Raw genomic sequence first — 256,081 nt, forward strand, 5'->3', positions numbered from 1 at the left:
GAAGACATGGAGAGAAATATAAAGGTTAATGATGAAAACAAAAGAGGAATAAAGGGCAATATAGAAAGGGAAATCAGCCAAAACCTACTCCTTTTAACATTAGCAATAACAAATCTGTTGGATTGGGCAATGTAGGAAAAGACTAGCCAAGGAATCAGGTGGGTGATAATATCGGAGTGTTGATATTTCATTAACAATGTAATGAAAGAGGTGTGAGCTCATGGTCAAAATATTTGGATTTGCTGTTATTACGCAAGAAATGTTTTCCTTTGGTGGGGATGGAGGGAGAATTACCTGTAGGGAAATACCCGCAAACAGACATATACATTTTATGTTGTACATTCAAATTTTTCTCACAGTTAGCCTGCTTACCTTGCCATATAAGTCATAAATACTTTTGTGATGCACATTATGTAGCAAATGACTTTTAAGAATTTCAGTGGCAGAATTTTACCTAAAGATAGGGGATATTTTTCAGTTCTGTCACCTTACATTTACTTACTGGAAAACCACGCGATCCTGGCACACCAGGCTCTCCCTAAAAATAAAAATAGTTTCATTACACTTAGCTTTAGTAGCATGAATATGTAAATAAGTAACTGCATACATATTGAAATCCCTAAAACACTCTATCTTAATGTTTTTAATTTAATTCAGCTAAACATTTTAGTTGAAGAAGCATATTTCAGCTGCTTCACAATTTAACCTATTAGTAGATTTGCAAAACACTATTCTATAATAAAATTATACTTCAGCTTTTAATTAATACCAGCAACTAATAGCATGTGACTAACTTACCTTTTGTCCTCTTGGCCCAATAGAACCAGGGGACCCATCAGGTCCAGTTAATCCCTATCAAAGCAAGATAATGATGATAGAATTATTATAGCAACTTTAGGCAAATCTTTAAATGGATAATTCCATTTAGCATCCTTAGACAAACCACTAGGCGATTAATTCCATTTTTTTATTAATTATCTGCAGGATAGTTACTTATATATGATGCAAATATTTATAAAGAAATACCTTTCTACATGAATATATTAGTTTCTATTGATAAATTTTATCTTATTCCTAACTTCCTGCTAACTCCTTTATTTACCACAGGATTCAATAATTTAGTGCTTTAGGCCTGTACTTTGAAAACATGTAATATGGCAAATACAGTGTTACAGTGTTCAAATAGCCAAATCTGATGGGACAACAGTTCTTGGCTCTGCCATTAACCCATGTTCATATATTGCTACTTGCTTTACTTCATTTGTAAAATAAAAATACTATATGTCTCTGTAATACTGATGTCTTGACAATTATAAAACATTTCTTCAATAAGAAATAAAAGTAATCTCATGACTGTGTTAGAGACAACTAAAGACCTCTAGCCAGCTTCTAGCAATGACAATTGCTTATTGAAGAACATTAACTTTTAATGTTAAGTATTTGAGAGCACATAAGTTTCTACATTATCCTCCTTGGTAAAAATACCTATATATATTAACAATATATTTACAATATGCAGTATGCAACTCCACTATTATGAGACACATTATAACTATCATGTTTAATACTAAGACATTTATTAAAGTTTTAACATTCTAATTTTTCCTACCAGCACATACTTTACCATCATATTTTTTATAAAATAAATCTCAAAGCATTATAATACTGCATGTACATCTGATTTTCCATATTTAGTGAAGATGAATTAAAAATTTTTTCTTTACCCTTTAACACTTTTCAGTATAGTCATTTATAATGCAATCTTACAATTCCATGCTAAAGATAAATATATGCACGGTTGTCCCCCTTACCTATCAAAGATACTTTCCAACCAGTGATATTTGATACTATAAGTAATACTGAACCCTACATGTACTATGTTTTTTCTTATATAAAAATACCTATGATAAGGTTTAATTTATATATCAGATGTAATAGAAGATTAACAATGATAACTAATAACTAAATGGAACAATTATATCAATATATTATAATAAAAGCTATGTAAATGTGGTATCTCAAAATAATTTACTGTACATAGTATTTTGAACCAGTTTCCACTGTGGAAATGGGAGGCATGAAGTCATCGATAATAGATGTATATGTGTGTTGATAGACAGATAGATAATAGACAGAAAGATATATATTATGTAACTATAAATAATGCATGCAAACTTGTAAATATCCTATCTATATTTTGATAATCTAAAAAAGGTTTTACATCTAAGACCCTTTTTTTTTTTTTTTTGGTTAGAGAAAGAAAAAGTTTATTAAGGAGAAAAGGAACAGAAATAAATTGGGACTCCCAGGCCAGAGGAACCAGGCCAGGGAGGGGCAAGGAAACCAGACTAAGGCCTACCTATTATCAAGATTTTGGAAAAGACTCAAATGATAATAATTGAGGCATGAGTATCTTGAAATTATCACTAAAAGCCATATTTAATCTGTCATAGTTGCATAAATATCAGTGAAATATTTTCATGTAATTTATAGAGAAAACTAGTTGGCCACCATTTTAATATTTCTCTACATGAATTAATTTTTCTAATAACTTCAAAGTGTAAATCAAAGGAAATAGAAAAATGAGTTGAAAATATTAATTACTGGAATTTTACTAAATAAGAAAATTATTAAACATACACAAAAGAATTTTTGACAGACTGTCTGATTTTCAATGGCCCTGGTCTCATTACAACATTGTAATTTGGGAATAAAACCCTACATATTAGTTGCTGAGCACATAAGGTAATGGAACACTGGATTGGTATTTCACCAAACAAACCATACATATGTGGTTCCATATATGTCCCGGATCACATAGAGCATAGAGATTTTATTAACTTCAGCTCTAACTCCCAATTTCATACACATACCATCCAAGAATTATCTCGTCCATTACCCACACACACAGGCAACTAGCCATCTTCTATCTGTGACTGGAATAACTGACCAGATGGAGGATAGTAACTGCTTTATTTGGTAAAATCTCAGCTGAATTATAATAAAGCAGAACCAAGTAAATGACTGTGTAATCTGAAGACTGCTTCCAGGTCACTTTTATTTAAAGTATTTTTCATAAGATATGAAAAACTATGTCTATTACTGGAAATTCTTTGAATTAAACAACAGATAGATTCTAGTGTCATAGCTCCTTGTCATAAGGACAAGGTTGGTGTCCATTACAATCCCAGCACACTGACCCTGGCATCTAACACACATTCCATATATAACTAATGAACAAAATTATTCTGCTAGATGGAGGAATACATTCACTTGTCACTGCACCTCATCTTAATTTTTGGTTCAATCTCACATCTGCCACTTAGCTGTTCAGGTTGCTTAACTATATAGTGCCTCAGTTTGCTAATCTATAAAAGTAAGTGTAACATTAATATCTATCCAAAGAAAATAATCCAGTCAAAAAATGGGCAGAAGAACTAAAAAGAAACTTCTCTGAAGAGGAAATGCAAATGGCCAACAGGCATATGAAAAAATGTTCAACACCACTTGTAATCAGGGAAATGCAAATCAAAACTACAATGAAATACCATCTTACACCAGTGAGAATGGCACGTATTAAAAAAACTAGCAACAACAAATGTTGGCGAGGTTGTGGAGAAAAAGGAACTCTCCTGCACTGCTGGTGGGAGTGCTAACTGGTCCAACCACTGTGGAGAGCTGTGGTGGAGATTTCTTGACCTACTAAACATAGAGCTTCCATATGATCCAGCAATTCCACTCCTAGGTATAGGTATTTACCCAAATGACACAGAAACAGTAATTCCAAAGGACACCTGCACGCCTATATTTATAGCAGCACTATTTACAATAGCTAAGCTATGGAAACAACCCAAATGCCCAAAAATAGATGACTGGATCAAGAAGGTGTAGTACATATACACAATGGAATGTTACTTGGCAATCAAAAAAGATAAACACATGCAGTTTGCAGCAACATGGATGGAGCTAGAAGGGATCATGCTCAGCAAAATAAGCCAGAAAGAAAAAGAAAAATACTGGATGGTCTCACTCATAGCAGGAATCTAGAAAACCTAAATAAGAGACCAGGAAAAAGACTAACCAATGCAAAGTAAAAATCAAAATCAATAAGCAACTATAAACCAGAGACACACTGAGGGGGGTGGGGAAGGAAGGAGTGGGGAGAGGAAGAACTAGAGTCAAAATAAGGGGGGTTGCAATTGTATGGGGAATATAACCAAAATGAAAATGCATACATTGTGCAAAGATGAAAAATGATGTATGAATTATATAAAATAAAATATTAAAAAATAATAAAAAAATCTATCCCCAAATGGTGATTTTGAAGACTAAATGGGTTATTAGAAGCAAAGTGCTTATTACAGTGCCTGTCAGGGTGGATTGTAAATGAATTTACTATTATTATTAATATCATCATCATTATCATTCTGGTGAGTACTGTTGATGATGCTGTGAAGAGTTCACAAGAAAAACATGTAAGACATGTTTACTGTGCTGGAAATTTAACATTCCAAAGAGAAAGCATTCTTCATATAAATAAGCAAAAAAGTACATCTTAACCACGGTCACGTATTTCATAGCCAACTCACATTTCTTTGATGCCTGACAATTTCCACTTACACTGACCTTTCTGAAGAATTTCTTAATAACTCACTATTTTAATCATCTGACATCTTCCAAGGATAATAGTTGTATATATTCAAAGACTATAAAACACCTAACCCATTTCCTATAAAAGAGGCATGGTTTAATGGTAATTCTTATAATTAATTCTAATTCCTCTCTGCCTATCTCAGATGGATGCTCTAAGAATGAATAAAATACCATTTTATAGAGAGCTCTTAGCATGTCACACAAATAGCACCTGTAAGAGTATTGCTAGCATGGATGATAATGGCATCCTGTGGATGCAAAATTCTAACCAAGCTCTGATTTCTTTAATTTTATATGTCTGTAAGGAAAAAGAATCAATTTAAACTAATGAGCAAGAAAGGAGAGATTTTATAGATATTAATATCATAATAATTTTAAATAATAAAATATAATTGAAATGATACACCTTGTTATAACATATGATTAGATATAATATTATGATGTTGCATTTGTAATATAAATTTCCACTTATATTAATAATAGAAATATAAAGTATATTGAAAGGACTATTACATTACTTGTGTAATTTATAGTCATAAACATAAATTATATCTATTTTATATTATAAAATATAAACATAGTAATGTATTTATATTACAGATATAATCTCCCACATTCACATATCACACAAATCCAGTTTGCAATAATTATTATTTGTCAAAGAAAAGACAGGAAAATATTACCAGTGGCAGAAATAATTACTTTCATAGGAATGTTTATGAAGATAAAGGTCTATTCAGGATGATATTGAAGCTGACTGTGTTCTGAACTTTCTTGTGCTGCTTGGCAGAGAATATCAGCCCTCAAGAGCAATTTCCTTCCAGCATTCCAACAACTCAGCCTGTGACAGGCAAGGCTTAATTCTACAAGCATAGCTGCCAGGGCTCTTTTACCTCTTCTGTCAAAAATCTAACTAGCATAATTACCATTAAGCTTTGTTCCTTCAGATTCTGCCAAACATCATCTGATTAATCATTTAGCATTACCAAAAGATATAGCATTACAATAAACCAAAAAACAGAAGAAAAGAAGTTGGAGTTTTAAGGTGCCATCAAGAAAAGGCTGTTGAGTCTTCCTACTTACTGAGTCCTCCTGTGTTCCAGGACAAACAAACAGCACACTCTGATCTAATAGCTACAATTTCATTATTTTTAATGTCTGTTGCTGAATTTAAAATAGTAGTTTTAGTCCTCTTATTGCCAGGTATCAAAAGCTTTGTTTAAAATTTCAAATGAGCCAAAGAGTAAAGTAATATAATTCTAGTGAGTTCAAAACCTTTAAGTCCCTATGGATCGAATTCAAAATTTGGTGAACTTGAACCATACTAATATTTACAAATAGTTATAGAAATTAATTCTAAATTATTTTTATTATCCATTCAATTATCTGTATCATTTTTCTTGGTTGTTAATTTGGATATTGAAAATTCACTATCACTTATTTTCTCTAATTCACTCCAAGAATTCAAGAACCTCATTGGTATGTACATGAGGCAAAACTATCTGGGAAGTGAGTCTAAATCAAGAGATGTGGCTTCTTTTGCTACTTTAGATACTAAATAACTCTGAGAAAATTACTTGCTCTCATAATTATTCAGTTTCTAAACATTTTTAAAAGTCAAACATTCTATGAAGTTGCAGTAAGTTTAAAGGAAATAATGTTTTTATGACTGTACTTTTTTTTTTAAAGATTTATTCATTTATGCATACAAGAGCTGGGGCACAGGCCAGAGATGGGGGGGACGAGCGGATTCACCAAAGACAGAGTGGGGAACAGAACAGGCAGACTGAGCGTAATACACTGCCGAGGGGAGCAGCAGGCAAGATAGGCGAGGTCTGCCTCCCATGTGGGTTGCTCCCTGGCCAGGTGGGGATCGAACTCGTGTTGCAGAGGCTGCAGATAGCTTCATAGTGCGGTGCTTAACCCCTTGAGCCACCAGGGAGGCCCTCTGACTGTACTTGACAAAAAAGTTCTACTTAATTGTAAACTAGTATAGTACATTGTTTTACTTAGTTCTAGAAAATACCTAAGATACTGGCATATGGATGCATTTTTTTACATTTCTCTCCTTTTTTTTTTTTTTTCTCTTGGTTTCCTTCATAATCCTAGGAGAATGATTCAATACACTCATCAGTATTTCCCTTAGTAACCTTTTAGGGTCAAATTTCTAGCATGTAGTTTTACTCTCTTACATGTTTTAACTCTGGAAATCTGATTTGTTCTGCAGATTGTGGTACTGCAACTACAGAACAAAAAATCATGTGTGATTGTAATTTGCATTGTGCTTTTAATAATTTTGAAGCACTTTAATTTGTTTATCCAATACTTGTGTTTAAGTGGAGAAATTATAAAGCAAAACCAGTCCTTGTCTTTATAACTTAATGGTAAAAGGTATTTGTTGAGCATGCTACAAAAGCATCTTTAAACTGAGGCACAGATAATCTAGGTCTGTTTGAAATTATTGCATCTCAATAGTGATTTAAGACTTCGGGTTAATTGGTTTATGCTTGAACCATCAAATAAAGAATGATGACAATAATAAAAATAACAATTTATATTAACTTTTCACCCAAAACAAAAAGCTAGTCCGAACTTCAAAGGAATATAGACATAAATCCAACCTATACTGGGCTACTCATTTATTTAGTGACCTTCATTTATCAAACCTTTTATTATGACAGTTTCAAGTAGTTGATAGTGTTTCAAAGAAGAGCTTATTAACCAACAAGTTATATAATTTCAGTTTGTATTATACACATATTAGTTTGATATTCAGTTTGTATTGTCCAAATATTAGTCCTTAGTTCTCACATATTGACACTTTACAAACAGAAAGTTCAAAGTAGGGGCTCTGAAAAGGATAACAAATGCACTTCCTAAGGCACTAAATAGTAGTAACTGCTAAAATCCAGCCACTTTTATTTCTCCTAAAATGAAGAATCTGCCTTAAAACATAATTCAGAATTCTTGGACATTACAATCATTGGCTTCTACAGTTTTTGGAAACCACATAAAGTGGTAACTTCAAGGACAACATGAGGACCCAGATGCCATCTTCAATTCCAGTGACTAAGTCCTGGACTGACCTGGAGCAGGATTTTTATAAGTATTAGTCAAATTCATGAGAAAGAGAAGCTGAGAGTCCTGAAGTCATTTTCCTCTGAAGAAATATTATTTAGAATTAGATTTACCATCTAACAGCTTCCCTCAGAAGGGGCTTGGGAGTGTGGAGGTGGGTGAACTGGGGAAAGGTAGCCAGCTAATTTCTGTTCAGTGATGGCAGCCAAGAAAATACAGTGGCAAGAGGGGACACCAGTATTGATTTCCTTTTGGATGTGTGCTGACCACTTCCCTGCCCCTCTGCACACATTCCCATTCACCTCAGGCTCTCCCCTCAATCATGCTCCTCTGCAGATTCTTTCTCTAAAATAATCTAGAGCATTCCAGTGAAAGAGCCTGAACTAAAAGTACGTGCTGTGAAACCCCAGCAGAGGCCTCAGGGATTCATCCTCCCCTGACCCCCTGTGCCTGCGGTGGAGCTGAAAGTTGACCTGGTGTGCTGGGGATGGATTATTAGAGGCAAGAACCAAGTACCCACTGCTGTTTTCTGGGAAGAATGAATGCTTGTGTGTGCTCTCTGCAGGGGGCTGGAGGTGTTCTGCCCTTCCCAGAGCTGCCCACACCCTACAGTCAGTCTCTCTCTGTCTCTGTCTGTCTGTCTGTCTCTCTCTCTCTCTTCTTCCCCCCTCACACACCCCCTTATCTCAACCTTCCACAGCACTGCCTCTACTCACATCGGATCCTGGTGTGCCGGGCTTGCCTGGAGCTCCTGGTTTTCCTGATTCCCCTGGAGGACCCTGAGCAGGTAGAGGGTGAGGCAGGGAAAGAAAAGGTGCAAAGTTGAAACTCAGGGCCACACAATTGCCCTAAATGAAGGAAGTGAAGAGTGAGCAAACTGATTAACTTACCAGGGGGCCTGGGGGACCCTTTGGACCTCGGTCACCCTGGAGGGGTAGGAGAAAAAGTAAAAGCAGTCCATGAGCCTGAGGCACTTGGGACCCCACTGAGAGAATCCCACTCATGGTCATGTTCATCGCACAGGTGGGGTTAGGGTAATTGCTGAAGAAGGGTGGAGGTTCATAATCAACGGAAACAACAGGACAAGTTTACTTCCCTCTTCCCCAGGCTTCAAAGATATAACACCCAACTCTCACCGATGTCCAATCCCACCTTTGGGTGGCAGACATGTGGGGCCCTCTCAAAAAAAAAAAAAAAAAAACCATAAACACCAGAGCTGCTAGAGTAGGAAGAGACAGGACTGAAGAAACAGTGACCTGGATATAGAAACTTACATCGATGCCATCAATGCCTGGAACTCCTGGAGGACCTGGGGGCCCAGGAGGACCCTGCTCCCCAGGAGGGCCTCTCTGACAAAAATAAAGTACATGAGAGTTAGTGGAGCGAGGTGGGGAACAGAGAGAAACTAGGCCCAATTCCAGAGCCCTCCGCCACCTCTCAGACCCAAAAAGTTTTCTCCCTGTGGATGTCAAATTTTCGAAAAGCAAACTTCCAAAGAGAACTCAGGTTCCTTGGTCTAGGCCATATTCTAAATGAGGCTGAACACTGGGACTGAGCAGGTTCTAGGCCCCAAAGGTGGGGAGAGAAGTCAGGGTGTTTCACCTCTGCAGAATGCATTAAACCAGAGGAGAATTGTGAAGAAGGAAGGGCCTCTTTTAAAGGAATTCAATAATGAAAATAGAGGTCATTCGATGCCAAGATCTAATCAGTAATTGCAGGTCAGTGTTGAGGTCAAACTGGAACAGCTAAGAATGGAAATGCTGCACAGCAGATCAATTACCCTATCGTTTTGGTCAATCTTTCTATGTCCAGTAGAAATAGGGCATCCTCTTGATGGAAAGATTGAGGGGTGAAGGGGGGGGCAGTAGAATCTCAAAACCCAGCCAGCACCTGGCCTCATTTCGTATTTACCTGCAGTGACTCTCCCTTGTATGAGGTCTTTACACCTGGCTTCAAAACTACACCAAATTTCAGAGTGACCCTAGAGTGTGACCCCTCTGATCGCTTTCGAACAGTTAAGCTTTGATGGAGCTAGCAGGAATGCTGGCGTCTGGGAAAGTATAAAATGCTGCTTAGGGAATTGTGAGGGGTTCTTGTCTCCCTTCTGAATTAAAAAACAAAGAAAGCTTCTTTCATAAAGCAAAACTTTGTTTTTTCTACACTCCAGGGACCAGACAGGTTACAATGGGATCTTTGTAAGTGAAACCTCAAACCTCGGGGCTCACCCGCTTTCCCCCCAACCCCCTCCCAGGCGCGGGAGGGAGAAGACGCCAGAGCCGTCGGGAAGTTGCTGAAATTTTGACACGAGCCAGAGCCGCGCGGTGCCAAACCCCCAGGCGCCCCGCAAGGCTGGCAGGACTCAGGGGTCAGTGCAGCCACCGCAGGCTGGAGGAGCAGAAAGCGCGTGTTAGTGCCGCTCACCGGAATTCCCGCCTGCTCCCGAAAGGCCCGCTTTAGACTCAGACCAATGAGTCTTTGGGGAGGTAAGAAAGAACCAGACTGAAAAATTAAACCCGAGCCACAGACAGCCTGCAGCGCCTGAGCCTGCAGCGTTAGGGCTCAGGTGGGAGACCCAGGAGTCACCGGGGCCCCTGACTTGGGCCGCACCCGCTGCAGGTGCCCAAGGATGGAGCAGTACTGCACACTGGGCCCCTTCCCCACCGCTTCCCCAACGGCTGGGCGCCCTGCGTGCTCTTGAAAGATGCAAACACTTTCTTTCCTCCCAGCTTACCTCGTCGGTAGTCTGGCTGGGCTGGAGAAGAAAAGATGGGAAGAAAGTTAGAAGGCGCCCGTACCTCCCCCTCAAATTCGCGCACAACTTACTTGAGCAGCGCACAAGCAAAGCCCTGACAGTAGCAGTTGCAACCCTAGGGCTCTGGGGTCCCGCACGGTCCAGGCCATACCAGCCGCCCTCAGCTAATTCCCCGGCGGGACCCAGTCTCTTGCTGCCCCAGCAGGCTTCCTGAACCGTCACCCGCAAAAAAAGCAAAAAGCGCCCCCGGGAGTGGTAATTGTAATAGCACCAGGGCTAGGGAGGCGTTAAGTTTCTCCTATTTATGGATGGCCCTGGAGAGGGTCCTGGGGATTGGAGGAGAGCTTGCGGGGCCGGGAGCCCGGATAGAATGACAACAGTCCCTCTTAACCCTTTCCCTGCAGCTGCATAAGCTAGGCCTGAAAGTGCGGCTTTGCCTCCATCATTCCAGTCCCAGGGTGACTCAGGCTGTGCCTTGGGCCGCCTCTGGCAACCAGGATGCTACAGAGAGCAGCTGGGGATTAGACCCCACCCTGTGTCCTGGAGGAATGTTTGTCAGGAGAGGAGGGAGTGTCTTGAAGATTGAATCAGACCCCTGAGATCATGCAGCTATTCCTTCCTTGTCCTTCAGAGCCTGGACTCTATAGAGAGTGGGGAGGTAGAAGTTGGTGGATGGAGAAGGATAGAGCTAAGCTGGGTGGTACTGGCCTTTGCAAGTGATCAAGGGACTTACCGTTATCCTGGCTGGCAGTTCATGGCAAGTTTCTCTCCTGGGTCGCAGAGGGTCACAATGGATCAGCATCCACTGAAGCTCAAACTTGAGAAAGACAAGGGAATGTTCAGGTTAGTTTGAAAGACAAGAAGTAGGTCATTTAAGAGAGAGAGGAGTCTCTAAGTGTGGCTTAATTGCTAAGTGACTGGTGACCAACTTGAACTGGTTGATCTCAGTGGAGTCTAACTCTTGTTACTTGAAAACACATTTTCTACTGGCAATTGACTGGCATCCTTCCCAATTTCTCTTGATCTTTGAATGTGGGTGTCTGTAGCTCTGCATTTCTCTAGCACAGTCATTGGCACTAAACAAACCACTAGCGCTGACTTTTATTTCTGTCCTCAACACAACCTCCAGAGGTAGATTCTATTAAAATGAAACGTAGAGAGAACAAAGAACCCTATAAATCACAACCTAATAAGTGTCAAAGTCTGAAGTGGAATCCAGGCGTATTGGATAAGCCTGTTCTCCACAAAGAACATACGCACTGAGTTTACATGGAAGAAAACAGAGGCAAATGCAGTCAAAAAGGTGGCATGCAGGCGGAGAGTAGATGAAAGAAAATCTGGTCCTGGAAGAAATTTGAACACTAGCGAGGACATACTCTTTGTAGTGACATAGCTTAAAATGGATAGGACAGATTAGAAGTGGAGAGAATGAAAGGGAAATCTAGGACTTAGGAGACAAGAAAAAAATAATAAAAGATATTTAAATTTGAATAATCTTACTCATAGGCTGAAGAAATATACATTTTCTAGACATTTGAAATTCAAATGCATTCTCTCAACTTCTTATATTTTAGCAGGTGCTAGGAGAAAAAGAAGAGGGAAACTGGAAGGAAATTAACCAAGGAAAGAGTTGCCAAATCTGAATCTGAAATCCTCAGGCAATAGGTTAAAAAAAAAAATTGTATACCCCCCAAGATACCTGCCACCCTGCACCATGACAAGTCTCTTTAATTGAGGAAGTTCCTTGCTAGGCATTTCAAATAAATCCATATTTCTTGGTCAAGTGACCCTCCTGGCATTATGCAAATATCTATCTAAGTATTCAGATTCCCAATATTACCTCTTTTCTCTCAGCCAATAGTGATTTTCACTGAATCCCACCAGCCAAATGGACTCTAGATGTGATGGATCTCAAGTTAAGTTAGATAGATTTTTCTAATGGTAGAGAAACAGTCAGAGCTGAGGGATCAATATAAGAGATCAAAATTGGAGCGCCTGAAGTCCCTCTCTTCTACCCATAAAGAAAGGGAAAGTTAGACAAAAGGAAGCTATCCACATTATAAAACAGCGAAAATAAGATATTAAATGTCTACATCCCTGCATTGACACCATTTCTCATATGATGCTAACTGTCCTGGTGTTCTCCTTCTCCATCGTCCTTATTTCTCTCAATCCATCTATTCCTTTTCTCCAGAAAACATAGGCATCTGGGAAAATGAGTTCAGTGGGATGAAAAGAATGTGAACAGCTACATCAAGACATTTTAAAAAGGGAAGTTATCTATAAATTGTGTGAAAATTGTGCTGATCTGTAGACTCTGGTGTCAATTATTCAATGGTAAACTGACATCCTATAAAAGAACTGCTTACCAAACCATACTTTGTTTTGCAGTTAAGGAAATAACTTTAATCAAACTGTTTGATTGTAGAGTTCTTGTTGGTTTAAGAAGGATTTTAATTTATTTTGTTCTAAATTGCAGTAGAAATTTTAAAAGGGAGATAGAAAAGGAATGAAACAGTTTTTCCTTAATGATACCAAATACATGACCATGTCTCAAACAACTCTTTGAAGTTCATACATGGGTAAGTGGAGCAGAGATGTTAAGCCATTTGTCATAGGTCACACAGTAAAGGGCAGAGCTAGCATTCCAGATGTGCCTAACTCTAAAATAAGGTCTTTTTACCACCCTAGGCAGGCTCCTCCCAAAACACACCCTGTTTGACACTTGAATGGGAGTATCTATACTTCCAAAATATAAATATTGATGTAAACCAACATTACCTCAAAAAAAAAAAAATACATCCTATTTGCAGATCATGAATGTCTATGCTTTTTCAGCATCTGCTAGAAAACATCAGAACTAGACTAGGAAACTTTTGTAAGAATTTAAACCGTTCCCTATTTTCATGCTTGTTACAGAAATATATCCAGAAGCAAAATTACTAATATTCCTCCAAAATCTGATAGCTATTTCAATATGCAGTTTTATATTTATGTGCATAGTAAAATATCAGATGGAAAGAGAATTATAATTCTTTTTTCTCAATAAACAGATAAAAATTTTATCAGAATAGGAAAAGATGTCTCTGTCCTCTGAAACAATGAAAATAAAAGGGAACACTCATATAATTTTGTTCACTGAGTCCTTTGTGAGTTGATAACTCAAAGTGGACATGCATTGTATGTGTCTGATATTTTTTTTTAAAGATTTATTTATTGGGCCTCCCCTGGTGGCACTGGCAGTTGAGCGCAGCGCTATGAAGCTGTCTGTAGCCTCTGCAGTGCCGGTTCAATCCCAGCCAGCAGGCGAGTGTCCCACATGGCGTGGCAGACCTCTCTTGTCTCACCTGCTGCTCCCCTTAGCAGTGTGTTTCTTCAGTCTGCCTGTTCTGTTCCCTGCTCTGTCTCTGGTGAATCCTCTCACCCTCCTGCGCATCTGGCCTGTAACCTTGTTCTTGTATAAATAAATAAATAAATCTTTTAAAAAAAAAGATTGATTTATTTATGCATACAAGAGCTGGGTTACAGGCCAGAGGTGTGGGGGTTGAGAGGATTCACCAGAGACAGAATGGGGAGCAGACCAGGCAGATTGTCTGAAATACGCTGCTGAGGGGAGCACCGAGCAAGGCAGGAGAGGTCTGCTGCACCATGTGGGTAGCTCCAGGGCTGGGGATTGAACTCGTGTTGCAGCGGCTGTAGACAGCTTCATAGGTTGTGTCTTAACCCCTTGTGCCACCAGGGAGGCTGTGTCTGATATTTTGATTCTCAAAAATAATTCAAACCTAATCACCATGAGAAATTTTATAGGGCTAGCCAGGAAACCTATATCATTTGTGTAGATAGTTCATTAAAGTTACTTATTGCAAATGCAAAGTAATTCATTAAGCTCTTTTTTTTTTTCAAAAATGTAATTCTTTCTGGATAACTTGGTACACCCGTTTATATATGCAGGATGCATTTGTGGCACAGGATAATGGGGGAGTGAAATGTGATTCATCTGTGAATATAGGCTGGGTTGTTCAGACGTTCACATAGATCAGAGGTTTCTGAACACATCTGTGCATCCACATAAACACCACCTACACACTAATAATCATCTATACAACCATTTGGCAAGAAATATGAATTCCAATTTGCATGTTAATTATTTTGAAGCAAGATTGGCAGACTTCCTTAGTAAAAGTCACTTTCATTATACATCTAAAATGCTGATTTTCACACGTTCCTCATTTTCATACCTGGAATTATCCTCCTCTTTGAATACCCAGTGATAAAATGTATGTGGCAAATATTTCCCTCTAGTCCTTCAGTGAGTAAGTATTTTTAAAGCCTCAATGTGAGCCAAGTACTAAAGGAACATTCTAAGGAAACCAGATATGAGTTTATGTTTTGTAAGACTTGAGAAAAATACAGGAGCCAAGTAAAAAAATTTTTAAATGTTAATCTATTAAACTGAATATGAAATGCCCTAGCACAATCTATTCTTCTCAATATAAAATAGACCTTCATTGTCTCAAGGAAAACTTGTTTTGCGTGAGTACAGTACATCTGCCAAAATTTGGCATTATCCAATTCTTTTTTCTAGAGCACTGAGCTAGAGTAGTATTTAGCTCACAATATATTAAAACAAGGAATTTAGCCCCAACTCTAGACTTAATAGGGCTAATGATATTTACTTATTTTGCTAAGGTGTTGAGAAAAAAATAACATATTTAAGTCCCTCATAAGAATAGAACAAAAACTAGTAGCAAACAACTATTTTTCCCTACTAAGAGAGAATTCTAATGAAAAACTGTAGAACCTGGCTCAGTATGAATGAGAATGGCACGGGCTTCATTTTCACAAACTAAATTATGATTTTATTTTACAAGTAAAAAAATGTCTAAAAGCTAGTTCATCAGAGATAAACGTTTCAGCAGGAGAGATGGCAATAAAGATTTAAAGAAATACTTGAATTCACAGATCTTATGCTTCTTTACTTTATGATGAAATGTTGGTTCCTACCATCATAAGGGACCTCCTATAGATGAATTTTCCTGATTGCTGAGTATCCTCAAAGTCAGAAATTTCTCTAATTCTATACAAACTAGGCAATGTATTTCTAGGCATAGTGCTTGGAATGGAGCTCATTCAGCCTGAGTAGGTGACACACATCAAATCATACCAAAAACAGAGGTAAAATTTTTAAAAGGGAAGAGCAGGAGACTTGGAATCTGAAGACCTTTCATATAGTCATTTGCTCATTTTTTTAAATTCAGCATTTTTTTAAAAGACTTATTTATTTATTTATACAAGCACTAGGTACAGTCAGAAGCGCGGGAGGGTGAGAGAATTCACCAGAGCCAGAGCGGGGAGCAGAGCAGGCAGAAGGACCGAAGTACACTGCTGAGGGGCGCAGCGGGCGGCAGGAGAGGTCTGCGCGCCATGTGGGACACTCCTCCCGTGGCCGGGGAGCAGCCAGGGATCAAACCGGTGCTGCAGAGTCTGCAGGCAGCTTCGCAACCCAGCGCTCAACCGCTGCGCCACCGGGGAGGCCCATAATTCAGCATATCTTTATATAACATTCATGTGCCTTAAGGTAGGTACCATGGAAGACACAAAAATGTCTAGTATAAGAAAGAGTACCTGAGCTAAAAAAAAAAAAATGTTTCTGACAATAAATACTATAGCAGTTGCAATGAGAAAGACATATTCTTGGCTAAGGTCATTAACTCGGGGATCATATACCATGTAACATGTGAATGGGGTCTTGAAGAACAACTGAGATTTTCATAAGTAAAAAAAAGATGGTAATGTTTTGAGTTCTGACAAGAGGAAATAACAAGTCACCAGTGTGGGAAATGATGTATGGAGAAGAGATCAGGTTTGCTGTGGCAAGGAATGGACATCAGATGTACCCCTGTTTCTTGAATTTTAAGCTAAGGAATTGGAATATTATGGATTAGATAATTACTGAATTGTCATCAAAAATTTTTCTTCATCAGGGACAGGGATGAGGACCCCAATACAAAAGGACGTCTCAGGGAGGTGGCACAAGGCTTCATTTTTACAAATGAATGTAGTACTAAATGCCTGCTCCTTTTTATATAGTACTAAATGCCTGCTCCTTTGAGGCATAAGGAGATACTATAATAAAAGATCAAGAAGTGTTAGACTTGTAATTATAGTTAAATCATCCTAAATTATCTGCTAAAAAAAAATATCCTCCTCCATACCCCTCTTTACTGTCATCCTGTTTTCTGTTATGCACACCAAACTCAAAAAAGCTGTCTATTTTCCTCTCCCTTCCATTCTCTATTGAACCCTTCCCAACTGGGCTTTCATTCCCAAGCTTCTAAGGGTCTTCTCTCAAGATCACCCATATTGGTTTCATAATCCAGTGGTTAGTTCTTGGTTTTCTTATTTGACCTAGTGACAACATTGGAGTGAGTTGGCCATCTTGTCTTCCTTCAAATACAGTTTCCCTTGACTGTCAGGCTGCCAGTCTCCTGGTTCTCACCTAGATTACAGTTGCTCTTCTTAGTCCCTTTGGCTCTGTCTTACCTCGGAAACCTCTAAGTGTTGGTTGTTTCAAGGCTCAGTTCTAAGACTACTCTATTATACTCACTTCTCAGTGACCTCATTTTGTATCATGGTTTTAAATATCATATATATGTTGACAATGCTGAAAGTTCTATCCCCAAATGGACCAAGAATTTAACTCCATAACATATCTAATTCTCTGTTCAGTATCTTCACTTTGACCATGATTAGTGATCAAATCTCTGACAAAATTCAGGTGTTCTTAACCAACTCCTGATACTCTTGCTGATACCTGCTCTTCCCACGGTCCTTCCCATCTCTATAAATGACATCTCTATTTCCAACTACTCCCACCATATATTTAGGTGTCAAATTTGATTCTCCTCTCTCTATTATACTTCAAAGCCTATTTGCTTTATCCTCAAAATATATCAGGATCTGAACGCTTTGCACCACTGCCACCCTGTTTCAAACCAAAGCCATCCCTGAAGGAAGTATTGCAGTAGCTTCCTAAGATGCCTTCTTAAGATGCCCCTAAGTGCCCTGCCCTTTTCTCCCCCTACAGTGTATTGTCACAATAGCAGCCAAAGGGAAGCTTTTAAAAATGAGATATACAAATAAATCTTAAAAAAAAAAAATGAGAACACATTACCATTTGACAGATTCCCACCTGGTAACATGATAACACAGTGCCCCACCCTCACTACTTCATGTTGCATCTCTTGTCTCCTTGCCTACTTCTCTGCCTCACTGCAGCCACTTGGGTCTCCATGCTCTCCTCAAATAGAACAGATGACAGCACCACCAGCCAACACAGTTCTCTGAACTCAATATTCTCTCTTCTCAAAATCCTACTTTCCTAGATATCCAGATGCCAGTTCCCTCCAGTTTTCTGCTAGCTGATTTTATTCTCAAGGAGGCCCTCTCCCCAGGCACTCTTGCTTCATTTTTCTTCATTCATTTCTTGCTTCATTTTTCTTCACTATCTTTATGACCACTTGGAATACTATACATGTGCTCATTTATTTACTTGTGTTTGTCTCCTGTTTCCAGAATGAATATAAGCTGCACTGGAGCTTTAACTGGATCAATGACTTAGCAGATGTTTAAAATATAATTGTTGGATATTAGTGAATTATTATGTGGACATAAAAAAGAAATATAGTGAAGCAAGAATGAATAGCATTTGCTTTCTTCTTTGATAATGACTTTTTTGATTAAAGCCCTTGTCTGGGATTTCATTTCTTCTCAGGTAAACTGAAAGGTTTGAACTATATACACTCAGTTTCCTCCAGCTTTGAAAGCCCATGGTTATACTGACACTAAGCCAAAGAAACTAAACATACAGAGATTAACATGAAGAGATTAATCTCTTGCTTTGTAGCCATCCAGTGTGCATAACAAAAATTTCTTTATTAGCTTAGCCCATATACATTTTCATAGATATAGAAAAACTAATAGCACTGGTTTTTCTTTGTTGCAAGAGTTTGGGCATAGCTGAGGCCAATAAAAATGTAGTTCTTCAATTTTTTATTAAAATCAAGTTTTACCATCATTTAGTTTTTGTTCTAGTTATCCATAGTCCCTTCCCCATAGTAAAACCATAGTCATGGTTTTACCTATGTTACGTGCTCTTCTGCGTGTTTGCTTTTTATTGCCACCTAGTGCAAAAACCCATGATAATAAAGTCTGTAATGTGGCAGGTTGGGTTTTATCACCAAAAATTTTTTCTGGCTGTTCAAAAACATTCCAATCAAATCACACCAAGGTATAGCAAACAGTATTTCCTACACAGATATATAGATAACATTACTATTTCCTTTTTGTTTACTTAATACCCCCAAGTGAAAGAGTATTTATAAAAATACTTGTCAAAATAATTTAATAAGCAAACAATACTTTAAATATTATGCAATGTAGATATCATATATTTCTTAAATCACTAAAATTATAACTTTCCCACAATATTTCTCAAGTACCAAAAATAGGATTAATCACAACCTCATAATTGATTTTTCCCATGTTATCACTCACTAAACTCTCATTGTTTTTACATTTGAAGGTTTAGTATGACTTAATTCTATAGAAAAGAGAAATGGACAGATAACATCATCAACAATTTTGCTGTTCTGTTCTATTTGCTCTCACATTTTCTCTGAATTTAGCAAAAATAGCAGAGCACCATATTTGAAATATACTTTTAAGAACATTGTGTCTGGGGCCTACCCTGGTGGCACAGGCGGTTGAGCACAGCGCTGTGAAGTTGCCCGCAGCCTCTGCAACACCGGTTGGATCCCGGCCAGCCGGAGAGGGTCCTACATGGTGCGGCAGACCTCTCCTGTCTCACCTGCTGCTCCCCTCAGCAGTGTATTTCGTCAGTCTGCCTGTTCTGTTCCCTGCTCTGTCTCTAGTGAATCCTCTCACCCTCCTGCAAATCTGGCCTGTACCCCAGTTCTTGTATAAATAAATAAATAAATAAATCTTTAAAAAAAAAAAGAACATTGTATCTGTCTGATTAATCATCTTACACATTCCTTTATTTGGGATATGCATATATAAAAAGAAAAAGCATTTGATTCACATATTTGTAAAGCTATATAAAGTTTTATCTTTCCGCAAACAAGACTAAGCCCCTGGTGTGCATCCCTGAAAAGGAAAAAGGCTAACTCAGTTTTCTAATAGAGCTGTACCAAATAACTCTCCCAGGCAATCATGCTGACAACAAACAATAAAGAACCTGTCATAAAATAACATGTTTTTATGGTATGCTGCCAGGAAACAAAGCTTTGCAGTGGGATAAATAGCACTGTCCTAAAATATGAGCACAAAAGAGAATAGGAAATATGGGATTTATTGCTTTAAAATCAAACTAACAATGTATTATAGCAGCATATTGGGAAAAAATATAAAATACTCTGAGCCCACTAAATAACCATGAATGATGAGAAGGTGTTTGAGTTGAAGATCATGCGAGCAGCTCTATAGCAAGCCTTATGAAAACCTCTTGAAATTGGTTTCTTTTTCCAATTTAAAAAAGGGAAAGAGACGAAAGATTGCATAGATAGGTGAGTCACAAACAAGTACAATGTAAGTGAATCTTTTAGCATCACTGTTCCATCAAGTGTTATTTTCTACTGCATTTTTTTTATTATGCAATTCCTAGGGCTACCTTTTGACATTGTTAATGTCTTTAGAAGGGATCTTTGCTTTTGATTTATTCACCAAAGAAGAGCAAATGATGATTATAGGGAAAAAGTATTCAATTTGTGTAAAATGTCACACATTAGAATGAATCAAATTTCAATAAGAAAAACATACTGTTTTCAGGCTATTGGAACATTTCATTTTAATTTAAAATTTCTCACAGTAATATTAAACATCTGCTGCCTCAAACTGAGAGAAGTGTGCCCTTTCAGGGTCTTCTTTCTCCCAGAATATGTGGTGGCCACCATCATCTCCCTCCGAGACTTCTAGGAATGGGTTGTCATTGCTGGTCTGCAATAATCACCAGCAACTTCAGGTTTTAGTCAACTTGACAAGATGATAGGCCATAAAATAGAAACTTGGGTTTGTCTGGGGGGGTTGTCTATGAGTATTTGATTATTCTTTAGTCTATAAAAGTGAGGGGCAATGTGAGAAGACAAATAAATCTTGAAAAGGGGAGAATTGATAAATGCGGGAATTCTCAGATGAGAGCCTCTATGCCTAAAGCCCTGGACCTTAACTTTTCCTGCATAATGATTCACCCCAGGATTCCTCTCAGACTTCATTTCCTTTGGAAATTAGCCTTGAACTCTACTCTTGTGCCTCCCTCCCCTAACCTACAGAGCTTTTTCCCTGTGATTCCATTCATCTTCTTGGTCCTTACCTGTGACATTGTCATTCTTATTTATCTCAACCCCTCACTCTCAAGAGACTAAAGAAGACAAGATCTGTGGTTTATTTAACTCTGTATACTCAGTATACAAGTACACAATGAAAGTTTAGTAAATAAATAGATAGGTAGAATCAATGCCCTCAGACATGCTTTGTACTGTATAGTTTCCTTCTTTAAAAAATAAAATTTGTTTGTCCTGCAAAGAAAATTCTAAAAAATCCATACAAACCACAAAAGTCTTTAAAAATAGAATGAAGGGGCCTCTTTGGTGGCACAGGGGTTAAAGACACAGCGCTATCAAGCTGTTGCCAGCCACTTCAATATGAGTGAGATCCCCAGTCAGGGAGCTGACCCACATGGTGCAGCAGACCTCTGTCTCACCCCTGCTCCCCTCAGCAGTATATTCAGTAGATCCGTCTGTTCTGCAACCCACTCTGTCTCTGGTGAATCCTCTCACCCCCCACACCTCTGGCCTACAACCCAGTTCTTTTATGCATAAATAAATAAATCTTTAAAAAAAACTAGAATAAGATGCTTTATAAGGAACAACATGTGGTTGTATGTGCTGCATTTTTCTCAAAGGAAAACTAGTTAACACAGCAGAAACTAAGGTACAAAAGATTAGAGATTTTATTCCTAACACTGTTTCCTACAAACCAAAAAGTTCACTTCAACTGAGAAATGAAGATAATCCTATCTGAGCTTGCTATCTTAAAAACTATTTCAAGGATCAAATAAGTTAATGGGAATGAAAGCTTTTCGGAAACTTTAAATTGTCATATAAATGGTATCAAGAATCTACAAAAGCATAAATGAACTTTTCTGCTTTTTCCTCATAAACAGGGTGGAAATTGAGGAATACATTTCAGTAACAAGTTTGACAGTATCATTGTCAGTTCATGGATATAAGTAGGACTTCCTTGGCCTGTGACCTTGATCTACTTTACTTGTCTCTGTCACCACAATATCATCAAACATGGAATTTTAATGAAGCTTCAGGTTCAAGGTTTTTTTTTTTAATATTTCCTTGTTGGGGGAGTCAGAATTCAGTATGAAGGAAAAAGAAAAGTGTTCATGACTGTTTCAAATACTTTTAAGTTAGCTACAGTGTACTAACTTTGAAATGCTCCTTCACAGAGGGAAGCAAAATGTACCTCGGATTACAGTTGTACACACAGCAGAAGATAACAATCCTAGCTGTCTCCTCTGTGATGTGCTACTACACTAGGTGGAAACCTATAACATTCACAATCACCTATATTGACCAGATTATAATAGAATGCAGTAAAGTTGAGACAAGTCTACGAATTTGGCAATCAGACCATTTAGGAGCATCCCATCCAGAACTCAGAATTATAATGAAATAGTTTCAAGTCTAATGACTCTATAAATCAGTTTTATAAGGACTTGATTATATTCATCAGAGTGGGGAGGTGCCCTAAAGACTCCCCCCTCTTACCCAGGCTCCAGAAATGACACCAATATTGGAGAAGTTCAGGGCTGTCTGAATACCACTCCAATGCCATCACAAAGATCTTGCTGCACAAAATTTCAAGATGGCACAACAGCAGTCCCATTGGCTTTCCAACCCAGGCACTTGAGGTGTGATAACTCATTAGTTGAAGAAATACTTTCTCAAGTGTCTACAAGCCAGAGCAGCAATGTGGCAATTACAAATTGCTTCCCGTCCATCACAGAATATAGAAATTTCACACTACCCTTCACACTAATCACAATTCTTCCCTTGAAAATAAGTTATTTGAACAATTCCATTACTGAGATGCCTGACAACCTTTTTCTTGCCTTTGGAGAAGTGCACAGAAACAATTCAAAATCATTGTATCCCCCTGCTACACTTCGTGATATGAGTTTTGTGACTAGAATTTAACAACTGTATGTGAGAGAGGGAGCTATGTTGGCATCAATAGTTTATTTATTGAGCCCTGAGTTTTTAAGTTCCCTCAAAGGAACACTTGTCCTCCAAGATACACTTTTTAAATTCCTGTCATAATGTTATAAAATATATTTTTAAAAGATTGTACAATAAAGTTTAACAATTCAAATGAGATAACTCTTCGGTATTAGTTGGAACAATTATTGTGTAATTATATAATTCCTTGTTTCTTGTATTTCTACTGAAATCTCATGAATAGAATTCAAAAATCCTTTACTTTTGTATGTCACGCAAGCCCTACTTCTAAAAAATTAAATGTGTCATCTGTATAATGTTCATTCTTGTTTATTAAATACCATGTAGCTTCCTAACCTTATCTCTTAGTACTCTGCAATTAATATCCCTCGCCACCCTCACACACACACACACACACACACACAAACACACACACTCACACACAATTTTCACATATACATTTCATCCAAACCAATAGGTTTCCAGACCATTGAATGTAGCCTGTTTATTCTCTGTTTCTTTTTTCCTTAATGTTGTTTCTTTCAGTTAGAATATACTTTCTCTCTTCTTTCACCAATTCAAATCCTTTCATTTCATTGCTGACATATGTTGTTTCCAAGAAGCATGGAATTCTTAACTAATTGAACTCTCCACTCATCTTAACCTTGCTTTGTTCTTTTTAGTTATTTATACACAATATATATCATACCAGTATGGGTTTCTTTTAAGTTGCCTCAGAAGAATTCTGGGTGCCCATGTGGGCACATAGCATTTTCCAAGTAGACTTTAAGTTCTTCAAGACCAGATACCATCTATTCAATTTCCTCAGATTCTCCATTCCATTTGGTATGCACAAAATAGACATTGAACAATTTTTAAATAATTATTTGAATGATTTTTTAAAATGAATAATTGTTCGTTGTTTAGGGCATTCATATTATTGAGGGTATGATTATTGAAGATAATATAAGGTAATTTTTAGCAATCTGGTTTTGCCTTAATCTACCACAGTATATTGTTTCATACTTACCGGAACAGAAACTTGAGGATTTTCCACAAGTTTTCCCAGCACAGCAAAGCCATTGACATTGATTTGGCCTCTTGGTTTTATAGGCAATGATTCGATCCTGATGCAATCAACAAAAAGAGTAGCACTACTCCTTTCTACGCCAATCATAATCTTATGCCACTGGGAATCAAACAAGGAGGGTAAATTCGAAAAGGCTGCGGTTTGGAGACTTCCATCCTGTCCCTTGTATGAAAATGCAACAGATTTTGTTTGACCATTTATCTTCACGCCAACTTGCTCCTTCCCTGAGGAATCCTGAATCTGCCAAATGCTCCAGTTCTTTTCAAGTGTGCTTCCAGTCATCCGAAAAGTAGTTAAAAAGGAGTATTCTTCAGGTAGTCCACTGGGATATAAATGCCTGAGTAAAATTTTTAAATAGTAAATATAAATTTGTTTTCTGTACCCATGTATATTACCATGTCCCTTTATTAAGCTGTTTTAGATTCTAGGCCTACAGAAAGGCTACAGTGTGAAAAACTATGTACTGTTTGTTCTTTCATGACTGTTCATAAAGACCTGCACAAACTCTTGATTATTCACATACATTAGTGCTCCATCTTAAATACACATTAATCTAAAAACCCGCCCTCATAGCTTAGGAAGGTCCCCAATGCCAGATATTCCAACAATATCACTATTTATGCTACCTAAAGAGCTACTGTTCGGTAATTTCACCTCAGCCAAAAAACACATTCTTGCAAAGTTCTTGGCAACATAAATGAAAGAAGAGATGATTTGGAATACAAATCAGCTCTGCCAGTTTATGAAACCATTTAATTAAGACAGCTATTAAATTTTTAATTTTAATGTAACATGTTAGGATTATTATTTCCATAATTGCTTGGGTATTCCCCTCCACAATTATATCCTAGACCCACAGAAGCATTTTGAGAATCAGTAACTGCAGACTTGGGAAGCTCTTTCATACTGAGGATTTTTGTCTTTTCTAAGGAGTTCAAAGTGTGATGATAAATTACAGCTGGTAGCTTGCCTAGGATGTGTGACAAGGGAAAGGTGACCTGTTTTTACTTCTCTTCTCCAACTCAGTTTTTCCAATTAGCCAACTAAGCCTGGATCATCGCTGCTTCCTTTAATACTTTAACTGGCAGCATATGATGTGGCCTTCCCAGAGGCATCTTCAGTCTTGGTGGAAACTGTGCTCTGGGCCTGTGCCAACTGCATGAATCTACTTCTGTTGAAGCCCACTAAAAGCTGAAGACCAAACTTGTTAAAAAGCTGAAGTTATTAAATATAAATATCATCTTTTTAAGGACTTGAAGATTATTTCCTTGTATCTTTCTCTTCCTAAACACAGAAAAATTCCTATGTAAGAAATGCTGGAAAAAAATAATGCCAATTAATTGTGTTTGCTAAATAATAAGATCTGACATTTCTGAGAACAGTTATGGACAGACCCCCAGGCCCTAAACAAACTTCTTGCAGGTCAAACTCTTCTTATATAGTCTCCTTCTTGTGAAGAGTCAAGACAGAAAGACAGAGCCTCTGTGGTGGCTCAGGGGTTAATGTCAGCACTATCAAGCTATAGGCAGCCACTGCAGCATGAGTTGATCCCCAACTAGGGAGGTGACCCACATGGCACAGCAGATGTCTCCTGTCTGGCCTGCTGCTCCCCTCGGCAGTGTATTTCAGTCAGTATGCCTGTTCTGCTCCCCACTCTGGTGAATCCTCTCACCCCCATACCTCTGACCTATACTCCAGTTTTTGTATGCATAAATAAAAATAAATCTTTTTATAAAAAAAGAAAATAAATGAAGAAATAAGTTGATGCAAATTAATTTGTTACAAACCAAAATGAATACTATGCGAATTTACTGTAATGGCATATGTGTTGTTGACAATAACAGGAAAATATATTGTTGGGATTAAGAATTTCAATACCAAAAAATGGCTCAGTTCCAAGAGTATTTAATAATAAGCAAAACCACTCAACTTAGTAAGATTTTCTACCTTTATTTTGGTGTCAACTATAAAGCATTTTCAACCCTTTTAATAGCATAAAAACAAATATATAACTCCCGACTGCAGGTATTTTTGCAAATCTTCAATAAAATGAATCGACTATGTCAACAAATTTCATTGCTTTGTTAGTTTTATAAAAATAGCAAAAATATAACACTTTTCATATGAGTGCACTTTTGTCATCGAAGTACTTCTCGAGCCATTACTTTCCTTTATGACTAAGGTTTTTATTTATAAAACTAGGTGAGTTGGGCCTCCCTGTTGGCGCAAACAATTAAGACGCAACCTATGAAGCTAACCTCAGCCTCTGCAGCACGAGTTTGATCCCCAGCCAGGGAGCAACCCATATGGTGCAGCAGACCTCTCCTGACTCTCCCACTGCTCCCCTCAGCAGTGTACCTCGGTCAATCTGCCTGTTCTGTTCCCCACTCTGTCTCTGGTGAATACTCTCACCCCCCAACACCTCTGGCCTGTACCCCAGCTCTTGTATGCATAAATAAATCTTAAGAAAAACTAAGTGACTCTCCTGTCAGTACATGCTTCTAAATGATTACTAGAATGTGCATTATTCTTACTGAAAAGCTTTCAGTTTTCTAAACATCATTTATTCTACTAAGTGTATAGGAGATTTTAACATGTACACTTAAAAAGATTCAGTTTAGAGGAAAAAATGTATACAAGAACTATTTTCCCTGACTGGAAAGGTCTGCCACATCTGTTTCAATATTTGGTTTAAATATAGATTCCATTTGTCGTATTTCCTTTGACTTTAGATTTTTCATTGTGTACCTATTTCAGAATAATCTCTAGGGAAGAAACTAAGGTTCACTAGTGACAGTATATTAACACTACATAACTACAAAGTTTTAGGGACGTTTGCACATCTCATGTAACTGACCTTAATTAATTTGGAGCTGGGGGATAAGTTTTTAAAGTTTTATTCACTTATCAAGGAAACGCATATCAAAACCACAATCAGATACAACCTCTAACTCATGAGAATGCCCATATGTGTACACAAAAAAGCACATGCCCAAAAAAGCATACACAAGTGTTGGCAAGGATATGGAGAAAAAGGATCCCTTTTATACTGTTGATGGGAATGTGGACTAGTTGAGCCACTCTGGAAAACAGTAGAGGTTTCTTAAAATATTAAAACTAGATCTCCTATATGATCCAGCAATTCTACTGCTAGATGTCTATCTGAAGAATGCAAACACACTAATTTGAAGGTATACGTAACTTGACAATAGCCAAGATATGGAAATAGCCTAAGTGTCCAACAACAGATGAATAGATTTGGAAGATGTGGTATGTGTGTGTGTGTGTGTGTGTATATATATATATATATATATATATATATATATATATATATATATACCACATATATATATACCATATATATATATATATATATATATATCCCTAAGATGTAAGAGCGAGAGAGAGAGAGAGAAACCTTGCCATTTGTGAACACATGGATAGAAAAGGAGTGGCTTGTGCTAAACAAAATAAGTCAGAAGGAGAAATACAAATATCAATGATTTCACTTATGTAGAATATAAACAAAACAAAGAAACAGACAAAATTAAAACAAACCCTAGAAATCTGATGATAGAATTGAATCAAGCAGAGGGGTAAATAGGAGTGGGAAGCAGGGTAGAGAGGGGGCCTAAAAGACTATGGTGGAGGATTATGGGTGCTCTGGTGGTGGGTGTGCTGTGGTACCATATATCTGAAGAGGTGTAAACCTATACTTCTGACTCATACAGTGTCATAAGCAATGTTACCTCTGTGAGAATAATACAATTTTTTTAAGGGTGAATCAGAGACATGGAAAATGGCTTTAAAGGACTCTTGCATGAGAAAGGCAAGATGCAGAAAAATAAATATGATGATTTCCTCATATAAAATATGTACAAACTCATGTCAAAAAAGCTTTATTCAATGGGAAATTGATAAGTATCTATTTAAACTAAAAATAAGTTCTTTTGAGAGTTCTTTTAAATTATGGATCCAGATTTGCCCAGATGCTTAAAAACTATTTCTCTTTTTTTGTCTAAATGTTGTGGGAGTATGAGGTTTTCATAGAAGGAAGAGAAATCCTAATGCTTTGTCTCCTTAATGTATTATTTTTCTACACTTAAGAAGAACAGATCTATGCATTTGCCTCTAATTGTCCTGAGCAGAGCTATAGCTATAGAATGTCATCAGTCCCTAGAAAAAAATAAATTCATTTTGTTTTCATTTGTGTCTCTAATCTTTCCTGCCAAGTGAATAGAGAGATTATGTTGAAGCTAAGATAGGACATAATGTCCCATTTACCTCTGACTTGGTTATGTAATGCCAAAAACTGTTTTAAAATGGGTTTATGGGCATGTTGGTAACCAAGGGTATTTATCTGTCTCTTTCTCCATATATATGAAGATTATATGTGTGTATTCAAATGTAATAAAGATAATCATGTTATTAATCTTTCAAACTGGCTGATATGTATGTCATACAGTAAAAGGAGAAAATCTTCTTTCAGTGCTAAAATTAATAAAATAGATATGTATCTGAATATTCCTAAGACCATTTAAAAGTCTTCACAAGTCCAATTTATAGAACAGCCAGTCCGTTTGTCTTTTTTGAACACCTGAATTCCATTCTTGCAAATATGCTATGTGCAGCAATAAGTAAACTTGACAGCATACATAATTTAAAGGAAGCTGTATCTATAAATGATTTATTTCATTATATTACAATCTGCACAGAATACCTGAAAAAGGAGACCCATAAGGATTTGAATAAAAGATAAGAAGTCTTTGGACCTTGAAACATTTGTTTATGACCTTAACCCACAGAAAAATTAAGGATTATATGAAAGTAAACACAGCATGTTTGTAAGTACGAGTCGGGAATATCAAACTAGTGTATGTAAAATAGTTCTTACTCTTAAGAAGCAGCAAAAAATAGTCCCATAATCTTCAAAAAATAAATATAGAAGGATAAATTTTGACTCTATCATATTAGCTCCATATGCCATAATCGCCTTTTCTTTCCATGAAGAACCTATTAATAGTTTCTTTTCTCTCCCTTGGCGCTTATATTCTCTAGCACATAAATCCCTTTAAAATAAAGACAGTCTGCTCCCTGTATGATCTGAAAGAAATACCAACCCCAGCCTTTCTTGCCACCTGGCTTTTGAATGAATAGGATTTGGAAGGTAGCTTGGAAAAAAAAAAAAATCCACTAAGAAGAAAAGACTGCAGTCTGCATACAGCCTCTCATTCTAGAGTTCTCCACTACTTACCCTAAGCAATGCACTGTGCACCAGGCTCTATTCAAGCCCTCTCCATTTAGTCCTCATGATAACACTATAAGATAGTTGCAATTATTCCTAATTTGACCTGAGAGCACTGAAGAAAAGACAGCTTGAGTATCTTTCCCAAGAATAAACTCTATTACCTATTTTGGAGTCTGTCAATCCCTGTTCTTCACCTCTCTTCTTTTTTTTTTCTTTTTTAAAGATTTATTTATTTGTTTATACAAGAACCGGTACAGGCAGAATTGCGGGAGGGTGAAAGGATTCACCAGAGACAGAATAGGGAACAGAACAGGCAGACTGACGAAATACACTGCTGAGGGGAGCAGCGGACGGCAGGAGAGGTCTGCTGCTCCTTGTGGGACCCTCACTGGCTGCTGGAATCGCATCAGTGCTACAGAGGCTGCGGACAGCTTCATAGCACTGCGCTCAACTGCCTGCACCACCAGGGGAGGCCCTCCACCTCTCTTCTATTTCTTTTTCTACTGCCTTCTACTTCTTTCTTCCTTATTTTCTCATCTACTAGTAAACAAGAGTTTTTAGTTTTTGTGGAAACTGAATCACAAAGATAGAGAATATGGGACAGATTGTAGCCTATGAAAAGTATTTAGTGGCAGCTCTCATCACTTGGAAGAAAACAAAAATGAGAAGGATGTGGAGGGGTTAATTGGCCTCAAGTTCATTAAGCTCTCAATTTAAGAGCTAATAACGATCCAGATTGTACCTTAAAATATAGAAGAGAAAATTAGGTTGGCATGGGAGGGAGAGGGGTTTTTATATCATGTTTAATTGTTTTATCAAAGAAATAAAATAAAATCAACAACTTTATCCATAAAATAAAGCCAACAACTGTTTTTGGGCTTTTAATCTTTTCAAACGTGATTGGTTTTCCAGTGTCACTTGGGAATGGGGGTTAGAAGCACAACCTCTGCAGCCATTCTGGCAAGGTTTCAGTCCTCCCAGTGCCTCACAAATCTGTGACCTTATGCAAATAATTTTAAATTTCTGTTCTCACTTTCCCCCTCCATAAAATATGAAGAATAATGTCCGCACCCCAGCATTGTGATGAGGATGAGATGTTATGTTAATTAGCAAATTTATGAAGAGCTTATATAGCATACTCCATTTTGGAGTATTGTCTATAAAATATAGTATGTCTGTATTGTATGCTCAAAATAAGAACTTATATCCACATTATGGTATTATATAAGAATATTCCAACTAACCAGAATTTTCATAATTTTGTAACATTTAGTTTCCATAAAATTATTTTACTATTCTAATTAATCACTTCTACACCTTAATATTTATCAGAGATCTCATTTTCTTGTTCATGTACTAACAGAATCTTTATTTTTCAAAGTGCATTAAAATATATAATAATCACATGTAATATATTTTAAGTGATGTAAAAACAAAACCCTAACACTCACTCAAACCATAGTATGATACAACATTTACATATGCACTAAGGCCTCTTTATGTATAAAAAATTAAAAGATAAAAGACTTAGCTTTCAGAAATGAGATAACTAAATTTGAGGGGTTTTTTTTTAAATATACATCATGACTACGGTTTCTGTTATCATTATTCTAATTTTACTTTTGTTCAGTTCCTGGCAGGAGCCAAGCACTAGGTGTGTGCTTCTATTTCAGCACCAGGATGCCTGAACAGCACCATTGTGAGTCCACTAACCACAGGTGGTGGTTCCTAGTTAAATTTATGCTTAACCTCTGGCACTTTTCACAGAGGGTCCTTTCAGTCAAAACCAGACAAATTATAGAAAAACAGAAAGCAAAGTAGAGCATATCCTGAATCAATGTATAATAGTCTCAGTGCTTCCACTCCCCACACAGAATGGAAAATAAATTGCATACTGAAAAAATGAAAAGCATTCATATATTCAGGCATTGAACTTAGTAAGTAAATAACTTCCTTATCTTTAAATAAATCATGATCCAAGAAACACTAAGAATAAGAAGATACTCTAATATTGCATAGCTTTACATTTGTTAAAATGCATTTGAAGCAGATAATTAGACAAAAATTTTTTACTACCTGGTTGGAATCCTGAAATCTACATTGTTTCCCAATTTGTAAGCCACTTGCAATGGAGTTGATCCTACTACTCTCTGGATTGCTCTTCTGGAAGCTGCCTTATCTATCTGGAACTGAGATATCAAGTCAAACCCTACAGAGAGGAAACACAAAATAAAAAAGTCCAATATGAGATTTATTTTATTATTTTCCCCAACCTTTCTAAAATAAAAGACTATATCAGATAGATTCACAGCAAACCTGAATTTTCAATATGAGACACTGCTACTTGCCTGGTAAATCATCTTGGCCAATCCTGACCTTTGGACAGAGTTCATTTCCATCATTAGAATTTGAATAGACAGGAAATCCTGAAAAAGAGATAGCATATTATCCAATCTCATTCCATATTGGATCATGGGGATATATATGCCAATAATAACAAGATATGAGTAACTATTTAAACTGCAGTATACATAACATGCTTATAAGTAGTGTATTTGCTTTAACTCTATGATTCCATGATCATAAGTGATTCATCTTCAATTCACCCTGGATAGGACAATGGACAAAACTGTGTCAATGACTTATGCTGGAAAAAATGTTTCTTTGGGGGAAGTTAGGAATTTTTCCTTTTGGAACCAGAGCTGCATGATGTTCTGAATGGCACAGCGTCAGAAGCCTGTTTGGAAAACTTCTGGTGGTTTGGGCTAGAAAATATTCCTTAAACACCACAAATTTTAGAATTCCTAAGAGAATCCAGAGCCAGGCTTGAGCCAGTTCAACAGGACTTTTGGAGACTGGAGTTCTTAGATAGATGACAGCAGGAAGGCGGCAGGGAAAGGTTGGAGGAATCTTTGGAATCACTAATCCTAAATAAAATATAGAGAATAAATTTAATTTCACATATTCATAACAAGTGTCCCAACTAGACAATTGTTCTTGTTTTAGAATGAGGAAGAATAATAATAGGAAGGAAAGAATAATGAGAAAGATTAACCCCTCAATTTGATAAGAATCCTAGAATGAAACTAGGTACTTCTTATACAAATGAGAGGTTGTAGGAAGGGAGTTTTTTCACTATCACGGAAGGTTTCTTGCAATTTTCCAACCCCAGTGCCAGCTGGGGCTCATCTGATGAGAATTCCTAGACTGAAAAACAAATATTTTCTAGTTACAAAGCCCTGGCTCAGCCACCCCAGTACATCAAACACACTCTAGTCCTATCCTAGCCCCAGATTACTGGTTTCCATCCATCCATCCATCCATCTTCCATCCACCCACCCATCCACCCATGGAACATTACAATCACCAGCTGAACTCGATAGGCACTGTGCTAGGCACTGAAGCACACAGATTGGCTTTCCTGGCAGCTATGATCACAGCCAGTACTTCTTTTTCATGCCCAGCATAGACATGGAACATCAGTTCTTAGAATAAACCCTTGCAGGGATCAGGATGGAAGAGTGAGGGTGTGAAGGACCATGTGTGCTTCACTCAGCCACAGCTAATGGTCTAGGGACAGTGATATTTCAAAATCCAGAAACTGTGGCCCTTACTCGGGAGACGCTTGACAGTCGCGGATGCCCAGGGTCCTAGGAAACTGCATACGAAGAAGAGTATTGGAATTTTCCTGAAGAAGAGATAAGACAAAAATTATTCTAACAGAAGTCCCTCTCCATGGAGACCACCTTAATATTTTAAAGCCTGGTAAACCTAATTAATGTACTTAATCTAATCTCATTTCCCATTTTGACTTTAAATCTTATTAAGAGATTCAGTGAATTCTCACGTTTTCAATTCCTAGTCTAAAAAAATCTTGTGATTGTTGTTTTTTCTAACTCATTTGTTGCCTATTTCATTTTTTCTTTATTTCCTTGTCTCTATTTCCTTTTATCTTAGCTGTTCTGCCGCTACATTTCAATGGCTGCCTCATTATTCCTTTTCTGTCTATCTCTTCTTTCACTCCTGTTTGCTCTTTTCTGGCTCACACTCTTGTCTCTCTCTTCTATTTTTCCCCACCCCCCTCACTTCCTCTCATCCTACCATCACTACAAAACACAGACCCTCGGTTCTGAGGGCCCCTGGTCCAGTCTCCCCACACACACACACACTATTTCCAGTGTCAAGATCTTACCAGTTCCTCATTTTCCCAATCGGTTTTCTTTTGTTGCCAACAGCCCTTGTGAAGAAGCGGTTGTAGGGGAGTCAATGCTCCCCTAACACCTCCTCACTATCCCCCCAGGACTGATGAGTTCAGGACCAGCCTTGGCTCCTCCTGCCCCTGTGAGGGCTAAAAGCAGAGGGAATGAACCAGAGGCATCCAGTAACATTTTAAACCAAAGGGAGGGAAGGGGAGGGCAGAGGCGGCCCTAGAAGCCCAGGCCTACCCAGGGTGTGTCCCCAAAGCTAACAAGCTTACACTGAAAGAGGGATTAGCAAGGGAAAGTTTGCTGAAAAGAAAAAAATAATCAGGCTGTGGAGAAATTCACCAGAAAAACCCAGGCAAGCTGCTATAGGAATACAGTAGAAGCATTTAGAACCACTATAGGAATACAGTGGAGACTTTTAGAACTGCTATAGGAATATAGTGGAAACTTTTAAGATGACTGAGGTTCCTGAAAACAGGGGTGGACTGGAAAGCACAGATGTGGGAACCCACTGGAGGTTTGGGGCCCTGCCAACTACATTTGAATTCCTGATTGTTCTGAAACTCACTAGCTTTATGTCCTTGGGCAAATTAGTTAATCTACCGGTAACTCAATTGCTTAATTACAAGACAGGTTGCAAATAATTACTTAAAACAATTATTTTAAGAATTAACAAGATAGTCAAGCAGAGAGCCTAATTCCTGGCTCAGAACAGTCATTATTCTCTACCATCATCTTTATTATAGCTAACACTTCACTATATGTCCCCCTCTGTTTAAAAAATGTATGAAACAGGGGCCTCCTTGGTGGCATAGGGGTTAAGTCTTGGCACTGTCAACACTGTGGCCAAGTTCCATCCCAGCCAGGGAGCTAACCCACATATGGTGAAACAGACCTCTCCTGTCTCACCCCACTGCTCCCCTCAGCAGTGTATTTCAGTAGATCTGCCTGTTCTTCACCCCACTCTGTCCCTGGTGAATCCTCTCCCTTCCCCACCCCCACACCTCAGCCTACACCCAAGTTCTTCTGTGCATAAATATAGATAGATAGATAGATAGATAGATAGATAGATAGATAGATAGATAGATAGATAGATAGATAGATAGATAAAATGTGTGAGGTTGTAAGAGGGAGAAGGCGGGACTGGGGCCAAAGGCTGATGCAGGTGATGCCTCCTAGAGGGTAGCACAGGTGAGGATGAATAACCCCAGGTGAAATACGAACAAAGTATTGGTGTGGGTGGAGACACTGACAGGAAATATAAAAGACTGCAGAAGCAGCCCCCAGGATTCAGCATCTTCAGGGATGATTCAGCGTTTTCAGATGATTGCTCTGAAACTCACTACTTTATGTCTTTGGGCAAATTAGTTAATCTATTTGTAACTCAGTTGCTTAATTACAGATAGATTGCAAGTAGATAGTTACAATTTTACTTTAGCAATTTTGAGGGTTGGCCATTTCTGTCCCCATCATGGGGATTTTCCAGAAGGCTGTTACAGGTCTCTGCAACCAATCTCAAAGAAAAGTTCAGAGACTTTGCAGGTAGCCTAGCGCCCGGAAACTGTTCCCAACTTTGCTGCTGTTAAAGCCCTGAGGGTAAGGCGTAGACCTGGAGCTGGGCACCCACCCTAGCTGTGAGCTTGGGCCTTTTGTCCCATTGTTCAGCTGCTGCAGCTGCTGTTTCCAGTGTTGTTTGTCTGATACTGTGCTGGCTCATCATGACAGTTCTGGTGAGCATCTCTTTTGTGTCTTCTGCTGTAGTTCTGGGTTGAATCATGGCCTATCGTGTGGCTGCCACTTGCTCCAGGCCCTCAGTGATGGGAAGAAGCCATCATAGACGCTTTTTGCTTAGCACTGAAAACACTGGAGACTGCTTCAGGTGAGGATAAAAGGCCGCTGGAGGCCTCAATGACTCTTTGTTTTGCCTTGTTTGTTAGACAAATCCTATTATTGTTGTTCCCTAAACCTGAGTAGTCTTGCAGGTTGCAATTGTGTGCGCAGGTGATGAACTCAGTGACCACTAAACTATTTGGGCAGAATATGTGGCCAGTTTTAGTGTCCCTTATTCTCTGGTATCAAAACCTCATGACATTTAATTCTTGCAACAATATATAATATTAAAATTACTCCTATGCTACAGATGAGAAAACTGAGGCACAGAAAATGAAGTAACTTGCAGGTTCTCCAACTTGTAAATTGTTTAATATATGTTGGCTTCTCTGCCTCCCACCTGGAAAGCCTGATAAATGTAACTCCAAACCCCCTAGTTCATATTTCTTCTAAAACCCAGTGATTACCAGAGTTGAGCAGAATATCCTTGGAAATAAACAGCATAGTATCTTCCAGAAACAAGTTGAGAGCAAGTTACACATTTTATCAGCACAGTGTCATGCATACAAATCCTCTGCAGAACCTGAGCAGAGAGAGAGAGAGAATAAAAGAGAGAGAGAGAGAGATCTCACAGTCCCCACTCCACCCACTGGGGATGGCCTGCTTCTTGCCCATCTGGGAAACATGAGTGTGCAGTCCAAAAGCAAGGACTTTCAGGGTCAGAAGATCTAATGATCTCAGTAAGGTAAGATGGCTAGCCTGGAAGTATTTTTGTTTCCTTGGAATTTCTTTAGTGCATAAATTAATTTAATTTTTTATTTAATTACAAGATAAATGGCACTGCTTTTTATTTTTTTGTTTCGTTTGTTTCTTTTCCTGAAAAAATCCTTTCCTTTTCTGTCTCCCTCAGTTTGCTGGAATTTACCCTGATGAGCTGTGAACCAGGTAAACTCTTACATCATTCTTTTTGTTCCTTTTCACTTTTTAGTTTTTTCCTGAAATTTCATTAATTTTCCAGCCATTTACATAATTATATATAATTTGGAAGGTTCATCTTCAAACCTTTGTAAGTGCACATGTTTTATTTACCCTCCACCAAAACTCCCATGTCAATGTCCTATAGCACTCCTGCCCCTAACCCCACACCATTCCCTCCGGTAACTAGTGTATTTTTCATGAAGCCTAAGGATTATTTTTACTATGCTTTGCCAATTTATTTATATTCCACAAATAAGTGAAACCATCCAACATCTGCCTTTTACCTTCTGACTTATTTCATCAGCATAATCACCTCAAGACTTATCAATTTAATCCCCAAAGGTACTATTTCATATTTTTTAATAGTTGAATGGTATCCCATTGAGTATCCAGTCATCTGTCAATGGGCATTTAGGTTGGCTCCCATGTTGGCTATCGTGAATAAATGCTGCTATGAACAAAGGAGTGCATAAATCTTTTTGTATCCTAGTTTTCATATTCTTTGGGTGAATATCTAGCAGCAGTATTGCTGGATCATATGGCATTTCCTTTTTTATTTTAAGAAATTTTCATAAGGTTTTCCACCGAGTCTGTGCCAACTTGCATTCCCACAACAGTGGAAGAGTATTCTTTTTTCTCCACATCCTCACCAACGTTTGTTCCTTAGTCTTTTTAATATAGGTCATTCTCACAGGAGTCAGGGTGATGTCTCGTTTTTATTTGCACTTCCCTTTAATAAGCGATATTGAATCTTTTTTCATGTGCCTATAGGCCATGAAATTCTTATTTGGAGAAGTGACGCTGTAGATTTGTTGTCCATTTTTTGATTGGGTTGTCTAGAGGTCTTTTTGTTCATATGAGTTCTTTCTATTTTTTGGAAATTAACCCCTTGTCAGACATGCGATGTGCCAATATCTTGGTCCAGTCCTTAGGTAGTCCAGTCTTTTTTCTTTTTGAGGTAGTTTCTTTTGAAGTACAAAAACTTTTTAATTTGATTAGTCTCATTTTTCTACTTATGACCTACCTCTTGGTTCTGTCTCCCCTGGCATAGGGACATCCATTTCCTCACTTCATTTGAAGATTTCCTCAAGGTCCCATCACTCTCCTTCCATCTATCAAGATGACGATTCTCTGGGGCAGTCATTTTGGCTCAGTCACAGAATAACAAATGGCTATCACCTCACTTATTCTTGTAAGTCAACCAAGACTTATTTAAATGGAGCAGTTTATTAACACAAAGAACTGAATTTCTATTGGTAGAAACTTCAGAGGAGAAATTGTGTACCTGGTGACCTCCTTGACATCCTCAAATGACATGAGGTAAGCCAGCCCTAGACTCAAAGGAAAAAGGGTATTTTACACAGATTCTTTCCACCTAAGTTTTTTACTTGCAGTACAGATCCTCTGTATTATTTACTCTGGGAAACAAAAGAGAGGCAGATTTTCCTCTGCAATTAAGTGTTTCAGAAATACTTCATTTAGTGCTTAAGAGACCTCGCCTCTGTTTTCGCTCAGCTCCCCAACTTTAAATATACCTCTACGGCTAGAATTTAAAGGCAAGTAAAGGGATATTTTTAATAAAATACAAAAGAATAGAGGACAAAATAGGTTTGCTTTAACGTCTTTCCAGTTTGGCAGTTTAACTTAATAAAGAACAAGCAATATCTTTATTAAGAATGGATGTAAATTCAGAGAGAACAAGATATTTTTATCTCACACACACAGGGTTTATGGGCACTTTTTACTCCTTCCATCCCCATTTTCTATTAATCATATTTCCAAATAAGACATTACATCTCACAGAGAGCAGGACAAATCCCACACTGTTCTGGTTTGCTCAGGTTTCACTTTAAAATCATAGGCACATAGGGCCTCCCTTGTGGTGTAAGGGGTTAAGCAACACAATATGAAGCAATCTGAAGCCTCTACAGCACTCGTTAGATCCCTGGCCTGCCAGGGAGCAACCCACATGGTGCAGCAGACTTCTGTCTCGCCCGCTGCTCTCCTTAGCAGTGTATCTTCAGTCTGCCTGTTCTGTTCCCCACACTGTCTCTGGTGAATACTCTCACCTCCTACAAGTCTGGCCTGTACCCCAGCTCTTATGTGCATAAATAAATAAATCTCTAAAAAAAAAAATCATAGGCACACAAGCTTTTTCACCATTGGCACTATTTCCCCATTTTACTTAATAGTTTTGTTCCTGGACAATAAAACATGTGGAAATGTAATGTCATCAGTTTCATCAGATTGTAAATGCACAAGATAGGCTGATATTTAACATGATGCATTTCACAAATATTTTATGTAGAACAATTATGTTTTTACCAGTCCTTACTCTCTCCCCTGCCAAAACACATCAACATACACATCAACATATGCTCTCATCAACATACACAAATCTTTCCCTTTTTATAAATCCAGGATTTTATTTACATACAGTTTAAATTAGAAAAGATCATCACAAATAATCATCTTTCTTGGTCATCTGTTTTCTTTCTTTCATTGTTTATCAATCATTCTACAAACACATTGAATAACAATATATAGCAAGTATGTGGAGGAGTTCAGTAGGCAAAATGCTTGAATAAACATAGTCTTGCCCTAAGGAAACTCCTGGAACATGAAAATAACTGTACCACAGTAAGTGAAAGAGGCCACAGCACCATGAGAACAAATACGAACTCAGTTCAGGGTCATTGGGCAAAGTTTCATGAAAGATGAACTCTTAAAGGGTAAATAGAAGCCTACCAATAAAACAAGTAAGTAGAGTTCATTTTGGAAATGCATTCAAAGAAAACTGCAGGTACCATGACAAGGTAGAATAGAATATTTTATGAACCACAAGTTTAGGTTAGGAATTTGTTCATTTTGGTAATTATTTATTGGTGATTTTTTTTCCATGAGCCCTAAATTGATCTTAACGCAGAGATATAACTTAGAAAGACCAGGTTCCTGGCTCCATGGAGTTTATACACATGGAGATAGATATTAAATACATGTATAAGAATTAAAAAAGTAACTTCAATTGAAATCATTATATATAATTTATTGTATTTTTTTATATAAAAAGCGCAATGTGTGCTACAGAACCAGGGTAAGTTTAGAGGCTGATGTAGATCAAGGGGTAATTTTTGAGAATGAAGAAGGTAAGACTGATAGGTTAGATTGGATAAGTGGTAGGAGGCAAGGACTACCTGGCATGGAGTTTGAACAACCAAGTAGATTGTGATGTCATTTTCTGAAATTACAAGTAGGAGGACCATGGGGCAGGAGATTGTAAAGGGGATCTTGAATAACTGAGTTTTGACATTTTTTTAACTGTTATGGAAACTGGATAAACAGTTTGAAGCCTGGAATGACTTCTTTAGATGTATGTTCAGAAAAAAAATGGTTCTGGGTAGCTTGAAGGATGGATTGAATGTTTTTTTTTTTTTTTTTCCCTTAATATTTATTTATTTATTTATACAAGCACTGGGTACAGTCAGAAGCACGGGAGGGTGAGAGAATTCACCAGAGTCAGAGCAGAGAGCAGAGCAGGCAGACTGACGAAACAAACTGCTGAGGGGAGCAGCAGGCCACAAGAGAGGTCTGCGCGCCATGTGGGACCCTCGCCCGGTGGCCAGGATTCGAACCGGCGCTGCAGAGGCTGCAGGCAGCTTCAAAACCCAGCACTCAACCTCTACGCCACCAGGGAGGCCCTGGATTGAATGGTTTTGATCAATATGCATACGTGCACAAAAATTGAAACAAAAGTTTTAGAAGACACTAATAACCTATGTAAATGTGGTGGGTTCTATTTTCTGTTTTATTCTATTCATTTTTTGGGTGATGATAAACCAATTCAATGAATTGATTTCACTGCCAACTAATGGATTGCAAAGCAGGGTTTTTAGAAACATTGGAATACAACAGGCACTAGAAATTCCAAGAGCTAGTTTTGCTTATCTCTTGGTATGGGGCATAACAGCTAAGACTTCTGAAAGGTAGATGCAGGAGGCCAGAATGCAAAAACCCACCAGGAAGCCCACCTGGGGGCAGGAATGCAGAAGCCTGCCTAGTAAATTCAGACAATGAACCCCTCCCCGCCCTAGAATCTTTTCCACTGTGCAAACCCAGTCTCCCACCTGTTACAAAGACAGCTCACCTCACTAGCACAGGACATTGTCCAAAACCAGTGGGCTCTGGACTTAACAGCTGATAAGGGGGGTACTGCCTGTTCCTCAGGGAAGAATGTTGTTACTAGGAAAACAGGAGGCTCCAACTCTCCGCTGACCTGGTTTCAAAATCCTGTAGTGTCATGGCTCCTCCCACTCTTAGGGCCAATATGAATGATAACCTTATTTTTTTCTTTTTGTTCCTTGCCTCCTAAAATTCATACAGGCTCGCATTCAGGAAATGTCTCTACCACCTTTAACCAACTCCTTCTCCACCCATATTCTCGCATCCCTGCATCAACTTTTCAACTTCCACAAAAAACCTCATGGATAAGTAGGATAAGTTCTTTAGTTTTAACATATTATATATATTTGAAAGTATTTTTTTTCTATAGAAAAAATAATTGGTTTATTACACTAGATGTGATTTAGGGGAATAGTTCACACCTCCTCAGATGTATGTTACCCACCTCCAAGGCACCCAAGGCCCTTTACACTAGACCACCGGGCCTTCTCTCTCCATTATTCCCTCCTCATCCTTCCTCTCCCTCCAGTGACTTCAATCCTACAGTCATATTTCTACAGATTTTTTTGGCTTATTCTGTCAGTTCCTTCCTTTGTTTTGTTTCCCCAAATGTTACATCTGAGGGAAATCATCAGTATTTGTCTTTTACATTCTGATTTATTTCACTTAGTATAATCCCCTCCCCCCAGTTCCATCCATGTTGTGGCAAATGGCAAGAGTTCATCTTCTTTATAGCCGAGTAGTAGTCCATCATGCCTCATGTATATGTACCATATCTTCTTAATCCACTGCTCTCGATGGGTATTTAGGTTGTTTCCATTACTCGACCATTGTAAAGAGTGCTGCATGAAAATAAGATTGCATAAATCCCTTTGAATTAGTGTTTTTGCATTCTTTGGGCAAATACCTAGGAAAGGAATTATTTAATAATATGTCATATCTTTTTTTAATAATTTGAAGAACCTCCATACTGTTTTCCATAGGGCTTGGGCGGGCAAGGCTACATTTCTACCAACAGGGCATGAGGGCTCCTTTGTCTCCATACCCTCACCAATATTTCTTGTCTCTGGGGGTTTTTTTATATGGCCATTCTCATAGGAGTGAGGCACTATCTTCTTATGGTTTTGATTTGTATCTCCATGATCATAATACATCACTGAAGCCTATGTCATGGAGTGTTTTGCCTCTTTTCTTCTATGTATTTTATGGTTTCAGGTCTTCCATCCAAGTCTTTAATCCGTTCTGAGTTAACTTTTATGTTTGGTGAGAGAATTGTCTAGTTTCATTTTTCTGCATGTGGCTATACATTTTCTCCAGCACAATATGCTGAAGAGACTTTCCTTTCTCTGTTGTATACTCCTGGCTTCTTTGTTATAGATTATCTGTCTGTATAAATGTGAGTGTATGAAAGTATTCTTTTGAAACGAAGTTGTCATAACCTTACAACATTAAAGATGCCATAACTCAGAATTTAATTCCATTATAGATTAAAACAAAGAAGCACTTTAAAAACTGGCTGCCTAATAGTACTTAGTTTCAAGCTTTCTTCTATCTTGTCTTAAAAATGAAAGACCCATACTGCCTTCTGGCACATATTAGTATGAGGATGCTGCAAATTAGCCACAGCTAGAGTCTGAAATTTATTATAGAAATCTCTGACTGAGAGACTGATTAACAATCAGAGTTGCTAAAACTAGGACTCCTGCAGCTTTTGCATTGGGTTCAGTTTTACTGTAAAGAAATTTCACCACAATCAAAGCTCTATTTATAATCTGCTTATTTTGGTTCTATATTTGTAATTGTAGCCTAATCATATATAGCAAGCAAATAGAGTCCCATGATAATAACCATTTCTCCCTGAAATCACCCATAAATAGATGTGTTCTCACCAAGGACTGTTAATACAAATATGTGTCATTTAACATTAACCCCACCCCATTCCCAAGCTTTTCAATATATTACTTTTGCTTCCTCTAAAATATAACAATTTATTTCCATTTCCCAAAGAGAGAAATCAATTCCCCTCCATGGCACCCATGCTTCCAACAGCTGTTGCTACATTTGCTGCCTTATGGATTTCAGTTTATAGCAACTGATTCATGTTCTAAGCCTGTTTTGCATCTTCCAGTAAACATCACACACAGGGCAGTCAGCATATTTCTCTGCATACTGTAAAGTCTTCCTGTCTAATGGTGGTTACCAAAGCTGCCTCAGAATCACCATAATGGCTTGTTAAAAACACAATACTGTTTTTTATTCAAAACATTGAAGGTAGGTCTAAAAATTTATATTTCTAACTCTCTAAAGTGCTACTGGTGCTGGTGGTCCAGTGAGAATGCAGATCATAAATGCCATTAATATTCATCCTTTTTTGGACCTCCTTGGTGGCACAGGGGTTCAGGCTATCACCAACCACTCAATCCTGGCTAGGCAGCTAACCCACATGGTGCAGCAGACCTCTCCTGTCTGGCTAACTGCTCCCCTCATCAGTATATTTCAGTAGATCTGCCTGTTCTGCTCCCCACTCTGTCTCTGGTGAATCCTCTCACCCCTGGATTCACCTCTCACCCCTGGCCTACATCCCAGTTCTTACATGCATAAATAAGTATAAATAAACCTTTAAAATAATTCATCCTTTTTTATAGTTGATACTGACTTGCAAACTGTGTTAAGTATCTGTTGAATAAAATTATGAAATACTTTTTTAAATTTTGAGTACTTACTGGGAGCTTGTATGCTGGTGAAAAAAATTATGCTAATGTCCTTACTGAACATGCATTAAGAAATTTATTTGGCAGAATCAAATATGGAAACCCAAACCTTCCCTTACACTATTATCATTTATCAACCAAAAGTATAAAGTGTGTCCTGAATCGATGTTATCTTTTATCAATAAAATATAGAGAAATTCATGATTTTGAAATTCGTTCTCTTTCATGAAGGAACATTTAAATACTGTTTTATGTTTAATTTTATCAAATCTAAAATGCATTTGCTAACCTTCACATTCTGGGAAAATGTTTTCTCTACACTAGGTGGCAGTGTAATCCTGAATTTTGAAACTTAAACTAAAGAATCAGACTATAATTTGACTTTCAGTCTTTATGCAAATATTCCAAATATTCATGGTTATTTTTTATATGTACGTGTTGAGGTATTATAATTTATTCCATTTTAAGGTTTTCTCAGAATAAATGTGCAAATGCAATATACTCGAATAAGGTACTTCCTCTAACATGTTCTTTCTGCAAAAGGAAAAATTGAATAATTAAAGTTAATTCTGTGCTAATTGGTCAACCATCCACTCTGTCTTTCCTTACTATCAACACATGAACCTTATAACTAACAAAGTTACCCAAAACATAAACATGTGGGCTCAGGAGCTAGACTGCTTAGATTCAAATCCCAGCACCTACAAATACTAGCTGGAATACCCCAGTGAGGTAATTGACTCTTCTGTGGCTTAGTTTCTCATTTGTAAATATGAATATTTAAAGCATTCTCATTATAAGTATATTATAGTAATTAAACTAGAGCCTAAAATGGTGCCTGGCACTCAATAATTATTCACTACAAACATTTTCGTTATTATAACTTGCTTTCTGCTATTTAATTCTCCCACTCATCAACACTCTGTTCAGTAAATGGTGATTCATTAAGATCTCCTTAGAAAAGAAGGGTGTAGTTGTAAGAAAGGCTAAAAAAATTTACACAATATACAACTCACATCATCATTATTAATATTAATATTATTATTATTATTACTTTTAAAGTACCGTTGGCTTATATCCTTGTTAGTGTTTTGGAAGTACAGGATTTCACCCCTCAGGTGTAGTCACCATAGAGCACACACCTCTGAAGCACACATTGTCCTCCATCGTAGTCCATTGTGCCCTCTCCCCACCCTGCTCTCACTTCCACCCCTCCCCCTCTGCATTCCTCAGTACTATGGTCAGTTTTCAAAGGTTGGTATTAAAGTATGTCTTTTTCTGACCCATTGCTGGTTTCTCTGTATTCCATATAAAAGTGACACCACTGGTACTTATCTTTCTCCTTCTGGCTTATGTTGTTTAGCCCAATCCCCTCTAGCTCCACTCATGTTGCCACAAATGGCACAGTATTCCACTGTGTTTATATGCCACATCTTATTGAATCAATCGTCCATGGGGGGAGGGGCATTTAGGTTGTTTCCATAGCTTGGCTGTTGTAAATGGTGCTGTAATGAACAGGGGAGTTCAGGTTTCCTTTTGAATTAGTATTTGATAACTAGACATGGGTATATACCTAGAAGTGATTTTACTGGATTCACTTTCAGTCTTTTGAGAAACCTTCATATTGCTTTCCACAGGGGCTGGACTAGTCTACATTCCCATGTACAATGTAAGAGGGTTCCTTTTTCTCCACACCCATGCTAGCGCTTGTTTCTGGTCTTTTTGATATGGGTCATTCTCACTGGTGTGAAGTGGCCTCTCAGTGTGGTTTTGATTTGCATTTCCCTCATAAGTGATGATGAGCATTTTTTCATGTGCCTGTTGACCACCTGCATGTGATCTTTGGAGAAGTACAGACGTTCTTCAGCCCATTTTTATTTTTATATTTTTAAAGATTTATTTATATATGCATACAAGAACTGGGGTACAAGCCAGAGGTGTGGGAGGTGAGAGGATTCATCAGAGACAGTGGGGAACAGAACAGGTAGATCTACTGAAATACACTGCTGAGGGGAGCAGCGGATGAGTCAGAAGAGGGTCTGCTGCGCCATGTGGGTTAGCTCCCTGGCTGGCCAGGGATCAAACTCATGCTACAGAGGCTACAGATAGCTTCACAGTCTGTGCATAACCTCTCACGCCACCAAGGAGGCCCCTCTGTCCATTTTTTATTGGGTTAATTTTTTTCCTTTTTGTTGAGTTGTATAAGCTCTTTGTAGATCTCTGATATCAGTCCCTTGTCAGATGTGTGGTCTGAAAACATTTTCTGCCATTCAGTAGTGTGTCTCTTTTCTTTCATTACAGTTTCATTTACTGTGCAGAAGTTTAGTGTGATGTAGTCCCAACTGTTTAAAATATTTTGTTTTCCTTGCTGGTGGGATGAATCTGCAAAGATATCACTGAAACTTATGTCATGGAGTATTTTGTCTAAGTTTTCTTCTATTTTATGGTTTCAGGTTTTACATTCAAATCTTTAATCCATTTGAGTTGTTTTGGGTATGGTGTGATATAGTCATCTAGTCTCATTCTTTTGCATTCAGTTGTCCAGTTTTCCCAACAGCAGTTATTGAAGAGACTTTTCCTGTTTCACTGTATATTCTTAGCTCCTTTGCATAAATTAACTGTCCATATAGGTGTGGGTTTATTTATGGGCTCTCAATTCTATTCCATTGGTATGTTTTTGTTCCAGTACCATGTTGCTTATTATTATAACTTTATATTATGATTTGAGATCTGGAAAAGTGATACCACCATTATTCCTTTTTTGTCAGGATAGCATTGGATATTTGAGTTCCTTCATGGTTACATATGAATTTCAGTAATGTTTATTCTATTTCTTTGAAGAATGCTATTGAAATTTTTATTGGGACTGCATTGCATCTGTATATTGTTTTGTGTAGGATGGTCAATTTGACAATGTAGATTATTCAGTCCATGAGCAAGGACTATCTTTCCATTTCTTTTTATCTTCTTTTTTCTTTTAACATGGCTTTTAGTTTTCTTTATAAAGGTCCTTCATGTCCTTTGCTAGGTTTACTCATAGGTATTTAATTGTTTCTGCTGAAATTACATCTTTGGTTGTTTACTAGTTTTATGATTTCTCCTACTACAAAACTGTCTTTAATAAACCCTTTAAGCTCACCTTTTCATCAATACTATTTGCTATTTCATATCATTCTATGATTTTTCCAGAATATTTATCATCAGAATCTCATTTGTACCTCACAACAGTCCAACAAGATAGATGTGACCACCTGTTTTCCTGGTTAAGAAATGTAAAGGAAGAGGGCCTCCCTGGTGGTGCAGCCATTGAGCTCTGGGCTGCGAAGATGCCGGCAGCCTCTGCAGTGCCAGTTCCATGCCCTGCTGTCAGGCGAGTGTCCCACATGGCGCGCAGACCTCTCCTGCAGCCCGCTGCTCCCCTCAGCAGTATACTTCGTCACTCTGCCTGTTCTGCTCCCTGCTCTGTCTCTGGTGAATCCTCTCACCCTCCCGCACTTCTGACTGTACCCAGTGCTTGTATAAATAAATAAATAAATCTTTAAAAAAAAAAAAAAAAGAAAGAAAGAAATGTAAAGGAAGAGGAAAGAAATCCACTGAAGTTCATGGTTACTGAATAGACAAAAGTGATATCCCAGTCTATCAACTTAGTCTTGAATAGATATAGAGATAAGTCAACTTCACCAATCACTGTAGAATGCAGTGAAACTTGCTTCCACAAAACTTTGCACGTATAATGCCTATATCCTCCCAATGATTCCTTTGCTAAGTAACCTTTGCATATACCTGTTTATTTATTTTAGATGTGATATGTAAATATTATAGAAAGATAAACAATACAAACAAAACATGAAAAATGTCACTCATCCTTTCTCTTTTTTTTAAGATTTATTATTTATTTATTTATACAAGAACCAGGGTACAGGCCAGATGTGTGGGAGGGTGAGAGGATTTACCAGAGACAGAGTGGGGAACAGAACAGGCAGGTGGACGAAATACACTGCTGAGGGGAGCAGCGGGAGAGACAGGAGAGGTCTGCCTGGTCATGAGGCCGGGATCGAACCCACGCTGCAGAGGCTGCAGACAGCTTCACAGCGCAGCACTCAACCACCTGTGCCACCAGGGGAGGCCCAAGTCACTCATCCTTTCAACACCTAAAGACAACTTACTATTCGCATTTGATATTTTTCCAGTCCCTTTTCCATGCACAAGTTATGGTTATTATTCTACATAGTTTTACAACTTCCTTAAATGTACATCACTTAAAACACATATGCATTTCCTTTTACAAAATTTAAATGCAATCACATAGCACATACATAATAGAAAGCAAAAATAGAGAGGTCTTACCAGGTATAAGAACTTTGCCTTGAAGTCAAGATTACAGCTTTTAAGTCTAATTGCTATAACCTCGAAAAGGAAAACAATTATAGAGAAACTTTTGAGTAACTGAAGGACATTCTTCCAGCAGCTTGTGGTTTTTGAAAGATGTTCTTTTTCTCACCCAGAGTCCTATAGGGTTGTAACTCACAACCAGTGGATAACCACAAGCCGCAGCTCCCTGTGTAGATATTCCAGAAGCACCCAGGGGCAACCACAGGGGAGTCCTCCCTCCTGCTGTACCTGCATTTCAAATATCCCTGAAACCAAGATTATTGCCAGGAATAGCTAGCAACTGACCTGTTTGCAGGTGATAAAGAGCTTTTGTTCTTGAGTATTGAACTTAGGACCACAGCAAGCAAGTGCTTTTGTGTTAGATCACTCAGTGATTCCAGGGAGTGGTTGGTCCAGGCCAGCCAACATGGATGGCAAAGTGAGTAGGCAGTACAAAGATGGTGCCAGGCCCGGGGTCAGGACTGCTGGTATTGGGCCAGTCTGTCTTGACCAACACCTTTGCAGATTTTTTTTTCTAGATGTATAATTATAAGGAAGGAATGGGAGAAGAGATACCTCCACTATACCAGGAACTATGCTTCATATTTACAAGAGAAATTATATCCTTTAATCTACGTAACTTATCATTGTTGTCATTTTACATGTAAGTGAGGTTAAAGATGTTAGATAACTTGCTAAGGGAAACTCCAGAGAGCAGACCAAAAGTGAGCTTGGGTTGATCTGACATAAAAGCCAATATTCTTCTATAATTTGCCATTTCTGAGTACACACTCACACACACTACACAACATGTTTAAGTACATTTGTCATTTCTCTGTGCATCTAATCTTTCACTACAATTTATTTTTCTTCATAAACTTTGAAGATGAAGAACACTTTCAAGAGTTGATAAGCTTTGTCCAGTGTGCTGGTCACAACTTGGGGCCCTAGTTGAGTGAGTTATAACTAAAGTTTCAATTTACTGCTGCTTTGCTAAAAGCTACAAAATGTAGTGGGAAAAGTCTTTTTTTTTTATATTTTCCTGTGATTCTATCCACATCAAAATTTGTGTTAGAGTCTAAGTTCTCACAGGTTAGGGACCTCAATTATTCATACTTTCTTTATTGCCTGGTTACTAAGGAAATTTCCAGAGTCAAATAATGCTTATTTGTTCTCCATGAAGAAGGACAGCACACACACACACACAAACGATGACACATACTTCAGCCTAAAAGGAACACCAAAAGAAAAAAACCATAAAGAAAGAGCTTATAGATAGAAAGGTAAAAGTTAGTGATACTATCCAGAAGGATTCAAAAGCATTTCACAGAGGAAATGACAAATTAACTTGACTTTTATTGGAAACAATCTTATTTTATAGGTCAAAAAGGGCAAAAACAATTATTAAAACAATGGGATAATAAGAGCAAAACCTCAGTGGCATGATAATGTGTGTAATATATTTATGCCTAAGGTATGATTTTGCATTTTGAAAGTATTATTTGTATACCATTCTTAACCCAAGGTTGAGAAAATTATCAATAAACTGCATTAGGTAAATAAATAGTAGACCTAACAATGTTTATGGCTATCTTATATTAAATTGCCTTTCACATTAATATTTTGATACTAAAAAACCAACAATCCATTTGCTACTACAGAAAACATAGAAATAAGAGTTTCAATTGCAGAGTAGCATAGTTCTAGAAGAACTTTTCATTAACTGCAAAGGATCCTCAAGTTGGAGAGTCCATCAAGACATAATGAACACTAATGCCCTGATGCCAGCAGCCGGCATGAAAGAGGCCAGCTGTCTTCACAGGACATAACAAGTGATCTGCTTGTACTTAAATTACAATTCATTCTTTTCCCATTAATATTAGCAATTGGCCACGAAACTTGCCTAGTATCAGGTGCTAGGAAGGATGGAAGGTATAAGAGGCTAACAATGCTTTCATTTCCTTGTGGTAGAGCTGATCAGTAAATAAAGATATACTTTACTTAAAACAATAAAGGTTCAAGAGAATCCTGGGTGCACACTAAGTGATGACTTCAGGCTGCAAGAAAGAAGGCACAGAGCCAAGAGTGGGAGATGTGTTATGTGCAGGGAAAAGATTTGAAATTGAAGTTGCTGTGAACGGTGAAATGAGCTCTCAAGTGGAGCTCAAAAGGGAGACAGGGAAAAATGCAGAGTGTAGCTGAAGCAACTCAAATGGAAATCAGCATGCCCATGGTGTATTTCCTAAACCTATTCAGTCAAGTAGAACAAAATATAAAGAAGCAATAAAAGAATAAATGATCTAGAATTACTGGCCTCACCGAGCATAACTTGCTACATAGGGTTGGTTTCAGAAGCAGATGTAGAGAAATTGCAGCCTCACAAGGCTTTCATCACTGTAGATGTTCTTTCAAGCTTTGTTATCTGACAGGACACTGTTGAAAGCCAGAAGAATGTGTAAAATGTTATTACAAGAGTCACAGTAGTAACCAGTAGAATTCTGCCTCTTGGTACAATACTGGGAAATGTCATTTGGCTACAGATTTGTACCATAATAAAGTTGTCCATAAAGACACACTATAAACACAGAAGGCAAGGAATAAATAACTTCAATGTTATATCCAAAAGCTGGTTGATAGACCCTTGGTGTGTTATTGTGAGCGGTTATTTAAAAAGGAAAAAAAATAACCTCCAAGTTAGTTGACCCTTGTTGGATTATAAATAACCATAAAAAGACATTTTTAAGAAATGGAAAGCTTATTAAAAACCTCAGGGTTTTGCTCTGTTGCCTACAGAACCCACCATATTCATTCCTATTGCTCTGTGTCCAGAGTTACACTGGCAACAAATTCAACTGCTGTTGATATTCTTGTAATTCTGTGTTTTCTTTAAAAATAAATGTTTTATGGCAAGTCTAAGTACTGCTGTTTTCTCAAATGAGAAATAATGAGGCTAATTGCAATACAAGACTTTTCTTACCCTATCTTTCAAAACATAAGTCCTCTTCTCTCCCTTAATCATACTGATGATCAATTAAGGGCATGCTTCCAAAACCTTCTCAAGCAAGCCCCACCTCTTCTACAAAGTTGGCCTGCACCTCCAGGCAAATGTTCTGTATTCTAGTCACTCTTAAAAACAAAAACTATTTACATTAAATGGTGTTACATTCAGTTTCACAGACAGAAAAATGTAGTAGAGAAAGTGGAACATCTAAACTGAGAAGAGTTCAACCTTGGCCCTTTCTTGTTCCTCCAACATGTGTCCTGTCATCAGTCTTGTAATACCACCCAAATTGTTTCTTTTTCTCCCAAATGGAGATTTCATTGTGATATTGTTTGTGATAGTGATTGAACCAAGTGCTGTAGGAGAGTTTTTGATATGTTAAAATGCTCTACAAAGGTAATTTCAGACATCTTAATGAGCATCAGTCAGATACAGACAGTTTTGAATACATCATAGCAGTCAGAATTGAAGAAGGCAATTACCAACTCTCAGAGACCTTATAATATGATAGAAAAGTGAAGACATATGTCTTAATAATTAAAATACAGGTGAGTATATAGTGCCTTAAGCAATAACAGCTCTCACCTTCACAGGACTTCAATTGACAAACATCCCATGAAATATAGTCACTTGTGATTCAAAGGTCAATGCTGTGAATCACTGTCACCCATCAGCAGGAAGGACAGACAAAGAATGTCAATACAATGTGGAAAATGATAAACACTATGGAAAGTGAATTCTGGAAATGAATTATGTCTGGGCAGGTAGAAGGAGAAGCTTAGGCTTAAATCAAGGGTAAGTTAGACAGGAGGTGTTAATATTTAGGTTCTTTCTTAATGATTGGATCTTTATTGCCAGAAAAATTGAAAAGGGCAATATCTGGGCCTCCCTTGGTGGCGCAGGTGGTTGGGCGCCACGCTGTGAAGCAGTCTGCAGCCTCTGCAGCACCAGTTCAATCCCGGCCGGCTGGCGAGGGTCCCACGTGGTGTGACAGACCTCCCTTGTCGTGCCCGCTGCTCCCCTCAGCAGTATATTTCGTCAGTCTGTTCTGTTCTCTGCTCTGTCTCTGGTGAATCCTCTCACCCTCCCAAGCATCTGGCCTATACCTCAGTTCTTGTATAAATAAACAAATCTTAAAAAAAAAAAGAAAAGGGCAATATCTGACATTGGATTGTGATTGTGTCCATTGGTAGTGTAAGACAGAAGGATGCAGCTATGAAGTGGAGGGGACCATAGAGGAGATTCAGCTGATCCAGGAAAGACCCTAGTAAAAGATTTATGGTAAGGTAAGCAGGGCTTGCAAGATCATAGCAGAAACCTAATCACAATGGAGACTGTAGTTTTAACAGAGATCAAGGGATGGGAAAAGCGAAAAGAGCTAAGTGACTAGAAGAGGACAGAATCTGGCACAAAAAAAAAAAAAGTTACTTGTTTTTAAATGACTTCCTACAAGAGTGTGGTGTTGACTCTATGTTGGGTACTGCTCTAAACATTGTATCTATACTAATTCATTGAATTGCTTCTATGCAACTAAAATGGTAGATACAATTTCTCCATTTTAGTGGCAAGGAAACTGAAATGGGGAGAGAAGACCACAAAAAGTCAGCCATTGTAGAGATAAAGAGACTGAAAATAAGAAGGAAGATGCTATTGGAACTCAAAAAATGAAGTCAGGAAATCTGTGCGATCACTACTTTCCTTTTCACTTTCACTCCTAACTTTCTACAATAGGCATTATCATCTTCATAAACAAAAAACTAAACAGCATAAAAATAGGCAATCAGTTGATTGGCTTATTGATATATTGCCTTTCAAATATTCTTTATTATTTCTAATGTGTGAAAATAAGCTTTCCAATAAGAAAATTAACTCCTGGAAAGTAGAAATTGTGCCTTATTATTTCTTCCCCCATTATCTAGCATCTGAGGGTGTGTGTGTGTGTGTGTGTGTGTGTGTGTGTGTACTCTTTGGAATACATTCTAGATTCAGTTTCTTTTTAACTAAGATAAAGATTGAGGTTAAAATTGATTCAGTCATTCACCAAATGATCTCTTCCCTTCCTACAAACATGCAGACAAGGACCAAACTAAAACAGCACTCCCAAGACTTCCTCTAGGGACTAACCAGCAATCTGACCTAGTTAAATGTGTACAAGTGACATCGATGCATATTAACAAGATAGCAAAGTCGTTTGGGAGGGAAAAATCATCTTTACATACTAACAAGACTAAGCCAAGAAAGTAAAAGAAACTTATTTTGTCCAAAAGTAATTAAGATGAGATATAGTATTTTTTTTAAAATCATCTATTCAGAGTTTGTATAACTCTGGCCTTGAACACCAGTGTCTATGGGGACTCACTCCAATCCTTAATTTCCAAGTATATAGTAGATCAATGTATAGGTTCAACTACAATATAAAAACTGAAAACTGAAAAAAAAAAAAACCCCAATTTAGAAGACATAAACGAAGATAAATCACACTTCAAAATTACAAGCTAATAGCAGTAGTGGTCGCTACTCATTGATTAGCCTTTTTTGCTACTATATTTCCTTTCTTGTTAGTTTTGTTTTTGGATAAGCAACAGTTTAAGACCATTCTCACAGGATGCAAGGACTTTCCCCCTTAGTATACAAAGGACAATGAAGCATAGTTCTATGACATTCAATTTGAGTGGCTCTTTGTCTTATGAAACTTTTAAGATTGATTCACGTCACACACACAAATTGTCTATGCAAAGAAATCACATTTCATCCTCAAAATTCATGAAAAAATATCTAGGGTGATCAACTTGTCCCAGTTTTCCCAGGACCTTCCTAGTTTTAGCACTGAACGACTTATGCCCTGGGAACACCCTCCCACAAAAGTCCCAAGCAAATCAGGGTGATTGCTTACACTGAAAATAGAATCAGAATTCATTTTGAAATAGACTTTGAAATATTGGACCATCCTCCAGGCCAGATGTTCTTTTCTGGTGTTAGTAATCTATACTAGCTGAAGAGGGCGGATTGATTCCAACAGGCACCATGTAAAATCTCCCACCATCCTTTATATGTGTTATTCTGAGTCCTCCCAACTATGGTGGAAGGACAATTGCCATCGTCCTTTTACAATAATATAAAGAAATTGAGGCTCAGTTATGTAGTCTTTTTTTTTTTTTAAAGATTTCTTTATTTATTTATACAAGCACTGGGTACAGTCAGAAGTGCAGGAGGGTGAGAGAATTCACCAGAGCCAGAGAAGGGAACAGAACAGGCAGACTGACAAAATACACTGCTCAGGGGAGCAGCGGGTGAGACAGGAGAGGTCTGTCGCGCCATGTGGGACCCTTGCCGGTGGCCAAGGATGGAACAGGCACTGCAGAGGCTGTGGGCAGCTTCGCAGCCCAGCGCTCAACTGCTGCGCCACCAGGGAGGCCCTCTGTAGTCTTTTTTTTTTAAAGATTTATTTATTTTTATACAAGAGCTGGGGTACAGGCCAGAGGAATGGGAGGGTGACAGGATTCACCTAAGAGACAGAGCAGGGAGCAGAACAGGCAGACGACCGAAATACACTGCTGAGGGGAGCAGCGGGTGAGACAGAAGGGGTCTGCCACACTTTGTGGGAACCTCCCTGGCCAGCAGAGAATCGAACCCATGCTGCAAAGGCTGCAAACAGCTTCACAGTGCTGCACTCAACCCACGGCGCCACTGAGGAGGCCCTCAGATATGTAGTCTTGACCTGCCCAAGACACAATGCTAGTAATTGGTATAACTGAGATTCAGGCCTATTTCTGTCTCACTTCAAAGCTTGTGCTCCATCTATTTCACTCTCTGCCTCCTTCACTTTAAATTCATGAACCAAAATAAATTTTAAGGAGCAGTGCATAGATGACATTTTGTAAGCACTAAAGTGAAACCAAGTAATAAAATATAGAAGATGAAAATAACAAAGAAAATTTCAGATTCTATATGAAATCAATAAAATATGGAGTATCAATAAAACAATCAGCAGCTAATTGATGGATTACAAATTACCCAAAGTCAAATGCATTAGATTCCATACAACATCTTTCCAAGTAGTCAAATAAAATACTTACAGATTTAGGCTAAAAATATTTTTGTTCACATGTATGAATATTTTGCTCCTAATCATTTCTCCTCAAAATAAATAATAATATTTAGTGTAAATATGATCTGTTGCCTAAATTTTTGCATTTTGATTTATCCTTTATGCTTACAAACAAAGCGGGATCATAAAGCTGTTATTTAAGAACTGTCTAAAAGACACAAGAAACTGATGATTTACGATTTACAATCTTTTTTTTTTTTTGAGTTGTTAACAATTTTCCTTTCCCCTTTATTTTTTTTTTAAATAATAAATTTTATTTTTATATTCCCCCATACAATTGCAAACGCCCCATTCTGACCCCAATCCTTCCCCTCCCGCCCCCCACACCCCAAAAAGTATCTCTGGTTCATAGTTTTTTGTTGATTTTGATTTTCACTTTCTTATATTCATTTTCCTGGTCCCTTATTTAAGTTTTCTAGATTCCTGCTATGAGTGAGACCATCCGGTATTTTTCTTTTTCTTTTTGGCTTATTTCACTGAGCATGATCCCTTCCAGCGCCATCCATGTTGCTGCAAATTGCATGTGTTTATCTTTTTTGAATGCTGAGTAATATTCCATGGTATATATGTACCACATCTTCTTGATCCAGTCATCTATTTTTGGGCATTTGGGTTGTTTCCAAAGCTTAGCTATTGTAAACAGTGCTGCTATAAACATAGGGGTGCAGGTGCTCTTTGGAATTGATGTTTCTGTGTCCTTTGGGTAAATACCTAGGAGTGGAATTGCTGGATCATATGGAAGCTCTATGTTTAGTAGGTCCAGAAATCTCCACACAGCTCTCCATAGTGGTTGGACCAGTTTGCACTCCCACCAACAGTGCAGAAGAGTTCCTTTTTCTCCACACCCTCGCCAACATTTGTTGTTGCTAGTTTTTTCAATATGTGCCATTCTCACTGGTGTGAGATGGTATCTCATGGTAGTTTTGATTTGCATTTCCCTGATTACAAGTGATGTTGAACATTTTTTCATATGTCTGTTGGCCATTTGCATTTCCTCTTCAGAGAAGTTTCTTTTTAGCTCTTCTGCCCATTTTTTGACTGGATTATTTTCTTTGTTGTTGCTGAGTCTCATCAGCTCTTTGCAGATTTTTGTGATCAGTCCTTTATCATTAGTGTCGGGTGCAAAAATGTTCTCCCAGTTGGTGGGGTTTCTCTTTGTTTTTGTTATTGTCTCTTTTGCTGTGCAGAAGCTCTTTAATTTGATGTAGTCCCAGCTGTTTATCTTTGTCTTCACTATCACTGCTTTGGGTGATGTGTCTGTAAAGATGTCTTTGATGTGCAAATCCCGTAGTGTTTCGCCTATATTTCCTTCTATGTATTTTATGGTTTCAGGTCTTATGTCTAGTTCTTTAATCCATTTTGAGTTGATTTTTGTGTATGGTGTGAGGTAGTGGTCAAGCTTCATTCTTTTGCATGTAGCGACCCAGTTTTCCCAGCACCATTTATTGAACAAACTTTCTTTGCTCCAATGCATAGTCTTTGCTCCTTTGTCAAAGATTAGTTGACCATAAATCTGTGGGTTTATTTCTGGATTTTCTATTCGATTCCATTGGTCTGTATGTCTGTTCTTGTTCCAATACCATGCAGTTTTGATGATTATGGCTTTGTAGTATAGTTTGAAGTCTGGGAGTTTGATGCCTCCATTTCCTTCTTTTTTTTCAGTAGAGCTTTGGCTATTCGGGGTTTTTGGTGATTCCATATGAATTTCATCAATAATTGTTCTATTTCTTTGAAGAATGCCATTGAGATTTTGATTGGAATAGCATTGAATCTGTATATTGCTTTTGGTAGGATGGCCATTTTAATAATGTTTATTCTTCCAATCCATGAGCAGGGGATGTCTTTCCATTTCTTTGTGTCTTCTTCTATTTCTTTTAACAGTGTTTTATAGTTTTCTTTGTATAGGTCCTTTACCTCTTTTGTTAGATTTATTCCCAAATATTTGATTTTTTTTGTTTCAATAATAAAAGGGGTGGTTTTTTTGATTTCTTCTTCTTCAGATTTATTGTTTGTGTATAGGAAGGCTACTGACTTTTGCGTGTTGATTTTGTATCCTGCCACTTTACTGAACTGACTGATGAGTTGAATTAGTTTTTCTGTGGAGATTTTGGGGTTCTCTATGTATATTATCATATCATCTGCAAATAGTGATAGTTTGACTTCTTCTTTTCCTATTTGGATTCCTTGGATGTCTTTCTCTTGTCTTATTGCCCTGGCTAGGACTTCCAGTATTATATTGAAAAGCAGTGGTGAGAGTGGACATCCTTGTCTTGTTCCAGATCTTAATGGAATTGCTTTCAGCTTTTCACCATTGAGAATGATACTGGCTGTTGGCTTGTCATAGATGGCCTTTATGATGTTGAGGTATGTTCCTTGTATCCCAAGAATTTCAAGGGCTTTTATCATGAATGGGTGTTGCACTTTGTCGAAAGCTTTCTCAGCATCTATTGATATTATCATATGGTTTTTATATTTCTTTTTGTTGATGTGTTGGATAACGTTGATTGATTTTCGGATGTTAAACCATCCTTGTGCCCCTGGAATGAATCCAACTTGGTCGTGGTGAATTATCTTATGGATACATTGTTGGATTCTGATAGCTAAAATTTTATTGAGGATTTTTGCATCAGTGTTCATTAGGGAGATTGGCCTATAGTTTTCCTTTTTTGTGTTGTCCTTATTCGGTTTTGGTATTAGTATAATATTGGCTTCATAGAACGTGTTTGGTATTGTCCCTTCCTTCTCAATTTTTTGGAAGAGTTTGTGAAGGATAGGCACTAATTCGTCTCTGAATGTTTGGTAGAATTCATTTGTAAATCCATCAGGTCCTGGGCTTTTGTTTTTGGGGAGGTTTTTTATTACCATTTCAATTTCGCTGCTTGTAATTGGTCTGTTTAGGTGTTCTATTTCTTCTTTATCTAGCTTTGGGTGATTGTAGAGTTGTAGGAATTTGTCCATCTCCTCTAGATTGTTGAACTTGTTTCCATATAACTGTTCATAGTAGTTACTGATTATTCTTTTGATTTCTGCTGTGTCCGTTGTGATTTCTCCTCTTTCATTTATGATCCTGTGTATTTGTGCTTTCTCCTTTTTTCCTTTGTGAGCCTGGCTAGGGGTTTGTCTATTTTATTTATTTTTTCAAAGAACCAGCTCTTGGTTTCATTGATCTTTTGGATTGTTTTTTTAGTTTCAATTTCATTTATTTCTGCTTTGGTTTTTATTATTTCTTTTCTTCTACTGGTTTTGGGGTTTTTTTGTTGTTCTTTTTCTAGATCTTTGAGCTTCGAGATTAGGTTGTTTCTTTGAGTTCTTTCTTGTTTTTTGATGTGAGCTTCTATTGCTATATATTTTCCTCTTATTACTGCTTTTGCTGCATCCCATACATTTAGGATATTGGTTTCCTCCTTGTCATTCAATTCAAAGAATTTTTTAATTTCTTCTTTGATCTCCTCGTTAGTCCAGTGGTCTTCCAGTAGTGTGGTTTTTAATCTCCATGAGGTAGGATAGTTCCTTGCCTTCTTTTTATGATTTATTTCTAGTTTGATGCCTTCGTGGTCAGAAAAGATGGTTGGTATGATTTCAATCTTGGTGTATCTGTTGATGTTTGTCTTGTGCCCCAGTATGTGATCAATCCTGGAGAATGATCCGTGTGCGCTTGAGAAAAATGTGTACTCCGTTTTTTTTGGGTTTAGTGTTCTATAGATGTCTGTTAAGCCCAAATGCTCTAGGTCCTTATTTAGAGCTTTAGTTTCTTTACTTATTTTTTGTCTTGTTGATCTATCCATTGTTGATAGTGGTGTGTTGAAGTCTCCCACTACGTATGTGTTTTCTCTGATGTCTGTTTTCAGAGAGGACAACAGTTGTCTGATATATTTTGGTGCTCTTTCGTTTGGTGAGTATATGTTAATGAGTGTTATTTCTTCTTGAAGTATTGTCCCCTTAATCATAATGTAGTGACCATTGGGGTCTCTTTTTATTTTTTTGAGTTTGAAGTCTGTTTTATCTGATATAAGTATAGCTGTTCCTGCTTTCTTTTTTGGCCCATTTGCTTGTAGGATTGTTTTCCATCCTTTGACTTTGAGCCTATTTTTATCTTTTGTAGCTAAATGTGTTTCCTGGAGACAGCAAAAGGTTGGGTTTTGTTTCTTAATCCAGGCTGCAACTCTGTGTCTTTTTATTGAAGAGTTTAGTCCATTTACATTTAGAGTTAATATTGATATTTTAGCATCTGTATTTGCCATTATGTTTGTCTTTCCTTTGATTTTATTTATTTATTCTTTTAATAACTTTTTTTTTTTTCTGGTCTTCTTTCGTTGTTATTCGTCCCTCTGAGGTTCTGGCTTTAGGATTCCTTGTAGTATTTTTTGGAGTGGGGGTTTAGTCGTAATGAAATTCCGGAGTTTCTCTTTGTCTGGGAAGGTCCATATTCTTTCTTCATGGAGGAAAGAGAGCTTTGCGGGATAGAGTATTCTTGGTTGGCATCTGTTTTCTTGAAGTTTGTTGACTATGTCCCTCCACTCTCTCCTTGCCCGTAGTGTTTCTTCAGAGAAGTCTGATGTCAGCCTGATTGGTTTTCCTTTGAATGTTATCTGTTTCTTCCCTCTTGTCAGCTTCATTATTTTTTCCTTGTCCTGGATTCTTGGGAGCTTTACTATTATGTGTCTTGCTGTGTTTTTCCTTTCGTCGTGGAAGTTTGGTGTTCTTCTTGCTTCTTGTATATCAATTTTCAGCTCCTTCTTCGCATTTGGGAAGTTCTCTTCAATTATCTCCTGGAATATTTTCTCTGTTCCTACATCTCTCTCCTCTCCTTCTGGAATTCCTATAACTCTTATATTTCCTTTCCTCATGGAGTCAGATAGTTCCCGAAGTCTTTCTTCATTCTTTTTCCTTCGTACTTCTCTTTCCTTTTCTGTTTTGGTTCTTTTTATTTCTGTGTCTTCAAGAGTACTTATTCGTTCTTCCATTTCATCTATTCTGCTTTCATTGCTTTTCCCAGAGTTCTTTAGTTCCTCCATTAATTCTTTGATCTCCTGCATTTCTTTTATTTCCCTCTTTAGGGACTCTATTTCCTTCTTCTGATCTATCACTTTTTTAATCATGGCAATTTTAAATTCTCTTTCTGGAAGGCTCAGAAGTTCTTCCAAGTTGCTGTTGTTGCAATCTGGGGAGTGGTTTTCTTTTTGTGGTGTGCTTCTTTCCTGAGGAGTTGTTAGGTTGCGTGTGGTTCTTCTACTCCCTACTGTCTGTTTTCTAATTTGTCGTATGCGTTGGGACACTGTGTTGCTTGGACTGACTGGCATCTTGGGTGAACTTCTCCGCTCCCCTCTGGCTCTTCCAGGAGCCATCTCTGTCTTCTGGGGGAGCTTTCTGCTGGTTTTAGGCAGTTTTTACTGAAGAAATGTCCCTGTTCTAAAATGGCGAAGCGGGATGCAGTCCCTGCACCTCCGGTTTCAGGCACACTCTTCTGCGCCCCCGGTCTGCCCCGGACGTGGGTGCCTGCTCCCTCTGTGGGCTCAGACTGCTGGTCGGAAGGGGCCTGGCGTGGGGTGGGCTAACTTCCCGGCTGGCCACTGGGTCCTCCAGAAGCCTCTGCCCTTTTAAGCAGTCTTAAGAAATTTCCTGTTCTATGGGGTGTTAGTGACTTTTTTTTTTCCTGGTCGCTAGGTGGCGCCAGAGATCTCTCCTATTGTCCTTGGGGGGCTGTTTTTCGCCCCCCCACCCCGTGGGACAAGGAACAGAGCGGGAATGGTAGGGTAAACCTCAACAGCTTTGGGGTGCTGTGTCTGCCTTGTGCCCCACCGTCGTGGGGAACCCATGCCCCTAGTTTCGTGCCCCGGGTCTCAGTTCAAAGCCCTCAGGTCCAGGACGCGGGCTGTAGCCCAGTTCAGTGGCGCGGGAATGGCGCCTTTTGCACTGCTCCCGTGCCTGGGCGCCTGGTTCCTGCTTACTCAGGGAGGGGCTTTCACCCCAGTGAGGGTCTCCGCGCGTCTCCCCGCAAGCCTAGGTTGCAGGCGCGGGGACCTGGGCCGCTGCGATCCCGGTCCGTGTTTTCTTTTCAAGCCTGCCAAGCGCGCCGCTTTCCCGCGCAAGCTTACCGGCAGCCCGGGCTGTGTGCGCGTCTCCTGGGGTCTTTGTTCTTCTCTAATCCGATTTACAATCTTACGTGGATTTATTCTCAGCATATATTTAAATCTGAGTTAAATTAGGACATATTGTTGACCAACATAAGTGCAAGGATATCCCTAAATAAATTTGTGTTTGCTGATTTTGACATTCTTGTTCTCCTTAATTTGTCCCTTTGTCTCAGTCTTACTACTAGCTGCCTCCTTTTATTGGATCTTTGAAAAAAGTGCATATAAAAGGAGATTTCCCTCTAGTCACTCTGTATGCATATATACACATACCATGGAGAAAAGGAGTTGATGCCCATCAGTGCTGAGAGTGAGTCTTGGCAATGCTGGATAGCTGACAGCAAGTTCCCACAAGAATCTCTCAGCAGAACAGCAGACAGACTTTTGGTGCTGACTTTTAACTGAATTTTTTAAATGTGTTCAGCAACTTAAAAGAAATTTTGAATAATCTCAAATATAGCCAGACAACCAGATTTGCAAGTGGTAGAATCAACAATCTTCCCTAAAATAGTCAGTGTTTCAATTATATCCAGTCTCTAATATTGTGATTTACCAATCATGGCTGAAAACTTCTGGAAAAGTTTAATGTCTTTAGGATATCATTTATTATTCATCTTTAGATTATCTTTTTCTCAGGGAATATCTAAACATACATAGCACATTCCAGGGTTGCTGCTGCTGCTTTTTTTAAAAATCCAGGTAGTATTGATTGACATCACTATATGTCATTCAAAGGCATAGGATCACACCTCCTCAGATGCAAAGATCTTTTGGGGAGGAAAATGTGTAGAGCCTTTATGTTCACATAGAAATGAAAGATGACAAAAGCTTTACACTCTATGTGAAGGAGATCTGACTGTGATATCTGTTACCCCATTGATCTCTAGGGTGGATTGTGTTTATCTGACTGGCTAAGAGGGTATCCTCTTCCTCCCTCCCAAAGCTCTATTGAAGAGGATGACCTTACTCTGAATAGAGACAGACTATTCTTTGGGGAGGTATATAAATAGCTGCATTCCCCTGCTAGAAACACCAAACTAGCTCTCAAAAATGAACTTAAATATTCCTTAACGGCTTTTCCCAACTGGCTATGATAAAGGATATAGATGTAATTTAGTCTCTCTGGATTAGTTAGTCTCTACGAGATGTGCAGTAGCCCCTGGTAGCAAGAATGTATACATTAAATTAGTTCTGTTACGTACTGAATATTTGTGCCCCCACAAAAAATAAATTCATATGTAAAAATCATAATTCACGATGTGATAGTATTAGAAGATTGGGCTGTGGAGAGGTGATGATGTCACAAGAGTGGAGTTCTCATCAATGGCACTGGTGCCCTTAGAAAGAGGGCCCAGGCAATGCTCTTGCGCCTTCTACCATGTGAGAACATGGTAGCAAGAAGATGATGGTTGATGAACCAAGTATCAGGTCTTGACCAGATACTACATCAACCAGCATCTTCATCTTGGACTTGCCGATTCCAGGAGAGTGAAAAACAAATTTTTGTTGTTTATAAGCCACTCCATTGTTGGGAACCTGCTGACCTAGAGGGAGCTGGAATTTTCGGAGACAGACTTGAATAATCTGTTTACTTTGCAGACAGATTTCCAGGAACCTCATGAGAGTCTATTGCTAAGGGAATTTCCTGCTTTGGAGCTAGTCCTCCATTTTCAGTCCTAGCATCACCATCACAGTGCCTTAAGGAATGGAGCTCCCAGGATGCCCACTTGAGTTGGTTTACCACAGCTTCAAGCTCAGAATTTGGCAATCCCTGAGCTTCTTCATGAGACACTATCTCCTCTACTAGTACTTCCCATTTTTGTTGACGGAGAGATACCGGCTGTCCAGGGTCTTCCAGTGCACTCTCTAAATCCTCCAGCACTGTCACTGCCTCTTCTCCATTCTCTGGATGATGCTCTCAAATCCAAGTCTGTAGCTCCTTGGCTAGGATGGCAACAAACTGCTCCAGCACTATCAGCTCCAAGATTTGTTCTTTTGGATGTGTCTCTGGCCTTAGCCACAGCTGGCAGAGTTCTCGAAGCTGGCTCATGGCTTCATGGGGCCCAGGTGAATCTTGGTATCCAAATTGCCTAAATCGCTGGGGGAAAACCTCTGGGTCAGGGAGATGGCTCCAGGGGATACCTGATCCCACTTCACCATCAGGATCCTCTTCCAACTTCACTCTCAGAATTTTTCCCTCTTCATCTGGAGATGGGATGATAAGTATTGAATCTTCTTCCACTGACTCTGCAGACATCCTGATGTGGAATACTTCAAGAAAAGAAAATCAAAGCAGGATACAGACATCAGGGAAATACTCTGTTTTCTTCACAAGCACTCCTCCGCCTCAGGAACCACAGCCTGCTTCGCAGTGGGGGAGGCTGGGGAGAGAGCCATCGAGAGTGCCTTTCTCTCTCCCAGCCCAAGCTTTTATTGAAGATATGAACAAAGGAACAAGAAAATAGCACACAATTGTGTTTGTGCTTATGTAGATTAATAAGTTACTGCTGAAAACAAGCTTTCTTGTTAGTAGGGAACATGCGTGTCGTCAGAGAACAGGAGTCAGTTCTGGGAAGAAGTTCTGTTTGCAGAACTTCTAATGTCCTGGAACTCCGTCTACAGAGTAAACAGGTATTCTCCAAAAACTGCAGCTCCCTTTAGGTGAGCAGGCTCCCAACACGCCATTTCTGATAATTCATTAAAGCAGCCTGAACTAAAATATAGCATCTTAAATTCATATTCATGAACATGTGAATGAAGGGTGAGAATTCTTCAAGTACCTGATAAGGAACATAAAATAATCATGAATGAGAGAAAGAGGTTTAATTCCTTCTGCTTTAAATTAAGTACTATATGAATTTCATATAAGCTAATATAATAATGTTGCCAGATTTTAAAAAAATTCTTAAACTGTCTAAACTGCATTAGCAGGGGAAAAGTTGAAAAAAAAATACCTTGAAATAAAAACAAATCAAATTTCGTAAGTGTAACACCCATAAGCTCCTGAAAATCTTAGTGGTTGTTTTCTATTTTTGTGTTTAGCTAATAAATATGCAAATGTCTTCCTTCTTTGGTTATATTCTGCTTCATTATCAATGTGGTAAAAATAATATGCAAGCTCCATTTTATTCTTAGGATTCATGAAGACTAGAATAGCATTCTGAATAGTGACACAAACTGAGTCACAAAACCAGAAAAAAACTCTAAATAATTAAATAATACTTTTGTACAAAAACTCAATTCAGCAGGTTAAAAGCTAGGCATTACTTCTAAATACAAATTTAGTACAAGCCAATACACATGTGTAATTATAAATTATAGGTTATAAGTTATAAATTATAAGTTAAACTATTTACCTGTGCTCTTTTCTTTTCTACACCAATCATTATGCATTAACAAGACAAGATTGGACACAAATGGACATGTTAATTGCCAATGCCATTAGAATTCCCATATTTCTGTAGTGTGAATGAAATTGCAAATTAAAACTACTAATTTGCCTATTTTTAAAAAGGTCACATTGTTAATCAGAAATTTGAATGTGGAGAGAACAGAAACAACTCTCAGGCTAGTTGTTAAGTGGGGGAGTTGGCTTTTACAGTTTCAATTTTATAAAAACTTTTATATACTTTCTTCCCCCAGATACTTAGACATTGTGTGAAACTGTAATGGCATGAGGTGGGGAGGAGATGAACTAGAAAAATCCTGCCTCAAGTGTTTTGGAATTCTCACCCATGACAAACCAAATCAAAACCAAGTTGAAAGAGTCTCAAAAGCATTTTATATCTGCTGGCAGCAAACTGTGAGTCACATCTATTTTTTTTTTATCCTTTGCAAAAGAACAAAATAGAAAATAACTTTTGAATAAATGTTTCTTTCTTGTTAGAGAGTTTAGACTTTATAATTAAAACTCTGATCTTTCTCAGTTGTCACATAAATATCTTCTCCATATCCTGAAAGTTAGTTGTGTCATAACAATCTCTTAGGAAGGACTCATCAAACACAGTGTCATACCCAGCTCTAGTATAAGTATTGAATGGCAGTTCACAGCAGCCAAATCTAAGGAAGAGTGGAAAAATTCCATCCCAATTCAAAGTAAGTGTCAGTATCCACAGTTTAATAGAGGCCACCTATGATAAAAATTAAGAATTCTAAACAAAAATGACAAAAATGATTATACAGTACATCTGCTTAAATGAACAAACATGGCAAAATAAGATTAAAATGAGGCACTATTCCTAAATGCAAAATCCAGTGCAAGTCAACGCATATGTGTGACTAACTTTCCACTCTTTACACTAAAGACATTACAGAACAGGGTAGCATAAGATGGAAGAAACCTAGTCAAAGGATCCAGGGTTCTATGCCACCTAATGTCTCAGCTACTTAAGGAGAGCACACAAGGGAACTAAAAACCCAGTGTTTTTCAGTGCCCTAGGTGATAATAGTATCTTGTAAAGTATTTCAGGGCTCAAATTGAAGATTATCATTTCCAAACCATAGTGACTATTTAGTATTGTTTTTTTTTTTTTAAATTAATTAGTTTGTTTGTTTATTTATTTATACAAGCACCGGGTACAGTCAGAAGCGCGCGAAGGTGAGAGAACTCACCAGAGCCAGAGCAGGCAGAAGGACCGAAGCACACTGCTGAGGGGAGCAGCGGGCGGCAGGAGAGGCGGGAGCAGCGGGCGGCAGGAGAGGCGGGAGCAGCGGGCGGCCGCCATGTGGGACCCGGCCGCCATGTGGGACCCTCCTCCGGTGGCCGGGGAGCAGCCGGGGACCGAACCAGTGCCGCAGAGGCCGCGGGCAGCTTCACAACCCAGCGCTCAACCGCTGCGCCACCGGGGAGGCCCTGACTATTGAGTATTGTAAAGGGTCCAAAAACGTATCCTATTTGCAAGGTAACAAGATAAACTACCGTAGAGTCATGGGTGCTCGCAGAGGCACAGAACTCCTGGGTCAGAGACAAAGGACAGTTTCCTCTTCATAGTTATAGCCTGAGTATCAGCATCATCAGCATTTTTTGCTGCCTCCCTTAGCCAACCCCTGCATTGTGAAGTGAAGGCCAGGTGATACCTGCACATATAATGGGACATGTTGCAAAAAAGCTTGGGAAACCAAAAATGGTATACAGTGCATTAAGACTACCAGACCTTACCCTGGGGGAGACAAACTTGTCCAAATAAACTGCAGAGCAAACATGTTTGTCATGTTGCTCCAAATAGAGACACTATCTTTTTCTCTCTGTTCACTATACCAACTTCCTTGAAAAGAATCTGGCAAAAAAGCAGTCAGTGCCTCAGCTCATAAGACATACAAAATCTTAAAAGTTCCATGGAAAATTAACTTAACTCTGACCAGGAAGAAAAACTCAACACTGACATATAGCTCAAGCTCTTTCTTTAAAGATTTCCAATTGCAAGATAGTACAGTACGTTCCCTCTCAAAAGTTTTATGCTCACCATCCAGTCCTCATTTTTTTACCCTATCCTCCCCATTGGTTTCTGTATAATGACTATAGTCCTTCTGCTGGGTCACAATCTCAAGTATAAGCAGAGACCAGACCCCCCACATATGTGGGATAAGGAGAGATTACGGAAGAAAAAGGTGGACCCCTCCATATGGGTATGTGGCCAGTTAAAATAGCCAAGGAAACTCACTTAGGAGACTTTGTCTTGTGTGGCCACAAGATAAGAAAGTTTTCTGCATTTGCTTGCCAAATCTTAAAAGCTTATCAAGAAGCTTATATTGGGTAATCATGTACACCCCACAAATAGTCTAAACAATACCTTTCGTTTTATCTCAGGGATATGACATTGAACAGCATCTGGGAGGAGAATAGGGAGGCAAGCAGAGTAAACATCCAAAAACTGGGGAAGGTCTAAGAATCTTCAATAGCTTGGGTCCGTCCAACTCTTGCGTCTAAAGGCAGTGAAATTCTCTTGATTGCCTTTTCCAACACCTTCTCTTCAGCCTTGTTTTTGTTCCAGTGCCTGAACTATACACTCTCAGCTCCAGATCTTAGGATTCATTTGGCTCTTGGCCCTGGCAAGATGCTCCTACAAGTAATCTACCAGCAACAACTTCCTTACTATCTTGTACTGGGGCTCTAGTACTGCCCAATAAACACTTCCCCTTGGGGAGTTTACCTAATGGCTATGAAATTAATTATTTCTAAGGATGGATAGTCACCTATAGGTGACTGGATAATCATTACAGGAAACAGGATTAGGTTCAGCCTGCTCCAGCTTTTTCTTTGCTTTTAATGTGTTTTCTAGGAAAGGAGACTCATCTTGTCCATATGTAATTTTAGTTAATGGTGTTTATAATAGGCTTTTGGTTTGTAAACCCAATATGTTGCCATAGAAACAGGTCTCTATCTGAAATGCATCCAATCAATTCTGAAATTATCATTCAGAACACCTTCATATACTGGAATGAATCCAACAGAATGTCAGTATTTAAGCAGAAAGCTGCATTTTCTTCTTTTATTTATTTTATAGTCAAGAAATGAAAAGAGAACCTAACTTAAGTATATATAAAAATGCAAAGATACTCAAAGTAAGAACATTTCTTCTTGGTTGCATATTCTTGAAACAGCATGACAATAGAGCAAGACATACCATTCGGAAAATACAAGGTGTATTTCAAATGATTAAACAGAATGAAATATGGGAAAAACTGTTCATTTAAACATTATTCTTTGCAGCAAAGAAAGCTGTAGTTTTATTTACTGGAAGAATTCCAATTTTTAGAGTGGATTTTTACAACTCATGCACCTCTTGTCTCCTTGAAAACATGTTAGCCATTTAGTATTTAAAAGTTATAAAAAGAGAGTCACAGCTCCAAAATAAGAGTCCAAAATTTCTAGAGTTAGGGACAACTTTTGAAATTTTCTCCCATGGAATTTATGATAAAAAAATACAAATAGGGCCTCCCTGGTGGCGCAGCGGGTTGAGCACAGCTCTGTAAACCTGTCTGCAGCCTCTGCAGCACCGGTTCGATTCCCGGCCGGCCAGGGAGATGCCCACATGGCGTGGAAGACCTCTCCTGTCTCGCCTGCTGCTCCCCTCAGCAGTGTTTTCTGTCCGCCTGCCTGTCCTTCTCCCCTTCTCTGTCTCTGGTGAATTCTCTTACCCTCCCGCACCTCTGGCCTGTACCCCAGCTCTTGTATAAATAAAAATGAATCTTAAAAAAATACAAATAAAATTTATTAGATGCGCCATCAGTAAAAATTAGTCCTCCCCAAATGTGTTGGCAAAATAAATGAAATGTTTCCCTAGTCTCTTTCTGGAGTTCACATTATTTCACTAAAATTTTGTTTAAAAAAATCAATAAAACCTATAGAGTAACACAACTTTCTATAACCTGTGTCTTCTAATAGGATAGTCACTAGCTACAGAGTGCTTACATATAACTAATGAGACTGAAGAACTGAACTTTTTAAAATGTTAATTTGAATTTCAATTGCAACACATATTCAACAGCACACTTTTTTTTAAAAAGATTTATTTATTTATACATACAAGAACTGGGGTACAGGCCATAGGTGAGGGGGTGAGATGAATCACCAGAGACAGAGTAGGGAGCAGAACTGGTAGATTAATTGAAATACACTGCTGAGGGGAGCAGTAAGCGAGCCAGAAGAGGTCTGCTGCGCCATGTGGGTTGCTCCCCGGAAGGCCGGGGATTGAACTCATGCTGCAGTGGCTGTGGACAGTTTCATAGGTTGTGTCTTAACCCCTTCGGGCCACCAGGGAGGCCCGAACAGCACATTTTTATCACTGAATACTTAGTAGTTAATACTCAGAGTTGGATTCAAACTGATAAAGTTCAAACTCTGGCTTCACTACTTATTCTCTGCAATGCCTCTCTCCCATTTTAGGTTAATGTAAACATTTGCATGCTTCATTATTTGACATATAAATTTAGCAATTATTATTTATATGTCAGTTCCACAATTTGTGAACCTTATGGTCAAGTTACCTAACATCACAGAGCCTACAAAATTTCATGTGCAAAATAAGTTAATTCTATGGCATGGAATTGTTCTGAAGAATAAATGAAATGATACATTAAAGTACTTAGCACATGCCCCTCCTAAGGAAATACTTGAGATATGTTAATGTTATTATTAAGTTATTACTAAAGTAATATCTTTAGCAAGAGAAATTTTTGTAACTTGTAGGAAGTACTAAGGAAAACTGGGTAAGATTATAAATATTTATAATGCATGAACCAATAATATTGGGTCAATTCATCTGTTTTCACCAACAAAAATTAAGGTTTTAAACCGTGAGTCCACCGAGATTTTAAAAACACATGAGATTTATCTTAACTCAGTCTGCCAACTTTTTTAAATTTGCAGTCTCATTAACAACAGCAAAAAATTTTGAATATGTGTTCACCTTGACTTTCTTAGCATAGTGTGACTCTTTCCTTATTTTTAATACCTGGTAGCACAGGAAAGTTATGTTGAACAAATATATCATTGTAGGAAATCCTATTCCAAATTATTCAAGTTATTTCAAGATGTACAGACCCCATCAATGACATACCCAGCTCTAAAAACAACATATTTATAGCCACAACTTTACACATCTCAAAAGATTTCTTAATGTGCTATTCAAACAAACCAGTAACTCACATACATATTATCTCCCTCTCTATTTATATCTTAAATAAAATACCAAGTGATAAAACATATAAAATTTAAAAGTTTAAAGAAAAGTTTAGCATGTTAGAAAAATGTCTTTTCAAATGTCACAGGAACAAAATAAAGACTGGGGAAGCCGAATTGGAATGCTGCTGGTTGTGGCTTAAAGCAATTTTATTTTATAAATGAACCTAGTGTGCTCTTCTCATCATTTTTCTGGCATCTCAACAGCAGACAAGGAAATTTCTTGTTTGTCCAGTAATGTCTCTTTGGTAGAGTCTAAGTAGGTCAGGGAAAGAAGGATAAAGCTTTTCTTTCACTGAGAAATTAAAAATTCAGAACCCCCTTTATATTTAAAACTACTTTCACTGTACAGTTACCTAAAAGCAAACAAGTAGCAGACCCCTTACTCCCAGCTGCATTCTCACAGATCATGGAGAGACAACAAACCTTCAGTGTTGGTTTATAGATTTCCTGGAATGCTTTGGACTAAGTTGGTCACAGTTTGCAAAATTGCCAATGCAGTATCAAAGACATGATGAACTATAATTACACACCAGCATGGCTACCCAACTAGCAGTCTCCCCTAAATAACCAGGCAGTTGTAATTCATAGTCCACCTCTGGCAGACAAGATAATTTGGCTTTGTGCAATTTTCACACAAATTGGAATAACTGTAATTTTCACACCGGTTGGAATAAGAATAAGAAGGAAAGAAACAGCAGGAAGTTTGGAATTAGCTTTTGAGAGAGCACAAAGATGACCCAAATCATATTTTTCCAAATCTTCCCAAATTAGATTATTGTATATCGAACTGTCTGTGAAGGCTAAGATCACATTTTTCCTATGTTCTTTTCTAAGGAGTCATGCTTCTATCGATCTGAACTTTCAGCTAACAACAATATCTGATGATAAAGGCTTTGATAGTGATACTTAAGCACTTTGTTGTGTTAACATCCATAATGCAGATGGCAACTGGGGTGTCCCAGAACTCCCTGAGTTCTAGATGAAATCCCTTTATGTAGAACCAAAACCTCTCCTAGGACTTTGCTGATTTTTAAGTGTTTCTGTTCTCAAAGCTATTTCTGCTCTGGGATTCCCACATTCACAAATACATCTGTACTTCACTAAGTATCATTTTGGACAGAAAATGTAAAACTTTCATCAAGTTCCTCCATTCAAACTTCCACTTATCAAAAGCAGCATGTGATGTTTTTGGTGGCATAGGTGAGCAGAAGGTTAGGTATATATAAGAAAAGATCACCTCTCACATCATTTAACAAATAAATTTAAGATTCTATTATTACCGCCTTGTTCTCTGAAATCCTCTTTGGTTACTGCCATCAGGTGACATAAGCTGTGAGCCTGAGGTGACTGGGGGATACCAACTGAAGATGTCCCTGCCACAGGCTGAGATGAGATGGCAATTCAACAAAAAAGAAAACTATTAACTCAATTAAAAATGTGCAGAAGTGCTAAATAGACACTTCTCCAAAGAAGACATATGGATGACCAACGGAACATGAAAAAATGTTCACCAGCACTTATCAGGGAAACACAACTTAAAACCACAATAAGATACCACCTCATACCCTTGAGAATGTCTCATATCAAAAACATCAGAAAAAACAAATGTTGGCAAGGATGTGGAGAAAAAGGATCCCTCTTATATTGTGAGCATACAGATTAGTCCATCCTCTATGGAAAACAGTATGGGGGTTTCTCAAAATATTAAAAATAGACCTACATATGATTCAGCAATTTGACTCCTGCATGTATATCTGAAGAATGCAAAAACACTAATTTGAAGAAGGGATATATATGTACGCCTATGTTCACTGCAGCATTATTTACAATAGTCAAGCTATGGAAGCCAGTTAAGTCCCCAACAACACATGAGTGGACAAAGAAAGTCAGGTATAATTACAAAATGGAATAGTACTAAGCTATAAAAAAAGACATGTAATTTTGTCACTTGTCTCAATGTAGTGGCAACTGAAGCAGATTATGCTAAATGAAATAAGTCAGGAGAAAGTCAAATACCAGTAGTCCATAAGTGAAGTGCATATATTCATATAGTCTCTATAAATACATCTCATATGTTTAATATAAACAGCAAAGCAAAGGAACAGACAGGAAAAAAAAAAAAATGAAATCTAACTGCAGAATTGAGGCAACCAGAGAGACAGTTGTGGGGGTGATAGAAGCAAAAAGGAACTAAGGTAGAAGATTATTGAGGCTTTGATGGTGGGGGTGGGCATGGTGTGAAACACATATTTATAGAGATATGAACATTTACTCCCAAATCATGTACTGTGTTTTAAATCAACATAACCTCAACAAACTTTTTTTTTAAGACACCAACTCTCTCCCACTTCCCACCCCTGTCCACATGGTCCCAGGTGATCCTGGCAAAATGAAGAACAGTCACTTCCACATAAGACTAAATGGGTTGAAGTTCAAATTACAGTATCCAAAAGGTAGTAGCATATGCAAGAATTAAATACTACATCTTTAAGAAGGACATAGACTAGAAAATGGCCAAGAAACACACACACAACTTTACTACCAGAGTATGGTCTTTATTTCATAACCAAAAACAAATATGAAAACAAAAGAAACATTAATGTGGCCTAAGTCCCTCTTGATAATTGGAATGAAATTTTAATTTAAGATTTGGCTTCCTGATTAAGCATGTTGTGTGAACTACAGGATACTGGGTTGTTTCAAGTTCTAAATTGCTTTATTTCCGCCTTTGAAGGGAATTGGAAAGAATCCCATTTAGAAAGCAAGCCATCAGGGCAGAAAAAGAGTATGAACATAGTAAAGTCACTATATATATACTAAAGAGAGCCTTGTCACCTTGATTTAAGTGCTAAGTCCATCATAAATCTGTAGGAGCCAAAAACCAAAGAAAAGCAAGCTTAAATGAATGAGGTTCTTTGATTAATTTTTCTAGTACAAGACAATTTAAACATCACACTGGTGAGATAATTTAAATTACAGCACATGGAAATGACAGAGTCCTTAAATAGACTCCTGTATACTCTTCTAGTATTCAGAAGTCTCCTAGTTAGGTACAATAGCCTGTCTTAATAGGGTTGCTGTGGATATCTGCTATTCCTATAGAACTGCCCAGTTAGAGGGAGTGAGACTCAGGTGATCCAGGAAAAAATAAATGTCAATTGCCATATTGTTACTCTGATAAGTCTGTGTTCTAACCAGGTAAATGTCTGACAGCCTAATAACAGTTCTCCAAGTAAATAGTTTCAGGGAATTTTATGTTACTGGTTTACTACCCATCCCTAGTCTCACATTCCGGAGAATACCTGCCATATGAGACAACAATGCTAAGAACTCTTACCACCATGTATCTCTTTCTTCACCTTGTCAAACTCCTGATCAGACTTGTTTATGATGTCTATAGATACAGGCAATATTTTTAAACTTGGGTTCCCTTCCTGCCTAAGTTAACCTTCATTCTTAACAGAAAGGTTTTTTCTGGGTTTGTCAGGCTACTGAGCAGTTGCTCAGTATTCCCAGGTGCCAGTCTATGTAGTTATTCTAAATCTTGAGGTTCATAAAACACTGAATGGTTTTCAATTTCCTTTGGCTCCCAGGAGTCAGTTATTTTCTCTTCAATTCTTACCCCCAACCCCAGCTCATTCTTACCCATGACTTGATAGATTTGTGGGGTTCTATCATAGGACAGGCAAAATAATAATGCCCCAAAGATTTCCACATTCTAACCCAGAACCTGTGATGTGTTGTGTTATATGGCAAAAGAGACCACAAAAATGTTATTCAAGTTATGAAGCCAAACATAGGGTACATATCCTGGATTATGAAGGATCAATGAGCCTGATTACTTTACACTTAAAAGTGGAGAAATTTCTCTGCTGGAGTCAGTCAAAGAGATGGCAGAAGACAAAAGGAGAGATGTAGCAAAAGATGAGGTCAGAGAGATTCAAACCCAGCATGATTTTCTCTACAACCATTGCTGACCTTGAAAACTATCAAGAAGACATGAGAGGAAAAGCCCTGCTGTGTCTGTCAAACCTTTTGTTAATACCTTAGCAACTAAAAGGCCAAAATATTTAGTTGCATAAAGGGATACTTGAGAGACTACAGGTGTGGCTCAATATCTCCATAAAATCAGAGCGATGAGACTGTCTTGGACAAATCTTTGTATGAGGTGAATTCCCATGACATACATGGGAAACTCTCAAGATTCTTTTGACAGCAGAAATATTGCCAACAAGGGCTGAAAGAGGCAGAGAGTGTATGAAATGAAAACAGGCTGTCAGGCCCTCCCACAGGTCTACCAGCAGAACACAGGCTGATTAATCTACACAGTGGAGACACATATCAGCTTTCATGAAAAAAGAAGTAAGACTCAGAACGGAACCAGGAGCCTAGCAGGTATAGCCATGAATCAACAGGATTTTTTTCCGGGGCTTTGAAATGTAATGGAGTTTGTGTGGCTGGATTTCAAAATTACCTGGGGCCAATGACTCCTCTTGTCCTTTTCCTTTCTCCTTTTTTGAACTTAGCTATTACTCAATGCCTGTCACATCATCATATGTTTGGTGCCAAATAACTTGTTTCTTTAGTTTCATCTGTTCAAAGATGGAGAGAAATGGTGCTCCAAGGAAGGATTGTACCCTGAGTCTCACCCATACCTGATTTAGATAAATAAAGTGACTAGATTTGAGTCTTAAACACCGATGAGATTTTGAACATAACTGATCCTAGAAAAGGATGAGATCCTTGGAATCTTGGATGAGATAAAGGTCCAGTCATATGAGACAGACATGAATCTTTGATAGGCAGAATGTCATGGCCTCTGACATGCAGAATAACACACTGCTAAATATCTCCATGCCTTAAGTCTCAGAACAATGTTACTTTCTGTGGCAAAATGGAAGATACTTGTCAATGTTATCATGGTCATGGACATTAAATAAGGATGGTATCCTGAACTATGAAAGTGGGCTCAATATAATCACCTCAGTGCTGGAAAGTAGAAGAGTTAATCAGATATATGCAGCAGAGAAGAAGGCTGGAAAGATGAAGAAAAAGGAAAAGTCAGACAGACAATCATGAGAAGGCTTGGACCTGTTGTTTCTGGCTTTAAAGACTGAAATGTAATGAATGTAAGCAACCTTTAGAAACCAAGAGCAACCTCCAGTCAACAGCCCACAAGGAAATGTGAACCTCAGTGCTGTAACCATGTGAAACTGAACTCTGTCAACAACCTGATTACACTGGAAGTAGAGTCTCACTCGGCCTCCAGGTAAAATCCCAAGTTGGCTGGTACTTCTATTTCAGCCTGTAGCACCCAAACCAGAGAAACCTGCTGAGCCCATGGGACTTCTGACCTACATAACTGTGAAATAATGTATTTGGGTTGTTTTAAGTTGCTGAGTATGTGATAATTTACTATGGCAATAGACAATACATATTCATTTACATGGTTAGATTAAAATTACTATAGGAATTTGACAAAGAGAATCATCTCTTTGTTTTTCTAATGGCATAATAATGTCTCTATACCTTCATTTAAATTATATCAAAAGATCATTTTTAAAAACCTTATCTTTCACAGAAGAAATTTCAAAAATTTATTAGCTGCCTTGCACTGAAAACTAGAAAGGTCTCTTTTATTTTGCTGTTATTTTAAAGAAATGGTTCATAGACTCAAGATCTAAAATGCACTTCCCCAAAATAAGCCAAATCACAAGACTGTAGTACATTTATGAGCTTCTCTTTGAGTGATAAGTGGTGAGTTTGAGTTCGAAAAAATCACAGTGGTGTGCTGAAAGAAAGCTCGTGGTTAAATCAAGAAGCCTGGATTCTAGTTCTGTCTCTGATCACAAATAGATAGGTGGCCTCTTGAAAGTCGATTAACCTCTCTGAATCTCATTTTCTGCTGCTTTAGAATAAAAAGGGTGGGAAATCCAGCAGGGTTCCAAAATTAAGTGCTGTTTGGTTGAAGTTTGAAGGACTGGTGGGCATTAATGAGGCGAGTGGGGTAATGTCATTGCCGGGAGAGGGCTGTTAGAAGGTACCATGTGCCCTGTTCTATAGGCTACATGCTACAACATTAATCTCTATATGAGCTCAATGACCAAAATGACAGTGATCTGTAAAGAGCTTAGGAGAATTCACACCACTTGTTGTCAGTTACCTTTAAAGTTACATGGGAAAAGTGAGACTTTAAGAAGTTTTATGGAGTAGTGCTTAAGGGCATGAACTCTGTGGTTAAACCTCCGAATTCAAGTACTAAAGTGTAAGAGAGAACTGAAGATATCACTACAAATGGATTATAGACCTAGAGCAGTTATAGAACTATAATAAAATTCTTTATTAATAATTTTGTTCATCTCAGCTGTCATAAAGGCACAGCATAGAGTTATGAGTTGTGATTTGTCTCTAGAGCCCTCAGTTTCCCATACATGTACAATATTGCTTAGGTCAGATCTTAGTATTAATACACATTATCAGCAAACACTTCATTACACAAATATTCATCAATAGTATTAGCGTGGAGTGAATTTTGGCACTTCAATATTCATGTATTGAAAGTCTAACCCCTAATGTGATCAAATTTGGAAATGGGGCCTTTGGGCAGTAATCATGTTTAGGAGAGTTCATGATGGTAGTGCCCTCATGATGGGATTAGTGCCCTTATAAGAAGAGACACAGGAGAGCTTGCTTTCTCTGTCCATCATGTGAGCACTTAGCAAGGAGGCTACCAGCTGCAAGCCAGGGAGAGAGCACTCTTCAGAACCAGCTGTATTGGCACCATATTATATTATATTGTGTGTTTATTTTATTTTTTTTAAGATTTATTTATTTATGCATACAAGAGCTGGGGTACAGGCCAGAGATGCAGGGGATGAGAGGATTCACCAGAGTCAGAGCGGGGAACTGAACAGGCAGATTTACTAAAATATACTGCTCAGGGGAGCAGCGGGTGAGATAGGAGAGGTCTGCCTTGCCATGTGGGTTGCTCCCTGGACGGCCAGGGATCGAACTCATGCTGCAGAGGCTGTGGATTGCTTCATAGTGTGGTGCTTAACCCCTTGCACCACCAGGGAGGCCTTATATTGTGTGTTTAAATCACCCAGTCTATGCTATGCCGTTATGACAACCTGAGCAGATGAACACAATTAAGAAAGAACTTTATTTCTAATTCTGTAACTGCTGTAGGTCTGTAATACATTTGTAGTGATATCTTCAGTTCTCTCTCAAACTCCAGAATTAGACCAACTATAGGTTGAACGAGTCATCAATGAAAGACATCAATAGACAATTTCATCAGTGTTCATATTCAATTTGTAAGATGTCTCATCGATCCACTTGTCTACTTTAAAGTGGTACAATTAGCTAGTATTGCAGTTAAAAGAACCTTTAGAGCAATATAAAAAATTCAAAAGAGTACTACATGTCCATCTTCTGCTGACATTTAAAAGTACATTAAAAATTACTTTAGATGATGGCTTTATGAAAAAGGATTCATAAAATTCACAGAATTCAGAATTTGAACTCATCAGTAAAACTACTAATTTAGTCTTAGAGTAGGTATGTAAAGAGAAATTATAAATTGACAAATTAAATATCTGTTTTAGAAAGGAAAACGAGGGCCTCCCTGGTGGCGCAGCAGGTTGAGCACAGCACTGTGAGCTGTCTGCAGCCTCCGCAGCACGGATTCGACTCCCGGCTGGCCAGGGATATTCTCACATGGCGTGGCAGACCTCTCCTATCTTACCTGCTGCTCCCTCAGCAGTGCTTTCGGTCTGTCTGCCTGTTCTGCTCCCCACTCTATCTCTGGTGAATCCTCTCACCCTCCCACACTTCTGGCCTATACCCCAGCTATTGTATAAAAATAAATAAATCTTAAAAAAAAAAGTAAATCTTAAAAAAAAGAAAGGAAAACAATATGGTTTTTATCAAAATATAATTTAAAGGTAATAACTACTGTCTTTAGTGGACCAGACACTAAAGTTAAATAAAGACAGTTAAATAACCAAACAAATTAATATATAGTTACAAACAATAATTTAATTTTTATTTTGTCTACAACCTCTAACCAATTTGTCCATACTATATTTTAATTATTGCTATTAGTCTTGCTTCCTTAGGCCCTAAATCAGTCCTTTTTTTTTTTTTCATATTTAAAGAACAGGTTTATTAAGGAAAGGGAAAGGGACAGGTTTTGCTAAGAGAGGTCTGTATGGTTGCAGCAGGCATCCTCTGCTGAGGGAGGTCAGTGAAGAGAAGTCCTGCATGGTACAGGTCATGGGCAGGCAGGAGGTTGCTGCCTTCCTGATGAAGGAAAAAAGCTTTCCTTATCAACATCTGTTTTAGTTTCCCTGACAGTTTTTCTTTTAGTCATTGAAGAAATTATCCCATCTTCTTCCAAGGTCATTCCTCTGATCAGAGAGTACCTCTTGTTCATTATGATTTTCGTTACCCTGTCAATCATTGTGACCGTCTTTGTCATTAATGTTCACCACAGATCTTCTTCAACTTACCATCCCATGGCCCCCTGGTTCAAGAGGCTATTTCTGCAAAAAATTCCTAAATTACTTTGCATGAAGGGCCACGTGGATCGCTACTCTTTCTCAGAAAAAGATGAGAGCAAACCAGTTGCGAAAGATCAAGTCCCACATCTGTGTCACCCAGTCCACGATCAAAAGACAAGCGCAATTTCTTCACTTGTCTCTTGACTCCATGTGCCTCCTCCAGGCCTCCTTTTGGCTCCATCCTGCTTCCTTCCTTCCTCAGTCTCCTCTCCCTAAATCAGTCTTTAGATTCACTTTATGTACATGAAGAGATATACACAATGGAGAAATTATTTTATAAAGCACAAAAGATTGGCCTGAAAATCAGTTAAGTCCCAACTCTGCCATTAATCAAGTAAATTTGCATTTTTTTAGACTCTATAAAGTTGAGTCATGCTATAAATGTCCCCAAAGGGCCCTTCAAAATTTAAAGATATATGCTAAATATCTCTCCAATCCTAACATTATTTTAGATCCCAACAGTCTGGTATTTTATAACAAATAAAGGTTATGTCTTCCAGAGGGAAAAAGGACTTAAAATTATTCATAATAAAGAATTCATACAATGAGTAATAAGAAAAAACTCAAGAACATAATAGGTTTGGCTTTAAGAAATAAATAATAATGTTCAGTATAATCAATCATATACAGGCTCAGTTGTGACCAGAACTACAGTTAAACTGCAATGTTGAAATCTTTCTCTCTAGAGTTCTTTAAAACAAAGCAGTTTCCACAAAAAAAAAAAAAGGGATGAGATGACATATCAGGCACGTTCCAGACCTCTGAACCTTATCTGAGACTTTTTTTTAATACCTAAAGTATTTTTAACATAAAGGAAGAGTTCTTTTTAATTATCCATGGGTATACATTATTAATCAAACTCTATCTTTGAATCATAATTCACACTAAAGTCCCTAGAAGTTAAAAACGTGTATGGGAATTTATGAGAATTTGAAAACTCTGCTCCAGAGGTCATTGCCACGACAATTAAAGGGCATTTACTTTGTTTAGCTATGATGTGTTTTATTATTAGGGCTGATTCACACTCACTGCAATACTCCAGGGGAAGTAAACGCATTAATCTAATTATGAGTTTCACAGTGCTCTTAGCAGAAAGACATTTACTAAACTTCAATTATTTTTAGAAGATCTATCTTCGAATTTAATTTAAAATGTGATTAAGTTCCCTTGCTGTTAACTAAACTGAATTAGAGGCATTGTTTAAGCCTATTCAAAGACAAAAGCATAACTATTCATTTTTGGTTTCTTCACATAGCTTATATTAATTATGAAGAGTTGCATAGTTTTATTGCTATCTAATTATATTATCCTATAAGCTGAACACAGGTTTTATGTTGGACGGTCTTGAACCCAATAAGGTGCAAACATAAAATGGTTCTATTTCTTCCCAGATACTTCTTTCAGATGTCAAATCTCCCTTCTCTGTCTTTTTACATTTCATGCAGATTCCATAGCTTTCTGGCCACTTTGAATATTAAAAAATTCAGTTCAGTCTGAAACAGTTTGAATTTTCAAGTCTTATATTCAGTTAATATCCATATTCTCACTTTCCAGAGCACTGCCCAGATGCAGCCTAAAGAATATGCAGTGCACTCAGCGCCTGTTCTGCTCCATCACTCCCCCAAAAAGGTGAAACAGAAATGTGAAGCTGAAGCAATGTGGACAGGGCCTAGACTATTAGTCGCATAAAATATCCATGTGCTCCTCTACTTTTCCCAGTTCTCATGCAACAAGGTGAGGTGATAGGACTAGTTGTCACCAATAGAATATAAAGGGGAATGAGGTGTTCCTTCTAGTATGGGCAAAGAAAACCAAAGATATCTTCTATATTGTGTGCTCTGTGGCTGAAAACCGAGGACTCAACTGTGTATGGCAGTGTTAAGCCAGATGTAGCCTGGATTAAGCTAGATGTGGGCTGAGAGAGAAGCAGCCCACGAGCCTACATCAGACTGTGATGTGAAGGGATGTGCATCTCTATTTCACTAAGCCATGAGAGATCACCATTTATTTGTGATTACATCATAATCTATCATGTACCCTATTTAGTGCAAAGGTAGACTAGGAGTTGAGGCAAAAAGAGCAGAGCTACACAGGAGCTGACCAAAGATAGGAAGCAGAGAGACTGATTGCATGAAATGGTAATGAAACAATTTGAGCATGTTTGCACACAGGTAGGGAGTCAATAAAGAAACTGGCAATGAAAAGGAGAAAGGAGATAAAAGATGCATTCATTTTCATGAAGAGAAAATGAAAGATTAAGGACACAGAGCTAAGTCTTAGCAGGAGTGTTAGCTCAGAGACAAGAACAAATGAATGTAAAATAGGAGAAGAAATAAAGAAATCAGAGGGGGGAAAGATTAAAAGTTGCAGAAAAACTAACAATAGCAAAATGAACTGATTTTTTCCCTTTTCTGATAGAAGTATAATCCAAGGAATATCCAAATGACTGATCTTTTTTTAATCCTCTCTTGCACACTTTAATTTATTCAGCTTTATCCCCACAGACCATACATAATACCTATTCTTAATTTATGCTAAGCCTGATATCTTTCAAATCATACATGCTTTTAATGCATTTCTAGGCAATTACTCATGGTCCTGCACCCTAGCAATATCATAAATTAAGACTTGGAATTGGTGATCTATGATAGCATTTGCCAGTTAAAGGAAAAGGGAATACTTCATTTAAAAAATAATAACTGGGGAAACAGTTTACTGAAAAGTGTTCTATACATTGTAATAAAGAGACAGGAAGGAAGGAAAAAGGAAAGGACTAGAAAGAGGGAGGGAGAGGTGTCAGGTATAAAGTTTGGTTTGTTGTAATATACTCCTCCCTCCTATTTCTTCTCTTTTCCACTCGATTCCTAAACCAGTAATAGTCAGGTCAGTGGATAACTAGGTGTGTACCCAATTACTGTACCCTGCAAATGAGACAAAATGTTTGGAAATATTAATTCCTTTTATTTGCAACAGTATCACTCTTTAAAAACAGATGATTTGTGTGCATTGTCTCCTTGTTACGGAGCAGCCCCAATATAAAACGGGTTGCCTGGATGTGGGTCCTCACCCGCGCCCTTAATTAATACTCCACTACAGGCACACACAAAAGGTTAATAAAAGGTTTATTTACAAGGGAAAGGGAATTGAGGAAATGTACAACTCAGGGAGAAAATAGGGAAATAAAGTCTTTAATGCGTCCTACCCCATCCGCCAACCTGGAAACCCAAAGGCACTCTCAGAGCTGGCTGTGTGCTGCGAGTTGGCTGAGAGCCAAAAAGGGGATTCCCCAAAGCCCACGTGTCTGGTTTTATACCAAACCTGGCTGCTTAACCTCACCCTCAGGTTCCAGCAACCTTCTCTTTGGTGGTGATGGCATTTGTCTCTCCCAATGTCTTTTGGCTTTGGTCTGGAGTGGGGGTGGAGTCCACAAAGCCTGTATGGAATTAGCTTTAGGACATCCTTTCCCCCTAACATCCTTAGTAGATCAGACTTTAACTTCTTCAAAGATCTTATCTCAAGAGCACAGAAAAATAATTGATTGGTTTCTCCATACAATTAGTAATCAAGCCCTTCTATTTTCCCCTTCCAATGGCTCTCATAGCTTTCTATCTTTCTTTCTTTCTTTCTTTCTTTCTTTCTTTCTTTCTTTCTTTCTTTCTTTCTTTCTTTCTTTCTTTCTTTCTTTCTTTCTTTCTTTCTTTCTTTCTTTCATCATAGTCTATTTCAGTCCCTCTTCACCTTATCCAGATATTGATCTTCAGAGTCCCAGCCTTCTGGTCTAGCCCGAAGACCTCCTTAAAGCATCATTTTTACCAGGTCACTCCCAAATGTAAAAACTTCCAATGCTTCCCAATAGTATATAACAGGGGTTATTTAATGGTTATTTAATGGCATCCATGGATGGGCTTTAAGAAAGTTTCTGTAGGCATTGAAATTCTATGCAAACTTTCATGTGCTATGTATTATTTTGCTGTAAAAATATTCAGGTTTTTCATAGTCCCTTTGCCCCCTTTTAAGCTATAAAAAGGTTGAAATAAACTAATCTATAGGGCAAAATCCAAACTTAATGACCAGCATTCAAAAGCTGGGATCAAACCTGCATTTCATCAGTGGCCTTAAAGTCAGATCTTCTGCTGGGTTAGTTCTCTCTTCACTCTGTCCATTCCTATATTCATTCACTCAACAAACACTGAGCCCTTCTATATTCCAGACAGGATTATAGGTACTGAAGACACCTAGGTGAAAGGATGGTTTCTTCCATAAAGCCCCTGTCAGAACTCCCCTGTCAGCCAAGTGGGGAATTAGGTTTGTAGTATTTCAGGAATTTTGAAGCAAGGCATGGGAATGAAGTAGGAGAAATGGCCTGTATGGGTGGGTGAGAAACAAAAAGGAAATGAAAGTCACATTCAAAGGGCCCCCCTAGCACATCAACGCCAAAGGACAGTTAGGCAGAAAAGTAAAAATCAAGAAGGAGCAGAATCCAAAGCCCAGTCAAACTAAATGAAGCCAATGCATTCAAAGGATTAATAGGAGATAATGGCACCAATAGAGAGACTCTGGAGCACACATGCATGCTACCAGATTCCCCACCACAGCAACCCCGGCCATGCCAGAAAGACAAGACTGCCGGACTCAGAAAAACTGTGTTAAACAGGGCGCTAAAACATGCTATAAGACTTTGAAGCCTTTACAGCAATGATCACACAAAACTGACCCCTCCAGGAAGAGCAGGATCTTGTCATATGGATAGAGGGAAAGGCAGGACATTCTAAAAAGGGGAACATATATAAAGTGCAAAGATTGACACAACATGTTATAAAGAGTGAAAAGTAGTTTAGTAAGAATTCCCCTCGGGGGGAATTCTTTAGATATGATGACTGATGACTATCTCTAAATGCACAGATATATTGGACATTTGGAAAAAAAAATAGATTTGTAATTCAGAATGTAAGTTTAGAAATAACTATAGTTCGCTTTTATTCTCTAGATCCAAGACCTTTTATTTAATAGATCCATGAATCTCAGACTTAGGGAGAATATTTGTTTGGTCTGAGTTAACTAATGAGAAAATGAGTACTTCCTTTCTTGTCTGCTGATCCAAGTTTTGTTTGATGTTACTCTTATGCTATACAACTATTGTAGTTCCATGACCTGATCTAAACCACTTGGCCTCATACTCAAACATTGTCAGGGGTGGGGGGGTACATGTCAGAGGTAGGGGGGTACATTTTATGACTATAAAGTCAGAGGATATGTGGGAAAATGGTAATCTTTTGCTTTAGTAGGTTATAATACTGAGCAGTTTTGGAGAATCTACTAAGAAAAAAGCAGAACATGAAAAGGGTGAGGTAATCCTCCCATCTCTGCCAACACCAGAATTAGGGCCTAGATTGTGCCTGGCACCTAGTCAATGGTGTGCTGGTAAATGTTTAATAACCAGTATTCAAGCTGGGAAGCAGGGAGACTCATTTGTAGGGCTTTCCAGTTTCTTTGGTATAAATATTCCCTTCATGGCTAATGTCAGGCTACCCATGTGATATAATTGCTATGCTAACAATCATTTCTTCCAAGTCAGTAGGAGCTGGTTCAAATATACCATTATTAACAGGCCTCAGAAGCACCCAAGGAATCCCTTAACAATGAACCACCACCTACAGAGCCCTCAGCCTCCTTCAGCTCTAGTCAGTGGTTGACTTGGGACTTTCCATTTATGGTAGACAAAATCAAAGAGTCCATCTAGCCCCTTCAGAGAAAAATCTAAAGTGCTACACTTCATCAAAGGACAAAGATATTAAACCCTGCTTTCCTAGCACAATAGCACTAACATATTCCTTGCTCTTATCCTAGCTCACTGGGTGGAATTTGACTTTGGTCCCAATGGTGATGTTGCTTATAACACTTCCAAGAACAAGTGTGACAAAACGTTGACCAGAACCAGTGGCGAGATTCCTTTTGTAGTACTTAAATCATCCAGCCTTGCTTCTGAAATCATGTTGAGAGCAGGCAATGAGAAGTTCAGCAACAGTCACACAGAAATCCATGTCAGGTGTCACAGCCAGAGACAATTCCGAGCGGAGAGGAGCCAATGTGGAAGACAGATACATTCACAAGCAATGACAGAGAGGCAGAGGCTCATTTGGTGTTGTGCCCTTAATATGGCTAAATGTGAATAATAGGCTCTGGGTAAAGTATTACAGAGTCTGGTGTCTCTCTTAGGACCTGATCTTTCTTTGCCCAGCCATGCTGCAGTTCCTTTTAGGAAAGCATTCTGGGGCTAAAGATTCATGCATCTAACTTTCTCTGCAGGCTTAACCAGCTAATCGGCCTAGCTGGTACTTCTATAATGGGAGGCTTTCAGCTCTCCTTCAGGTCCTGCCTTGCAGTCTCATCTAAATCAACTTTGATTCAAGGAACCCACCCTGGAAGCTCTCTGCTGCCCCCTTCTGTCACTGGTTGGTAATGACTGCAGACCCTCCCCTTTGGACAAGTATCCTAGGTCGCAGGGAGTGTTTGCTCAGTCAAAACCAGTTATTCTCTGTTCTTTCCCTTATGATTTCTGCATGTTTCTTTGAACTGTTGACAACTCCTCCGACCCTTTTTTCTGTTTTGGATTCCTTCTTAACATATCTGTTGACACTTATGAGTCCTTTCCTAAAATTCCCCTTCTTTCTTATAAATAATGGAACTTTTCAAAGAGACAATTCAGTTATATCTGTTTCTTTTCCCCTTTATTTACTTTTATGAGGGAAAATTATCCACTTTTAAACAAAAGCCTCAATGGAAGACTTAACATTTCATTTTCTTCACACTCTTATATTGCTCATTCTTCTTCTTTTCACAACCCTTACTTAGAAATAAAGAATAAGAATCATAAAAGACAAATTGTGTAGGTCATTCTGAGAAAATGAAAACATTACCTTCTGTGTGGATGTCCAGCAAAGTTTGCTGGTAGTTCATCAAAAGTGAAAAAAAATGATTGTTCGGCACATCCAAAAGGTAGACAAATAATATACACAAACCAAGACAACAGACAGGAAGTCTATTGTGGTGTGGGCACTGGAAGAGGATTTGCTATGGCAGCCCGCATCCTAGTTTACATAGCCAAAAGTTCAAGTTTGCCAACAAAAATTATGGTATTTACCTCACAGAATTATCCTGGGCCAGAAATACTGGGGACGAACTTGGAGATGCCTTTAAGTTTCCATCCAGTCCTAAAAATTGAGCTGTGTATAATTTTAGGATTGTGGAAAATATCAGTAATAGTAGAACATGCAGCACATAATCAATAGCCTTTAGGCAAAAAGAAGATGCACAGCCTGGTTGTTTTCACTCACCTCTGCACCACTCCTCTATGCAACCCTATTAAGAATGGATAGCTTTCTAATTTGCAAACACATACACATGTTAATTATTCTATTTTCTAAAGTGATGGGAAGATTCACAGTCACCAGTGTCAGTTCCAAACCAGATGATCTATTGAAGCTTAAGATTTAAGCTTATCCTCTATAAATTCACCCATAATAACAAGATTTTGGTTAATTTGAATATAAATGCTGCAGCTGAGTATCTGAAAGCAGGATTTATTAAAATCCCTATCCAAGTTATTACCAAATAGGTTGCCTAACGTATCTGACATTGTTTTTCTAAAAGAAAATTAACATTTACTCAGAACTGAGCTAAAAAAGATCCAAAGTATAAACAAATCACTTCATTTCTATTATAAATGTACTTTAGTTTACATTGTAAACTAAACTGAGGCACTTTTCATTTTTAATAAAGAAGTATTTTACTGTCATTGAATAAAAGCAGTTGATCCAAATCAAATTTTATAAAATAGATTATTCTGAAGTAAACACAACTTATGTGTAATACAATATACGTATTATAAAACAGCTTTAAAATAACTTCATAGACTGAGGCATAGGGCAAGCGGTGAGCCCTTAGCGTCAGAATAGAATAGGAAAAGCCTCAGAGGAAAAGGAGGGATCTAGAGATAAGGGCAACAAATTCCAAAGAGGACTAATCAAACACCCCAGGACTAGGGGCTACAGGACATTCCTGGACAAGGACCATAAAGAAAAAGAACTCTAAGATAAAGGTTGGGTGCAGAGACACTTAGGCAGTGAGTGAGACCACAGAGAACTAACCAATCACAAAGAGACTGGTGGAGCTTTAGAATAATCAGGGAAAGAAGGTATTCCCTGAGGCATGGCTCCACTTTGGCTTCCTTGGCCCCTCCCTGGACTGGTTCCACTGGCCTGGGAGTCCCACTTTATCTCCATTCCTTTTCTCCTTAATAAACTTTTTCTCTCTCTAAACAAATCTGCATTTAGCTGCAGCTTCATGAGACACCAGCCCATGGTGGTCTAGTGGCTGGGACTCAGTGATGCCACTGCAGCCTGGGATCCTTTCCTGGCTGGGAGACTAAGCTTAAAAACCTGAACTATGGCATCAACCTTACCAATACTGGATGTTACATATTTTAAGGTTTGAGGTATCCTATTCTTGATTTTTCATATGACAGGTATAGTTTTATTCATCATATGAATAATGCATAATATACAGATCGCTAAGCATATGTGGGAAAATAAGTTGAATTAAAGTTTTATTGAAATTAAATTTTTATTTAAAACATATAGCTATTAGTATGTATGTCAGAACTTAAGATTAACAAATTAACAAAGTTAAATTAAAAAATTACTTAATTTTTCTAATGTTTACACTGAAGACAGAAATATTTGTGTAAAATCCAAGCTACCTCAATTAAAAGTGGTTAGAAACTAGTAATATCAGTATATCTTGAATTCCCAGTTTTCTACTTCGGGCAATCTCTATCAAAAAATGAAAGACTGACAAAGGCATAAAAATGTCATATAAACTCATACTTCTGAATTTTGAATTAAATAGCAAACATGAAGATTAGTTATTAACATTTCTTGGACAGCTATCATCATGTGTACACTTAGAGCTGTGTAGCAGACCAGTATTCAACATTGTCACTAGATGGCAGAGACTTGGAGAGTCTTGGCCAAAAAGTAGTTTAAACAAACAAAACCCTTATGGGAATGACAAGCATAGAAAACTAAAGTTTTTAATACTTTGGTTCAAAGAAGAAAAGAATAAGGAAACTTTCCTTATGCCAGATTTAAGTTTCCCATCTGAAAATTTAGGATACTAGAAATATACAATTTACAACATGGGAATAAGAGGAAAATTGGCATGAAAGGCAAAAATGAATGAATGAACACTATTTGTCTATTTTTCATTATGATAAATATTAGAACAAACTGGCAATGGAGGAAAATTATATGAATTAAAATTTGTGGAATGAATACAGATAAATATGCGTGCAACTACTAGGAACATATACTGTCATTAATAAATTAGTTGAATTTAAATTGAAACCATCTGGTGGCATACTTAAATGTCTTTAAATATAGCTCCTAATTTATACATCTAAATGGTAACTTTCATTCCAAACAACATTATTTTTTTCAGTTTTATTGATATAAAATTCACTTACCACACAATTTAACCACAATCTAATTTTAGAAATTATACCCATGGACTATCAATAACTGTTGTGTTCCCCCACCACTCCCCTTCACAACTACTAATTTTTGTTTTTCTATAAATTTGCTTATTTTGGATATGTCCTATAAATTGAATTTTATAATATGTAGGTTTTTGGTGACTGACTTTATTCATTTAGCATGATGTTTGCAAGATTCTTCCATTTTGTAGTATATATCAGAACTTCATTCCTTTTTTATGGCTAAGAATATTCCATTGCATAAATATATCACATTCTCTTTATCCATTCTTCAACTGATGTATATTTGGGTTTGTTTCTACTTCTGGCTTTTACGAACAACACTACTATGAACAGTGGTATGCAAGTATCTGAATCTCTGCTTTTAAATTTCAGGGTATGCAATTATGATATGTAAATCTGTGATATAATTCTGTTTAGCTTTTTGAGGACTTGTTAAGCTGTTTTTCACAGTGGTAGCACCATTTTACATTACCACTAGCAATACACAAATATTCCAAGTACTACTTCCGGAGGGTTGTTTGTTTATATTTCTCCTACAATGTATGAAGCGGTATTTCACGTAGCTTTCATTTGCTTTCCCAGCATACCAATGATATTGTGTTCTCTGGTGATAGTAGATATTGTGTTAAATTTCACAATGAAGATTTAAAATATGTATCTATTAGGCATATACACAGAATTTAGATTTATAATGTAACTCTTAGATTTATAATGTAACACATAAGACCTCATATTTCAAAATGTCTAAATACAAATATACAAATATACCTAAATAGCTAAATACAAATATACCTATAAATGTAAGGACTAGAATAGAGTGTGAAACATGACACTATTCATTCATTGTTCTTTCTTCTATTCATTCAGCAGTTATTTAAAAAGTGATAATTATATACTAGCCATCATCCTAGGTTCTGGAGATACATCAGTAAGCAATAGAGGAAACAAACAAAAATAAACAAATAGATTAAATCAAACAAAAAAGCTTGTATCCAGTAAAAGAAACAAACAAATGAAAAAGCAACCAAACAAATGGAAGAAAAAAATGCAAGTCATGTAATTGATAAGGGGTTAAAACCCAAAATGTGTAAAGAATTCATACAATTTAACAAATTACCACAAACAATCCAATTAAAAATGGGAGGGGGAACTAAAGAGACAGCTTTTTGTAGAAGACATAAAGATGGCCAACAGGTACATGAAAAGGAGCTCAAGAAGTGTTCAGTCATTAATCATCAGGGAAATGCAAATCAAAAGGAAATATCATATCACACTTATTAGAATGACTGTCATGATCCAGCAATTCCACTTCTGGGTATTTATAGCTGGAGAAAATGAAAACACTCAGCTTGAAGAGATTTATGCACCCCTATGTGCATTGCAACATTATTTACAATAGTCAAGATCTAGAAACAACCTAAGTGTCCATTGATGAATTAATAAAGAAAATGTAATATATCGATAGATTAATGAAATATTACTCAGCCATACAAAAGAAGGAAATCTAGTCATTTGCAACAACAGTGATGGACCTTGAGGACATTATCCTAACTGAAATAATTCAAAGTAAGACCAAAAAAATAAATAAAAATGAACACATAGATACAGAGAAGATATTAGTGGTTACCAGAGACAGAGGGCAGGGGGTGAATGAATTGGGTGCATGTAATCAAAACATACAAATTTCCAGTTATAAATTAAGTCTAGAGGATGTAGTATGTAGCATGGTGTAGCACAGTTAATACTGTATTGCATATTTTAAAGTTGTTAAGAAAAGAGATCTTTAAGGAAAAAATTCAGCTACATGTAGTAATGAATGTTAACTTGTCTTATTGTGGTGATGATTTTAGAAGTAGAGCCAGAAAGTCTTGTTGAAATGTCAGAAAAATAGGTAAGAAAAGGAAAGAGTTAAATTCATGAAATAAGGTCTTAGATAGTAAAATATACTTCATACAAACATTTTAGTAAAAACAAAGAAGAAATGTAAATTTCCTAACAGGATTGAAATTAAAATCAAAGAAAAACTGTTTCCCTCTTTCATCCTCTGGGGAATTTTACCACACCTACATCAGATTGTGCATTACAACAATTTTAATCACACTATGCCTCTGTTGGCTATTATATGTAGTTTATTTTACCACTGTGCTATGTACAGAATATTAACCCAAGAAAAAAAGAAAAGAAAAGAATCAAATCCACTATTTTGCCAGATTCACCATAGGATTTTTCATTAAGTAGTAGTGTTGCTTCTAATGGCAGATATCTGTGTTTCGGAGTACCTGTCCCTTCTATCTTTGCAAACTGCCTTTATCTTTATTTATACCTTCAGTATCGCTTTAGCTAAGATCAAATGTAGTATCTATATCTTTATTTTTATCTATAATCTTTATATATAATTATATTATATACATAATATATTATAAATATTATATTTATAATTTATTATAAATATTATAATATTTAGATAGGATAATATTATAAACATTATATTATATTATATTATAAATTATATTATAATCTTTATCTATAAAGATTATTTATAATTTCACCCAAGGAACCAGTCTGGACATTCATGTTTGTGCCATATAATTTCATTCCCTACTTCTAAGACACCTGTGATTGGATCAAGATTGCCGATGGTTAGCTAATCATTGTCAAACCAAAGGATTGAGAAGATAAAAGACAAATAGACTCCATCTGTGTTAAACTCTGGAAGTAAAAAGTCATGGTGAAAGAGTTTGAATCCACATCACTGTTGGAGGTGGGGAATTCAAGTATACATTATAGTTATAGGAGAACAGGAACTTCAAGTAGCAAGCTGGGCTGGGAAGAGGGCATGTGAGCCCAGTATGAAAGCAGGAGAAAGTGGCAGACCAAAAAGCAGAAACAAGAGATCACACAGACTCAGAATTTAAGAATCTAATGAATTGGGTGAGTATAGTGCAACCAGAATTCTGGCTACGCACACCCTTACTCCACTGAAAATATATCATACATTGGGCCTCCCTGGTGCCACAGGGGTTAAGACACAACCTGCGAAACTGTCTGCAGCCACTACAGCATGAGTTCAAACCCCAGCTGGGGATCCCACATGGTGCAGCAGACCTCTCCTGACTCACCCCCTGCTCCCCTCAGCAGTGTATTTCAGTCAGTCTGCCTGTTTTGTTCCCCACTCTGTCTTTGGTGAATGCTCTCACCCCCCACACTTCTGGTCTATACCCCAGTTCTTGTGTGCATGAATAAATAAATCTTTTAAAAAATACTTAGTTTTAGCTTAGCTCATTTGAAACAAATCTGCTGCAAGTTCTGGCTATATGGTAGTCACTGTTGGCTATAGTTGACAAGCTGACATATCTTTTCCATTTCAATCAATGATTTTCAGACTCAGATTCTCAAAAAGTCAGAGTATGATTCTTTCAAAACAGCATCAGGCTGCCAAGGTCATAAAATCCTCTGTGATACTGAGAAAGGGCAGCAGGTCAAAATATACAAACTTTCTTTCCCAAAAACCCTTAAAATTTACATGATGGTTACCAAACTAAGAGTGGAAACTGCAACAAGAGGCATTTTTCCTGTACAATTTTATTTGATCCTGCCCAAATTTATTTGATCTCTGCTAGCTGAGATTACAATATGTTTGGTGATAAGTTGCAGCATAGGAAAGTTACAAAATTATTATAATGTGCTATATCATGGGGCCAAAATACAAAGAATATGTGAAGGTTTATCCTTGGAAATTTTTGTGTGAAACTGATAAGTAAAAGAAACTCTTGGAATGTGACAAAGTCCACAGATAAATTTAATCAAGTGTAGCAAAACTCAAATAAAAAGTATTCTAGGCACCAAACGATCTAAAACAGAAACAAGGACAGTATGATACATCATTAATAACCGTCTATTCTCACACATACTATACCCCTATGTATGTCTAGTCTATATGTGTGTGTATGTGTGTATATATATGTGTATATATGTGTGTGTGTGTATGTGTGTGTGTGTATGAATGCATAAAAGAAGGTTTCCAGCAGTGACTGCCTCTGGAGAGGCCAACAAGAAATGTGAATGGTCAGAGTGAATTTGGGTTTTAGCTATAATGTCTGAATTTGTTTTATTTAACAAGAGTATATTCACCAGTTGCTTCTATAATTAAACATATTTTAAAGTTATTTAAGAAATGTATAAAGTCTTGAACAAAGAAAACATTGTATCATAAGAAACTATAAATATGATAACAGTTGCAAAAGTGAAGGGTGTGATGCTGCCCAGTTTGCCCACCTGTGAAGACATGGAACCAATGGCTAAAGGTTTACCAACCCACACTACCAAATTCTGACAGAATAATGTTGAAGAACCTATAGTCACTGTTGTATTGAAGTGGGAAGAAATAGCATATACTTAAATACATGGATAAGATACATTATTAGAGAATGTAAATTTCATTGGCATTTAAGTTCTCAACAAAAGACAAACTGTTCAGAGATCATTCTTACCCAACCTTGATAAAATCCAAAAAGATGTCCCTGTCAGAAAGTTGGTAAGGATTAGCTGACATGGTAGTACTGATTAAAAGGGAAAAAAGCACTCCCTTCACACCCATAAAGTCTGAAGTGCAGTAGATTAGCAGTGGACAATAGAAACAATGAATGACAAATGATCTGTTCTAAAAATTGATGTTAAGAACACAAACTAAAGTTGAAATGTTAGATAATTATCCATCTTGTCAAGTCTTAACTTGTCCACAGGACCTTACATTATTTAAAACTTAACTGAAATTTTTAATATCAAACCAAAAATTTCCCCACCTCTTATCAGATTACTAATCACTTTCAAAACATTGCTTAAAAAAAAAGAGAAAAGAAAAGCATGAAATTCACTTGCTTATGTGCCAAATATCTCAAAACTTTCCAAAAGCATGATATAATCTAGAATGTTCTAGAAGCACAAGACAAAGCAGTATTTTTCCCATGTGCCTTCCAGATATCTTACCTACCTCCTTCGTTTTCAATAGGAAAATCTGAGAAATCATGATTTTTATGAAAAAATAAAAGGCTATTCTGATTTTAAAAAGGGGGAGGAAGTCTTAGAGAAATCTCCAGAATTTGTAAGAGAAAGTATATAAAAGAAAATCTCCTTTGGAATTCTTTTCTTGCTTTAAGGGGAAAATTAATAATTGAAGATGTCAATTTTTAAAAGCAAATTTTTCAGTGTGCTTTTGTGTACATTAACCACTATTAATAAGCTGATAAACTTCCAACTGATTTTTCATTATAACTACAGCTTTGTACACACTCCCATCCATTCTCCTAGACAGTGCCCAGTGGCCCCAATAACGTGTATTTATACATGGCAGCGATAGCCCAGGAGTGGTGCTGCTGCCAAAGCAAGTTGGACTATATTGAACCTATAATCTTGGCATCTGCTAGGCTATAATCAAGAGTTGATAATCAACCAATAAAAACAAATTTCAAAAACAATGATGAGATGAGCATTATTTCAGAAAATAAAAGTATATTACTGAGCACCTGAAGAACAAATAGCAGAGAGTAAAATAAATTCCTGCTTTCAAAACCTGTCCAAGATACTTTTTTGCTGGTGTTGAACATTAGTTGGTTTTGGGAAAGTAACTTTGAATGTATTTTTAAACCTTAGTTTTTTAATGTGTATTTTAGAGGTCTATCATTCAAAAAATACTCTATATCAAAATCAAATTATAAGAATGTGAGTTAGGACTTATTGCAATGGGAACTACGATAAGCTGTTGATCAACAAAGACTGGATGAACCAAGGTAGGAGCAAGCTAATAATTCATAAATTAGTCAGCTACTAAACTAATAAAAATGTAAAGACAACCACAATATTCAACACAAACTACCACAATATTCAGTTGTATTGAAAAATGGTTCTCTCAGTAAATCTCAGGTTACAGGAACCAGTCTAGGTATTGCTGTGAAGGGTTTTGTTGTTATTTTAGATAACAGTAACATTAAATCAATAGGCTAAGAGTAAAGCAGATTAGCCTCTGTAATGAAGGTAGACCTTATCTGCTCAGTTGAAGGCCTGAAGAGGGAACAGACTAAGGTTACTTGGAGGAGCAGGTAATTTTATCTGCAGTCTGCCTTTGGACTCAAGCTGCAACAGCAACTCTTCACTGGCTAGCCTGTTGGCCAACCCATTTTATTATTTTTTAATAAATACTCACCAGTTTCATTACTATTAAAGATTCCATGCAATGTCAGTTCAGCACAGCCTCTTCCATGCATTTATACTGAGGTCTTTTCAATCATGTCTCCACAATTCCCCCAAGCTTTTACAAGTCCAGAACATCTTTCTGCTGCAGGAGGCCTTGATGCCCCAGCCAGATGAGACACTGGAAGGTAAAGGGCCTCACACTGTGGGCCTGAAGATTCCTTGTGCCTCACACCGTGGGGCTGAAGATCTAACATTCCTTCATTTTTTGTTCTTGGTCATAAAAAAAAATATATTTATCAAAAAAGTACATTAGGCAATAAATTATATGTATCAGTAGACTACAAGCAATTGGCATGGAAAATTACCTATTTAGATATTAGTTATTAAACAATTTGGCCCACTTGACAATGGGAGATGATTTATTGTACATATCTGACAAACAAACCAGCACAACTATTATAGTAAGTCCTTCTTTTGCTTTTTTAGAAGTTCCTTTTATTTAGAAGTTTCTTAGGAAAGTTTTTAAATGAAGTTAACTGTGTTAAGAAGTTTGTAGGTGGAAAAAGTTCTGATAGCTGAGTAGCAGTTGGTCTCTGACTGAAGGCCATGTGAATAAAATAGTCTTTTGATGCTTAGACTTTAGCTGATAGGGATGCACTGGCGGCTATCCACTGTCTTAGATAATTGTCTAACTGAAAAAATAAGTTTTAGTGTTAGGTCTGGTTTTTTATCTATTAACCTTAAAGGCTACCGTCTAGCTGGGACCCGTAGGAGCCAGTAGTCCATGAGAATAAAATACACTAATTGTTTCTGCTTTACACATGACAATGTATTTTTTTTTCCTGCTTACTAAAAATAAATAAATAAAGACCTGCTGAATCTCTCGGCAGAAAATACTTGCACCTCATCCAAGTGTTAGTGTCTCCTCACTACCTCATCCCCTTCCCTTCAGCCCTTAAGTTTCAGCCCCTTACAGGTCGCCGAGGCCATCTCATCCTTTCAGGAACCCCTGACACGACATTTTGCTGGAGGCTGGTCCCTGGCATCTTTCCTCTTTCCTCACGCCAATAGGTAAAGTTATGGGCATAGGCCATAACTTTGGGATTTGTTGAGACAACAAGCAAAGTTCTAGAAGTTGATGAGTTAGAATTTGGCAGTGTTGTGGGAACTTAAAAGGAGGAAGTGATAAGATTACAAATGAAATTCTGGGAATGCACAAAGTGAAGCACTGACAGAGTAAGAGTAGCCATTTCAAGATTTTGAAAAAGTGTGGAGAAATAGTCAAATCAATATAATGTTACAAAGGCATTGGAAACAAATAATTTAGAATGAAGAAAAGTCAGTGTTTCCAAATGGGCTAAGAGAATGAAGACTGAAAAAAGGTCATTCCAAGTCATTGCTGATCTTTGCAAAACCGTTTTCATTTCACTGGGATGGTGGAGGCAGGAGGAAAATCGCAAAGACACAAAGTGAGCACAACTCTTTCAAGAAGTATGCAAGTAAAAGAAATAAAATGTCAATTTGTGAAGGAGGCAAGATCAAGGAAAGTGTCTCCAACTGAAGACCTTGAGTCTATTTCTTCTTCCTTATTTCCTTAATCCAATCAACAAACATGTGCTATTGAGATTTCATTCAAAATCTTCTCAGGATTGACCCTTCCTGCTTGGTTTTTTTTTTTTTTTCACTTGCTTGGCAGGCCTTGTCTCTCACCTGTTTCCAGTCCTCCCAACTACTCTTTCTGCTTCTACTTGCTCTTCTCTCCTAGTCATTCTCAATTCTGCCACATTAGTCATCCAGAATTTCATTATTTTATGTGACTCTCCACTCACTTCAATGGAAGAGTAGATCTTAAAATTTCTCATCACAAGAAAAAGAAAAGTAACTATATATTGTGATGACTGTTATCTAGGCTTATCATTGCACTCATTTTACAATATGTATAAATATCAAATCATGATACTATACATCTCAAACTAATACTATATGCCAATTATATCTCAAAAATAATCTCTACACTGACAAAAACAAACAATGTTCCTCATTCTCTTTTATTTCCTGTTCAGCCTGACATTTGGCATAGGACACAGATTGGTCCCTCCTATAATCCTTTAATCACTTCCTGCTCTGCTTTGGTCAAGATGAATTTCACATTGTTTTTACAGCCCCAGCCACTGAACTACTCTTTCTCTGATGCACCATCTGCCTTTTCGCTGATAATCCACCCCACCTGTACTTCAAGATCAAGCTAATCAAGTCCTTTATTTAAAAAAAAAGGGAGGGGGGCCTCCCCGGTGGCGCAGTGGATTGAGCACAGCACTGTGAAGCTGTCCGCAGCCTCTGCAGCGTAGGTTCAATTCCCGGTCAACCAGGGAGACACCCACATGGTGCAGCAGACCTCTCCTGCCTCACCCGCTGCTCCCCTCAGCAGTGTCCCTTGGTCCATCTGCCTGTTCTGCTCCTCTCTCTATCTCTGGTTAATCCTCTCACCCTCCCATACCTCTGGCCTCTACCCCAGTTCCTGTATAAGTAAAAATAAATCTTAAAAAAAAAAGATGAGGAAGAAATAAGAATAATTTCTAAACAATAAATAATTTCTAAACAAGCACCAGAAAAAAAAAACCAGGTGAGCTTTGAAATTGCATGTACTTCCAGAGATTCTGTTATGCCCCAGAGGAATTACCCCCTCTAACTGAGAATTCCTGGTTTGTGAGTCTTCTCTCTGATGAGTGTGTCACTTGCTTCAGGTATGAATTTGAAAAACACTGCAGAACATATTGAGTAGGAAAAGGCAGAACTGTTGAAAAATTTCAGGGTAGTTATTTCCAGAGAAAAAGAAAACACCAAAAATTAGGTGACTCCAATTCCTTAGAAAATAAAGAATAGCCCCAGGAAAGTATTAAAGAGTATAAGGTTTTTTCCTCCAAAATAGTCACACAAGAATTTGAAAAATGTGTAAGGAATGCATTATCAAAGTAAAAATAAATCAGCCAACAGACTGCTTCCAATCTGTTGGGTTATATGTTTAGCATATTTTAGTATTAAATAAATTGACTTTTAAAAAAAAAATAATAATAAATAAATAAATAAATAAATAAATTGACTTTTAAAGTTCTTTTAAGAGCCGAAACAATTACTTATTTTCCTAATAAGACTTCCTGGCACTCTATAGATTAGCTATTGTCAATCATATTGATGCTGCTGTGTCCTATGGAGACGTGATGCCGCCTCTTCCGGCTACACTGTGTTAATAGCTCGTAATGATATGAATACAATTCTACTGGGGCAGTCATTTTTAAAATTCATTTTATGAACACCAAACAGTCCCAACCTGTTCTGATGACGTGTACCCTAGACCTGTGTCACTATTGATTATTCATGGCAATGACAGCCAGTATTCATGTAACACCTTAAATTGTAATGGCTGGTTGTTTGTTTAACAATGAAAAAGGAGGAACTTTGCTCAAGACACTAAGATACCAACAAGTTCAAATTCTATCCCAGAATTTTTAAATCGGAGGAGTCTTGGGCCTTTACTTGCTTCATTGGCTGTCACCCATGGTTAGCATCAGGATCACTTGGCCAGCTGGTTAAACATAAGATTCCTACATTAGGAGGTTTTCACAAGATCTAAAATGCCTGCAATTTTTTTTAAATATTTATTTATTTATGCATACAAAACTGGGGTGTAAGCCAGAGGTATGTGGGGTGAGAGGATTCACCAGAGAGCGGGGAGCAAAAGAGGCAGATCTAGTGAAATACACTGCTGAGGGGAGCAGCAGGTGAGACAGAAGAGGTCTGCTGCACCTTGTGGGTTGCTCCCTGGATGGCCAGGATCAAACTCATGCTGCAGTGGCTCATGCTACGGTGGCTTATGCTGCAGTGGCTGGCGGTAGCTTAATAGCGCTCTTTAACACCTGTGCCACAAGGGAGGCCCCTAAAATGCCCGCATTTAAAAAAGTACTGAAGATGGACCTTGAGCTCCAGTTTGAAAATTGCTGACCAACCCCATCACACGTGACAAAACTGAGCTTCAAACAGGTTAAGTGACTTATCCAAGACCACATAGTTAAATAATGACAATCAAGTGTAGAACAGATGTAGCTTTACTCTCAGTTCCGTGTTCTTATGCTGGTGCCTATTTAGTCCCTCCTGAATTCCTACAACAGGGGCAGTCTTCTCTCTAGTATTTCCACAAAAAGAAGAACACAGACAGAATTCTACAGGGGCCAGAAGGAAGTTCCACAGAGTGAATAGTAAAGAAAGGCTGTTACCTTAAAAAGGAGTACACACGAGGCAAGTAGCAAGGGAACATTAAGGCAAATGCCAAGAACTTGGTGAAATAGACAAAGACTACATGAAATGCAAGTTTACTCTTTATCTCACTTAATGTGACCAAAAAAAGTAAATAAATGAAAACAAGATTTGTGCTCCTGATAGCTAAATCTCAGAAAGGCTACACCTTGAACTTACTTTATCTTCTAAGTTTCAGTTTCTCCTCAGTAAAAAAAGTATACTAAATCTACATACTATGCAAAATGACAATAGCAATATTATATAAACACTGTTTTGTGCTGTCCTACCACATGACAGATAGTCAATAAACGTTATAATTTTTAAAACTATTTATTATATGGTGGAAGTGCCAGGGAGATTACAATTATGTACATATCAAAGTAGAATTATTGATACCTACATCATTAGAGTACTGTAAAAACTACAACACATGGCAGATAAAATATATGTATAAGAAAGATTTAGAAGATTTAAGAGAAACCACAGGTGGATCTAGTGGAATATAATGCTAACTAAGCAAAAGAAACATGACAGCAATATAAACACTGTGATTCTACTTACAAAGATTAAAAGCAGGCTCAGCTCAGCTAAACTGTAGTGTTTGAGAATACATAGTTAGGAAGCAAAACTAGAAAGCAGGGCCAGGAATTAGTTAACAAAAATGTCAAGATAGTAGTTCCCTCTGAAGGGGACGTAGGAGGGTGCAGTGAATAAGGCACATGGGGGTTTCAGGAGCACTGGTCATATTCTGTTTCTTAAACTGGGTGGTGGTTACATTGATGTTTCCTTTAAAGGAATTAAATCTATTTTGGTGTTTTATGCATTTCTATGTATATATGTTACCTTTCATAGTAAAAACATTTTTGGAATTTTTAAAGAGATAAATTTAATAGATAAAGTCCAAAGAAAATGCTAGACATTCCTATTAAAGATGGTTGGGTTGTCTCCACATGGGCTGCTAAGATAATAGAGTGCAGCTGTATAGCAGGTTTATGTCAATATTTATCTGTGTGCTCACCCAGAGGACTCACAGCCTGGAGGTGTTGTGATATTTCTTTGGAAGGCATTTGATCAGAGGTTGCCAGGATCCATTCGACACTAAGTACCTTGCCAATCTAATTCCATATGACTTATGAGTTCAGTGCTGGTGTTTGAAATCATTGTCATCTTAAAAACAGTCCTGTGTGGTTCCAACAATGTTTTCAGCATGGTTTCTATGGTTCCCAACAAAATGTGAAAACTTAACATCTGTCCTAAGGGGAAAGATAAGTAATTTTACTAGGACAAAAGTTGTCATTTTGCCTCTTAGAGAATACGCCTCCATTTATTTGGCTGTAGGTGATTTAAGCCAAAAAATAAATTAAAAACTTTAACCAAGATAGTAAAGAATAGAAATATAGTCAACAGCTGTGGTTTATCATTCCATTTGAATTGACAACCATTTTCTGACATCTAACTAATATGGCTATGGATGGTGTGTCTATTTGTTTTGTTATAGAATACTTCTAAACTTAAAAACAATTTGGTATCAGAGTTGGTGACAATTACTTCCACACAACTGTTTTTCAAAATGCTTATAATTTCCTATGACTTATTATCTGAAACCAGAAAATGAAGCTAGCTCTAATAAACTACTTCAAAATTAATTAATTAGATCTGCTTTTGTGAAATATATCATTCATATCAGAGTATAAGTTAAATATACAATTTAAAGAATAATAATTAAGCAAACACCCACATGTGCCCTGCACCCAACTTAAGAAATAGAGTATAACCAAAAATTTTGTTCCATTTCTCCTCCAAATAGACAAATGTTATTCTGAATTTCATGAATACTACATACAAATAATGACCATTTGGAATAAAAATATATATGCATGAGAAAAAAATTCAAATACAAATTGAATGAATTTTCCTAAAATACAGATTCAAATCTTTATTTAAATGCACTGAAAAATTTGATTAGAATCAGACATATTCTACAAAATAAATTTCAGTGGGGAGCTGCAGGAAGTTACACTGGCAAGAAATAAAAAACAATATAAACCAGATCAGAGGAAATAAGAAATAGGAAGAAATTAATTCAAAATATATTTAGGATCCTGACTTGTTGGAAGGCAGCATAATGCAATTAAACTCACTGCATTTAGATCCCACCTCTATCTTTTATTATCCTGAGACCCATGCAGGTTATTTTGACTCTCTGTGCCCTAGTATTCTTACCTTTAAAATGGAGGTGATACCCCACTGAATGGGAAAAAATTTTTGCACTCCATACAACTGATAAGGGACTGATCACAAGATATACAAAGAACTCATACTGCTGAACAAAAACAAAGTAAACAATCCTGGGCAGAAGAACTTAAAAGACATTTCTCCAAAGAGGAAATGCAAACAGCCAACAGGCATATTAAAAAATGTTCAACATCCCTTATAATCAGGGAAATGCAAATCAAAACCACATTGAGTTACCACCTTATACCAATAAGAATGACATATATCAATATGGGGAACATAACCAAAGCAGAAATGTGCAAAAATGAAAAATGTGCAAAAATGAAAAATGATATAAGAATTATATAAAATAAAAAATTTTAAAAAAGAAAAGGAATGAAGACCCGCAAAAGGAGATTTAAAAAAAAAACTAGCAACAACAAATATTGGTGAGGATATGGAGAAAAAGGAATTCTCCTGCATTGCTGGTGGGAGTGCAGACTGGTCCAATCACTACAGAAAGCTGTTTGGAGGTTCCTCGGTCTACTAAAAATGGAGCTACCATACAACCCAGCAATTCCACTCCTAGGGATCTACCCAAAGGACACAAAAACATTGATTCAAAAGAACACCTGTATCCCTGTTTCTTGCAGCACTATTTACAATAGTCAAAACATGGAAACAACCCAAACGCCCAAAAATAGATGACTGGATCAGGAGGATATGGTAAATATACACAATGGAAACTCATGCCATTGGCAGCAACATGGATGGAGGTAGGAAGAATTATGCTCAGTGAAATAAGTCAGAAGGAAAAAGAAAAATATCAGATGGTTTTACTTATAGCAGGAATATAGGAGAACCAAATAAGACATCAGTGTAAAAAAAATAATAACAGTACAAAACACAACAAAGCAAAAAACAGACAATTATAAATCAGAGACATCCTGCAGGGCAGGAGGAGGGAGAGGGATGAGAGGTGGGAGGGAGGAGCACAGGGGACTGAGGTGATGGTGCACAGGTGCATTGGTGAGGGAAACTCTATGCGGAGCACACCTGAGGGGTGGGGGGAAGCAAATATTGTTTAAAAATGAACAATAATGTAAAAAATTGAAAAAGGGAAAAAAAGAAAAAATAAATTAAATAAAAATAAAAATAAATAAATAAAATGGAGGTGATAATAGCCACCTACATAATTATGGTGACTATGAACGTTAAATGAGATGATATATGTAATCTTCTTAGTAAAATGCCTGGCCCATAGTAAGCACTACCAATTATGATTAAATTCATCAGAGCTTGGCCATTGTCTGAAAGTGGGACAGTCAGAAAAAGGGAAGAGACAAAAATTATTCCTGGGTTTCCAGATTGGACAAGCATGGTCTCAGTCATTAATAAGGAAAATATGGAAGAGAAGTTTATAAAATTTTCTCAATTATAAAGGATTTTTTTTGAACATTTTAATACTGAGGTATTTGGGGATGAATACACAGAAATATCCTGTAACACCAAGAGCTCAAGAGGACAGTCAGGGCCAGGAGCAGCTATAAATGTCTTCAACATGAGCTTAAAGTCATGAATGTACATAAAGTCTCCTTTGTAGTGTGAACAATGAGAGAAGAAAGGAGGTGAGAAATAAGCCTGTTGAACACCCTTGTTTATGGAGTAGGCAGGAACCAGGGTCTGAGACAAGGCACCAGTGGACAGAGAGGGAGATAAAGATTAAAGGATAGGACAAAGGCAAAAGACCTCAAAGACCCTGTTGTCAGGAGCACGGATAAATGGGTTAGGCTTCACCAAAAGGAGACACTCCTACCATAGAGAGAGAAAGAAAACTTCAGGGATTTGTGGAAGGAAATAAATTTGTATTATGTAGTTGGTAAAGTTGAAAGGAGTTCCCATCTGCTACTGCACTTGTGTAATAAAGTAAGAGCAAAGTTATCTTTGCCAAATATGGGAAACTGATGTAGCGATGAGGTTTGGGAATAGTTAATGACATGAGGTAGCCCTATTCAAAAATAAAAATGCCACATAGAGGATCCAGCAGATATTGAAATGAATAGAATGAACTAACTATTGCAAGTGAAAACAATTTTTTGCATAATTTTCCCCCAGTGTTTTGAACATTAATTGGAATAAAATGGCTAGATAGACCCAGAATGGAGAATTTGAGGTAAGATATGGCATGCAAAATTTGTAACATAAGTACTTTTGAAAAAAAGTTAGAAAATAATTTAATTTTGTCCATTTCAAGATTTACCTGGCAGAGTAATGTTGACTTATGATGCAGATTACCTGTACCCTGACTCATGCTTCTATTGTCTAGTGGATTTTAATTCTCTAATAGGACCACCCATAGCATACAATGGAAACTATTTCCTAGAATTTTTTAAAACTAATGAGAAGGAAGCTTGAATATGCTCATTAATGTGTAAGCTAGTTATTAGGAAAGGAAATCAAAATTGAAGTATCATTGTTTTAATATCCTTTCTCAACTACTGTAAAGATTATATAACTGATTATATAACAAACTATATAAAGTACAAGGTTTAGCCAGAGATATTAGCCTCATATCTGAGTTTTCGTACTTAGTTTAACAAGTCTGGAAGATTTTTTTTATCTTTCCTCTGAATGTAGTTTAAAATTCTCATAGAGGGCCTCCTTGGTGGCTAAGGGGGTTGAGCGCAGCACTGTCAGGCTTCCGCGGCCTTTGTGGCACAAGTTTGATCCCTGGCCAGCTGGAGAGCAGCCCACATGGCACAACAGACCTCTCCTGTCTCATCTGCTGCTCCCCTCAGCAGTGTATTTTGATACATCTGCCTGTTCTGCTCCCTGTTCTTTCTGGTGACTCTTCTCACCCCACCCCCGCAATTCTGACCTGTACCCTATTTCTTAAAAGATAATAATAAAATAAAATTCTCATAGAATATACTATACCAGCACTACAAAGATTTTGGAATTAATTATGTCAAGAAATTCATGTACATACATTTTTGCTAAATTTTAGCAATCAGTAGTTGGTGGTAAATTGTTTCAACTGTTGATAGGCAACATCTACAATGATCAGTTGAAAAATACAATTTATGAAATACCTCAAACATTATTCACAAATCAACATTATGCCAAGGGATTCATTATAAAGCTCCCTAATTGATAGAACAGTTATTTTCCCTCTTTCCAAGGAATCAATAAAAAATATGTTTTGAAGTGAGTCAATAAACAAACAACAAGACAATTTATTAAAGGATAATGAATCAAACTGAGGCAAACAAAAAAAGTCAGAATGAACAACAGCAATAAGGAAAGAATTAAAATAAAGCTAGTAAAGATGATCTTATACAAAATTTACAAGATGAATTCTCCAGAATAAGCAAACTCTAAACAGTGAGTCTAGGAAGAGCTGCCACTGGGCTTTAGTTTCTCATTCACTTCCACAGGTATGAACACCCAGCATAACTAGAAGACAGGTAAAATTTGTTTGTAACAACAGCACATCTTCTACTTCCTCCCTTTGATTTCTATACCAAAACAAAGCAAGAAAATGAAAAATTTAAAAAGGTAAAAACTACATTAGAAGGAGGTTAAGATAAGACGACAGAGGTGTTCTGTATCTTAAAAGGTGGGGGGGAATACAGGTCTTGCAAAGAGAGATAAAAACAGAAAGATATAAGAGCTAGAAGACAATAAATAGAATCGATAGAGAACCTATTCCTTAACACTTCCCATCATGGTATTTATTGTCTGTGTGGTATATTATTATTTCTAGTATCTACTTCAGATAATCAGATTACATGAAGTATAAATGGTTTTCAGATATCATGATTTAGTAGATATCATGTCATAAAAAATATTTGCTTTCAATAATGAAACAACTCTTCATATCTCTATTCATAAAATAAACTTGCTCTAATTTGGGTAAAAATAAAATGACATATAAGTCTTTTATTTATAATAATCCCTAGAAAACCCTTTGTCTTCACCAGTCATATTTTTTAAACTATGAACTTCTGTTTGTAATCAATCCTTTGTCAGCTCTTTACCACTATTAATTGAATTTAAGAAAGTTACAATACAAAATAATACTGGTCACAATTATATTTGAAGATGAGAGTGCTGAAAATAAATTTGCAGATTTGAAATCCTCCCAAATGGTGTTTCTTAGTTGCTTCATGACAGTATTTGATGCCTCCTATACTAAACTAGGTGCCTATAACTCCTATTTATTTTCAACTTTAGTTACACATGCAGTTTTAATAAACTATTTAGCTTCTGTTGTTCTAAGGTCTTAGATTTTTTTACACATCACAAATCTCCAGTTTCCAGTGTGTTGTTTCCTGTTATGAAATTACTCACAGTAGTTTGTTTTTTATTGTTGTTTTCTAAGAGACGCCAGCTGACCAGTGGTGCTTACAGTTATTTCACAATGCAAGTTCCTTCCTGCACACATATTCACACACACACACACACACACACACACACTCTCACACACTCACCCTAGGTAAGAAGTTGCCAAATATTTGAAATTTTTAAACCATGCTCTTTTCTCCTCTTTATGAAAGCAACTCATACCCTCCAATTATCTTGCATCCTGCATTCTACCCTCTTATATTTTGTCATGCCCTGAGTTACAGTAGCCAACTTCTGCAGGCACACAGACAGAGGCTAGCAAAGCAACGGGAAGAAGCAGAATTGCCCGTCAGCTGGCAGCCTCAACCTCTGGCATACCAGTGCTCTTCCTTCTTACAAGTTACATCCTGTCTAGAGAGACTGGCCCAACAACAAGGTTCATCTATTGAAGTGAAACTTGCTCAGAGGGTGTGTGTTGGAGCAGAAGGACATGGGGTGGGGGAGAGAAGTTAAAATAGGAAAGTACATTTTCATAAGAATTCAAATCCAGACTGTCAAAATTTTGTACATACTCAGTCAAGTAAATTCTCATGATTTTTAATTGATGTTTTGTTCTAGAAACTAGTAATATTAACCTATTGTAGAAAAGAAATGTTTTACTTTAGTGAACAGCATTAAGTGAGAGACATAGAACTATTATTGACAAAACTTATTTTGAGGTTACCCCAGCCACTTATATTTAATGAAGTTATAAATATATAGAATCATTAAATAAACATGAGAGGTGACTGGGTGGAGCTGAAAAGAGGGAATATTTTAGAATGTTCATTCCTTATATATTTTTGGTTTTATGTATGAAAGTGTGTGTCACTGGATGCAGAATGCAATAACTTTTAATGGTACTTGTGGAATCACTATTTCTTAGCCTTTAGAATCATTTGTTGTTGAAGAGATGAAAGGGTTCTATAATTTGTTAATATTTCAGAGCACCATTTATTTCCTCAAGAAAAGAACTATAAAGATTGATTCTAAATTTAAAATGTGAAAACTGGCAGTTTAGCACTTAAATACTGAATAACTCTGTGGAGTTACCAGTGGTATTTTAAAATTCATGTTTTGGCCATGAGTAGAGTCTTTTTTATTGCAAAATCATAGAAACTATACCAAAGTGAGTTAACAGTCTTCATTCCAAAATGTTCCCCAAAATAATTTCTGAACCATATGGCAGAAATTTGATACAGATGACTAAATTTTCTGTCAAGTTTGGTTATTATTAATAGTAAAAGTGCTAGACTTTTGACACTAATAACTTAGATATATGAACTTATACGAAACTATAGTTAAAGCATTCTCTCTCTAAAAAAAATAACGAAAATCAGATCAGAGGTAAAGGGATGGGATATACATTGAGTGACACCATGTGCCAGCCAGAAGTGGGTTAGATGCTTTTTATATACCATAGATCATTTTAACAATATAGTTAGATAGGACAGGTTGCAAAATTGTGGAGGTATTTTTTATTGGAGGGGGGTGGATCAGTTTTTATTTTAGACTCACGCATTTTTCTTAACATTTTTTTTCTAAGCCAGCACTACTCTTGACTCATATGTTCATGATGTAAAAAATATTTTCTCTGCTCTGTTTTTCTTGCACAAGATTTTGTCTCTGGTATAAGTCCTATTTCTTGATTCATCACCTGCCTCAGGCTCTGCAGTGCAGTTTCCAATGAACTGGTTTAGTACTTCAAGTCACCTTTCAAAATATTTCAAATGCAGGCCATTCATTCAGCATCCCAGGTGCCTAATGAGTCATGCTCCTCTTCCCAGTCAACTGAGCAGGATATCAAAGACTACTTTATCTTTCTGGGTGGATACAGCGTCATTAAGCTTAAATATGTCCTTTGCCAACAGACTTGAGGGTTGGGTTTAGTTATTAACTTGGTGAGCCTCACCCAGCTAACTATTCTAGGAAATAATTTGGTGAGTCAGGTGTTTTTATATTCATATTTCAGCAAACCAATAATCAGCCCTAAGCACTGCGGCTAAAGGCTGGACGCCATCACAGCTCCATTACTGCAAATCTCCATGGCTAGCAGACAAACAGATGCATTGTCAACTGAATTATTTTTTGCTTTCTTTTTGACAACATTGCCTTGTTTGTTATGAAAGATCAAAACATATGTGCTCATTTGAAGTTTGATGAGGCTGTGAGTTGTTATCATAAAGCCCGGTGCAGCTTCCTCGCTTTGGGAGTGTGGAAGTGAAAAATCAGAACTGAGAAACTGTGGTGGCTACACGGGACTGACATTGAACAGTTTCTCCTTCACCTGGGGAAAAAAGATAACTAGGAACATATGCCCTGCTCTCCACTGACAGAAAAGACTAGACTCACTGGTATGTGTATGTATGGCAGCCAGTGTTGTGACAACACCAGTGAGACAACTTCCATGACACACCTCCCTCCAGGCAGGCTTACACCTGATTCACAGGGAAATGTAGAGGGTGGAGGAAGGGGAGGATTTGAGGAGACCTAGCAAGTTGGGCACCTCCCCTCTTCATAGGTGCAAACATAATGAGTTGTCATCTACTTCAGAGCTGAGAACACACTTGATGCAGTCAATGCCATGAACAGCATTTAATTCTCTAAATGTAAAGGTTTAAAGGAATTATAATATTCTTTAGGCAAAAAATCCTCCTGAAATCAAGTGAGTCACTTCTGGATTTAATAGTTAGTGTGCTGAGCCAAGTATCGCATGACTTTGTCCACAACAAAGATCATAACAACTCCATAAGTTGTCATTATTTCACTATTTTACAGATGAAGAAGTGTGGGAAAACAACTTGTGCAAAGTTTCATAACTGACAATTTTTTGTATGTTTGTTTTTAAGAGTCAGGACTAATTATAATAGTATTATATACCCTTTATTATGGCAGCTCATTAAATAAAACTAATATGATTATCATAGAGTCTGCATATCTAAGTTTATAATTAGGTTGTGTTATATACTTTATAACTTGTTTCAATGAAAATTTTATCATTATATTTTAAAAACCACAAGATGATAAAACTTTCAAAATAAACATTCCATAACAATAAGAAATAATTCAATCAAGAAAAGGCTAAAATTCATCAAAAGACAATGTCAAGATTCAGTTCCACCTTCATCCATTGTTCATGACAATGGAAATTAGTGCAACTACTATGGTATTTCCATAGTATGGTGTTTCCTCGGAAAAAAAAGAGAACTATTATATGATTCAACAATTATACTTCAGGTGTTTATCTAAAGAATATAAAAACACTAATTTGAAAATATATATGTATCCCTACTATCACAGCCCTATTTTCAATAACCAAGGTATGGAAACAACCTAGATGCCCAATGACAGCTGACTGGATGTGGCATATGTAGACAGTAATACTACTCAGCCATAAAAAATAGAAGTTGAAAACTTACTGGGAAATAAGCCAGAAGGGGAAATACAATACCAAATACCATATGAGTTCACTCATTTGTGTAATATAAAGAAGGCAAAACAAACTTTTAGAATCTGACCACAGAATGGTGGTTATCAGAAGGGAAGGAAGAAGGAACGAATGGATAGAAGTGACCAACTGGTAGGTGGTAGATGTTGACTGGGCATTTGGTAATGGGAGAAGTGGGAAAAATGTACTCCTGGAAACTATAGAGTGTTATAAACTAATGTTACCACAATTAAAAAAAAAAAGATTCAGTTCAAAAAGCAGTAATCCCAATGAGAGGCATAAAGAAAAATAGACAGAGTATTTAGATTTAACAAAGAAGGGCTCAGGTGCTCATTATATTTTCTCTCTCACATATATGTATACACACACATATATGTATACACACACATATATGTATACACACACAATATCTTAAATAGAAATAGATTTCAAAAAAAACATGTAATTAACTCTGCAGAAATTCTGGCCATTATCCTTACCTAGAATATGCCCTAGGTAACCATGTACTCTGACTTCATGCTCACAGGCATAACCAAAACATGCTCACAGGCATAACCAAAAATAATAAAAAGAATATATGCAAAGTAAAAGGTTAGCTTAGTAAGTATTTTTCTGGAAAAATATTCAAAAACTCTAATATCAGATGATTTTAATTATAATTTTTAATTCCATATGATCCAACTTTTAAAAATGCCTCCAGGGCCTCCCCTGGTGGCGTAGCGGTTGAGCACTGGGGTGCAAGGCTACCCGCAGCCTCTGCAGCACCGGTTCGTTCCCTGGCCACCAGAGAGGGTCCCACCAAAAATAAATAAATAAATAAATAAATAACAAATAAAAAAGCCTCCAAATTTATTTTACAAATTTAGTACAAACCTAGTATTGATAGATGACAAATGCAAAAAAAAGATGGAGGAGATGTAGGGGAGAAAGGAAGATAGTAAGAGAAAGGAAGGACAGGAAAGGAAAGGAAACTAAACACATGAATATAGATGGGAAAATGTTGAGGCTGCGGACAGCTTCACAGCGCTGCACTCAACCGCCTGCGCCCCAGGGGAGGCCCCATAAAAGTAATATTCATAGGTATCAAAGGTATACCTAATAAATTTAATACCAATTCCTGATTTTTTAAATACCCACAGTAAACTCAGAGTAAATGGATATTTCTCAAACATAATTTAAAGAAGGCCTCCCTGATGATGCAGGGGTTAGTCTCAATACTATCAAGGTATCACCAGTCACTGTGGTGTGAGTTTGATCCCCAGCCAGAGAGCTAACCCACATGGCACAGCAGAACTCTCCTGCCTCAACCACTGCTGCCTTCAGCATTATATCTCAGTAGATTTGCCTGTTCTGCTCCCCACTCTGTCTTAAATAAATAATAGTATTAGTTAAGGCAAAACTAGTTACTATAAGAAAGAAATCCTGAGCTCTCTGTGGTTTAATATGTTTCTATTCCTGTGATGTTCAGCCAGAGGGCAGTGTCAAGGAGGTGAGGAGAGGTTGGTTGTAGGAAAGTACTATGTGATGGACTGTCTATGTGATCAAGAGATTCAGCTGTTGAAGTTTTGCCATCTTCAATACATGACCTTTAAGGCTGCCTATACAGCCATCCAACCAGCAGACAGAAAACAGAGAAGATTGTACATGGAAATTTTTTTTTTTTTTAAATTTTTTTTTTTTTAATAAATTTTATTGTTATATTCCCCATACAATTGCAGCCCCCCCATTCTGACCCCAATCCCTCCCCTCCCACCCCCGCCCCCCTAAAAGTGTCTCTGGTTCATAGTTTTTTGTTGATTTTGATTTTCACTTTCTTATAGTTATTCATTTTCCTGGTCCCTTATTTAAGTTTTCTAGATTCCTGCTATGAGTGAGACCATCCGGTATTTTTCTTTTTCTTTTTGGCTTATTTCGCTGAGCATGATCCCTTCCAGCGCCATCCATGTTGCTGCAAATTGCATGTGTTTATCTTTTTTGAATGCTGAGTAATATTCCATGGTATATATGTACCACATCTTCTTGATCCAGTCATCTACTTTTGGGCATTTGGGTTGTTTCCAAAGCTTAGCTATTGTAAACAGTGCTGCTATAAACATAGGGGTGCAGGTGTTCTTTGGAATTGATGTTTCTGTGTCCTTTGGGTAAATACCTAGGAGTGGAATTGCTGGATCATATGGAAGCTCTATGTTTAGTAGGTCCAGAAATCTCCATACAGCTTTCCACAGTGGTTGGACCAGTTTGCACTCCCACCAACAGTGCAGAAGAGTTCCTTTTTCTCCACACCCTCGCCAGCATTTGTTGTTGCTAGTTTTTTTTAATATGTGCCATTCTCACTGGTGTAAGATGGTATCTCATGGTAGTTTTGATTTGCATTTCCCTGATGGCAAGTGATGTTGAACATTTTTTCATATGCCTGTTGGCCATTTGCATTTCCTCTTCAGAGAAGTTTCTTTTTAGCTCTTCTGCCCATTTTTTGACTGGATTATTTTCTTTGTTGTTGTTGAGTCTCATCAGCTCTTTGCAGATTTTTGTGATCAGTCCTTTATCATTAGTGTTGGGTGCAAAAATGTTCTCCCAGTTGGTGGGGTTTCTCTTTGTTTTTGTTATTGTCTCTTTTGCTGTGCAGAAGCTCTTTAATTTGATGTAGTCCCAGCTGTTTATCTTTGCCTTCACTATCACTGCTTTGGGTGATGTGTCTGTAAAGATGTCTTTGATGTGCAAATCCCGTAGTGTTTCGCCTATATTTCCTTCTATATATTTTATGGTTTCAGGTCTTATGTCTAGTTCTTTAATCCATTTTGAGTTGATTTTTGTGTATGGTGTGAGGTGGTGGTCAAGCTTCATTCTTTTGCATGTAGCGACCCAGTTTTCCCAGCACCATTTATTGAACAAACTTTCTTTGCTCCAATGCATATTCTTTGCTCCTTTGTCAAAGATTAGTTGACCATAAATCTGTGGGTTTATTTCTGGATTTTCTATTCGATTCCATTGGTCTGTATGTCTGTTCTTGTTCCAATACCATGCAGTTTTGATGATTATGGCTTTGTAGTATAGTTTGAAGTCTGGGAGTCTGATGCCTCCATTCCCTTCTTTTTTTTTCAGGAGAGCTTTGGCTATTCGGGGTTTTTGGTGATTCCATATGAATTTCATCAATAATTGTTCTATTTCTTTGAAGAATGACATTGAAATTTTGATTGGAATAGCATTGAATCTGTATATTGCTTTTGGTAGGATGGCCATTTTAATAATGTTTATTCTTCCAATCCATGAGCAGGGGATGTCTCTCCATTTCTTTGTGTCTTCTTCTATTTCTTTTAACAGTGTTTTATAGTTTTCTTTGTATAGGTCCTTTACCTCTTTTGTTAGATTTATTCCCAAATATTTGATTTTTTTTGTTTCAATAACAAAAGGGATGGTCTTTTTGATTTCTTCTTCTTCAGATTTATTGTTTGTGTATAGGAAGGCTACTGACTTTTGCGTGTTGATTTTGTATCCTGCCACTTTACTGAACTGATTGATGAGTTGAATTAGCTTTTCTGTGGAGTTTTTGGGGTTCTCTATGTATAATATCATATCGTCTGCAAATAGTGATAGTTTGACTTCTTCTTTTCCTATTTGGATTCCTTGGATGTCTTTCTCTTGTCTTATTGCCCTGGCTAGGACTTCCAGTATTATATTGAAAAGCAATGGTGAGAGTGGACATCCTTGTCTTGTTCCAGATCTTAATGGAATTGCTTTCAGCTTTTCACCATTGAGAATGATACTGGCTGTTGGCTTGTCATAGATGGCCTTTATGATGTTGAGGTATGTTCCTTGTATCCCCAGAATTTCAAGGGCTTTTATCATGAATGGGTGTTGCACTTTGTCGAAAGCTTTCTCAGCATCTATTGATATTATCATATGGTTTTTATATTTCTTTTTGTTGATGTGTTGGATAACGTTGATTGATTTTCGGATGTTAAACCATCCTTGTGCCCCTGGAATGAATCCAACTTGGTCGTGGTGAATTATCTTATGGATACATTGTTGGATTCTGATAGCTAAAATTTTATTGAGGATTTTTGCATCAGTGTTCATTAGGGAGATTGGCCTGTAGTTTTCCTTTTTTGTGTTGTCCTTGTTTGGTTTTGGTATTAGTGTAATGTTGGCTTCATAAAACGTGTTTGGTATTGTCCCTTCCTTCTCAATTTTTTGGAAGAGTTTGTGAAGGATAGGCACTAATTCGTCTCTGAATGTTTGGTAGAATTCATTTGTAAATCCATCAGGTCCTGGGCTTTTGTTTTTGGGGAGGTTTTTTATTACCATTTCAATTTCGCTAATTGTAATTGGTCTGTTTAGGTGTTCTATTTCTTCTTTATCTAGCTTTGGGTGATTGTAGAGTTGTAGGAATTTGTCCATCTCCTCTAGATTGTTAAACTTGTTTCCATATAACTGTTCATAGTAGTTACTGATTATTCTTTTGATTTCTGCTGTGTCCGTTGTGATTTCTCCTCTTTCATTGATGATCCTGTTTATTTGTGCTTTCTCCCTTTTTTCCTTTGTGAGCCTGGCTAGGGGTTTGTCTATTTTATTGATTTTTTCAAAAAACCAGCTCTTGGTTTCATTGATCTTTTGGATTGTTTTTTTAGTTTCAATTTCATTTATTTCTGCTTTGGTTTTTATTATTTCTTTTCTTCTACTGGTTTTGGGGTTTTTTTGTTGTTCTTTTTCTAGATCTTTGAGCTTCGAGATGAGGTTGTTTCTTTGCGTTCTTTCTTGTTTCTTGATGTGAGCTTCTATTGCTATATATTTTCCTCTTATTACTGCTTTTGCTGCATCCCATACATTTAGGATATTAGTGTCCTCCTTGTCGTTCAATTCAAAAAATTTTTTAATTTCTTCTTTGATCTCCTCATTAGTCCAATGGTCTTCCAGTAGTGTGGTTTTTAATCTCCATGAGGTAGGAAAGTTCCTTGCCTTCTTTTTATGGTTTATTTCTAGTTTGATGCCTTCATGGTCAGAAAAGATGGTTGATATGATTTCAATCTTGGTGTATCTGTTGATGTTTGTCTTGTGCCCCAGTATGTGATCGATCCTGGAGAATGATCCGTGTGCGCTTGAGAAAAATGTGTACTCCGTTTTTTTGGGGTTTAGTGTTCTATAGATGTCTGTTAAGCCTAATTGCTCTAGGTCCTTATTTAGAGCTTTGGTTTCTTTACTTATTTTTTGTCTTGTTGATCTATCCATTGTTGATAGTGGTGTGTTGAAGTCTCCCACTACGTATGTGTTTTCTCTGATGTCTGTTTTCAGAGAGGACAACAGTTGTCTGATATATTTTGGTGCTCCTTCGTTTGGTGAGTATATGTTAATGAGTGTTATTTCTTCTTGAAGTATTGTCCCCTTGATCATAATGTAGTGACCATTGGGGTCTCTTTTTATCTTTTTGAGTTTGAAATCTGTTTTATCTGATATAAGTATAGCTGTTCCTGCTTTCTTTTTTGGTCCATTTGCTTGTAGGATTGTTTTCCATCCTTTAACTTTGAGCCTATTTTTATCTTTTGTAGCTAAATGTGTTTCCTGGAGACAGCAAAAGGTTGGGTTTTGTTTCTTAATCCAGGCTGCCACTCTGTGTCTTTTTATTGAAGAGTTTAGTCCATTTACATTTAGAGTTAATATTGATATGTTAACATCTGTATTTGCCATTGTGTTTGTCTTTCCTTTGATTTTATTTATTTATTCTTTTAATAACTTTTTTTTTTTTTTTGGCCTTCTTTCATTGTTATTCGTCCCTCTGAGGTTCTGGCTTTAGGACTCCTTGTAGTATTTTTTGGAGTGGGGGTTTAGTTGCAATGAAATTCCGGAGTTTCTGTTTGTCTGGGAAGGTCCATATTCTTTCTTCAAAGAGGAAGGAGAGCTTTGCGGGATAGAGTATTCTTGGTTGGCATCTGTTTTCTTGGAGTCTGTTGACTATGTCCCTCCACTCTCTCCTTGCCCGTAGTGTTTCTTCGGAGAAGTCTGATGTCAGCCTGATTGGTTTTCCTTTGAATGTTATCTGTTTCTTCCCTCTTGCCAGCTTCATTATTTTTTCCTTGTCCTGGATTCTTGGGAGCTTTACTATTATGTGTCTTGCTGTATTTTTCCTTTCGTCGTGGAAGTTTGGTGTTCTTCTTGCTTCTTGTATATCAATTTTCAGCTCCTTCTTCACATTTGGGAAGTTCTCTTCAATTATCTCTTTGAATATTTTCTCTGTTCCTACATCTCTCTCCTCTCCTTCTGGTATTCCTATAACTCTTATATTTCCTTTCCTCATGGAGTCAGATAGTTCCCGAAGTCTTTCTTCGTTCTTTTTCCTTCGTACTTCTCTTTCCTTTTCTGTTTTGGTTCTTTTTATTTCTGTGTCTTCAAGATTACTTATTCGTTCTTCCATTTCATCTATTCTGCTTTCATTGCTTTTCCCAGAATTCTTTAGTTCTTCCATTAATTCTTTGATCTCCTGCATTTCTTTTACTTCCCTCTTTAGGGACTCAATTTCTTTCTTCTGACCATTGTTTTCCCTCTATAGGGACTCAATTGCATTCTTCTGATCGTTGATTATTTTTCCCTTATCATTGTTTTCCTTTATGACTTCTGTCAGTTTTTTAATCACGGCAATTTTAAATTCTCTTTCTGGAAGGCTCAGAAATTCTTCCAAGTTATTGTCTTTGCAATCTGGGGGCTGGCTTTCTTTTTGTGGTGTGCTTTTTCTCTGGAGAGTTGCTAGGTTGCGTGTGGTTCTTCCCTACTGTCTGTTTTCTAATTTGCCGTATGCGTTGGGACACTGTGTTGTTGGGACTGGCCGGCATCTTGGGTGGGCTTCTCTGTTCCCCTCTGGTTCTTCCAGGAGTCATCTGTCAGTTTCAAGCAGCCGGGCGGCCGGGGCTGTGTGCTGGGGCTGGTCTCCTCCTGGGCGGGGCTCTCTTTAATGGCGCCTGGAGCTCACCTCCGCGGCGGATCCTGCAGGGTTCGCCTCAGCTCCCGTTCACGGGGTGTGGTGGCTGCAATAGTTCCTTTCCACTCACAGTCCCGCTTGCTGTGTCCGTTTTTCTTGTTGGCCGTTTTGGTTTGTTGTTTCCTCCTCTCTGCCGGTCGGAGAGTGCCGACTTTGTGGGCGGGGGAGGGGAGCAGGGTTCTGCGCTTCCCTCCCTTCTCGTCCTCTTTTATGGCAACTTTCTTCTTCGGGCAGTTTGCTGGAGTCGTCTGTTTATCTTCCGTGTCCCAGTTCTCACTGGGATCTGCCGCTTTTCCTCCCTATTAACTTTTTTTAATGGGAGATCTTACTAGCAGCGTCTCCTCGCCGCCATGTTGCTCCGCCCACTGTGTACATGGAAATTTTTTGGTATGAGTTAGGTCAGGAAGTGTAACCACCGTCACTTCTGCTAAATCCCATTAATTACAAAAACAACAACAATGACAACAACAAAAGGCTAGGAAATGTGTGGCAGGAGAAATATGTTTGAACAGCTAGCCTGCCTCTGCTGAGTCTTTCCTTCTGGTCATGATACAGTCATTCCTTCTTCCCACGTTTCCCAAGAGAGACAATTCAATATCCATTCAGTTTTGAAGCTCATATTGAAGATCTCTAGATGATGTGTGGTTCTTTCTGTATCTGGTAAGGATGTGGTCTAATAATCTAGAAACCTATGAACTAAAATTATCTGCCAGTCCCCTTACACACACACACTCACTATACTATGTAAAGAGGGAGTGCTACTTTTTATATTAAGTCTTTTATTTATGTTCATCCTACTATTTTGGCCCTTTGGAAATACTCTTGTCTAAATAACAACTTTGATCTCTCTACTGGATAATAAATAGTAGTTCTTATATTTGCAAAAACTGCCTCAACTTCCATAATGCTTCTCCTGATTTCATTTGTTTAAGGCACCCTTTCGCTCCATCTGCCAGTATTGTCTCATCCCAGATCAGACTTTATAAGCCCTTATAAGCTGTGCTAGGAAAACTCCACTTGACCCTAAGTAGTCACCAAAGATAACATAGAAATTACATAGATAACATAGAATTTGCATTTTAGAAAAATCACTCATCATTGTGAATAGTTTGGAGAGATATAAACTGAAAGCAGTTTTACTAGATACATTCAGGATAAACTTAAAAGGGGGAGGGACAAATTTTGGAAATTGTTATCAATAAAATAAAATACATCTTTAGGGAAAATGATTGTGTTCAAGGACTTTGAACATATCAGTTCGGGAATGTCAAAGATCTGCTATTTGTTTTGTGATAAGAGGAGACAGTAAGTTATATAATATCTTCAATTAAATTAAAAAGCCATCGAACATAGAATGTTATGCTTTCTACCTGCATGTAAGAAAGGCTATTAATGTTTTACAAAGGATTCATTATCAGATTTCAAGCAGGACATAATTTTATTACCCTCTTAATGCCCTTGTCTGGTAAGTCTAATAATAATAAATGAACTCTATAAGGATTAAAAGAAAGGAAGGAAAGTAAGTTCTATTTGAAATTTTTTCCCCAGAGGACTAGAACGTTAAATATTATCTTAGCATGTATTCTTAATAAATTGCTTCATTAAATTAAGTTAGGTATATTGGAAAGCATTAATTCAAAGCAAGCCTACTTTGTGTAAGTTCCTAAGCCAGATAGAATAAGAATAATACACATTCTCTACCCTAAAGTAACTTTAATAAACTAACATAGATACCAGAAAAACTCAATGTAAGATGATCATTTTCCTGTACCAGGACAAATATATAAAGCATTTGTGATTATCTTAAAAATACTATCATTATGCCTTAAAAAAAATTCAGATTCTAAACTGAGGGTTTGTAAATAACTGAGTAGATCAAAATAGAGCCCCAGTCTACCTATTTATCTCCTCCTATTTAGTGAAATAGCTTCAAAAAATTAAAATGTGTAATAAAAGGAATGAAAGCAATTGGTTGAATAGAACTGACAAGGTTACATACACAGAAGAATCACAGAATATTGGCACCTATGACACTAGCATCCTACTCACAATACAGAAGAAGAAACTGGGAGCTAGTTTGATTGCATTGCTTGTTAGATTCACGGAGTGATAACACTAGCATTTAACTTTAGTTTTCCAGATTATTAATGCAAGTCTTTTGTTTTATTACATTGACAGATCAAAGGATATACCTTTCTGGACAAAGGTGAATAACAAGTGTTCTCTGTATCTAGGTGAAGACTAGTTCAAACCTTCTCTACTTTCTGAAAGTATTTTTGGGAGAAAGGGGAGTTTCAAAAATATATCTTCACTCTTCAATCCCTTCTACTTTCCTATCTTGATGCTATGATAAGTACAATCTAAAATAAAAATTTTTAGGAAGCTGGAGGATCACCTTATTTTAATACTAAGAGATTAAAAAAAAAAAAAAAACCCTGCAGATCCTAAATCCTGTCTTAGTCTGTTCAGGTTAATATAACAAAACACCATAAACTGAGGGGCTTATAAACATCATAAATTTATTTCTCATATCTAAATGATAGAAGTCAAAGATCAAGTTGTTCACAGATTCAATGTCTAGTGAGGACTCACTTCCTGGTTCATAGATGGCATCTTTTCACTGTTTTCTGACAGGGTGAAAGGAGCAAGAGTGCTTTTTCAGGCTCCTTTTGTAAGGGCACCGATCTTATTCATGAAGGTAGCACTCACGCAACCTAGTCAGCCTCCATAAGGAGGCCTTACCTCCTTATGGAACATTACCAGGTTACATTTCAACATTTTAACTTGGGGTGTGGTGGGAATAAAAACATTCAACCACTTCAATTCTGTAATATTGCATCTAGAAAAGGCAGAAGCACTCTCAGGCAGAATAAGAAAGTGAACCAAAGTGCCAAGTCTGATATAAGACCAGTTTAGCTAAAACAAAGGGCGAATTGGAAAGTTAAATGAGTATTACAATGTAAAAGGACCTCTCAAAATATCTAATCAACACCTGCTCAGGCCAGAATGGAAAAACGAGGATTGGATTCACTACTCCCCTGTCCTCCCACCTCTTCCTAAAAAAAACAAACGAAAAAAACTGAAAAAAATATGAAAAAGTAGTTTTCAAGAAAATTGATATTAGGCAAGGGAGAACAATAATCCATGAGAGACAGGAAATAAAGGAGATGAGCCCTACAATTGCTCTACTTTATTGATTGGAGGAGTGTTTAGGCTATGGATCAGGAAGAACCTAGCAAAGTCAGTGAGCAACTTGAATTGAGGAGATGGAGCTGGAAGTTGTGGGAGGCTGTAATAGAGTTCACAGGTTAGAGTACAGGAGAGATGAAAGTTGCATAGATAATTCCAGAGATCTGCAGCGAGTTCCACATGAATCTTTAGCTGACTATTGAACAGTCCATGTGTGTGAAAATACTACCTAAAACTGGAGGAAGAAACACTTGAAAAGGATTAAATAATCCCCAGAGTTCATATGGGGCCAGGAATGGTGCCTCTTCCTACCTAATGGAGGGGAAAACAAAGTGGGGGGGGGGACATCATAATTCACAGGCTATCACAGAGTAATCACAAGGATTGTGCCTCATATTGGGAAGAGACTATTCATAGACTAAGTGCTTCTCTTGTTCCATAAAAGTAAGACTTGAAAGGATCAAATTATTTCAAAGCAACTTGGCTGCACCTCAGAATAAACTGAAAAATATTTACAAAAACACTAAAACTCCAACAAAGTAGATTTTACAATGTTGGCCATCAAATAAAAAATTATCAACAATACGTGACCATAATTATTGACCTATAGCACAAGCTTTATCACAAACATGATTACAGGCACATCTCAGGCTGACTGTGTTGCCATGACTATTGCTGCTGGTGTTGGTGAATTTGAAGCTGAGATTGCCAAGAATGAGCATATTCATGAGCATCCCCTTCCGGCTTATACACTAGATGTGAAACAACTAATTGTTGGTGTTAGCAAAATGTATCCCACTGAGCTGCTCTACAGCAAGAAGAGATATGAGGAAATCATGAAGGAAATGAGTGCCTTGAGAAAGACAAAAACTGGATGGTGTCACTTGTATGTGGAAAATAGAAAAACCAACCAAAGTGTCAGATATAGTCAAACTTAAAAAAAGGTAAACTTGGGAGCTCACCATAAAACTGAGGGACCCAATGGAGAAGGGGTAAGGAGGAGGGTGAGGATGAGAACAAAGTGGGGATAAAGCACAAAAGACTATGGTGGTGGACTATGGGTGCTTTGGTGATGGATGGGTGTGCTATGGTGACTACACCTGGTGGGAAGATACTATATTCACAAAATATTGACAACTACGTAAAACAGTGGTACTTCACTAAAATTAAAAGGAAATCCATATCTATATTAAGAATATTGGCTACAACTCTAACACAGTAGCATTTGTGCCAATTTCTGGTTGGAATGGTGACAACATATTGGAGCCAAGTGCTAATACGCTTTGGTCTAAAGGACGGAAAGTCACTGGTAAAGATGGCAATGCCAGTGGAACCACGCTACTTGAAGCTCTGGCTTGCACCCTGCTACTAATTCATCCAGTGACAAATCCTTGCACCCCTACCTTCACCATTCAGAACACCTACAAAATTGGTAGTATCAGGACTGTCCCTAGGGGATGAGTTGAGACTGGTGTTGGCAAAGCAGACATTGTGTTCATCTTTACTTCAGTGTTACAACTAAAGTCTGTTGAATTGCACTATGTAACTTTGAGTGAAGCTCTTCCTAGAGACAATGTGGTCTTTAATGACAAGAACATGTCTGTCAAAGACTTTCATCATAACAATGTAACCGGTAACAGCAAAGATGACCTGCCAATAGAATCAACTGGCTCCACAGCTCAGGTGATTATTCTGAACCACCATAGCCAAGTCAGTATTGGATATGCACCTGTGGTGGACGATCACACAGCTCACATTGATGCAAGTTTGCTGAGCTAAAGGAGATTGTTGTTCTGGGAAAAAGTGAAAAGATGAACCCAAATTCTTGAAATCTGGTGATGCTGCCATAGTTGATATGGTTCCTGGCAAGCCCGTGTGTGTTGAGATCATCTCTGACTACCCTCGTCTAGGCCATTTTGCAGTTCGTGACTTCAGGCAGATGGTTGCTGTGGAAATCATCAAAGCAGTGGACAAGCAGGCAACTGGAGTTGGCAAGGTCACCAAGTCTGCCCAGAAAACTCAGAAGGCTAAATGAATAGTATCCCCAATACCTGCCACCCCAGTCTTAATCAGTGGTGGAAGAACAGTCTCAGAACTGTTTATCTCAATTGACCATTTAAGTTTAATAGTAAAAGACTGGTTAATGATAACAACACATTGTAAAACCTTCAAAAGGAAAGGAAGATGTTTTGTGGACCATTTGTTTTGTGGGTAGGCAATTTTAAGGTACTAGTTTTTAAATTCAGTACTTTTTAATGGAAACAACTTGACCAAAAATCTGTCATAGAATTTTGAGACCCATTAAAACAAAGTTCAAGGAAGGCCTCCCTTGTAGTGCAAGGGGTTAAGTACCGCACTATGAAGCAATCTGCAGCCTCTGTAGCACGAGTTCGTTCCCCAGCCAGCCAGGGAGCAACCCACACTGCGAAGCAGACCTCTCCTGTCTCGCCTGCTCTCCCCTCAGCTGTGTATTTCAGTCAGTCTGCCTGTTCTGTTCCCCAATGTCTCTGGTGAATCCTCTCATCGCTCCCCCCACCCCCGGCATCTCTGACCTGTACCCCAGCTCTTGTATGCATAAATAAATAAATCTTTAAAAAAAAGTTTAATGAGAAAGAAAATTACAACTGTGTAGATAAATATCATAAAAAGGCTCTAAGTATTCAAAAATTTTTTTTAATTAATAAATTTTATTCTTATATTCCCCATACAATTGCAATCCCCCCATATGGCTACCTAAAGGAAAAATAATAATACATTGTGAGGTATATGACAAATATTGCTGAAATGAAAGAAGCCCTAAATAAATGAGAAGAAATGGGTTAGAGCATTAATATTAAGATGTCAGTTAGCCTCAAATTATGTATAGAGTCAATATTCAATACAATTCCAATCAAAATCATAGCATTCTTCATTGTAGAAAATGACAAGTCAATTCTACAATATGTATGAAAGTGCAAAGGAGCTAAAATAGCCAAAATAACTTTGAAAAGAATAAAGGTAGAAGCCTTTTACTGACTTCAAGGTTTATAAAATTAATCATGACAATGAGGTCCTAGTATAAATATATGCAAATAGGTCAATGGAACAATATAGAGGATTCAGAAGTAGACACACAAATACATCATCACTTAATTTTCAAAAAAAATGGAAAGGCAATTCAATGTAAAAAGAGTAGTATCTTTCCCAACCAATGAATTTCCATATGACAAAAAAGAAAGAATCTCAGTCCATATTTCACACCATTTATAACAGTAACTCAAAGTGGATTTATTTCAATGTTAAAACTTTTATAACACAACAATATGAAAAAAATTCTATGAATTTGGATCAGACAAAAGTTTATTAGATATAACATCAAATACATCATCCATAAAGTTTAAGAAAACTGGTAAAATACGCTGTCAAAATTAAGAGATTCTATTTATCAAAAGATACTATTGAGAATGTAAAACATATCAGACTCAGAGAAAATATTTTCAAAGCACATAGCTGTTAAAAGATGTATTTTCAGAAATAATTTTCAAAATTCAAAAACAACAAAACAACCCACTGGCAACAGTCCAGTGATCCACTAGGTGAGTGGTTAAGAAAGTTGTGCTTTATCTATATAATAAATGCCATTAACTGAAGTGTGTACCTTTCACCCCAAATTCGTGTGTTGAAGTCCTAACCTCCAATGTGTTTTGGAGATAGGACTTTAAGGAAGTACTTAAAGTGGAATGAGTTCATAGAGTGGGACTCTAATCCAATCTGATTGGTGGCCTTGTAAGAGGAAGAGAGATATAGGTCTCTCTCTCCACCACAAGGTGGTGAGAAGACAAAGTGACAAAGTGAGAAGATAGCTATCCTTAAGTCAAGAACAAAGCTCTCACAGGAAACAGAAAAGGCCAGCATCTTGATCATAGATTTCCCAGCCTCCAGATCTATGAGATATAAATGTCTACCCTTTAAGCCAGCTAGTGTGAGATAATTGCCCTAGTATGTTTGGTATCACAGATCAAATAGTAACTGGTATATATATAAGTTTACGAAAACCCATGGTAAACTGGGTATATAAGGAATATTTTAATTCCGAAATTATTTCCTTACTGTTACTTGATATGGGTAATTATACTTCACAGGAATGATTCAGTGGGATGATGGTAGAAGCAATGTCTTCTGAGAGATCCTCTTTGAATGATCCATACAGACACTCTGCATTTGGGAAATCCAGGTAATCTGAGTTGCAACCAAGAAGTCACTGCTTGAATGTCCCTTTTATATTGTATAGCAAATAGTAAAAGCCTGTTTGCAGCTTAATCAATTATGTAGTATCAGGGTTTTCCCCTCCCCACACTATTGTTATTAAGGAAAATAGTATATGCATTTCAAAAACCATACCCATTTTAGATTCATGTCTTTTTTTCTTTAATACATACTTTAAGATCAAACTCAGAAGAATATAAAATAAAGTCCTCCATCACCACGCCTCAGTCTTCAAATTCCCCCCTCAGAAACAAACCAACATTATCAGTTAAAAAAGAAAGAAAACTTTTTAAATTTTATTTTATATATTTTTTACATCATTTTTCATTTTTGCACAATGTATGCATTTTACATATTGGTTATAGTCCCCATACAATTCCCCCACCCTTGTTTTGCTCCTACTCTCTTCTCCACCCTCCCCTAGTGTGTCTCTGGTTTATAGTTGTTTGTTGATTCTGATTTTTACTTTATTATAATTAGTATTTTTCCTGGTCCCTTTATTTAGGTTTCCTAAATTCCTGCTATGAGTGAGACCATCGGTATTTTTCTTTTTCAAGAAAGAAAACTTTTTTATTTAATGCAGGGTTTGCTACAAATGAAAACTTGGTAATTGAATTTTATATGGTGGGTTTTTTTTCCAGAAAGGTCATGGCTATTAAATCATGAAATAATGTTATAACATTAAGTTATGAGGTAATACATCTGCCCTCTGGCTTGTAGCTGTTACCAAAGTTGTCTAATGAAACTTTGTTTTTCTCCATCTAATATTTGTCAAGATTATATAACCTTTAAAAAAATTCCTTTGCGTATACTGGGGGCACTCATCCAAGTCTCTGCAGATGATTAAATCTAGAAACTTTGCATGGAGACAAGAGTGGTTGCCCCAAAGGAGGGGTTAGTACTTTATTAAAATTTTAATGCTCAATTAAAAAAAGCTGATCTTAAAAAAAAATGAGAATTCCCCTATAAAATTCCACAAAGAATCATATTCCTGGAAAAAGTTGTGGAATGGTTATCTTTAATTAAAAATTTTAAAGTTGATAATGACTATTTAGACAGCAGGAATATTAAAAATATCATAAATCCCAGGAAGGGAAACACAACCTTATTTGCTTAGTAAATTGGTGTCTAGCAACTGAGAAAGACATCTTTCCACAAAGCCATTTCTAATTTACAATATTCATTTCTTCTTGTGTCTGAATTTTTAGCTGAGTTAATATTGTGTGACTATATGGGGAGATATAATTTAATCTTCAGTTGAGGAGAATACTTCAGTTAGGTTTTAGTAAAAATTCAAAAATGTAAACCAACTACAGGATAGAAAGGATTCCAAAGCTTGCAATCTTTCAGTACTCTTGACTTGGATAGAATATGAGACATAAAACATAAGGCTTAGTTTAATGTACATTACATGTAACACAAAAATATTTGTTAGCAGCCTAAAGGCTAACTCAAAACTTGATGTGATAATGATATGTTAAGTTTAGAATTATACAATTTCTAAATGACCTTAGCTATTATATAATCTTGCTATGAGAAAACTGAAACATAGGGATGTTAGAGATTCTCAAGATTTCACAGTAACTTCAGGGTTTTAGAACTTCAAGTCCAGATATTCAGAAAATTGGGTCAATACATTCTGTACTCTTGAGTCTGTATATCAGATTTTTTTTCTAATTTTAAGAAATTGTTTTCTATTGATGCAATTCCAGGAAGATTTGACTAAATTCCTTGGTTAAGCGCTCTAAGTGCTCTTCTGGGCTCCCAAACAACCTATGTCTATCCCATTTTTCACTCTTTATTTATTTATTTATTTTTTTTTAAATAGAGGCATGTTTTATTTATTTATTTGTTTGTTTGTTTGTTTTCGTTTTATACATGCACTGGGTTCAGTCAGAAGCGCGGGAGGGCGAGAGAATTCACCAGAGCCAGAGCGGGGAGCAGAGCAGGCAGAAGGACCGAAGTACACTGCTGAGGGGAGCAGCGGGCGGCAGGAGAGGTCTGCGCGCCATGTGGGACCCTCCTCTGGTGGCCGGGGAGCAGCCGGGGATCGAACCAGCGCTGCAGAGGCTGCGGGCAGCTTCGCAACCCAGCGCTCAACCGCTGCGCCACCGGGGAGGCCCCCATTTTTCACTCTTTAGCACAACTTACCGATATGCATGTCTCCTCCCCCTACTACATTGTACACTCCCTGAGAGTTGGACTGGTTTATTAACCCTCATTGTATCCTTGACTACTATAATGCTTAGTACATAGTGAATATTTAATAAAAATACATGTTACATTTTTCTGACTTTCATTGAAATCTTTCAGATACTCACCATGATTTGATCTTTGCCTACTTCTCTAGCCTCATATCCCTAGATTATGACATCAAAGTGTTTTAGTTTTGTGCAAAGATCAGTTTCTTACAGTAGTTTTGTTCAATGGGTTACTCTCCCGTTTAACCCTCCCTGGCCCCCATCTCACTTCATTAACAATCTGGAATTATTTTCTCCTGTCAGTCTTTCCTAACACATGACATCTCCAAACCTAAATTGCATTAATGCTCCTCCTCCCAGCTCCTGTAGTTTCCCTGCACACATCACATCATAAGGTAATTATGTAAACACTTCACCCATGTTCTGTTTTATTTAGGTTGGTATCCTCCAAGATTAGTAAACTTTCTGGCACGTAGATGACTTTAAAGTGTGATCTGAATAAAAAACACATAATCGAAGTGGAATCTTCACACAAAATGTATGTTAAGGAAGGCATAGATGTGAAAACACAAATAATTGGATATTTAGTATAGTTTCCTGAGACAACTGAAATAGAAAAAGGGTTTTCCATTTTGAGACTTTAATTCAAGTTACAAAGCAATCAATAAAGATCTTTATGAGATAGGAGAGAAAAACAGCATTTGGCTATCTTTTTAAAGATTGTGATGAGGAACTAAAAAAGCACATCACTCATACAAATGTTAATATATTGGTTATCGCAGGTATGGGGAAATTTCCAATCCTACCAAAAATACATACTAAGATGAAAAACCAGAGGTTTTATTTAAATACTGCCCCCCAAGTGGCCTAGACTACAAGGCATCACCATTACTCCTAAATCATTGTGACTAGAGCCTTTCCTAATATTCTTTGACTTCAAATGTACATAAAGTTTGAAAACTACTTAATGGCACTCCGTTGCGTGCCATTAAGTACAACCATCACCACTATGCATCCTCTTAACCACTGTGCATCCACCTTAACACACATGCCCCAATCTCCTTTTCTCATTAACTGTTTGAACAACATTGAGCTTTAGGGAATTGGGATGAGTGAAGGAAACTGCTAAAGGATTACCCTTCATGGACTATTCAAATCACAGGCTTCTGTTTAATGGAATCAAAGAGCTAGAGGCATCACTTCATCGCCCCCTCCCGCCCTTCACTTTTCAAGAAATAACCACATAACAGCACCCCCGTCGCTCCAAAACCCCAGCAGGCGAGTCCCAAAGGGTGACGGTCCCGAGTTAGTCCAGCTCTCCCACTTTTTCTCACTCTGCAAGGCAACGCCATGACCGGGCTCTCCACCCCGTACTGTAGGCAGGAGGTGAAGAAGAGATAAGAATTTACAACAAAGTAACAACCAGCGCTGAAACCCCAGCCTCCTTCCTGCTCTCATCCCGCTCCCTACTCTTCGGGAATAACCCGCTCAGGACCCACGCTGACTCCTTTAAGCCTAAAGCCCTGCTTTAATAGCGGAGCTCGCGCTTTTTATTGACGCAATCCTCCCGTTCTCGCGGGAACTTGGAGCGGGCGGCGAACTGGGCGGACAAATCTCTGGAAATCTCAGTTGGCGCTGGCGCTCTAGAGGAGGCTGAGGGACTTGAAAGGAGGGGGCGGGGTGGAGCGCGGCGCCCGGGAGGGGCGGGGCCTAGCCCTAAAGAGGGAGGGAGCAGGCGGGAGGGGGTGGTGAGAGAAGGCCGGGGGCGGGGCCGCGCGGCGGGGACCTGTTGATCGCAGGTAGGGCCCGCCGGTCGGCGCTCCCTCGGGACTGGGGCATTCGCGCATGCTCATTGGCTGCGCTGGGCCAGTAGCCGAGCGGCGGTGACGAACCGGTTCCTCCGCTGCGGTGCTTGCGGTAGCTGCGATGGCGATGTGAGGGGGCCCGCGGCGGGATGGTGCTGACCCGGGCAGGGCCGTCTTTTTCCAGCCGGACAACCAGGTCCTCCGTCCGACAGGCGGTGGGGGAGGCCGAGCCGGGCGAGAGGTAAGCGTCTAACCGTCCTCGCCGTCTCCCTCAGCTCGCGACACCCACGACCCCTCCCTCTGTCCCTTTTTCCCACGGGCCCGGCAGGAAGCGGCCTCCTTTTCCTCGCCCCCCCACCGGCGCGCTGGGCCGCTCACCTGGCCGCTCCCGGGTGGATCCCGGCCCCCGGCCGGCTGAAGGTCGGCGGGGACGGCGGTACCGAGCGCCCTCCGAGTGGCCAGGCGCCGCGCCGCGCCGCCCGTCCAGTGCTGGCCGCGGCTCCTGTCCCTGCGGCTTGTCCCCCGGCCGCCTCTTCCTGACCCTCGCGCCTCCCGTTTCCCAGACCGCGCTCGCCCTGCTCGCTCCCCTGCATCCTCGCCGCGCCGTCCGGCCGCAACCCCTCTCTCCAGGGGTTCTGCTCCGTCCTCCCCGCCTCCCACGTGCCGCCTGCGCCGCGGGGTCCCTCGGTTTAAGGTTGGGTGTCCTTCGGCTCCACTCGATTTCTTCTCTCACTGGGCATCCCTGCTCGGGGTCTTCTCACCCCACGCTCCTTCTCCTCACCAAGCAGGTTTCGCACTCTGTTGCCTCTTTTATTTCTTCCTTGGCTCTCTCCGCGTTTCGGTACTTGGGCTTGGATCGCTTTTGTTAATCGGTTTGTGTTTTGGTTTTCAGCATCGCTTTGCGCTGGAGTTGGTTCTCTACCCCCTCGTACTTTCGGAGGCCCTCAGCTTTCAGCCTTTGCCTCTCTCCTAACACCCTATTTCAGGCTTTCCGTCTAATGGCCCCTGCTCTTTTCGTTCTCTTCCATTGCTAGTCTCTTTGCTTGATTGTTTTTCTCTAAAACTGCCCTTTTTTTTTTCCTTATTCAATACATTTGTCTTACTTTTTATTCAATCTCCGAAGAGGTCTAGTCTCTTCCACTTTCTACTTAAGCTTGGTATCCAGCCACTCAGCATCCAATTTAATAAAATAGCTTCATCGTTTCTTCTCTAACTAGAAATATCATCAAAAGCATGACAATTGCAATAAACTTATTTACTGTTTAAAGCTTTGATTTTTGGAAATTGTGTTTACCTGATATGCCCTGGGAATCAGCTTGAATACAGACTCGGTGAAAGTATGAAGGGTTGAGATTTGTTAAAGGCTGACCAACAAACATAAAGTTAAACTTTGAAAATTTTATTGTTCTTTATGAAGTATACTTAAAAACTAATTTCAAAATGGAATGTAACAAAATTTATTTTATAAACTTTCTCATTTGTTTTATACACTTATTGCAATAGATTACATCATTCTCGATTGTTCTCTTTGATAAATGCACACAACATCTACTAACTTAATAGAACTTAATAGTGTGCTTAATGAAGGAGAAATATGCGAGATCAGAAGTATTATATTTTTAAATTAGACAAAAGACCTTTATAAACAGTTTTGGAGGTCCCCTTCCCTCCCCACCCACATTTCATTGTGAGTTGGCTTACCTAAACTTCTGTTTATGAAATAATGCTATAGTAACTTAATTTGGAAGCATTTGCTAAAGCAGTTATTTTCAGCGAAGTTTGCCTTTATTCTAGGGTTGAAGATCGACTGGATTATGTATTTCGTTCTGGAATCTCAAAGCAATCCACAAACAGTAAATTCTTCTTTACATTGTCTGTGTCAGGTAGGAATTAAAATTTTTCTGTTTCTGGTGTACAGAAAGAAGGGAAACACCAAAATATAAAAGTATAGCTTTTTATTCAAGGTGATATGAAAGATAAAAGTAGGAGACACAATTCAGGATCTAGTGTCCTAAAACCACACCTCTTTTGGAAGAACTAGCAATTATTATATAGTGTAGGAGGTGGTGAATGCCTCAACTTTTAAGATTTTTTAAAATGATTTTTCCAATGCATATAGAGATAATTGCTGCTTTTAAAGGATGCTTTCCCTGCTTTCAAAGACTAGTCTTTTATTTTTAGGTGACTATTCATTAAAAAAGCAAATACTTACACCAAAATCTTTTTTTTTTAATTGAATTGATTCTGTGCTTTTAGAAATTAATATAACGATTCATGGTGGACGGTAGGGTCAGGACTAGAAATCAGAAGAGCTAAACACTTAAGATGACTCATGACATTAGTTTGTAGAAGCCACTTAACCTCTGTACCTTGGTGTCTCTACTATAATATATGGGTTAAAAAGGTGGCCACCCAGTAATCTTTCAATAGCAAAGTAAACCATAATAATTTAAACATGCTTAGGGCCATCACACAAAAAAAAATTGCTTAATTTTTATCTCTTTTAGACTAGGTAGTAAAAGTATATTTGAGTATTTACATTCCAGATCAAGCTGGAATTTCCTTTTCTTTTTTTAATATTTCAGACTTCTTTGAAAAGTTTGGTAGAATCCTGGTGAATTCATGGACCAGCTTAGATAGGTTAATGTTCATGTACAATGAAGCAGATGCTATAGTATTCAGTGTATAGAAAAAAATATGTCCTTTGTTTGCCAGGAGTTGACACTGGAAGGAGTATAAGAGTTATACATTTGGTTGCCTGCATAGTTTTCTGTTTTCTTATATTTTAACTTTGTGTACTATAAAGATCCTTGAGAGTTGGGGGTTGTTTCGGGGAAAGGGTAAGGATTTCTTTTGCTTTGATTTCAGGTATTGAGGAATGACTTGTGAAAAGTGCATTTTGTGATCGGTACATATGTGTACTTAAATAAATGAGACAGGAGCATATAGGTTTCAAGTAAGTAGTGCCTTTTTCTTCTCTTGAGCTGTCTTGTCAGGAACAAAGTTTAGAAATGAATGAGAATAAGAAACGGAGTGGTGATATGGAAATATGCAATTTTAATGGACCCAATTTTTTTAAGAAAAGTTATAAAGCACAGGTTGTTAGGTCTCATTTTTTCAGAAGGAATAGAGTGAAAGAACTCCACAGTGGAGTTTTTTAAAGATGGACAGTTTTTAGCTGATACCGAGTTGGTTATTGATGGTTTGCTTAATTTTAAAATAGCCTCTTTTTTCTTAACAGGAATATAGGGATGTTATGCATATTATACCATTAAGAGATGTCTCCTTGAATAAATCATTTGGATTTAATTTATTGTTTTTTAAAGATTTTATTTTATTTAAAGATTTTATTTATTTATGCATACAAGAGCTGGGGTACAGGCCAGAGATGCGAACCTGGTAGTGAGAGGATTCACCAGAGACAGAGTGGGGAACAGAACAGGCAGACTGACCAACGTACACTGCTGAGGGGAGCAGCGGGTGAGACAGGAGTGGTCTGCTTCTCCATGTGGGTTGCTCCCTGGCCAGCCAGGGATCCAACTCCTGCTGCAGAGGCTGCAGATTACTTTCATAGTATGGTGCTTAACCCCTTCCACCACCAGGGAGGCCCATTTGGATTTAATGCAAAGTTAAAAATTAGTTCCTCAGTCACATTTCAGTTGTTTAGTACTCACATATGGCCAGTGGCCACTGTATTGGACAGAGCAACTCTAGACATCCAAGAATGTAAGGTATTACAAGGTAATTGTCTGATTGTTCTCCCAAAGATATGATTGGCAGAGAAATCCTTTCTCTTACCTGAAAGTCTTTCAAACATAAATTTCTCATTTAGTATCAGAATCAGTTCATATTTGAGGTTCCCTTCCTGCTGCTTTGAAGTATTTTGTAGTACAGTCTATTGAGTCTCTCTTAGGGACCTAGGAAATGGCCAGGAAGGCTACTTTGCCAAAGCCAGGAGAACAGAATGAACAATTCAGTTTTAGGTAAGTCAGCAGAATCCCATTCAAAGGCTAAGATTAAAATTAAAATGACAGGTTCTGAACTAGCCAGAGACTATGCAAACGGTCAGGAAACATGTGGCTTCTGGTTGGAACAGTGTATTGCAATGGAGAGTCTCCTGGACATCATCTGGATAAAAGGGAATCAAAGCCCTTTCAAAGGACTCTCAGAGTCAAAGGGGATCTGACTGATTCTCTTTTCATAAAGTGCTTTTTTCCTTTTATAGAAAATAAACCAACAGATGAATTATATAAAACAAAAATAAACTTTTAGATTATAAGGCCAATTAGTGATTACCAGAAGGAAAGGAAGGAGAGGGTGGTTAAATTGGGTTAAAGGGATCACTTGCATCATGAAGGATAGATTTGGACTTTTAGTGGTGAACGTAATGTCATAATATGCACATATGATTTTTAATGGCATACATCTGAAGCATTTAATGCTGTAATGCAATGTTACTTCAATAAATAAACACATATAAGAAACTTTTAGAAAACAGTAATAAAAATCCCCTTGAATAAACAAACACTGAAACACATAGCAGCCTCTGATTGACAATAATAGTGGGCAGGAATGATGATGATACTGTTACGGCAATTTCCCGGAGAAATCAAGTAGCACTCAACAGAGATGGAGAGAGAGATTTAATTGTACACCAGCGGGCTCAGTGAGATCACTCCCCAAAGGACTGAGCACCTGTAGGGTAAAGTAAAAAGTATCAGGCTTTTCTGCCCTCCCGCCAATTAGGATAGATGACGGAACCCTGGGGTCCTGAATGCATGCCTGATGGCGGGCACCTTTCTCTTTTTGCTTGAAATCTTTTTCTTCTAGTCACTTTTCCTTTGAATTTTTTCTTCTACTATACTTTTCTGCTCTTTTGGAGACAATGAAAAAAGAGTTATTACTATCACTCTGAATATACCTACCTATACATACCTGCATATGTATTTACATTTCTACTTAGGAAATAATCTATAAAAAGGGATAGATTATGGGCCTCCCTGGTGGCGCAGCGGTTGAGCGCTGGGGGCAGGGAGGACTGCCAGCCTCCCGGCCCCCCAGCACCCCTGCCTGCCATGTGCCTGGTGAATCTAAATAAAAAGCCCGCAAAAGCCACTGAGGACTCCAGAACTACTCCTTTACCTGGTCTGCTGGATCAGAAAACCTGCCCTGTGTCATTCCTGCCTTACAGCACCCAACAGCAAAAATGTCAAGGTTTTATACAGGTTGTATGAGGAAACTTGCTATCTTACCCATCATAGCATAATCATTCTTTATTGTTCCGGAAGGTGGTTCAATGTAGTCATGGCTACCACCTCGAACAAGCAGTGCAGTACACCCAGCAACTTCTTACCTTAAGCAAGCAGCAAAATCAAAGCAGTAGATGCCCCCAAGCAGCAGGCTTGGGAAAGCAACAGAAACTAAGCATCAGAGCAGCAGGCTTGGGAAACTTCCTGCTGCAATACCTTACCTTGACAGTGGAGTCAATCAGGATATCTTCTATCCTGAGTTCTGCTTTTTGATAAGAATGTCTGTGCTCACTATGACCCCTGCCTCTGCTGTCTGGGTGTTTCCCTTATGTTAATGGCCATGGTCACATTTAAAGTTGACATTGAAAGTTTGCCTACTTTGGCAGGTATTTAGTTTCCATAGCCTGCTTCCTGCCTCTGTAGGTTTGCTAACTTGCAGGCACAGGTATTTGCAAGTTAGTTTGTGATTTCTTTGACAAATACAATTCTCTCAGTAGTAGGTTTTTTACATGTTTATCTGCTTTCAGGTCTGTGCACCAGTAACTATACCAAAGTTCTTAATTGGGCTTAGTTTTTAAGCCTGCCTTATTTATTGCTCTCTATATACCCACCACTTTCCCTCATTTTAATGACCACTCTCCTGAAGGCATTGGTGGGATGGTAGCACTCATAATCTTATCTTTGTCACAGAGCTGGATCCCTTTGTTTTGTGAGGGAGTCTTAGAAAAGTACTAGTATCTCTTGATTAGATTGAGGTATTGAAAGTAGTTAACTGCAAGACTCAACATTTTTGTTATTTCCTTCTATCTTTGCTTGTAAAGTAGGCTATTCTTCTGAGTAAATGCAACAAAGAACCACTGGTACACAAATGTTCTGGTTCTTTTCATCTGCTTTCCCTGGAATTCTGGGTTTTTCATGGGAACCCAGTTCTGAACCTTATTGTAGGCAACTTTTTTTTTCTTAATTTAGACAACATTGGTTTCAGACACTGTATATGAGTTAGAAGTATAGGATCACTCCCTCCAGGTGAATGTTATCATACCATATCTACCACCAAGGTATCCCTAAGTCTCCACCATAAGTGATTGTGCCCCTGCTCTCGTTTTTCTCCTTCTCCCCTTCTGGTAGCCTCACTTTTACAGTCAGATTACTAGGTGTAGGAACAGGAAAGACCACTGAGCAGGTTTTCTGATCTCATGCAGACCGGGTAAAGGAGGAGTCAGAGTCCTCAGTGGTTTTTTGCAGGTTTTTTAATTTCGATTTACCAGGTACATGGCAGGCAGGGGTCTTCACTCAGGTCTTCACTCAGGGCTCTCCGGCCTTCTCTCAGCTTCTGCTTTTCTTGCTTCTCTCTTGGCTTCTCTTTCGGCTTCTCCTCGGCTTCTACTGGCGTCCCTGTGAGAGACACTTTTTGGGGGGGGGGGGGGGGAGGGGAGGGATTGGGGTCAAAATGGGGGGGTTGCAATTGTATGGGGAATATAAAAATAAAATCTATTATTTAAAAAAATAAATAAATAAATAAAGTAAAAAGCACAGTCTAAGCCCAGGTGAATCCCATCTACCTATGCCCACACCCTATTCCAGGTGTCCGCCATCAGGCATGCATTCAGGACCGCAAGGATCCATCATCTATCCTGATGGCGGGAGGGCAGAAAAGCCTGACATTTTTCCTTACCCTGCACTAGGGTTTGTTTTAGTTTGGTTCTATCTGACCCTTTGTTTTGTTTCTCTCTATTCCACATATAAATGACACCATCCGGCATTTGTCTTTCTCCTTCTGACTTATTTCACCTAGTGTAATCTCCTCCAGTTCCATGGTGTTGCAGATAGTAAGAGCTTATCTTTTTTTTTTTTTAAGCTGAGTAGTATTCCACTGTGTATATATACCACAATTTCCTAATCCACTCATCTATCTTTAGGCACTTCATTTGTTTCCATAACTTGGCTATTGTAAATAGTACTGCAATGAACATAAAAGTGCATATAGCCCTTTAAATTAGTGTTTTTGCATTCTTCTGGTAGATACCTCATGGTAGCATTGCTGAATCATGTTAACTCTATTTTAATATTTTGAAAAATCCCCATCCTGACTGGATCAAACTATAATCTCACAGTGTGCAAGGGTTCTTTTCTCTCCACATCTTTGCCAAGACTTATTTTTGTCTTTTCAATGGGCCGTTCTCAAGGTGTGAGGTAATAGATATCTCACTGTGGTTTTGATTTGCATTTTGTCATGATAAGTGATGCTGAGCATTTTTTTATGTGTATGAAGGCAACAGTTTATCACATGTTTTGACAAGGGGTCGCTAGTATTCTACCAGCATCTGTTTCTCTGTTACCTACTACCTAATCACTAAGCCAGTGCCACGTATTTTAGAATCAGTTATGGCAGTCCTTTAATTCTGTTATTAAGGAAAAGCTATTGTAATAGGGATCTAAAAATAAAATGGTTAAAGTAAGAAAAAGGTTTATTTCTCTCCCATGTAATAGGTTTCTTGATTTAAGTGATGTTCCATACAGAAGTGAAGGCATGAGAGGGGTAATTAACCAAATTATTGTATCTAGTACTGAAAATTCTAAGCCCGTGTTGTAACCTATATTCTGTACTGATATATTCTGTCTTTTTCTGTTGGATCATAAGCTCTCTGAGTGCAAGGACATAACTATACATTATGCCTAAACTATACATTATACTTGCTACATTTCTGAGCTCATAATGCACGTTCAATAAATATTTGAATGAATGAATACTGAGTAAGTTAAGGCATAGATACTTGACCAGACTTGACTTAGTCAGAATCAGAGCATGACCTATGTAAACCCTACAAGAAGAATAAAGTATAAGAGAAGCTATTATGGATAAGCGATTATTTCCATAAAATGGGGAATATTTTATATAAAGTGGCATTGTTTTGATCTCCTTAGAAATAGCTGATATAAAATCTTTTGATGTAATTATTGAGGTATAAAATAGAAATTATGGAACTTAGTAAAGCCTACATCTTTATGATGGAGAGAATAAAACTATAAAGAGCAAACATGGTGTTTATTCTAACATTTTCAGTACCTACCAAGGATGAAGGTTTTCTTTTTTAATTAAAGCAATAAGTAAATATTTGAAATGTGTCGGGGGGAACTATCCAGGCAACTTTTTTTAAATCAAAATATGTCTCCATGCTCACATTTTATAAATGTATGTGTATGTATGTATAATATAATATATAATACATGTATAGATGTATGTAATTGTAGAAATTACTTACTTTTCCCAATAAGTTATTTAGGAATGGTGAGTTCTACATCTTACAAATTAATAAGCTTATTATGTTTTGCATGAAGTTTGTGAACCACTGAACTAAGAAAGTACTATTGTTGTGATTATTGTACTTAAAAGCATACATAAATGAAACATTAACAGAGATAGGTTAATATTGATGTCAGTGAAACTGAATAAAAACAAATCTCTAAAATGTATTCCTAAGTCTTATGGAGTATTTAGAGCTTTTAGATAAGTTGAAAATATTAAGTAACTAATGAAGCATACGTTTCATTAAAATATCTTTTGTATCTTCCTTTTGAAGTCAGATATTTGCTTGAGGTGTAATTTATTCTTTCTCACAGAGAGAACAATATATTTTTAAAGAATCAATAACTGGAAGTACAAGATTGGTTAAAATGTTAAAATGAAGTTTTGATCAGCAGAGGTAAGAATATGGCATTTCTTCTGTATTTAATTCAAAATCAATTACAGTATTTGCATATCTCTATGAAAAACTTTCAAGAATGGAGGGTATAACTTTAATTATACTTACAAGCTAACAAATGAGCCTGCCACAGTTCCATGGATGTGAATAGAAAACATGAGATTCTTGGATCAAAAAAAAGGTCGGTTTACCCTGATAGCAATAGCTGTGGCTCATGTACAAGGCAACGCTTTCATATGGATATGTTGTATGCTAATGGAACATCAACCTTTTATAATGGATGATAAGCCTGTGAGAGGTATGGGGGGAAGGAGTAGAAGGAAGAGACTTTATTATATGGGACAGTAAACAGATTTGCCCTTTGTTATAATATGGGACACTATCTATGACTTCTAAGACTGTTTGTTATACATACACCTTTGAAAAATTGTCTGGAACAAAGGCAGTAGTGCCTCTGCTGTGAAGACATGCAGAAATACAAGAATTATCATAAAGAATTATCTGTAAATACTTTCTTACTCTGAATTGCTTTTTAAAGCATGTATTTTTGATAAAGATGGTTGTTACAATGCTAATTTGAAATACTGTCATGCACCACATACTGTTTTGGTCAACAATGGTCCACATATTTCCCAATAGTCACTATGATTAGCTTAAGCATGCAGTAGGCTGTCTCATGTAGGTTTGAGCAGGATACTCTCTGATGTTGACACAACAGTGAAATTGCCTAGTAACATATTTCTCAGAATATATTTCCCTTGTTAAATGATGTATAACTAGTGAAAAGATGAAAACCACTGAGCAACCCAGTATAAGGTTGCTAAATTACAGTATTCACAGTGTAATAGTTGAAAATTATTTTGTAAAACTACATTTATTATCCTAAATATTTGTCAAAATATTAAGTGAAATAAACAGCTTACAAAATGTACATATGACTTGATCCCACGTTTATAGAAATTGTACAAGTGTCCAGACATCATGAATATATACCAAAGTGTGTACTTTTTTGATAGAATTGTGAATATGCCCTTTTGTTTATCTGTATTTTTTTAAATCTTCCTAAAAACAAATATTTTGGGGTTTGTAATGAGGGGGAAAATGTTTTTGACGCTTAAAAAACTTAACTTTATCTAACTGAGAAAAATCGTAATGAATTTAAGTAAGGAATAAAGAATGTTAATTCTTTTTTTTGACACTGGATTTGCCTTTATATGCAATGTGGAACCAGAAGAAAATAACTAGGTAGTTTAATTTCTCCTTAAAATGTTACTTTGTTGTTTATGATAAAACTAGAAGTTTCTGTTAGCAATTTGTTTGGCATTTTTGTTATTATGCTTCTCATGACTTTTCCCCCTACTTTAATCAAGGTGCTGTTTACCAGAATTGTATTCTCAGTATAAATTAAAAATGACTGAAGTTCAAGCAATGGTCGAATTCTCTGTGGAACTAAACAAATTCTACAATGTAGATTTATTTCAGAGAGGGTATGTATATTAATGTGAACATTATCTATTTTGTGTAAGGTAAAATGTACAATTTTCATTTAAATTTAATTACATACTTTTGTTTCAGCATGTATAAGGGAAGTAAATTATTTTCTCAGAGAAATTTATTTTTTAAATAGGTATGTGAGAATTATTCACATGGATTTAATGATAATACTGTATATACTTAACATGTATTTATCAATTTGTACTGAGTATTGAGAGAACTTTAATGAAAATGTATTAAGATCTTATTTCTGCTCCTTAAAAGCTATGGTGTATGAGGAAAATAAAATACATACACAAAATGGCTAATTCAGAACACAACACATGCATGATGGAGCTTCATTAAGTATAAATAGGAAAATACTCCAGAAATCAGAATAGAAGGCCATCTTTCTGGGTTGTATGTTAGGAAAAGCATTGTGAAGGAATAGGAGCAAAGTTTGGATAAGACTTGGAGAGACAAGGGATAAAGTGAAAGACCCTTTTATTAGGAGAAAGCAGCATGAATCATGTCTTGACAATAAGAATGAATATGTTTGGTTTTTTTCAAAGATTTATTTGTATTTATTTATACGTACAAAACTGGGGTATAGGCTAGAGGTGCAGGGAGTGAGAGGATTCACCAGAGACAAAGTGGAGAGCAGACCAAGCGGATCTACTGAAATACACTGCTGAGGGGAGCATTGGGCAGACAGGAGAGGTCTGCTGAGCCATGTGGGTTAGCTCCCTGGCTGGGGATTGAACTCATGGTGCAGTGACTGGCAATAGCTTGATAGCACTGAGTCTTTAAACCCTGCGCCACCAGGGAGGCCCTGAATATGTTGTTTTAAAGAATATTTAGATTAGATACTCTCTAGGAGAATTGCAAAGAAAAGATGTTAAGCCCTTCATAAAGGGCTTTTAAGTCTGGAAAACAGTTGACATTACAGGTTTGGGTAAACATTGATGGTTTCCAAGTAAGAATGAAATTATTACTATAATTATGACTACTTACTAACATGATGAAGATTGTGATATATTAGACTGATGGTTGTGTAGAAGAAATAAAAGCAGTTTAGAAGTACTTTTAACTGAAAATACAAACCTGACAGTCCATACTAAGAGCAATAGTAGTGGGGCTGTGACTGACACCAGAAGGTTAGAGTTTTTTTCCTAATGGTTTTGCTTTGCTTTTTGGCTTGACTTTACCTTCTTATTGAAAAAATAAAAACAGCTGTGTTCTGCTGTGCTTCATATGTCTTTCATCCTTCAGCAGGACAGCCTGGGCTTGTTCTCATGATACAAGCTGGAGTCCAAGGAAGAAAGCAAAGGGTGGTCCCTTGAATTGGTACACTTATTCTTTCCATTGCTTTCTGTTGAGTAAACATGTCACAGTGTCAGCCCAGGAGTCTATGCTGGCAGCTCTTTGGCCAGTAAAACTCACTTTAAAACTGTGGGCTTTCTATATGACAGAATTCATTCCATGTTCTAAACCCACACCCACAATTGTTTCTTGAGACATGACAACTCTGTAGATAAATCATTATTATTTAGGGGTCAGAAGGTTATGGGATCATACCCTTAATCCTTCTAAAAGCTCTTTTTGTAAAACTGAGGGTGTCTACTTAGACACTTCCTTAATTCCTGTAAAAATCTTACGACATTTAGAGCCATGCTCTTAATTTGATCTTTACCCATAGTGGTTTTTATTTTTAATATCTCTAGGAAGACTGGAGATGAAAATCACTTTTATTTTAAAATCCAGATATTCCTGGTTCCCTCTATATTCCCATTAGATTCTCCTGTAAAATGACCAGTTCTTTGTTTAGCTCATCTCATTTTGCAAAACCTATTATACTTAGTAAGGTTGATGTTTTCAGTATTCTGCCTGGAAATCAGCTTGCGCTGGTATAAAAGTTTCTTTAGTACATTGTCTAGCTTCTTCTGAGTTATTTTTGACAGCATATTTACCAAAATTCATCACTACATAAAATGGGTTACCATTTAAATCTCCTGTATAGGTTCCTCATTATTTTTCTAGCCTCTGTCGCTATAATTGTTGCTTTTGTCCCATAGTCAATGCCACATATTTTAAATTTTTGTTATGGTGCATACCATTTCTAAGACAACCAATTTCTGTGTTATTTATTGCCACCCTAATGTAGCTAACAGCAAACACAGAGTGTCATGGCATCACAGTAATAGACATTTATTTTTGCTCACAACTCTTGAATTAACTGAGTATTCCTGCTAATCTAGGCTGGCTTGGCTAATTGTTTCTGGGCTCACTCACGAATTCATAGTTAGCTGGCAGGTTGGCTGGGTATTAGCTGATATAAAATGGCCTCAATTGGGTGACTCAGTTTTCTTCCTCTGACTGTTATCATGAAGGATGCAGGTGTCCAGGGAAAGAAAAAGAAAATGTAAGACCTTTTAAAACCTGGACTTGGAACTGACACACTGTCACTTCTGCCAGCCACATTGTATTGCCCAGAATAAGCTACAAGGCAAACATACCCAGATTTAAGGGGTCCCACTTCTCATTGGGAATCACATTGCCCTTTGGGTAGATACAGGAATGGGGGGGAAAAAATGGGACTTTTTTTTTTTTTTTTAAATCTCACACGCTGGAAACCAGGTTCCTATACAACCTAATTTTTAGAAACTCTGAACAAAATATTAAATTTCTTCTGTTTCTAATTCTGAAGTTGTTAACTTCATGGGAAGTTTGTAGTTTGATTAAAATGGACTGTCTACCAGGAGTTAATTCATGCTGACTTTTAGACTATTGATAATGACTAATAAACTTTGGAAAAATTATTCCTTGTGTATAATATCATATATATGTTCTATAAAGTTCATCTATATATATGCTCACAAATTGAGGACATCTGATTAAGTACAGTGACTGGAGCTCACAATGAACTATTTCAGGTTTCCTTTAAGACCTTCAAAACTATCTGAAATTGTCTGTTTCTTCAATAAGAACAAAGACTAAGATTTGTCTAAGAGGTAACCAGTTCTTTACTTTAGACAAATCAGCCTCTCTCTGTAGTCAGCAAAGTTATTTTCCTCACATTTCACATAAGTTATTAGAACATAAAGTTTTCTCTCATTGTTGTCACTACACTATTAAAAAAAAAATCTGTGCTACAATATAGGTCTGTATGCAATATAATTGTGAATTTTACAGATAATAATACAAGTATGTTGGATTCAAGTGATTAGTATGGTGTGCCTCCCTAGGAGCTAGTAAAATTTGGTTATGGAGGTATAAAAATAAGCAGTTGTGAAAATTATAATTGTAGTGTGTATCCTTCTTTCTTTTGTTCTCAAAACTGGAAACTCCTTTTGTTTTTACGTTTGCCATTTTTTGGGCCTGTGTGTGAAAGAGTGTCTTTGTATTCTTTGAAAGATTATGAAGATGGGTTATAAAAGTCTATGATAGAACTAATTATAATAGCGCATTACAACAATTAGCCAGTGCTGGCCTTGAACACACCAATCAAGTATAAATAAAATATATATGAATAGTATAAGTATAAACTAAAGTTTAAATAAATAGAGGAAATAAAATTAAAAAGGAAATAAAATTAAAAGCTGTGAAAAAATATGGAGAACAGAAAAAAGGTTTACTATTACTTAATGTAATCAATTAAATCAAGGAAAATCTTTGCATTAAAGAACAGTGTCTTATAATGAGAAATAGCTATACAAAAATTGAAGCATAAATGACATGACTTAAATGCAGTGCGAATTCCAGTGGGATGAGAAACATGAATATGAATTTGTGTATTCGTTAACAAAGTACACTCTATTGTGTTGCCATATGATAAAGGGTATAATTTATGGAGCAAATTTGCAAATTGTAAGGAAGAATTTACTTATGGGTGAAATATCACTTAACCCAGGAACTATTTGTATGAATTTTATTAGAGTTACCACCATAAATCACATTTAGCAGAGTTTTCTGTAGCTCACATTTGTTGATTATACTTCCATGTCCCCAGTGTGCACAGCAGCCCCAAGCTGCCAAACCCATAGCCACTAGCCTGAGGAGGGCTTTTATCACCTGACAATGAGAATGTGTATGTAGCACTTGCAAAGATACTTTTATCTGTTAGAGATTTTCAGCAGGCATTGGCTATTGTCATGACTCTCATCCAACATGTTGTGAGGCTCTCTAAAGAGTGAAGGCCCCTGAAGTACTTTTTCCTTGAATTTATGGTTTCATTCAGTTTATAAAGGCATTTCTATAGAAGACTGAATGTCACTGTGGCATTTAAACCTTGGGGTTGGAGTGGATACCATAATCTGGCCATCAAAGGATGAAGCTCTTCTACTAAGTCAGTATTTCCAATGATAGTCACAAGAAAGCTATGCAGCAACAAATTCAAACCTCTCCTATCAGAACCAATTGTAGAATGATATTCAGAGGACACCCTTCAAGTGAATGATACATGATGTATTCAAAAAGAAATGTGATTATTAGAGCAGATCTCTGATATATACTGGAACTAGAAGAAAAACTAAAATAAGGTATGAATACACGATTGTCAACCCTCCTGATAACTGATGTGTGCTGGTTTGCCTGACTGTAGAGCAGTCTGCATACCTTATCAAATGGGCAGCCAACAGTTTGGAAACTATCATGTTCATAAAGTACAAACAGCTGCACACAGAGGAGCAGTTTGGGCAGAACATGACTGAAAAACTGTGATGAGTAGAAACCTGCAAGTCATTAGAGACACAGAAAGATTAATTCCTGTCAAATGGGTGGGAAATGGCTTCAGTAGTCTACATTATGGAACTGTACAACAGGTTACCATGAGCTAAAGTGAGGAGAATAGAATCACTCAAATTCCTGTACAAAATGGAGCTTCTTGACCTCCTTTGAGCAGCTTATGAGCATTACTGCCTTTGTTGGCAACTGAAGGAGGAAATCAACTAGGATTGATGGAGATAATTTATTAATCTGTTCAAGGCTCATGCTGAGCCAAAATTAAAGCTGCTAATCTCCTGGAGTTAATAGAGTTTCTCGAGTAGTGGCTAGACCTAATCTGCCAATTTCATCCACCTCTGAGAATCTCTGTTACTGGGTTGTTCCTATTCCTATCGATCTATCATTGTTTAAATAAATCTCAGTTGCTAATTTAATAAGAGAAGATGTTTGCACATCTTGCATCCAATGAAGAGTTAATATCCAAAAAATAGAATACATAAAACCCAACGAATTAAAAAATGATGATGATCTGAATAGACACTTCTTCAAAGAAGATATAAATGTCTAATAGGCACATGAAAAGATGTTCTTTATCTTTTATTATCAGGGAAATGCAAATTATAGCAACACTTCCCCCTGCAGGAATGCCTATTATTCAAAAGACATTAAATGACAGATACTAGAGAATATATTAGGAAAAAGGAACCCTCATACACTGTGGGTGGCAATGTAAATTGGTGCAGCCTTTATGGAAACCAATATGAAACTTATTCAAAAAATTGAAATCAAATTCTGTATGATCCAGTTATCCCACTTCTGGGTATTTACCTGAAAAGTTCAAAAACATTAATTCAAAGAGATGTAGATGTATAAATCCATATTTATTGCATTATTTGCAATAGCCAAGAGCTGAAAACAACCTAAGCTCCTTCACTGCCCATTGATAGATGACTAGATTAAGAAGATTTTGTGTATATGTACACTATGGACTCAACTATTTAAAAACAATAACAAAAAAGATTAAATTCTGCCATTTGCGACATGATGGACCTAGAGGTACTGTAGTGAAATAAATCACATGGAGAAAAACAAACATGTGATTTAACTCATAATGTGACATAGAGGAACCAAACAAAAGGAGTGAACCAAACAGAACTAAATAAAACCAAAATAAACATTTATACAATAAGACCAAATTAGTGGTTACTAGTAGGGAGTGGGGTAGGAGGGTGGGAAAATCAGGTAAAGGGTTTAATTGTATGAGAGATAAAATTGGACTTTTTCATGGTAAACTTAATGTAGTATTAATATTGATTTTTAATGATGTATACCTGAAACTTATATACTGTTACAATACTTTATTTCAATTTAACAAGTTTAAAATTAAACATCTGTCACTTGTTTAGACTTAATAGATTTTTATATGGTGTATCTATGTGATCAGATATGGCAGAATTGCAGTTAACCTTGAGTTAAAATTTCAGCATAGGTACATAAGAGTTCCTCGAAAACTTTGTACTTCTGTGCTTCCAAGGCTGATTGAATTTTGATTTATTTTTTCTCACTTTTTTTCTGTTTTCCAGTTGATTCATCTTTATCTGCAATAAACATCTACTTCTTTGGAGCTTTGCCATATCCCTTTAAAGCCAAATTTTGACTTTATAGTTTGTAAATTAAACAGCTACCCTTTCATTCACTCTTCTTGAATTCTGTTCTTTTCGCCTCACTATTTTCTCTAAGGCCACACCTCCCTAGAAATAATACTAATAAACATGTTTATGAATTTAATTTTTGGATTTTTAAAAATTTAATCATTTAAACCACCTCATAGGAAATTATTAAAGAAGCATAAATATGAATCTCCCTAGTGTACTTATCTCATTCATAATTTGTAATTTTGATTGTTCTTTCAGTAGTCTTGTGTATGTGTGTTTGCATGTTTGTGTGTGGATTATATGTCCTGTATTATATACACAGACTTGCAGTGGGATGATGTTAAAACACAAGCATAACATTTGCTTTTAATCTCATAATTTTTTCTATTTAAACTGTTATTAATGACTGCTACATTGAGATATAATTACATGTATATTATTAAATCCTTTAGAAAAATAGGTAAGTAAAAATAAACAAATAGCTCAGAATTTTAAAAAATCTGAATCTTTAAATAGATATCTATTTTGTAATTTATAGAATGAAACCAATTTTTAAAACTAGTTAATTTTGTGTATTCTCAAAATAGTGCTTAAGAAATTATCTTTTGAAAGAAAAAAATATAAACCACCAAATTAAGCAATGAAACTCTTAGATGCCTTCCCTAACTTTTCAGTTTGTGCTAACATTCTCTCATCTAAGTAAGAAATATGTGTGTATATATATGTGTATTGTAATTCTCTTGTCCATCTTTATATATGCTAATTTCTGCCATGTTAACATTTGATTTGTAAATTTAATAATGCTGTTTTCCACCAATAGTAAATATTATGGGAGAGTGATATAACAGCGCAACATTATTATTTCAGTAATATAAATATAAAGCAATTGGGGCAATTGCTTTTGAAATGACTTCTTTATCTACTTTTCTTTAGTTTTTACCAGATTCGTGCATCTATGAAAATTCCACCAAGAGTTCCCCACAGAGTAGAAGCTAGTTTGTTACATGCAACAGGTAAGCCAAGGAATATCTTTGAGTTTAAAATAAAATCTGAAGCAACATTATGGTGAACAGTAACTTAATATAAATAATTTTATTTTTAATAACAAATATAAAATGTCAAAAAGCTTCATATTTCTTATGAGAAAGATATCCCAGACCTCAGCCAAGCGCTTGATGATAGATACCCTCTCTCCTTCTTGGGTTTCTTATGATGAGTAAATGAAGAACTGTATTGTGAAAACACATAAGTAGGAGTAGTGTCACTTATGTTATTTAAGTATCAGTTATATCACTTAAAATATAATTTTAAAAGCACTGCGCATGTGAACATATAATTTAACATGATTTCAAAGGTGTTTTGTAATGAAATTTTATAGTATCCCTTTTGAGGGTATTTTTTAAGCATATATATTTTTCTGGTTTAACTATTCTAATTAGAAAACAGGGAGCCAGAAGACAATGTAGGAAGATATAAAATAGACATGTTCTACCAACTCTGTTATTTACTCATACTCTAAGGAGTGATACCAACATTAAAGTATTAAGACAAAATTGGCAATTTGACATTATCAGTTTCATTTTTTCATCTTTGCTGATATAGTATACTGTTACATGCTGTGCAATTAGGCAGTGAAATGGTTTGTGAAACACTCGACAGTTATCATGTATTTCTTATAAGATTTACTACTTTTCAAAACAGCATAAAATAATGAAATATTACTAATACTAATGGTATGCTGAACATACTTTAATATGGAAATTAAAAAATTTTTCCTGGGATTTTCATTTTTTTTGGATTAGTGTTAGTGTTAAATTTTAAGGATTTGTATATATTGGGGTATTTACTCTATCTTCCTGAAGCCTATCAAAATGCTTATGGAAACCTATTATTTTTGAACAAAATACGTATGTATATTCTCTATTGTAAAAAAAAATAAATAATTTTCTTTGGTTAGCATACATGCTAATATATATATTTATTGTCAGTAGGTCTTCTTTTGTACATGTACTTTCTAGGAAACAGAGGTTAAAAGTAATTTTATAAGACATTTGCCACTTCTTTTTAACTTCCTTAAATCTAGTAGACTGACTCTTGCTTTATTATTAGCTCCTGAAGTTGTCAGTTGATAAAACTAGAAAGAATTTTCTTCCTGGACTTTCTTTTTATTTATATTTTCCAGCTTTTTGGGGAATAATTGTCAAATAAAATTGCATGCATTTAAAGTGTATAACATGATTTGATATACACACACATACGCATACATGCACATATACATACATACATTGTGCAATAATTACCATGATCAAGATAATTAAGACATCCATCACCTCACATAGTTAATTCTTTTTTGTGTATATGGCCAGAATGGTTAACATCTATTCTTAACAAGATTCAGTTATACAGTACTGTATTATTGACTGTAGTCACCATACTGTGTATTTGGTCCTCACAACTTACTCATTTTATCACTCAAAGTTGATAAACCTTGGCCAGCATTTCCCAATTCTCTAACCTTCCAAACCCTGGCAGCCACCATTCCACTGTTTTTATGAAGTCAACTTTTTGTTTTATTTCTACATGTAAGTCATACTTGAGAAATATACACACACACACACACACACACACACACGACTTACTTCACTTTGCATAATGTCATCCAGTTTCATACATGTTCTCACAAACAAGATTTCCTTTCTCCCTGCCTTCCTTGCTTATTTCCTTCTTTTTTTCTCTATTTTTTAAATTTTTATTGAAGAAACATAAGTTCAGAACACTGTAGGTTTTAGTAGTATGGAGACTGCAGCAGTTTACATTCCCACCAGTAGTATCGCAAGAATTCCTTTTTTCTGTACCAGCTTGCAAGTAGGGTAGAATCTTAGAGACTTTTCAGTTCTGAAATGCCAGAGAATATGTGTTTCTTTCTTTCTGGAGAGTGAAAATAAGAATGTAACTGCTAGTCTTCTAGGAGTCCAGTAGTAGAAGAGCTTTGAGAATCTCTCTATTATTCAGTATGGCTATGCTCACAAACTCATACTCCATTTTGCACATAGGAAAGAGGATATAGGAATTTGTTCTCTTCTTTGTTGATAGATCATCTCAATTAAACATAGTCAGACTTCTGACTTTGAAATTGCTGCTTTTCTTACCTCTTTTTCCTCTCTGTTTTTCTCAATGGCACTTACTACCTTCAAACATATAATATCACTGACTCATTATTTTTGTTCTTTATCACCCCTCCTGTTAGAATGTAAGCTCATAAGCTCAGAGATTTATCTCTTTTACATTATTATATATCCCCAACACCTAGCACTTAATAAATATTCAGTAAATATTTGTTGATTGGATGAGTGAATGAATGACTAAAAGAAACTTGCAAATTTTTGCCCATTGCTCCTGGTTTGAAATTAAAATTAAAGTCACTGGTATATCTTTTTTAAAGTTTTAAGTGTAAATTGAGGATATAAGTAACTTTCACAAAAGGCTAATTATTCTATCTGGAAACAATTTAGAATAATTTTATTTTGTGCATATTTTTTTATTTCCTGCTAGAATTACCTTTAGTACATGCCTAGTGGAAGTGTTCAGTTTTCTATGGAACATTTCTTGCACTCTGACTATAAAATATATATCTTTTGATGATAGAACCAATAGGATTTTTCTGATGAATTGGTTGTAGGATATTAAATAAATGCTTCAAGAAAGAGAGGATATATAACTGTCAGATGCTGATTGTAAATCAAATAAGATGAGTTCTGAAAATTCACCATTGCTTTTAAAACACAAGTCATTCATGATCTTGATAAGAGGAGTTAGTTAATGGGCCAAAGCCTGGTTAAAATGTGAATTAATTATTATTGCATAAAATTTACCCAAAACTTAGTTTAAAAAAATGAAACAGCATTTCACAGTTTCATTAGACTTGGAACCCAGCAGTTGTTTATCTGCTTGCTTCTGGGTCAAGATCTCCCAAGAAGTTGCAGTCAATTACTCTACTATAATCACACAAACCATGTCAATACTTCTATTGCATATCCTGGTATTTTGTGGAAGAAATTGTATAAAACAGTGAATTCCAGGAGATGAAGATCTTTGAGGGCCATCTTGGGGACTAGCTATCACAAAATAGACTAAAGAGAGAATGGGAGGAGATGAATTAGAGACATTAAATACCAAAGAATCTTTTGAGGAGTTTTACCAAAAGGCGGAGCAGAGAAATAAGAAATGTGTTCAGGTGTATCTGCAAGTAAGTGAGTAGTGAAGCTTATTGAACTTTTCTGATTGCTTTTATTTAAACCAAGGTTCAGTTGGCCTTCAAAGAATCTCTCTATTGAGAGATTGAAGGTTATTCAGAGAGGCTGAAGGTTAGGTTTGAGAAGAGAAAATAATATATGAAGTAGTCATTTAGAAATGTGGAGAGAGAATGGATTCAGAAAATATAATATGATTGCTAAACAGCGCTAAGGATCTTTTTGAGAGAGGTGGTAATGAATTCAAAGTATACTCAGTCAGAAGAGCCTTGTATTTCCCCCCAGCTGTATTTCCTCTTGTGGATATAAGTACAGACTAGGCAGAGAGTTGGGTTTAAAAAGATTGGAACTTATCCAGGCAGATATGACAGAGCAAGGTTAGCAAAGATGTGTGATAATGATAGATCATAGAATTTAAAATGGGGAAAGTGAAGACTTGTGAGAAAATAGATAATAAAAAGGAGTAGGACTCATGGAATCTGCTAAGCAGAGCCAAAGGATTATTAGAGAGAGTGAGCTGAAAACAAGAGGTATGAGAAAGGCATTTGATTGACATTTAAATTACAGAGGAATTACAGTCAAGGGAAAAAGTCAAGGGAATAACCTTAGTGGGAATTGCTGAAGAAAGGCTAGAAGGCAGAACACTTAAGAGGAAAAGAATTTAGGAAGTCCAAGATTAGAAGTTTGTCACCAAGGACAATGCCTAGAGTAGTTTTGAAGAAAGTTACTTAAATTAAGAAATAAAGCCTTCAAGAAAATGCTGGCTTCCAGGAAATTGTAGAGACTGCAAAAAAATGAGTGAGATGATGAGTGGTACTGCTTAATCACATGAGATTTGAAGCTGATGGTAGAGGTGATTTCAGAGAAAAGGAGACAAAGAATGTCTGTGAAAGCATTAGGATAATGTCAAAAACAATGTTAAGTGAAAATACTAATTTACTTGTATTCTATTTTGTCTTCTACCTGTTAATGATGTATTTTCTCTGTTTTAGGTATGACTTTAGCCTTTCCAGCTTCAGTTCATGATTCTTTGATTTGCAGTAAAACATTTCAAATCTTGTATAAAAATGAGGAGATTGTTTTAAATGATGTTATGATCTTCAAAGTTAAAATGTTGTTGGATGAAAGAAAGGTAAACAACTCTTCATATATATTTAAAAAATTATTTTTTGTAAAGCCTCAAGGCATATTTCTCACTTTCTATATGTATTCAAAAAGTTTCTCATTTTGTAATTTCTCTTCAGATTGAAGAAACCCTTGAGGAAATGAGTTTTCTGTTATCCTTGGATCTACACTTCACAGACGGTGATTATTCGTAAGTAGGCTAATAGAGAATTAAAAATCTTAGTGTTAGAATCCCCATTTTCTTTCTTAGAACCCAACCTGTGCCCTTCTTGTTTAAATTTTGTATATCTCTGGGCACATTTCATGAGGATGGTTAGACCTTTACTTTTGTAACCCTGCTGATTCTATGAACTCCAGGTAGTGAAAGCAGACAAGTTGAACAAATAGGACATGATTTCCTGGACTCTGTAAACTGCATTGCTCATATAATACCACTGCCACAAGGCTTTTAAATATAACAGAGTTCTTTTCCAATATACCACCAGGTAATCTTATATAGTAGCAGAACTTTTTTTGATAGTCAGTTATCAAGACTGATAACATTTACATTTGGCAAGCGTTTCTAGTTCATTAACTTTAGAACACTCCTGCTTGCTTCGACAGCACATATACTAAAATTGGAACAATACAGAGATTAGCATGGCCCCTGCACAAGGATGACAAGCCAATTTGTAAAGTATTCCATATTTTTCTGAAAACAGATAATGGAGAAAATATGTATGTGGTTGGACACTTCAACACCCCACTCTCACCAATGGACAGATCAATGAGAGAATATAAACGAGGGCACATTTGCCCTAAACAAAGAAGGAGGTGGGGGGATTAAAATTAAAGCAGAAATAAATGAAATAAAAGTCACAAAGACAGTCCAAAAGATCGGTGTCTCTTTGGGAAAAGTAGACAAACCCCTAGCTAGGCTCACAAAGAAAAAGAGGGAGAAAACTCAAATATGATCATTAATGAAGAGGAGAAATTACAAAAAACATAGCAAAAATCAAGACGATAATAAAAGGTTCCTATGAATATTTATATGCAAGCAAGTTCAACAATCCAGATGAGATAGACAAATTCTTAGAATTAAACAATCACTTGAGAATAAGGAAAATATAGAATGGAAGCCAAGAAATTGAACTAGCCATCAAAATTCTTTCAAAAAACAAGAGCCCAGGATCAAATGGTTTTATAAGTTCTACCATACATTCAAAGATGAACTAATACAAATCCTGTTCAAATTCTTTCAAAAACTTGAGAAAGAAGGAACACTTCCATATGCATTTTATGAGGTCAACATCATACTTATACTGAAACCAAACAAAGACAACACAAAAGAAAACTACAGACTAGTCTCCCTCATGAACGTATGGACACTAAAATCCTCAATAAAATCTTGACAAACCAAACCCAATGGTGCATCAAAAGAATTATATACCAAGATAAATCTTAAAAAAAAAAAAAAAAAGACCTAGTGGAATTTATTCCAAGGACAACAAGGATGGCTTAACATTAAATCAGTCAACATAATTCACCACATCAACAAAAAGATAAAAAAACCATATTATCATTCCAATAGATGTAGAGAAAGCATTCGATAAAGTTCAACATCCATTTATGATGAAACCTCTTCTAAAAACTCAGGATAACATAATCTCAACATAATAAAAGCCATTTATGACAAACCCACAACTAGCATCGTTCTCAAGGGAGAAAAACTGAAAAAGCCTTTCCACTAAAATCTGGTAAAAGACAAAGAACAACCACTCTTACCACTACTATTCAACGTAGTGGTGGAAGTCCTAGCTAGAGCAGTTAGGCAAGGGAAAGACATAAAAAGAATCCAAATAAGGAAAGAAGTAATAAAGCTATTATTTGCAGGTAATATGATTATATAGTGAACCCTAAAAAATCCATGGGAAAATTAAAACAATAAACTAGTTGAGTAAAGTAACCAGTTACAAAATCAATACATAAAACTCAGTTGCCTTCCAATCTGCAACAACCAGCCTGTAGAGAATGAAATTAAGAAAACCATCCATTTATGATTATACCTCCAAAAATTGACTACCTGAGCATAAACCTAACAAAAGAGGTGAAGGTACTATACAGTGAAAATTACAAAACATTGTTAGAAGGAGGCACAAAGAAATGGAAAGATAGTTCCTGCTCCTGGATGGAAAGAATCATTATCAAAATGACCATCCTACTCAAAGCAATTTACAGATTCAATGCAATTCCAATTAAAAAAATTAGCAATTGCATTCTTCAAAGAAATGGAACAGATATTGCTGAAATTCATATGAAATCACAGAGTACCCCCGAATAGCCAATGTTCTTCTGACTAACAGTGGAAGAATGGGGGTATTATACTTCTAGACTTCAAGCTATGCTACAAAGCCATAATAATAAAAATAAGCTACTGAAACAAAAACACACAGAGATCAATGGAATAGAATTGAAAGCCCAGAAATAAAAACACACATACATGGTCAAATAATCTATGACAAAGGCGCAAAGAATATACACTAGAATAAGGAAAGTCATTTCAACAAATGGTGCTGGGAAAATTGGACTGCCACATGCAAAAGAGTTTGAAATTAGACTACTATCTCACACCATGCGCAAAAATCAAAATGAATAAAGGACTTGGATGTAAGTCCTGAAACCATAAAATATATAGAAAACATAGGCAGAAAACTCCATAGCATAAACTTCAGAAACACCTTTGAAACAGAAGCAAGGAAAACAAAGAATATAAACAGCTGAGACTATGTCAAATGAAAAAGCTGTACAGCAAAAGTGAAGAGACACCCTACTGAATGGGAGAAAATATTTTCACTTTGTACATCTGATAAGGGACTAATAATATCAAAGATCTACAAAGAGCTCACACAACTCAACAAAACAAACAACCCAATAAAAAAGGCAGAAGAGCTAAATAGAAACTTCTCCAAAAAAACACAAATGGCCAAGAGGCCTATGAAAAAATGTTCAACATCACTTATCAGTGAAATGCAAATGAAAAGCACAATGAGATGCCACCTCACACTGGTGAGAATGTCCCATATTAAAAACAAGTGTTGTTGAAAATATAGAGAAAAAGGAATCCTCTTAACACTCCCGGTGAGAACTGTAATCTAGTCCAGCCAATACTCAAAGCTGTGTGAATATTCTGGAGGAATATCCTTTAGAACATTCGCTAGAAATGGATGTGCCATATAACCTAGATACTCCAACCCTGCAACCTACCCAAAGAACGCAAAAACACTAATTCAAAAGGAAACATGCACTTCTATGTTTATTACAGCACTATTTATAATAGCCAAGATAAGGAAACAACCTAAATTCCCAAAAACATGCATGGATCAAGAAGATGTAGTAAATATGCACAAAGGAATGCTACTCAATGATCAAAATAGATAAACCTGTTCCATTCACAGCAACATGAATGGGGCTAGAAGGGCTGATGCTCAGTGAAGTAGGTCAGAAGAATAAAGATAAATATCAGGTAGTTTCACTTTTATGTGGCATATTGAAAAAACAAAGGGTCAAAGACAAACCTTGAAAGCTAACCATAGATATGAGGCATCCATGATGGGAGGGTGAGAGCACAAGGAAATATGGTGATAGATTATGGGTGTTCTGGTGGTGAGGGAACTATGGTCATCATACGTGAAGGGAGAAATCATATATTGTCAAAAAAAAATACCTAGAATACATGAGGAATTTTTATGACTGGCTGCCTTGAACTTGCCTGTACACTGGACATGCAGTTGTATTTTTACAAATTATTTGTTATTTAACACAATAATGAGAGATCCATTTCACTATTTTATTTTTATAGTTTTACTTTTTTAATTTCAGATGTCCTTATAGAAATAGTCTTGGAAATTGTCTATAAATTCAGACTTCATGTATGATAAATGATTAAGCAGTCACATTACTGAAAGGTCTGAGATAACCTTTTTACTATCAGGGAAGAAAAAGAATATTTTACATTGTAGCTACTGCTTACATACAATACTTGTGTTACAAAGAATTCTTTAAGGGATTCTTTTCTAACCAGCTCAGAAGTCTATAAGTGGAATAAGCTGAAAAGAGTAAGTGGTTCTTACCTGTAGATAGTTATAATGTATGTATGAATTAAAAATATATGCATATGTATTTTGATATTTTCATGGCATTGTTTCCAGATTTTCATGTGTGTAAATCTAATGACAGACTAAATATAGTAAAATGTGAACCAGGAACTTATTTTTATATAACATTTAATAACAAAAATATGTACAGTAAAAATTATATCTTTTGATATTTATAATAGTATTAGACTTATGTTATGCTAAAGCCTTTTAATAAAAAAAATTCCCTATGGAGTAAAATTTAATAAAAGATGAAAATAACTTATGAAGCATTAAAAAGAACTTAATTATAGGGATATTAGTGAAAAAACTGTTGATATCATGGGCTGACAGAAACCTATAAGAGGGATATGTTTATTTTCTTATAGTTAGACTTCATGTATCTAATGCCAATGTGATGAATAAAAACTTTTCTCATTCTAAATTTTGAAAAAGCAGTATATAACTAAATGTCTTGGTAACTTAAACTATAAAATATTGGCCTCTACTAATTATTCCATATTTATATGCATATGTTTTGCTTTTTATAGGGCAGATGATCTGAACTCTTTGCAACTAATAAGTAGCCGAACATTGAAGCTGCACTTTAGCCTCCATAGAGGTCTTCATCATCACGTTAATGTTATGTTTGATTATTTCCACCTTTCAGTTGTGTCTGTTACGGTCCATGCATCATTGGTTGCACTACATCAGCCACTGATAAGGTAATTTTAACCAATACCCTAGTCCTGTGAATGCAGTATCTTTTATTTTTATATAGAAAATTATACTTTGATAAAGATAACTAATATATATATATAGGATTTTTCTAAATTCATAATTATTTACTAGTTTCATTTATGCTAAATTAAAACAGTAACATTTAGCACATGAGAACATTAGATTGATAAATTTCTTTATTTTGGAAGTGTGGGATAATCTTTGTCAAATAAATTGACCAAGAAAAATAATGCAATCTGGAAATAACCATATAGCCTTATTTAGCCTATTATGCATTGCTTTACTGTACTTATTCTCTGGAAAAAAATGTTTATTTTTTACTTATTCTCTGGAAAAAAATGTTTTCTTATTTATCTGTTCTCTGGATATGCTAGTTTATCTTTTTAAATCTACTTTATATAGCAATTCTTGCTTTCTAAGTCATTAAACCAATTTTATGAATCTTTACTCTTTTAAATATATATCATGGACCATTTTAACTTAAAGGTATGTATTATTCTGTGTCATAAATGAGTGCATTTGGAATAATTAATTTTCTTGCCCGTTTCCATAGGGATGGATTGTCTTCATTAATTAAGAATATATTCAGGCTTTTCAGTTTTTACAGTAAAACATCATCCTTGTGGTGTGGGCAACAAATGGATTCTTCTAAAATCATTAACTTCAAATTGACTTGATTTCTCAACCTTCATTTGACAATTTCTGACACAATTCTGATTCCAACAACTAATAAATAGGGCTGATACTTAAAGGTTATAATGTTTACCTGATTTATCAGAAAATTAAGTAGGTGATTTTATATAGTTACCCTCAGAATTTGTAGAACAGCAATAAAATTTAAAATATTACCCACAAATAAGAGCTTCTGGTGAATATCTTTACTTTGAAATGATTTTAATTAAGAACTATAATTGAGTATCTCTTCCATGGTTTTGTGCCATGATCTTTTTTAGAGCACAGGGCCTAAAAGAAGCCTGTTTCTCCTAATGACTTCCTTTACCTTTCTTATTCTCTAGTAAGATCTGTAACTAGTTTTTGCCATCTTTGTCTTACCTCTTAAGCCTTTAAGAACTTGGAGCTTAGTTACTGTAACTGTTGTAAACAGAAAAGTATATTATATAATTTTACTATAAAGTTAAAAATATTTTAAATGTTAATATGAATAAATATGTGTGTAATGAAACTGAAACTTCTTTAACAGGTGGTTTTTTTTTTTTAATATACCTTTCAATTAAGTAGTATACATTAATATGAGTTATATGTGAGGTTATCATGCTAAAAGTTTACAAAATATGTATTTGTAGTTTTCTGGATCATTTAATTTTGTAATTTCAACAAGAATCATTATTTAGCTATTTCAACTACTTATTTTTCTTTGTAACACTGGCTTTGTTTCATCTCATACTGGCAATTCATAGAGGTTAGCCCAGGTTATCAGTGTTGCTTTCTAGGGCCCTGCTTAAATGAATAGTGACGTGTTTACATCACTAATCTTAGTGAGTTAAATGTGTGCTTCCTCTTGTAATGCTGCAGTTTTTGCCACAGACTAGTAGATGAAAGAGGCAGCTCATCTCCTAGAGACCATTTACTGGAAGAAGACATTTTTGGCTCAGGATCAGAAGCCAAGAGGATTAACTGTTGGCTCTGGTTAGTGACTGGAAAAGAAAATGAGTGCCTTCAACAGCTGAGGTTGCTATTCTTTACCTAGCTGCCATGGGCTCTAATATCCACCTCTCTTGCTGCTAAAACTTTGCCCTGAAAGAAGCAGCATCTTTCCCTGCATTTCTTTGCTCACCAATGAAAAAGGAAGCATGGAACAGGAAAGGGAAAGCTTGTTGCTGGTGGAATACTGGTAGAGGGGTCTTGTTAAGGGTAATATTTCTCACTATTCACCCACAAATTTTTCCTGAAATTTTTTAATAGGCATATATTTATCTTCTAAACACAATGAAGAGATATTTACATTTATAATATCTTTTTTTTTATACTGCTTTTACTTAAGGCACTTTCTATACTCAATCCAACAATGAACATTAAATCAATTATTTGGAATAACAGATTAGGGTTTCTTTCTTTGGTTTTGTTTTATATGCCTGTTTTTTAAATCTGAATTTTTTTAAGTACAACTTGTATGACTCAATTATGAAGAACACCTCATAGTAAGTGGAATTTACCATTGACTTGCAACTCCCTTCTTTGCTGGGATATAGATAGTTTATTTTTGCAAAGCAAATTGATTTAGTAAATGAATACTGCTCTCTGCTTATGGCAAAATTGATTTGCTTTCCTGTCTTTTCTCTTTTGTCAAATTGCCACAGTCCAGATGCTTTGGTCTGCTATAATTAGCCAGTACTTTACCGCAAATAAAATTATATATGATTTTTAAACATTCAAATAGAATGAAGAATGTTTCTTATTTTATGGGATTTATAGAGTACTAAATATAATATTAATACTAACAAGAGTAGTTTATATGATTGAGATGGTGCCTTGAAGCACTTATAAAGATTATCTTAATAGAGTTCAAAACCTTTTAGTGGGAAAATAGGAAGGGAAATACCTTGTTTTTGAAAAATAAAGGCAACAAATAGATTGAGTAATTTTTTTTTCTATGTTTAAGTGGGAGCTCTTTATTTCTGTAAAAGCATCTATTTTAACTTTACACACTGGGTAACCAGTTCTGACAGATCATTATTTTAAAATTAAAACTTCACCTTCATTTGTCACTTAGCTGCTCTGGATCCCACCCACCCTGTTTTATCTTTAGAGTTCTTCGAGACTCCCATAGAAAAGTAATCTCAAACATCTAGTCTTTTTATATATATTCATGCTTTTTTATAATAATTCAAATTGCTGAAGGAAAGGTTATGAAATTAAGAATACTTTTGAAACCATAATCTTGCAAAATCCTTGTTCTTGATTCTATTCCTGTAAATATTTAACCTAATATTTAAAAACATTATTATGTAAATAATAATGTAATCCTTACTCCTCCAGCTTTCCTCGCCCTGTGAAGACTACTTGGTTAAATAGAAATGCACCAGCACAAAACAAAGATTCTGTGATTCCTACTCTTGAAAGTGTGGTCTTTGGTATTAACTACACAAAACAGTTATCCCCAGACGTAAGAACTGAATTTGTTTATAAATCATCTTATTTCAAATGAAATGTTTTTAGTTTTTTTATTTCTTCTGTTGTTTATTTGAATGTATTATTTCTTCTATTGTTTGAACTCGACAGCATATATGATTTTAACGAACTGGTTCCAGTTTTTTATTATGAAAAATAATCTGATACTTTAAGATTTTATCAGAGTTAATGTAAAAAGATAGCCTTTTTTAACTTGTTACTGTCACCTACAACATAACTGGTCAAATCATTCCCAAAAAGTCTGTAAAGAACAAATTCCTAGAGTTACTACCCAACTTGCAGTAATACAAGTATAGCCATTAGCTACCTAAAGGGAAGGGGACTTAAACTGTAAAAGCAGAATGTCTGTCAGTCCCACTGTAATTTGAGTCTCATATTTTCAAATTTATAATTTGATCTGCATGTTGTTAAAGTCCGCAGTAAATGGAATTACTGGAATTGTGTTTCATGTGTTTAAATTACTGTATGAGCAAAAACAGCTCCCTAAAATGTTACTGAATTTCTTATATGTTTAAACTAATTGTGACTAATGCATACTTAGGGTTTTTTCCCTTATGTTTCTAAGTTTCAAGTGTAAAATTTTTGGTCACTAACACTCTGTTTCCCAATTATATTCTTTAGGGTTGCAGCTTCATCATTGCAGACTCCTTCCTACATCATGCCTATCATTTTCATTATACACTTTGTGCCTCATTGCTGCTAGCCTTCAAAGGATTGCACAGCTACTTCATTACGGTAACAGAAGAGATCCCTTCTTGTCAGAAGCTAGAACTGGGTATGTTAAAAGTAGCCAGACCTATTCTGTATTACAAGTCATTCTATTTATTCTCGTATTGTTAGTTATCAGCTTTGCCATTGTCTCTATACTAAATCTACAGTGTTTATGTGCTTTACTTTTACTTTTCTCTCAATTCTATCTTTTTCAAACCTTCGTAATTCCTTTCTATAATTTAAATTTTATGCTATTAAGAAATAACTTCTTGGTGCTAAGTTTGAAATGGTCTTTGAAATGATAGATTTTTAAAAAGGGTATGTCAAAAAATTGTTGAAAAACAAATATACTCCTTCTCTTAAAAGTTAACCAGAAAGCATGTTAGAAAGCAAATGTAACTATTTGCAGAATCATGGGAGGATAATTAAAGCCATACTTCCAAATACTTAATAGACTAAGTAGATTAAAAGTTCTTAGGAAACTTTTTATATATCTGTATTTAGTAATCTCTCATTTTTATTTCACTTCAGAGATTATTAACATTAATCAGTTTTAACATTTTGAAAATTATTTAAATCTTTAACCTTTAGTTTGTACAATTGTAATATCAGCACACATATTGAATACAATTAAAAAAAATCACATTGCCTTGATTTGTATACCATTTGCAATCTGCAAAAAATGTTTTGGAATTTATCATTTCACAGAAGATAAATTACTGGGATTAGCAAAAACAAATTTTTACTCAGACCCTTATTGGTTTTATACACTTTTATTTTCAAATATGAGCTAATTTTGTACATTTAATAGTTCTTCAGAATAAATTATTTTCACCATTATATGAATGGATAAATCAGGAGTTATTTTTTAAATTTTACTTAGTGTTTTTTGTTTGTTCCTTGTTCCTCAAGGATCTCAGTCCTTCAACAATATCAGTACACTCTCAAAAGTAGTCTCTGTTATTTGAAACAATTATTGGGCTTAAGACTAATTACTCTATTTTTATAATTGCCTACTTAGAGATACAAAAGAATTGTAAAGAAGTATAATGATTTCTACCTTCTCACAGTTCAACTGTGAGAAGATGCTGGATATTGTCCCATTGCCTATCAACAAGTACTCTAGTGGATTTAATTTTTTTTAATCATTCAGTTACACTTTCTTGACTAAATGCACTTATCATTAAATTAACTGTTTTGAATGCTTGTTTCAAAAATCCCAATGTACCCAAGCAATAAGACAATGCATTTATTCTTTTTTTGCTCAAATATTCTTACATAAAACAACAATGGTAGCATAAAATCTTTTGACTAATCTTCTGTGAAATATTCTTTTTCTTTACTGTTTTATATACTTGGAATCCTAATTCACTTAAGAAATTCTATAGGAGGGCCTCCCCAGTGGCGCAGTGGGTTGAGCTCAGTGCTATGAAGCTGTAGCGTGGGTTTGATTCCCGGCCGGCCAGGGAGACACCCATAAGGCGCAGCAGATATCTCCTGTCTTGCCTGCTGCTCCCCTCTGCAGTGTTTTCAGTCCTTCTGCCTGTTCTGCTCCCCACTCTGTCTCTGATGAATTCCTCTGTGCCCCCGTTCTTGTATAAAATAAATAAATATTAAAAAAAAAATTCTATAGGAAACTACTGCTTTAAATGTATTATTTAAGTGATCTTTTTTAAAATGAAAGAATTCTTTGTGAAATAGAACTTAGAATATTGATTATACTCAATTTATGAAAAAATTATGTTCATAATTTTTTATGAACTCAAAACATTTTCTTAGGAGAATCATATTATAAATTTTGGTCAAGTTAGGTCTAGTGACAGCACCACAGTGTTAAGGAAGAACAATATCATGTCCCTGAAAAGTAGTAGTATAAAAAGTAATATATGAAATTTAGAGGTCATGTGCCATGAAGAAAATGTGTTAATAGTTTCAATGTTGAATGCTATATAGTATTCAGGGAGTCATTCTCTTGTCAGATGCTTATATGTTCATGTTTGGAGCCCTTTTTATCAGTTACTAGCTTTGGGACTGTAAATACAGAGTGGTATATATTTGAAAGGGAGATAGAAGGAAACCAGATATGGTGATATGTGAGTCGAGAAGGAAAGTTAAGGACATCTGAAAGGCAGAGTGTAAAGAAACTCTCAGAGAAGGACTTCTTTTGTGTGTGCATGAATTTTGTTTTTATTGTTGTATAGGAGATGGATTGGGAAATGTTACTGTGAGGTAAACCTTCTGAGGGTAATGTCCATTCTAATCTTCCAGGGAGAGTTTTTGGGACTTTTTTGTGGTGCTGCTGCTTTTGTTGCCAGCAACTTCTTCAGGTCTATTGCTGAGTGGTTTCTCCTTGGAAGAAAATTTCCTCTTTTTCTTTTTGACAGATCTATTTCCTGCCTTTTTGTGGTCACTAATGTGCCTTTGGCAGGAAAGAGTGTGACTTTTTAATGGTGTCGATTCCCTTGACTTTTTTATGAGCACCTACTGGGTCAAGTTCTAAATTAGGTGCTGAGGAAAGAAAAAGGTCTCTTTCTTTAAAGAGCTTTGATTTCTCCTCTTTCATTAGTTAAGTAATCATTTCAGCATTGGAATGAATAGGGAAACTCAACCAGGGAGACAGGACTTCTTTTGATTTTAATGGAGAGAGTCATATATGAGAGGGATGTATAAATGCCTATATAAGATTTCCATCTACAATTAATTATCAAATGGATTTTATATGTAATATTTACAAATGAAGAAAAAATTGACCATGTTTTAACAGAAAATTTTTTCTAAAAGGAGTATAAAATTTATACTGATAAAATATATAATCACTAATTAAAAGTCTCTTTTCTAATACAAAAGTTTATTTCCAATAGCTTCAACTTAGTACTAGCATTTTGTCACTAATTTTTTACTTTAGCATGATAACTCATTTATTTTTAAGATTTTTAACTTTTTCTCAAGGAAAGATGCCTTTTATGTCTTACTTTTGGCTTTTAAATATAATATAGAAAAATACAGTAATTAAAAGAGCACTTATATTTAATTTCAGGAGTCAGTTGCTAAATGAATGTTAACTTTATTCCAAATTATATGATTAAAATATTTTATCAGAAAATAAAATGCTAAAAAAAACCCATACTTTCATCTATATAAATAAATAATAGCAATAGAATAGAATTAGTACCTTATACATAGTATTTACTAAAAGTATGTTGAATGAATGATCACAATACAGATTTGTTATTCCTTTTAAAGTATATGAGCATCAGCATACAACTTACAGTTGTTTCCTATGGATTTTTAAAATCAAGACACATTTTCAGTAAATATTTGTGGGTAATGCTTTGTGTTACTCTTAAATTCTTCATTACTATTTATGTTTTCTATTGTGAATTTTAGTATGTTCTTGAGTATATCTTCTAGAACATCTAAAACTACTATTAACTATTCAAAATGGAGCTATTGCATATTCTGAACTATTAATGTTGCATTATTTTTATACAAAATTAAATTATGGGCACTAGATAAAATTTCCATGAAACCTTGTTAATTAAACATCACTTTATTCACCAATTTAAATAAGTGGTTATAATAAAATAGTTCTTGATCATAGATTATTTATTTTCTTCTACTTAGCACTTTGAGTTTTTAAATAAGTATATATTTTAAAGTCTTAGACTCTACCATGCTTTGAAAAATGTATCTAAACTATTACTTCTGTTAAAATAATGCCTTGAATTCCTTTCTGCTTCTGACATTTTCTTTTCTCCTAGATAAATGATGTACATTTTTTTTTAAATGATAAATGGTTAAATATTGGTTTGGTGCAAGAAGCTCTTAGTGAAAATGGGAATCACAGGTTCTAAAATAGAGACTTTGGCAAATCACATAACCTTTATAGGTCCTCCTAGTTTCCTACACTCATAAAATGCAGGCTTATCTAGCTGAGCTCTGAGATCCCTGCCACCTCTAAAATTCTGAATCTAAGAAATTAAAACATAAAAATAATATTGGATTATGAAATGTTGAGAGTCACATACATTTAAATAGAAAAAAAGAGCAAAGTAATGTAAACGTGAATGTACATCATTTGTAATTCTAATAAGCTAACTAACAAAAATTGCTTTAGTGGTCTAACTGCACTGTCAAATCAATACTAAGTCTATTATTAACAAATTGGAAAATTCTAGTAAATTTTGTCATAAAAGGACTGTAGTAACTAGTGATATGTGCAATCCTTGTAACTAGCCAAGGCCAACATGCAGGTCCTTTATGAGCGTCTTCTCAGAAGAAAACAGCCAAGAACCCAGAAAGACACCTGTCTAGGTATGTTTACAAATAGGTTAAGTAAATTATCCCTTTTAATTAGTGTGAAATTTTGCTTTAAATTAGAGATAATATCATAAATATGTGTTTATTAATATAGTATTTCCTACCACTTTTATTTAAGAACTTATTTTAGAATGAATTTGGTTTGTAGATAAACTTTGGATATTTTCTCAATTGATATGTTGAAATTTTCATTTAAAAATGGAAATGGTATATGCAAAGATTTCTTTGACTTTTTCCACATTGTTTCTAGAGTTCCTACAAAGAACATTTTTGTGGAAACCATAGTTATTGCCAGAATTTGTTGGTTTAATAATATTGCTTTAAATTTGTTCCAGATAAGTTTATCTTCAATAGGGCTAATGATAATGAAATGTGGTTTTAAAACTAAGGCTAATTTTATGCATAACTAATAAAGAAAAACATCTTCAGTATACAATTTTAATTTTTAAGTCAGTTAACACCTACTTTTTATTGTTCTAAATTTTCAAAAAAGCAAAAATACCAAATCACCATTTTCCAGATCTGTTGCATATTTTAAAGAAAATGCTTTGTTTTATTTATATATTTATTTATTTATTTTTTGCATCCCTGGGTGTACATGAATGCTCTCATTATTTTATTGATATATTTCCCTATATATTTTAAACTTTTGTTCTAGAATAGCTTTGGTGCTTAATTTACTTTCTTTCCATAATTTTTACTTTCATGAATAGACCATAATTTTTTAAATGTTAAGAAAACTATAGACATTTTAAAAAAAAAAAGGTGGAATGAACACTGCTTATTCCTAACTTTCAAAAATATAAATGAAGGGAAATTAAGGAGCCAAAATCTCTCTCAACATTTCTGAGATGAAAACTAGCTTAGAAATACTTGACTTGGGTAATTTTTCACTAATACTCTTAAGAGAAAAACTGATTTTCTTATCAGGAAGCAAAAAAGAAAGGTTGAAGACAAATTTTGACCTTTTATGATATGTTTTAGTGTTCTTTTTAGAGCTAGAAATATAATTATCATATAAACTGTTATTGCCAGCCCATCCATTTATATGTGAGCATTCCAAATAATTTTATAAAATGCTGCTTATGTAATTTCACAGAATGCTGCTTATAAGGTCTATGTAAAGAATGGCCAATTTTTGGTTTGGTGAGAATGGATTTGAATTAGAAACTAAAATAGAATGAAGTTAGTTAAGTAATACTTTCATTGATATTATCTTTTATTCTTAACACTTAGCATTGTATTGGTATTTTCTAAGGTATGATATAAGTATCTGTTGAATGAATGAATAGATGAATGATTGGATGGATTTACAAGAGTAAGTTTTTTTAGTTAGCAAAACATTGAAAGCAAAAATAAATGCCTTCTCTGGACAAAGAGTGGAGTTTGAAGTTATGAGCATTTTTCAAAATGCTTTACAACTATCAAATTTCCATGGAGTGCTGCTGCTGAAAGAAAATACAAATTGCAGAAAAGTGTGTAAAATATAATTTCATTTTTTAAAATGGTGACTCAATATTTGAAAAATATGGTAGGATTGTTCTGATTGTAGCCTTGGATTAGTAGGAAAAGCGAAATAAAATATAAAATTTTATATAATGATCAATTTATACATTTCTATAAAATTATGTAGATATGGTATTTTAAAAACAAATATTAATTGATATATAACTTTAAACTCAATTAAAAATCCTAAATGATTTAAAATCATTTCAACTCAAAGATTTTAAAGTTAAGTTTTACTTTTAAACATTCTTTAAGGCATTTTTTGCATTGAAGTAGTTCTCACTAGCCTTAGTATTTATGTAACAGTTTATGTATGCAGGCATTTATTATATAAAGACCAGGAAAATGTATTAAAATTGAAATCTTAAAAAAATTATTTTCAGTTTTTTAGAATTCCTAGGTAGGATATGTAACCTACTAAGACTAATTTCAGTGATTTCTTCTAAGACAGAAAAAGGTCATGGGTAATGTGAAAACAATGTTAACATATGGAAGTTGTGATTTTCATACTAGGTCTTCTACTAATGTTTTTTAATTTTAGAAAACTCAATATTAGAAAATGCAGATTTTTAACAGATTATGTGACTTGTGATATCTCAGATTTATTTAGTATTTATCAATGATTTGACCAAATATGTGATATATTTCTTAGAACATATTAATATCTAAGATAATTTATATATTTTGCATATTATAAAAGTAAATGTGTACCCTTGTTTTTAGTTATCAACTGGGTGTTTGTTGTTCATATTATAGCTTCATTGTGTTTACCATGTAATTGTAACTAAGTGTTTATTACTCTTTTAATCAAGTAGTATATATTCAGTCATTCTCATGAGATAATGAATTGAAGGACATCATAAATGTATTCTTCCTTTGTATGAGCTTCACTAACTAAACTCAGCAATAAGATTATGGACTATCTTACAGACTTAGAGATTACTTTATAGAAAACTAAATTTATTAAACTAAATTAGAAACTTTTCAAAAGAATTTTGTCATTCATTTTTATTAAATGGCTATATCCCAGGAAAGTCTCAATATGTTTGGATTATAAAAATTAATTTGAATTAATACTTTTAGGAATAGCTTTCATAAACTGTAAAGAATTACATATAAAGCACAAAATACTGTGCTTTATTATAATTTACAAAATTTGAAATCCAATAAAATCTAATTATATGTTTTCTCTTTTCCATGATGCAGTTGTAAAATTTATTTTGGGTAGGTAGTCAATATTTCATTGACAGTGTTAGCCTCTTATGAGAACTGAAACTATTTAATCATCAAGACATTGAATTTAATAATTATATTATTACATGATTCATGTATTTAGAAAATATAGTACCTTGAAACTTAATTCATTGATTATAGTCCAGATATTTCTCAACTGTCTGGTTTTTTTTAAAGGTAAACAGTTTTACCTTAAAAAACTTAGACAGTTTTACCTTTTTTTTAAAAAAAAAAAAAGGGTTTTTTTTAAAAAGTAAAACTTTTTTTAATTCATTTAATTTCAAAAATAGTTTTCAAATCTAACATTAAAGTACTTCCTTTAATTACTCTTTACTCGTTTCAGAGGAAATGGATATAGAAGCTCGGCTTACTGAACTATGTGAAGAAGTTAAGGTACTTTGATTTTTTTTTTTTAATTCACAATATCAACTTGTTTGAGTAGATTCTGTTTCCTATTCTGAATATTTTATCCAAGAAAACATAATTATTTATCCTTCCTGAAATGCAAAGATAAAATTGTTGATATTGTAGAACAACAACTTAGAGACATTTGACTTCAGCATGAACTTATCTTTAAAATGTATGTTATTCTGCATGTAAATAAAATAACAGACTACTGATCAAAAGTGTGCATTTTCATTTCTTTCACTTTAAAAATTTCTGGACAATTTTTGAAACAAACCTATTTTGAAACATCCCCTATTATTTTTGTGAAATTATATTTTTTAGAAATGAGGATTTGCTTTTTTAAAAAAAAAGATTTATTTATTTATGCATACAAGAGCTGGGGTATAGGCCAGAGGAGTGTGGGGTGAGAGGTTTCACCAGAGAAAGAGTGGAGACTAGACAGGTGGATCTATTAAGATTGACTGCTGAGGGGAGCAGCAGGCAAAACAGGAGAGGTCTCCTGTACCATGTGCGTTGGCTCCCTAGCCAGGCATCAAACTCATGTAGCAGTGACTGGTGATAGCTTGATAGCCCTGTGTTTTTAACCCCTGTGCTACCAGGGAGGCGTAAGAGAATTTGCTTTCTTTCAGCATATCATACTGTGTCTTACCATTTTTGCACTAGTTCATTCTTGCAGTTAATTTTTTTTTTCTTTTTTTGGTATGGAACTAAATATTTTGGCTATTTTATGGCTACCATGTTTTTTATTTACACTTACATTAATGGAAGAAATCAGAGACTTGAATGAAACAAAAGTATATATTTGTCTTTGAAATATAAATTTGAGTGAGGACTAGACATACCCTTTTAAAAAAAAGTTACCTTCTTATAAAATTCTGTATACTATGCTAGACTTAACCCACAGATCAAATAAGAAAAGTATTTTCTTTAAAAAAATCATTAATGCTATTATGATAGTTGCCCAAAGGAACATTAAACACTAAGAAATAATCTTTAGGTGTATGATTAATATGAAAAAAATCTACAATGTTTCACTGAAATATTAAAGTTTGAGTAACTAAGCATGATACTTGTTGATACTTGTGATAGATAATCACTGAAATCTTTTTCTGAAATTATTAATATTACTGCATCTATATCAAAATCTGATTGGAAATTTTAAACTTATTTTTAAAGATCAATTGGAGAATAGTAAGAATGACTAAGAAAAGCAGTATTCATGTAGAGGTGCTTACCCAACTGGATGCTCAAATGTATATAAAACTACCTTAATGAAAATAGACTAGGACTTCTCTAAGAAATTGAAAGACAAATCAATAAAAGTAAAATAGCATTGAAAATATCACTGCTATGTTAAAGAACTCAATATATATAAACTACCACACACTGGGTTTTTATAAAAGGCATGGTAAAATTAGTTATTTATGCCATTCTATAGAAGCAAATTCTAAATAGGCTAAAGTTTTTTTTATTAAATGTCCCCAAAATGGGGGGGAAGGAATACACACACACACACACACACACACACACACACACACACACAGAGTCTGGAATATGAAATAACTTCTTCAGTGTCGCAGTAAAGGACAAAATAAGATATTGATGAAAAAAAGGTCTTTAAGATAAACTACACTGTAAACAAAATTGAAAACAAGTAACGGACTAGAAGAAAATATTTGTAATCTTTAAACTGACAAATGATTAATGCAGTATATTAGGGGATTTACAATATATATCAGTTTTAAAACACCTTTGTGGGGAGCTTGGCTGGCTCATTAATAGATCATGAGACTGTAAAAACTACCCTTGTGAAAAATGGATATGCATAGAGGCAATGTACAAATAGTTAATTCTTAGCAGAACAAGTTAGCTACTCAAATGACATTAATTCTTATTGAAAAATAGGGAAATGCAGATTTAAACAATAAAGTTGATGCATTTTACTCATGAAATTTGTGAAAATGAAAGCGACTATTAATCTGTATTTTGCATTATTGATAGTAAGGATGTTGGTAAACGCATCTGTATATACTTTCGGTAATGTTAGACTTTGGTACTTTTTGTTCTGAGTTAGGGTAGAAAAATAGAGGCTTGATTTTGGTAGGGACAATAAAATCATGCTAAAATGTAGACTTCAAAAATAAATAAATAAAACAGCATATGTGATTAGCAATATTTGGGGATTCATTCATGTAAAAAAAAAAGGAGAGCGACAATATAATTAGTACAATTTAGGATATGTTGAACTTGAGAAAATTTCATTTCACTTCTAAGTGCAGTTATCCACTAGGTAAAATGGTAAGCTCAGGAGAGATGTCACTCAGACATACCCATTTAGCAGTTGTTGGTATATAGATGGTAACTGAAACCATGAGAGTAACTTTTAACTTCATCTTAATAGACTGTTGTTCCCATTCTTTAGGGTAAGAAGATGAAATCAGTATATATCTGACTATTTGAGATTGATTTGGTAGTGTTATTAGTAATTGAAAGATAAATTTTTGCAGCAAGATATTATATATATATATGAGCTGTCTACAGCCTTAGTGAATTTAAGAAAAGGCTGTCCTCATAATAAAAATGCTTGTCTGAAAGAAAAGCAATCACTCTGATGTATAGTCTTTTATTCTTTGTTCATAAATTTTAATTTTATCAACATAAGAAAACCAAAAGCCCTTTGAAAGATTCTGCATTCATAATACAATTCAGTAGTCTTAACTTTTATCATTTTAAATGAATATTTAAATGTATATTTTTATACCACTGTTAGAATACTCTTAATGGAATGTCATAATTGTTTACCTGTTTTTCTTTTCTCCTCATACTGTGAGCTTTTCATATTAATCCTTGTATGTGTAGAATGTAAGTAGGCCCTAGCATTTAAAATATGTTCAATAGTATGGATGGAATTATTAATTTATTTATTTGTTTATTTTAAAGATTTATTTATGCATACAAGATCTGGGGTACAGACCAGAACTGCAGGGGGTCGGGGGTGTGTGAGAGGATTCACCCGGGACAGAGTTGGGAACAGGACAGGCAGACTGACTGAAATACACTGCTGAGGGGAGCAGTGGGCGAGGCAGGAGAGATCTGCCATGTCATGTGGGGTGCTCTCTGGCTGGCCGGGCATCAAATTCGTGCTGCAGAGGCTGCAGATTGCTTTATAGTGCAGTGCTTAATCCCTTGTGCCACCATGGAGGCCCTGTGTATGGAATTATTTAAAAAGAAAAGAAAAAATGTTTGCCAACTCTGGAAAAGGCTTACCACAGCAAAATAGTATGTAGAAACATAAGAATGAGGGAAATATTAAAAAATATCTCAATTCTACCTGAGAAGATCTTTTATTTAGCTGAGTAGAGGGGGAAAAATCTTAAATTTCAATATTTCTTTCAAGAATTATATGACTTCATATTATAATTTGTACATTTTATTTGAAATTCCCAGTGGTTTAGTTTTTGAAATTAATAGTGCTCTATAGAATCCAAATATTTGTCATTTTAGATCATGTTTGATATTTCAGTAATAAGACAACTCAGATACTGAAATATCAATTAAACTATTGAAAATTGCTTCAGTAATTGTCAAATAGTAATTGGTCACTTCGAATTTCTGTACATATGTGCATATACACACCTATACATTTCTTTTTAAAACTAAAAATGTGCCTTAGTATTAATATTCTCATTAGTATATAATATTTAGATATATTAATCATAAGTCTCAGGAAGCAGTGAAGTTTTTTTTTCTTATCATTTCAGAAAATAGAAAATCCTGATGAATTGGCAGAACTTATAAATATGAATCTTGCACAACTTTGCTCACTTTTAATGGCTCTATGGGGACAGTTTCTGGAAGTTATAACACTACATGAAGAATTAAGAGTATTATTAGCACAAGAGCACCATACTTTGAGGGTAAGTTAAATAAATGATGTTAGAGCATTTAATAAGTATTATTTATCTTTAGAAGTATCTTGTTAATAAAAACCTGATTTTCACTGAAGTTGTTGATAAATCACCAGAGACATTTATTATTGTTTGACTTTGAAGCTAATAATAGTACAGTTGAACACATAACCTTTCTCAGTCACAACACTGCTAAATAAGAAAAATCACCTAAATGTAAATAAAATAGGAAAATATGTGGGATAAGATAAACCTGGGACCCAAGAACAAGAATTATAACCAGGTCTCAAATCAAGAGTCTTTGATTTGCCTTTCCAGGATTATCTCCTTATATATATGCACACTGTTTTGTATGACTATATGACCTACTAGTAGTTATTCAAAAATATATTTACTTTTTTCCTTTTTGTCTTAATTATAAAATGGCACATAATCAAAATCATGAAAGTGCATAAACATGCATATTTTAACAAGTAATTAAAATCATAAACCTTTTTAACTATCACTTAAATCAATAGAAAATTGTCAGCAACACCATAGAAATCTTCTGGTTTTTTTTTTTCAATTTCTATTATCTCTGTCCTACCTTTTATAAGTTTTTTTCTTGCTTTTCTTTTAGTTTTACCACCTATGTATACACACTAAATAACAGAAGTTGTTTCAGCCTGATATTTATTCTATATAAGTGAAATTATATGTATGTATTCTTCTGTTTCTTGCTTCTTTCACTCAAGAGCTGGTTTTGTGAGATTAGTCAATATTTTTGTTGGTAACTGGATTGCTGTTACGTATTCCATTTGAATATACCCACAATTTTTTATCCATTCTATCGGTGATGGAGATTGGATTACTTGTAAGTATATCTGTTACGGCCAAGCAGTTGTGAAAATTCTTGTATGTGTTTCCTGCCAGTTTCCATGAAGTAGTATCCTACAAAGAAAATTGTGGTATCATGGTGGGAGGGGAGGGAGGTGCATAACTTCAATCTTACTAGTTAATGCCATGCTATTTTCCAAAATGGCACCAGTTTCCACTCACATCAGTACAGTAAGAGTTATTACTCCACATACTCCCTAAGTCTTATCTGCTACTCTGATGGATGTAAAATGGCATTTAATTGTGGTTTAATTTGCATTTCTCTAATGACTTGTGCAGGTGACCACCATTATTGGCTTTGTGAAGTGCCTGTTAAAATTGCATGTTTTACTATAGAATATCTTTCTTTTTCTTCTAGATTTGCAATTGTTATCTGTGTATTTAAAAATTGGTTTTTATATGTTTCATAAAAAATTCTTTCTTGGTTTGTTTCCTGGAATGTCTTAATGCAGTTTTGATGAACTACAGTTTTTCATTTTAGTGTAGATAGAGCAGAAGAGAAAGACCAGACATAAACATATCCATATTTGGACATACATGTACAGAACAGCCTAGAAAGATGGAATTTTCAATAAATGATGTTGGAACAATTGACTTTCCATACTAACAAATATATAATATAAAATTCAATTTCAGCTGGATTGAAGATGAACGTGAAAGCCAACAATCACATAAAACTTCTAAAATATAATAGAGAACTTACAGAAGAATTACAAAAGTATTGAAAAAATATTCCCATATACTTTTTGTCAGCATCACAAGTTACCATTTTGGCACATTTGCTTTATCATTCCTTCTTTTTGTAGATATATAGATATGTACATATACACATTTTTCCCCTGGGCCATTTAATAGTTATAGACATGACACTCTAATCCCTAAGTATATAAGGGTCCATTTCCTAGGCACAAAGTATTACCCTATTTTATATGGTATAATGATGAACTTTAGGAAATTTAATATTGCTACCATACTAATACCTAAGTATGATCTGTGTTTCAGTTTCTATGAATGTGTACAAGTACAGGCATGTATCATTTTATTATGCTTCACACATACTTGCACTTTTTACAAATTGAAAGTCTGTAGCAACCCTATATAGAGCAAGCTTATCAGTGCCATTTTTCTAACAGCATATGCTTACTTGATGATGTCTGTTTCATATTTTGTTCATTCTCAAAATATTTCAGTTTTTTTCATTTTTAATATATCTTTTATGGTAATCTGTAATTAGTCATCTTTGGTGTTACTATTGGATTATTTTGTGGATGCCACATACTGCACCTATATAACACAGACTTAACTGATAACGGTTTTGTGTGTTCTGATTGCTCCATCTAACATCTGTTCCCCTGTCTCCCTCTCCACGGGCTTCTCTAATCCCTAAGACACAACAGTATTGAAATTAAGCCCATTAAACATAGAAGAAAATATAGGCAAAACACTCCATGACATACATCTTAGAAACATCTTTAAAGATTCATCCCCTGAAACAAAGAAAATGAAGGAAAAGAGAAACATCTGGGACTACATCAAACTAAAAAGCTTCTGTATAGCAACAGAGACAATAACCAAGATGAAGAGACACCCCATAGATTGGGAGAATATATTTTCACTCCACAAAAACTGATAAGGGACTGGTATCAAAGATCTACAAAGATCTTACACAACTCAACAAAAATAAAATAAAGAATCCATCAAAAAGTGGGCAGGGGCCTCCCTGATGACACAGTGGTTAAAGTCGCAATGCTATCAAGCTATCTCCAGTCACTGTAGCATGAGTTTGATTCCCAGCCAGGGAGCTAACCCACATGGCATAGCAGACCTCTCTTGTGTTGCCCACTGCTCCCCTCTGCAGTGTATTTCAGTAGATCTGCCGTTCTGCTCCTCACTCTGTCTCTGGGGAATTCTCTCATCCCCCCAACAACTCTGGCCTACACCCCAGTTCTTCTATGCATAAATAAATCTTAAAAAAAGTGGGTAGAAGGGCTAAAATGACACTTTTCCAAAGAGGAAATGCAGATGGCCAACAGGCACATGAAAAATTGCTCAATATCACTTATAATCAGGGTAATGCAAATCAAAACCACGATGAGATATCACCTCACACCGGTAAGAATGGCCCCCATTAAAAACACAACAACAAATATTGGCAAGGATGTAGAGAAAAAGGAACCCTCTTTCATTGCTGGTGGGAATACAAACTGGGCCAACCACTATGGAAAGCTGCGTGAAGGACCCTCAAATAACTAAAAATGGATCAACCATATGACCCAGCAATTTCACTCCTAGGAATCTACCCAAAGAACATAAAAACATTAATTCAAAAGGATACTTGGCACTCCTATGTTTATAGCAACGCTATTTACAATAGCTAAAATATGGAAACAATCTAAATGCCCAAAAACAGCTGACTGGATCAAGAATATATGGGAGATATATATATATACACTCACACATACACAATGGAATATTGCTCAACAATCAAAAAAGATAAACTTTACACTATTCCCTGGAACATGGATAGAGCTGGAAGGGATTATGCTCAGTGAAGTAAGTCAGAAGAAAAAATATCAGATGCTTTTACTTACACGAGGAACACAGAGAGACTATACAAGGGATCAGGAAAAAAGAGAAGACAAAACTAGCAGTCAAACTATAAATTAGATACATTCATCAGGAGAGGGGTAGGGAAAGGGATCAAAACAGGAGGGAAGAGCACAGGAGTCTATGGTGATAGTTCATGGGTGTCTTGGTAGTGGTAATTTTATGGGGACAACATCTGAGAGGAGAAATAAAACATTGCCCCAAAAATGAACAATGATGCATATATAAATAAATAAAGCCCATTAAATATCCTACAATGGCCTCCAACTATTCATGTGAAAGGAAAAATCACGTATCTCCTATTTTAAATCAAAAGCTAGAAATGATTAGTCTTAGTGAAGAAGTGTCAAAAGCCAAGATAGGTTGGAAACTAGGCCTCTTGCACTACAGTTAGCCAGTTGTGATTGCAAAGGAAAAGTTCTTGAAGGAAATTAAAAGTACTAATCCAGTGAACACACAAATGATAAAGCAAAATAGCCTTAATGATGATACAGAGAAAGTTCTAGTGATCTGAAGAAATAATCAAACCAGACATAACATTCCCTTAAGCCAAGACTAATCCAGAAAAAGACCCTAACTCTGTTCCATTCTTTGAAGTCTAAGATAGGTGAAAAAGCTGCAGAAAGCTTATGCATAGCAAAATAGTGTCTTTAAAAACAAAAAGACATCCTTCTGAGTGGGAGAAAATATTTGCTCACCATACATCCAATAAGGGGCTAATATCCAAGATATACAAAGAACTCATACAAATCAACAAAAGAAAACAAATAACCCAATCAAAAATTGGGCAGAAGAGCTAAATAGTCTTTTCTCCAAAGAAAACATACAGATGGCCAGTAGGCTCATGACAAAATTTTCATACTATAAGATACCACCTAAATGAGGATTGCCCATATCAGAAAATAAAAATAAAAAACTGAAACAACAAATGTTGGTGAGGGTATGGAGAAAACAGGAACCCTTTCACACTGTTGGTAGGAATGTAGATCAGTCCAGCCCCTATGGAAAATAGTATGGTGGTTTCTTAATTTAAGTATGGGTCTTCCAGGTGACCCAGCAATTTCCACACGTTAGGAATCTACCCGAAGAATGTAAAAACATAATTCAGAAGGAAACTTGCACTCCCATGTTTATTGCAGCACTGTTTATAATAGCCAAGCTGTGGAAACAACCTAAGGGCCCCAAAACAGAATGGATCATGAAAATGTGATATAATTACACAATGGAATTCCATGCAGCCAACAAAAAAGGTAACTTTTGCCATTTGCAACAACATGGATGGAGCTGGAGGAGATTATGCTAAGTGAAAGAAGTCAGAAGGAGAAAGACAAATATCAGATGTGACACTTATATATGGAATATATGGAAACAAAACAAAAGATCAAATAAAACAAAACTGTTTGACAAACCCTAGAAATCTTGACAGTAGAAATGATGCTAACAGTGGGGGAGATGAAGGAGGAAACCAAAATGGGGAGGAAACACAGTGGACGATGTGGAGGACGGTGGTGGTTTTGTTGGTGGGTACCTGGAGGGAGAGACCTTCAGCTCACAACACCAGAAGGAGAGATTCTATACTTCTTAAACAAAATTATAAATCAGTGATACCTCAATACAAGGAAAAACTGCAGGAAAAAAAATGAAAGCACGTTGGTTCATGGGGTTTAAGCAAAACAGTTACCTCCACAACATGAAAGTACAAGGTGAAATAGCACATGCTGATATAGAAGATACAGCAAGCTATCCAGAAGATATAACTAAGATTATTGATAAAAGTGGCTGCACTAAATAACAGATTTTCCACGTGGTCCAAACAACCTTATGTCTTTCATACCCATAGAGGAGATCAGTGTCTGACTTCAAAGAAACTTAAAACGACAGACTGACTCTCTTGCTAGGGGCTTCTGTAATTGGTGACTTTAAGTTGAAGCCAGGGCTCATTTACCATTCTGAAAATCCTAGAGTCCTTAAGTATTATGCTAAACCTACTTTGCCCTTACTTTTAAATAAATAACAAAGCCTGGATGACATTACATCTGATTATAACACAATTTACAGAATATTTGAAGTCCACTGTTGGAATGTGCCGGGTAGAAAAGATTCCTTTCAAAATATTACTGCTCATTCACAATGCACCTTGTCACCAAAGACCTAATGGAGTTGTACAAGAAGATTAACATTGTTTCCAGGCCTGTTACTACAACATCCATTTTGCAGCCCATTGAGCAAGGAATATTTTAGACTTTTAAGAAATATTACATAAATTTCATAAGGCTATAAAAGTTGCCATAAATAGTAATTCCTCTGATGGACCTGGGCAAAGTAGATTGAAAACCTTCTGAAATGTATCCACCATTTTAGATGCCATTCATGATTCATGGGAGGTCAAATATCAACATTAATAGGAGTTTAAAAAGAAGAATTCATCCTTCGTATATAACTTTGAGGGGTTCAAGACCAGCAAAGGAAGTAAATAGATGATCAAAGGAAATGGTCTCCATTTAGAATGGTGGGCTCCTTGTGAAAATGCTGTGAATATTGTTGAAATAACAAAGAACTTAGAATATTACATAAACTTAGTTGATGAAGCAGTAATGAGGATTTTCAAGGATTGACTAATTTAGGAAAGAAGTTCTACTGTGGGTGAAAGTTACCAAGCAGCATTGAATACTACAGAGAAATCTTTCATGAAAGGAAGAGTTGATGCAGCAAACTTCATTGATACCTGAAATTAAGAAATTGGTACAGCCGTCAACCTTCAGCAGCCTCTTATCACATCAGTCAGCAGTCATCAATATTGAGGCAAGACCCTCCACCAGCAAAAAAGATTATGACTTAATGAAAAGTCAGATGTTGGTTAGCATTTTTTAGCAATAAAATTTTTTAATTAAGGTATGTACATTATGTTTTTAGACATAATTCTATTGTATACTTATTAGACTACAGTATATGTTTACATTATATAAACTTTTATATGCACTGGGTAACCAAAAAATGTATTTAACTTGCTTTATTAGAGCCAAACCTGCAATATCTCCAAGGTGTGCCTCTACTTTTTCTCATATTAATTTTTATAATAGTATGACAAATACTGTTTAGTAATTTAAACAATCTATTAGGGCAAACATCAATAAGCATTTAACTCTGTAAAGTACTCATCCTCATTTTGAACACTCAGATCCTTTTTTTTTTTTACCTCCTAACTCTTTACAAATATTAAATAGTTGATATTGCCAACTACATGTTTTTTTAAAGTTAGGTTATATTCACAAAACTCGTTTTACAAATATATATACACATATGTATAACAAAGTAATAACATAATACTCATATCCTCAGTTTGAAATTGTGAATTTACTATTTTGCTGTATGTCTTTTCCCCAAAATTAAGTTATATAGCCATTAGGTGGCAGTCATACCTTAGTTATGGCTACTCAGTACAGTCAGTAGGCTCATTTATTACACAATGCCACAGCACAAAAATCATAGTAGGAGAAATTTTATAAGGAAAACCTCATATGGGTCTGAAAGGAAAGGAAAGACTTTCTCATAACAAAGAATCTTAATACAGAAAAAAAGAGATAAGTTTTGCAGCAAGTTTAAGAATTTCTCAAATCTTTATTTGAATATCATATCACTTGCTAGCTATATTATCAGCCAAATATTTTACTGCTTTGTTCTTCATTCTCACTTATTCAGTGAAGATGATACCGACTTAAAATTTTTATGTGATTTAAGCCAAAGAATGAAAATAAATTGCTTATCATAGAGCTGGTTAGGTAGGGTGCTATCAAGAAATTATTGTAGGTATTGGGAAAAGAAGGAAAAACAACTGGCCATTTTGCAGGCCTCACTTCAACTGCAGGAATCCAAATGATTTCAGGGTGTATTCCATCACTCTTCATAGCTTCCACAGAAAACATCTATAATAAACACATAGATAGGCAGATATTTTTCCTCATCTTTCCTTTATTGTTGGAAAGGGGAAAAGAGACAATTGGACAGTATTTGTAAGTAACAACATAAATTGCATCCTTCTCGTAGATGCCTCATACCTTCCCTTCCCTACAACCCTCATTGACTTGTTCCTCTGAAAATTGGTCTCATTTGTTCTGGTAAACAAGTTGAGTATGTCAGAAGTTCAGCTGGTCAGTTAATGGCAAGTAAAATATATCTATCTCCACTCATTATACATTTTAGACTAAAACTAAAGGACTTTAGTTTTATCATATTTCCTCTTAGAAAAGAACCTTAAATGAAATACAATTTCTCTCCTCCCTGTGCCCTCCAAAACAGAACATATTACTATTGCTTCTTATTGCTCCAATACCTCATAAAACCTTACCTTGCATAATTCAAAATGAATAGGTCACAATACAAATATTATAGAAGAAATAGTCAACTGGTTTGATAAGTATTTGCCAAGTACTTCTGTAATGTTCAAAGATATATCTTGAGTGATAACAAAAATCATTAAAAGATAGCGCCTACCCTAGAGAATGTTATACTTAGGAAGGGAAACAATTCACATAATGTCAGTATTATAAGGAAAAATATGGTGAATGTTATAATGGCAATTATAGTAGCTTCTACTTATCTACACTTTCCAGATGACAAATTACTGTCACATATGTTATCTTGTTTGTTCTTCACAATAACTCCATATATAGAACAGATATTAGGTATAATTAAAAAAAAAAACTCAAGGGTGAAATGCCCAATTCACACAGCCATTAGGTCAGTCAGGCCCTTCAACTGGCATTTACTTGGATGCCTGCCACATGGCATGGTTGAAGTGCTAGCTGATTCTATCAAGCTTTCCATATACTGGGCAAGATCTTGGTATTAGGGATATGTTGATGAATAAGACAAACAGAATCTCTGCAATCAAGGAGAATATATGGTAGATCCATACTGTAAACCTAGGTTTCTCACTAGATTTTACTGTTTATTTAATACAGTGCCAAAATAAGAGTGCTTTAACAAAACTGATGAAGGATAAAGGGAGATTAATTCTTATAGTGATGATTTTGGAAGGCATAGTGAATAGGGTTTCTTTCCCTATTCTCCTATGCTGATTGACTTTTAAAATGTGCCTTATTATTTATACTCCCTTTTTGGAATTTCTTAGGTACGCAGATTTTCTGAGGCGTTCTTTTGTTTTGAACATCCAAGAGAAGCTGCCATTGCATACCAGGAACTTCAGTGAGTAGAATAAAGTTAAAGTTTATAAAGATTTCATTTTATGAAATCATTGATGAAAGCTATCTAAGAATTTATCAATGACAGAATATACAACATTTACAATAGAAGAAATTAAGAAATCCCCTGTTAAATTGACTTTAATTTTATGGATTACGTAATGAAAGCCCCACAGCACATAAAGAAGAATATTGCACTCTTACCTCCTCTCTTTATATCAGATCTGCTGTAACTTTGCTGTTTCCATATATCCCAGGCTTTAGGCTTCCATTTGACAATCTCGTTCAAGCTTTATTATTACAAGTCAAAACCTCTTAATTCATCATTATGTATTACAGATTTTCACAGGTAGTCTGACTAGCACTGTCTTCTGTTATATAAATGATCTATAGTTAAAATGTCCAAAATAGATGCTTTCTACTTTTACTAGTTAATGTATTTAGATCTAATTTTCTTTAGTTTTAAATAATATTTTGAGAACATGTTGAAATTAGATATAGAAATTAGATATAGAAGAGTAAGTGCTATCTGATTTATGTTCATGTGAAATTCTGAAACAGGCAGAAGAACTAAGATGGGAAAAGTCAGAATAGTGGTTGTCTTCATGTGGACTTGGGCTCGAACTTTGAATGCAAAGACCTGAATAGGTGGAAATTTTCTGTATCATGTGTACATTTGTGAAAATCATTCAGCTAAGATTTGTGTATTTCAGTGCCTGTGAATTTACCTCCAACAAAAACTATAAATAATAATAGCGTGGAGTTAACTAGTGAATGGAGGTACAGATAAAACAAGAAGGGCAAAATGTTGTTGAAGCTGGATAATGAATTTTTTATACAATCCTGTTTAGTGTGACTTGTTTGATTTTCCCAAAGAAGACTTGTTTCAAAATTATTTATGTGGAAAGTTATGTACCTTGTTACCTTGTTTTAAACAGCTGTTGATTTTACCAGCATATGTTAAATGTAGCAGTAACAATGGAACACATTTTTCCCAACACTGTTGAATTGTTATTAAGCATTTGAAGTTTTGGTATTTCTCCTATAATGTTATCTCAACAAATTAAATAGTTCATAAATTAAGCATTATAACTCATTTTGAAAAATAGAAGTCTATAATATACATTAAATAATATAGCACCAAAGCCATAATTTTATAAATCAATAATTGGTCAAAACATTTCATTTTATCAATTTTTCTCTCTGACCAAGAAGACGTCATAAAAGGTCATATCATGAGGGAGGAGGCTAGAAATGATAAAGGGAAAGGGAACGGGTAGAGTTTATTAAGTGGAATTGGGTATAATTTTTTTAAATTACAGTCTGACTTAAGAAATATTTTTCAGTGCTCAGAGTCATCTACAGATGTGCACCGCTATCAAAAATACTTCCTTCTGCAGTTCTCTTCCACCCCTTCCTATTGAATGTAGTGAATTAGATGGAGATCTCAATTCATTACCTATTATCTTTGAAGATAGGTATTTAGATTCAGTTATTGAAGGTAAGTATTATCTAACTAAAATATGTAAGCAATGTGTGTCATTTTTGGTGTATTATCTAATATTCATAAAACCATTCCCTAATGTGGGGCTGTTTTTTTTCCCTCTAGTCTTATTTATTTTTTGAGGATATTAGAAAGTTACAGTCAGAAAAAGTAGTCTTAATTGTGAGTTTTTGCACCTTGTTAAATCTGAATCTTTTTTTCTTTGGATAAAAGACTTAGATGCACCCTGGATGGGATATCAGAATCTTCAGAGATCAGAGTCCAGTAGAATGGATAAATATGAGACTGAAGAAAGCTCTATAGCTGGACTTTCTAGCCCAGAGTTGAAAGTCAAACCTGCTGGTGCCTCCAATTTTTGGTTTACAGAAGGTGAAAAACAGCTAACAAAGTCTCTAAAAGGAAAGAATGAAGAATCAAATAAATCCAAAGTTAAGGTTACTAAGCTCATGAAAACAATGAAACCTGAAAACACAAAAAAAATAATAAAACAGAACTCTAAGGATTCTGTGGTTTTGGTAGGCTACAAATGTTTAAAAAGTACAGCATCCAATGATCTCTCTAAATGCTTTGAAGGCAATCCTTCACATAGTCAGAAGGAAGGTCTGGATCCCACAATATGTGGATATCACTTTGACCTAAAGACCTACATCAGACAGACAACTCAAAAGGAAGCTAGCTATTTGCCAACTAATACAGAGAAAACTGAACAAAAGTCTCCAGATATTGAAAATATGCTACCAGACCTGTTTGATCCTTTGAACCCTGGCAGCCTAAATCTTTGTACAAATTTGTCCATTTCAGGTAAACTTGGTATCTCCCAGGACGATAGTGAAAATACACAAGTGGAACACAATGTGGCATCCAGAAGTTCATCAGATGATTGCCAGGATCATCAAACAATCCCATCTTCAGTAGTAAAAGCCTGTAATAAAGATCCTTTAAATGGAGAGAAAATAACTGTTAAAGTAGGACCTTGGACAGATCTTCAACAAGATGACATATTTGTGGATAATGTACAGCTACCCAACTTTGAGTCCTTAGAATCTAATGGTAAATCTAAATCTATAGAAATAACAGTTGAAAAGGAAGCTTTGCAGGAAGTTAAGTGTCTGTCTATTGGAGAATCATTAACTAAGTTAAGAAGTAACCTACCTGCTTCTTCTACAAAAGAATGTCATTTTATAGCAAGTGGAGAAACAATTAAGTTACCAGATAATGCCACATATGCCTCATCTAGATTTTCAGATTCAGGTGTTGAAAGTGAACCAAGTTCTTTTGCAACACATCCAAACCCTGATGTAGTATTTGAAACTGTGCAAGGGCAAATTACATACAATAATGAAAGATTATTTCCTCAGCTTTTGATGAAACCTGATTATAATGTAAAATTTTCATTCGGAAGCCATTGTACTGAGAGTACAAGTGCTTTAAGTGAAATACAGTCATCTTTGACATCCATAAACTCTCTACCTTCCGATGATGAACTGTCACCTGATGAGAATTCTAAGAAATCTGTTGTGCCTGAATGCCACCTAAATGATAGCAAAACTGTTTTAAATCTAGGAACAATTGACTTGCCAAAACGTGACCATAGTGAAAAGTCAAGTATTACTTTGCAGCAGCAGACTGTTGTATTTTCAGGGCATTTGGACAATGAAACTATAGCAATACATTCCTTAAATTCAAGCACTAAAGACCCTTTGCAATTTGTCTTTTCAGATGAAGATACTTCCGGTGCTGTGAAAAGTAGTTGCAGCTCCAAACCTAACATGGATACTTTGTGTAAAAGCTCACAGAGTCCTGATAAATCTAGTAACTCTGCAGGGACAGCATTTACATTAAATTCAAAGCTGGTCTGTTTAGACACTCCTTGTGTTTCAGGATCCATTTCCACTAACACAGAAGTGAGTGAAGATAGAACTGTGAAAAGAAAAAATAGTGATGCATTAAATCTCAAACAAATAAATTCAGAAGCCCCTACAGTTAAAAGTGAAATTCAGCTGGGTACAAGTGACCCTTTTTCAGCCAGTCCTGATATGGTAAAACAAGGACTTGTGGAAAATTATTTTGGTTCTCAAAGAAGTATGCATGTTTCTGACACATGTGCTATTAGCTACAGCAATTCAGTTAGCCCTCAGAAGGAGTCTTCTGAAAAGGAAATTAGCAGTCTTCAGCAGACTCAGGGTAAAGAGGATGAGGAGGAAGAGCAGGATCAACAAATGATTCAAAATGGGTATTACGAAGAAACAGATTATTCAGCTTTGGATGGAAGAGTAAATGCTCACTATACAAAAAGAGATGCACTAGAAGAAGAAAGACTTATAAAATCTGAAAAAATAAACAGTGATTATCTGAGGGATGGTATAAATATGCCTACTGTTTGTACTTCTGGTTGTCTGTCCTTTCCATCTGCACCACGAGAGTCTCCTGGTAGTGTTCAGTATTCTAAAAGTAAGTTTGATGCCATTACAAAGCAGCCAAGCAGCAGCACTTCTTACAACTTGACTTCATCAATTTCCTGGTATGAAAATTCACCAAAACCTCAAATACAAGCGTAAGTAATGGTGCATAATAGCATGTGCTACTAAATGTATGTCAAACATATATTTCATATTCTATGGTTCTTATAATACAAAAAAAAAAAAATGCTGCTTTGATTAACTATCTAAAATAGAGAAATGAACTTTGACAGACAGATCTGTACGTCCCCATATGGTTATCCTGTTCTATAGGCTAAACATTACTGATACAAATTTTCCACTGGTAGTTGTATGTTAAAAGTATGGCATAATTGAGGTTAAAACCTTTTTTTTTTATCAATACCTCATTGCACCCACACTTACTCCCAGATAAAATCTAGGTTTAAGACTATATCTAGTGAATATGGACAGTACTAGATATGAAGAATAGGTGCTAGAAATTTCTTTAAACTACCAGACCAAATTACTTCAGCTAAGTCAGTGGTTTCCAGAATTAAGATTTCATGGACCAGGGGCCTCCCCGGTGGCGCAGCGACTGGGCTGCGAAGCTGCGCACGGCCTCTGCAGTGCCAGTTCGATCCCCGGCTTCTCCCCGGCCACCGGAGGCGGGTCCCACATGGCGCGCAGACCTCTCCTGCCGCCCACTGCTCCCCTCAGCAGTGTACTTAGGTCCTTCTGCCTGCTCTGCTCCCCGCTCTGGCTCTGGTGAATTCTCTCACCCTCCCGCGCTTCTGACTGTACCCAGTGCTTGTATAAATGAATAAATAAATAAATAAATAAATGTTTTAAAAATTTACTTATTAAAAAAAAAAGATTTCATGGACCAATAAAATACGTGGAAAAATTTGAAATTGACATGGGTTTACTTGCATAGCACAAGTTTTCAAAATATTCTACCTTCTCCAGAACTATAATACCTGGACTAAAAGATATGGGCATATCTAGAGTACGTTATTTTAAGTTCCCAGATTTTATACATATAATTAAGATATTAGTGCCTAAAGCTAGTGAAACTAGTGAGGTGATAATGGCCTATTAAAGAATGTGATATACTGGAAAACTGAAATAATTCCATCTTCTGTATATCTCAGACTATTTTGGAGTCATTAATGAAAACAATAGTCTATATGTCTTTACCTGTATCCTGCTCATTTAGGGTTTATCAGCTTCTTTGAGTGTTTCTTATATCACTTCAAGTAATACATTAAAAATAGTTTTTGATTTTTGCAGTCCCCAAATTGATGAGATTTGTTATTCATTTCAAATGAGTGCATGCCACTAATTATACACACATGCATATCTGTTCTACCCCTTCTTTTAGTATTTTTAGAGAAAAATACAAATAACCTAATCATCTAAATACTGTAAATACTATTCTCACCATATTCACTTTATAGAACAACTCTTTCCCTTCCATTTATGTAAGTTTAAAAAGGAGAAAAGAGGGTAAGATTAAATTATAGGTAGATCAGATTGTCATCTTTTCAGTTCCCAGCTTTTCTATGCATGCAATATATAATTTTGTAGACATGTAACTCCTAAGATTTTCTTGGATGATTTCAAGTTTAAAGGAATCTTTTGGGCTTTCACATTTAAATTGTTCATTGTATCTGATCAGAATATGTACTAAAAATATAGAAAATTACTCTCTTGATTTCTAATTATTCAGATGGTCTCATATATTTTCATTATTTTATATTCAAATACTGCTGAGTTTCTTCTGCAGTTCTCTAAATCAGCACTGTCTTTTTGATTTTAAAAACTGAATATAATATTTGGTAAAGAGTATCTTTTAATATTTTGCTTCAGCTTCCTTCAGGCAAAAGAAGAACTGAAGCAGCTTAAACTCCCTGGGTTCATGTACAGTGATATACCTCTGCTGGCATCCTCAGTCCCTTATTTCAGCATGGAAGAAGAGGACGGTCCTGAAGATGGAGTACATCTCATTGTCTGTGTGCATGGGTTAGATGGTATGTGACATCTTCTGATGTAACCCATGGCAACTCAATATGTTCTTTTCCGAATGAATCTCTTTAGTTTTAGTTAATCTTTGAACTGAAAAAAAAAAGTTTTAAATTGCTTAAATTAATTGAATATTAAATACATTCTAAAAGAAAGTTATGCTATTTTTGCTATGTATAATACTAGATTTCCTTTTAAGTAAATTTTCCATGGAACTAACATCATATGCCAATATTTATTTTAACTAGCACTTTGCTGCCTTCTCTTTGATTATTGGTTATCAGCTGCCACGTATGGGAATTATCTTGTCTTCCTTTGATAGTTCTCTTAGTTCTTTTAGCTTGATGCTTTAAACCTTATAGGTTAGAATAATCAATACCTAGTAATTACCAATTTACTAATTAATTTGTATATAATTTAAATTCTAAATACCTGTCTTTATTGCTGTGGTTTTCTGACAGCTTTTTTGGTTTCAACATACTTTCTAAATTAGGAATTATGTTAGAAGATACCAAATATCTCCGGATTAGCAAAGTATTATTGTATTATAATGTGATTATGTAAAAACAAATTGATAGATTTTTGGATTATAAATTCTCATGAGTTCTTTAAAAAAAAAAAAATTCTGACCCTCAGGAAATAAAATTCTTCCAATAATAACCTCTTACCCGAATAATTATTTTCAAAGAAATAACCCCCAAGAAATACCTTTTGGTCCAGTAAAATTGCTGGCAAGTTCTTTAAAAATTTCAAGAAGTACATTATTCTAGAGTTATGAAATTGTTCCAGAATAATAAAAATAACAGATGGCATGTATCCCACTTTATTCCTTGAAGTTACCATAAGCTTTTTGGCAGATCTGAAAAAGATATCACAGCCACATCCAATAACCAATAGACCAATCTGACATAAATACATTTAATAAAACTCTAGCAATATTACAGAAAATAGACAGTTAATTGTCAAAAAAAACCTATAATGAGCAGATTCAGTATGTTAAAGTCTACAACAAATAGCATTTAGTTCCCAGAATGTAAAAATAAATATAAATAAATTTATTAATAAAATGTAGTACATCAACAAATCACGTAAAAAACAATTGATTAAAATTTAATATCCATTCACAGTTATGATAACTAGCCATCAGACTTTAAGCATAAATAGTACTAGACTGGTTCATTAATGTGATAAAGCATATCCACTGGATACATGCCAGTGGAAACCATATGCTTAGTAGTAAAACACTAGAGGTGTTCCTTTCAAAATCAGAAATAAAAGTTATCTTTATCAGTTCGTGAAATATCTGAAAAATGCAAATATTAGAAGAGTAAAGTAAAAATTCAACACTTGATAAGGACATGTTTATATTTCACTAAACCAGAGGGATTAACTGAAAAGTCATTAAACTTTTTTAAGTCATTAAAATTTTTAAGGATAATTTTTGTATTTACACATATCTATATAGAAAATATTTTCTATTTATAGATATCTTAAGTTAATAGTTAAAAATAAACTTAATTATTTTAAAAGATTTTTATTTCTATTTCTCATATTCATACACTAAAGGAAAGTCAACAGATTAAATCTAAAATGCTTTCAAGGTTTGTTGAATAATCTAGACTGATGATGGTAGGATTACTTCATTTATTCACAGTTTCTGTAGTCAGCAGTTACCAAAGAAATGCTATCACTTAAACAGATAACAACATTAGATGGGAAAGTAAAAGCATCAATGTGATTTAAAATTTCCTAAGAAACAAACTCTTGAAAGATAGTCTGGCTAATGGAAATTAGCTTTGAAATAAAAATTAAGGACTGTCTGAGAGACCATCGTCTATTCACAATTGGCAGAGGCCATATACTTGCCTTCAAGAACTGTAAAAATAAATAATGATATGCTCTTTACCTTTTACTTTATCTCATCCTTTAGATATACTTTTTCATTTTCTAGGCAACAGTGCAGATCTCCGATTAGTAAAAACTTACATTGAACTTGGACTGCCTGGGGGAAGGATTGATTTTCTTATGTCTGAGAGAAATCAGGTACAATATGGTGGTGTTTTCAGTGGAAAAAACATTTTTGTACTAGTTTTTACCTAAATATTGGCTTACTACAAAATGCCTTTAGAAATAGTAAATGAATATTAGTATATATCCCAATGAAATAGAAATGATGTACAGTTTGACTCACCAACTTTTCACATATGCAAAATTTGTAGAATTTCACATCTTTGTTATTTCATTCATTACCTAAATATTGGCTTACTATACAAAATGCCTTTAGAAATAGTAAATTGACATTAGTATACATCCCAATGAAATAGAATGATGATGTACAGTTTGACTCACCAACTTTTCACATGTGCAAAATTTGTAGAATTTCACATCTTTGTTATTTCATTAATTAAACCAGTATAAACTTACATTCAGTGCTGACAGTGGTCTAAACAATTAATAAAGCAAATGTTTTAAGAATGGTAAACCATTTTTCCCTAGAATTTCACTCTTTGTACTCATAGTGGTATAGTGAACTCAATCATTAACTTCTCTAAAAAGCCCTGGTCTTAAACATATTTTCAATACTTAAAGTAAAAAATGTTTTTATGCAGTTTTTCTTATGATTATACATATTCAATATGTCTTTTGCTTTTGTTTAGAATGATACTTTTGCTGATTTTGATAGTATGACTGATCGCCTTCTGGATGAGATCATACAGTATATTCAGATATATAGTCTAACAGTCTCAAAAATAAGGTAATTCTGTAATGTTAGAAATTTACTTTTGTTTTTATCAATTATAGAGAATTTTAACAGAATTTGTGCTAGGAGAATGTATGAGACCGCAACTCAAATGAACTAAATTAAAGAAAAAAGAAAAAAATTAAAAGATTATAGGGAAGGACCATGCATTACATGATCCCATTTATATGAATTGTCCAGAATTGACAAATCTATAGAGGCAGAAGTATAGATTAGTGATCACTTTGGGCTGGAGGAGATGGGGAGGTGATAGCTAAAGGCTATTGGGTTTCTTTTTGAGGTGGTTTGCACAACTCTGTGAACATACTAAAAACCATTGACTTGACACTTTAAATGGGTAAATTGTGTGGTATTTGAATTATATGCAATAAAACAGATAAAAAGGGTAAGAGGAAATGGATATATATGTGTATGTATTTGTATATATACACAAAAATACTTTAAAAGTTTCATGACTATACTTTGTTAGTCAGTGTTCCATAAGCAACAAATGGTTATTAAGCCAGTATGAGTCTCATTACTTAATCAGGTATGTGGATAGACATGGCTAAGAGAAAAAATTTGTTTCTTCCAGTCTAGTAGGAATTAAAGAAAAGTGAAGCCTAATCTTCCTACCTCAAAAAAAATAAGATAAACTGATTACCTTCACATCCCATTATGATAAAAGATAAAAGAAGCTGACTATATATTATAGGTGTTTGTAGAATTTATTTCCAGTTTGAAGTATGGAACTAAGAAGAAAAATAAACAAGTTTTTATTTGAAGTCATTTTTAAAAACAGATTTCTGATAAAATATAGGAAATAATGCATCTATGTTAAGGAAAAAGATTGTTTTCTTACTCAATTTTCTCCCTTTATAGATTTTAAAACATTGTTTACTAAATTTTCTATAATGATCTTATATTCCTTTTATTCATTTTTTTATTGTATTGTAAGAAAATAATATCAGTTTTTTCTTTCATCCACAAAAGAATTTCCTCTCTTGGATTAGATTGCCAGTTATAAATAACCATTATCCAAAACCTGATCTGGTTGATTGAAAACTATACGGTACCGTTATAGCTCTGACCCCACAGATTTAGGAACTTCAACTTGATAGTGAAGTTTGTCCTGACCTTCTCTCTAGTTCTATCTATAAGCCATTGTTAAGATAACTTTCAAGCTCTCTTCTTTCACTGTTATTTTTCCCCAGAGAGTCATATGCCATCTGTTGTAAAATGGTGATAAATATTACTTGTTCTTTTAGTATAATCTTAGATTAGGAAAATTCAAGTATTTTATCTGTGCCTTAAATGTAGTAGTCAGAGAACTCTCCCACTTTGGAAAGTAGACCAAAAAATAAGAGAAGTAGGTACATCATTTCTCCTGAGTCATCCTTTATAGGTACAATTGCATTATTTTGCTTTAAATCATTATTTAGTAAGTAAATATTTGATGTGTGTGCTTAAAAAGACAAATTTATTGTCTAGTCAGTGTGTTACTGCTTTTAAAATGCATTTATTTCTAAGCAATTGCAAACTATGGGTATAAAAATTTTGTAATAAGTAACATCTTGCTTATATATTTAAATTTTATAATTGGAGATTTCTACATTCTTGCACTTTTTTACTTCCAAATGTAAGTTACATCATTTCAGAGTGTCAGAGCAACTATACAAATTTTCAAATCCTTAGCAATTTACATCTGTGTATAGTGATATAAACTTTATTTTTATTTTTAAAATTAATACTGTGAAGGAAATGTTTTTTTTTTCTCCTCTCTCCTAAAGCTTTATTGGACATTCATTGGGCAATTTAATAATCCGTTCAGTGCTTACAAGGCCAAGATTTAAATATTACCTCAGCAAACTTCATACCTTTCTATCTCTTTCTGGACCTCACCTTGGTACACTCTACAATAGCAGTGCTCTTGTTAATACAGGTAAAAAGTTTTATTGTTCAATATAAAAAACACAGAAGGGGGGAAATTTTAAATACAAATTTAGTACTTTCTGGTGTTTATTTTAGAACCAACTTGTCACATACTGGGAATTTCACATGTCATGCATAAAAATCACTTTATAAAATGAATATTCTCTATTGAGATGGTATTCATCAAAAATCACAGTGGCAGTTTTTCCCCTTTTTTTATTAAGCCTTATAAATACATTCAGTACATGTTTATTTTATAAACAAGTAATTCTCTCATTCCATTAATTAAGAACATAGTAAATTAATATTATTTTTAATATATTGTAAAGTTATGAACTATTTTATATAGAATGTTAACTTTTGGGATATTATGAGAAAATAAATTCTGAAACTTTTAAAGAAATTAAAATGATTCTCCTAAGTTTTATGATGATGTTAGATTCAGAAAATTTTTCTAAATAAGAAGATTATAAAAAGTTTTGAAGAAACTACAAGTCAGACTTTTTGTAACAACTGGATTATCACATTTATGAATAAATCCAACTTCATCAAGCAAAAAAATTCTTTAAAATGAAAGATAAGATTTCAGTTTTGATTAGTATAAACTCACTAAGGAAGATCTAATATTGATTTGGTTTTTGCTTTTCCCTTACATTTTTTTTAGTAGTTTTATAGTTCAGCCAACTCATTTCCATTGTGAGAATGAAGTAGAATTTTATTCTGTCTCTTTTCATTAAACTTTGAAACACGTTTCCATTTTCCTTTTCTTTCACTGACAAACAAACCCTACCATTTTCTGTTGTAGCCTATTTGAAATAATGGTATTCAAAACTCAGCCAGTTCTAGATTTTTACAATTTCAAAAAGAGAGCAAGAGAAAAATGAAATCCATAAATAATACAATTTTTTAGTCTCTTTATTATTAAATTTTTCCACAGATAGACTTACTTATCAGATTTAGCCAATTCTAAGTTTTTTTTTCCTTTTCCCTGTTCTCCTCTGTAACATGAGAAGCAACAAAACTGGAAATGATTGTTTTATAATCTTGAAAACCAGTTCCAGAGTAATTGAGGTTTGACTTAATTAAAGGGAAGATGCATTGCTTTATGCATAACTGATAAATATGTGTGTATAAGTATGTTTATTTTTTATCAGAAAATGGAACTATTTTACAAATATATTTTTTAACCAACAGTATGTTAAATTTGGGGATTTCATTTTTTAAAGTGAAATATATTTTAAAATCAATAACTTTGGTATATATTATCATACATTGCCAGTTATACTCATATATAATTTACAAATGTCTAGGTCTGTGGTTTATGCAGAAATGGAAAAAATCAGGTTCTCTTTTGCAACTGACATGTCGAGATCATTCAGACCCTCGCCAAACTTTCTTATACAAGCTTAGTAATAAAGCAGGTAAGTATATAGTAACAGTTTTGAAAATATTAATATGAAAACTTTTTTTTTAAATAAGCACTTAGCAAATAAATTATCAACATGTCTTTTTGGTGATTAAAAAAGTACAGTCAATTGTAATTTCTTAAAATGAAATAACAGACTCACAACTAAAGCTAAGAAAGATAGCATGGTTATTTAATATTTTTAGATGATTGTAGTCATCATTTTTGAGCTACACAGCTGCTTTGAAACTATCCTAAAACTTTTAGTGCTTATGATTGAGTACTAGTTTAATTAGATCTCTGCAGTCCTAGCCCTCTGCCCTTGTTGCTCACCACTCTACCCCTCAACCCTTTTTATAAACCACCACATACTTTTATACCTTTCTATATTCTAGGGCTACCAATCATTTCTACAAAATGTCAGAAAGTAAACTGTTAACATTGGGTTGTTTGAAAAGTCATGATGTACTTAAATTCTCACTACCATATAAATCTTATTGCTTCCCTTCATTAACTGATTATTTAATATATTCCCCATCTTGAGTATATATTCCAAGTTTTTACAGCTTCAAGTTTCCAACCCCTCGCCAGTCTCACTCTGTACATGACCTCAACTCTGACTACCGTCTCCTCTGAACTATCCTTACGCAAATGTCTTTCTAGCCAATTCTTTCCACTGTGTACTTTTAAATCTCCATTTTAAAGGAACAGACTGCTGTCATCTACCTTCTTGAAAAACTAATGTCTCTACTTTCTTCTGAAAGTGGGTACACAACTGAACCCTAATATTACCTTACCCCAACCTCATCTTCTGCTACTTAACCTAGATTGTAGAGCAGAGGTTGGCAAATTTTTGTTTCTAGATGGCTAGATTGTAAATACTTGGTTTTTGTGGATTTCTGTTGCAACTACTCAACAATACATTTGTTGCCAAAAAAAAAAAGCCATTGATGATACATAAAGGAAATGTAATATGACACAAAGGAAACTTGGACATGGGGCTAACAAGAAGCAGGTTTATTGTACTGGTACTGGCCCAGCAGATTTGCACTCATTGGCTGAACCCTATTTGTAGGAAGTCAGGGGCTTATATACACTTACAGTTTCTACAAGGTTCTGGGTGGGTGAGAATTGGCAGCTGTACATGGTCAGATATGAGGTGGCTGCATACCAAAAGTGAGTTGTATAGTTGCATACCAAGGAGTGAGTGAAGAGTCAATATTCACAGGACACCCCAGATCCATCCTGCTTCATGATTAACATTGGTGGCACTACGTGCCTTACCAGAAACTAAGTTGCATACCAGGAACTGAGCAAAAGGTCTTTACCTCCAGACCCCCTAGGCTGCTTATCTCAGGTCACCATGCTTCAGAGTGTTCCTGTGTTCAAAGACTTTATTAACAAAACAAAAATGCAGCTCTCCAGATCAACAAGTCTTGTCAACCCATGCTGTAGAGATTCTATATCTCATTTACTAATTACTACCCAGAATAGCAGAAATGATCCTTTTATTTTCTGTTTCCACTTATAGTCATCACTCCTTCACTGTCATATAGAACTACTTTCTTTGAGGCTTGTACCATCCAAAGTATGCTGCCTCCTAGTCTTCTTTTAAATAACGATCTGCTGGTCACTAACATATTCAGTGAGAACTCTGATAGAGTTCACTGGTAGTATTTTTTATAATGCTTGATACAAAGATATTCCTGAATTTAAAAAGAAGTATTGTTGAGGTATAATTCACATACAACATTAAATTAGTTTCAGATGTGTTAACTGAACAAGTCTCAAGAATAGTTAGGCAGAGATTATTAGATAATCAAAGTAGGGCTTTGACCAGGAAGCAGCCCAACAGATATTATTCTGCAAGTGCTATTCCAAATAAACATAAATTTGAATTTAATTTATATAAGCAAAAACAGTGAGTCATGAGACTAAGAATATAACTGTTCTTGATAGGAGAGGCTTCCAATTCTAAATTGTCCCTATACAGATATGTTGATGCTAATGGAAGACAATGCAGGATTGATTCTTCTCATTCTTCTCCTCTGCAGAAATGCAAAGAGTGGGTGAGATTGTTAAATCTTTTTTTTTTTTTTTTTTAATCTGAAAAGACTAACATACCTTCAGGCAGTGGATTTTGCATGTAAGATGGAGCCTGTGAAGATGGCTTGTTATTTGACTGCCGGATCGGGGATGGGAATCCCCAGAAAATTTTATATTATGTTTACAGGTACACAACACAATGATCTGATAACATTGTGAAATGGTCACCACAATAAGTCTAGTTAACATCTATCACCCTACATAGCTTCTTGTGATGAAAACTTGTAAGATTTACTCACTTAGTAACTTTCAAGTATACCGTTATAGTCCTATTAACAGTAGTTTCCATGTTATACATTAAATGCAAATAATATTGAATTTATAACTGAAAGTTTGTACTTTGACTCTCTTTACACATTTTGCCTGCCCTTTGCCTCTTCTTATATCTTGACATTATTTTTGGTAATTCAGGGAGTCAACTGTTTAGATAATTCAAGCACTATAGAGCCTTCCTAAATTCTAGTACCTTTCCTTCCCATTTGCTATACTTTACCCAGAAATTTCAACTATTTTCCATTTTATTACTATAATATCCTATCCATATTCTCTCATTCCTTTTATCTCTATTTTTAGACTCATTTAATATCTGTATTTTATTTTCTTAGCATTAATCTTTGATGGTTTCACTCTTTTCCTGCGCTCTCAGATTTCATCAATTATCACTTTTATCTTTCATACACTGTTACCCCTTGTTTTTCCATCATAGCTTTCCAGCAAACCTATATTACAGTTCTTCACCTGGTTTGTTGAGCTCTACCAAAAAGGATTGCATGGACATGCAGATCAGTACCATGGGGTCCTGGGTGTTATTTCTGAAATGCTACATTATTACATATGAACCTTGTTATAATGGCAGTTTATCTCATGTGAGTTGTTTAAATATATCATAACGTAGTAAAGTAAGATCTATCATGGCTACCCTTTCCCATTCCCATTCATTCTTCCTAGTATTGTCTGGCGTAAACATGTTGAATCAATGAATGATCTTAACAGTATTTTCAGTATCCGAAAACAGGTCAAATGTCACATGGTGAGAAAAAAATCAGTGACTTAGAGTTTCAAGTCTGAATTAACTTGAATTTATAATCTTAAGTTAATCTTTTTTATCTTAATCTCTATCACCTATGTCTTCCATCCTGCGTTTGAAACTTTTGATGTGAGTATTGGATACATTTAGTAATTGAAATTAGTCTACATTTAGCCTTGTCAGGATTCTGCTTTAAGAATTATAATTTTTTTATCTTTTTTTTATTTTATTTATTTATACAAACACTGGGTATAGTCAGAAGCGCGGGAGGGTGAGAGAATTCACCAGAGCCAGAGGGGAGAGCAGAGCAGGCAGAATGACGAAATACACTGCTGAGGGGAGCAGCGGGCGGCAGGAGAGGTCTGTGTGCCATGTGGGACCCTCGTCCGGTGGCCGGGGATCGAACCAGCGTTGCAGAAGCTGTGGGCAGCCTTGCAACCCAGCGCTCAATCGCTGCACCACCGGGGAGGCCCAAGTATTATAACTAATGTGAGAAAGAGATTTGGGAGTGGTTATTTCATGTACAGAGTCAGTGACATATATGACATATGGAGCTGAATGGCGGCCAGGTGAAGCTATAGAATACTTCTAGGACAAACAGGAAGAGACACAGCCAAGGAGAGACACAAAGAGACACAGAGAAAAGAAGCAATGTGGAGAAGAAGTGGCACCTTCTTTTTTTAGTAGAATAGGTGAAACAAGTTATTAATCAAGTTTTATGGTTTTGTTTCTCAGGGTATAAAGCAACAGGGTATAAGTTCTGAGGGTATAAATTACTCAGTGTTAGCATGCAGATTAAGGGACACTCCAAGACCCCCAAACTTGCATGCTCTAATGTAGTCTGGCCATCCATGCCTAAAAAGACAAAGCATACTTAGTGTTACAGATGTAATAAGAGTTGTGTGCATGAAGAGGAAAGAGAAGAAAGCGTAATAGTTTCCCAGTAAATACCCAAAGTTACCGATCCTCTCATGGGTAAATGCCCAGCCTAACAAGGTTGGCCCAAAGTGGAACCATGGAGGCCTACAAGGTTGCACAAGTCTAAGGCACCTTCTTATGGGAAACCACAGGAAGAGAATGAAAGGGTACAGGCAAGTCTAGAATGAAAGGAGCAAAATCAAAGTGCAAATGAGGATAATAACTGCCATTGTCAGCTTCTCCATGTTTCTCTCGCCCACTTGTCTCTTCCAAGTGTTCCTACATGTATCTCTTCCAAGTGTTCCTACATGTATCTCTTCCAAGTCCCTGGTGCAAGTCCAGAGTTAAAAAGCTGTGCCCCTTCTTCTCCACATTGTTTCTTTTCTCTGTTTGTGTTTTTTGTGTCTCTTACTCTGCGTTCTCCTCTATGTGTCCTGCAAGTGTTCTGTAACTTTACCTAGCTGCCATTCAGCTCCGTATGTCACTAGGTGCAACAGGGATATGGAGCCTCACCTTTTTATAGAGACGCCTCTGTTATAACAATGCACAGGAAAATATACTTGGGTCATAAAACTGTAAGATATTTCTACAAAATCAAATACAGCATTTAGTTATGTGAGAAGAACTTACTGATGAACCATTGGTGTGTTAACTATGAAATTTGTATCCTGCTGCTGATAGATTAGGAAATATATAAAAGTCTAAAGGGATTATAAAAGTAAAAAGTAAGTAAATTTTGGGCCTCCCCTGGTGTTGCAGCGGTTGAGAGCTGGGCTGCAAAGCTGCCCACAGCCTCTGCTGCACCGGTTTGATCCCCTGCCCCCAGCGAGGGTCCCACATGGTGCGCAGACCTCTCCTGCCGTGCCCGCTGCTCTCCTCAGCAGTATACTTCAGTCCTTCTGCCTGTTCTGCTCCCTGTTCTGGCTCTGGTAAATCCTCTCACCCTCCCACACTTCTGATGTACCCAGTGCTTGTATAAATAAATAAATAAATCTTTTTTTTTTTTAAGTAAATTTTAATTAGCAATAATAGCAACATTTGAAAATGAAAATTCTAAAGAAAATATTACTATAAAATTTTACTATAAAAATCCTGTAATCTGTGGCTTCCCCTATCTGAATGTATTTGTACTACTAAGTTTATAATTATTAGTAGTTGTGAGGAGATCTTTTATACTTGAATTATTTCTTAAGAATTACTTAAAGTGGGACCTCCCTGGTGGCACAAGGCATTAAGACACAGCACTATGAAGCTATCCGCAGCCACTGCAGCACAAGTTCGATCCCTGGCCAGGGAGCTACCACATGACGCATCAGACCTCTCCTGACTTACCTGCTGCTCCCCTCAGCAGTGTATTTCAGTCATTCTGCCTGTTCTGTTCCCCACTCTGTCTCTGGTGAATCCTCTCACTCCCCGCACCTTTGGCCTGCACCCCAGTTCTCGTATGTACAAAAAAAAAAGAAGAAAATTAGTTAAAGCTCTTGCTTGCAAGGTTTTCATTTATTACCTACCCTGTGGTTGTACCAACCTAACAATGTTTAATAGTCAAACTTTGAAGTCACACATAGATATTAGTTCTAACTGAAAACTGAGATACATATTCTAAATAAGCTTCGGTTTCTTAATTGGTAAAATGGGAATAATAGTATCTTCCTTACGAGTTTATTAAAGGATTAAATGAGGTAATGCATGTTAATGATTACCATTCTGAAAATACAAAACTGGATAAATGGTAAAAATAGTTCTAAATGAAGAGGTGTCTGAACAAAAATAATACTAGTATTTTACATTGTAGCATTTGCTTTCACATTAACATCATGAATTTATTTTAGGAGATTTTGCAGAATGTTTAAAGAAACAGTTCATCTATGTCAGTAATATAACTATAAAAAAATATTAAATTGATGAATTAAAATTTTTTTTGTTTCAAGATTTCTGAGACCAAGTATCTATTAGTATATGCCTGAACCAAATTAATAATTTTACTAGAAAAATAACATGATAATCATACTAATACATTAGATCATACTGAAGTATAGGAATAAATTATAATAACAAACACATATAAGCACATTATACACGTTAGTTGATTTAACTTTATAAAATAGGAATATTATTGCCCCCATTTTGCAGATGAAGACACTGAAGATAGATAGGTTGAGTGACTTGCCTGAGGGCATAAAAGTAGTAAGCAGCTATACACAGTTCAAACTATGTCATGTTAAATAAACCATTAATGTATAGTTTTAAAACCTAGAAGCAGCTTTTAATTGCAACTTTAAATATCAGTAAATCAATTGGTAAATGCATTAATTGATTTTTTTAATTTAATTTTTTTTAAGATTTATTTATTATTTATACAAGCACTGGGTACAGTCAGAAGTGTGGGAGGGTGAGAGAATTCACCAGAGCCAGAGCGGGGAGCAGAGCAAGCAGAAGAACCAAAGTACACTGCTAAGGGGAGCAGCAGGTGGCAGAGGTCTGCGCGCCATGTGGGACCCTCCTCCGGTGGCTGGGGAGCAGCCGGGGATAGAACTGGCACTGCAGAGGCTGCGGGCAGCTTCACAACCCAGCACTCAACCGCTGCGCCACCGGGGAGGCCCTCATTTTAAAATTATATTGTCAGAGATTGGAGCTAATCTCTCTTCTTGTTCCCACACACACACCCTTTTTTTTTTTTTTTTGGTCATCTAGAGAATTGTGAGAAAATGGTCAATTGCTAGGGAATTAACATATCAATGTATATATACATATAATCACTTTAATAAAATATATGCGTGTGTATATATATGTGTGTGTGTGTATATATATATATATATATAGATAGATAGATATATATAGGTTCAGGTCAGAAATATAAGAAAGTAAAACAGGAAAGCGTAGAGCAGCAATGTTTATTTAACAGAAATACTGCTAGTCTCAAATATTTTAGACAATTGAAAACCTAGTGATAATTTCTCTTGATTGTACTCTGCTAAAGCTACCAACTTTTGGATGCCCTCCTTCTGTTACTGCTTGTTTTTTCTGAATGGCCAATTTTCTTTTGAATGGGAAGCCTAAAATTAACCATCTGAAACAAAATGCAGCTTTCTGCTCTCTTCCCTTTTTTTCAATTTAAGTAAAACCTTCCTTGTGGGTCTTCCTTTAAAACAATCTTTTTTTCTCTTCAATGTATCATTAGCTCATGTATCATTTTTCCTTAATTAAAAACTATTCACTATTTTAAAATTAAGGAAGCTGGGCCTCCCCTGGTGGCGCAGCAGTTGAGCGCTGGGCTGGGAAGCTGCCCGCAGCCTCTGCAGCGCCAGTTGAATCCCTGGCCGCCAGCGAGGGTCCCACATGCGCGCAGACCTCTCCTGCCACGCCCGCTACTCCCCTCAGCAGTGTATTTCATCAGTCTGCCTGTTCTGCTCCCTGCTCTGGCTCTGGTGAATTCTCTCACCCTCCCGTGCTTCTGACTGTACGCAATGCTTGTATAGATAAATAAATAAATGTAAAAAAATTTTAAAAATAAAATTAAGGAAGCATTTAAAAGCCTAAAATAATTTTTGTGATTTCTGAAACAATTGAGAAATGCTATATTTTTTGTAAAAATCATATATTTATTAAGTGTGTGTGATAAGCCTTTTTTGTTTTATGAACACAGTAGAACTGGTAAAGAGAAACATAAATGTTACTTTTAAGAGGAAACAAAAAGTGGGTCAATATGAATTACTCAAAACTCATTAAAATTTCAGAACAAAATAAGTAGCCAAAATATCAGGAAGACCAAAATAGTGAAAATAAACACTTTCTTTCTTTGTTAAGGCATTACAGTTAAACATATTTTTATAACAACTTTTGACCAAAGAACCTACAGTATTCTACAGATTGTTGTTTGAATAAATAAATAATTTATACAGTACGGCCTTCCTGGTGGTGCAAGGGGTTAAGCACAGCATTGTGAAGCTATCCGCAGCCTCTGCAGCACGAATTCAATCTCCGGCCAGCCAGGGAGCTACCCACATGGTGCAGCAGACCTCTCCTGTCTCTCCTGCTTCTCCCTTAGGCAGTGTATTTCAGTGGATCTGCCTGTTCTGCTCCCCACTTTGTCTCTGGTGAATCCTCTCACCCCCCACACCTCTGACCTACACCCCAGTTCTTGTATGCATAAATAAATAAAAATCTTTTTAAAAAAAGATTACATAGAAGTATCATGGGGTCTTGTAGTCCATGATGAGAGCTCAAAAATAGCCTGATAAGAATCTATTCGTTGCAGACATTTCAAAAACAAAATACCCTTATTTTAAGATCTTCCTAAAAACATCTGCTTAGAATCTCTTGACTAGCTATTGAATTCTGACAAATAAAATATAACAATTAAAGAAGATCCCTGCTGTGCTACTATGTCACAAGATAGTCTAGCAGATTACAGAGCTGTTTTATAATAGGTATCACTTGATGTATAAATAACATGTATTTTATCTCTAAAAGTATACAAAATCAGTATCAGCTAATATTTACAAAGGAAATTCAAATGTATTTAAAATAAATGAATAAATATAAGAATAGTTTAATATTGCTTAGGCCATGTTAATTTAAAAACCACAGAATTTTTGCATCCCTGGCATTAATAGTATTCCGGGCTGGATAATTCTTTGTCATCAGGGGTTAGTAGCATCCTTGATCTCTACCCACTAAATGCATACTCACCCTTCCTCACTCTCACATCTTCCACCCCATGATTATGATAACAAAAAATGTCTCCAGGCACTGATAAATGTCCCTTAGAGTCACAAATCCACCAGTTTAGAACCACTGTTATAGTCAGTTCCAGAGCCTAACAAAAAGTGGGTCAATATGAATTACTCAAAACTCATTAAAATCTCAGAACAAAATAAGTAGCCAAAAGTATCAGGAAGACCAAAATAGTGAAAATAAAAGTTGCCATTACAATGTTCAAAAATAAACCATGTTACTATACAGTTCAGAAAAATATTGTGGGTTTACTTTAACCTTTTTTTCTTGGTAATTCTGAAAAGTATCCAAACTATTTGGACACTTTTGAGTTAAATTATCTCATATTATAAATGAGGACTCTTGCTTCCCAAGATAGAGGTAACTTTTCAGCTCAAATTAGCCAAGTACAATGCTTCGTAACCAAGTATGTGTTTATTAGCCAAATATAAGGCCACTTCAGAGGCTGAGTGAAACACTAACCCAAAGACCAATTAACTTGGTTATATTTGAAAAGGTAGAATCAGTGTAGGTGCAGAGAAGATGAACCTAGATTATAAGGCTCCCGAAACAAAAACTTCGAACATTTTTATTAGGTAGACTTTAACTCAGATGAAGTACTTCCATAATTCCCACCAGCTTTGCCACTTTGCGGCCTACCATGTTTTGTTTTGAGTTTCTACCCTCCTTAGTCGACACTGCTAAACCGGAGCTGAAACCAAAGATTCAGAAAGAGTCATAGTACGTTTAGCTAACTTGACCCTTGGCTAATCCAAAATACAAACCTACTTGATTCTTGGCTAATCCATTATGTAAACCTAATACAAAATGCAAACCTACCATGCAAAATCACAGTATTAGAATATACTGTTGAACAACTGTTACTAAAATAGTTGGATTTCTAAATCTAAAATGCATTCTTAATATACAATACTATCTCAGGAATCAATTTAGAAATATGAAAATATAGTATGCTTATATTAGTGTCTGGTCTTGGATTTTTTTTATTTCATTATCATGGAATTTGAGAGTTATAGGGTATCTTAGAAATCCCCTCGTCAAATCTTCATTGAATTTGCATACTTCTAGTCCACTGAGCTGCCTGAACCTGAGGAGACATAGATGCTTCCCTCAAGGATCTCATTCTAAGACAGTGATCCCCAACCTGAGTGTCATTTCTCTATGGAAATACATCAGAAAATTTCTGCAATTGTAATTATTTTCATATTTGTATCCCTTATACATTATAATATAATGCCTATTATTCTTACAAACTATAGAAATAAAACATACCAAAAAAATAGGCTGGTAATTGCAGAGGAGTATAAAGTCCAAGGATATCTTCATTGATTGATTGCTTTTTTTAAAGATAAGAGATACAGTGTTTTGCAATCTGATAAGAAAGATTCATACAAAGAAAATTGATGCAAGAGAGGGATGAGACAACTACTAGATCCCATGTACTTAAATAAACAGGAGGGATTGGAACTCGCATACAAGTGAAAGGGCTGACCTGACATGGGAGCATGAACACTTCATCGGTAGGAGCAAGAGCAAAGGCAGAACATAAAGGTATAGGTTAGGTTGGTTTGTGTTAAAGTGATAGTATGTGGAAGCTCTCATCAGATTCTTTTTTTTTTTAAGATTTTGTTTATTTTTACATAGAAGAACTGGGCTGTAGGCCAGCGGTGCAGGTGGTAAGAGGATCCACCAGAGACAAAGTGGAGAGCAGAGGAGGTGGCAGGCAGATATATGAAATGCATTGCTAAGGGGAGCAGTGAGCGAAGCAGGAGAGGTCTGCTGCATCATGTGGGTTAACTTCTTTACCTGGGATCAAACTCAGCCAGTAGTGGTGATAGTGCTGAGACTTAACCCCTAGGCCACCAGGGAGGCTCTCTCATCAAATTCTTCCTATTTCAGGGAGTAAGAACATAAGGTAAAATTGAAGAGGTGATAGAAGATACTGGCCGGCAGTCTGAGGAAAAATAGTCACTTAGGAAAATATAAAAATGAACTTTTAGGCAAAGCTGCCACAGACTGCAATGCCCAGCTCCAAGAAGTATGGTTCATGTGGCTGGTGCCCCTGCAGTTACATGATATGGTAACCCTTTATGGAGAACACAAATACACAGCTTTTAGATAAATTAAAAAGCAGTTGTATCATTACATGACTGATTTCACGCAGCTTGGGATAAAATATCAATAATAACATTGTACTTATATTCAAAAAGCATAGTACCTAAAACACATGGTACATGAAGATAGTGTACCACAGGACAATGCACTATCAGTTTTGTCTTATCTAGTCCTTAAAATAAGTTTATACCCCCTTTTATAAATTTATGGTGACACTGAAATTATTTTCTGTAATTTTAAATAGTTGCAAAAGATATATATTCTAGGATATCCAATAGTGTATATTTGCTGTAATTATATTTTCCTGAAAATATACAGGTAACATACTCAGCTTGAGTTATAGATTTAGCTCCTTCAGTTTATGGAAAATGTGTTCCACAAAATTTAATTGACAAAGCCACTTTTTATTCTCAGTCAACTCAAACTTAGATTATGTTAGAAAAAGTTGGATTTAATTCATATTTTTGCTCAGATTTGCTGAGACCTTTATAACCCATGGCCATACACCATAAGATGATCAAAAATAGATGGGAAAAATAGCTTTCTTTTATAAGATGGGAGGACAAGTTATTTTTAGAAAAGTGCTCATGCAGAAGTTGGGGTCTGAAATCAATTTTCTTAAAGCTATCAGTGCCCGTCTACACCATGGAAAGTCTTAAATTACCCCAGGGGGTTAAGGTATACCAGGGTGAAAAACTCTGCTCTAGGTAGTGGTGATTCCCAAAATATTGGAAATACTGATAAAGACATAGGTGTTTAATGATGCCAAGAGTGGAATGAAATTCGACTCATTAAATATGATGATAAAAGGGAAGTATCAATTTTTCTTAATATTTTTCTAAAATCTGAATTTAAATGTTTATGCAATTGAATTAGGTCCTATTACCGAAATTTTATTATCTCAGGTCCTATTATTACAAAAATTAGGTCCTATTAAAGAAATTTTATTATGAATTTTATATATTCAAATTACTGCAAAGTTGTATCTTCTCATCTGAAAAAAGGGAGACCTTGTATTTATCATAACGAGTATATCCTTCTTCTGTATACTTCTTCTATGCAACCAGATCAACCAGTCATCTGGTTGAATGTAGGGCCACACTCTTTTCATAATTAGGATCCTTAAGTTCCAAGGAGTAAGGAGAACTTCTACAAAAACTTCTTATATTCTGGATCTATAGTGTCTCTACAATTGATTTGCCTCTAAAAATCTGAATTTCACTGGGTCACTGGGCAAAAATATATCAAAATTTTACTCTGCCCTATTCCAGAAAACTTCAATGCACTGCACATCCCAATTCTAATGTATTGACAGTTCTAATGTGTTAACACCTATGTCTTTATGCCATTATTGATTTCTTTCTTATTTAATAATCACATAATTTTTTTTACTAGTCTGAGCCAAATAATAAAATTATAATGTTACTGGGTACTAAAGAGGTCAAGAACATGGTGTTAATGTATTTAAGTGAGTTAATTAACAAAGTCCCATGGTCAGAAGCCATAAATTTACCTAGTTTAAAAATAAAAACAGCAACCTGATAAAAGTCTATAAATGAATCACAAAACCTGTTAATATTTTTGAAAAATCAAAGCATATATCCCCTTGACATTATACTTAAACAAAGAGGAAATATGAGTAATATTAGGCAAGAGTCAAATGAGAAATTAAAGTAAAAGTCAACTTTAAGGTATTTCATAAAGGGTACTTTGTTTTTATAAAGGAGTATAATACTGTTTGGAAACTGTTCCTAAGCCTCAAAGAATATCCCTTTGAAAGTAAGAATGTCAGAAATACTTCCTATAGAATTTTAGAACACATATCTAATTTCTCCCTTACCATCACACCACAATCCTTGTTCTTACTCCAAACAACTCCATTTCGCCATGTCAGCACAAACTACACACAATGCAATTAGGGGGTAAGGGTGTAGAGAATATATAGAAATTTAGAGAAAGAATTCAACAAGCAATTTAAAAGTCAGAATCCACTACTGAAGAAAATTTTTTGATCATTTAATATACTAATAAATTATTTTAAATATGGTTAATTATTGCATTATAAGTCAGTATTTTCTCTTCACAGGGCTTCATTATTTCAAAAATGTTGTGCTAGTGGGATCACTACAGGATCGCTATGTTCCTTATCACTCTGCCCGCATTGAAATGTGTAAAACAGCTTTAAAGGACAAACAGTCAGGTAAGGAAGTAAATTAGAAGATTTAAGCAAGTTTTATCTACACAAGAACTTTTCTCCAAATTTTTCTTATAGTTACTTTCTTTCATCCTCTTCCCTTTTACATCCTTTTCATAAACTATGTTAACAGCTATCCTTTTTCCTTTTTCCTTCTTTTCTCCTACCATGTCATATATTTTCAGTGAAATGGAAGTTGTTCTTATGAAGCAGGTTTTTTTTTAATTTAATAAAATTATATTGATTTACAAAACTATATAAATTGGGAGGAGGGCACACTATCCAGTATGAATGTAGAAGTCTTACTTCCCTTGCCACTAAGTTCTAGTTCATTCCCACAATCAGGTTGATACCCTCTACCCTTTCCTTCCGCCCAGCACTACTTCTCCCTCTTTTGGTAAGGTAACCAAACCACTATATTTCTCTGAGTCAGAGTTGTTTTGTTGAGATTTTTTCATTTATTTTACTTGTGCATATTCCACATATGAGTGAAACCATGTGGTAATTGTCTTTTACTTTCTCACTTGTTTCATTTAGTATAATTACTTCAGGTTCCATTGATGTTACTGTAAAACGCAAGATTTCATTTTTTTCAAAAGCTGAGTAGTATTCCATTGAATGTATATAGCACAACTTTTTTTTTTTATAATTTTTTTTTTTAAGATTGATTTATTTATACAAGCACTGGGTACAGTCAGAAGCGCAGGAGGGTGAGAGAATTCACCAGAGCCAGATCGGGGAGCAGATCAGGCAAAAGGACCGAAGTACACTGCTGAGGGGGGCAGCTGGCGGCAGGAGAGGTCTGCGTGCCATGTGGGACCCTCCTCTGGTGGCCCCGGGAGCAGCCGGGGATTGAACCGGCGCTGCAGAGGCTGCAGGCAACTTCGCAACCCAGCGCTCAACCGCTGCGCCACCGGGGAGGCCCCATACCACAACTTCTTTATCCAGTTATCTGTAACTGGGCATCTAGGTTGATGAAACAGTTCTTTAATCTAATTACAAATGCTTCACCATTTTTGTTTCCTTAACAGTTATCTATACTTTGATTTCCTCTGAATTACTGGGATCGGTGATTGTGGTAATAGTCATGCTGCATATTTACCTTTACATTAGTTTTAGTGAAAGATAATAAGAGCTTACTGTACTGTATCTTTTTACTATTTTTGAATAGAAAAAGAATTTTAAATCATAGCTATTTGGAACCAGAAGACATGGGTCCTGTTTACTTACTTTGTAATTGAGGTTCAGAGATGCTAGGTGACTTGTCCAAAGTCACTAGTGGTTAATTACAGGCTTAGCACCAGAACCTGGGTGTCCTATCTTCCAATATTGCCTCGGTTCATTTTTTGGGATAAGGATGCTTTTAAACTAACTCTTAGACCTTTGCTCTTTCTACATCGAGATGGTGAACAGCTCCTTCAGATAGGGACTTTTTTTATACACATTTGTAATTGACACTACCTGGTGTGATGACTGGTATATAGAGGGCACTCTTCATTTATACATTTTTTGAGCATTTTGTGACATTAGAATAATCTTTTTTAAAAACTATTCTAAGAGTCACTTAAGGGAAAAGTCTAGAATTCACTTAGGGAAAAATTCAGAAGAGGTTTAATCTTTAGAGAATAGCTAAAACTAGGAAAATGTCCTTTGATCTAATAATGAGATTCTGTGCCAGTGAGGGACAAGGGGAATCTAGTAAAGACAGGCTTGGACTTCTTCCTATGTAAAAATAGTTTTTAAGTAACATGAACCAGAAACCCAGTTTGACTTACAATGAAAACTGAGAGGTGGGGGCCTCCCCGGTGGCGCAGCGGTTGAGCGCTGGGTTGCGAGGCTGCCGGCGACCGCTGCGGCGCTCGGCGCCGGTTCGATCCCCGGCTGCTCCCCGGCCTCCGGAGGAGGGTCCCACATGGCGCGCAGACCTCTCCTGCCGCCCGCTGCTCCCCTCAGCAGTGTACTTCGGTCCTTCTGCCTGCTCTGCTCCCTGCTCTGGCTCTGGTTAATTCTCTCACCCTCCCGCGCTTCTGACTGTACCCAGTGCATGTGTGGACAGAACAAACAAACAAACAAATAAATAAATAAACATGCCTCTATAAAAAAAAAAAAAAAAAAAAAAAAAAAAAAAAAAGAAAACTGAGAGGTGGGAATAAATGAATCTTTATTAATCTATGTGATTTTCATCTTTCTCTTAAATGCCTCTCTTCTTTCTCTAATTGTAATTCTACATAGTGTTACCTTATCATTCCTCAGGGCTACATCCTACCTCTCCTTGATATTTAATACCTGCATCCCTAAACTTTACAAGTTTGATGGATATGTGTTAGTACTCCTCTATTAGTAATACAGTAATGTATGAACATTAAAAACTATTTTGTCCCTTGGAAGTATGTGTATCTAACCTTTTTCATGATCACAATAAATTCATTTTAAGAATTAACTGAAAAAGGGAAAGAGGAGCACAACATCAGAATTAAAAGCCAAACCAAATATTAAATAAACATTTAGACCAAGGAAAAAACAAATCTTTTATCTTTAAGCCAAACTCAACATAGTTCTTCTGACTACAGGAAGTTTCTAATTCTTTCTGAAAACAACATGAAAATAGAAAAAGAAAACCTTTTAAAAGACTTTCTGCTTTAAATGAAAATATTTTTATAAATTATATAAATGTAGGGATAGAATTTTTCAGTTACTCATGTGAACTAATCTTCCTTTTTTTTATTTGTTCCATAGGACAGATCTATTCAGAAATGATCCACAACTTGCTTCGCCCAGTTCTGCAAAGCAAGGACTGTAATTTGGTTCGATATAATATCATCAATGCATTGCCCAATACAGCTGATTCACTTATTGGGAGAGCTGCACATATAGCTGTTCTTGATTCAGAAATATTTTTAGAGAAATTCTTCCTGGTTGCTGCCCTCAAATATTTCCAATAGGATAAAAACATTGTTAGACACTTGACAGTTACCTCATTCAACATTTAAATAATGTATTATATTAAATTGTAGATGCTAATAAGATCTAAGAAATATTTATACCTTTTTATATGGAAGATAATTTATATCATCCATGTTTAGAGCTTTTTAAACATCAACTTTACTTTCTAGGTAATGTGGCTGTGCAATATTTTTTTAATTTTATCTTTTTACTTTTCTATTACTTTTTCATATATTTTGCTACATAAGTATCTCAGTGAAACTTTAAGCCCATATGTATGTCTGATTGTTTATTATTGGCTTTCCACAATCCTTACATCAGACACATCATATTAGAGGCCATTATTTGCTAGAATAGCATGGCATTTTAAATTTTCTAGTATTGGGGTATTACTTAGTTAATTATAAATTTTACTTTTAACATTTTACTATGTTTTAACTGGAAATAAAATTGTGGCTGCTAAAATATATTTTTTGAAATCAACTTCTTTAGCCTGTTGAAACCAGGTAGTTCATATATGACAATGTTATAAAAGTTTTCTAGAAAACAAAATCATTATTACTGTTGCTATTAAACATGTCATGCATATTAAAATATATTTTCTACTGGTGATTTCAACATTATTTCCATATTGACCTTTATTACTGGAACTTTTCATGTTCATGTTAGCAGCATCTAGAGATTTTTGAATGTTTGAATGCCCCTGCCTTGATTTTGTTGGAATTTTGCTAAATTTGGTAATGTTGCTTGAATTTTCTGACTACATTTCTTTGACTTTTTTCATGGATTTCCTTGTAAGTAAATAATAATTAAATGTTGAAATTTATGAAATACTTTTATGAATTTAGATAATTTTTAAATATTGTTAAAATTTGTTGAACTAAAAAGTGATGTAAATAAAATAATTCATGTTAAAGATGGAACAAAATAACTAACTTTACATGTTTGGTGATATAGTTGCAAATGTTTTTGATATATGGAGATGTTAAGTCTTTTGACTTTACTAAAGGTGCTGAATAGCATTAATTCACTATTTTTCTTTACTGTTTTACTTGTGAAAATAATAATGCACTAAAGGTGTATAGAAGGTCTGTTTGCATTTGCCATTTGTGATGGACAGAAGGTTTTGTAAGTATATATATTGTAAAATTGATGCATGTTTATTTTTAGCATTGTGTTATTGCCTCTGATGTTAATAAATGAACAAATGATTGTCTGGAGGAACAACTAAAACACTTGCTTATTTTCAGAATACTAGAGGCAATATTTTTATTTATAATTGAATAGACTATATTATTCTATAGACCAACCTGATTGTATAACTTATAGGCTTTATAAAGTATTTTTATAAGTTAAACTTTTTGCATATATTAAGTAGTTAAAAATATTTAATTGATTGTGCTCCATAATTCTTTACTATTTAAAAATTACTTGAAAATTCAATGATTTAACTAAGCAATAATACATGCTAAGTGCATTAAAACTGAAAATGTAAATGTGTACATTTTTCATCTTAACATACTTCAGTCCTAAGTTTTAAATAACATGTTTATTCTAAGTTTGAATAATCTTCCAATTTTTTCAAAGGATCCTTTTTTTTTTAAAGGATCCATTCTCACTAATACTCATGCAAATAGTATTTAAGGGTAAATTGCTCTTATGATCATAGTTGGTTGGTTGCTTCCTGGTTATTTTAATACACATTTAAAAGCTCAAGTATGATCATAGTTTAAAATCTTAACAGATTTAATTTCTTTTTTTTTTTTAAGATTTATTTATTTATGCATACAAGAGCTGGGGTATAAGCCAGAGGTGCGGAGGCAGGAGGGGAGGACTCATGAGAGACAGAGTGGGGAACAGAACTGGTGGATTGACTAAAATACACTGCTGAGGGGAGCAGCAGGTGAGTCAGGAGAGGTCTGCTGAGCCACGTGGGTCACCTCCCTGGCCGGGGATCAAACTTGTGTTGCAGTGGCTGTGAATAGCTTCATAGTGCTGCGACTTAACCCCCTGTGCCACCAGGGCGGGCCCAGATTTAACTTGTTATTTACCAGAGAAACTATAATACACTATTCTCCTCCAAACTAAACATAGCATGAGCTTCAGAAAGAGGGAGGAAGTGCTTATCTGAAACAGTGTAATTGACTTTTAGAAAATGATTTTCATTAAAGTATATGAGTTATAGACTTTATAGTTATATGGTTATAGTTTGTTGTTACAAATAACAAAAACAATTATAATTAACTTAAACAGAAAAATATTTTTTTGAAGAATATTAAATAACTCAGAATTAATGGAAAGGCTGGAGAACCGTATTTGGAAAACAAGTCAAAGGAAAGTAGATGATCAAAGCCATAGCAAATTCTGACTTCAAGAACTAGAAGTTTGCATATCCTTCCCGCTAGCAGGGATGAGTCTGAAAACTGTATTCCAAACACTCTCCTTATTTGTATCACTCATTCCACATTCAGTGGTCTAGTGGAAATGTCCATCTGAACAAGCTTGGTCTTATGCCAGCACTCAGACTGTCAGGCATCAAAATCAGCAAGTATCTTCTGACCTCACCTTTCACAGTAGAAAATGAGACCATTTCTCTTACCAAGATTCACCAAACTTGAAATGGGTTTGATAACTAAGCACCAACTATAAAAAACATCAGAGATCTACTATAGTCCATCTCTTTGTCTTTCCAACATCTAAATATACCTTTCTTCCCATAGTTACACATTAAAAATACTATCTCCTAGCACAATCTTAGTATCCCTCATCTAGCTTCAAATACAGCATCTCAGTGTGCTGTGCATTTCTCCTGTCATAATCTTGTCTCAATAGTTTGCAACCCATGACAGCTGTGACCTAACCACTACTACCACATACACAATAATAGTACAAAATGAGAAAGAAAATGGAAATTAATTAAATATGTAAACAAATACATAAGCCAATGAGGTAAAACACTATAGCTAGGGCAGTGCTTTGCAAGCATCCTTGGTTAGAATCATAAATAAAAATTCCCAGTTCCAGTTACATACCAATTGAATCAGAATTTCCAGGAGAGGAGATAAGCAGCAGCATGTTTTACTACCTAAAATATTTTGATTAAAAATACAAAACAAAAACCTATGGTAAATACATTTCTCCAGTTCTGTTACTGGTCATGAGCCTAGATGGTTTTGACTTGTCACCACTTTTACTTACCCTGTTTCCTTTGTATTCAGTCACCACCTCAATTGATCAAATTTCTTTATCCAGTGGGTGACCCAAGTCTGAGACTTGGATAGACTTGCATTTTATATAATTGCAATAGTCTTTGCTTAATTTTTACATTTCAAAATGGTATTGTGAAGAGGTCTTCTAGGAGATAATATCCCCTGAGTTCTAGTTAGACTTCTCTCCCTACTATTTTTCCCTCTAGTCATCAGGGTCAGTCACTCCAGCTAAACCATAACCACTTTTTTGAACCCAGGAGAATGAGGTAAAAATGATCAGGTGACAATCCTAACTTCAAATTCGGAAAAATATTCTACCGCTTTGCACCTCCTGGATACAAAACTTGGTACACCAATAGAACCTGAAATAGATATGGATGGTGAAGACTGAAGATTTTATCCAAGCTCATTTGCTATGATTTCATGGATGATGACATAAGGAAGTGAGTTATTGGTTAAGAAGGTATTCAATAAATGCATAGATTGAGTGTATAAAAGAAGTGTAAGTCAAGGAAAGCAATCCAAACCTATAATAATTATTCCTATAAAATAAATTATCTCTATAGATGCCATTGTAATCAAGCCTACCATGCAGGCTACATAATGTACTATATCAAGGGATCACATGGGTCACTACAATTAGTGTTGCTTGTCAGTCTTGGCAAGGGGAAAAGACTAGATTAAAAATAAAAGTCCCCATGCCACCATGAATACCTTGTTGGTGGGTCCACTGAGCAAACAGTTGTGATGAGAGAAGTTGACTGATGTCTACAGAGTGAGTCACTTTGGTAGGTAGCCTCTAAAATGGCTGCACTGATCCCCACCTGCTGGTATTTATATCACGTGTAATCTCCCTTTGAGAGTGGACTGTGCTTACTGTTTCATTTCTAATGACAATACAGCAAAAGTAATAGAATGTCGCTTCTGATATTATAAAGAGACTGGTTTCCACCTTGATCAGTCTCTCTTGTTCTCTCATTTGTTTCTGTGGAAAACTAGGTGCCAAGTTACGACATGACCTTTAGGGAACATCACATAGCAAGAAACTTAGGGAGTACTCCATTTCAAAACCCCTAAGGAACGACATCCTGTCTCTAATCATGTTGGTGAGCTTAGAAGTCCATCCTCCCCTAGATGTGCATCCATAACAGCTTGATTACAGTCTCATATAAGACCTACAGTCTGATGCACCCTGGATCCTGAATTCCTAACCCACAAAAACTGTGAAAGGATAAATGCTTATTGTTTCAAGTCACAAAAAATTATATTTAATATGCTGGACAGCATAGATAAAAGAGTAAGTTTGTTCTGATGAAGAACCCTTCTACAATAAGGTTGGTCAAATAGTTTATAAATCAAACTATTGGCAATAGTCATTTGGTCATAAGGAACTCATCATTAAGCTATTGATAGGAGCTAAGGGCCAAAAGTATGTGTGTGAGTTACCTGCTAAAGTAATTGCTTGGGTTTTGGCTCTGGCTCTGCACTGTACTGCAGCTTGATTTTAGTGAAAAGACTCCTTCTCGAAGTGGACGATATTACTCCTGCTTTCATGATGAGAAATTGAGATTGAGTTTCGTGATGTCACATAGTCAGGCATGCCCAGAATCCAAGAGCTAGGCCAGAACATTTCTTGAAAAGGTTTCATATTTTTTAAAAAAGACAATTCTAGGAATTTCCACTTCTCTGGAAAGACATCTATAAGTTATATAAAAACCTCCTGATCTGCCATATATGTGCTGAACACATTGAAGCTATTGGAGTTTAAGAACTGTTTTGGCAGAGCTGCTTGAAGAGCTTTCTCTGGCTCTGCGCTTCATACAAAAATAGCGTCTTTCAGGTCATCTGGTCAAGGAATCAAAACTGATGAATGAGGAAGTCACTGAAAAAAAAAGTTTTTGTAATAAAAGAACTGGGGTGGCGGGGAAGGCTTACTATTCTTGCAAAGGAGAAAGGGTGCTCAATTTTTGTACTATGAAACGCATCTTCCAGGAGACTTTTCGCCTTGGACTGAGAGGAATAAATAGAATTTTTCCCTTATTCAACTTCAGTAATGACTTTGGGTTTGAGGATCAGAGTAGAGTTGTTCTTGGCGAGAAGGTTTAAGCCACTCCTGCCCCTCATTTTCTTAGACAGCCGGGACCAGCGCACGGATTCCCAGCGGGTTTCGGAGGCGTGACGCCCCGCCCGCCCGCCGAGGCCCCGCCCGGTCACGCGCAGGCCCCGCCCCTACCGCGGGGCGCGCCGGGGACGCCGCGGGCGGCTCCTCCCGGGCCTAGGCCCCAAGCAGACCCTGCGGGTGTCGCCGCCATGACCCTGTCTCGGCTTTCTCGGCTGTTGGGCCTCGTCCCGGCCGAAGCGTGGAGAGTGGCAAGTAAGGCGCGGGGCGTTGGGTCAACCGCGGACGGGGGTTGGAGGCCCGGGCGCTCTGAGAAGCGCCGGGGAGGGGCCCGTGTGCCCAGCGCCCGCGGGCGCGCGTTTGGCCGAGCTGCGCGCTCGGTTTGGGCTCAGCCTTCCGCGCCGTGGCCCGGGGCTTGTCCCTTCGCAGCCCGGGACCTCCAGGTGGGTTACCAATTGAAGATCCCCAAAACCCTTCCAACTGGGATTTCTGCTTCCGTGCGGGCGCTGCTCGGGCCTCGAAGCGCCGCAGGCGTTCTCTGGAGTGTGTGCCAGGAACTGGCCGGGTGCACTTGCTCCTGGTGCTCATAGGGAAAGAAAAAAAGAAAAGAGCCTTTGGGGATGAGAGTAACTCATTTGTTTATTTGCAGCAAAAAGAATTTGTGACAGTTTACAGTGTAAAAGAAATTGAAAGCGGGTGGACATGAACCAGAGGCAAATAAGTATTAAAAATTAGGTGAAGCCGAAAGTTGTTAATGCAGAGAAAGTGTGCGTGCTTTCAGTAAAAAAAATTTCAATCCTTTTTTGTTGGACGACTTTCTGAGTGTATTACAGACTTTAACTGCAGAATGTGCCGAACAGTTTTAATGTAGGTCATCCTGGAGAAATTATGTGTGTAAATTGAAAACTGAATTACTGCCCTTCTAATAACTGGCCCCAGATTTTTGTGTGGTTTGTTCATCATTCTGTAGCCATTACCCTCCTCTCCCCCCAACATAAGCCTATTATTAATGGTAAAAAAAAACTTAATGATTTAGAAATGAATAATAAAAAGTGAAAGCCCTTAGTTGTCCAAACTCCAAGGTAAATGCTGTTTAAAATTTTGTTGTATAATTTATCTTCCCTTTTTCACTAGTATTAAAAACTTAAGAATGAAATATTTGATAACAAAGGTGTAAGTTATGAAGCAACATTTATGAACTCATTCTCCAATTTAATGGACAGAATATTTCTGTAACAGTGTAATCTAAAAAGGAGAGGTACCATGTTCCCCACCCCATCCAGTGAAGGGTGGGGAGGAAGCTAAAAAGGAAGGCAGGGAGGACTTGGGGAGGAAACTTGGTGGAGGCATGTGGAGCAGAGAGACATGTGAAGATGCTTCATGCTTCTGGGCCTTGGACTTGTACTAGGGACTTGGGGGACAGAGAGGAGACACTTGAAAGAGAAGTGAGCGAGATACCTGTGGGGAGGCTGACAATGGCAGCCTTTATCTTGACTTGTATTTTCAATTTGCTTTTTCCTTCCAGGCTTCCCTGGCTCCTTCTGCCCCTTTCCTCTGGTTCCCTACCAGATGGTGCCTTAGACTATGGCAAACTTTTGGACCTCAGGAGCCACCCTTTGGCCAACCCTGTTTGGGCATTTTCCCATGAGGGGATGGGTTACTTCGGGTACTTCATTGGAAAACTATACCCTTTCTCCTTTGTCATTATTGCACACTAATTCTATTAAAAGTCTTTTCTATTAAAAGTCTTAAGCACTGGGGCCTCCCCTGGTGGCGCAGCAGTTGAGCGCTGGGCTGCGAAGCTGCCCGCAGCCTCTGCAGCGCTGATTCAATCCCCAGCCACCGGGGAGGGTCCCACATGGCGAGGCAGACATCTCCTGCCACACCGGCTGCTCCCCTCAGCAATGTACTTCGCCCGTCTGCCTGTTCTGTTTCCCACCTTGGCTCTGGTGAATCCTCTCACCCTCCCACGCTTCTGACTGTACCCAGTGCTGGTATAAATAAATAAATAAATCTTAAAAAAAAAAAAAAAAAAGTCTTAAACACTGCTGGTGTGCTTTGTCTTTATGCAGGAGATGGCAGAACCTATTTAGAGCATGCAAGGTTTGGGGTTCCCTGGGTGCCCGTTAGCCTGACCACTAACATTTCCATTGCCAGGTAGCTCCTTGAGTGCTGTGTCCTGATGCTGTTGTCCAACTTTGCAAGTTTTGTTTTCTCTATAGAATAGCCTTCATACAATTTGTATTTATTTGCTTTTTTCAGCTAAAACTATGTTTTGCTATTGAGCCATATCTGTGTGTGAGGTTGTAGTTATGCTTTCAACTGTGTGGTTATATCATAGATTTTCCATTCTCCCAGTGAACATTTTGGTATTTATGTAAAAGCCGGGATTGGCTGCTATGCATTTTTGTCTATTTGTAAGAACTCATGTGTAATGAATGAATTTTTGGAGCATACTGTATGGGCCTGTTGAATTTTACAATCTGATACCAAGTTGTAAATAACCTGTTCCTACAGCCAATTTATACTTCTGTCAGCAATATCTTACAGTTCTTGTCACTCCACTTACATGTCAGCATTCAATATTGTCAGAAAATTTTATTTTTGTCTGCCTATAAGTGAGTTAGTGACTTAATGTGATTTAGTTTTTCTCTTATTAAATTATCTTTTTAAATATTACTTTATTGAAATAGCTCTTCATTTTCTTAATGGATTGTCTTTTTACATATAAATTCATATACACAAGTTTATATGGATATAGTGGTATAAGGTCAGTTCTAGTTTCTTTCTTTTGCATATGGATATATAGTTTTCCCAACACCATCTATTGAAGAGACTGTCCTTTCCCCATCATGTGTTCCTGTCACCCTTGTCAAAAATTTGTTTATATTACTATGTATTTGACTACTAAGTCTTTTTTTAGTTATCTAAGTGGCAAATATCTCCATTTGTGGGCTGTTTTTGTCACTCATATGGAGTCTTTAAAAAAAAATTCCTGGCCCTCCCTGGCGCAGGGGTTAAAGACACTGCTCTATCAAACTGTTGCCAGCCACTATAGCAGGAGTTTGCCTGGTTGCTGAGCCACATGGCCCAGCAGACCTCTCCTGTCTTGCCTATTGCTCCCCTCAGCAGTGTATCTCAATAGATCTACCTGTTCTGCTCCCCACTCTGTCTCTGGTGAGTCCTCTCACCCCCTGCACCTCTGACCTACACCCCATTTCTTCTACTAAATAAATAAATAAAATCTTTTAAAAAAAATTCCAACAGTAGAATAGAATAATGTATCTGCATGTACAATCACACAGCTTCTGAAGAAAGATGCCTTTTGATGAACAGATAATTCAGAGTTTTGTTGTAATTTTGTCTTGATCCTTTTGTTTATGGTCAGTGCTTTGTGGTCCTAAGAAAACTTTGCCTACCTTAAAAACATAGATGTCCTTGATTTTCTTATCAAAGTTCTATGGCTTTCCTTTTTGTATTTAAGGCTTTATGTTATCAGAAATTGATTTTCATGTGTAGTATGAGTTTCATTTTTTTTTTCCTTATCATTAACCAGTTGTCCCAGGTCTGTGTATTGTACTTTTTCCCCCACTGATGTAATGACAGCTATTATGAATCAAGTTTACATATTCGTTATGTGTAGGCTTATTTCTTTTCAGATCAGCTGATCTATTTGTCAACTCCTATGTTGATACCACAGGTTTTAATAACTACATCTTTGTAATAAATCTTGGTTTTTAGTTGGGTTAAGTGCACCCAAAGTTCCTCTTGAGATTTTTGATTAATACTGTTTGATATTTTTCTAATTATCATTTTCTTATTTTTGCTTATATATAAAAACACAGTTGACTTATTTATTGATTTTGTATCCAGTAAGCTAGCTAAATTGCTTTATTAACTTATTTGCAGATTTGGGCAGGGTTGTTGCAAGGTAAACAATCATCTGCAAATAACAAAAACATAGTTTCTCTCTTTCAAATCTTAATTCTTTTTCTTTTCTCTGGTTGTTCTATCTTTGCTCTTATTTTCCAGTATCATGTTATCTGAAGTGGTGGTAGCAGACATAATTGTATATTGTGATTATAAAGGGAATGGATTCCCTTTATAAGTGTGATATTAGCTGTAGATGTGTCCTTTATCAGATTAAGGAAGGTTCCTGCTATTTCTAAAAGGGTCTTGGTTTCTTTATGCATTTGTCTTTTTTCTTAGACTCAATAAATCTCAAATTTTACTGAATTCTTTTTTTCTTCATCTTGGAATAATTATATCATTATCTCCTTTAATCTGGTGAGTTTGTGAATTACACATTTTTCCTAGTGCTGAATCACTCTTGTATTCCTAGAAAATATACAAATTGATCATGGTATTTATATTTTTGTGATATAATGTTGGATTTGATATACTTAGTTTGTCTAGTAGCTGGTTTAATTTTCTTACAATTTCCAGTAAAGTTTTTAATTAATTTAGAATTAGTTAACCTAGCCTCATGAAATGAATTTGAATAATATCTTTTCATCTTGTCCCCTTCATTGTTATATTGAAATGATTCATTCCTTAAGTGTTTGGTACAACTCACCTGTAAAACTATCTAAATCTGCTCTTTTCTTTAAGGGAAGATTTAAAATTACCTGTCTAATTTCTGTAATGATTATCGTAGTATAGAACAGGTTTTTTTCTTCTTTTTTTAGGTCTTAAGTCAGTTTTGAGGAGTAAATTTTTTCTAGAAAATTACTCATTTTGTATACTTATAGAATATAAGTATAAAGTTCCTGAGTTGTTGGGGTTTACCCCACCCCCATTTCTGCTCTCTATAAAACTATGTACTCTTTCCTCATATTATTTATGTTGCCTTCTGTTGTTGTTATTAGCATTAGCAAGGACTTCACAAATAGTTTGAGTCTCTTAAGAGAATCAACTTTGGATTGATCCTGTCATTTTTATGTATTTTACTTGTGTCCTTTCCTTAGTGTTTTGTTTTGTTTTGTTCCGTTGTCTGTGAGTCTCCTTTTAAGAAAAAAATCATGAAAGTGGTACATCTTACATGTCTTAGTCCAGGCTGCCAAAATAAATTGAGCTGGTAGCTTAAATGTCAAATATTTATTTCTCAGAGTCCTGGAAGTTAGGAGGTTAAGAAGTTCAATATCAAGGTGCCAGTCTGCTTCCTGATTTGCTGATGACTGTCTTATTGTATCCTCAAGAGGTAGAAAACAGAAGGCCAGAGCAAGCTAACTTCTTTTCTTAGAAAGGCACTTAACCCTTCATAAGGACTCCACTCCCATGACCTGATTACCTCCCAGTGGCCACACCTCCCAATATTATCACATTAGGGGTTAGAATTCCAACATGAATATTGGGGGCAAACAAACCTTCAATCCATAATAATTGGCTGGACTTTGTATTTTTTTTTTGTACTCTGAAAGTCTATACCTTTTCATTGGAGTGTTCAGTGCATTTATAATTATTAAAATTACTGCTATAATTGACTTTTCCTACCATATTATTTTTGTATCTTCTATTTGTCATGCTTTGTTTACATTAAATGTTTTCCTTTTTTTAAGTGCTGGTGATTCATAAGATACACGTTGTCTTTTATTTTTTTTACCCTTGAAATCCAAAGCATACTTAAGGAAGCCTAAAATTAATGAATATCATTACCCTCCCCTAAATAGTACACAGCTTAGGGCCTCCCCTGGTGGCACAGCAGTTGAGCGCTGGGCTGCGCAGCCTCTGCAGCGCGGTTTCGATCTCCGGCCGCTGGGTGAGAGTCCCACATGGCGTGACAGACCTCTCCTGCCCCGCATGCTGCTCCCCTCAGCAGTGTGTTTTGTCAGTCTGTCTGTTCTGCTCCCTGCTCTGGCTCTGGAGAATTCTCTCACCCTCCCGTGCTTCTGACTGTACCCAGTGCTTATATAAATAAATAAATAAATTTTAAAAAGAAAAACAATAAATAGTACACAGCTTAAAAGTGTCTTTGCAAGACATCTTTACAGACACATCACCCAAAGCAGTGATAGTGAAGGCAAAGATAAACAGCTGGGACTACATCAAATTAAAGAGCTTCTGCACAGCAAAAGAGACAATAACAAAAACAAAGAGAAACCCCACCAACTGGGAGAACATTTTTGCACCCAACACTAATGATAAAGGACTGATCACAAAAATCTGCAAAGAGCTGATGAGACTCAGCAACAACAAAGAAAATAATCCAGTCAAAAAATGGGCAGAAGAGCTAAAAAGAAACTTCTCTGAAGAGGAAATGCAAATGGCCAACAGGCATATGAAAAAATGTTCAACATCACTTGCCATCAGGGAAATGCAAATCAAAACTACCATGAGATACCATCTCACACCAGTGAGAATGGCACATATTAAAAAAACAGCAACAACAAATGTTGGCGAGGGTGTGGAGAAAAAGGAACTCTTCTGCACTGTTGGTGGGAGTGCAAACTGGTCCAACCACTATGGAGAGCTGTGTGGTAGAGCTTCCATATGATCCAGCAATTCCACTGCTAGGTATTTACCCAAAGGACACAGAAACATCAATTCCAAAGAGCACCTGCACCCCTATGTTTATAGCAGCACTGTTTACAATAGCTAAGCTTTGGAAACAACCCAAATGCCCAAAAATAGAGGACTGGATCAAGAAGATGTGGTACATATATACCATGGAATATTACTCAGCATTCAAAAAAGATAAACACATGCAATTTGCAGCAACATGGATGGCGCTGGAAGGGATCATGCTCAGCGAAATAAGCCAAAATGAAAAAGAAAAATACTGGATGGTCTCACTCATAGCAGGAATCTAGAAAACTTAAATAAGGGACCAGGAAAATGAATATAAGAAAGTGAAAATCAAAATCAACAAAAAACTATGAACCAGAGACACTTTTTGGGGGTTGGGGGGCGGGAGGGGAAGGATTGGGGTCAGAATGGGGCGTTTGCAATTGTATGGGGGAATATAAAAATAAAATTTATTATTAAAAAAAAAAAAGTGTCTTTGCATTCACTCATTCTCTGCCTTTGTTACTCAGTCTTTTAGGGGTGTGTATGTGTGTGTTTTCATGTGTGTTGGGTAAGATTGTAGTTTGTTAACTCCATAAATCAGTGTTACCATTGTTTTATACCATCAATATATGGTATTTTCTCTCTATACCTTCTTTATTTTCTCTCTATACCTTCTTATCTCCCACTTTTGGCATCACTTACTTAGAGTCCATTCTTTAGAATTTCATTTGATAAAGTCTTATGGTCAAGTTTCCCATTTCTAATCTGGAAAACTAACATTTCTTATTTTTGAAAGATGGTTTCAATGAGTATCATTTTCTCATAATTCTGTCTTCTGACTTCATTATAGCTATTTGCAAGGTCATCTGCCTGTCCAACTTTTGTTCTTTTATCAATAATCTGTTTTTTTCTGGCTGCTTTTTAGATCTTCCTTTGATGTTGGAGGATCTTCATTTTAGTTCATGCCTAAATGTGTTGTTTTTTGTTTTTTTTTAATTTTACTTGAAGTTGTGTGCTAACTTTCCTCAGGCAATTAGTACCATAAATAGGAAGTGTTTTATATAATGAGCATATAGAAGAAAGAAAACTATATTAATTCTATATATCATTGTCATAGCTTTATTAAAATACTCAATTATGTATTTATCTGTTTTTAATCCTGATATTTTGTGGGCTCTTGGGTCTGTGGGAGACAGTTTCCAATTCCATTTGAGCACTCATTCAACAATTTACTGAGTAATATGCAGTAGATATGCAAATGAACATCCTGATGTGCTGTTTTGACATTGTTAAAGCAATTTGGCTGTAATGCTAACTTTGCTAACCTCACAACCAAATCTTATGTAAATTCCAAGTTGAGTGTGGAGGGTATGTATGTATACACAGAAGCACATGTAGATGTACAAGCAAAATTTGTGTGTGTGTATATATGTATAATTATAATTTTAAATTATATATTATTATGGGGTAGGGTGACATAGTGATGAAGTCTAGAATATGATTAAAATACCTATATTAATATCCTAATTATATATAATGCTTCACAAATGTCAAACAACTAGTTAATATTTGTATTAGTTGCCTATTGCTGCTATAATAAATTGCCTCAAACTTGTAAGATGCAAAACATCTTACGGTTTTAGAGTTTCCAGGTCTGAAATGGATCTCTCAGGGCCAAAATCAAGGTGTTAGAAGAACTGTGTTCCTTCTAAAGGCTCTAGGGGAGAATCTTGTTTCCTTCCTCTTTCAACTTCATCTTCCTCGACTCATTGACCTTTTGCTAGTATCAGTCAAATCTGTCTCGCACTACCTCTCACTGGTTCTCTCTTCCCCTTTGAAGAATTCATGTGATAACAGTATACCCACTTAGATAATCTAAAATAATCTCGCTAGTTGCAGGTCATCTGATTAGCAACCTTAAGCCCACCTGTTACCCGATTTCTTTTATGCACTGTAACCTATTCATAGGTTCTGGTTATTAGATTCTGATCTTTGATCATTATTCTGCTTGCCACCATGGAATAGCTGGAACTGGTACCTAGCTCTTTCTGCCTCTGAAACCATTCCTGTAGGAAGTTCCCAATCCTGAACTCATTTTTTTTTTTTTCCACAGTGGTTTTGCCCTTGTTGAATATTATCTCAACCAGGGGTTGGTTTAGCTTTCTTTTTATAAGCTAGAGAAAAAGTCATCTCATTTATACATTGGAGATGCCCAGTTACATTTTTTAAATGTTTAGTTGGCAAGAAAAGTGGACTATGATTAGAATATCAATATAAGAATACAGTCCCTTGGGCCTCCCCAGTGGCACAGCGGTTGAGCACTGGGTTGCAAAGCTGCCCGCAGCCTCTGCAGTGCTGGTTCGATCCCTGGCCGCCAGGTGAGGGTCCCACATGGCACACAGACCTCTCCTGCCGCCCGCTGCTCCCCTCAGCAGTGTATTTTATCAGTCTGCCTGTTCTGTTCCCTGCTCTGGCTCTGGTGAATTCTCTCACCCTCCCACGCTTCTGACTGTACCCAGTGCTTGTATAAATAAAAAATAAATCTTAAAAAAAAAAAAGAATACAGTCCCTTGTGACTTCCAGAAATATTGATACTAAATATTGTCACTGAAAACTTCATACTATTTAGTTATTCTTAATTATCTGATTCCTAGTATTTTTGGCATTGCATCAGACAGTAATTAATATTTTATATATATGTTTTTATAATTTTGATAGTGGTTAACTTATTTCAGAGCTCTTCTTTTCAAACTGATAAAACCAGTTGTCTCCAAGAAAAGGAAATGACTGAAAACTCGGAACAAGAGGAAAGAATTTTTACTGTATGTCCTTTTGTTGTACTTTTTGATGAACTGTGATGAAACTTTGATGAAATGTGAATGTGTAAACTAAAAATAGGCTAAATTATTAAATTTTTAAAGTAGAAGAAATGAATGATTCCTGTTTGTTCACTGTCCTCTCTGCTAGGATCACCCCATGTGTGTCATTCTCTGAGAAAAGCAAGTTCTCAAGGAGGGATGTCTGAACCTGTCAAACAATCCCTTAAGAAGCCAAAGTTACCAGTAGGTCGTTTTGATGCCCCAGAAGATTCCAATTTAGAGAAGGAACCACTGACAAGTGAGTATAATAAAGCTCCTCTTTTAATTTTTGAAGTATCAAAATGTTTTAGTTATTGAGGAAAAAAAAGCAAATGAAACCTGTTATTGGCTGTAATTATTTTATTAACAATAATGAAGCATACTTCAGCAGTGAATAGAATTATTATATTGACCATCAATATGTATGGGTTTAAAAAAGAAAACTATTTGCAAACCGCTGGCAGTAATTGATTGTTTTGTTTTTTATACTCCACTATTCACATGGGAAAAATATGTGAATTGATTCTTGCTTTGATTCAAATACCAGAAACCCATTTGAGCAAACTGAGGCAGAAGGTAGGGTTATTAGGGTACAAGGTACCAGTAAGGTGCCAGGGCAGTGATACTTCTTGGCTTTGGAAAAAGACTGGTATGGGGGTCTACACACTATGAAAATCAGGATATTCTGCCTTTTGTTTTTTCTGAACACATCTCTTCATAGGTCTTTGTCTCCAAATTGCTTTCTCAGTCCACTGGGCAAAAAAGTAACTCCTCTAGCAGTTTAAAAAAGCAGTCAGACTAAAAATTTCTTAGTCTTAATTCCAGATTCCTTAGAAGAGTTCTACTTGACCAATCTTGGATCAGGTGTCCACAGCGGAGTCTATCAAAGAAGCCAGTGAGTGGATCACATATGAAGGTGATTGTTCTCACTGTAACCACATCTTTGGGGGAAAAGGAAGGGAAGATAAGAAAATAAAGAAGTTTACTGAGCAAGGTGGGGTGATAAACTAAATATTTTGCATTCAGGATGTACAAATATTGGTTTATGTCTTACAGTTCCTTATTTAAGTACTACTTTTTCACTTTAAACTCTTGTAACTTTGATTTACGGAACATGTAAGTGTTAGCTATTAAAAAAATAAAATTTTAGATAGCATAAGTGTAAATAAGCTTACCACTTTGAGACCTTACAGTACTGCCCTGACTGTCCAGGCATGTGAGAATTAACCCGTCATCCTAGGTAAGAAGGTATTAGTAGAAGATATAGAGACCTGTGCTGGAACTCTTTCTAAAATATAAAAGCTTTTTTGTTTTTTGCTCAATTAAACATTTTAATTTATAGCACTTTATCCTATCTAATCTGATAAATCAATCAGCTATGAAGATGGAGACTTTTTAAAGTTTCCTCATCTAAAGATAAAATTATTCTCTGGTGGCTTTAGCAAAGTATAAAAATCTAAGAGGAAATATTTCCTTAAAACATCACACAATGTAGTATATACAGATGTTGATTTATAATGCTGCACACCTGAAAGTTATAAAACTATGCAATGTAACTATTTTTTTAATTAGGATTTTTTTTAAAGATTTATTTTATTTATACAAGAGCTGGGGTACAGGCCAGATGGGTGGGAGGGTGAGAGAATTCACCAGAGACAGAGCGGGGAATAGAACAGGCAGACTGATGAAACACACTGCTGAGGGCAGCAGCGGGCGAGACAGGAGAGCTCTGCTGAACCATGTGGGATTCTCGTGGGCCGGGTGGGATTTAATCCATGCTGCAGAGGCTGCAAACAGCTTCACAGTGCGTCGCTCAGCTGCCTGTGCCACCGGAGAGGCCCTGCAGTGTAACTTTAATAAAATATTTTTTTAAAAAAATAATGGGGAAAAGGGCCTCCCTGGTGGCGCAAGGGGTTAAAGCACCACACTATGAAGCAATCCACAGCCTCTGCAGCAGGAGTTCGATCCCCAGCTGGCCAGGGAGCAACCCACGTGGCGCAGCAAACCTTTCATGTCTCGCCCACTGCTCCCCTCAGCAATTTACTTCGGTCAACCTGACTGTTCTGTTCTCCACCCTATCTCTGATGAATCCTCTCACCCCCTGCATCTCTGGCCTGTACCCCAGCTCTTGAATGCATAAATAAATAAATATTTAAAAAAATAATAAAAATGAAGGGAAGAAAAAGACTATAGATAATACTGCTTCTGAAAATACACATGAAAGAGAAAAAGCATGTACTCTTTGAAATATTTCATAGTAAAATAAAACATTATGACTGAATTATCTTGCATGAATTGCATATAAAGTCAGTATCAAGTCAAGGAGGAATTATTTTGTTTGTCTATGAGAAAGTAAATTTGAAAATTTTTGAAAAAACATCACACACAAAAATAGCAATCCCAGAAGTAAACCCTGGCATACAGCATGCTCATTTGATTTTTAATAGGCATGATGAGACAATTCAGTGGGGCAAAGGATGGTTTTTTCAACAATGGTGCCAGGCAAGCTAGACCATTCTAAGAAAAATGTATTCGTTGTCCCTTTCTAGAGAATAGATTTCATTATTAGATATTTAAGGAAGAGTGTTTGCAGCTAGGTACCCTATTTAATGCAAAAATAAATAAGAAAAGAAAATACATAAATAAAATACATAAATCACTCTGACCGGAACATCATGTGGTAATTGGCTTAAGAGATACACAGAAAAAGATCAGAGAAGGGTAGACAAAAGAGGTAACATTTGAGCTTGGGTTTAAAGAGACAGTAGAATTGCGATAAGGAGTGGTGGGAAACGTTTCAAAAAGAAAGCTACAGTAAAAGAAAAACACACACTGGGAAACAGCCAGTAAGCCGCACAACATAAAGTGAGAATTAATAAAATACCAGACTAGAAAGATAGATTTGGCTCCAATCTTGGAGGGCCTGAAGTGCTAGGTCTGTGTGGCCTTTCTGCAATGGACAGAGGGAAAAGCACTAAAATGTGAATAGATTGTTTCAATCAGCTTTCCTAAAATATAATTTTCATATAGTAAAATCCATCCATTTTAAGTAAACAGTTCAGTGAATTTTAACAAATGTTTCTAGTCATGTAACCAACACAAAGTAAAAAAAGTTCATTCCCCATAGAGTCCCTCCTGCCTCTTTATATTAATCGGGTTTCCCCATCACCCTGCAGCCATTGATCTTTTTTCTATAAGTATAATTTTGCCTCTTTTAGGATTTTATAAAAATGAAATCATGCAATGTGTAGTCTTTTGTGTATGACTTTTCACTTAGTGTAATGTGGAGGAGGGATTCTTTTTTAGAAAGATTATTTCAGCCTCAAGAGGCAAGAAACAGATGAATTAGAAAACTGTTGCTTTCCTCTTGATGGGACAGAGCATGAGCCAGTGTAGTGCTGGTTAGAATGAAATGTTTCAGCAACTTGTAGGTTATAATGAGAGTGAAAATAAGGTTAAACAAAGATAAGGAAGATGGGAGATTAAAGGTAGGAGGTTGTGGAAAAAAAGAGCCAAAGTCTGTGGGATTTGGAAAAAGAACATATTCAAGAGATAATAATATCCAAGTAAATGACATAAGTGGAGATGAATATTACCAGATAAGAGTATTGAGGACCTCTGTGGCCCCAATATATGATAATTCATTAATGTGATACTGATATTAATGTTGATGGGAGAGAGAGTTGCACCTATAAAACAAATAATTGATATCATCCAAAAAGATACAAGTCTTTGAATTTATTATAAGATGGGAGAAAAGCATTGGACTGGTGAATTCTGCGAATTCAAAAGAAGAAATGCTGTGGAAATTTGGTGGTAGAATGAGAGACTGGAAGTCGCAGCAAAGGAACAGGGATATCTTGACCCTATTTCTCCGTTGTACTATGAATTGATTTGTGTCCCCTGAAATAACAGGTTGATACCTTAACTCCCAGTGTGATGGGATTTGGAGATAGGGCCTTTGAAAGATAATAGGGTTTAAATGAGGTCTTGAGGGTGGGGAACCATGATGAAATTAGTGTGTTTGTAGGAAGAGACAACAGAGAGCTTGATGTTTGTTGCTCTTTCTGCCATATGAGTACATAGCAAGAAGAGGCCATCTGCAGGTCAGTTCCTCACCAGAACTCACTGTTGCTGGCACTCTGATCACAGACTTCCAGCTGCCAGAATTGTGAGAAAATAAATTTCTCTTGTTTAAGCACCAGTCTGTGAGCCTTGGTTATGGCAGCCCAAACTAAGCCCCAGAGATATGGAGAAAATCATAACTTCTGTTGGAGAGTCTTTTAGAGGAAATCAAAACAAGCAGTTCTTTAAAAAACAGGATGATTACCCAAAGCAGTGATAGTGAAGGCAAAGATAAACAGCTGGGACTACATCAAATTAAAGAGCTTCTGCACAGCAAAAGAGACAATAACAAAAACAAAGAGAAACCCCACCAACTGGGAGAACATTTTTGCACCCAACACTAATGATAAAGGACTGATCACAAAAATCTGCAAAGAGCTGATGAGACTTAACAACAACAAAGAAAAGAATCCAGTCAAAAAATGGGCAGAAGAGCTAAAAAGAAACTTCTCTGAAGAGGAAATGCAAATGGCCAACGGGCATATGAAAAAATGTTCAACATCACTTGTAATCAGGGAAATGCAAATCAAAACTACCATGAGATACCATCTCACACCAGTGAGAATGGCACATATTAAAAAAACTAGCAACAACAAATGTTGGCGAGGGTGTGGAGAAAAAGGAACTCTTCTGCACTGTTGGTGGGAGTGCAAACTGGTCCAACCACTGTGGAGAGCTGTGTGGAGATTTCTGGACCTACTAAACATAGAGCTTCCATATGATCCAGCAATTCCACTCCTAGGTATTTACCCAAAGGACACAGAAACATCAATTCCAAAGAACACCTGCACCCCTATGTTTATAGCAGCACTGTTTACAATAGCTAAGCTTTGGAAACAGCCCAAATGCCCAAAAATAGGTGACTGGATCAAGAAGATGTGGTACATATATACCATGGAATATTACTCAGCATTCAAAAAAGATAAACACATGCAATTTGCAGCAACATGGATGGCACTGGAAGGGATCATGCTCAGCGAAATAAGCCAAAAAGAAAAAGAAAAATACCGGATGGTCTCACTCATAGCAGGAATCTAGAAAACTTAAATAAGGGACCAGGAAAACGAATAACTATAAGAAAGTGAAAAGCAAAATCAACAAAAAACTACGAACCAGAGACACTTTTAGGGGGGCGGGGGTGGGAGGGGAGGGATTGGGGTCAGAATGGGGGGGCTGCAATTGTATGGGGAATATAAAAATAAAATTTATTATTAAAAAATAAAAAAAAAAAAAAAATAGGATATAATGGATTTACCAAAATTGAAAAGACAAATAAAAAGAGACTATTCCAGTGTTTATAAGACTACTTATTAATCCATATATAAAACTTTTAAAATCAGTATCTTCAAACTTCTAGAACAAATCAGAATTGAGAAATATAAGGAAGAGAAAGAAATGAAAACCTCACTGCACTACATTCCTAAAGAAGCTGTTACTTCAGTATCTGCTTTTTCAATAAGATCTCAGATGTTATGAACTCCAACTACAATGCTTTCTTTAATAGACTGATTTTACTCTTACAAAGGTCTTCATCAACCCATTTACAATTTAAAAATCATAATTGTTAGGGCTGAGATCAAATTTTATAATTCTAATGTAATGATCTTTTAATTTGGGATTTCAAAAGAATGAGCCATTAGAATTCATGTAATTTTGTATAAAAGAACACCCAATCTTATTACTGCAAATTGCACATTAAAAACAAAACCAAACCAAACCTTTCCTTAGCCTCCATAGGGGTATTTATATAAGACTAAATATCTATTATTGTTTTAAACTAACAATTTTAAATAAGTTTATAATTTATAATAAAAATATTTCAAGGAAAGTGTAATTTGTGTATATAGTGTTCTCTTTGTTCCATATTAAAAAAAAAAAAACAGGATGATGATGAGGTAGGGAAAGTTTATTCACAGTAAAGATAGATAAAGCCCCTGATTCTGTGATTGGATTTTTATGAGGATAAACTGAGTTAATATGTATATAAATTACTCAGAATTGGGTTTGACTCATGATGGATATTTCTATTATGAATACATAATATTAATAACAACTGCTATTATGTCTATTATTGGCATTGCCAGCTAACCAGTTGCTAAAGCCAGAATCTTATAATGAGAAACAATATTAATAGCCAAAATTAATTCAGCTTTCTTATCTACCTGACACTGTTAGACCATTTACATGCATTGCCTTGTATTTTTTTTATTTGTGCGAGTTTCTTTGTTGTTTTTTTGAGGAACAAGAGTCAAGTTTTTTCATTCATTTCTTGCATTTGAAGTATTCCTCAGTGACATCCTTGGCCATAGTCCTAAGCTGCCACACAAGTGCAGCTAACCACTTTACAGGTTCCCCTATTCTGTCAGTTTTACAGAGGCCTACCCATTTTCCTAGTTTCTTGTCATCAATCTTAATTAGGTTGATTTGGTGTTCAGCACAAAGGGTCTCCACCAAGTTGACATTAAATGCAGGCACACAAAAATGGACTTAGTGTTTGTATAAGGACTTTGGTAGTTCAGGAATCCTACATTGTGGGTGGGGTTGGCCTTTAGCATCTCTTGGAAAGCAAAATTAACATTCATTATACCTCCATCAGTAAGGCCTTCCTCCACCTTAGTGGTGGTTTTAGGGTGGAGTGGAATCTTAAATGCGCTGAACCCCTATATTCAGGGAACTCAGTGGTGGTAGTGAAAGCTGCATTACCTTTTTAACTTTGAAGACAGTAAGGATGGTATTATTGTTCCCATTTTACTGATAAGAAATGGGATGGCAATTGGAATTTATACTCCGTATTTTTTGCACCCCTTTCCTCCTACATTAACCCACAAGCTCATATGCAGTACTTTCCAGATTGGGACTGGAGAGTACTCTTAAGAATTCTAAGTCACTAATGCAGGTAATAAAGTTGATTCAATATGAAAATTGTTTCCTATAGTGGTTTCTTAACCTCAGGAAAAAAACACATTTACAGTTCATTTAAAGACTGCATAGTAACCTAGTCAGTTGTATCTAGCTTCTTATTAACTGGCAAATTTGCAACCCTCTCTTCAGAATTGACCCTTCACAATCAATATTCATCTTTTCCCCATGTCTATTGACTGCTTTTTTTTCTTCTTTCTCCAGAATTTCCAGATGATGTAAATCCTGTTACCAAAGAAAAAGGTGGACCCAGGGGCCCAGAACCTACCCGATACGGAGATTGGGAACGAAAGGGACGCTGTATTGATTTTTGAGCTGCATATTCTTTAACCTCATTAACTTTTTCTGAATATGTACTCTGAATTATTTCTGATTATCTTCTTTCTTATATCCTTTAGATCATCCAGTTTCTATAGTGTGTTTAAAAATATATATGTATGTGATGATTTTGGATGACAGTATGCTGCTATAAATTAGAAAGGGGAAAATGTTTCTTTATTAGCACCTATTTTAATTTTAATGTCTTGGGGAGCATGTAAGTGATTTTAAAACTGCAAACTACATGTTGCAGTTTAAATTAATCAGTTGTTTGTAAATGCATGTGTAAATAAAAGTTTTTTAAATGTGTTGCCATGTGCTAGGTAATAATGACTTTTTATTTTATTTTTTTAAAGATTTATTTTTATTTATGTATATAAGAACTGAGGTGTAGGGCAGAGGTATGGGAAGTGAGAAGATTCACCAGAGACAGAGTGGGAAGCAGAACAGGCAGATCTACTGAGATACACTGCTGAGGGGAGCAGTGGGTGAGACAGGAGAGGTCTGCCATGCCATGTGGTGTTAGCTTCCTGGCAAGGGATCGAACTCATGCCACAATGCCTGGCAATAGCTTGAGACATTAACCACTGCACCACCAGGGAGGCCCAATAATGGCTTTTTATGTGTGAGTTTAGTAGTACATTGTAGTTTGAGAAGGCCACAGCAAATAATCCTTTACTTGGAAACAGGTTACTTGAGTTCAAATCCAAACTTTTCTTCTTACCAACTATGTGACTTTGGGTAAGTTATTTAACTTGTCTGTGCTTCCTTATTTATAAATTAGAGGTAATACTACTCTTGTTTTTTTTTTTTTTTTTAAAGAGGCATGTATTTTCATTTATTTAATTATTTATTTGTTTGTTTGTTTATACATGCACTGAGTACAGTCAGAAGCGCGGGAGGGTGAGAGAATTCACCAGAGCCAGATCGGGGAGCAGATCAGGCAGAAGGATCGAAGTACACTGCTGAGGGGAGCAGCGGGTGGCAGGAGAGGTCTGCGCGCCATGTGGGACCCTCCTCCGGTGGCTGGGGAGCAGCCAGGGATCAAACCGGCGCCGCAGAGGCTGCGGGTAGCTTCGCAACCCAGCGCTCAACCGCTGCGCCACTGGGGAGGCCCAGAGGTAATACTACTCTTACCTCATAGGACAGTTGAGAAGATTAAATGAACAAAATATATGTGAACCACTCGAAGCATTTGATAGCACATACTTCCTAGTAAATGTTAGCTATGGGACCCCCAGGGTTATTGGCCCACACACTTTCAAGAACTGCCAAACTGATTCAAGTAGGAAGAGAGGTACTAAATACAGACTTTGTAAAAGTACTATCTACAGATTGTGCCTCCAAGACCAAGTTCCAGAACTACAGCACAGCATAGCACTGACTTGAGATGAGTTGTCAGCTCTAGAACCCTTGAAGCTGCTGTTGACCCACAATGGCACCTCATCTGACCATTTCTACATCATTGTCTTATGTGGTGGACACACTAGTCAAATGTCTACCCCAGTGGAAGTTGGGAAGTGACTTTTACCAAAGTGTGGGTAATACAAGCTTCATGCTGGGGAAGATGTAGATATAGTGTTCAAAAGATTTTGGACAGATAAGAGTATTGCCTATCTACCACCATCTGGTGGGAAAACTAGTGGAGAATAAATTTCATTGGGGTATACAATATAGAAATATAAAATATAGATGTATAAGAATAAGGCTTAAATAATCCATTAAACATTGAATGTCTCTTCTCATATGAAGAATGTTTCTATTACATTGGACATTCAAGCCTGTAATTTATAATTATGTCTTTTACATAACCTTGGTTAATTAATATGAAAATTATTTGACAGTTGCTTAAAATTCTGTAACAACCTGTATTCTTTTAAAATACATTCATCTAATTTCTATTTTGTGGACTTTAAATAAAACAGACTCACTACTATATATCTATACTCTGTCCATAATGGGATATGAAAGGAAGGAACCCTCATGCTAACAGGGAAAGAATCGCAAACATAAGCCTGAACATTCAAATTCAAGTAAGATATGAAAAGACTAGGAGAAAAGAAAGAGCAGAAAAAATTGTAGTTCTCAGCTCAGTGGAAGGTACACTGGTCTGAATATCCATAACTAAGAGTGGCAAGATGTGGCAGACATTTTCAGGAACTGACAAGAGAAAACTTTAAAGGGAAGCAGTGTTGACTACAAGAATGAAGCAGAAACGGAGAAGCCTGAAGGTTGAGCTCAATTTCTAGAAGAACGAAAATATTCCACTGAAAGATAAAAGTTTTCATCCCTATTTTAAAAACTCCACATGTTCATCAATGGATTTCAAACTCCTACCCAAATATATAGCTAGGGGGTATAGATTGATGAAGACAATTAAGTATGAAAAATCACCCCTCAGTAGCTGCAGGGCAGGAATGTATTGTGTATTTTGATCTTTGAGGAGGGTCAGAGAACATAAATAAAATCATTTCTACTTCCTAAAAAAAAATACATCTATTTGGACCCTGTATTTCGTAGGTTTAGCAGGTGGAATCTTGTCTGAAGTCTTCAAATCTCAAGTATTCCTAGTTAGCTGTTGCTAGTAAAAAGGAACCATGGACAGATTGAGAAGGGAACTTTTTACTGATGCAGATGAAAAAGGAATTTTTAGAAACATGAAAGAATATTGGAAGCTGAAAATATGCACAAGGAAAAACTAGGCAAGTGTCTTTATAAGGTTGTCTTTAAGTAGCTCATTTGGAAAAATCTGTATAAACATGTTACAAGTTATAAACTGTAACAGTTTCCTTAAGATACTGTATACTCCTTAATGTAAGGACATCACTATTTAAATTGGAATCTACAATTTTAAAGGATATAAAGTTTGGATTCTTTGGTTTACCTGAAGAACTTCATATTTTGTCTCATCCCTAAGTCAGTGATTCAGATAAATTCATTATTTTATTTATTTATATTTATACAAGCACTGGGTACAGTCAGAAGCGCGGGAGGGTGAGAGAATTCACCAGAGCCAGAGCAGAGAGCAGAACAGGCAGACTGACGAAGTACACGGCTGAGGGGAGCGGCGAGTGGCAGGAGAGGTCTGCGCACCATCTGGGACCCCCACTGCAGGCGGGGATCAAACTGGTGCTGCAGAGGCCGCAGGCAGCTTCGCAGCCCAGCGCTCAACCGCTGTGCCACCAGGGGAGGCCCTAAATTCATTATTTTAAAAATAACTTACAGGGCCTCCCCGGTGGCACAGCGGTTGAGTGCTGGGTTGCGAAGCTGCCCGCGGCCTCTGAGGCATCGGTTCGATCCCCGGCTGCTCCCCGGCCACCAGAGGAGGGTCCCACATGGCGCGCAGACCTCTCCTGCCGCCCGCTGCTCCCCTCAGCAGTGTACTTCGGTCCTTCTGCCTGTTCTGCTCCCCGCTCTGGCTCTGGTGAATTCTCTCACCCTCCCGCGCTTCTGACTGTACCCAGTGCATGTATAAACAAAACAAACAAACAAACAAACAAATAAAAAAAAAAAACATGCCTCTATAAAAAAAAAAAATCTTAAAAATAACTTACATACAATTTTCTTTTAATAGTTATCCTGTCAATTTCATTCTGCTGATTAGAAATGATAGGATTTCTCATTGGGTTGACTCCTATCAAATCCGAACCCTTGATTATACAAATCACAACTCTCATTGTCCGTACCTATATACTAAGTTTCAACAGGGTAAAACAACCCAAATCTTTTTATTTCACAGTCTTTTTTTTAAGATTTATTTATGCATACAAAAACTGGGGTACAGGCCAGAGGTGTAGGGGGTGAAGGATTCACCAGAGACAGTGGGGAACATAACAGGTGAACTGACTGAAATACACTGCTGAGGGGAGAGGTGGGTGAGTCAGGAGAGGTCTGCTGCACCATGTGTATCACCTCCCAGGCTGGGGATCGAACTGGTGCTGCTGTGGCTGCAGATAGCTTCATAGTGCTGCATCTTAACCTCTTGCGCCACCAGGGAGGCCCCTATTTCACAGTTTTCTGTCATTAGGTTAATGCTACAATAATGACCCTCGCCTTTCTCTACCAACACATACCTCTTCTCTATTCCTCCAATCCTTTGCAGCATGAGGCTCAGTGCACATTAGATAAGAGAAATGTTCTTCTCTACCTTAAAAAAAAGTATGAAGTATGAAGTTAGACCTTGATGCTTTCCGAGCTAATTAATCCTGACCACCCTAGTCATGCTTATCAGTGCAGCAGCTCCTCACCCCTCTTGTAGATGCCTTGGCTGCCATGCAGAACACTGCCCTGCCCTTCTGCACAAGTGTGTGTGTTGGTTGTGGGGACATGGCCCTTCTGAACTAAATTTCTGGGGAGTTTTGTTGTTCTGTAGAGGTTAGAATGCCAAAAACTACATTTCTAGTGAAGGTTCAAGTGCAAGTTAATTTCTACCAGTTACATGTATTTGACATTTAAAAGGGAATGTAAGGCAGGGCCATCATCCTGTTGTAGTTTTCATGGCTGGCTGTGATACATGTAGAGCCTGTGTATTTATCTGCAGTAACACTCTAATGTCTAGTCACTAGTCTTATTTGGGGTCAAGAGGCACTGCAGTAGTGACATCCATGACTCATTATTTCTGGGTTGTTGCTATGTTAGTGTAGTCTATTGAACAGCTTCATTTAGAGACTTCTAATTCCCCACTTCCCTTGTGGCAGAGGTGGCAGCAGCTGCCTCCACCTACCCAGCTCAATGTGGTCATTTTCTTGAAGTTATTCCAGGAAATCCAGTCTGGAGTCTGCTCACCTAACTTCCAGAAATGTCAGTACTTAAATACCTTTATAACTGGAATAACTATAGATTGTGTCATATCCTGTTCTAGATTCTACTCCTCCTTTTTTTTATTCCCACCCACATGGCAATCCCTACTTCAGCTAACTAAATAGGGATTCCAGAAAGACAGAAAGGAACAAAAGAGTAGAAATAACTAAAGAATCAATGCAAGACTATTTACCAGACTCTAGGGATAGACTACCAAACCAGAGAACCCAAGTTTTCCAAGTCATCACAAAGTAGTAGAATATCGGGGATAATGAGAACATGAAAAAAAAAATTGTCATGTAGAAAAAAGCAAATGATACAAGACTTTCTAAAAGAATACTAAAAAGTAACAAAGCAATCTGATATAAATTTTGATGGTAAATTTTTTCAACACAGCTGATATACCCTACTAGTCAAATGTAAGCATAGAATATATATGCCCAGTCAACCAAGTATGAAACAAGAATAAAAAATATTTTCAGACAGGCGGAGGGAAGAAAAGCAACCTTACTTGCATGCATCTCATTTTAGTACTGATAAATGGACTTTACTGAAAAGAGGGCATAAGCAAAAAAGAATACATGTGGGGCCTCCCTGGTGGCACAAGGGATTAAGCAACACACTATGAAGCAATCGCAGCCACTGCAGCACGAGTTCGATCCGCTGCAGCACAAGTTTGATCCCCGGCCAGCCAGGGAGCAACCCACATGGTGCAGCAGACCTCTCCTGACTCGCCCACTGCTCCCCTCAGCAGTGTGTGTGGGTCAATCTGCCTGTTCTGTTCCCCTCTCTGACTCCAGTGAATACTCTCACCACCCTGCATCTCTGGCCTGTACCCCAGCTCTTGTATGCATAAATAAATAAATCTTTAAAAAAAAAAAAAGAAAAAGAAAAAGGGTACATGGAATCTAGGAAGCAAGAGATTCACAGAGTTGCAGGAAAGGAAGTTTTAGGACACAGCTGAGCAGTAGCCCAGAGAACAGCCAGTCTAGACAAGAGTAAGGTTGGAGATGTGTGAGAGGGAGAAGAGGTGGAGAGAGGGCAGAAATGGAAATGGTCTATTTAATGTGCTTGACTTTTCAAGTTATTTATAAATATTTGACAAATGTTAAAGAATAAGGAAACTTTACCAGGTAGATATAAAAACTATGCAAGTAATGTATGAAACAGTTATTAAACTGTTACTTTAGGGAAAAGTAAACAGTGCAACAAAGGATATATAACCATGGTATACCTAGCTCAAAGCCAACATATATAATCATAATTTTTAAAATATTGTCTTTTTTTCCCTCACAGTTTAAAAGAGCATGTTTATTAGACAAAGGAAGGGAACAGAGCTTGCACAGATAAAAGCTGGCAGAAAGAGCTGCTCTATTGAATTTCTAAAAATAATTTACCTGTATGGAGGAGATAGGAGAGGAAATGGACAGAGGAGAGTGTTGGAGAGCTGAACCTACAAGTCTATGTTAACAGGAAGTTAATAGATAATTGCTAAAACTGATAAATACAAGGACAACAATGCGCATATTAGAAATATGGAGGTAAATATCAGAAGAATTGACCAGAAGAGCTAAAAGTGGCTGCTCTGGGGGTGAATTATTATGTTTTTTTAAAGATTTTTTTTTTTCTTATACAAGCACTGGGTACAGTCAGAAGCACAGGAGGGTGAGAGAATTCACCAGAGCCAGAGCAGAGAGCAGAACAGGCAGACTGACGAAGTACACTGCTGAGGGGAGCTGCGGGCGGCAGGAGAGGTCTGCGCACCATATGGGACCCTCACGGGTGACCGGGGATGGAACTGGCTCTACAGAGGCTGCGGGCAGCTTCGCAGCCCAGTGCTCAACCGCTGCGCCACCAGAGAAGGCCCTCTGGGGGTGAATTAGACTGAGCAGGTATGACTGCTTTTCATTGGAGATATATTTATTAAAATAAATGAAATATCCATTTATGCAGGTATAGAAACAATCAAAATGCCCATTGACAAAGCAGTGAATTAAGATATGGTGTTTATATATGTATGTGTATATATATATATATACACACAATGGAATACTACTCAGTTATATTTTTTTAAAAAATGAACTCTTGGCTATTTGCAAAAACATAAATGGATCTGGAGTGGACTGTGCTGAGTGAAATAAGTCAGGAGAAAGACAAATACCAGATAATTTCACCTGTGAACTATAGAGAAAAAAAACAAAAGGAAGTGACAAAACTAAGCCAAAATAAACTCTAGAAATATGACCTCAGAATTGCGGCTACTTGAAGGAGTGGGAATAAACAAGGGAGGGAGCACAATGGTCTAGGGGAAAGAACAATGGGTGCTTGGATGTTGGGGGTGTGGTAAGGAGGTGTGAAACTATTCCCCGAAATCATATGAAGTGTTGTAAATGAATGTTACCTCAGTAAAGGTGGGGAAAAAGAAAATACACAGGTTGATTAAGGAAAATTTAGAAAACAGTATGAAGAAAACAAAAAAATCTCTATATGTGCTTAACCTTAGTATATTGTTCTTCAATATTCTGAGGATGAATATCCTTTTTATAATAACACTTATCCTGACATTTTCATAGCCAATAATGTATGTCACTATTTTAATCTTCAATTTCTCCAGTCATAGTCAGTACTTTCTCCTATGTTTGATGTATAAACTTCTCTTCATTGCTCTTTCTTGCTTTTATTTTCTATTGATTATTTTCCCATCAAAATGTCTGAAACTTTTTCTTTACAGTTACTCTGGTTTATACAGAAGTTTTTATTATTTTTATGGGGTCAGATTACTTTTTCTCTGTGTATAATTTGGCCTCTGTGACTTTAGTTTATTGCTATTCCTTCACAAATTTCTCCATTGCTTCCTGCCCATGATGATGTCTTAAGTTCTGTGTCCCTCCTGCTCTCCTTCTTGACATCTGTCAGGACCTCTTCTATTTCATTCAAACTCCACCACTTACAGCCTCTTAAATAGACTTTTCAGTACCTGCACACCTTCATGCCTTCTACCTGCCCTGCAATACCTTTTCTTATTTAGAAATGCCTAGAAAATACCTATTGAGCTATCCTCTCCTCTATTATCTTTTCTGTGTCATTTCCACAGTTCACTATGTAGATGTACTATTTCGTTTTACAATTTTCAGTTCTCTCCTTCAGCCTATGGGCTTTCTTCTCTGTCTTTGTATTCCTGATTTAATTTATTCAACTTTATACCCTCAATTACAGCACAGTACTGGGTATTTAGTAAACACTCAATAAGTGTTCGTTCACTGTTGAATAATTCCGTGTTGTGGTAAGCAGGATTCTGTTATGGTCCTCAAACTTTCCTCCCTCTAGTATACATTGTTAACTTAAAAATCAAGAGACTTATTAACAGGCAAAACTTTTTTATTTAGGATCAAGTAATTGCAATTAGCGGATCACCAGATTGGGGTAGATCTGGTGAAAAACATAGTTTTCTGAGAAGTTACAAAGAGGCAGGGATAGATAGTTTTGATGGATGGAAAAGAGGAAGATGAGGTAATTGTTTTTTTAAAAGAGTTCATTGGTGCTGACAAGCTTAATTTTCTCTTAGCTATACAGAATTGGTTATTAATTCTATCCTCAAGAAAAAGTCTATAATCGTCAATCCTTGTGATCAGAATGACTTCTCAAATAATTGTTCTCAAAACAACTACAGTTTGATCTAGTCCAGAGAGCTGGTCCAGTCCAAAGGTTCAAGAGGGAAGATCGGCATTTTCTTTGGAATGGCTGCTACCGCTTCATTTTAAATGGTCCCACTCATATCAACTTTTATACATGCAACTATGTAATCCCCTCATCTTCCAGTGTGTGTGGGGGCCTGTGAAGATGATGGTATACTCATTTTCTTGATTAAGTTATAGAACAAAGATGCTGAGGTAGTCATTCTCTTGGACATGTTACCTTTATAAGACTCCACCACAGGCAACTGACGGAAGGTTCTCTCGTTGAATTTGAAGAAGTAAAATGTGAAGTTGTGAGAGTGTCATTGGCTAGGACCTGAGGTGGCCTCTAGGAACTGAGACTAACACCCACTGACAGGCAGCACAAGCTCAATTCTACACCAAAAGGCTCTAAATTCTGCTAACTACCCAAATGACATTGGAAGAGAATATTAAGCTTCAGATGAGATCCCAGGCTTGACCAACACCTGGACTTCAATTTGGGGAGACCCTGAGCAGAGACTACAACTAATTATGGTCTATAGTCCTAGCCCAAGGAAACTGAATAACAAATCTGTGCTTTTTTTAGCCACTAAATTTATGATAATTTCTTACGTAGCAATAGAAAACTGACAACAATATTCAAGCTGCTATTACTAGGGCTTTGATCTTGAAATCTAAGGATCAATAACAGCTGCTTTTAAGACTTCATACTTAGAATATTGGGTCCTTGTTTTAATTATTTGTACACAAAATCTCTCTATGACTCGCTCTGCCATACTCTTGCCATTTTCTCTCTTAAGAAAATCAAAGCCTTATTACCTATAGGAATTCTTTCTATGCTGACTCACTATAGATAAACAACAAATTTATAGTTATGTTCTTGGATTCATTCCTGCTATTTTCTGTCTGAATATAATATCACTTATGTTACTTTGCAATGAATTTCCTTTCCCTATAGAACCATATATGTGTGAACTACTCTTCATTTATTATGATAACTGATACGCTGCATTAAGCCTCCTTGGACTGGAGTTCCTTCAACAGCCCACAGCCTTGTATCATTCACTACCCAGAAGATAGGTCTGTCTTCTTCTCAGAATGCCCTTGTAGTAGTAATTTACTTACTCAGTAGACTAGAATTGTGCCATTTGTTTCCTTCAGGTGCTATAAAATGATTAATCTCTAAATCAGTCAAAGAACACTTAGGTATAATATCATGCTATTTGTTTTATTTAGGAGATACAATAAGAAGCATTCTTAATACTAAATCATTATTTAAAATATCCCAAATTCTTTTAGGGGTTGATTTGCTCAATAAAAATGCATTATTTTTCAAAATCACTGAAAATACTAAAAGATTTGTAATCTAAGATCTCTGATAAAAGACAGAAAGTAAAAAATTTCTGTCAGAGTTGCAAGCACAAGTGACTACGAAAGACAGTAGGTGATTAAGGAAGACAAATTTGGGGCAGGTCAAGTTTAATGTGCTGTTTGAAGGAAGAAAGAAAAGCCAGTAAGGACTGGGAAATGCTGAGTTGGGAGGAAATTAACCTAGTAACAAATTGGTCTCAAAATGCCTGATACTGGTCGATCTCAAATGCCTGATACCGGTCCTAGTCTTCACATCAATTTTATAAGTAGGTAAGCTGAGACACAAAATATTTGTCCTCATTTTCTGTAAATGAACCAAAAACTCAGGCTATGTCAGGCTCACCCCATTCACTTGCAATAAACATTAACTTCACTTAAACCATCCCTATTACTTGCATTTAACTTTTATTAAGGATATCTAAAAAGAATTTACTAGAAATAGAAATCAGACTATTAAATACAGAAGGGGCAATATAACAGAATAAAGAATCTTTACTATGTTCAGATTCTTTGCAAAATTTGGAATATTTAAAATGTAAAAGGGAAAAATAATTTCAGAAAAGAATAATGCTGACATTTTCAGATACCCTGCCAAGGTTAAGCTCCTCTTCTGGCACGACTTAACTGATTACCATTGCAGGAATGAGCTGCTGCTGATTTCCTGCCAAACCCTCCACCCACACATCCATTCCCAATGCAGGCGAGCAAGTAGGCCTTGTCACCACTCTAGGGCCAGATCACTAGAAAGATGCTTAGGTGTGAAATGTCATCACTATTTCAATAATTGAAACACACACTATTTCCTATTTTTCCCTTCAAAATATGAGTACTAGTTAAATTTTTCAGGGCATACTCAGATTCAGTTCAAGACCTACATATCATGATTTTATTTAAGTACTATCAGATAACTTTCTATTCTCCCAAACTATTTGCACCTCTACACTTTATATAACATTCTTCAAATTAGAGTCACTCCCAGGGCCTCCCTGGTGGCCTGCAGGGTTAAGTCTCAGCACTATCACCCAGATGACCCACCGAAACAGCCTGAGCTAACCCACATATGATGCAGCACCTCTCCTCTTTCACCTGCTGCTATCCTTAGCAGTGTATTTCAGTAATTCTGTCTGCTCTGCTCCCCACTCTGTCTCTGGTGAATCTTAACCCCCTGCACCTCTGGCCTACACCACAGTTATTCTAGACAGAAATAAATTAAATCTTTAAAAAAAATTAGAGTCACTCCCAAGTGGTCTTCTAGAGGCATACTTGCTACAGTTCTAAGTATTAAGGTATATAGTAACATGTATTAACTCATTAGAATGTGTTCATTACTTTTGACATATTCATTACCACTTGTCATTAAATAATCTCCTGTGGAAAGAGACCAGACATGTCATCTTCATTATTATTGCTTGAGCTTTTATTATGGAAATTTCTAAAATACACAAAAATGTATGTCCCTCATGTCCCCACAGCCCAAGATTAATAGTTAACAATACAGATCAACAGTTACTAACTTTGTTTCATATATCACCATACATCTACTTTTCTCTCCACTGAGATATTTTAAGACAAAAAACTCAAGGCTGGATGTGTAATTTTTTTACAGAGAGGATTAAACAATTACACAAATTGCAGAAACCAGGTCCCTGTCTGGCTGCCAGTCTACCTGGGGGGAGGGGTAGCGACACTAGCAGGGGATGTCATCATGAAGGAAGCACTAGCCCAGGGCAGGGGCACTAAAAGATCTATGAACTTTTAAAATGTATATTTTCTGAGAAAAAAATAACCAATCTTGACAGCAAACCAAAAAAAAAAATTTCTTTTAAGGTTTTCTTTTATCTTAAGTATAGGAATACTGTGTCTTTTCATCTATTTCAAGGTGTATTTAGTTTAAACATCCTATTGTAAGCAGGATGCTAACCCATATGTCCATATGTCCTCCGTTTCTTCAGTTTTTAGCCTACTCTTAAGGACCAAAGACAATAATTTCACAAATTTTCTGAAATACATTAAAAAGTTTCGTCATCTTTTTACATTCAAGAAAAATGTTGTTGATTCAACTCTGCTTTATTATACAGTATATTTCCCATTCTTTGGCTTTGGAAATGTGATGATTAAACTCTTTGGAACTGGTCTATTCCTTAAACAAATCTCTATTTCCAAACATTTAATATAGAGCCTTTCAAGTAGTCCCTCGTCTTTTTAAAAAAGGTTTATTTTTATTTATTTATGCGTACAAGAACTGGGGTATAGGCCAGAGGTGCAGGGGAGTGAGAGGATTCACCAGAAATAGACTGGGAAGCAGAACAGACAGATCTACTGAGATATACTGCTGAGGGGAGCAGCAGGCGGAGACAGAAGAGATCTTGATAGTGCTGAGACTTTAACTCCCGAGTGCAACCAGGGAGTAACCTCCCTTGACTATCTTTCAATGTAAATGTATCCCAAATAAATAACTCCTGTGGCACTAGCATATTTGGGAAGCAGGTTTTTCAGAAGACAGTGTATGTTAGTCCTCCCTGCAGAAGTGTTCTCTTTGCCACATGGTGGTGTCCCTTTTATACAACTTCAGGAGAGGAAGGAAATTGTCCCCATTCTCTCCCCACCATCCCAAATAATATCTTTGCTTGCATTTCCCCAAAGGGATAGATTTGGTGATTCTGCACCTGAGTGTATGGGAGCATATTCAGGTGATTACACTTGACAACACTTTTTATTTTTTATTATTATTATTTTTAAAGATTTATTTTTGTTTATTTATATAAGCACTGGGTACAGTCAGAAGCACGGGAGGGTGAGAGAATTCACCAGAATCAGAGTGGAGAGCAGAGCAGGCAGAATGATGATGTACACTGCTGAGGGGAGCAGCGGGCAGCAGGAGAGGTCTGCGCACCATGTGGGACCCTCACCCGGTGGCCAGGGATCGAACCAGGGGTGCAGAGGCTGTGGGCAGCCTCGCAACCAGGCGCTCATCCACTGTGCCACCGGGGAGGCCCGACATCACTATTTTTAAAACTCCCTGAGCCATCCCCCTACCCCCAGCATTTCTCATTGGTTGCTTTTTCTTTTCAAGTCCCTTGTGCTTTCATTTACCTTCCACCTTTAGAATGCTCTCTTTGTGTTTTGCTAGTCAAAACATTCATTACCTATGTGCACAATAAGTTCCTTGCTAGTCAAAAGTACCACCTACTTCTGGTTGGTTGGTTTAGAAATAAAACATTTTGCAGTTACAATTTTTTTAATACATCCTATATAAAATTTGTAGAACTTACACTCCTACCAGATCCTAGAGCAGCAAGGAAGGGATAGAAAAACGTGTTCCTCTATTCATACAGTCTAATCCTTAGGGGTTGATAATATGGGAGGCTGGACATTTTTTTTCTTCCAGTTATATAAAAATCAAATGCCCAATTTCTGCTCAAATACCACCAGAGATGCCACCACTCTGGTTTTTTTCCTTTAACATTAAAACTAAAATCTGTCTACAATTTTTTAAATCCCATAAATAGCGACCTCCTACTCAGAGACAAAATGGAAACTTCTGTGCACCATTCTGTAATCAAAGCATCTTCACACAGTTGCACAGAAGAAAAAAAATCCAAGAAATAAGACAACAGGCAAACTATATACAATCACATAAATATTTTGTAAAAGCATTTTAGTTATATTTGATAATTCTGCACAATTAATTATCAGTAAAAAAATTCTAAGCCACCTTATTTTTTGAATATTTTTTAAAATTTCCCCTTAAACAACAAGAAGGTGTGGGGCTATTAGAAATTGCCCTTCACTATCCCTGAATAAGAAGTCATTAAGGCATTTTTAGCAATTTTTTATATTTACATTTAGGATCATTTTGCAAAAAGCAATTTATTTTTAAATCATATATACAAGAGTTTTCTTCAAGTCTGTGTGTATTTGTAATCCAATGCCTGAATACATTTATTCCTAGCCAGGCCAGGGAAAAATCACTATGATTCATTAACTCATTTGCCTAAAACTTTATTAGCCATAATATAACCTATTACATGTAAAAAACAGAAATGGGCCGGGACCAAGGGGGTGGTGCTGTAGGTTTCCTTCTTTAAGAACTGAGAGCTGTGCCCAGAGTCTTCTGCTACTGCAGGATAGAACCAGAGTATGGCAGATGGTATCTCTTCAGTAATGAAACACGTAGGAAAGATGTGCGATGGAGGTAGCATATTTATCTTGAAATCATGGCTACTAGATCCTGACCATAGGCATTAGATCTTGAAAGCATGGACTGGCAAAAAAATTACATTGTATCTGTTCCTTTCACCATATACAAAAAACAAACTCAAAATTTATCAGGGAATGAAATGTAAGACCTAAAATTATAAAGCTCCTAGAAAAAAAAGTGTAGCTGTACACCTTTGTGACCTTGAATTGGGCAATGAATGGTTCTTAGATATGATACTAAAAGCATACCTGGTATAGAAAAACTAAATAAACTGGATTTCATCAGAATTAAAAATGTGTGTTTCAAAGAACAACATTATGAAAGTGAAAGGCATCAGAAGTGAAAGACAGAGTGGGAAAAAATAGTTGCAATTCATATATCTAACAAGGGGCTTTTGTCCAAAATTTATTAAAAAAAAACACTTAACCATCAATAAGAAAAATATAAATAAAGACTGCTTTCACTGCAGAGATAAAAATACAAAGAGACAAAGGATCTGAATACACATTTCTGAAAAGATATATACACGTGGTCAATGAGTTTGTGAAAAGATGTTCAACATTATTAGCTATTATGAAGTTGTAAATCAAAATCACAATGATATCCTACTTTGCATCCACGATGCTGGCTGAATTAGAAAATACATACAATACCAAGTGATGGCAAAGATGTGAAGAAATTGGAATCTCATACATTGCTGGTGGTAGTGTAAAATGGTGCAGATACTTTGAAAAAGTTTTCAGCAGTTTCTCAAAATGTCCAACATTTTGAGTTACCATATGCTACACCAATTCCACTCCTTAATACATACCAAATAGAAATAAAACCAAAAATGTATATATGAATAATTGTAGCAGTTTTATCCATAGCTGTAAAAAAGTAACATAATAGTAAAAAATGGGTATAGCAGATAAATGTCTAAATTGGGATTGTTGCGCAACTCAGAATACACCAAACACTATTGATTTATATAATTAATTGGGTAAATTTTATGGTTGTGGGTTATATCTTAATTAGTTGTATTTATTTATTTATTTTTTTTTTTAAGAAATATGTGCTTGGGCCTCCCCTGGTGGCGCAGCACTGAGCTCTGGGCTGGGAGGCTGCCCACAGCCTCTGCAGCGCCAGTTCGATCCCCGGCCACCAGCGAAGGTCCCACATGGCGTGACAGACCTCTCCTGTCTCGCCCGCTGCTCCCCTCAGCAGTGTATTTCGTCAGTCTGCCTGTTCTGTTCCCCACTCTGGCTCTGGTGAATTCTCTCACCCTCCCGCGCTTCTGGCTATACCCAGTGCTTGTATAAATAAATAAATAAATCTTTAAAAAAAAAAAAATGTGTGCTTATTTAAGTGAGAGACTAAAAACTCAAAATTCAACAAGTTACACAGCTTAAGATTTGTTGGCAATACTTTCATTTTTGTACTGATAAAGTGCTGTCTTCAAAATGATTTGCATTAGTCTATTTTTTTCCGTAAAGTGATCATATTCATTCCCTTATGCATGCAATGATCTTTTCAACTTAAAAAGGCTAATTTTAAAAATTTTGAAAGATGAAACCCCTTCCAGGCCCCAAATTCCTTTTTATCATAGCTCTGCATAACACTGTTCAGTAGAGAAACTCCATATATCTGCTATAAATCGAGGAATGGAGGGGCTTGCCTGGTGGCACAGGGGTTAAAGACACAGCATTATCAAACTATTGCCAGCCACTACAACTTGAGTTGTTGAGCTGACCCTCATGGCACAACAGACCTCTCCTGTGTCGCCCTCTGCTCCCTTCAGCAGTGTATTTCAGTAGATCTGCCTGTTCTGCTCCCCACTCTATCTCTGATGAATCCTCTCACCCCCTATACCCCTGGCCTATACCCCAGTTGTTGTATACATAAATAAATCAATACTTAAAAAAAAGTAAATAAATTGAGGAATGGATATTAGAAAACAGTTGTATATCTTGAGACTTTAGTACTGATCACTATTTTGTAAACCATGAGTTTAATTTTGTATTCAGAAGATTGGGTATAGAATGTACCATAAAATAAGCCTGGTCATTTCTTTCCAAGGTGAAATAAATTGACTACAAAGGACAGTTTCTTGAAATCAGTGAGAAAGTTGTAGATGGATGCCCACCCTCCCTAATGTTGAGAAGGGATCACGGTGGAGTAGAAAGTGCATTGCTGTTTGTATCAGACTAGGGTTCAACTCTGGCTTACAACTTACTTTCTGTGTGACCAGAATAAAGCATTTTATCTTACAGATGTAAGATTCCTCTTATAGAAAGGGAGATTACTTCTGCCCCACTGATCTCGGTAGGGGTCCAGTGAGATAGTGGACAGGAAGAAGCTCATCAAGGCAAAAGGATCAATATTAAATTCACTACTCAGCATATGTAGTCCACACACTGAAAACATCCTAAAAAAGAATGACCAGATATTCAGCTGTCAACTTTCTAGGGCTTTTGGAGAGAGAGAACTGTGCAACCACAGTGGGCTTCCTGACTCACTACACATGGGGATATGTTGCTCACTAAAGTGTGTAAACAGATGCCCTAATGAAACATTCACGATGAAACTGTTTGCCAGATACCCACTTTTAGTATCATGTAGTGGTTGAGATATACTCAGAATAAGATTTAAGGTACTTAAATTACTAGAGTGAGGCATACTTGTGGAAAATGTATCACTACATCTTGTTTTGAGAGAATTGTCATTTCAAAGGCTGGTACAAGAAGAGTAGAGATAAATGACTTAATCAAAAGACAATTTTAACAACTCATAACTCATTAATAGTTGCGACTTCCCTTTCCACAGGTTATCTGGGAGGAAAGGAATGAAGTGATTTTTTTTTCCTTACTAAGGGTGGAACAGAGCTTTTTTTTCCACTGCAGGTGGAACAGAGCTAGCCTTGGGAGGTTCCTCAGGTCTTCACTGAGTGGCAGCTATAGTAACACAGTGTGTGCATTCCCATGCCATGTGCAGACACAAATGTACACATCACACATACATCTGTATCTCCAAAGATGAACTAAAAATTTTAAGCATTAAAGAGATTTAGTATGACTAAAAGGTACTGCTTAATAATTTAGCATATGTATTATCCTAAGAAGGATTTAGAAGTCATTTATTGGAGAGAGTAATTTGTTGTAAACCCATTTTCAATTTATTATTTTATTACCATTTTATGCCAAAGGTTATCACTTCTCTCTTTTTTTTTTTTAGCTTTCCTTTTTTTTTTTTTTTAAAGATTTATTTATTTATTTATTTATTTATACAAGCACTGGGTACAGTCAGAAGTGCGGGAGGGTGAGAGAATTCACCAGAGCCAGAGCGGGGAGCAGAGCAGGCAGAAGGACCAAAGTACACTGCTGAGGGGAGCAGCAGGCGGCAGGAGAGGTCTGCGTGCCATGTGGGACCCTCCTCGGTGGCCAGGAAGCAGCCGGGGATCGAACCGGTGTTGCAGAGGCTGCGGGCAGCTTCGCAACCCAGCGCTCAACCACTGCGCCACCGGGGAGGCCCGATCATTTCTCTTTTTTTATATTTTCTTTTGTATCTTATTGATGAACAGTTTTAATAAGAAATCATGTTATTATTTCTTAATGTTTCTTTACTTCTCTGAATATCATCACTGCTCTAGTATTCTTTACTTTTTTTTTTTAACCATGGGCTATGTAACAGAATTTCACCAACAAGAAGAAATTAGAGGTGTAGGAAAAAATGTTACTTGTCTAATACATGTTTGGAAAGGTTTCCTTGAACGGGAATAGTATCAAAAAGAAAGTTGGGGGGGTCTCCCTGGTGGTGCAGGGGTTAAAGTCTCAGCACTTTGAAGCTATCTCTAGCCACTGCAGCATGAGTTGGATCCCCGGCCAGGTTGCTAAGACACATGGCATAGCAGACCTCTCCTGTCTCATCCGCTGCTCTTCTCAGCTCCCCTCAGCAGTGTATTTCAATAGATCTGCCTGTTCTCCCCACTCTGTCTCTGGTGAATCCTCTCATGCCCCTCCCACACACACACCTCTGGCCTAGACCCCAGTTCTTGTATGCATAAAAAAATAAAATAAATCTTAAAAAAAAAAAAGTGGGAACTAGATATTAGAGGGCAGTGAATCTAATATGCTCACCAAATGATAGATACTTTAAAAAAAAAAAAGGCAAAATAGATTTAGGTTCCATATATGGAAATAAAGTGCTTGTTGCACAGGAAAGTAGTAGTTCTATTTTCTACTGATCAGACCACAACTGAGATAAGAGTTCAATTTGGGAAAACATAATCTTGGAAAAACATGGAGGAGTGTCACCAGAACAGAAAAGATCTGGAAATAGCCATGGGGAAAGCATAGAAGGAATTTGGATTGACCTGAGGAAGCGGACAATAGTTTGAAAACAAAGAGCCACTAAGTAAAATGTGAACTTATTTTATATTTATCCACAGAGTTAGAATTCAGATGGATGTACATTTCTGGTTAAAATATTTAAATTATGTTCTAGCAAATAGACCTGTCTAAAAATGGAATATGCTGAGTTGGAAGGTAGTCATTAAACCACCATTCAAACAAAAGATAAACAGATGTCTATTAGGGACACTTTAGAATTCTAGAATAGCAGTGCCGTCCAATAAGATGCTGTGCAGTGATGGGAATGTCCTAGATCTGTCTTGTCAGTATAGTACCCACTAGTCCTATGTAGCAGAGTCCTTGAAGTAGGACTAGAGTGACCAAGGAAGTCAACTATTTCATGCAATTATGATGTAAATTTAAATAGTTGTATGGACATAGTGGCTACCATATTGGAAGCCAGTGGGGAGCACAGCCATGAGTCTAGAAGCAATCCCTGAACTAGGTAGGAAAATGGAAAATACCACCTCTAAGATTTTTTTTAATATTTTATTTTATATAATTCTTACATCATTTTTCATCTTTGCACAATGTATGCATTTTCATTTTGGTTATATTCCCCATACAGTTCCACCCACCCTTATTTTGACCCTAATCCTTCCTCTCCCCATCCCTCCCCACAAACTCCCGTAGTGTGTCTCTGGTCCATAGTTGCTTGTTGATTTTGATTTTTACTTCGTATTGATTAGTCTTTTTCCTGATCTCTTATTTAGGTTTTCTAAATTCCTGCTATGAGTGAGACCATCCGGTATTTTTCTTTTTCTTTCTGACTTATTTCGCTGAGCATGATCCCTTCTAGCTCCATCCACGTTGCTGCAAACTGTGTGTTTCGGTCCTTCTGCCTGTTCTGCTCCCTGTTCAGTGTCTGGTGAATCCTCTCGCCCTCCCCACCTCTGGCCTGTACCCCAGTGCTTGTATAAATACATAAATCTTAAAAAAAATTTAAAAAAAAGAAATCACTTCCTCATGAAAGGCGGACATTACAACTTATAATTTAGAGTTGAGAATAGAAGAGTCAAAATTTTAAAATAACTTGTCCAATTTAATTCAAAAAGAGTAAGTAGAAGAAATTGGCCTATGATAATTTTTTTTTAAGATTTATTTTTATTTATGCATACAAGAACTGCGGTACAGGCCAGAGGTGCGGGGTGGGTGAGTGGATTCACGAGAGACAGAGCGGGGAACCGAACAGGCAGATCTACTGAAATACACTGCTGAGGGGAGTAGTGTGCGGGACAGGAGAGGTCTGCTACGCCTTGTGGTTCAGCTTCCTGGCCAGCCAGGTATTGAACTTGTGCTGTCGTGGCGATGGCTTGATAACGCAGTGTCTTTAACCCCTGCTCTACCAGGGAGGCCCCTATAATGTTATTTTTGAACATGCATTTTGCACTTGTAGCCCAGTGGAACATGAAGCATGCTCATGAACAAAGTAGTTATGCCTGGGAGTAGTGTATACATACTCAAGTTTAAGCCCACAGACATGATAGGCAGCAGGCAGTTTGATACCAGCAGGCTAACTGGTATTCATGCATGAATCTGTCACAGTCTATGGAACCTACAAGACCATGAAGGGGCTGCCAGTACTGAGACCTGTATCCTAATTGGCATCTGTGATTGTGCAGTAGCAGCAAAAGCAGCATGGCGGTAAACACAGCTCTAGCCCAGGGAGCAAGGGGGAGCCCAGGGTGGAGGCAATACCAGGACCTGCAGTGGGATGCCAGTTTGGGTCTGTTCCAAGATCCCAACTCATCAGCATTTGCATAAATATTAATTCTCCTGCTTTAATACTGGGGCAAGAACAGGAATGATTGGTGCATAAGCAATACACTTTATTTTAAAAATAATGTAACAAGGAAGTAGCCACATCAAAATTGCAATAAAGCATATCAGAGGGTTATTAGAATATCACAGAGTTCAGAATTTCTGGTTTTGGAAACCATTGCAACACTGCCAAGCAAAAATCCATTAAATCACTTTTGTATAAATTATGTCTAATGGTCAGTTCAGACTTAACATGAAACTGATTTGTATGAACAGTTAAATCTTCAGAAAAATTGTTTCACACGAATGATTAGCTCTAGATATAAAATTTATATCTCAAAATAATTAATTGGGAGTTTATCTCAATGTGTCATCTCCTATAAAACACTCCATAGAGTTCCTATAATCGTTATAGCATTAGAAAGATCCTTCTCAAAATTAAAAATTATCTAAAATTAAACAACCTTGCATTTGAAAAGATGTTGCATGTGAAAAGATGTTGCTTTTAATTATACTGATTGAAAATACAGTTGCTAGGAGTAAAAATATTGCCAAACTAATAAATGAACAAGCAGAGAAGTGAACAGAAAAAAATCTTGTAATTTAGGGCCTCCATCCCTGGTGGAGCAAGGGGTTAAGCACCGCACTATGAAGCAATCTGCAACCTCTGCAGCATGAGTTCAATCTCCAGCCAGCCAGGGAGCATTCCACATAGTGCAGCAGACCTCTCCTGTCTCGCCTGCTGCTCCCCTCAGGAGTATATTTCAGTCAGTCTGCCTGTTCTGTTCCCCGCTCTGTCTCTGGTGAATCCTCTCACCCTCTGCATCTCTGGCCTGTACCCCAGCTCTTGTATGCATAAATAAATAAATATTTTTTTAAAATCTTGTAATTTAGAATATTACATTAACAAAATAGTGTTATTTAGTGTGTAACATTATATCAAACTTTTTTTTGCATTTTGTAAGTTTACTTTATTAATGTATCACTATTACTCCAAATATATTTTATAATAATATGTTTTTTAAAGGGAAAGCTTTATATTTTAGTACCTTTAACTTAACTTCTATAATTTTTTTTTAAAATAAGGGCCCCTGCATTTTCATTTTGCTTTGAACCCTGGAAATTATGTAGCTAAAGGGGTGTAAAGATGGCATGTTAAGGGAGTCCAAACTGATGTACTCTGTTTCTTTTTTTTCTTTTCTTCTGGAAAGTTGGAGATAGGAAAATAGGGCTGGTGGGGAATAGATGGACAGTGGGTTCTGAGCTTTAGGGCAAGTGAGAGTTTTTAAAACTCAAGATGTGATGTGGGGAAGTAGTAAGGAAATAATAGCACTTATGACTGAGTGTTTTAAAACAATTTCAATATAATAATTTCCATAATTTTTTATTACTACATTCAGAGTATTCATTTTATGACCAATAACAAATAAAATCACATTTGGGAATTACTCTATCACTACCAAAACATTTCCTGGGTTTAACATCATGAATAGCTTGACTTGATATCAGCCAAATGGTATGGTAATGTCTAAATTGCTATAGATGGTAGAGAATAAATAAAATAATTCATATAAATTATTAAGCATCATAGATACTATAGTTACTAAATTTAGTTCTGGTAAGTGAGCTATAAAGTATGAATTTTAAAAATATAATTTTGTTTATATTTAAAAGTAGAATTTTTTAGATTGTAAAATTGGCTTATCCTCTATTGAAAATTTGATTATATAGAGAAAAAATTGCCCTATAAAATAAATAGAATATATAATCATGATCACATAGTTACATGTTATGTACATTCTTCATTAAAAATCACATAAATTTTAAAAGAGAATCTTAGAAGGTGAAAAAACACTAAGATTAAACTCATAGGAAATTATTTTTGTACATTTTCATTATATGTCCTCATAGTTGAAATGCTGAAAATTTCTTAGCAGGGAGGAAAGATTCAGATTATATGACTGTACATTAATCATCACAGAAGAGGATGTGGGCAAGAAACTGGCTGCAGATTCTTTTTGTTTTTGTTTTTTTTTTTAAGATTTATTTATTAAAAGCTTTATTTATTTATTTATACAAGCACTGGGTACAGTCAGAAGCACGGGAGGGTGAGAGAATTCACCAGAGCGGGGAGCAGAACAGGCAGATGGATGAAGTACACTGCTGAGGGGAGCAGTGGGCGGCACGAGAGGTCTGCGCGCCATGTGGGACCCTCCTCCGGTGGCCAGGGATCTTACGGGTGCTGCAGAGGCTGCGGGCAGCTTCGCAGCCCAGGGCTCAACCGCTGCGCCACCAGGGAGGCCCATGGCTGCAGATTCTTGACACACATAAAATGTTTTCTGTCATTTCTAAGCTATTTAGATATAAATGGGTCATTGGGGAGCACATTTAGATTTTCACAAATTACCACTCTCACTAGAAATGTTTCACTTGTCCTCTTCAATTCAAACCAACCATTACTGACAGTTCGAGAACATATATTTTGTGGTCAGGAGACTTGAAAGCGTTAACACCTTTTGTAAATTCCTTACTTGTATTTGGGATTAATTTACTACCACAGCAGGATCAGACTTATTAGAACTTCAGATATGTCTAAAGAAAATTCTATGTTAGACATGTCATTGAATTGCTTGCAGTCTCACCAGGAGCCCACATGAATACAGCCTAGTGGAGTAAACTTATTTTTGTCTTTTTCTTCCCATAATTTTCCAACAAAACAGCTGGCATTTTCTAAAATGGTGTTGACTAACCATTTAGGAGACTTGAAAAGGGACTAATTAGTATTTTAGATTGATTGGGGATTGTATCTATTTTTACTTGAAAAAAAAATCACATACAGAGATGTATTTGTTTGGTGGATTACCCTCAGAATTACTTTTCACCAACCACAGTGTTACAGGTTTTGCATAGGAATAAAGCCCATTATTCTTTCTCACTATTTGAAATTGAGTAACCAGTGTCACTCAACTACATGACTTTACACAGTTTTACAGGTTGAGGCAAGATATTACAGGACCTCTTCTTTTTCACAAAAGTGTCTTCATTAATTTGTCAGGGTAAAGGCTAGAACTAAAACTTTCTCTGTAGGCCTTCCCTTTTGGGTTTGAACACATGACAGGATACCAGTACAGAAGTCTTGCAATTGAGGGATCAGTGACCTTGTGTAGGGTGGGTAAAAGGTATCAGGCTTTTCTGCCCTCCCGCCATTAGGATAGATGACAGAACCCTGCACTCCCGAATGCATGCCTGATGGCGGGTACCTGGAGTAGGGTGTGGGCATGCATAGGTGGGTACACCTGAGCTAAGAGACTGGTTTATAAGGGTGGCGCAGCAGAATGCAGTGTGGTGGTGCGGTGTCGAGGGTGGAGGAGAGCAGTGGAGTGTGCGGAGGAGTACGGCGACTACAAACAACAGCGAAGAGCATGTGGCTGCTAGAACCACTAATAAACCTACCCAGAATGGGTTGGTTGTGTTACACCATGCTTCTCTCCTCACCATCCTTTCCCTATGCTGACCTCTAATGAAGTCCTTCAATGCCCTTACCTTCACTGGTAATCCCTACCTCCAAAAAAATCATCACAAATACACAGAACAACAGATAACAGTATAGGTTTAAACTCCCTAGTTTCAAATATTACTACTGCTCCTCTCACTGTCCTTCAACTAGGTAGGTTAAGTGCTCTGATTAACTGGTCTAGATGAACTCAGAATTCCTCAAAGGCCACCATCTCTCATTTCTTTATATTTACATTCTTATAAAACCTCACCCTCCTGCTGCTTTTGCCAGCTCCACTCTCCTTTGGCCTATTTTACTCATCATTGGAGTTTCCATGATGAGTAAAATAGGCTCATTTCTTTATTTTTTAACTACACTTTGTCTGAAAAAACAAACAAACAAAAATCCCCAACAATAGTAACAAAACAACAAATTCAGAGCCTGCTGTTTTCCCACAACATTCTACATTTAAGCTTTAAAAAGAATCTATAATCTATTAGAATCACATGTTTACTTGGAACATGTCTCCCTGATAGTTGGTAACTTTCCTGAGAACACTATTTTGTTCATCTTTTCATGTCATAGTAAAGAAATACAAGGCACAGTTCTTTCAACAAGGAATTTGCAACTCAGATATGAGAAAAAGATTATAGTGTAAATAATTGTCAGGCTTTTCTGCCCTCCCACCATTAGCATTGATGAAGGATCCCTGCAGTCCTGAATGCATGCCTGATGGGGGGAACCTGGAGTAGGGTGTGGGCGTACTTAGGTGGATTCACCTGGGCTGAGACAGGGCCTATAAGGGCAGCATTACAGGGATGCCAGAGAAACAGAGCGAAAGAAAGAGAGGAGAACCAGCAGAGAAGCAGAGGCCACGAAAGAACGCCAGAGAGCCCAGAAAGTGTGAAGACTCACTGGGGGCTAGGAGGCCTACCAGCCTCCTGGCCCCTTGGCACCCCTGCCACCCCTGCCTATTATGAACCTGATAAAATTCCAATGAAAACCTGAAAAAGCCACCGAGGGCTCCAGGACGCCTCCTTTTCCCATCTGCATAGGGTCATAGAGATCCTGCAATGTGCCCATCCTGCCACCACAAAGATATAAAAAGCCAGTAAGAAATATATATATATATATATATATATATATATATATATATATATATGGGCCTCCCCGGTAGTGCAGTGGTTGAGCGCTGGGTTGCGAAGCTGCCTGCAGCCTCTGCAGCGCCGGTTCGATCCCCAGCTGCATCCCGGCCACCGGAGGAGGGTCCCGCATGGCGCGCAGACCTCTCCTGCCGCCCCCTGCTCCCCTAAGCAGTGTACTTCGGTCCTTCTGCCTGCTCTGCTCCCCGCTCTGGTGAATTCTCTCACCCTCCCGCGCTTCTGACTGTACCCAGTGCTTGTATAAATAAATAAATAAATCTTAAAAAAAAAAGATTTTTAAAAAAAAGAAATATATATATATATATATATATATATATAATTCACAACAATTTGGCATGATTATTAGATCAACAGGAAATTATAAGCAGGACTGGTCCATGAAATCAGAAGCAATGCTAAGGGGCATCATGGGAAAACTGAGATCAGAACGGGCCAGATGTTGCTGTTGTAGGACAGGAAGTAGCAGGACCGAGTTACAGGCTGGGAGGATCAAATGAAAAAGTGTGAAAGTTGGAATGAGCCTAAAAGGTGAGTAAAATTAGCCAGTCAGAAAAGTTTGGACATGGATAAGGAGACTCAGGCAGAGTCTAGAACAGTAAGTGGTATACTGTCATTTAGATTGGTCTAGATAGGAGATAATGGGTGATTTTAGTTCATTAAATAGAGGCTTACTATGAGAGATTGCTACACTCCCTCTCACCTCCATTTACAAAGAATCAACCCCCAAGCTTCCTTTTATATAAAGATTTTCTCCTATATTTCCTCCATATATATTTTGAACTTGTACATGTGACTTGCTTTGGCTAATAGATTATCAGTCAACATGACTTTAGTGCATTGGGGTTTGTCCTTGTGGAATGCCCTTGCTGGCTGAGCAAGCCCAGGCTAGCCTCCAGGAGGATGAGAGACCTTGCTGAGAAAGAGGTCCAGAAGTTCTGCGGTATCAGATATGTGAAGGCATCATGGACCATCCAGCCCTAATCGAAACGCTAGATGATTATAGCTGCTTAAGTGACCTCAGGTGAAACAACAGAAGAACCAGGCAGTTGAGACCAACCAAAATTACTGACTTAGTTGAACTGTGAATAGTAAAATAGTTGTTATTTTAAGCTACTAAATTTTGGAGTAGTTTGTTGCACATAACTATAAATAAGTGACACAAATACTAAGAGAAAAGATATTCCCCTATCTCTCTGGCTGTTCCTTTTGGTCATCTGAACATATAGTACATGCTCAAAATATTTTTCCTGAATGACAATGTGAAAAAGGAAACTCAAGTCCTTAATCTGCTGGTATCATGAGCACTTTTGGTCTTTTCACCTGTTTTATCTGCCTGGAGCAGATTAAAAGTTGATGATCCTGTCCTTTGATGTAAGGTCTATGTAGAGTCTAAGAAAATGACATTGGTTGAAATAGGGTCAGAGAGAATATGGAAGTAGAGGCCCACTTGGGTATAAAGAGCTATGAACTCAATTACAGGAGGCATTTTAAAGAAAGAAACAAAATGACTAGGTCACTTACTGAAATTTCATTTACTTGGAATGAATCAAATTTTACTCAACTTTCAAAACAGGTGATTGGAATTATGGAGATGACAGTGTCAGAAGACGGGCAAGTTGGAAGGTAGTGCCTGAAAAAGGAGGAAGATGAGTTTGCTTCTGAGAACACAGATTTTAAAATGAATCCAGATTTCTAAATGAAGTCAAGTAGAAAAGGTCAGTGATGCACTTGGAAATGTAAAAATGAATTTCTACTAGAGATTTGAAATCTGTTGTGTGTCTGCTTTTCTGAGAAATCTGCCTTTCAGCCAAGTGGCAATCTGGAGAGTGTGGGTTAGGTGAACCTGCACAAGACAGACAATAGGGAGATAACCTGAGAGGCAACACCATCAAGAGCAGGAATTTGATTTGGCCTCTAATAAGCCAAGAAGGTAGTCAGAAAAGCTCCAGTGTGAAGTGTCAAGGCAGAGATGTAGAATCTGGGTGGGGCCTATCTCTTTAAATATTACCATTTTTAATTCATTATCTTTCTATTGTTGATTTGCAGGATATATATAATATTGATAAGGATATAATATATAATATATTATAGATATATAATATAGATATAATATATATTATATAATATATATTATGTATTATAGGTATAATATAATGTATTATAGGTATAATATATAATATATATGTTATATCCTTATAATATATATTATATCCTTATAGATATATCGTTATATAGTCTCTAAACAAGTCCTTTGCATTTATCATGTATTACAAATATTTCCTCCAAATTTATAACTTGGCTTTTCATTTTTTAAAAATTTAGTTTCCAAATCTTATGTTACCTCTTTCTCATCCCCTTACCCCAAGTCTTTTTGTGATATAATTGATAAATAACATTGTGTAAACTTAGATACAATACATTTCATTTTCTTTAAAGTGTCTTCTGAAGAGACATTTTACTTCCATTTTAAATTTTAATGAAATCTTTCAATTTTTTTTTTCTTTTATGGTCATTTTGTGTCTTAAGAAATCTCTGCCTACTTTAATGTAGTAAAGGATTTATGACATTTTAAAGCAATTTAAAATAAACCTATGAGTATTTCTTTGCCTCTAAAATGATGCTGCTTTTCATTCAAAATTGCTAAGATGCTATGTATGATTTTGGTAAGAAAGTCAGGAATAAAAATAGTAGAAAATTTCACGTATAAAATGTCTTATCTCAGAAAGGTCAACAAACCTCAAACACCTAAAAGGAAAGGAATGGGTTCCTTTAAAGACTAGGAAAAGAAGCTAAACATCTTGAGAACACGTCCTCTCTATTTATGTCAATCAAATAGCACTTGGCTCATTGTCAATAATTTTGGTGTTCTACATAAATCAATTTTAGTTTGACTTTTTAGATCTAAAAACAAAACTGGAATGAAAGACTTAATGGAGATAGTTAAAGAATCAAAAGGAAAGTTAAAAAGTCAGTCTTCAGCAAGGACAGGAGCTACAATACCTGTGAGGATTAAGAGAGCAGTCTCAAATAGATAAATAGAGCTCCATAGGGATGAATGATCACCAGCTGTTTCTGTCTTTGTGTTATTCTCTTAAGCTCAACTTTTATCTGTATCTGAATGTCCTAATTTGGTTACATGTCCAGTAAAGGTATAGGGACTTGTCTGCTTTCAAAATTGGATTCAATGGAAGAAGGGAATAGTTTCAGTTTCCCAAAGGAAAATTGGGGGACTGCTACTAGAAGAAGGGTAGATGGATGCTGGGAGAGAAAAACAGTAAATGTCCATCCTTACATCCTTTAAAACGCAGAATATGTATATCCTTCAGCTTGTGTTTTTGTCTCCTGCTCAAGCCGGATGAACTTGCCTTATTCACTTATCTTTGAGTCTTCCCTAAAATAATTCCCACAAATAGCTGAGTTAAATTATGTTACCAAGGCCAGGTTTGTGAAAGAAGGTCAGTTTACCCCATTAGAACGCATCCCAGATCAGCTTCGTTGTTTTTATTGTTGTTTTAAATCTTGAAGTTGACTCTATTTCTGATTACTTAAAATTTTTCTATCAACATTAACAAACAAATACTCTGTAAAATCTAATATTGAGTGGAATAAAAGGATAAAATGAAGTAAAATAGACTTTGACCAGTGTTGCAAGTAAATTAGGAGTGCTATAAACAGAAATTTTGTATGTTAGATTTCCTTATTTTTTTTTAATATTTATGCATACAGGAACTGGGCTACAGGCCAGAGGTATGGGGGGGTGGGAGGATTCAGC

General features: G+C 36.4%; 3 protein-coding genes, 1 non-coding gene and 4 pseudogenes across 11 annotated transcripts in view; 5 read left to right on the plus strand and 3 right to left on the minus strand.

Annotated features, from left to right (window-relative positions):
* The window catches only part of COL9A1 (collagen type IX alpha 1 chain), a 92,460-nt gene extending 57,349 nt beyond the window's left edge, over positions 1-35,111 (minus strand). Inside the window, exons 1-13 of the mRNA XM_054698154.1 lie at positions 34,962-35,111; positions 33,322-33,389; positions 32,744-32,817; positions 31,478-31,555; positions 31,206-31,338; positions 23,822-24,218; positions 11,217-11,300; positions 10,463-10,483; positions 9,006-9,080; positions 8,622-8,657; positions 8,448-8,510; positions 799-852; positions 503-538 (exon numbers count right to left, since the gene is read on the minus strand). Coding sequence (XP_054554129.1) covers positions 503-538; positions 799-852; positions 8,448-8,510; positions 8,622-8,657; positions 9,006-9,080; positions 10,463-10,483; positions 11,217-11,300; positions 23,822-24,218; positions 31,206-31,338; positions 31,478-31,555; positions 32,744-32,817; positions 33,322-33,389; positions 34,962-35,111 — 1,269 coding nt within the window. The remainder of the gene's footprint in view (positions 1-502; positions 539-798; positions 853-8,447; positions 8,511-8,621; positions 8,658-9,005; positions 9,081-10,462; positions 10,484-11,216; positions 11,301-23,821; positions 24,219-31,205; positions 31,339-31,477; positions 31,556-32,743; positions 32,818-33,321; positions 33,390-34,961) is intronic.
* A 27,120-nt stretch (positions 35,112-62,231) lies between these two features.
* On the minus strand, positions 62,232-62,900 carry LOC119251461 (zinc finger protein 24-like; annotated as a pseudogene).
* A 55,309-nt stretch (positions 62,901-118,209) lies between these two features.
* On the plus strand, positions 118,210-120,278 carry LOC119251462 (elongation factor 1-alpha 1-like; annotated as a pseudogene).
* A 6,105-nt stretch (positions 120,279-126,383) lies between these two features.
* Positions 126,384-206,630, plus strand: FAM135A (family with sequence similarity 135 member A). Of its 8 annotated transcripts, none has more exons than XM_037519932.2 (25): positions 126,384-126,624; positions 128,178-128,266; positions 129,252-129,339; positions 135,254-135,336; positions 136,707-136,823; positions 144,120-144,199; positions 148,429-148,568; positions 148,681-148,751; positions 153,225-153,398; positions 156,412-156,538; positions 157,186-157,339; positions 161,512-161,589; positions 164,678-164,727; positions 168,504-168,659; positions 177,265-177,338; positions 178,681-178,835; positions 179,052-181,392; positions 183,128-183,288; positions 185,232-185,323; positions 185,938-186,035; positions 187,811-187,962; positions 189,263-189,373; positions 191,351-191,422; positions 202,347-202,460; positions 205,191-206,630. In XM_037519932.2, exons 5-25 carry the CDS (start codon positions 136,747-136,749, stop codon positions 205,394-205,396), a joined length of 4,683 nt encoding a protein of 1,560 aa, XP_037375829.1. In that variant the 5' UTR covers positions 126,384-126,624; positions 128,178-128,266; positions 129,252-129,339; positions 135,254-135,336; positions 136,707-136,746; the 3' UTR covers positions 205,397-206,630. The 8 variants fall into 8 exon arrangements, with proteins under 8 accessions (XP_037375829.1, XP_037375834.1, XP_037375830.1 ...); XM_037519937.2 differs by having other exon boundaries at positions 179,640-181,392; XM_037519933.2 differs by lacking the exon at positions 129,252-129,339.
* On the plus strand, positions 139,194-142,742 carry LOC119253100 (leucine carboxyl methyltransferase 1-like; annotated as a pseudogene).
* On the plus strand, positions 149,149-149,252 carry LOC119253580 (U6 spliceosomal RNA). Its single transcript, XR_005127119.1, has one exon. It is a non-coding gene; the product is annotated as a U6 spliceosomal RNA (small nuclear RNA).
* A 4,222-nt stretch (positions 206,631-210,852) lies between the features above and the next one.
* SDHAF4 (succinate dehydrogenase complex assembly factor 4) lies at positions 210,853-227,573 on the plus strand. Its single transcript, XM_037519940.1, has 3 exons — positions 210,853-210,980; positions 220,200-220,349; positions 227,339-227,573. The coding sequence occupies exons 1-3, from the start codon at positions 210,917-210,919 to the stop codon at positions 227,446-227,448; spliced, it is 324 nt and encodes a 107-aa protein (XP_037375837.1). The 5' UTR covers positions 210,853-210,916; the 3' UTR covers positions 227,449-227,573.
* Positions 226,469-227,049, minus strand: LOC119253110 (40S ribosomal protein S12-like; annotated as a pseudogene).
* Positions 227,574-256,081: the final 28,508 nt, after the last annotated feature.

The sequence above is a fragment of the Talpa occidentalis genome, unplaced genomic scaffold (assembly GCF_014898055.3).
Source record: "Talpa occidentalis isolate TD23 unplaced genomic scaffold, MPIMG_talOcc4v2.1 talOcc4.2, whole genome shotgun sequence".
Classification (NCBI taxonomy): Eukaryota; Metazoa; Chordata; class Mammalia; order Eulipotyphla; family Talpidae; genus Talpa; species Talpa occidentalis.

Excerpts from the sequence above, each read along its gene's own strand:
- FAM135A (XM_037519932.2), top strand. The coding sequence starts at position 136,747 with ATGACTGAAGTTCAAGCAATGGTCGAATTCTCTGTGGAACTAAACAAA. Across the intron at positions 144,200-148,428 it reads TAGTTTGTTACATGCAACAG|GTATGACTTTAGCCTTTCCA; the intron begins GTAAGCCAAGGA and ends TCTCTGTTTTAG. Across the intron at positions 148,569-148,680 it reads TGTTGTTGGATGAAAGAAAG|ATTGAAGAAACCCTTGAGGA; the intron begins GTAAACAACTCT and ends ATTTCTCTTCAG.
- SDHAF4 (XM_037519940.1), top strand. The coding sequence starts at position 210,917 with ATGACCCTGTCTCGGCTTTCTCGGCTGTTGGGCCTCGTCCCGGCCGAA. Across the intron at positions 210,981-220,199 it reads CGAAGCGTGGAGAGTGGCAA|GATCACCCCATGTGTGTCAT; the intron begins GTAAGGCGCGGG and ends CCTCTCTGCTAG. Across the intron at positions 220,350-227,338 it reads AGAGAAGGAACCACTGACAA|AATTTCCAGATGATGTAAAT; the intron begins GTGAGTATAATA and ends TTCTTTCTCCAG.